Source organism: Drosophila gunungcola, unplaced genomic scaffold, assembly GCF_025200985.1.
Source record: "Drosophila gunungcola strain Sukarami unplaced genomic scaffold, Dgunungcola_SK_2 000100F, whole genome shotgun sequence".
NCBI lineage: Eukaryota > Metazoa > Arthropoda > Insecta > Diptera > Drosophilidae > Drosophila > Drosophila gunungcola.
In genome coordinates, this window is record NW_026453262.1 from 1 (window position 1) to 288,358 (window position 288,358).

General features: G+C 35.8%; 9 protein-coding genes and 4 long non-coding RNA genes across 29 annotated transcripts; 6 read left to right on the top strand and 7 right to left on the bottom strand.

The window, feature by feature from the left end:
* Positions 1-7,486: 7,486 nt before the first annotated feature.
* On the top strand, positions 7,487-65,185 carry LOC128265198 (uncharacterized). Of its 2 annotated transcripts, none has more exons than XM_053001061.1 (2): positions 7,487-11,489; positions 64,712-65,185. In XM_053001061.1, exons 1-2 carry the CDS (start codon positions 7,560-7,562, stop codon positions 65,141-65,143), a joined length of 4,362 nt encoding a protein of 1,453 aa, XP_052857021.1. In that variant the 5' UTR covers positions 7,487-7,559; the 3' UTR covers positions 65,144-65,185. The 2 variants fall into 2 exon arrangements, with proteins under 2 accessions (XP_052857021.1, XP_052857022.1); XM_053001062.1 differs by lacking the exon at positions 64,712-65,185 and adding an exon at positions 14,813-15,071.
* Positions 65,186-93,110: 27,925 nt separating this feature from the next.
* Positions 93,111-129,921, bottom strand: LOC128265206 (sperm flagellar protein 1). 6 transcript variants are annotated; one of them, XM_053001085.1, is made up of 2 exons: positions 94,154-94,248; positions 93,111-94,094 (listed from the first exon to the last, which is right to left on the bottom strand). In XM_053001085.1, exon 2 carries the CDS (start codon positions 94,091-94,093, stop codon positions 93,344-93,346), a length of 750 nt encoding a protein of 249 aa, XP_052857045.1. In that variant the 5' UTR covers position 94,094; positions 94,154-94,248; the 3' UTR covers positions 93,111-93,343. The 6 variants fall into 6 exon arrangements, with proteins under 6 accessions (XP_052857045.1, XP_052857042.1, XP_052857043.1 ...); XM_053001082.1 differs by lacking the exon at positions 94,154-94,248 and adding an exon at positions 129,817-129,921 and having other exon boundaries at positions 93,112-94,111; XM_053001083.1 differs by lacking the exon at positions 94,154-94,248 and adding an exon at positions 107,684-107,704 and having other exon boundaries at positions 93,112-94,111.
* On the top strand, positions 95,088-132,490 carry LOC128265203 (uncharacterized). Its single transcript, XM_053001074.1, is given in 9 exon segments — positions 95,088-95,664; positions 97,080-97,372; positions 105,789-106,015; positions 106,017-106,242; positions 106,309-106,484; positions 118,344-118,557; positions 118,621-118,945; positions 131,464-131,588; positions 131,642-132,490. Coding segments are annotated over 8 exon segments (1,566 nt in total). The 5' UTR covers positions 95,088-95,664; positions 97,080-97,224; the 3' UTR covers positions 131,767-132,490.
* LOC128265212 (uncharacterized) lies at positions 130,059-131,459 on the bottom strand. The gene is made up of 3 exons (XR_008268833.1): positions 131,319-131,459; positions 131,185-131,258; positions 130,059-131,079 (listed from the first exon to the last, which is right to left on the bottom strand). It is a non-coding gene; the product is annotated as an uncharacterized LOC128265212 (long non-coding RNA).
* Positions 132,491-132,623: 133 nt separating the features above from the next.
* LOC128265205 (protein NipSnap) lies at positions 132,624-139,817 on the bottom strand. Its single transcript, XM_053001079.1, is given in 7 exon segments — positions 132,624-133,067; positions 133,134-133,276; positions 133,332-133,411; positions 133,413-133,626; positions 133,875-134,054; positions 139,344-139,447; positions 139,799-139,817. Coding segments are annotated over 6 exon segments (822 nt in total). The 5' UTR covers positions 139,400-139,447; positions 139,799-139,817; the 3' UTR covers positions 132,624-132,918.
* On the top strand, positions 138,346-139,373 carry LOC128265210 (uncharacterized). Its single transcript, XR_008268832.1, has 3 exons — positions 138,346-138,981; positions 139,145-139,182; positions 139,242-139,373. It is a non-coding gene; the product is annotated as an uncharacterized LOC128265210 (long non-coding RNA).
* Positions 139,818-141,973: 2,156 nt separating the features above from the next.
* On the bottom strand, positions 141,974-144,335 carry LOC128265207 (uncharacterized). Its single transcript, XM_053001087.1, has 2 exons — positions 142,801-144,335; positions 141,974-142,747 (listed from the first exon to the last, which is right to left on the bottom strand). The coding sequence occupies exon 1, from the start codon at positions 144,267-144,269 to the stop codon at positions 143,544-143,546; it is 726 nt and encodes a 241-aa protein (XP_052857047.1). The 5' UTR covers positions 144,270-144,335; the 3' UTR covers positions 141,974-142,747; positions 142,801-143,543.
* Positions 144,336-162,456: 18,121 nt separating this feature from the next.
* On the top strand, positions 162,457-163,781 carry LOC128265208 (uncharacterized). The gene is made up of 3 exons (XR_008268830.1): positions 162,457-162,794; positions 163,368-163,482; positions 163,544-163,781. It is a non-coding gene; the product is annotated as an uncharacterized LOC128265208 (long non-coding RNA).
* Positions 163,782-169,003: 5,222 nt separating this feature from the next.
* LOC128265202 (protein Tob1) lies at positions 169,004-199,462 on the bottom strand. 6 transcript variants are annotated; one of them, XM_053001072.1, is made up of 5 exons: positions 199,018-199,462; positions 180,033-180,939; positions 178,590-178,766; positions 177,164-177,648; positions 169,004-172,081 (listed from the first exon to the last, which is right to left on the bottom strand). In XM_053001072.1, exons 2-5 carry the CDS (start codon positions 180,183-180,185, stop codon positions 171,283-171,285), a joined length of 1,614 nt encoding a protein of 537 aa, XP_052857032.1. In that variant the 5' UTR covers positions 180,186-180,939; positions 199,018-199,462; the 3' UTR covers positions 169,004-171,282. The 6 variants fall into 6 exon arrangements, with proteins under 6 accessions (XP_052857032.1, XP_052857028.1, XP_052857027.1 ...); XM_053001068.1 differs by having other exon boundaries at positions 169,004-172,084; positions 199,039-199,459; XM_053001067.1 differs by having other exon boundaries at positions 169,004-172,084; positions 199,018-199,459.
* On the top strand, positions 181,605-185,407 carry LOC128265200 (uncharacterized). 3 transcript variants are annotated; one of them, XM_053001064.1, is made up of 9 exons: positions 181,605-181,962; positions 182,017-182,121; positions 182,181-182,324; positions 183,652-183,763; positions 183,819-183,952; positions 184,002-184,142; positions 184,203-184,388; positions 184,444-184,896; positions 185,027-185,407. In XM_053001064.1, the coding sequence occupies exons 1-9, from the start codon at positions 181,762-181,764 to the stop codon at positions 185,393-185,395; spliced, it is 1,845 nt and encodes a 614-aa protein (XP_052857024.1). In that variant the 5' UTR covers positions 181,605-181,761; the 3' UTR covers positions 185,396-185,407. The 3 variants fall into 3 exon arrangements, with proteins under 3 accessions (XP_052857024.1, XP_052857025.1, XP_052857026.1); XM_053001065.1 differs by having other exon boundaries at positions 184,444-184,891; positions 185,027-185,352; XM_053001066.1 differs by lacking the exons at positions 181,605-181,962; positions 182,017-182,121; positions 182,181-182,324 and having other exon boundaries at positions 183,583-183,763; positions 183,823-183,952.
* A 2,651-nt stretch (positions 199,463-202,113) lies between the features above and the next one.
* Positions 202,114-220,461, top strand: LOC128265209 (uncharacterized). The gene is made up of 3 exons (XR_008268831.1): positions 202,114-202,358; positions 219,887-220,141; positions 220,225-220,461. It is a non-coding gene; the product is annotated as an uncharacterized LOC128265209 (long non-coding RNA).
* On the bottom strand, positions 203,928-212,666 carry LOC128265204 (uncharacterized). Of its 4 annotated transcripts, XM_053001078.1 has the most exons (4): positions 208,664-208,794; positions 208,308-208,335; positions 206,291-206,531; positions 203,928-206,229 (listed from the first exon to the last, which is right to left on the bottom strand). In XM_053001078.1, the coding sequence occupies exons 3-4, from the start codon at positions 206,515-206,517 to the stop codon at positions 204,990-204,992; spliced, it is 1,467 nt and encodes a 488-aa protein (XP_052857038.1). In that variant the 5' UTR covers positions 206,518-206,531; positions 208,308-208,335; positions 208,664-208,794; the 3' UTR covers positions 203,928-204,989. The 4 variants fall into 4 exon arrangements, with proteins under 4 accessions (XP_052857038.1, XP_052857036.1, XP_052857035.1 ...); XM_053001076.1 differs by lacking the exons at positions 208,308-208,335; positions 208,664-208,794 and adding an exon at positions 212,526-212,666; XM_053001075.1 differs by lacking the exon at positions 208,308-208,335 and having other exon boundaries at positions 208,664-208,820.
* On the bottom strand, positions 212,527-225,418 carry LOC128265199 (uncharacterized). The gene is given in 4 exon segments (XM_053001063.1): positions 212,527-213,082; positions 216,101-218,099; positions 218,102-218,515; positions 225,287-225,418. Coding segments are annotated over 3 exon segments (2,835 nt in total). The 5' UTR covers positions 218,382-218,515; positions 225,287-225,418.
* Positions 225,419-288,358: the final 62,940 nt, after the last annotated feature.

Here is a 288,358-nt window from a genome sequence, read left to right on the forward strand (position 1 = left end):
AAAAGTATTTCAATTTTAAGTACAGAAAAGTATCAAACAACTCAAGAAGAAACAAGAAAACTACCGAAATCTCCACATCAATTAAGTACACTGTCAACTAGTTTATTAAAAATTCCAAGAACTGAAAAATATCAAACACTTCAAGGGGAAAAGACGGAACTATCAAAACCTTCACCACAGTCAAGGACAATGCAAAGTAGTTCAATTGCAATTTTAAGTACAGAAAAGTATCAAACAACTCAAAAAGAAACAAGAAAACTATCGAAATATACACCTCACTCAAGTAAAATGCCAACCAGTTTATTAGAAATTCCGAGTTCTAAAAAATATCAATTCTTTAAAGAGGAGAAGAGGGAACTATCAAAACCTTCACCACAGTCAAGGACAATGCAAAGTAGTTCAATTACAATTTTAAGTACAGAGAAGTATCAAACAACTCAAGAAGAAACAAGAAAACTATTAAAATCTCCACCTCAATCAATTACAATACCAAACAGTTCAATCAAAATTCCTATTACTGAAAAATATCAGATACCTAAGGAAGAAAAGAGGCAACTAACAAACCTCAACCTCAGTCTAGTTCAATAAGAAGTAGTTTATTTGAAATTTCGAGACCAGATAGTCTGCCTGGTTTAATAAAATCGATTATAATTCCAAGAAGTTCAGTGGCAATTTCCAGTACAGAAAACTATCAAAAATCTCAACAGGAAAAAAAACGCTCGAAATCTCCCCTCTATTCTAGTACAATATCAAGTAGTTCATGTATAGAATGTGCAGAAAAATATCAATCAAGTAAAATGCCAACCCGTTTATTGAAACTTCAGAGTACTGAAAAATATCGAATTCCTCCAGAGGAAAAAAGTGAACTATCAAAACCTTCACCACAGTCATGGATAATGCAAAGTAGTTTAACTGAAATTTTAAGTACAGAAAAGTATCAAACAACTCCAGAAGAAACAGGAAAACTACTGAAATCTCCACCTCAATCAAGTACAATGCAAAGCAGTTCAATCAAAATTCCTGTTACTGAAAAATTATCAGATACCTAAAGAAGAAAAAAGTGAACTAAGCAAAACTTCAACCTCAGTCTAGTTCAATAAGAAGTAATTCATTTAAAATTACTAGTTCAGAAACAAATAAATAACACTTAAGGAAACAACTGAACAATCAGAGGCTTCACCTCAATCAATTACAGAAACAAGAAGTTCATTTGCAATTTCGAGTACAAAATCTCAAATAACGGGAGCGGAAACCAGAAAACTGTTAAAATCTTCACCTCACGCAAGTACAATGTCAACTAGCTTACTGAAAATTCAGGGTTCGGAAATATATCAGTTCACTCAAGAGGAACAGAACAAACTATCAAAACCTTTTCTTCAGTCTGTTACAATGAAAAGTAATTCATTTGTAATTTCTCGTACAGAAAAATATGAAATGACTCAAGAAGAAACAAGAATACTATTAAAATCTGCACCTCAATCAAGTACAATACCAAGCAGTTCAATCAAAATTCCTATTACTGAAAAATATCAGATACCTAAGGAAGTAAAAAAGGGAACTAACAAAACCTCAGCCTAGTTCAATAAGAAGTAGTTTATTTGAAATTTCGAGAACAGATAGTCTGCCTGGTTTAATAAAATCGATTATAATTCCAAGACGTTCAGTGGCAATTTCCAGTGCAGAAAAATATCAAATAAGTCAAGAAGAATCAAGAAAAATATCGAACTCTCCACCTCAATCACATACAATGTCAACTAGTTTATCAAAAAATCGGCGTACTGAAAAATATCAAATACTTAAAGTGAAGAAGAGTGATCTACAAAGCATTTTAACTGAAATTTTAAGTTCAGAAATATATCAAAAAACTCAAGAAGAAAATAGAAAACTATCAAAATCTCCACCTCAACAAGAACAATGACAACTAGTTTATTAAAAACTCAGAGTACTGAAAAATATAAAATACCTCAATTGGAAAAAAGTGATCTACGAAAGCCTTTACCCCAATATAGTATAATACAATGTAGTTCAACTGAAATTTTATATTCAGAAAATTTTCAAAAAACTCAAGTCACAACAGGAAATTTATCGAAATCTCCACCTCAATCTATTAAAATATCAATCAGTTCAGAAAACATGAAGCGCTCGAAATCACTGCTTCAATCTCCTACTATTTCCAAATTTCGGCTGGAAGAATCCCGCTTTCCTGGGTGTGAATGTACCTGTCAATTAGAAATGGGAATGGAGTCATGTATCTGCAAATGCATTTTAAATCCCAGCACTTCAGAAGTAACAGCAACAAGAACAGCAAGTTCATCCAACGGGTTACTACTTAAGCAAAGAAATTCAAACCTTAGTTTGAACTTAGCTTATAATATTTGCGAATGCACCTGTAACATAGAACTGAGAGAAGACTCTTGCACCTGCAACTGCAAAGCAAACCCAATTTCTGTAACTAACTACTTAAAAACTTCGAAAACAGAAAAATATCAAACAACTAAAGAGACATCAAGAAAGATAACGAAATCTGCACCTAAATCTATTAAAATATCACTCAGTGCAGAAAACAAGAAACGGTTGAAGTCTCTGTCTCAATCAACTACCGTTTCAAAATTTCAGCTGGAAAAATCCCGCTTTCTTGGGTGTGATTGTACGTGCCAATTAGAAATGGGTAAAGACTCATGTATCTGCAAATGCAATTCAAACCACAGCACGTTAGAAGTATCTGCAAATAGAACAGCAAGTTCATCCAATGGGTTACTACTTACGCAAATAATTTCAAACCTAAGATTGAACTTAACTTATTCTATTTGCGAATGCACCTGTAAAATAGAACTGAAAGAAGACTCCTGCTCCTGCAACTGCAAATCAAACCCAATTTCTGTAACTAATTCTTAAAAACTTTGAGAACAGAAAACTATCAAACAACTAAACAGACAACAAGAAAAATAACAAAATCTCCCCCTCAATCAATTAAAATATCAATCAGTCCAGAAAACAAGAAACGGTCGAAATCTCTGTCGCAATCAACTACCGGTTCAAAATTCCAGCTTGAAGAATACAGCTTTCTTGAGTGTGGTTGTACCTGTCAATTAGAAATGGGTAAAGACTCATGTATCTGCCATTGCAATTTTACTCCCAGCACTTCAGAAGTAACTAGAAGTAGAATAGCAACTTCATCCAACAAGTTACTACTTACGCAAATAAATTCAAACCTAAGTTTGAACTTTAGGTATACTATTTGCGAATGCACTTGTAAAATAAAACTAATACAAGAATCTTGTACCTGCAACTGTAACAACATTCCCATCTCTAAAACTGAGTACATTTATATTTCAATTACAGAAAAATTTCAAACAATTAAAGAGACAACAAGGAAAATAACGAAATCTTCACCTCAATATATTAAAATATCAAACAGTGCAGAAAACATGAAACGGTCAAATCTTTGCTACATTCAACCGTTCCAAAATATCAGCTTTTTGAGTGTGATTGTACCTGCCAGTTAGAAATGGGTAAAGACTCGTGTATCTGCAAATGCAATTTAAGTCCCTGCACTTTAGAAGTAATTACAAGTAGAACAGCAAGTTCATCCAATGGGTTACTACTTACGCAAATAATTTCAAACCTAAGTTTGCACTTGACTTATACTATTTGCCAATGCACTTGTAAAATAGAACTAAAAGAAGACTCCTGCACCTGCAACTGCAAAGCAAACCCAATTTCTCTAACTAAGTATTTAAAAACTTCGAGAACAGAAAAATATCAAGCAAGTAAATTGACAACAAGAAAAATAATGAAATCTCCACCTCAATCTATAAAACAACAATTACAGAAAAATTTCAAACAACTGAAAAGACAGCTAGAAAAATAACGAAATATCCACCTCAATCCATTAAAATATTAAACAGCTTAGAAAATAGGAAACCGGTGAAATCTTTGCTTTATTCAACATCCACTTTAAAACTTCAGCTAGAAGCATACAGCTTTCTTGTGTGTGATTGTACCTGTCCATTAGAAATGGGTACAGACTCATGTATCTGCTCATGCAATTTAAGGCCCACCACTTCAGAAACAACTACAAGTAGAACAGAACGTTCATCCAACGGATTTCTACTTACGCAAATAATTTCAAACCGAAGTTTGAACTTTACTAATACTTTTTGCGAGTGCCCCTGTAAAATAGAACTGGAAAAAGTCTTTTGCTCATGCAATTGCAAAAGAAACCCAGTTTCTATAACTGAATCCGTAAAAGCTTCAAGTACAGGATATTATCACAAAACTCATGAGGAAAAAAGACAACCATCAACATTTTCACATCAATCTAATAACAGGAAAAAATCCGTGCCTCAATCGATCATTTCATTAAGTTTTGAGCTTGAACATTCCAAATTTCTTGGGTGTGGTTGTACCTGCCAATTGGAGTTGGGAAAAGACACTTGTCATTGCGAATGCAATTTACAGCCCAGCACTTCAGACGTCGCGACAAGCCAGCCAAGTTTATCCAAGGGATCACTGATAACGGAAAAAACACACCCATGTTCTGTAATTCAGTATTCCGAAATGAAAAGATCATACAACATTTCCGGTGAAGAAAAATATCGAATAGCTCAAGAGGAAAAAACTACACTATCGGAGTATCCAGATCAATCGTTTACTATATCGAGTACATATACGTATCCAACAACTCAAAAGAAAACAATACAGCAATCGAAAGTTCAACCTCAATTTCGTAAAATTTCAAGTACTTCATTTAAAGATCCGAGTTCAACAAAATATCAACTGAGTCAAGAGGAAACAAGAAAACTATCGACAACAACAACGCAATCTGTTTCAGAAAAGTATCAAAAATCTCAAAAGGAAAAAATTAAGTTATCCAAATCTTCATTTCCTTTTAGTAAAATATCAAGATCATCATTTCTGCCAAAATTTTCATTGCAATCGACTACAAAACGGAGTAGTTTATTTTTAATTCCCAATACAAAAAAATACCAAATCACTCCAGAGGAAACAAGTAAACTATCAAAGTCTTCACCTCAATTAGGTGCACTGTCAACAATTTTATTCAAAATTCTAGGTTCTGAGAAATATCGAATAAACCAAAGTGAAATAAGTGAACTAACAAAACCTCACCGTCACAGTAGTACAACAAAAAGTATTTCATTTGAAAATTTAAGTACAGTGTCATACCATTTATATCTAGCGGAAACAACTGAACCATCAAAGTCCCATCCTCAATCAGTTACAAAACCAAGTAGCTCAGTTGCAATTTCCAGTACTCAAACGTATCCAATTACTCAAGAGCAAACAAGAGAGCTATCGAAAGTTCCACATCAATCTAGTAAAATATCTAGGAGTTCATTACAAATTTCGAGTACCGAAATATATCAATTGAGGCAAGAGGAAACAAGAAAAGTATCGAAATTTAAATCACAGAAGATAACAATATTAAGAAAATCATATAAAATATCGAATAGAGAAAAGTATCAAAAAAATCAAAAATACACAAGAATACTATCGAAATCTTCACCTCAATTAAGTACAATGTCAACAAGTTTATTGAAATTTCGAAGCACTGAAAAATATCAAATACCACAAGAGGAACAACGTGAACAAACAAAACCTTCACCTCAGTCTACTATAATAAAAAATAGTTTATTGGTAATTGCAAGTACAGAAACATTTCAAATAGGTGAAGAGGAAACGACTGAACTCTCGAATAGGATATCAAGAAGTTCATTTGCAATTTCAAGTACAGAAACTTTCCTAATAATTAGAGCGGAAACAAGAAAACTATCAAAAGTTCCACCACAATCTAGTAAAAAATCTAAAAGTTTATTGGAAATTCCGGTCATAGATAAATATCAAGTGAGTCCAGAAAAACTATTAAAATCTCTATCGCAATCGATACTAACTCCAAGAAGTTCATATAATATTTCGAGCTTAGAAAAATATCCAATTACTCAAAAAGAAACAAGAAACTTAACGAAGTCTCAACCTCAAGTAAGAACAAAGCTAACTAGTTTTTTTAAAGTTACCGTTACCGAAAAATATCAAATATCGGAAGGAGAAAAAAGTAAACTAACAAACCCTCCACCTCATTCAAGTACAATGAAAAGTAGTTCATTTGAAATTTCAAGTACAGAAACATATCAACTACCTCAAAAGGAAAACAGTAAACTAACAAATCCTCCCCCTCATTCAAGTACAATAAGAATAAGTTTATTTAAAATTTTAAGTACAGAAACATATCGAATAGCCAAAGAAGAAACAATTGAACTATCGGAGCCCCCCCCTCAATCGATTACAATACGAAAGAGTTCATTTGCAATTTCAAGTACAGAAACTTATCCAATAACTCAAGAGGAAACAAGAATTCTATCGAAAGTTTCACCTCTATTTAGAAATATATCTAGTGGCTCATCATTAATTTCAAAAACAAAAATATATCAACTGAATCAAGAGAAAACAAGAAAACTAACAAAATCTCTGTCGCAATCGATAAGAATATTAAAAAGTTCATTTGAAACTTTAAGTACAGAAAAATATCAAATAACACAAAAGGCGACAGGAAAACAATCGAATTTTGTACTTCAATTAGGTACAATGCCAATACCTGACGTGGAAAAAAGTGAACTATTGAAACCTTCAACCCAGTCTAGTACAATAAAAAATAGTTCTTTTGAAATTTCAAGAACAGAAAATTATCGAATAGCTCAAGTGGAATCTAGAAAACTATCGAAATCTTCACCTCAATCATGTACAATTTCAACTAGTTTATTGAAAATTCCAAGGCCTGTAAAATATCAATTCCCTCAAGCGGAAAAGAGTAACCTAACAACAAAGCTTTCACCTCTGACTAAAACAATGAAAAGTAGTACCCTTAAAATATCAAACACAAAAAAACATCAATTAACTCAAGAGGAAACAATTAACCTATTGGAATATTCACTTCAATCTGTTAAAAAAATATCAAAAAGTTTATTTGCGCTTCCAAGTACAGAAAAACTACAAACAACTCAAAACAAACCACTACCGTTTTCAAAATCTTCACTTAGGGATCGTTTAATTAAAAGTAGTTCCAATGTAATTGGAAGTACAAAAAAATATCAAATAACTCAAGAAGATATAAAATACCTGCTTAAATCTCCACCTCAATCGAGTACAATGTCAACTAATTTATTGAAAATTCTGAGTACTGAAAACTACCATTTCCCTCAGGAGCAAAAGAGAGGTCTGTCAAAAACTTCACCCCTATCAAGTACAATAAAAAATAGTTCATTTAAAATTGCAGGTACAGAAAAATATAAAATACTTCAAGAGAAAGCCAGAAAACTATCGAAATCTCCATCTCAATCACGTACAATGCCAACTAGCTTATTGAAAATTCCGAGTATTGAAAAATCTATATTCCCACAAGAAAAAAGGGTGAACTGTCAAAACCTTTGCCCCAGTCTAGTACAATAAAAAGTAGTTCAATTTATATTTCAAGTACAGAAAAATATAAAACAAATCAAGGAGAAACAAAAAAACTATCAAAATCTCCACCCCAATCAAAAACAATGTCAACTAGTTTATTGGAAATTCCGAGTACTAAAAAATACCAATTACTTCAAGAGGAAAAGAGTGTACGATCAAAATCTCCATCCCAGTCACGTGCAATAAAAAGTAGTTCCTTAAAAGTTTCAGGAACAGATAAATATCAAATAACTCAAGAGGAAACTATTAAATTTTCGAAATCTTTACCTCAATCGATTCATATATCGAGAAGCTTTTTTGCGCTAACGAGTACAGAAAAATATCAAAAAAATCAAAGGAAAATTTTTAAGCTATCAAAATTTTTACCTATGGGTAGTAGAATAACAAGAAGTTACGTTAAAATTTCAAGTACAGAAAACTATCAAATAAATCAAGTTACAACAACTAAACAATCGGAATCTCCACCACAATCGATAAAAATTCAAGGAATTTCATCTGCAATTTCTAGTACAGAAACGTTGGCAAAATTTCAAGAAAAAACAAGAAAACTATCGAATGTTCCAACCCAATCTATTGACATATCTATAATTTCGTTAGGAATGCCGAGTCACGAAATATATCAACTGAGTCAAGAGAAAACAAGATTACTATCGACATCTCAATCGCAATCGATAATAAAATTAAGAAGTTCATATAACATTTCGAGTTTAGAAAAACATCAAATATATCAAGAAAAAACAAGTGTGTTATTGATATCTGCCCCTCAAATAAGTATAGTGCCAACTAGTTTATTCAAAGAAGCGAGTACCGAAAAATATCAAATACCTCAAGAGGAAAAAAGTCAACTAATATTAATTAAACTTCAATCCCACTCCGGTAAAATAAAAATTAGTTCAATTGGAACTTTGATCCCAGAAACAAATCAAATAACTCAAGATGAAACAACTGAAGCATCCGTGTCCCCCCCTCAATCGATTACAGTACGAAGACGTTCATTTGCAATTCCGAGTACACAAACGTACCCAATAACTCAAGAGGAAACAAGAAAACTATCGAAAGCACCTCAATCAAGTAAAATGCCAGTATATCAACTGAGGCAAGAAGGAACAAAAAAAGAATTGACATCTCCATTGCAATCGTTAAGAATATCAAGAAGTTCAACTAACAGTTCGAGTACAGAAAATGATCAAACTACCAAAAAGAAAACAAGAACATTATCGAAGTCTTCACTTCAAGTAAGTACAAAGCCAACTAATGTTTTTAAAGTTGCGAGTACCGAAAAATATCAAATACCTCAAGGGGAAAAACGGGAATTAACAAAACCGCCACCTCAGTCTATTACAATAAGAAGTAGGTCATTTGAAATTTCGAGTACAGAAACATATCCAATACATCGGTCTGGTTCAATAAAATCGCTTATAATTCCAAGAAGTTCAGTGGTAATTTCTAGTACAGAAAAATATATAAAATCTCAACAGGAAAAAATAAAACGATCTAGTACAATACCAAGTAGTTCATGCATAGATTGTACAGAAAAATATCAAATAACTGAAAAAGAAACAATAAAAGTATCGGAGTCACCACCAAGTAAAATACCAACTAGTTCATTTGCAATTCTCCGTTTGGAAAAAATTAAACTATCGAAATCTCCCCTCAAATCTAGTACAATATCAAGTGGTTCATGTATAGAATGTACAAAAAAATATCAAATAACTAAAGAGAAAACAAGAAAGCTATTAAAATCTTTAATTCTTTCTGGTAAAAGTAGCTCATCTAAAACTGCAAGCTCAGAAATATATCATTTGCGTCAAGAGAAAACAAGTAAACTATCTTGTTCTTCAAAGCAATCAATTCCAATACCCAGCAACTCATTTGCAATTCCGAGTACACAAACGTTCCAAAAACCTCAAGAGGATATAAGTAAACTTGCCAAACCTGCACCTCAGTCTGGTATAAAGAAAAGTAGTTCAATTGAAATTTCAAAAACAGAAAAATCTCAAAAAACTCAAAAGGAATCAAGAAAAATATCGATATCTTCACCTCAAACAAGCACAATGTCAACTAGTTTACTAAAAATTCCGAGTACTGAAAAATATCAAATACCTCAAGTGGAAAATAGTTTGCTACGGAAACCTTTACTCCAGTATAGTACAATAAAAATTTTGAGTAGAGAAACCTATCAAATAACTCAAGAGGAAACAATAAAACCATCGGATCCTCAATCGATTAATATACCAAGTAGTTCATTTGAACTTTCCATTACAGAAAAATATGAAAAAGCTCAACATGAAAAAAATAAACTATCGATATCAACCCTCCAATCTAGTATAATATCCAGTAGTTCAAGTGTAGAATGTACTGAAATATATCAAGTTACTCAAGAGAAAGCAAGGAAACCATCGAAAACTCCAACTATTTCTGGTAAAATATCAAGTTGTTCATTTATAGCTCCAGACACAAAAAAATATAATCTATATAATTCTCCAACGAAATCAATTCCAATAACAAGCAGTTCGCTTGAAATTTTGACTTCAGTAACTCAAGTGGAAAAAGAAGAGTTATTCAAATCAACATCTCTATCTAGTAGAATATCATTTTCATTAAAATTTTCTAGCACAGTAATACGAAAACTATCGGAAGGTAGTCACTTTAAAATTTGTAGTACAGAAAAATATCATCAACCCCAACAGGAAAAAGTTAGACCATCGAAATCTCTCCTTCAAACTAGCACAATATCAAGTAGTTCATGTATTGAGTGTACAGAAAAAAATCAAACAAGTAAAATAAAAAAAAGTATAAGTCTTTCGGGGTCAAGAACACTATCAAGTAAAATACCAAAAAGTTCATTTAAAATTACGGGTACAGAAATATATCAACAGAGTCAAGAGGAAACAAGCAAACTAACAAAATCTCCATTACAATTGTTTACAATATCAAGTAGTTGGATTGCACTTTCGAGTACACAAAAATATCAAACACCTCAAGAGGAAAAACGTCAACTTACAATACCTACAACTCAGTCAAGTACAACTAAAAGAAGTTCAATTAAACTTTTGAGTGCAGAAAACCATCAAACAAATCAATGGGAAACAACTGAACGTTCGGAGTTTTTACCTCAATCGATTATAATACCACGTGGAGCCATTTCGAGTGCAGAAACATATCCAATACAAATACAAAAATTATTTAAAATATTAAGTAGCTCCTTAAAAATTCCGAGTGCAAAAATGTATCAACTGAGTCAAGAAGAAACAAGAAATTTATCAAAATCTGCATCGCAGTCTATACCAATATCAAGAAATACGATAAAAATTAGTTCGTTTGGACTTTCAAGTAAAGAAAAATATAAAATAACTCAAGAGGGAACACCTAAATTATCGGAATCTTCGTTTCAATCGATTACAGTATCAGCTAGTTCATTTGAAAATTCGTGTACGGAAAAGCTTCACAGTACAGAATCTTCGAAAATTTCATCGTTGGAAATTAAGATATCCAAACCAATTAGTATCGACATAAATGCAAATTTATATAAACAAACGGAACAAATTAGTGCACCCTTAGGAAAAAGTAGTTTAAAACAGCAAACAGTCAGTAAATTACAAAATTTTAATTATAATGAACATAAACACACAAACATAGTTAAAAGAGCTATATCTGATCAAAATGTTTCTAGTAAACACCAAAAACATAAAATAGACATAACACAACAATCGAGAAGTATATCGACACATTCTGGTAGGTCAAGTAATACAATGAACCTGCAAAGTAGTAAAAAAACCAAATCCATTGGAGGAAAGACTATAAATTCTTCAAAAACTAACATTAATAAAACAAGGATCACGAGATTTTTTAGCAGGAATGTTCTATCAAAAGAGCTGTCAATCAGTACTGAGCTTACTAAAGGAGCGCTTTGTATGTGTACATGTGTTATTGATCCTGATGAGGACATCTGCTCTTGTAATTGCACAATCACGAAGCGTACGTTATTAAAAAATATGGAAAAAGCAATAAAGGTAAAACTTTAATCAAATATCTATCGCGGTATTGCTATTGCATGTTAATATTAAATTATTATAATATAGGTATATATATATTCTGGTTGGTTTTGGCGACCTTTCCAAAGTATATAAATTGCTAGCCGGCTCGAGGTCAGGATGTTGAAAAAACAACAAAAGTTTTAATTTTGGTTATTTGTCAATATATTTCGGCTGTTCAAAATTTCAGACACGGATTACCACGAAGAGACTCAGAAGATAAAATCAATGTTGACAGACAATGATTTCCCAAAACACATAATAAAAACATTATTATCGGAACACAAAACAAAATAGCGGTAAAAACAATAAAAACAAAAAATATATGTCAATTACATACGTCCCGGCGTAATCGGAATGCTACGAAAAAGAAAACATAAGCATGGCACATAAACCGGACAACACATTAAAATCAATTTACAACAGAACAAAATCAATGATAAATGAAATTGACAAAAAAGACGTGATATATAAAATACCGTGCAACGGCAACAACAACAAAGCATCCAACAAGATATATATAGGAACAACAAAATCGAAACTAAAAACTAGACTAACACAGCATAAATCGGACTTCAAAGCTAGACACCATACGAACGCGCAATAAACAGCACTCAAGTCCCACTGTGCCAAGAAAAATCACTCTACGAACTTCGAAGAGGAGAGTATCTCAACACAAGAACAACACTAGGCCAAACGATTCACCACAGAAATGCTACATATTATAAAAACACCTTCAGACATACGGATGAACTACAAAACGGACACTGACAATTGCGCTCATTTATATAGACATTTACTAGGAAAAGAAAAATTAGTTAACAACTCCACGTCACCGGACGAAGACGTGTAAATTAAATGTATGTCAAATGTAAATTGTTTTTGTTTGTTGAGAATATTAAAATCGTTGTTATTATTTTATAGTTGTCCTGAAGACGGTTGCCGAAGAGCATCCGAAATATATTGACAAATAGTTAAAATTAAAAATTGTTAATTATATATATATATATATATATATATATATTTATATAATTAATTAATTAATTAATTAATTAATTAATTAATTAATTAATTAATTAATTAATTAATTAATTAATTAATTAATTAATTAATTAATTATATATGTTAATTATATGTGTTTATATTTTAAAAACAACACCTATATTGAGTTATTTCAAAAACCAATTTAAAAAAAATAAGTTTTCGAAATATTTCGGTGTGCTAAAATAAAGTCTGGCTCCAAAAAAATGTTCTGCACGTCAGCGTGTTGAAAAAACGGATCTTAAATTTTGATCATTTTTGAACATCACTAACAAATGGAATAATGTTTTTTTGCGAAACCATTAGAAGAAAAGTTAGCCTACCTAATTCATACGTTTCATTAAAAAAACATTTGTATAGAAAAACAGGTAGTTGTATTCTTTCCCTATAAATCTGTTAATCATATAAAATAATAAATAAAATATAAATAACGTTTGTTTAACTTTCATGTCATTTTATCAAAACGCTCCTGTGTTGTACCCAGATTCGGAATCTGCAAAACAAAATCTATTAGAAAAGTCTTTATTTTATTTATGTAAAAAATATAGGTAAAAGTTTTGTACACACTGCAAAGTATGAATTTTTGTAACTTATTTAAGTTGTGACTATTTAATTACTTTTCAAATGAATGCCATATTTCATTAGCATTGAAAAAAGTATTATAATATTACCGAAACTGGGTCCTTGCAAAAGGTGTGTTCATGTTTATATAGACTTTTCTAAGATCTGCATAACCGATTTATTTTATCGTCGAGAGTTACTCCTCAATTTTATTGACATGCAGAAAAGTAGATAGCTTATGTAGATGCTTTTCATTGGATTTAACTTTCATTTTCTATTTAAAGCTGCTGAGACATGCGCACTTCATTTGTGTGTGTTTGTTGCACAGCGAAACTTGTCAATGTTTGTGTGCCGACTGCGTTTTCATAATGTTTGTGTCGATCTCTGCTGTCGCTCTACTTCAGACGCTGCTCTGCAGGCAATACTATTTTATTCATTAGATAGGGCCGCGCCGACCACCGATTTATAGTAAAGGTACACTAACATTAGTTTCCTATCGTTATCGGAGTTAGCGCATTAAAGCAGAACTGTTGGGTGCACTAGGCAAACTCGGACTTATGCGTTTGTAAAAAAAATTGATTTATAGCAAGAAAAAGTTGTTATACCCTTCATAAATTAATTATATTTTAAAACAACAATACTCCGATTTGCTTATAAAATTTCGGCTAAATTATTCGATCATTTCTATGGCAGCTATACATAGTTTTCCAATTTTAATAAAATTAATACCGTAATTCAGAAGTAATAAATCATTACTTTGTATCGAAGTATATTCAAATCAATTAAATAACAGAAGAAAAAATTATTTCATCAATTTCTTTCCCGACTTTCCTTATGAGAGCTATATGATATACTCGTCCGCTCCATCTTGTTCCGACTTATATACTACCTGCAATATAAAGACAACTTTTGGGAAAGTTTTGTGCAATTAGCTGTAAAACTGAGAGACTAGTTTGCGTAGAAACGGATGGATAAACAGACGGACGGACATGCTAAGATCAACTCTCCTGGTGGTGCTGATCAAGAATATATTTACTATATAGGGCTGGATATGTCTTCTTCACTATGCTGCAAATTTCTGACTGAAGCTTTAATACCATCTGCAGGGGCTTAGTTTAATTTATATATTTAAAAAAAAATATATAGTGAAAGTAATTAGCTAAAAACATTTTTTTTTACAACATTTTCCCCACCAAATTGGTGGCGTTAGCTGCTCTGAATTAAGAAATTTTGCTCAGTGTTAGTTGCTTAATAAGTGCATGGTTTTCCCTCCCATACTTAAAGTTCTGGAGAGAAAAAAATTTTATCTGTAACTATTTAAATTCTCAGTAAGAGCGCGCCCAAGTGTTACCAACTTTGGTAAACGTCACAGTGAATGACAACTATTGTCAACTTGGAATCCCTTTGTCACTCTGAGAGGCGAGATAAAGTTGCACACGCCAGCTTTCCGTCTTCCCGTTTCAAGTCGTGCTTACCACCAGTCAAAATCGCTCTAATATGAGTCAAGCCCAACGGAAAAAAACAACAAAATCGTGACAAGAAATCCCTTTAAAATCCGTAAACATCCGTTCTGTTGGACTTTTGCCTGTCGTTATTTTAGGCACAATAAGCCTATTCGTCACTAAAATAAACCTCTACTGTGTTAAAAAAAAAAAAAAAAAAAAACAATTGAGTTCTAACCTACTTCTTCAACACGACAGGTCCTTCGGACAAATCAGCCGATTAATTCAAAAGCGAGCTGTAGTACTCCCAACAGTTATTGTTAAGAATTGCTGAATTACAAATATTACTTCGCCTAGCGCATCGCAACATCGTTAAGACACCCATGGAGCTCTGCATTTGCCAAAAGCTCAACTAAAACCAAAATCTCATTAAGACCAGCACATGAACTAGGGCTTGGCAGCAACGTGATAATAACCTGATCACGTGATTGCACCAGTGACCTCCCCTCGCCCAGTCTTAAAGTTTGGCCATCAATTCGGACACATTAAGTGCATGCAGAACTCCCATCGAATGGAGAAAGGCGTAGGCAGCAATAACTAGCATCATGATATAAGAGGCGTGGAAGCATCTTAAGTCCAAATAAAACCACCGAGCAAAACAACCTAAAGAAAATGCAACAAACAAACTTAAAATAAATTTCAATATAAATAGTTAAAATAGTTGAAATAAAAAGTAAACTTATTTCTTAATCATCGCTAAATGAAAAGCTTAAGTCCCCCAACAACAAACCAGTCGAATTCATGCTCTGGGTAAAAGTGTAAAATAACATTTCCAAACCAACCTCTCTAGAGCAACATGAAGGCCTTCATCAAGCAACAGGAGTGGGTGAGTGTTTTCTTAAAACTAGATAAAACCATTTAACGCTAATGGGAACCCAGTAAATTTCAAAGTAAAAATTAAAAAAATACGTCATCAAATAAATTTAAACAATGACCGTTTCCGAAACCGTGCATAAAAGCTTATCAATGTAACTGGTCTAGCTGTCTACATAGCACTTGATTGGGTTTTTGTTTTGATTCTCCTGATTCGGATTTCGGTATACAGACCTTTCTGCACGGGCTTACATAGGTGTATCTGATAACAGCCTTTGATTTGCAAAATATTCTTTTTCGATAGTCGCGATGCATAATTGTCTCTATTTAAGCTGGTGTTGTTTCGGCAAATGAGTTTAATTTTTTTGATGAAAATATGTTAAAATAAAGGAAATTAGAAAAACAAGAGAATGATTACTATTGAATATAATAACAACGCGATGGTTTTAGATTAAACTCATTATGATTAATGTTCCTACGATGAAGAATGATTTTAAAAACATGTTAAAATTAAGAGAGTAAATAAAGATACTGCTTACTAGTCGAGCTTTAATGAATAAAATACAATGAATTTTGATATGAGTTGCTAAGAGTTTTACAGATATGGGGTCGTAATTTTAAACAACAAAAGGCCGTTAACATATGGGTTTCTTTGTGAATAAGAATAATATGGTTGGGTGGGTTAAGAAAACTAGTGGCCATTAACATCATAGCCAACCCATGCAATTTTTTTTCTTAAGATCTCACCAATTAAGTAAATTATTTTGTCTTGGCCTTGTTTTTGAGGGACTCGTTAATATCAAGTGCGTAGCGTTGTGTTTATGCTTCAGCAAGAACCTATTTTAAAAATGATATTCCGGTTTCGATCTTTTTTCGTGATATCTATTAAGTATTTAAATTACCGTTTAGCTTGGTAAATCGCTTTTGGTGCATAAATACAGTGAAACATGTCGAAAATGACTGAAGCTGTAAAGAGAGCCATATTGGCTTTGCGATCGGAAAATTTAAGCCTCCGCGATATTAGCGCTTAAGTTGGCTTTTTAAATAATTTTAGACTTACTTTAAAAATAAATACAAAAACAATTTTTTAAAGTTACTCAGTTTTTTAAAAACGTACCAATAATTTTAATTTAAGATTTTTTCTAAAAAAAAAAAGCTAATTGGAACCGAAAAAGAGTTGTTTTGGTCAAACACGTATGTTCTTGAAACAATTAACACAATTTAAATAATATACGAAACTAACATTTTTTTGTCTGTCCGGATTTCTTTGTCCGCTACTGTAAAATAAGAAGATAAAAAGAAATCGTTAAGGCCCTTTTAAAAATTTGGAACAAAGATTAAAAAATAAAATTTTATAATATCAAAACCATTTTATTTAGACCAACTATGTTAAAGCATTGTTAGCATTTCATAATACATTTAAACCAGATATAGTACTTGCCAGTAGCTTTACTAGTTAAAAAGCTATAGGTATACAAAGATTACCTTTTTTTTGAAACAATTTCTTGAAACAATTAACACAATTTAAATAATATACGAAACTAACATTTTTTTGTCTGTCCGGATTTCTTTGTCCGCTACTGTAAAATAAGAAGATAAAAAGAAATCGTTAAGGCCCTTTTAAAAATTTGGAACAAAGGTTAAAAAATAAAATTTTATAATATCAAAACCATTTTATTTAGACCAGCTATGTTAAAGCATCGTTAGCATTTCATAATACATTTAAACGAGATATAGTACTTGTCAGTAGCTTAACTAGTTGAAAAGCTATAGGTATACAAAGATTACCTTTTTTTTGAAACAATTTCTTGAAACAATTAACACAATTTAAATAATATACGAAACTAACATTTTTTTGTCTGTCCGGATTTCTTTGTCCGCTACTGTAAAATAAGAAGATAAAAAGAAATCGTTAAGGCCCTTTTAAAAATTTGGAACAAAGGTTAAAAAATAAAATTTTATAATATCAAAACCATTTTATTTAGACCAGCTATGTTAAAGCATCGTTAGCATTTCATAATACATTTAAACGAGATATAGTACTTGTCAGTAGCTTAACTAGTTGAAAAGCTATAGGTATACAAAGATTAACTTTTTCTAGCTGATTTCCCGGAAAACTATCTAGTTTTTCAAAAAGTCGTGCGACAAATGTTTTTATTAACGATTAACCCAACATATCGCAATTTATTCGAGGGTCCTTAAATAAACCCTTAAAAAAAAAGCCGAGTTTCCCGACTATTAGATACCCGTTACTCATCTAATAAATTTCAAAATAAATATTTTCCAGAAAACAATTGGGTCTTAGCTGGCATCATCTGCCAAACTCCATTGACAACACTACTAGCAAAGAGCGAGCAGCACCCCACCCCCCGCTACAGCGACCCTATTTTATGCAGAGCAGCGGCAGAACACGAACAGTTTAAAACCGCTGTCGGCACACACACATTGACTCTCTGTGCAAATTTCTCACTCAAATTAGGTGTGTGCATCTCTCCGCTGCTCTGCGCTCTGCTCGAACTCCGTTTTTTTAAATATGCAATGACGACATAGCAAAACTGTCAATAACAATTATAGCTCGATTTTGCAATATGTCTACGGATAGATATGGCCGGAACACACACAGAGCCAAATAACTAATGTATAACAAGTCTCACAGTGTTTTGCGATTAGTGTTAGAGTGGGCGTGGCTCCGTTTTGAAATAAACTTGCGCTACCCAAAAGCTAAAATTTTAAAAAAAAATTTTACGTTTTTTTAACTGCTCTTTCTTCCGAACCAATTTATTTTTGATTTTGATATGAACACTATAGTCTTTAAACTATACCTTTCGATTTGTGTATTACTCGTTACCCTCGGACCATCACAGCAGATTTCCTCACGCTTTTGGTGCGCACCATCACTACATGAGTTAAAACATGGATTAGGATTTTGTTATAAATAACAAATCAAACTTATCTTTATTGAGTTGGATTAAGAACTAACAATGGTTAAATATTTCAGAATTACGGTTTAAATTTCATCAAAATCGTACGACTATAGCATATAGCTCCCATAGGAACAATCCGAAAAATAAATTTTTAAAAATTAGAACTTTGCTGTTTTTTAATTTTTTTTTTAGTTCTTCGACATATTGTTAATGTTTAAATATTTCAGAATTACGGTTTAAATTTCATCAAAATTTGACGACTATAACATAAAGCTCCCATGGGAACAATAAAAATATAAAAAAAAAAAATTTTTTTTTTAATTTAACTTATTTATTTTTTATTTTTTTTTAGAAATTCTTTTTGAATATTTAATTATTTGACAGTTCAGAATTATTAAAATCGGAAAAAGATATCATATAGCTGACTCAAATAATTGAACTGCAAATCATTATAGCTTCAATGCTTTTAAGCATACACGCAAGTAAATCATAATTTTAATGTCTTCAAGAATATTTAATTTTTGCAATAGCTGCAAGGGTATATGAACTTCGGCTTGCCGAAGTTTGCCTCCTTTCTTGTTTTCTTTTAAATTCTTTTTGATATAGAATCAAAATTCTATTAAAATCGGAAAACGATGTCATATAGGTGCCATAGAAACGATCGAATAATTTAAATGAATCATCATAGCTTCAATGGTTTTTAATGGGTACTCATATAATTCGAAATTTAGATGTTTAATTTTTCCAATAGCTGCAAGGGTATATAAACTTTGGCTTGCCGAAGTTTTCTTCCTTTCTTGTTTTCATATGAATCATTCTCAGAATATTTAAAAATTTGTTGAACTCGTCGAGTCGTGATTGGTAGACTCAAATTTTATCGTATTTGGGATGCACTAATGTTTTCATTTACTGCTAAAAGTTTTTATTCTGCGCTTGTCCCGTTCGTCAACTAAAGGTGGACGCCCAGATCGGGGTTTCTTACTATGATTTTCTAGGCTTTTTAGAAAGTTTTCTTTTGTCCGCTTACTTCTGCCACATTTGTCTGCAATTTTTCGTCTTGACATCCCCATTTCTCAGAGTGCCAGTATCCTAGTACGTTATGAATCGCTTCAATGATTAAAAGTCTACATAGCTAAAATAAAAATTTTAATTAAAGCTTAAAAAAAAATTGTTTTCTTTAAAAATCATTTTATTTTATTTAATTTTTCGTTAGTAATGAATGCAAAATAAAATAGTTCAATTTGAAATTAGCAACAAAACCAAACCAATGCAAAGCGATCTGTCCCACTTAATTATTTCGTTCGCAAAAGCCAACTTCATCTACTAAAAATTATCGTTCAGGAAAACCTTGCGGTACTTTTTCGATTCTCTTTGCCCACCCAGAGTCCAATCGACAAATTCCAAATAAAAACAGGAAAGGAAGCAAACTTCGCCACGTTTAAGTTTATATCCCCTGCAGGTAATTCAAAAATGAATTAGAGAAGTTTACATTTTTGTTCCTCGATTTTTTTTAATATTTCGATTGTTTCCATGGGAACTATATGATATAATTGTCTGATATTAATCAAATTTAAATCATAATTCAGAAACGATAAGCAATAATTATATCTCAAAGAACTATAAAAAAAAAAACAGCAAATTATAACTTTTTTTTTATTTTTTCCCATTGTTCCTGTGGGATCTATATGATATAGGTGTCCGATCCGTCTCGTTCCGACTTTGGTAAAGTTTCATGCAGATAGCTCTAAAACTGAGAGACCAGCTTGCGTAGAAACGGACGGACGGACAGACCGACATGGCCAGATCGACTCTCCTAGTGATGCTGATCAAGAATATACATACTTTATGGGGTCGGAAATGTCTCCTTCACTGCGTTGCAAACTTTTGACTGCAAGGGTGTACAAAATTGATTTTTTCGGACAAAACAGCCATTAGAAAAGGTGTCCCACTTACTTTTTTCGGACACCTTATAATCGGAACGAGCCGGACCGGACACCTATATCCCACATACAATCAGCAATGTTAATCAGGCTAAGATCGTACTAAGACCATGTGATGGTTTCAAAAATTGAAAATTTTTTCCATTAATCACACCTATAACAAATTCAGAATATATGCATCAAGCTGTTTTCACATATTCGTAAAAGACATAACACTGAGGAAAAAAAGTGTTTGATCAGGAAGTTCATGGCTTTATCGGCACTTAAACTTTCCAACGCGTTTTTCTCGAAACCATGTTTTTAGAACTGGCGATCAGGATTTAGCAAAAACGACTTGACCGATTTCTTTCAAATTTGTAGGGTATATTCAGCACAGTTATGGCTATCGTTAGAACCTCCAAAATTGAAAAAGGTCAAGTCTGTAGTAGGATAAGTCACTAACTATATATATTAGTATGTATACACGGTTATGGATATGTATAAGTTTGTATAACTCCATTATGTAAATATGTGCAACTAGTATTTGAATGTAGCGGTAAAATGTTAAATAGTCGTTAGCATTTAGAATAATCAGCTGCTATATAGTTGCCAATCTGGCAACTCTGCAAAATGAAAATACTGGTACTGATCGCAGCCAACTTTGCGTTATCTTATGTTAAAAACCGACGCTATGTTAAATCGGGAAATTGCGAATAAGAACTATAAGAGAACGGTTAAGTTTCAATTAAGTGTGCTTAATATTAAACCAGTGCAAAAGTTTATTCTACTATAAACTTCAGATGTGGTCCTGACCCATAAAATGGATCTAATTGATGCACTGCGATTTACGGTCGTCCAGCTAAAGAGGTGGTTGCTGGCGCTGAACTTGCCAACCAGCGGCAACAAGGCAGAACTCGCAGCATGGCTGAATAACGTGGACTCCCATTACTGGAGGACACTGAAAACGAACTCTGGATGACGAATTGGGGGAGAATTCCTTCGTTGAAGATGCTGATCCTAGGTCGAAGCTGATTCCTGCTGCGGCTTCAAGCCAGAGGGAGACGAGTGGTTTGATGTGGCCGAATGAGTATTGTCGCTACAACAAATACATACGCAATGAGATCGAGGTTGGTAAAAAACAGCTCCAGAACATTCTTGCTCTAGTAAGAACCGCGTCACAAGCAGTTACCAGTAACGTCATCAACAATGCCAAAAACTGCATCCAAGCAGTGGTCAAAGAAGTCAAGCAAACAGTAGTCGGCGAAAATTTCAACGAAACATTTGCCGAAAAAATACCGAACGCATAGATGTCAACAAGGGTGTTGACCAACGACATATGGCAGATGTAAGCAAAGGACAAACATTTCACTTTCTTTTGCCAAAAAAAGCATCATGGACTATGATGGATCGTCGTGCGCAAACATTTGGACTCAGCATGTACGAAACAATGCTGAAATGTAAAACCTGGATGCAGTGTGCGTGAAGATAGTGATTGTGTCCAAACTAAAGGGCATCGCCCAGCGTTGGTTGCACGCAAATGCAACGCGCATCATGGAGCCAGCAAAGAATCTGTTGGAACAACTGATTTTAGCATTCGGCGATAAACTGCATGGCTCAAGTTTGAAAATTTGAAGTGGCACCATATCGAAAAATTTGCGGTGTATTTTGAAGCCAAGACGATGTTGGCAAGCATCATCAACTTCGAGCCTGACGAGTTGGTTGACCAGATAGTCGAGGGAATACCAGCACAGAATTTGCGAGATCAAGCCCGGATCCAGTGTTTCACAGATCCGATGCAAATTATGCGTGCATTTGCTGGTATCGGTTTGAACAAGCCTAAGGAGTCTGTTTCGAGGAAGGTGACTACAAACCGAAGCAACAACGGAGGATTCCCCTGCGGTAACTGCAACGCCAGAGGACACATCGCAAAGGATTGTCGAAAGACAGGGAAATGCCGAAAATAATAATGTAATTCTTTTTTTTTATTTTGACAGTCAAATTATATCTCCTATGCTTGCAGCATGCATCGTAGACTCTGGCAGTCCTATTTCATGAATTAAACAATCTTTGTTGCTCATTGAGGTCCAACTACAAGAAGTCACCGAACATTATTTTGGCATAAACAAAAGCTTGTTAAAAATATACAGACAAATTTTATGTATTGTACTAAAAGGAAGAATAAAATGTTATATAATATAATATTAGTTTAACGGTTGTTGCCAATGAGCCTTTGATCCGTAATGTGGTTTTAGGTAGAAATTTTATGCAAGCTTGAGATTTAAATTTAGATTTAAGAACTCTAAAATGATAACGGTAGAAAATGTCTCAAAACATAACCCAAAGCAGCCTACTTAAGATCTGTCATTGCCTATCACTGAGGTCAATCATTATATTGAGTGTTTGGATGATGATATAAATGAAAACTTTTTAGAATGGTCAACTGAAATTTTTAAAGGCAGAACAGGCAGTCGTTAAGAATCATAATTAAATACTAGGGCAAATGGCTATGATATAAGGTAGTGGAACGGTAGGTCAAACAGTTACGCGACAGAACAGTGAAACGGTAGACAGTTATGAGACAGAATAATGAAATAGTAGAACAACCAAATATGAAACAAGTTAATAAAAAGAGAGATGAAACGATTACTAAAGAAAAAAAAGACGGTAAATGTGAAAATGCAACTAGAAATCGACGATTTTGAAACCGAGATACTGAACATTGACTTTACAAACGATGAAACCATTGAATTTAACTGGGACAAATACACATACAACTTCGATTCTTAAAAATAATTGAAAACGGCTATGGGAAAGCAATTAGACCTGAAAAGCCTAGGACTAGAGCAGAATACTCAGAATAGATTGGAACTTCAAAGAGAGAAAATGATGAACAAATTTTCAAAAACGTATTGGTTTCCGTGTTTGAAAGAAAAGTGTGTAGCACATATAGGAAATTGTTTAAAATGTGTAGCGTTTATCCCAAAATCAGGAAAGGGACAAGGCTTTTTGTACAGCATTCCCAAGAAAAACAAACCGTTTGAATTAATCCATATTGACCACTATGGTCTAGTATATGCATCAAGAGCAAAGAAACATATTTTTGTTGTAGTTGACGGATTTACAAAGTTTGTCAGACTGTTTTCAACTAAGTCAACGAGAACTAATAGTAATTCCGAACCGTGGTAGTTGTCTAAGGACTACGAGGAATTAATAGAAAACAAGAAAGAAAGCAAACTTCGGCAAGCCGAAGTTCATATACCCTTGCAGCTATTGCAAAACTTAAATATTCTTGAAAACATTAAAATTACGATTGACTTGCGTGTATGTTTACATTGAAGCTATTTGAAGCTTATTTGATAGTTCATATGGCAGCTATATGATATCGTTTTCCGATTTAAAAAAAAACGTAATTCTGAACTGTCAAATTATTAATTAATCATAAAGAATTTCTAAAAAAAAAATACAGAATAAAAAAGTTAAATTTAAAAAAAAAAATTTTTTTAATATCGTTTTCCGATTTAAAAAAAAAGTAATTCTGAACTGTCAAATTATTAATTAATCATAAAGAATTTCTAAAAAAATATACAGATTAAAAAAGTTAAATTAAAAAAAAATTTTTTAATATTTTTAATGTTTTCATGGGAGCTTTACGTTATAGTCGTCCAATTTTGATGAAATTAAAACCGTAATTCTAAAATATTTAACCATTACTATATGTCGAAGAACTAATAGAAAAATTAAAAAACAGCAAAGTTATAATTTTTTTTATTTATTTTTTCGATTGTTCCTATGGGAGCTATATGATATAGGCGTCCGATTTTGATGAAATTTAAAACGTAATTCTGAAATATTTAACCATTACTATATGTCCAAGAACTAATAGAAAAATTAAAAAACAGCAAAGTTATAATTTTTTTTGTATTTTTTTTTCCGATTATTCCTATGGGAGCTATGATATAGTCGTCCGATTTTAATATATTTAAAAACGTAATTCTGAAATATTTAACAATTACTATATGTCAAAGAACTAAATGAAAAATTAAAAAAACAGCAAAGTTATAATTTTTTTTCATTTATTTTTCCGATTCTTCCTATGGGAGCTATATGCTATAGTCGTCCGATCCGGCTTGTTCAGACTTATATACTACCTGCAATAGAAAGACAACTTTTGGGAAAGTTTCATGCAGATAGCTTTAAAACTGAGAGACTAGTTTGCATAGGAACGGACGGACAGACGGACGGATGGACAGACGGACGGACAGACGGACGGACAGACAGACGGACGGACAGACGGACGGACAGACGAACATGGCTAGATCGACTCGCCTAGTGATGCTGATCAAGAATATATATACTTTATAGGGTCGGAAATTTCTCCTTCACTGCGTTGCAAACTACTGTCTGAAATTATAATAGAAAACAGAATTGAAAACCCGAAAAAAACAGAGGACATATTTTTCAAACATTTTAGATGCAGACAACGAACTATATTCATATTTAGTAATTTTCAAAATAAACGAAAAAAAGAAAAATAATTATTTCCAACTACAAACTAACATATTTATTAAGCATTATTAATTCAGATAAGTGGCAAAAAGATTCCGGAAAAAAAACTGCTGCGGAAGTAAAGGGTTAAATATATATGAGTACATAGGATAATATAGTAAATAATATAATATAGTTCAATCATAAGTAATATAATGGTAAATAATAAGTTTGTAAGAAGTTGAAGTATATAAATGAATGTGAAAGGGCAATTAAATTGTATGAATTTTATTAATATTAAATAATAATAGAAATTTTATATTTTTTTTATTTTTGTTTCTCGCAGTGTATAGGGAAAACATCAAGAATCAGGAAAAAATAATGAATTTCAGCCAAAATAATATTGAACTTTAATTGAACTGAGCAAATAAATTTCTTGAGGTGTATGCCATACCAAAAGTTTATCCCAGAGTAATGTGATTGTTCCGTATTATCACGGGCACACACCGACAGAACACTGTTAGCATTAAAACTTAATTTAATTTATATACGCCGAAATGTAATATATTTGAATTAATTCATCACTTAGAAAAATTGTTAAGGCAGCACCGCATAATATTTAATTAAGCTTTAAGTAATAATTTGGAACTAATAATGCAGTGGCCGTTTTCTTGAAAATAATACGAGACGTTAATTTAACTTTATTTCTCCGAGTGCAGTGCCTCGCGAATCTATATGAACTGATTTAAAAGAATCCGAGAGCAAAAGAAATAGGGCAAAAGAAAACAGTTATCACTTACACTTGTGCTGCTCCATCGCCGAAAGATCTTTGGACGGGGGAATACACATGCAAAAAAATTCCACTCGCGAATACTGTACTTTTTTCTTATTTTTGTTTCACGGTGGTTATTATACCCTTGCAGAGGGTATTATAATTTCAGTCAGAAGTTTGCAACGCAGTGAAGGAGACGTTTGCTGTTTTATATTTTAAAAAAAACCGATATCATATAGCTGCGATAGGAACTATCAAATAATTGAGCTGCAAAACATAGCTTCAATATTTTTAAACATATACGCAAGTAAATCATAATTTTAATGTTTTCAAGAATATTTAATTTTTGCAATAGCCTTTTGCAATTTGCCTTTCTTTTTATCATTAATTTATTTTATATTTTGCCATTAATCTGCTTTCCCATAACTACATTTAATTTTTTATTTTAATAAAAATTTACTTTGTTTTTTTATTTTTTTCCCTCTGTGTAATTTGTTTTTCAATTTTCCACTGTTATTCATTTATATATTTTCATTTTCACACATTGTTTTATATAACCAATTGTTTTGCTACCAATTTTCGTACTTATTGTTTTGTTTTTACCACTTTTAGGATTAATGCCTGGGCTGCCAGTGGGTGGCTCACGTTTTGGGAGGTTTTTGCTTGCACTTTCATTTATTTTCATACGCCGGACGCTTCGAACGCTTGTCGTTACTTTTACCGCTGACTGATTGAACTGCTCGCCGTATTTTGATATATTTCTCTGCTGATTCTGCTACCGCGTTACTGCGCTTGGGAGTTATGCAAAATTCCGGGACTTTAGCTCTCTCAATTAGACTTTTCTCTCTGAAGGTGTGTGAAGGGCTCTGACCAACTGTCTGTTCTTCTTTGGGTGATGACTTTGGAGAGATGTTTTACTGTAAACTTGGTGCCATTCTGTTTAAGAGAAATTGTTTTTATACCCTTGCAGAGGGTATTATAATTTCAGTCAGAAGTTTGCAACGCAGTGAAGGAGACATTTCCGAACCTATAAACTATATTTATTCTTGATCAGCATCACTAGCAGAGTCGATCTAGCCATGTTCGTCTTTCCGTCTGTCCGTCCTTTTCTACGCAAACTTGTCTCTTAGTTTTAAAGCTATCTGCATGAAACTTTCCCAAAAGTTGTCTTTCTATTGGACGACTATAGCATATAGCTCCCATAGGAACAATTGAAATAATAAATAAAAAAAAATTATAACTTTGCTGTTTTTTTAATTTTTCTTTTAGTTCTTTGACATATAGTAAAGGTTAAATATTTCAGAATTACGTTTTTAAATATATTAAAATCGGACGACTATATCATAGCTCCCATTGGAATAATCGGAAAAAAAAATACAAAAAAAATTATAACTTTGCTGTTTTTTAATTTTTCTATTAGTTCTTGGACATATAGTAATGGTTAAATATTTCAGAATTACGTTTTAAATTTCATCAAAATCGGACGGCTATATCGTATAGCTCCCATAGGAACAATCGGAAAAAAAAATACAAAAAAAATTATAACTTTGCTGTTTTTTAATTTTTCTATTAGTTCTTGGACATATAGTAATGGTTAAATATTTCAGAATTACGTTTTAAATTTCATCAAATTCGGACGTCTATATCATATAGCTCCCATAGGAACAATAGGAAAAAAAAATACAAAAAAAATTATAACTTTGCTGTTTTTAAATTTTTCTATTAGTTCTTCGAAATAGAGTAATGGTTAAATATTTCAGAATTACGGTTTAAATTTCATCAAAATCGGACGACTATATCATATAGCTCCCATAGAAAAAATATAAATATAATAATTGAGCTGCAAATCATCATAGCTTCAATGTTTTTAAACATATACGCAAGTAAATCTTAATTTTAATGTTTTCAAAAATATTTAATTCTTGCAATAGCTGCAAGGGTATATGAACTTCAGCTTGCCGAAGTTTGATTCCTTTCTTGTTCATTTTTTTTTAGTTGTTCGACATATAGTAATGGTTAAATATATCAGAATTACGGTTTATATTTCATCAAAATCGGACGACTATATCATATAGCTCCCATAGAAAAAATAAAAAAAATGTATAAAATAACTAAATAATAAATAATTGAGCTGCAAATCATGATAGCTTCAATGTTTTTAGACAAATACGCAAGTAAATCATAATTTTAATGTTTTAAAAAATATATAGTTTTTGCAATAGCTGCAAGGGTATATGAACTTCGGCTTGCCGAAGTTTGCTTTCTTTCTTGTTTAAATACTTATATAGCCGGATGGGCTGCTGATGGTTTTTTTACCCTGGCACCAAAAATTAAATTTGTATATTTTTTTTGTAGAGAAAGGCTAGAAACTTTTCCACACTTCGGGTTTACAAAATTCTGGGGTTGAAAAAGCACTGGAATATATTTTAAAATAGCCGCCACTGGAACACAAAGGCGCATTGGACTAAACCTTTTCCTTTTTATAGAAAAACTTCTGGAACCGTCCGCTACGTTTGGTAACTCAAATTGGAAAGGCTGGGTTGAGGTTCTGGCGGCTTTATATAACCCACAAGGCCGGAAATCGGGGCCTCGTGTATTTCTGGTTTCCGTCTATAACTTTCCAATATCGAAGCCGACTCTGTTTATCCCGATTATTCACATAAATCTCTATTCCAGGAAAACTAGCTAGAACTTTTTTATAGCTAAACCATTTTATTCCCTTGCAGAGGGTATTAGAATTTCAGTCAGAAGTTTGCAACGCAGTGAAAAACACGTTTCCGACCCCATAAAGCTGTATATTTTTGATCAGCATCACTAGGAGAGTCGATCTAGCCATGTCCGTCTGTCCGTCCGTTTCTACGCAAACTAGTCTCTCAGTAAAGCTATCTGCATGAAACCTTCCCAAAAGTTGTCTTTCTATTGCAGTAGCTCGGAACGAGCCGGATCGAAAGACTACAGCATATAGCAAATAGTAGCAAATATGTTAAAATTGTAGTTTTCAAAACAGGGATAGAGGTTGAAATACAAAATTGATTATATAGATTTTTATAATTATTACAAAGAACACGAAAAAGTTCATGCAGGGCACAATTTTATGTAAGTCTTGGCAAGTTAAGAGGTTGTTAGTTGCGGGTTGGTCTAAAAACCTCATTAAAAGTTAAGCGGCTTACCAAATCTATAGAGTCAATATCACCTTTTGACAAAACTTGCGTTGCAAGCATGAATCTACGATTTACAAGATTAGGTAAATAAAGCAATAGTAATATATAAGAGTAAGAAGGAAATTTTACGTTCTGATCCCAGTTCAAAACATACAGAGCAAAAAGGAGAACTTTTTTTTGTACCGACTCAATACGATTGATGTGTACTTGATTTTGGGGTCTCCAAACGGGAGCGCAATGTTCCAAAATTAGGTCGAGCAAGGAAAGTAAATAATAAAATAGTTATTTAAGAATTGTAAACACCTTTAGACATCGATTGATAAACCAAAGAATTCTCAAGGCCTTGTTGTAGACTTTATGTGGGAGTCGAATTTTAATTTTGGGTCAAAAAGATCTCCTATATCGTTGACCGAATATATACGGTCCAGTAACATATTATAAAGAGAATAGCTTATTAATGAAGGCGTACCCCTATAAAAAGTTATTACGTTACATTTAAGGCATTTGAGATTTAACAGGTTAGAGTGACACCATCTCTAAAAGCAATCAATATCAGACTTTAAAGCGAAACTCGATTGCAAATAATTATAGGACAAGCAAAGTTAAACATCATCAGCAGATTTTAGTACTCGAGAATGTCTTATAACAGAATTAAAGATCATTGATGAATAAAGTAAAAACAAAGGCCCCAAATAACTACCCTGAGGCATTTTAAATGTTACGTGAATTCTATTGGAAACAGTGTTTTTTAAAATAACCCTCTGAGTTCTTCCATTCATATAACTTGACATCCAGTTAATAGATTATTCGGAAACCCAGGCTGATCTAATTTAAATAAAAGAAGAGAACGGTTAACAGAATCAAAAGCCTTATAAAAATCTGTATATATAACATCATTTTGCATTTTACAATACAATAGATATCAATTTAAGTATGTTCGTGGTACTGACCTTCGGTTATACAGGTATGACATTACATTGTTTGCCACATTCATTGAAGCTCAGAGACAGAGACAACTATATGGATACTGCTTGAGATTTTTTTGGTAATAACTTCACGGTCACACACCCTTTTTAACGTTAAATTCAAACTTTATTGTTTTGTTTATTTTGTTTTGTGTATTCCGATAATTTAAACGTTTAAAGGGTTTTAGTTGTTACCTTTAAATGGTACAAATTATTTCGTATACACTTAAGCCTCGTTTTTTCATTCCGTTCATTCCGCAAAATTGTACATTTTAGATACAATTTTGCTCATTGATGTATCGGCTCCGGTGGTGGTATCGAATGGTATTTTTATACCAAAATCCGGTTCATATTTTTTACTATCGGGTATCGGTTCTGACAATTTTCTTCATTCATTGCTCATTGGAATCGTCATATGTTGTCTTGCTTGCACTTACGTAAAATCGTATAGCTAAAACAGAAAATGAGCAATGAATGAGGCCAACAATGTAGTGCCATTAACAAAATCAGGTTGATAAGGTAATGTTAGCGAGGAACACATATTTCGAAAAATCGGATGCCTTGCCTATCCATTTGTACTTTTTGTAAGTGTTTGTTTTTAGGCTTTTTAAACTTTGAAGCTCCTGTGTTTGTTTAAATAATATTTCCAGTTGTATTAGGAAATCAAGTAGTGTAGCTTATTTTAGTCACATTTACGATAGAAATTGTCAATTCCATTGTGGGATAATATCGGTCCTCTAGGACAACTAGAGGGTCAAATCTAGATACAACGACCTCGGATGGATCTATTGAATAAATGATAAGTGCACTTCCTGACTCTACACAAATGTTTTCGAAGAACAGCAAATTATGCGAAATATCCCCAACAGCACAGATAATACAAATAACTAAATAAGACACGATGCTTAGGTATGTGTGCGTGTATGTGATCATTGGTGTAAGCGATCACGTGTTCCTCTTTACCCTCCCTACCTTGGTAATGTATGGAACACGTTTGCATTATCCTTGACGTTATGTCACATCATGTTTATACTCGATATTTCATTGGCATTATGTACTTTGAAGAAGAGATATTTATTCAAGATTCCATGTTAGTATTTTAATAACAAAAGCAATTCAGAACTTGTACATATTTCACTGTAAACGCGAAGGTAATATTTATAAAAATTTATAAATTATTTTAAATCTACAAAAATTCAATTTAATTCATCTTTGTATTGACTTTAATTCTTAAGAATGCCTTTACTTAAGAAATGTCAACTTATTTATAAATATTAGTCCGTTACCAAAGAATAAACTATCAGCGCACTGCTAGCTGATTAATGTATAATTTTCAGGGACCGTAAATAATGTTTTTTTTTTGTTAAAATCAAAAAATATGCCACTTGTAATGGGCCTAGACAAGAATGGTATATACCAAAATCATTCACTTTGTCTAATAAACGCATTCCGTCAAGTTTTTATTATGGTTTTATTATGGCTTTACACTATAATGGACTTAGTTCTAAATTTCAAAAATATATTCGTGTTTACGCACACATTCAAAAATAGTTATAAGTATAGAAAATCTATGAAATCTAAATCACGCGGTACAGTACTGGTTCAGTCCACCAGTACTATTAGGACTGCATTTATTACAGTTATTGCGTGTAAGGGGTGTCAACGCCCGAGTTTATGTGGTGCAGTGCAGTAATGCACTGTGGTACTGCGAGCAGAATTTGCAGCGTGCGCTCTTGTTTTCAGTCATTTTTATACAAAATAGATTTTATATTCGAAGAATATATATTGCGCCAAACTTGCATATAGAAAACAGTTGTAGTGTTGGCAAGAACAAAATATCGTTAAACGTCGGTATTTTCTGGTATTTTTTCTAAAAATGTTCGGGGCGAATGATTTTTAATCGCATTTATTTATCGCATATATAAATTTAAATAAATGCGCATTAGGCTAAATGCGTTTTATGGCGCCAATGGAATACGTCTATAACTCTAGTAGGTTGCTATTGCTTAATTTACGTACTCTTGTAAATCGTAGAATCATGCTTGGTACTATTTATATGCACAATCTTGTCAAAGGTGATGTTGACTCCATAGAATTGGAGCCGCTTAACTTTTAATGTACCTTTTAGACCAAGCCGCAACTACCATCTTCTTTACTTGCCAAAATTAACCTAAAATTTTGGCCTTTATGAGCCCTTTCTCGTTCTTTTTAATAATTTTAATAATCTACATATATATTCAAATTTGCATTTCAACCTCTATCCTTGTCTTAAAAACTACAATTTTAGCACATTTGCGCCGTACTTAGTTTTAGTTTTTATACCCTTGCAGAGCGTATTATAATTTCAGTCAGAAGTTTGCAACGCAGTGAAGGAGACATTTCCGACCCTATAAAGTATATATATTCTTGATCAGTATCACTAGGCGAATCGATCTAGCCATGTCCGTCTGTCCGTCCGTCTGTCAGTCTTTCCGTCTGTCCGTCCGTTTCTACGCAAACTAGTCTCTCAGTTTTAAAGTTATCTGAATGAAACTTTCCCAAAAGTTGTCTTTATATTGCAGGTAGTATATAAGTCGGAACGAGCCGGATCGGACGACTATAGCATATAACTCCCATAGGAACAATCGAAAAAATAAATAAAAAAATATTATAGCTTTGCTGTTTTTTAATTTTTTTTTTAGTTAGTTCTTCGACATATAGTAATGGTTAAATAGTTCAGAGTTACGTTTTAAATTTCATCAAAATCGGACGACTATATCATATAGCTCCCATAGGAACAATCGGAAAAAAAATACAAAAAAAATTATAACTTTGCTGTTTTTTATTTTTTTTTTTAGTTCTTCGCATATAGTAATGGTTAAATAATTCAGAATTACGGTTTAAATTTCATCAAAATCGGACGACTATATCATATAGCAATATATAACAATCGGTAAAAAAAATACAAAAAAAAAAAAGCTTTGCTATTTTTTAATTTTTTTTTAGTTCTTCGACATATAGTAATGGTTAAATATTTTAGAATTACGGTTTAAATTACAACAAAATCGGACGACTATATCATACAGCTCCCATAGAAATAGTAAAAATATATAAAATAGCTATCTAATAATTGAGCTGCAAATCATAGCTTCAATGTTTTTAGACTTAAACGCAAGTAAATCATAATTTTAATGTTTTCAAAAACGTTTAATTTTTACAATAGCTGCAAGGGTATACGAACTTCGGCTTGCGAAGTTTGCTTTCTTTCTTGTTTTATAAATGTCTACATTATGTTATAGGGCCCGCGCGTAACAAGCTCGTGCTTGGTTGCGTTGGGCCACTTCTACCGTTTATAGTGCATCAACGTTCAAAAACAAAGGTGATATTTGCGCTCGATAGTGAAAAGATAGGCCACATATCGAGAACTCAACTTAAGCGCACTTTTCCCCATCTTTAGCTGCCTATGCAAAACCACTATAAAAACACGAAAGGAAGCAAACTTCGGCAAGCCGAAGTTCATATATCCTAGCAGCAATTGCAAAAATTAAATATTTTTTAAAACATTAAAATTATGATTTACTTGCGTATTTGCCTAAAAACATTGAAGCTATGATGATTTGCAGCTCAATTATTACATAGTTATTTTATATATTTTTATTATTTCTATGGGAGCTATATGATATAGTCGTCCGATTTTGATGAAATTTAAACCGTAATTCTGCAATATTTAACCATTACTATATGTCGAAGAACTAATAGAAAAATTTAAAAACAGCAAAGTTATAATTTTTTTTGTATTTTTTTCCGATTGTTCCTATGGGAGCTATATGATATATTTGTCCGATTTTGATGAAATTTAAACCGTAACTCTGAAATATTTTACCATTACTGTATGTCGAAGAACTAACAAAAAAAAATTGAAAAACAGCAAGGTTACAGTTTTTTTTTTATTTATTTTTTCGATTGCAAAGCTAAAGTTTTTTATTTATTTTTTCGATTGTTCCTATGGGAGCTATATGCTATAGTCGTCCGATCCGGCTCGTTCCGAGTTATATACAACCTGCAATAGAAAGACAACTTTTGGGAAAGTTTTATGCAGATATCTTTAAAACTGAGAGACTAGTTTGCGTAGAAACGGACGGACAGACGGACATGGCTAGATCGACTCGCCCAGTGATGCTGATCAAGAATATATATACTTTATAGGGTCTGAAATGTCTCCTGCGTTGCAAACGTCTGACTGAAATTATAATACGCTCTGCAAGGGTATAAAAATGCTTTTGGCCCCAAACGCTATAACGCAGCCCCAGCGTATAAAGAGCCGCTGTTCGTGCCGGCAAAACACTTTCCTATTCTTAATAGATAGAATTACAATTCGCAGAAGTGGGCAACCTCATTTTAAAAGGTCCTATGTTCATCGAACTTTTTGGCTTTTTGGCACAAGAACAACAACAAAAAACAAGAAGGAAAGCAAACTTCGGCAAGCCGAAGTTCATATACCCTTGCAGCTATTGCAATAATTCAATACTTTTGAAAACATTTAAATTATGATTTACTTGAGTATGTGCTAAAAAAAAACATTGAAACTATGATGATTTGCAGCTCAATTATTAGATAGTTATTTTTATATATTTTATTATTTCTATGGGAGCTATATGCTATAGACGTCCGATTTTGATAAAATTTATACCATAATTCTGAAATAATTAAACATTGCTATATGTCGAAGAACTAAACAAAAAATTAAAAAACAGAAAAGTTATAATTTTTTTTCATTTATTTTTCCGATTGTTCCTATGGGAGCTATATGCTATAGTCGTCCGATTTTGATGAAATTAAAACCGTAATTATGAAATATTAAACCATTACTATATCTCGAAGAACTAAACAAAAAATTAAAAAACAGCAAAGTTATAATTTTTTTTCATTTATTTTTCCGATTGTTCCTATGGGAGCTATATGCTATAGTCGTCCGATCCGGCTCGTTCCGACTTATATACTACCTGCAATAGAAAGACAACTGTTGGGAAAGTTTCATGCAGATAGCTTTAAAACTGAGAGACTAGTTTGCATATAAACGGACGGACAGACGGACAGACGGACGGACAGACGGACATGGCTAGATCGACTCTACTAGTGATGCTGATCAAGAATATATATACTTTATAGGGTCGGAAACGTCTCCTTCACTGCGTTGCAAACTTCTGACTGAAATTATAATACCCTCTGCAAGGGTATAAAAATACTATTTAAACGGCTTGAGAAACTTGAAGTCTTTCCGAAGTTTCAAGAGTTCAAAAAATTTAGTTTTGTAAAAGTAGTACTTATTCTTAATCTAATACCCAGCGGTGAAAATTACAAAATGGATAACAATTGCATTATTTTCCTCCAGTAACCAGGATGAAAAGGATTAAAACCTTGATTTCATTGCTTTAGGCATGGCCGTCTTGTAAGTTATGACATATACAATCAGCTGCAAAAAACATAACAAAATTAAAAATAACAAGAAAGAAAGCAGCTATTGCAAAAATGAAATATTCTTGAAAACATTAAAATAATGATTTACTTGCATTTATCTTTAAAAACAATGAAGCTATGATGATTTGCAGCTCAATTATTCGATAGTTCCTATGGCAGCTATATGATATCGTTATCCCATTTTATTAAAATTAAAACTGTAATTCTGAACTGTCAAATTATTAATGAGTCAACAAAAAATTAAAAAAAAAATTACAAAGTAATAAAGTTACATTTTTTTAAAATTTTTCTTTTTAATATTTTTATTGTTCTAATGGAAGCTTTATGTTATAGTCGTCCGATTTTGATAAAATTGAAACCGTAATTCTGAAATATTTAACCATTACTATATGAAGAAGAACTAAAAACAAGAAAGGTAGCAAACTTCGGCGTGCCGAAGTTCATATACCCTTGCAGCTATTGCATTAATTAAATACTTTTGAAAACATTTAAATTATGATTTACTTGAGTATGTGCTAAAAAAAAACATTGAAACTATGATGATTTGCAGCTCAATTATTAGATAGTTATTTTATATATTTTTATTATTTCTATGGGAGCCATATGCTATAGACGTCCGATTTTGATAAAATTAATACCATAATTCTGAAATAATTAAACATTGCTATATGTCGAAGAACTAAACAAAAAATTAAAAAACAGAAAAGTTATAATTTTTTTTCATTTATTTTTCCGATTGTTCCTATGGGAGCTATATGCTATAGTCGTCCGATTTTGATGAAATTAAAACCGTAATTATGAAATATGAAACCATTACTATATCTCGAAGAACTAAACAAAAAATTAAAAAACAGCAAAGTTATAATTTTTTTTCATTTATTTTTCCGATTGTTCCTATGGGAGCTATATGCTATAGTCGTCCGATCCGGCTCGTTCCGACTTATATACTACCTGCAATAGAAAGACAACTGTTGGGAAAGTTTCATGCAGATAGCTTTAAAACTGAGAGACTAGTTTGCATATAAACGGACAAACAGACGGACAGACGGACGGACTATGCTATAGTCGTCCGATTTTGATGAAATTTAAATCGTAATTCTGAAATAATTAACCAATACTAACAAAAAAAAATTAAAAAATAGAAAAGTTATAATTTTTTTTCATTTATTTTTCCGATTGTTCCTATGGGAGCTATATGCTATAGTCGTCCGATCCGGCTCGTTCCGACTTATATATGCTATAGTCGTCCGATTTTGATGAAATTTAAATCGTAATTCTGAAATAATTAACCAGAACTAACAAAAAAAAATTAAAAAATAGAAAAGTTATAATTTTTTTTCATTTATTTTTCCGATTGTTCCTATGGGAGCTATATGCTATAGTCGTCCGATTCGGCTCGTTCCGACTTATATACTACCTGCAATAGAAAGACAACTGTTGGGAAAGTTTCATGGAGATAGCTTTAAAACTGAGAGACTAGTTTGCATATAAACGGACGGACAGACGGACGGACAGACGGACATGGCTAGATCGACTCTACTAGTGATGCTGATCAAGAATATATATACTTTATAGGGTCGGAAACGTCTCCTTCACTGCGTTGCAAACTTTTGACTGAAATTATAATACCCTCTGCAAGGGTATAAAAATACTATTTAAACGGCTTGATAAACTTGAAGTCTTTCCGAAGTTTCAAGAGTTCAAAAAATTTAGTTTTGTAAAAGTAGTACTTATTCTTAATCTAATACCCAGCGGTGAAAATTACAAAATGGATAACAATTGCATTATTTTCCTCCAGTAACCAGGATGAAAAGGATTAAAACCTTGATTTCATTGCTTTAGGCATGGCCGTCTTGTAAGTTATGACATATACAATCAGCTGCAAAAAACATAACAAAATTAAAAATAACAAGAAAGAAAGCAGCTATTGCAAAAATGAAATATTCTGGAAAACATTAAAATAATGATTTACTTGCATTTATCTTTAAAAACAATGAAGCTATGATGATTTGCAGCTCAATTATTCGATAGTTCCTATGGCAGCTATATGATATCGTTATCCCATTTTATTAAAATTAAAACTGTAATTCTGAACTGTCAAATTATTAATGAGTCAACAAAAAAATTAAAAAAAAAAAATTACAAAGTAAAAAAGTTACATTTTTTTAAAATTTTTCTTTTTAATATTTTTATTGTTCTAATGGAAGCTTTATGTTATAGTCGTCCGATTTTGATAAAATTTAAACCGTAATTCTGAAATATTTAACCATTACTATATGTAGAAGAACTAAAAACAAGAAAGGTAGCAAACTTCGGCGTGCCGAAGTTCATATACCCTTGCAGCTATTTCAAAAACTAAATACTCTTGAAAACGTTAAAATTATGATTTACTTGCGTGTATGTTTAATAACATTGAAGCTATGATGATTTTCAGCTTAATTATTCGATAGTTCCTATGCCAGCTATACGATTGTTCCTATGGGAGCTAAATGCTATAGTCGTCCGATTTTGATGAAATTTAAACCGTAACTCTGAAATATTTAACCATTACTATATCTCGAAGCACTAAAAAAAAATTAAACAAGAAGGAAAGCAAACTTCGGCAAGCCGAAGTTCATATACCCTTGCAGCTATTGCATTAATTAAATACTTTTGAAAACATTTAAATTATGATTTACTTGAGTATGTGCTAAAAAAAAACATTGAAACTATGATGATTTGCAGCTCAATTATTAGATAGTTATTTTATATATTTTTATTATTTCTATGGGAGCCATATGCTATAGACGTCCGATTTTGATAAAATTAATACCATAATTCTGAAATAATTAAACATTGCTATATGTCGAAGAACTAAACAAAAAATTAAAAAACAGAAAAGTTATAATTTTTTTTCATTTATTTTTCCGATTGTTCCTATGGGAGCTATATGCTATAGTCGTCCGATTTTGATGAAATTAAAACCGTAATTATGAAATATTAAACCATTACTATATCTCGAAGAACTAAACAAAAAATTAAAAAACAGCAAAGTTATAATTTTGCTTCATTTATTTTTCCGATTGTTCCTATGGGAGCTATATGCTATAGTCGTCCGATCCGGCTCGTTCCGACTTATATACTACCTGCAATAGAAAGACAACTTTTGGGAAAGTTTCATGCAGATAGCTTTAAAACTGAGAGACTAGTTTGCATATAAACGGACGGACAGACGGACAGCGGTATAATGCGCTGCCCTTTAAAATGTTGGGAAGCTGATATATATAATATATCATATAATTACCTAATTTTAAGTGTTTATTATTTTTTACTATGTTGAACGATTTGTTAGCGCAACGCAAATAATAAACTAAACCTTTAACCCGAGCCGAGTGCATGTAAATAACTTTTTATACCCTTGCAGAGGGTATTATAATTTCAGTCAGAAGTTTGCAACGCAGTGTAGGAGACGTTTCCGACCCTATAAAGTATATATATTCTTGATCAGCATCACTAGTAGAGTCGATCTAGCCATGTCCGTCTGTCCGTCCGTCTGTCCGTCCGTCTGTCCGTCTGTCCGTCCGTTTATATGCAAACTAGTCTCTCAGTTTTAAAGCTATCTGCATGAAACTTTCCCAACAGTTGTCTTTCTATTGCAGGTAGTATATAAGTCGGAACGAGCCGGATCGGACGACTATAGCATATAGCTCCCATAGGAACAATCGGAAAAATAAATGAAAAAAAATTATAACTTTGCTGTTTTTTAATTTTTTGTTTAGTTCTTCGAGATATAGTAATGGTTTAATATTTCATAATTACGGTTTTAATTTCATCAAAATCGGACGACTATAGCATATAGCTCCCATAGGAACAATCGGAAATATAAATGAAAAAAAATTATAACTTTTCTGTTTTTTAATTTTTTGTTTAGTTCTTCGACATATAGCAATGTTTAATTATTTCAGAATTATGGTATAAATTTTATCAAAATCGGACGTCTATAGCATATGGCTCCCATAGAAATAATAAAAATATATAAAATAACTATCTAATAATTGAGCTGCAAATCATCATAGTTTCAATGTTTTTTTTTTAGCACATACTCAAGTAAATCATAATTTAAATGTTTTCAAAAGTATTTAATTAATGCAATAGCTGCAAGGGTATATGAACTTCGGCTTGCCGAAGTTTTCTTTCCTTCTTGTTTTTTATTTATTTTTATGTTTGTTCCTATGGGAGCTATATGCTATAGTCGTCCGATTTTGATGAAATTTAAATCGTAATTCTGAAATAATTAACCAATACTATGTGTCGCAGAACTAACAAAAAAAATTAAAAAATAGAAAAGTTATAATTTTTTTAAATTTATTTTTCCGATTGTTCCTATGGGAGCTATATGCTATAGTCGCCCGATCCGGCTCGTTCCGACTTATATACTACCTGCAATAGATAGACAACTTTTGGGAAAGTTTCATGCAGAAAGCTTTAAAACTGAGAGACTAGTTTGCGTAGAAACGGACGGACAGACTGACATACGGGCAGGCGGACGGACAGACGGACATGGCTAGATCGACTCTGCTAGTGATGATGATCAAAAATATATATGCTTTATGGGGTCGGAAACGTGTTTTTCACTGCGTTGCAAACTTCTGACTGAAATTCTAATACCCTCTGCAAGGGAATAAAATGGTTTAGCTATAAAAAAGGTCTAGCTAGTTTTCCTGGAATAGAGATGTATGTGAATAATCGGAATAACAGAGTCGGCTCCGATATTGGAAAGCTATAGACGGAAACCAGAAATACACGAGGCCCCGATTTCCGGCCTTGGGGGGTATATAAAGCCGCCAGAACCTCAACCCAGCCTTTCCAATTTGAGATACCAAACGTAGCGGACGGACCAGAAGTTTTTCTATAAAATGGAAAAGGTTTAGTCCAATGCGCCTTTGTGTTCCAGTGGCGGCTATTTTAAAATATATTCCAGTGCTTTTTCAACCCCAGAATTTTGTAAACCCGAAGTGTGGAAAAGGCTAGGAAATCTACAAAGAAAATATACAAATTTATTTTTTGGTGCCCGAGTAAAAAAACCATCAGCAGCCCATCCGGCTATATAAGTATTTAAACAAGAAAGAAAGCAAACTTCGGCAAGCCGAAGTTCATATACCCTTGCAGCTATTGCAAGAATTAAATACTTTTGAAAACATAAAATTTATGATTTACTTGAGTATATGTTGAAAAACATTGAAGCTATTATGATTTGCAGCTTAATTATTAGATAGTTATTTTATATATTTGTCAGGGGCTGCGACTTTTCTTGTTCTTCCCGTTGCATTTTGCTACTGATGCGCAGTGAGTCGCGGTCAACGTGTACTTCTCTATCTTAGATGTCAGAGCAAACTGCCTTTTCTTCCTTCTTCACCCTTTCCATGGCACGCGCCATGCAGCATTGCCTCATCCAATTGTCCATTCCTTTTTTGATCTCTCTCTCTCTCTCATAGGCAACCAACACGCGACCGCGCCACAGTCGGACGAGACGACACTCTGTCTCGTTCTCAATCCTCGCTCTCAGCAATTATGCAAATAAAGGAACCACAAATAACTCGTTGCTTAGTTTCTTTTGTTCTATATTCTTTCTCTTTCTAACGCTTTACAGTTTAATTTACATTTTGCTTCTTATACATCTCCGACACGGCCTTCCTGACTTTAGGTTGGTACCATTTTTGCTTCATTTCTCTTTTTATCTCTCAACATCATTCTTTTCAAAACACATAGTCTTCACACACAACTTCATAAACCGCGTCATCAAGTGTCGGTTTCGCAGGCTATCTCGCTTCCTCACATCATACAGTGAGTCTTTTCAAACTTGCTACACCAGCCTACCGCGTCACACGCCATGACAGAACACCCCTGGTTCCACACTTGTGATTTCGGCTTGACCTGGTATAACTCTCTCTCAGTAGCTCGTACTTTTCTGCGCAAACACGCCCACTTGGCTATCCTCGTCATCAAACCACAGTTACAGGCTCTTGCCGCCTTACACGACGCTTTGCACCTTTAGTGCCACGATCTGCTCAGATCCAACCTGCACCACACAATATCATCCATACCAGGCATGACTATTGTTCATCAGGTATAACCCCTGTGTTTGATGACTCACGACGAGTGTCTTTTTCACCACCGTCACCTCTCTCAATGGTCTCATCAGAGATTTGCTCGTCTGGCAGCCTTCTCAAACTATCGTGTGAATACTTATACGTTCGATTACTATTCAACGATTTTAACAGGTATCGATCACCTTCCAACAACTCGGCAACCACAAAAGGTCCTTTGAACTTAGGATCCAGTTTGGTCTGATGCCGCTCTTCACTTCTCAGCAAGACATGATCCCCAACCTTGTGTTTTACAATCTTGGCCTTATTCTTATCAGCTCGATTTTTCTCATATTTCGCATTAATTTCAATATTTTCTTTGGCCTGAGCCCTCGCTTGCTTACAATCTATTTTAGTTTCTTCATTTATTGGCAATAAAGCCATCGGTCTGGCCTCTCTTGCAATCAATAATTCCAATGGGCTATACTTTGTCACCCTGTTCGTCGTACAATTCATGGCTAACTGCACCTCACTAAGTGCATCCTGCCAGGAACGTTCACCTATCTCTACCGCTGTCAACATACTTTTTATCGTGCTCATGACCCTCTCCACTTGTCCATTGGCCCTACTTGCACCTGTTGTTATCAAATGTAATTCTATTTTGTGCATTGAACAGAACTCACGAAATTTCCACAAGCGAAACTCCTACCTTGATCTGCTATGATACGGTTAGGTACCCCAAAGAGTGATATCGTTGATTTTAAGTCCTTAATACAGTATTCTGCATCTAAATACAAAGTATGATACAAGTGAACATATTTAGTAAATGCGTCTATTTGTACTATGACATATTCCTTAGTATCATTTTTACCACTCAACTTTCCACTAATATCAATATGCACAGTGTGCCAAGGTATCTCAACTTTCGGAATTGGATGCAGTTCCATTTGAATTTTTCCTGCTGAAGGCTTTGCCAGTTTGCATGTTATGCAGTTCTCTACGAATTTTCGTACGTACTTGGACATGTGCTCGGACCAATACTGCTCGTAAACCTTGTCTAACTTTTTCTGCCACCCCAAATGCATAATTGCTTCATGGACATGATTACTACAGACCACCTAAAGGCTCTTGGGATTATAGGTAACAGCGTGTCTTTCCATTTCTCTGAATTTTCCGATATAGAATTCCTGCCCTTAACTCATACGTCTTCGCTAAACTCTCCTGCATCTCTCCATCAATCAACTGGGCTATAATTTCCCTTAAGCACGAATCACGCTGCTGCTCAGCTAAAAGCCAGTTGTCTGTCACCTCTGTCAAGGCGATGCGAACTTCGGGTATCCTATTCATTGTTTCACATTCAGTGACAATCGGATTTCTGGATAAAAGTCCACGTGCGCCATACGGTTTCCATTGCGGTACTCTACAGTGAAGTCAAATGATTGTAAATATGCCCACCAACGGTGTACTCTCGGCGTTAGTTCTACTTTGGTTCGTCTTGCTTTTAATGAATTACAGTCTGTAAATACTACAAACTTTCGACCGTGAAGGTAATGGCGGAAACTTTTTACAGCGTTGTATACTGCGAGGGTATCTAGTTCGTAAGAATGATATCTCGATTCTGGGGGTGAAGTACATTTGCTAAAATATTCGATCACTCTAGGCTTACCGTCTATTTTGTGCATGAGAATGGCACCATAGCCACTTGCAGTTGCATCTGTATGCAGCTCTATGGGATATTGCGGATCGAAGATAATTAAAATCGGATCATGAGTTAGTACTGAGATAATCTTTTGACGTATTTCTTCATGCTCTGATTTCCAAACGAAGCCACTATTTTTGGAAGTCAGCTGATACAACGGTTTCATCTGTTCAGAGAACTGTGGGACAAATTTACGGAAGTACGAAGCTAAACCTATAAATTGTCTCAATTGTGACACATTCTTTGGTTGAGATAGTCCAGCCAGAGCTTGTATTTTTCGCGGATTTGGTTCAATACTACCGTCCTTCACCAAGTAGTCAAGATATTCTATTTCGGTTTTCAGAAAAGAGCATTTTTTTATATTAAATGAAAATCCTGCTTCCGATAGAACCCCTAGCACGACTGTCAGTCTTTCAAATGCTTCCTCTTTAGACCTCGCTACTATTACTACATCATCAATGTAAACAATTGCATAGGAGTACGCCAAGTCACCTAGTGCTCGCGCTATAGCTCGCTGAAAAATAGAAGAGGCATTCTTCAGCCCAAATGGCATGGATAGAAACTCATACTGGCCCTCAGGGGTTACAAAAGCGGTTCGCTCTATGGATCCTGCATCTATTGGAATCTGATAAAACCCACTATCCATATCTAAGCAAGAGAAGTATTTACCCCCACGCAGTCTGTTCACTTGATCTAATATTAGAGGCAATGGATATTTGTCAGCCACTGTATTTGCATTTAGCTCTCTATAGTCTATGCACAACCGATCACTGCCATCATTCTTTTTCACTAACAAAATTGGACTCGCGAATGGAGAATTACTTGAATTACATTTGCTGCCAACATTTCTTTGATTTTATCTCTAACTAATTCCTTCTCATCTACGCCAAGTCGATATGGGCGTCTCTGCAGTTTTGTTGGCATTTAATAAACGAATTTCAAATTCTCCAGTCGTGACACGTCTGCTCGGTATTCCAATAATAAAATGTTCAGTGTATGGATCAGTAATATTCTTCAATTTCAACTTATCATTATCACTTAAATCATAATTTTTATCAAATAGCTCATCATAACTTATAATAGTTTCATCAGATATTGAATTAATGGCACTTTATTGATGTGTTTGCCTTGAATCTCTTCCTTTGGGGTCCGATCGAATCCTCTGAAGCCAGATGCTCACTTTGCTTCCTGTATACATACGCCTTCAACTGCTGCTGCAGTTCATTTCTGTTAGTTCTATTGGTTGTAAACAGTAGACGCTGCAGTCTAGTGTCGATTTGCGACGTGTGTGCAAGTACGAAAGAGACAGCTATCTCCTCGATGTCCATCGCCTTCCATTTCGTCAGAAGAGACGTCACTAATCGGCTACCATACGCTGACAAGCACTCGCCTGTTTTCGGCCGTCCGTTGAGAATATTTAACAAGATGTCGGCCGGCGTCTCGGAGTTGTCGTAGCGAAGAACAAATAGTTCTTGGAATTTGGCCAGGCTATGCCAGCATAGCTGATCTGTGCCAGCCATTGGGAAGCGCTCCCTTCTAGTGCTCCGCTCAGCGACATGACAAGCGCACTGCCCTCCAGGGGATGCTCCGTGAAAATCATATCGCCTGTTTTGCGCCAGGCGCTGGCGTCAGCTTAAGCCACGTCTGTTATAGTCGTCCGATCCGGCTCGTTCCGACTTATATACTACCTGCAATAGAAAGACAACTTTTGGGAAAGTTTCATGCAGATAGCTTTAAAACTGAGAGACAAGTTTGCGTAGAAACGGACGGACAGACGGACAGACGAACATGGCTAGATCGACTCTGCTAGTGATGCTGATCAATAATATATATAGTTTATAGGGTCGGAAATGTCTCCTTCACTGCGTTGCAAACTTCTGACTGAAATTATGATACCCTCTGCAAGGATATAATAATCACCGTGAAACAAAAATAATAAAAAAGTACAGTATTCGCGAGTGGAAATTTTTTGCATGTGTATTCCCCCGTCCAATGATCTTTCGGCGATGGAGCAGCACAAGTGTAAGTGATAACTGCTCTCTTTTGCCCTATTTCTTTTGCTCTCGGATATTTTAAATCAGTTCATATATGTACATAGATTCGCGGGGCACTACACGTGGAGAAATAAAGTTAAATTAACGTCTCGTATTATTTTCAAGAAAACGGCCACTGCATTATAAGTTCCAAATTATTACTTAAAGCTTAATTAAATATTATGCAGTGCTGCCTTAACAATTTTTCTGAGTGATGAATTAATTCAAATATATTAAATTTCGGCGTATATAAATTAAATTAAATTTTAATGTTAACAGTGTTCTGTCGGTGTGTGCCCGTGATTATACGGAACAATCACATTACTCTGGGATAAACTTTTGGTATGGCATACACCGCACGAAATTTATTTGCTCAGTTCAATTAAAATTCAATATTAAATAATTTTGGCCGAAATTCATTATTATACCCTAGCAGAGGGTATTACAATTTCATTCAGAAGTTTGCAACGCAGTGACGGAGACGTTTCCGACCCTATAAAGTATATAAATTCTTGATCAGCATCACTGGGCGAGTCGATCTAGCCATGTCCGTCTGTCCGTCCGTTTTTACGCAAACTAGTCCCTCAGTTTTAAAGCTAACTGCATGAAACTTTCCCAAAAGTTGTCTTTCTATTGCAGGTAGTATATAAGTCGGAACTAGCCTGATCGGACGACTAGAGCATATAGCTCCCATAGGAACAATCGAAAAAATAAATCAACAAGAAAGGAAGCAAACTTCGGCAAGCCGAAGTTTATATACCCTTGCAGCTATTGCAAGAATTAAATATTTTTGAAAACATTAAAATTATGATTTACTTGCGTATATGTCTAAAAACATTGAAGCAATGATGATTTGCAGCTCATTATTAGGTAGTTATTTTATATAATTTTATTATTTCTATTGGAGCTATATGATATAGTCGTCCTATTTTGATGAAATTTTAACCGTAATTCTGAAATATTTATCCATTACTATATGTCGAAGAACTTATAGAAAAATTTAAAAACACCAAAGTTATAATTTTTTTTTATTTACTTTTATGATTGTTCCTATGGGAGCTATATGCTATAGTCGTCCGATTTTGATGAAATTTAAATCGTAATTCTGAAATATTTATCCATTACTATATCTCGAAGAACTAAAAAAAAAAATAAAAAACAGAAAAGCTATAATTTTTTTTCATTTATTTTTATGATTGTTCCTATGGGAGCTATATGCTATAGTCGTCCGATTTTGATAAAATTTAAACCATAATTCTGAAATATTAAACCATTACTAAATGTCGAAGAACTAAAAAAAAAATTAAAAAAACAGCAAAGTTATAATTTTTTTCATTTATTTTTCCGATTGTTCCTATGGGAGCTTTATGATATAGTCGTCCGATTTTGATAAAATTTAAATCATAATTTTGAAATATTAAACTATTACTAAATGTCGAAGAACTAAAAAAAAAATTAAAAAACAGCAAAGTTATAATTTTTTTTCATTTATTTTTCCGATTGTTCCTATTGGAGCTATATGCTATAGTCGTCCGATCCGGCTCGCTCCGACTTATATACTACCTGCAATAGAAAGACAACTTTCATCTGACTGAAATTATAATACCCTCTGCAAGGGTATAAAAAAATTATAACTTTGCTGTTTTTATACCCTTGCAGAGGGTATTATAATTTCAGTCAGAAGTTTGCAACGCAGTGAGGGAGACGTTTCCGACCCTATAAAGTATATATAGTCTTGATCAGCATCACTGGGCGAGTCGATCTAGCCATGTCCGTCTGTCCGTCCGTTTTACGCAAACTAGTCCCTCAGTTTTAAAGCTAACTAACTTTCCCAAAAGTTGTCTTTCTATTGCAGGTAGTATATAAGTCGGAACGAGCCGGATCGGACGACTATAGCATATAGCTCCCATAGGAACAATCGGAAAAATAAATTTAAAAAAATTATAACTTTGCTGTTTTTTAATTTTTTGTTTAGTTCTTCGACATATAGTAATGGTAAAATATTTCCGGTTTACGTTTTAAATTTCATCAAAATCGGACGACTATAGCATAAAGCTCCCATAGGAACAATCGGAAAAATAAATTTAAAAAAATTATAACTTTGCTGTTTTTTAATTTTTTGTTTAGTTCTTCGACATATAGTAATGGTAAAATATTTCCGGTTTACGTTTTAAATTTCATCAAAATCGGACGACTATAACATAAAGCTCCCATGGGAACAATAAAAATAAAAAAATATTTAACTTTTTATTTTTTGTAATTTTTTTTTTAGAAATTATTTTTGATTATTTAATTATTTGACGGTTCAGAATTACGATTTTAATTTTGTTAAAATCGGAAAACGGAATCATATAGCTGATATAGGAACTCAAATAGTTGAGCTGCAAATCATTATAGCTTTAATGCTTTTAAACATACAAGAATATTTAATAGCTGCAAGGGTATATGAACATTGGCTTGCCGAAGTTTTCCTTGTTTATTATTGATTTATAGTTAACTATGAACTGCTAACTTACACATATATGCCAAAATAAGTCTAACTTTAACTAACTAAATATTATATGATTAAAAACAAGAAAGGAAGCAAACTTCGGCAAGCCGAAGTTCATATACCCTTGCAGCTATTGCAAACCGTAATTCTAAAATATTTGACCATTACTATATGTCGAAGAACTAAAAAAAAATTAAAAAACAGCAAAGCTATAATTTTTTTTTTGTATAGAAAGACAACTTTTGGGAAAGTTTCATTCAGATAGCTTTAAAACTGAGAGACTAGTTTGCGTAGAAACGGACATGGCTAGATCGACTCGCCTAGTGATACTGATCAAGAATATATGTACTTTATAGGGTCGGAAATGTCTCCTTCACTGCGTTGCAAACTTCTGACTGAAATTATAATACCTTCTGCAAGGGTATAAAAAGCATAAATGTTTGATGATATCCGATATACTGCATTATAATTTGAACAAAGCACCCGAAAGGGCTCATGAAGGGCAAAGTTGGATCTACAAATTGGCAAGTGAATAGGGCGAAAAGTACGAGAAAGTCTTGAGGGAACAGCGATGTTAATATAGCTAAAGAGGAGGCCAGAGTTCACCTCACCTATGAAAGGTTACGCAAAATAATTACTCCGCTGCACATTCTATGATGTTTTAAAGACTTTAGATCAATTAACATTAACCTTGAAGAGTAAGGTTGCAAACGCCTCACCGGGTCCCAATTCAGCTGTCGAAGAGCAAAAAATAAAAATTGCTTTTGGACTGACTCGATTAATTTGTGTTGATCAATATATTGAGGGCTCCAAACACATGCGCAGTATTTCAAAATATACAGAGTTTTGTTGTATGTGAGTCGTCAAACTCCTTGGCCCAACGTTTTATGAAGGTCAAAACCACTTAGCTTTCCCAATGGTGACAAAATATTTTGAAACATAACTATAGATATCAAATAGGACACCTAGATCAGTTACTTGCGTAATACGTTCCAAGGTAGAGTTTTTATGTGGGCTGATGTCCGATAATAGGACATATATTTGCATTTAGCATGGAATAGTTATTAGTAGTTAGAACACCATAATTGTAATTGATCTATGTCAGACTGTAGGCGAAGGTATGGCATTTGGTCAAACAATGTGCCTATTGTTACGTCGTCCGCATACATTAAAGTAGTGGTAAATGACACTACTTTTGGAAGATTATTAATAAACAAGAAAGGAAGCACACTTCGGCAAGGCGAAGTTCATATACCCTTGCAGCTATTAAATCTTTACTTTATAGGGTCGGAAATGTCTCCTTCACTGCGTTGCAAACTTCTGACTGAAATTATAATACCCTCTGCAAAGGTATAAAAAAAACGAAAAGTAGTGGCCCCAGATGACTTCCTTGGGGGACACCAGAAAAAACATTTACGACAGAAGAAAGTTGCTTATTGAAAAGAACGCGTTGAGTTCTGTTTGGAAGATAGGCCGAATCCAGTTAAGTAAATTTGGTGGAAAACCAGTTTAGTTTATGAAGATGAAGGCTATGGTTTACTGAATAAAATGCCTTGCTGAAGTCGGTGAAAATAACGTCAGCTTGGCATTTATTAGGGATGCTTTACAACGCCATGCTGTGCGGGAGAAATGATGGAGGCACACATATGTTGAAGTTGACAAGTGGCCAACTGTTCGAAAAGCTTAGGTATGGGAGAAAGTTTGGCTATACCACGAAAATTTTTCGTTATCAAACCGTGTGCCTTTTTTATGAATTGGATAATAAAAGATTCATTCCCAATTCTCGGGAAGTCTGATGACTTTAAAGATAAGTTGAATAAAAAAGTGATTGGCCAAGACAGAGCTTCGGCACAGTTTCTCAGGACACGGACACGGCTAGGAATGTTATCAGGGTCCGCAGAATAGGACGTTTCCAGCGACAGAAGGGCTTTAAGAACATCGCTAACTTCAAATTGAGGAATAAAGATATTATTGATGCAAAGCTGATCATAAGGGTAGGGAGTGGAGAAGTCATAGAATTGTAGAGAGTAGGTTGACTGAAAAAAGTTAGCAAAAAGATTAGAAATGTCTAAAGTTGATGATTCAGTTCGGCTGTGTAGATACATAGTTGAGGGATACGCATTTGATTTTCTTTTGGAGTTTACAAAGGAGTAAAAACTTTTCGGATCATTACGAATGTTATCTCTACATTGAGCGATGTAGCATTCATAACAAAGTTTAGAGGCATTAATAAACAGCACGCGGGTCGTGACATAATTGGAAAAATCCACCGCTGAATTGGCATTTAAGTATTTTTTATACAACCTCGATTTTTTATTTTTAAGGTAAGACAAGTGCCTATTGAACCATGGGGGCTTAGAAGAGTCACTTACCGATACCTCGGGAACGAAAAGATTTAATGACGACTGCAATGTCAAATTAAGGGATCACACTGCAGTTTCTAGGTCATAACATGATTTTAAAAAGGACCAATCGATACCACTCAAATGCTGGTGTAAACCAACCAAATTGGCATTGCGGAAACATTTTACACGTTAGACCGCCTTAGTCTAAATTTCTGCAACGATCTCAACATTCAACAACAGGGTTGGATGATAGGGGTCTTTAGGCAGAGAAAAGGGAGGGCTTCTGAGGACATTAGCGAGAGTGTCGTTATTAACAAATATTAAGTCAAGAAGTCTATCCATATGGTTCTGACCCAGAGACAAGTCCGTCATGCCGTAGATAAAGCAAAAAGGAGATTGGGGTCCAATAAAGAGATCCAAGACACGTTAGATATGTTAAAATCTCTCATTATAATAAGGTGGTCCTTATCGGCAAAAAAAAGAGGATACTAATTGAATGGCAAACAGGTGCATTAAATAGAGGGAAGTATCAGATCTAGGTGGAATGTAAGAGCAAGTTATATAAATATTAATGTTATTGGTATTAATTTTAACTGCAACGAATTCAATGGAATGTGGGTTTTCAAAAGGAAAAATCTCCGATGAAAGTGAGTTGTGAACTGCAATTAACACGCCACCACCCAGGGAGATGCGGTTAGTTCTATAGATAACAAACTTATCAACAAATTTTTCTTGTCCGGAAACCGAAGAGTTTAGCCATGTTTCAGTTAAAGCAATGACGTCGACTATTATCATACAGACACATCAACAAATTCCAGCGTTTCCTCTATTGAAAACGAGGTAATTTTATTTTTCTGAGATATTTTAGTTATTTCGTTAAGCTCACGTTCGATTAATAAAAGAGTATTAATTACGTTAATGTAAGCCCATTGTATTGCAAATTTAATGTTTCCTATTTCTTCTTTCATAAGTCTAACTTGCGTTTGCAAGCTTGACGCAATGTCATTATTAAAAAATTTGTCTTTTTGAATTGAATTTGCTAGCATATTAGAAGTGGTTATTAAATTATTTATTCTGTCTTGAAGCTGATTTTTGATAATTATTTAGTCGTTGTTATTTTTAATTAAATTATTGAGGTTTCTTTCTATCATATATAAATCTTCGTGATCTGGATGTTTATTGGCCTAGCTTGACGGCTTTTTGTTGTTAAGGTAAGTGTGCTTAGAGCAGAGAGTGATTAAATTATTTCGTGGGTCAGAGTATGATAATGTAAACTATTTTTCGATCTGTTCATTGTGTGTTTTCTTATTTGTAGTAGTTCCGTTTCAATCTGTTTTAAATTTATGACGTGAATTAATTTTTTTGTTGATATCTGTAATTTTCCTATACCCCTATGTATGGTTATGGTATGTGGATCCGTATAATTTGTTATGTCGGTGGTCGCGATTGCCATTGGTATCAGCATTATTAAAAACAACATCCTGTAATTACAAAAATGTCTCATTAAACAATGTCTCATTAATTGTAGGGTTATGGGCCGATCACTCACGAACGGACTAGTAACCCCAAGCGGACAACAACTGTAAATGTTATAGGTAATCATATTTATCATTATTTTTATACCCTTGCAGAGGGTATTATAATTTCAGTCAGAAGTTTGCAACGCAGTGAAGTAGACATTTCCGACCCTATAAAGTATAAATATTCTTGATCAGCATCACTAGGCGAGTCCGTCTGTCCGTCCGTTTCTACGCAAACTAGTTTCTCAGTTTTAAAGCTATCTGAATGAAACTTTCCCAAAAGTTGTCTTTCTATTGCAGGTAGTATATAAGTCGGACGACTATAGCATATAGCTCCCATAGGAACAATCGAAAAAATAAATACAAAAAAATTATAACTTTGCTGTTTTTTAATTTTTTTTTGAGTTCTTCGACATATAGTAATGGTTAAATAATTCAGAATTACGGTTAAAATTTCATAAAAATCGGACGACTATACTTTATAGAGCTCCCATAGGAACAATCGGAAAAAAATACAAAAAAAAATAATAACTTTGCTGTTTTTTAATTTATTTTGTTAGTTCTTCGACATATAGTAATGGTAAAATATTTCAGAATTACGGTTTAAATTTCATAAAAATCGGACGACTATATCATATAGCTCCCATAGGAACAATCGGCAAAAATATACAAAAAAATTATAGCTTTGCTGTTTTTTAATTTTTTTTTAGTTCTTCGACATATTGTAATGGTTAAATATTTTAGAATTACGGTTTAAATTACAACAAAATCGGACGACTATATCATACAGCTCCCATAGAAATAATGAAAATATCTAAAATAACTATCTAATAATTGAGGTGAAAATCATCATAGCTTCAATGTTTTTAAACATATACGCAAGTAAATCATAATTTTAATGTTTTCAAAAATATTTAATTCTTGCAATAGCTACAAGGGTATATGAACTTCGGCTTGCCGAAGTTTGCTTCCTTTCTTGTTAATTTTTGAAAAAGCTGCAAGGGCATACAATCTTCGGCTTCCCGAAGTTTGCTTCCTTTCTTGTTTTCTTTTGTTACGTTGGTAACACTGTTCTGCATTACGATGTGCGCAATCTGTCGTAGTTTGTAGTAGTTTGCTTACAGTCGCTGGTTACGTCAGTCTATGTTCCGAATTTTTTTTTTTTTCTTTTTTTTTTTGGGACATTTTTTGGTCGCCATTCGAATAATTTTTGTAAGTGAAGTTGTTGAGCCCGGGTTGCTAATATAATCCACTTATTTATTTATATATTATTTATTTTTGTTTAAAAAAACGATTCGAATGACACCCAATTTGTTTGGATCCGATGCTCCGTTCAAAGTTATTAAATAAATAATTTTTTTTGGAATGTCTCAAACGGACATTTTTTTCGGTGTCAGTTTAAAGCAAATTTAAGGAAAAGTGTTAGAGTTCAGGAATAATTTGTCAATGTTTGGGCTGGTCGTTAAAAAAAAAGATTATTCTTATCATGACTATTTTTATCAGATATTCTTATCATATAGTTTGTATGTTGAGGGTGCGATCGTCACGACTTTTTAACCTCGTTAAGAGGTGCTTTTTTTTATTTTACTTTAGAAAAGTTACATTACAAAATAAAAAATTTTTTTTAATATTTTTTTTATGCTATAGTCGTCAGATTTTTATGATATTTTTTTATAATATTTAACCATTACTATATGTCGAAGAACAAAAAAAATTAAAAAACAGCAAAAAATTGTTTTTCCTTTATTTTTCCAATTGTTCCTATGGGAGCTATGTGCTATAGTCGTCCGATCCGGCTCGTTCCGACTTATGTACTACCTGCAATAAAAAGACAACTTTTGAAAAGTTTCATGCAGATAGCTTTAAAACTGAGAGACTAGTTTGCGTAGAAACTGACGGACAGACTAACAGACTGACATAACCGTATCCTATTGGTAATTGAATTTATTAAATTATTTATTTATTTTTATTATTAAAGTCCTTCCTAACACTAAGTAAAAAACTTATAATTTAATGCGCTAGTCACACAGGACAAGTTTTTAAAAACAATAGACTTAGATTACTTTATAAACATTTTAATTCTACATATAATATAGTTAAAGCTAGGGTCGCTAAGTTTTAGTTTATGTCATATTTAATTCTGGAATGTGTGTAATTAGTTTTGTCTTAAACTGGGTGGCACTGTTAATACTTTTTAAATCGTTTGGAAGTTGCTTCCATAACCTTATTGCGTGAATAAAACATTGCCATTCAGGGAGCAGGGATCTGTGCCTTATTTGAATAATAATGTTTGCTCCTCGCGAAATGAGTGTTTCATAAAGATAGTTTGGTTCTCTAATTAAAATTAATTTTTGTAAGAAAGCTAACACTCTCTTTTCCATCCAGTCTGCCAAATAAAGTTCAAATCTAGCGACATGAGCAAATCGGTGCAAATAGAAAATGAATCCACTTTATATTTGTGTTGGCTGGTTGAATCACAGTTTGCAAATACTTTAATTCCATAAAAAGCGTTGGGACCAGACAGGATTTGGCAAGCAAGAAACGTATGCTTGTGTGCAGAAAGTTTGTTGAGATTTAGTTATTTTGGTTTATTTATTATTTGCAAGTGTCATGCTTTTGTGCTCCAAAACCTTTTGTTAAAACATCTGCTGGCATTTCAATTGTTGGAATGTAGTCTACAAGGAGGACACCTCTTTGTACTAGGTCTCGGATGAAGTGATGTCGAATATCAATATGCTTTGTGCGATTGTGGAATATCTGATTACGCGTCAGTTGGCCAGCTCCTTGATAATCGTTGTAAATTACAGTGGTTTTAAGATTACCCAAAACTTTTTGCAAGAAACTTTGGACTTGAACAGCTTGTTTCGACGAGTCAGATAGTGCCATATATTCTGACTCTGTGTTTGACAACGCTGTTGTGCGACATTCCAAGATACTGCTGCACCCGAAATTTTGAATACATATCCTGTAAAAGATCTGCGATCGTCAATATTGGCAGCCCAGTCAGCATCAGCGTATCCCACCAGTTCTTTAGCGCTTCGTTTGTATATTAAACAATGATTCTGAGTGCCTTTCAAATAACGGAGTACCCTTTTAGCAGCGATCCATTGCTGCCTTCCATTATAGGTGTTGTATTGACCTAGGGCACTTACTGCATATTCGATATAGGAGCGTGTTGATACAGCAAGCCACATTAGGGAGCCAACTAAAATCTGGTACGGCATTTTTGAAACTTTGTCTTTTTCTTTTGGGATGTTGGACACATTTCGGTAGACAATTTCTCCCTTGTGTTTACTGGCGTAATTACTGTTTTGCAGTTCTCCATGTTAAATCGTTTTAACATGTCTGCAATATACTTTGATTGGCCCATGGAAAATTGTGTCTTATCCTTGCTCTGTTGAAACTCAATTTCCAAGCAGTACGACAGTTTACCTAAATCTTTCATTTGGAATAATGACTAATGAATAATTCATGTTTCGGGGATCATTGGTTGCAATTACCAGATCGTCAACGTACAAAGACAGGAGAAGGACGCCATTTTATTCTCGTTTTAGCTATACGCTCGGATCAGCTGCAAGTGACATGAGGTACATTTCCTTGAGCTGGCTGTCAAGCTTCTTGTACCATTGTCGACCACTTAATTTTAATCCATAAAAAGTTCTTCATCAATATCCCCGTTTAAGTAAGCGCTGTTAAAGTCAAATTGGTGAACGTCAAGCCCGAGTTCAACGGATATAGCTAATAAGACTCGTATTGAGCTCATTCGAGCAACCGGGGAAAATGTCTAGTTGTCATCAATCCCTTATCGTTGAGTGAAACCTTTTGCGACTAGTCGAGCTTTGCGGCAGCTAATCATCCCGTTCGGTAGGTATTTAGTTCGGAAGACCCACTTCGTTTCGATGACCTTTTGATTTTTCTGTCGGTTGACAATTTCCCATGTTTGATTCTTTTGCAACGAATTATACTCATTTATCAACGCGTCCCTCCATTCGGCAACGTTTGGGCTTTTAAGAGCTTCACTTGCAGTTAATTCATTTGAATTTGAGGCGAGCGAGGTGGCTTCGAAAAGTTCGTCTTCATCGTCAGTCTCCAGCACAGGATCGGGTGTGACGCTTGGGGCTGCAAATACTTGATTGTATATTAGTTAGGTCTGCGTGGTATTATATATTTTTATTTGCAAACACTGCATCTTGGGTCGATTCGCTCTTATTTCTGTTATTTATCTAATATTTTGATTTTTAGAACTTCGGTCGATACTAAGTTTTCTTGTGTTTCGATCGCTACTCGAAACTGTTCGTATTCCTCTGGGATGCTATACAGTAGCAAGATTGACAGCAAATCATCAATGTTCACAAGCTCACTTCGTTTTTTTTGTCCACAATATCAAAATGTATCAAAGTGACTTTCATGTCACCGCCTGCACCCATTTTTAAAAGAATCAGTGATTTTAAAAGAGCAGCCTTGCGAGCTGGACCAGTAGAATGTTATGAAGCTTTTTCCATATATCATAAGAGGTTTCGCAGTTTTTTATTTGCTTTAACTCTGATGTGGACATGGCCAAAATTAAGTCAGATTTGGCCTTTGCGTCTTCGTTACCTATCGCGCATGATTTTCATTTGTATTTATATGCGTCCCGTTCACGTATTTCCAAGAATCGTTTTTGATCAGCAGTGTTTGCATTTGTATTTTCCATGTGTCAAAATTGTCTTTGCCTAAAGGCTCTAAGGGTACACTAACAATATTCATTTTAATGTTATTTCTGTTATGCTACACAAGCAACAGTACCACAAAGCTACACAAGCAACGGTATCTCGAAGCTACATAGGCAACGATCAAGATACACAAGCAACGATCAAGCGAATTTCACAATCTTCTGTTTCCTTTTTTGTTCTCTTGTTCTTCGTCGCCACACTTAAAGTCTGTTTGTATTTTAGATGAAATTTCATCACAATTTCTAATTTCTGCAACTTCCTGACTTGACTTTTTACTGGCGCAGTGGAAGTGCTCATAACCTGTTGAGATTTGGTTTATATGGTTTAGTTTATGGAATATAATACAGAACATTAAATGTTGAATGATGCGACCTGTTTGTAAAGACTCGCGACGAATAGGAAATAGCGATGTTTATCGATGATAGAGATGACACCGTGAGAAGTATATTGTCAAATTGATTTCCAACAAAGTTTTAACAGAAGAGATTGATCCATAAGTCTTTCCAACAGCTCAGTTTACGTGATATCTGCAGCTCAGCATAATGTTGAAAATAAATCCCAAGTTGGTAGCTCGTTCGACGTATTCAATAGGCATGTTATTCAGAACTAGAGGTTTTATGAAATCAGTGTTAGCTTTCCTCTTATAAAAATGAGACCGTTATCTTTGGCCCAGTTACTTATTTGGACAAATCCACTATAACATATATTTACACAATCATTAAGTCTATTCCAGAATCCGGATTGACAATTATTAAACAGTGCATTATCATGCACGTTAGGGATTGTCAACTAAATGAAATAACCTCTTCAATTAAGTTCTGAACGGAAACTGTTTTGTTTTTGTACCCTTGTAGAGGGTCTTATAATTTATTCAGAAGTTAGCAACGCAGGTGAAGGAGACATTTGCGACCCTATAAAGTATATATATTCTTGATCAGCATCACTATGAGAGTCTATCTAGCCATGTCCGTCTGCCCGTCCGTTTCTACGCAAACTAGTCTCTTAGTTTTAAAGCTATTTGCATGAAAATTTAAGTCGGAACAAGCTGGATCGGACGACTTTAGCTATAGCTCCCATAGGAAAAATCGGAAAAATAAATTGAAAAAATCATAACTTTGCTGTTTTGTTATTTTTTTTTAGTTCGTCAACATATAGTAATGATTAAATATTTCAGAATTACGGTTTAAATTTAATCAAAATCGGAGTACTATATCATATAGCTCCCATTTTTTTAAATGAAACTTTTCTATTTTGAAATTTTTTTTTTTAAATTCCGTTGACTTATTAATACTTGAACAGTTCAGAATTACGCTTTTAACTCTATTAAATCGGAAAACAATATCGTATAGCTGTTATAAGAACTATCGAATAATTGAGCTGCAAAATCTTATACTTTATAAATATTTGTGTTCTTCTGCGAGCGGAATAAAATGATAATTGATTTTGCAGTTTCTAATCTCTGAGGCAGCTCTTGCATTCTGTTGTACAGCTTTAAGAATTCTCTATCCAATTTTTGTGAAGCACCTTCAAAAATTGTACTTCTATCCGAATTGATTTCTTCTTCTGGTTAAAAATCTATTTAGTGCTGCCAAAAATGCATCGCAAGTTAGGCGACTGACAGCTTCTTTAAATATGTTCTGTTCCCAACATTTTACAGGCACTCTGTGCCTGTATTTAAAAAGAGATATTTAGCACTTACTCTGCGTTTGTTTCTTTAAATTTAATTTTTTTTAATTTATTAAATTATTTATTTATTTTTATACCCTTGCAGAGGGTATTATAATTTCAGTCAGAAGTTTGCAACGCAGTGAAGGAGACATCTCCGACCCTATAAAGTATATATATTCTTGATCAGCATCACTAGAAGAGTCGATCTAGCCATGTCCGTCTGTCCGTCTGTCCGTCTCTCCGTCTGTCCGTCCGTTTCTACGCAAACTAGTCTCTCAGTTTTAAAGCTTTCTGCATGAAACTTTCCCAAAAGTTGTCTTTCTATTGCAGGTAGTATATAAGTCGGAACGAGCCGGATCGGACGACTATAGACTATAAATGAAAAAAAATTATAACTTTGCTGTTTTTAAATTTTTTTATTAGTTCTTCGACATTTAGTAATGGTTTAATATTTCAGAATTATGGTTTAAATTTTATCAAAATCGGACGACTAAAGTATATAGCTCCCATAGGAACAATCGGAAAAATAAATGAAAAAAAATTATAACTTTTCTGTTTTTTAATTTTTTTTAGTTCTTCGAGATATAGTAATGGTTAAATATTTCAGAATTACGGTTTTAAATTTCAACAAAATCGGACGACTATAGCATAGGAACAATCATAAAAATAAATGAAAAAAAATTATAACTTTTCTGTTTTTTAATTTTTTTTTTAGTTCTTCGATATATAGTAATGGATAAATATTTCAGAATTACGGTTTAAATTTCATCAAAATCGGACGACTATAGCATATAGCTCCCATAGGAACAATCATAAAAGTTAATTATAAATTATAACTTTGGTGTTTTTAAATTTTTCTATAAATTCTTCGACATATAGTAATGGATAAATATTTCAGAATTACGGTTAAAATTTCATCAAAAGAGGACGACTATATCATATAGCTCCCATAGAAATAATAAAATGATATAAAATAACTACCTAATAATTGAGCTGCAAATCATCATTGCTTCAATGTTTTTAGACATATACGCAAGTAAATCATAATTATAATGTTTTCAAAAATATTTAATTCTTGCAATAGCTGCAAGGGTATATAAACTTCGGCTTGCCGAAGTTTGCTTCCTTTCTTGTTATTAATAAAGTCCCTCCTAACACTACAAGTAAAAAACTTATAATTTAATGCGCTAGTCACACAGGACAAGTTTTAAAAACAATAGGCTTAAATTACTTTATAAACATTTTAATTCTACATATAATATAGTTAAAGCTAGGTTCTCTAAGTTTTAGTTTATGTCATATTTAATTCTGGAATGTGTGTAATTAGTTTTGTCTTAAACTGGGTGGCACTGTTAATACTTTTTAAATCGTTTGGAAGTTGCTTCCATAACCTTATTGCGTGAATAAAACATTGCCATTCAGGGAGCAGGGATCTGTGCCTTATTTGAATAATAATGTTTGCTCCTCGCGAAGTGAGTGTTTCATAAAGATAGTTTGGTTCTCTAATTAAAATTAATTTTTGTAAGAAAGCTAACACTCTCTTTTCCATCCAGTCTGCCAAATAAAGTTCAAATCTAGCGACATGAGCAAATCGGTGCAGATAGAAAATGAATCCACTTTATATTTGTGTTGGCTGGTTGAATCACAGTTTGCAAATACTTTAATTCCATAAAAAGCGTTGGGACCAGACAGGATTTGGCAAGCAAGAAACGTATGCTTGTGTGCAGAAAGTTTGTTGAGATTTAGTTATTTTGGTTTATTTATTATTTGCAAGTGTCATGCTTTTGTGCTCCAAAACCTTTTGTTAAAACATCTGCTGGCATTTCAATTGTTGGAATGTAGTCTACAAGGAGGACACCTCTTTGTACTAGGTCTCGGATGAAGTGATGTCGAATATCAATATGCTTTGTGCGATTGTGGAATATCTGATTACGCGTCAGTTGCCAGCTCCTTGATTATCGTTGTAAATTACAGTGGTTTTAAGATTACCCAAAACTTTTTGCAAGAAACTTTGGACTTGAACAGCTTGTTTCGACGAGTCAGATAGTGCCATATATTCTGACTCTGTGTTTGACAACGCTGTTGTGCGACCCATCCGACATTCCCAAGATACTGCTGCACCCGAAATTTTGAATACATATCCTGTAAAAGATCTGCGATCGTCAATATTGGCAGCCCAGTCAGCATCAGCGTATCCCACCAGTTCTTTAGCGCTTCGTTTGTATATTAAACAATGATTCTGAGTGCCTTTCAAATAACGGAGTACCCTTTTAGCAGCGATCCATTGCTGCCTTCCATTATAGGTGTTGTATTGACCTAGGGCACTTACTGCATATTCGATATAGGAGCGTGTTGATACAGCAAGCCACATTAGGGAGCCAACTAAAATCTGGTACGGCATTTTTGAAACTTTGTCTTTTTCTTTTGGGATGTTGGACACATTTCGGTAGACAATTTCTCCCTTGTGTTTACTGGCGTAATTACTGTTTTGCAGTTCTCCATGTTAAATCGTTTTAACATGTCTGCAATATACTTTGATTGGCCCATGGAAAATTGTGTCTTATCCTTGCTCTGTTGAAACTCAATTTCCAAGCAGTACGACAGTTTACCTAAATCTTTCATTTGGAATAATGACTAATGAATAATTCATGTTTCGGGGATCATTGGTTGCAATTACCAGATCGTCAACGTACAAAGACAGGAGAAGGACGCCATTTTATTCTCGTTTTAGCTATACGCTCGGATCAGCTGCAAGTGACATGAGGTACATTTCCTTGAGCTGGCTGTCAAGCTTCTTGTACCATTGTCGACCACTTAATTTTAATCCATAAAAAGTTCTTCATCAATATCCCCGTTTAAGTAAGCGCTGTTAAAGTCAAATTGGTGAACGTCAAGCCCGAGTTCAACGGATATAGCTAATAAGACTCGTATTGAGCTCATTCGAGCAACCGGGGAAAATGTCTAGTTGTCATCAATCCCTTATCGTTGAGTGAAACCTTTTGCGACTAGTCGAGCTTTGCGGCAGCTAATCATCCCGTTCGGTAGGTATTTAGTTCGGAAGACCCACTTCGTTTCGATGACCTTTTGATTTTTCTGTCGGTTGACAATTTCCCATGTTTGATTCTTTTGCAACGAATTATACTCATTTATCAACGCGTCCCTCCATTCGGCAACGTTTGGGCTTTTAAGAGCTTCACTTGCAGTTAATTCATTTGAATTTGAGGCGAGCGAGGTGGCTTCGAAAAGTTCGTCTTCATCGTCAGTCTCCAGCACAGGATCGGGTGTGACGCTTGGGGCTGCAAATACTTGATTGTATATTAGTTTAGGTCTGCGTGGTATTATATATTTTTATTTGCAAACAGTGCATCTTGGGTCGATTCGCTCTTATTTCTGTTATTTATCTAATATTTTGATTTTTAGAACTTCGGTCGATACTAAGTTTTCTTGTGTTTCGATCGCTACTCGAAACTGTTCGTATTCCTCTGGGATGCTATACAGTAGCAAGATTGACAGCAAATCATCAATGTTCACAAGCTCACTTCGTTTTTTTTTGTCCACAATATCAAAAATGTATCAAAGTGACTTTCATGTCACCGCCTGCACCCATTTTTAAAAGAATCAGTGATTTTAAAAGAGCAGCCTTGCGAGCTGGACCAGTAGAATGTTATGAAGCTTTTTCCATATATCATAAGAGGTTTCGCAGTTTTTTATTTGCTTTAACTCTGATGTGGACATGGCCAAAATTAAGTCAGATTTGGCCTTTGCGTCTTCGTTACCTATCGCGCATGATTTTCATTTGTATTATATGCGTCCCGTTCACGTATTTCCAAGAATCGTTTTGATCAGCAGTGTTTGCATTTGTATTTTCCATGTGTCAAAATTGTCTTTGCCTAAAGGCTCTAAGGGTACACTAACAATATTCATTTTAATGTTATTTCTGTTATGCTACACAAGCAACAGTACCACAAAGCTACACAAGCAACGGTATCTCGAAGCTACATAGGCAACGATCAAGATACACAAGCAACGATCAAGCGAATTTCACAATCTTCTGTTTCCTTTTTTGTTCTCTTGTTCTTCGTCGCCACACTTAAAGTCTGTTTGTATTTTAGATGAAATTTCATCACAATTTCTAATTTCTGCAACTTCCTGACTTGACTTTTTACTGGCGCAGTGGAAGTGCTCATAACCTGTTGAGATTTTGTTTATATGGTTTAGTTTATTAAATGGAATATAATACAGAACTTTGGATGTTGAATGATGCGACTTGTTTGTAAAGACTCGCGACGAATAGAAAATAGCGATGAGAATTAGAGGTCATCGATGATAGAGATGACACCGTGAGAAGTATATTGCCAAATTGATTTCCAACAAAGTTTTGAACAGAAGAGATTGATCCATACGTCTTTCCAACAGCTCAGTTTACGTGATATCTGCAGCTCAGCATAATGTTGAAAATAAATCCCAAGTTGGTAGCTCGTTCAACGTATTCAATAGGCATGTTATTCAGAACTAGAGGTTTTATGAAATCAGTGTTAGCTTTCCTCTTATAAAAATGAGACCGTTATCTTTGGCCCAGTTACTTATTTGGACAAATCCACTATAACATATATTTACACAATCATTAAGTCTATTCCAGAATCCGGATTGACAATTATTAAACAGTGCATTATCATGCACGTTAGGGATTGTCAACTAAATGAAATAACCTCTTCAATTAAGTTCTGAACGGAAACTGTTTTGTTTTTGTACCCTTGTAGAGGGTCTTATAATTTCATTCAGAAGTTAGCAACGCAGTGAAGGAGACATTTGCGACCCTATAAAGTATATATATTCTTGATCAGCATCACTATGAGAGTCTATCTAGCCATGTCCGTCTGCCGTCCGTTTCTACGCAAACTAGTCTCTCAGCTTAAAGCTATCTGCATGAATCTTTCCTAAAAGCTGTCTTTCTATTACAGGTAATACATAAGTCGGAACGAGCCGGATCGGACGACTTTAGCTCCCATAGCCATTTAAAAAATTATAACTTTGCTGTTTTATTATTTTTATGTTTGTAGTATTATTTTATTATTCTAGAATTACGGTTTAAATATGATCAAAATCGGACGACTTTTTCATATAGCTCCCATGGGAACAATTACGCTTTTAATTTTATTCATTTCGGGAAACTATATCAAATAGCTGCCATAGGAACGATCAAATAATTTAGCTGAAAATCATAGCTTCAATGCTTTTAAACATATACGCATATAAATCGAAATTTGCAATAGCTGCAAAGGTATGCCGAATTTTGCTTTTTTCTTTTTTTAAAGATACTTAAATACAAAATTACGAAAGTAGCCTTTTTAAGCTTATAAAACACTATCACAATTTTGTAACTTTTATTCAAAAATTACACAGGACAACAAAATAAAAGTTTGTAAAAGGTGCAGGCTTATCTGTTAAAAATAATGTTAGTAGAGATTTTCTGAGCATATCTGTACACTTAATTTCGTTTGTAACGCGTTGTATTTGTGGTACAACATTAAATGTTTTGATTTTAGATATCTTAGAGAGTGGACATTCCATTTCATTAAGAGGCATGTAAACTTCGCAAATTCCCAAACATAGCCTTAAAAATAAGTCTTATGGAAAAATACCTAGAAAATTACATAAGGCCTTAAGTTATTATTTAGGTCATGTTTTTCAAAATTTATATGGCAGGCTTAGCTTTAGGGCCATGTTTGGTCCCATATTACTTAAACTAAGGAATTTTTCCTAAAATCAACAATTTTTTTTTTGCAAGTAATTAAATAGTTTACATATATGTTTTTTTTTTAGATTTGCATTTAGTTTTTCATCATTTTATAAATAGAACCAAACTTTTGTGTATTTTATAAGTAAAACAAAACTTATGGGTGCTTTGTTTCACGTCTTGACCTCTACTCCAACAGAATTTGAGCTGACGAATAGCTTTTAAGGATATGAACCAAAATGAGTACTTTTAATGGCATATATTTACCACATTTATTTTAAATTCCGGATTAAACCTAATGGCCCTGTGTAAATAAATGCGCATTAGACTAAATGCGTTTTAATGAGCCAAGCCAAGCATCAGTTTGCCGAAGTAAGCTTTATTTCTCATTTCATTTGAATATTTTTTATTAGCAAAAGAAATTCAAAATTTAGAACTTATTAAACCATTTCAGTAGCATTACTTGTCTTTGCTAATGATATTGACGATTTATAACAAAATTAACGCTTTAGTCACAACTAGATACTATAACTGACATAAGAATTTTTTTTATTTTATTTTTCAAAAGCTGCATTCACGTTTTTATACCCTTGCAGAGGGTATTATAATTTCAGTCAGAAGTTTGCAACGCAGTGAAGGAAGCATTTTCGACCCTATAAAGTATATATATTCTTGATCAGCATCACTAGGAGAGTCGATCTAGCCATGTCCGTCCGTCCGTATTTACGTCTGTCCGACCGTTTCTACGCAAACTTGTCTCTCAATTTTAAATCTATCTGAAATAATCCTTCCCAAAACTTATCTTTCTTTGCAGGTAGTATATCATTCAGAACGTGCCGGATCGAACGACTATAGCATAATAGCTCCCATCGGAACAATTGGAATATTAAAAAAATAAATTAAACGAAATTGTATCTTCTCTAATTTTAAATTTTTGTTTGTAATTCTTTTCGGCATGTAAATAGTTTAATAATTCAGAACTTATCTTTTAATTGTATTCAAATCGGAAAACAATATCAAATAGCTGCCATAGGAACCATCTAATAATTTGGGTGATTTCGTTTCGTTTTAATGAGTACTCATTTAATTCGAAATTTAGATGCTTAAATTATGTTTTTTTATTTTTGCAATAGCTGCAAGGGTATATAAACTTCGGCTTGACATAGCTTGGATTTTTTTTGTTGTTTTATATTTTAACAACCATACCAAATATACATTTTGTGGTAAGGCTGAGAACTTAATTTAATTTAATTAAAAAAAAAAAAAACGTAAAAACAGTTAAACACATTCTTGTAATTTAAAATAAAATGTACCATTTTTTTAATATTCAGGGAGATGGTATCTCCACAAGGCTGCTTAAAAATGTAAGGAAAGAAAACCAAACAAAAGCTGGACACAATGGGAAAAAAGTTGCGACTTATAACTTGATAAGCCATGTCTCTAAAACCTTCCGATTTCCTTATAAAACACTAAAATATAAAAATGAAACCCCTAAAATAGACCTGAAAGAGCAAATTAGCCCCAAGCTAAATTTTAACAAAAATGTTTTGATAATGACTTACAAAGAATTATTAGGCACAAGCAAAAATGCATTGATGCTTTCTAATGATGAAAAATCGAAAGGACTCATTCAGGAGAATTACATTTTTAATAAGCAGCTTTTTTTAACAACTGATGAATTTCTCTCTACAACAAACGTACAGGTAATACATTTATATTTTAAGCATGGTATATGTAATAACTATTTATTTATAGCCTTTTGACTTGAATGTGCTGAACAAAATCAACAAAAGACTTAAGGATCTTAAAAAAAAGTATATTTTGCAAAAGGTAATTTAACAAAAAATTCCGAATTTGAAGAAAACATCAAGATGTTAAATTTATCCTTACATTTGGGTAAACAGAAAAGTCATATTAAGGCCAATATTTATTCAAATTTTACAATTTATGACAAAACACGAATCGAACTGGAAAGCTATATATATTTAAGCTGAACAATATTTTAAAAAGCATAAAAGAAAACAAATGTGTCTCCAGCATGTATTGAACATTATACCAATATTGCCCAAGATTTAATCTCAGGTTTGGCTAAGTCCAATACTGAAAAGTGGAAATTAATAAGAAAAAATCACCTCGCATGCCATATAAATCGAAATATTAATATCATATCAATCAATATCAATCAACCATCAATTAAGTCAACCTCACAAAAGATTATAAATGGAAGCAACGGATTACAATATTGTAATCAAGAGATTTTCAGTCCAATAGTTATAAGTTATATGGTGGGGTGTTTGCAGTCGATTTATAATTTAGTTTTTGTAACAGTCTCAAACTTCATTAAATCGAATAGCATGCCCTTTTATTAAATTAAAACAAAGCGATCTTAGGCCATTTTAAAAAAATGTTGACTTATCGAACAAATATGTGAAAAACCTACAAATTTTAGAAGCAGATAATATATTTGTATACATATATATTTTTATTTGGTAATTATATTTAAAAAATAATATTGTAAAAATATTTAAAACGACATAACATATGTGTTTTCTAAAAATTGTATTAAGCAAATATGGGCATTTTCAGAGTTTTGGGCTATATTTTGATATTATAAATAAGTTTCAATAAGTAAGTATGTAAGTGTCAGCAAGTAGAGATTTTATTTTAAATAAACATTTTCTTTATTTTCCTAAATTATATCAAACAAAAACACACCTTACAATATTTTGGATATCAAACTTGGTGACGAAAAATGATTTAACTTTCAACTAAAAAATTATATTTAAAAAATGCTCTCATTCGGCTGCAGCAAATAATATAACCTTTTTGCCCACACAGGCAGCGTGCAGCGTGTTTTTTTTCGACCAGCATCACCAGTCATGTCAATAAATCATTATAGCTTTCGTGGTTTTTAATTAGTACTCAAATAATTCGCATTTTTGTTAGCTGCAAGGGTATATAAACTTCAGCTTTCCGAAGTGTTCTTCTTTTCTTGTTTTAGATGTTATTTCCTTTTCTGATGACTATTAAGGGGACCTTTCTTCACATTTTTTGTAAAATTGACTTTTTGTATGCGTGGAATGTGTGTGTAAAAGGATTTTTCGATATGATACATATATCTCGTATGATTCAATTCTCGCACGATTTCTCGTTATTACTGGTCAAATAGGAATATTCTTGTATAGCTTTTAACGCGATTTACTCGAAAACATATTTTTTTTCAAATGATTTTTTGTTTTTTCAATTTTTTTCGAAATCCTGTCAAATGAGGAACATTCTCTAGAAAATATAATCAATCGACGCGATTTTTCATTTTGAATTTAGATAGATTTACAAACAAAATCGTATGTTCCTATGTCATTTCAATATTAAAAAAAAAAAAATTCTCAAACTTTAATGTATTTTTGACCAAATCTGAATAAAGGTAAAGGTCCCCTTAAATAGTTTTACTCGATTTTTACCAGTTCGAGGTCTCATTTTACTAGAAATACTTTATCTTTTTTAAAAAAATTTAAAAATTAAAAATAAATCGTTTAAATAGTCCAAACTTAACAAAAATTCAACAGAATGTGTCTGAGGCAAATTGGTGTTGCTCCTGTTTCAATGCCACTATCTTAATGAAACAATCAAGATTGGAAGCAAATGTACACAACGACAACAATTTTCGCCCAACTTTTAATTTAAGCAGTTGAATTTTTCCTGAAAATGCCCATATACGATTCTTAACTAAGGTTACGATTCTTAACTACGTATACAACAAGTTGTTGCATGTCGAATAATTATACTTTTTAGTTTGTTTTCGTGTTTCACAAAAAAATAAAAAATTTAAATTACAGTTTAGGTGAAATATCAGACTGTGCTTTATCCCAGTAAACAAGTTGTATACTCGAAAGGCAGTCAAGGCGACGTAAAAAAAAATGTTCGTCTGTCTGTCTCTAGAAACACAAAGGCTCTTCGTTTTTAAACGCTCCAAGCTATTTGAATAAACTTCCATAACTTGAAATACCATTAGCAAACCAAAAGTTGCAGAGATTTATATTTAGAAATAGGCTACTATACGTGTATCTATGATTTATTTTGTGTTATGCTTTCCGAGCCCACGGCATAAAAGTCAACATTTTGAATAGGCTGTCCATATATTAAGAAATCAAGTTTTCGATGTATATATATCGACTTCGATATAGGGTTGCATTCGGAATATATTGGCGGAGTAATCTTCGCGAAATAAAATTTTGAATAATTGCTTCTAACAAAAAACTCTTTATAAAATGATAACGTAATCAGTGTCCAAGACACCCTCCCTCCCCATATAATCAAACATAATCATTTCCTTGACTCCCGCCAGCTTTCGAAAAAATCGAGTTATGGAAGTTCGCCCTATGGAGATAAATTTTGAGTTTGAGCAATCGAAATTCGAGTTAACGAAGTTAGAGGCAACGGAGTTCGACTGTATTTATATACCCGATACTTGTAGAGTAAAAGGGTATATTGTATTTGTTGAAAAGTATGTAACGGGAAGAAGAAAGCGTTTTTTACTTATAAAGTATATACATCCTTGATCCTTGATCAGGATCAGTAGTCATTTCGCTCTAGCCGTGTCCGTCTGTTCATTTGTTCGATGGATATACCTGCAAATATTTATTAAGGTTGTAATTCATAATTTTACATTATTAATACTACACTCAAAAACTTTCTAACATATAGAAAAAAAATTGTTCCTACGTTAAAAAAATGCTTAAAAATAAAAAAAAAATATTTTCTGTGTCTTAAAATATTTGCTAAACTATAGGAATTATTTTCAATTTTCTTAAATTTAAGGTGTTTTTACTAAGCTGCCTCTTCCGGATTTTCTATATATATAAATAATAAAATTGAAAATAAATTCACTAGCCTATTTAAAATGGAGAATAGCGGGTTTAAGTTTAGATAAATTTTTACATACTTTCTATAATACGACATTTTTTAACAGTTCCTATTATTAATGCTAAAATGAAGAAAAAAACCCTTATAATTAAAAACGAATTTTCTAAAATGTTTAGCCTAGGGGGTTAATGTCTTGGAACATTAAACATTGCGTAGCTATTCTGGACTTCAGTTCAAATCCTCTACATTTGGAATTGTTCTGTTATTTATTTGTTACTCGGCTGGCTAGTTACAAATGCAATTTTATTGCATATTTTTCTCTTTGAATTCTTATACGGGTTTTGCGCAAAGTTGAATGTGATGCCACTGTGGCGCAACCGGCTTATGCGTTTACGAATCCAAAGATCCTAGTTCAAGTCCAGGTTGAGCCATCTTGGACCAAAAAATATGTAGGTTTGTTTTTCCCTTTCCTGTCATAACATTATAATTTCCTTTGTTTTTTTCCAATTACAGAGAGCGGGTTTAAGTTCAATATGCCCACCATTAAAAACTTAATATATTATAAAATAACAGATACAGATATTCAAATAGATTTCAGTCCACTCCCCACCAACCCTTTAGGGTTAAGGGTATTTTTAGAAACTCTTTTTTCTTAAATATAGAAAATAAATTCTGTGTTTTTGAACAATTGTCAACAAGCCAAACAGGGAGACCGTGGCACACTTCCAACACAAGAAAGAAGACTAAACTATTTTCGACTTGAGTACTATTCTTATGTTATGCCTACGCAACGAAAGTGGCCACGCCCACTCTAACTCCCAAAAAATCGCGAAATTTCTGGGTTTTCAAATTGGTTAACTGAGTAACGGATGTTTAAAAGTCGGGGAACTCGACTATATCGTTTCTTCTTGTTTGATTTATATTATTTTTTCGTAGCAATAATGATTTACAGTAAATCACAAATGGCAATTTTATAGTTATTTATAGTAATTTAGCACGCCTTAAATAAAATTAAACTACTTTTAAAGAGATAAAACCAAAAAAATTGTAAAATGTAATCTATACACTCAGAAAAAAACCAAGAGTTTTGTTCTTGTTTTAAGTATAAACGCTCATGAAAGTGAGTCAAGTAAGGAAAGTTCTTATTTTTGTCATAAATTCTGTTTTTAAGAACGTTTTATTCTTAAACCATAATTCTTTATTTAAGAAATGTTTGGTCGATAATTAATAGTAAACAGTACTTAAAATAATATTGAACTCTGCTTAATTTTAAGTTTTAATTCTTTTAAATCAAGTATAACGTGCACTTAATTGAAGTACGAATTATACTCGAATCAAGTATTAAAAATTCTTTAATCAAGAAAGATGATTATTTGGGTTAAGAATGCAGGCGGCTTAAATAAAGAACAATAAATTCATATTTTAAACTTTACGAACTCTATAAAACAGAATATTTTAATCTCAAATCAAGAAAGATATTAACCCAATTTAATTAAATAAAACTCTTAGCATGAGCACTTTTGGTTCTTATAATAAGAAAAAATTTTGCTTTATTTAAGAGCAAAAAATTACATTTCCAAACCTAAAAAGTTATTAAAAAAAAGCACTGCTATTCTTTGAATTAAGGAAATATAAGGCGAGTTATTTATTAAATTAAACTCGCAAAAACCTTGGTTTTTTGACATTTTAAATTTTTGTATTTATTTTACATTTTAATTGTTTGCTTAAATTTATTTATTATTGTTCTCTTATAACTAACTGGAAAAAGGGATTACAATTTGTATTGTATTAGTGATATGTTTTGGATCTTAAACCTATTTTAGCCTTATATACAGGGTTGCCCATATTCGACGGACCCATGTTTTTTTTTTTTAAATCAAAGAAAAAATATACAAATTTGGCGGTTGGCAATCTTAATCATTTAATTTGTTCCCTGTAGATTTGTTTACATCAATTTTGAATATGATATCTTTCAAATGGCCGCATCTGGCGTTGATGGCGTATTGTGCCCTTTTTGCAACATTTTCCATCGTTTTCGCCAACATTTCGGCCGGAATAGCGGCTATTTCTTCACGAATGTTGTCCTTGGCTTGTTAACGTAAACCTTTGACTTCAAATATCCCCACAAGAAGAAGTCAGGCGGCGTCAAATCGGGCGAACGCGGTGGCTTTTTTTGCTTATTTACGGTCTCATTCAATGTGAAATGGGCTTCATCGGACATGATAATTTTGTTCCAAAATTGATCGTCATCTTCGGCCATTTCGATGACTCTCGCGTGGCGTGTATTGTTCCATGTTCCAGGAAAAAAAGGTTGAAACTTTTCTATACAAGCTACGTACCGCTCTTTTTTCACGTTTGTATGTACGATCACTTTTAAGTTGGTTTTCTTACTATTCTCTAAGCGTTTTTTTTAAGCAACCGATTTCAACGCATTATTTATTTTCTTAGGATTGCAGGTGCATTAGGTTAGGTTCTTTAAGCCGGTCGCGCACACACGTTCTTTTAAGTATATAAATAAATATTACAAAAGACAAAACTCCGACGCGCACTTTTATTAAATAAACTTTTTATTACGATTGGCTTGTATTACTTACCTTTAAGGTATTCACAAATGTCTTCACATTCGTTTTCCTTCAGAAATTCCTCCAGCTTTTCGTCTTCCGCACTCATTTTCACACTTAACTTCACACTTAAAAACGAGGAGCTTCTTCCTAGAGCTGGCCTAAGCACTCAGAATAATATCGATTTTCGATAGACGCTTTTTTCAGCAGTTGGCCATATCGCTCAGATTTGGTCATGCTATAACTCTAATCTATATATCCTCCCAGGCGTAGTTTTCCAACAGGAATATTATTTAAGCAACACCTTTTAGTTTTTGTTTATGTTGGGGCTACAAACAAAATAAAACAAAAATTAAATACCGACTATCGATGTTTTTCCATCTCTACTCATCACACACGCTTTACAAAAAGCACACATGCATTTATGTGTGTATTGTTTGACAACAGTTATTCCGGGAAAGCGTTGCTTTCAAGAATCCGTTATGTCGTAAAATATGCATGTCGTATATAGTACGCACAAACTTGTATGTACAAACAAATACGAATGACGCTATAAATTTGTTTTAAGAATTTTGATCTATCCTGTTAAAAATAATGAGAGAAAAGAATGACCGATCTTAGAAAGATTATAGCTTGATTAAAGAAATGTTTTTTCTTAAATTTGTTCACTACATTTGAGTACATGCCTTCCTTAATTTAAGAATTTCCTATACTTGATTTTCTGAAAGCATGAACTGCGATAGATTTTCTACTTATTATGAGGAATATTCTCTTGGAATTTGTTCTTCTTAATATAAATCGAAATCATACTTAAAATAAGAATTTTCTAATTGTTTTAAGAATTTTATACTTGAATCAAGTATTATTAAGGATTAATTGTAGTTTAAGAATTATTTTTTCTTAATTTAAGCAGAATAGGAAAAAAATACTCAAAACAATAATATCAAAAATCAAGTACTATCGTACTTAATTTTAGAACGGCGTTTTTTTTCTGAGTGTATTTATAGTTTATTTTACAGTTGAAAGCTAGGCAACTAAGTTTTATAAAATGTGCAACTGTGCTAAAGAAATAAAATTTGTGTTGCACACAGAATATGTTTGTACTGAAAAATGTTCACTTGCTTTTAACAATAAATTACATTTTTATTTGTACTGAAAAATGTTCACTTGCTTTTAACAATAAATTACATTTTTAAATAAACTTTTCTTAAAATTAAAATTATATATATACAAATTTGATTCAACAATAATTTAATTTTATATTGGAATTTCTTTTTCATACTAAATTTTTTAATACAATTTATACTTTTTGTATTGTATTTAAATTGTCAATTTTAAATAAATTCGAAATAAATAATTTAGTTTTCTGTGTGTTCGTAAAATATAAAAGAAAAATATCACGCTTGTGATACCGCGTGTAAATGCTATTGGCCTTATATTTTTATGTCACGCAAGTTACTACAAAAATTTGGAATTCTAACTCTCCCGTTACTCCTTGGAGTCATATAATATTATTGTATTTGCTTAAAAGTGCCTAACAAGAAGATACCATTTTCTATAAAATAAATATCAGACCTTTTCTGTATTCAGTTTTGAACATTAAACTTGAATTTGATAAGCGTTTGGATCAGTTTTTTTGCAAATTAGCAAGCTTTTTGGCAATATCGTTACCATCTTTAAGGTTATGGGAAATACAAATATTTTTCTAAAATAAAGAAAATTAAATTTGTCTATATCTTAGAAGTATTTCTAGAAAAACGAAAATATTTCCGAATTATAAAAAAGTTTTCTTAAAAAATAAATTTTTAGCAATTATTTTCTAAGATGTAGAAATAAATCGTTCAGTTTTAATAAGAATTTCGGCTCTCATTTGTTCAGTAAGGGCAATTCTTTGGAATATCAAATCAGGGAAATAGCCTCCTGACACGCCTCGATAAATGGTAAGCATTTTTTACGGAGCTTCATATACATGTAAGCTAAATACATATCAACCTGCCAGCTGTGCGAACTTAGGTGACAGCGAGTAATGGTGTAATCAGTTTTGGGAAAGGTAGTATTTTTTTGGATCTAGGTAACGTACAATGTATTTTAGATAATGAGTACCTAGGTGAGGTAAAAGCCTCACAATTTGTCAAGTTTCTAGGTAAGATACAAATTACAAAAACGGTAGAAAAAACATTTCTGAAGTTATGTATACGTCTTTAAGTGTGGTTGTATAAACATGTATAAAGAAACATCTTGTGGAATTAACTTTTATTTTCAGGGAAATAATGCTACTTTTTATAAGCATATTGGCGAAATAATACAAAATACAATTTAGTGGTAACAAGCTTATTTGACAACAACAAAACAACAAGTATATCAGTGCCCAAATACCTTACATTTAACATTTTTTTAAGATAAATAAAAATCTTCACCCATGTATGGTGAAATGTAATCTCACATTTTTTACCTAGATAAGGTAAAAGGTTTAAACAAATTGTAAATAGATACGTACCTAGGTGCAAGGATCTAGGTACACCCCAACACTAGCCTAATAGAGTTAAGGGCAAAACTCCGTTTTATACTCGTTACTCAAAAAGTAAAAGTTTATATTGTATTCGTTGAAAATTATTTAACAAATAAATGGAAGCGTTTCCGACCCTATAAAGATCTCGTTAGCTACAAACTCGAGATTTGGGATTTAACATGCAGACACGCCCACCTAGAAATCGTAAATAGCAATTTCTGATACTATCATAACCAGCTTTGTTTTTTAGTTTATTATATCAATTATAATGATTATGGTCCCTGCAAAAAACTCTTGTCAATCATTACGCCAAAAACTTAAATTTTGAGTTAACCATCAAACATTGGCAATAGTGGTAAAAAATAATTTTAAGTAATATTTTATAGGTATTTTATGGTAATTTTAAAAATTGTGAGGAAAATAGCCAAGAAAAATGACCCAAACTCTAAGATTCTTAAGGTAAGCAACAAACCTTTTTATTGACTTTCTGACTGACTTTCTGGACGGACAGACATGGCTAGTTCGACTAGGGTCGGAAAGGCTTCCTTCTACCTGTTACATACTTTTCGACGAGTAACAGGTATAAAACGCAATAAAGCGTTTGCTCATGTTCCTCTTTTGTGGCTTCATAGCTCATTGATATATAACAGGGGCCCAAACTCTGCTTATACGGTATGACTTTACATTGTTCGCCTCATTCATTGACGCCTAGAGACACGGACAACTATATGGATACTGCTTTAGCTATTTTTGGGTATAAAATCACGGTCACACTGCCTTTTTAACGTTAAATTCAAACTTTATGGTTTTGTTTATTATATTGTGTTTATCGCGCTAATTTTAACTTTTAAACATTTTTAGTTGTTACCCTTAAATGGTAAAAAGTATATCCTATACATTTTAGCCTCGCTTTTTTATTCCGCTTTTTCGTCAACTCCAATTAATGAGCAAAATTGTACTTTTTAAATACAATTTTGCTCATTGATGTATCGGCCCCGGTGGTATTTCGTGGAATGGTATTTTTATACCAAATCGGTATCGGTTCTGACAATTTTCCTCATTCATTGCTCATTGGAATCGTCATAGGTTGTCTTGCTCGCACTTACGTAAAATCGTTTAGTTAAAACAAAAAATGAGCAATAAATGAGGCTGATCAAACACCAATACCAATGCAATGAAACACAAATACATTGCACTATGGGGCCAACGTTTGTTGGCCGAAACCCATTTTTAAAAAGTTGTTTAAGCAAGAAATGTTGTTTTGGTATGCATTAACCGAAGATCATTCTGCAATGTTAGATTTCGTTAATCGAATTCCAAGAATGGTAGTGTGTATAAATCTATCCTGTTGTCCATGTAGTTGACGAAATGTTCGTCGTTGCCGGTAGTGTTCGTGTTCGACGTTTTGTTCGACAAAAATAGAAACGATTCTATCTTGGCTGTGTTCGCGCGAACATTCAGTTCATACAATTTTCGGACGAACGTGACGTGCGCGCAAAGAGAGTATTATAATTTTGGTCAGTAGTTTGTAACGCATTGAAGCATTCTTCTTCATATTCTTGATTAGGATCAATAGGGGAGTCGATATAGCTATGTCCGTCTGTCTGTCTGTTTGTTTCAATACCGTTTGCTTAAAAGCTAGCGATCTGAAACTTTCACAGTCGTCCTAAAACATGTGTACGCAGATCAAATTTGAAAAGCGCCCCGATCGGACGTCTATATCTGATAGCTCCCATAGGAACAATCGGATATATCTTACAAGAATTAAAGATATTTCGCGCAGTGTAAAAGCTATTGACAGGCATCTTTCCAAATCGTATTTTTTTATGCATATCTTGATCAGGGTAAAAGCGCGTGCCGATCGAACGTTTTTATCCTATAGCTTCCATACGAGCAAAGGGGGTGAAATCGGCTAAAATTTGATGTTTTTTAAGATATTTCGCGCAGTATGTAAGCTATTGGAATCAATTTTTCAAGACTTATTTATTTTCGCATACTTTGATCAGGGTAAATGCGCTTGCCGGTCGGACGTCTATATCTTATAGCTTCCTTAGAAATAATTGATACACTTTTGTTATTCTTCTCGCTACTTTTGCAAATTTAGCAATTTCGGCAAAGTCTGCAAGGGTATTAAAACTTCCGTTCTCTTTTTAATACTCTTGCAGAGGGTATTATAATTTCAGTCAGAAGTTTGCAACGCAGTGAAGGTGACATTTCCGACCCTATAAAGTATATATATATTCTTGATCATCATCACTAGGCGAGTCGATCTGGCCATGTCCGTCTGTCCGTCCGTTTCTACGCAAACTAGTCTCTCAGTTTTAAAGCTATCTACATGAAACTTTCCCAAAAGTTAATTTCTATTGCAGGTAGTATATAAGTCGGAACGAGACGGATCGGTCGACTATAGCATATAGGTCCCATAGGAACAATCGAAAAAATAAATTAAAAACAAGAAAGAAAGCAAACTTCGGCAAACCGAAGTTCATATACCCTTGCAGATATTGCAAGAATTAAATATTTTTTAAATCATTAAAATTATGATTTACTTGCGTATATGTTTAAAAACATTTAAGCTATGATGATTTGCAGTCGTCCGATTTTGATGAAATTTAAACCGTAATTCTAAAATATTTATCCATTACTTTATGTCGAAGAACTAAAAAAAAAACTGCTAAGTTATAATTTTTTTGTCCACTTCTAAAACCTTTTGAGCTTTGTAGAGTATTTAATTCTTGTTTAAATGTACACTTGTTGCCACTTTTTCTGAAATTCAAATTTTAATGACATAACCTTTAGTCTTGCAACTTTGAGTTGTTTTTTATATGCAATAAAATGGCAACTAAAAAGGGACAAAGAAGATAATATTCTACATTTTTTTTTTTAAACCACAGAAGCTTATTGACCCTGGACAAGTGAGAATAGACTTTGATAACGGCAAGCAGAAAATAAAGCTAACGCCCACATCAATTAGGGAGCAAACGCAAAGAAAATTTGAAGTTGTTCCAAAAAGATAATGCAAATTGGCTTGAAACCAATTAAATATACACTAGAATAGCCCCAATATTGGTTTTTAATATACTAAAAACAGCAATATAACATTCTTGATCTCTTGAACACTTAAACGTGAACGCCGCGGTTAATCCTATTGGTTTTTGATCTTGTAAGCTGTGGTTGGTTGTGCTGTGCTTAATATATAATAATACAACTGAAACCTAATAACGCTGATTTAGTTATTTAAACGAGGAAACCCAACTGGTTTTGGGCCAGGCTACGCTTAATATGTTTAGATCAGTGCCATTTTTGTTAATTTGTGCAATCGCTTTGGTTTATTTAGCTGAGTGTAGGTGTGTAAATTACTATGGAAAAGGGAAAACGCAACATTATGCTTTTTGATGGGGAAAAGTATTCGGTGTTGAAATTCAGAGCCGATGTGTTAAAAGTAATTACCAAGAATAACAACCTGACTAGGTTGACGATTGCTGGAAAAAGGCAGAGCGCTGTGTAAAAAGCACCCGGATAGAATACCTCAGTGACTTTTTTTTAAATTTGGGATGTTCGCCATTTATGAACGCAAGAGTCTCGCGTCGCAGTTAGATGTTCAGAAAAGATTGCTTTCCCTTAAGGTAATACAAGAGTTTCACGGTTCAAAATCCCATTTCAAAAATCCCATTTTCTTTTTGTTTATTAAATTTTATAACATCTTTGAAATATTGTCCTAAATTTTCAAATTGATCCGAGTGACAGTTTTGGAGATACTGCTTTGAAAAGTTGTGCGATTGCATACCACTTTTATTGTCAATTTTAACTTTAAACGCGTTTATCTCGAAACTGTGTTTTCAAAGTCGGCTGTCAAGATTTCTCGCGAACTTTTCAGCCGATCGTATTGGAACTTTGCATAGGTATTCGAGATATAATTTACAAGGTCTTTTTTTTTAGCAATTAAATTAAAAAAAAAAGTCGAGAAATTTTTATCAAAATCAGCATTTTTGTAAAAATATCGGTCAAAAATTCAAATTTCACTTTTTTTCCTTCGTCCAATATCTAGTTTATCGTGATCTTGCAAAAAGTTCTGCTGTCCAAGTAACTGCCCGAAATTGAGCCGTAATAGCCGAGTTTTGAATATTTTTTTTTGAAAATTTCACAAAATGAAATTGAATGTGAAATAAATCTTTTAATAACAATCCATTTAAGGGTAAAAGTAAATTTAATAATAAGTGTCATCACTGTGGCAAAGAAGGACATATTAAAAATTATTGTTATGTGTTTAAAAGAATTATAGATGATTAAAAGTAGCACAAAAAGATACGACTCAAACCCGGCTGTGCGTTAAATCGTTTTGATAAAAATAAGCCCAAAACTGGTGACCAAAAAAGTAAACTTCATCTTGGGTTCTGGTGCAACAGACCATCCCGTAAATGATGAGAAACTTTTCCTGGAATTTTGAGAGTTGACGTCTCCAATCAAATTGCTGTTGCCAAGCATGGCGAATTCTTTTATAAACGCTTGGGGATTTACTCTATTGCCAGGATGATGCAAAAAATTAAATTTCTGTCAAGCGTTTCGTTTGGCAGTTCAAGAATGAGTCTGTTGTTATTGAGAATTTAGGTACGCCCAATAATCTAAATCTTGAATTTAAAGCCTATACATCAAATGTGGAAAATAAATATAATGAATATCGGTTATGGCATGAGAGATTAGGTCACATTAGTAAGGGAAATCGCTGGAAATTAAAAAAACAAGAAAGGAAGCAAACTTCGGCAAGCCGAAGTTCATATACCCTTGCATTTCAAAAACTAAAAACTCTTGAAAACGTTAAAATTATGATTTACTTGCGTGTATGTTTAAAAACATTATAGCTTTGATGATTTTAAGCTTAATTATTTGATAGTTCCTATGGCAGCCATACGATTGTTCCTATGGGAGCTATATGCTATAGTCGTCCGATTTTGTTGAAATTTTAACCGTAATTCTGAAATATTTAATCATTACTATATCTCGAAAAACTAAAAAAAAAATTTAAAAACACCAAAGTTATAATTTTTTTATTTATTTTTCCGAATGTTCCTATGGGAACTATATGCTATAGTCGTCCGATTTTGATGAAATTTAAAAAGGTAATTCTGAAATATTTAACCATTACTATATCTCGAAAACTAAAAAAAAAAAAAAAACCAAAGTTATAGTTTTTTTTATTTATTTTTCCGATTGTTCCTATGGGAGCTATATGCTATAGTCGTCCGATCCGGCTCGATCCGACTTATATACTACCTGCAATAGAAAGACAACTTTTGGGAAAGTTTTATGCAGATAGCTTTAAAACTGAGAGACTAGTTTGCGTAGAAACGGACGGACAGACGGACGGACAGACGGACATGGCTAGATCGACTCTCCTAGTGATGCTGATCAAGAATATATATACTTTATAGGGTCAGAGATGTCTCCTTCATTGCGTTGCAAACTTCTGACTGAAATTATAATACCCTCTGCAAGGGTATAAAAACAATTTAATTTGTAACAATAGTCATCTAGATAACGTTATCCCAGTTGAAGAATTATGTAAAGCATGCTTAAATGGTAAACAAGCTAGAATGCGTTTTGAAAAACATAAATATGCACAATACATAAATAGACCCCGGTTTGTAATTTATTCTGATGTATGCGGGTCAATTACACCTGTCTCAATTGACGACACGTAACGTATTTAGACGAAACAAATATGATTAATTCTAGAGCTGTGAAAAATGAAATGGAAATATTGAATGAGAGTAATGAGACTAAAATGAAAAGGTTAGAAGACTAAGGAGGAATTGACATACTGAATGAGAGTAAGAAAAATATTGAAATAAATATCCAAAATGGCAATGTGGAGAAAAGATTTGATTCAAAACAGCCTAGGGAAAGTACTGGGTGTATTTCTAGAAGAACGGGGCACAAATATCATACAAGGAAGGTAAAATCAATTACAATATTTATATTTGAAGTGCTTATTATATCTTTAGTGATGTTCCAAGTTCGTTCGAAGAAACACAAAGTAGGAGAATTGGATGCCAATGATTTTAACAATACCTGGTCGATTGTTAGACAGCCCTAGAATATAAATATTGCTGACAGAAAATGGGGTTTTACGTAAAAATCTGATTTAATTGGAAATCCAACAAAATAAAATGCTAGATTAGTGGCGCGTGAGTTCACGCAGAAATATCTTATTGACTATGAAAATAAACATTCGCTCCCGTCTCCAGAATTGCAAGTTTTTGTTTCTTATTATCCATTTTCAACCAATATGATTTAAGGGTACATCACATGGATGTGAAAAGTACTTTTCCAAATTAAAAATTAAAAGAAGAAATATATATGAGAGTACCTGAAGGTGTAATATGTAGTGTAATTAACGGTCTCAAACAAGCAGCAAGAAGTTGGTTTAAGGTATTCGAGCAAGCACTAAAAGAGTTTGGATTTGTAAATTCACATGTTGATCGATGTATTTTTGTTCTTGATAGGGGGGACTTGAACAAGAATATAATATTATACATATTATACTTCTTTATGTAGATGTTTTGGTTGTTGCCACAGTCAGAATAACTGGCTTTGCAGAAATACGATATTTTATTGGAATGAGAATAGAAACTGGTGATGGTAAAATATTTTTAAGCCAATCTGCTTACATTAAAAATATTTTAAATAAATGAGTGATTGCAAATCGGTTAGTCAACAGGTCAAGCATCTTTTTTTATGTTTTGATGAGCTACAGCTGATATGATCAACTGAAATCGGAAGGTGGATGTGCTCTGTGGAAACCGGAGTTTCATTTTTTTCAAAATCCTCAGCGGTTTTTCAGGGATGGACTGCGTGGAAAGAGGGTTGCACCGCCGAAACATAGGCTGGTAGTTACGTTTCTTCAGAAAAGTTAACCTCTTGTAGAAAATGTTAAGTATGTGACTCTCAAAAGTTTGTGTTTGTTAAATCAGAAATTTGTGTTTTTTAAGTTCCATAATTAATTTTTACTTTCTGGATAAGAGTAAGAGATATTTTTCACGCTTTTTAAAAAATTAGTCCTTCAAGTCCAATATAACTCTTATTTGCAGTTCATGACCTTTCACTTTATTTGATAAAATCAAGTATTATGTTGTTTTTTTTTATTAATTACGCTAATTTTTACCAACAAATTCCATTATACTATGACCACTTGCGTATTTTTAGGCTTATAAAGGACACAAATGTACAGCAACAGGCTACCTTTATTAAAATTTTGCGTAACATTGAAAAATATAAAAAAAATCGATAAATCTGCATTTTTTGACGATAATTTCAAATATCAAATTTTTAATCTTTTTAAAAAGCATTTATCATCGATACGATATTTAATACGATACGATAAAATAATATTAAATTATAATTATGTGTTTTTACCTTATTCTTGTGGCTTTTTCTTCCCTATTTCTTATCCTTTTCATTTTTTTTTGGAAACGTACAATTCAGTGATCCAACCATATTCTGCTAGAATTGGGGAAACTCAAGAAAAAACCAAACCACTTATACGGGTATGACATTACATTGTTCGCCTCATTCATTGACGTATTCATTGTAGCTCAGAGACAGAGACAACTATATGGATACTGCTTGAGATTTTTTTGGTAATAAGTTCTCGGTCACACTGCCTTTTGAACGTTAAATTCAAACTTTATTGTTTTGTTTATTATAATGTGTTTATCCCGCTAATTTTAACGTTTAAAGGTTTTCCGTTGTTACCTTTAAATGGTAAAAAACATTTTGTAGACATTTGAGCCTCGCTTTTTCATTCCGGTTAGTCGTCAACTCAAATCAATGAGCAAAATTGTACTTTTTAGATACAATTTTGCTCATTGATGTATCGGCCCCGGTGGTAATTCATCAAACCCGGTGCTCATTTATTACTATCGGGTAACGGTTCTGACAATTTTCCTCATTCATTACTCATTGAAATCGTCATAGGTTGTCTTGCTCGCACTTACGTAAAATCGTATAGTTAAAAAAATAAATGAGCAATGAATGAGGTAAACAATGTAGTGTCATAAGCCCATTATTAAAACTAATGTTTATAAAATAATAAAATTAAACAAAATTAAAAAAATCATTAATTTTTGCGTTAAGCTCCTCCATCCAGTCCCAGTTTTCCAATTAAAACCATAAAGCTTTGTCAAAATGCCAATGGTACTCTGTGGAAATATACTCGATACAAATTACATAATTTTCTATTTGCTCTCTGGTAAAATGATAATTAATATCAATATATTAAGATCTTTTATGGCATGACAGATTATTAGTTATACTAATACTTCCTGGTTATCTTCATATAATTTTATAGGTCTTTCAAATTGGATATGAACAACTTCTAAAAAGGATTTTAACCACAGGGCTTCTTTACAGCTTCGATCAAGACCATGTATTCTGCCTCAATCGATGAAGCACACAGAGAAAATTCAGACGTTCAGAAATTGAGAATTTAAGTTCTCAACTTGAGTATATACTCATTTAGAGAACAGACTTTGCCCAAGCACTTACATTAAAAATATTTGTATTCATTTTAAGAAAAAGTACTGAAACTGAGGATATGTTCTGATTTTGAGAAAAATGTTATAATAATAAGGCAAAATATACTCAAATCCATGGTCTAGCAGTCTGAGATGTCCGAACCATTAAGCCAACACCCAAGGTTTTTAGGTTCCGAGTTCACTTCGAGTGTGTGATTATTTTTTTTTTGTTTCTTTTTTTTATTTTATTAATGCTTATTTATGTACCTCTTTATTATTTCTAAAAAATTCTTTTCCAAAAAAATATTTTGGCTGCTTTTGCTTACTGACAAGTTAAACGAGAGTGGACGAGTGGTTAAGGCTTACATCTAGAGCGCGAAAGGTCCTGGGTCAATTCTCTGTTGAGGCATGTGCTATACATAAAAATATTTCGTAAGTAAAATGATTTCATTTAACACGTAAATTAATAACATAACAATGAATTATGAATTATTATATTTATAAAGAATCAAAAAATCAATCAATCTTTTTTGTCCACTTGTAGAGCATTTACAAGTGGACAAAAAAGACCGACGCTCGTTTTCAAATTAAATTTCTATACATACATATGTATGTAAAACAAACAATAAAATTGAAAGAAAATGTTAAACTTTTACCAAACTGAGTAAATTGAACTCAAACTGAGAATTTTTTATCATGGATTTCTTTTCAGTACGAATATTCTCAGATTAAGTGCAATATACTTGATTAATTTTCTCTGTGCTGCTATTAAATTTTGCCTTTTTGTATTCCAGCATATAAGATTTAAGTTAAACATTTTGAATAGAAGCCCAGTTGTACTCTATCAATTTCAATTTTATTACCTAGTATCCTACGTATCCTAAAAAAATATTTTCAAAACTCGAATTTTTTGTATATTCCTATTTCATGTCAATACTCCCTATCTAAGAATTCTTTTCAAGCATATCCATAATTCATATTATTTTTATAGACCAGTCTCACAGAGCCCATCTAAGTGAAACGGTTGGGAATTTTGATGGACTGGACTCTGGTGTTCCCACAGAGCCACAAACCACGGCTGGTACATTTTGTCAAAAGTGCGAAAGAAAACGGTTGCTATCTCTTTCTGGCCCTTGTCTCTGAAAAATGTATCGTCCTCGGCAGAGCTGACAGGACCATCTTATATAGTTGCACCATTACAGAACGTATCGTATTATAATATCAGTCAGAAGTTAACGAAACATTTCTGATCCTATAATGTTTATTTTCTCGATCAGCACCACTATTTGAGTCGATCTAGCCATGATCGTCTGTCCGATAGTCTGTCCATCTGTCTGTTAGTTTCTACGCAAAATAGTCTCTCCGTTTAACGACTATCTGCTTTCCCAAAAGTTGGCTTTCCATTGCAGGTAGTATATAAGTCGAGCCGTATCAGACGACTATTGCTTATAGCTTACATCGGAACAATCGGGGGAAAAAAATGTGAACTTTGCTGCTTCAAATCGAAAAAACGATTTCATATAGCTGCCATAGGAATTATCCTTTATAAGGCTTTCAGTACTGTACTGTACACAAACTAAAAAAATCGTAAAATTAATTCTTAAAAAAGTTTTGTTCAGATTTTTGGTTTTGCATTAAACAATTTTTGTTGTTATCATTCAAAGGTTTCTCATACACAATCTTAAAACTTAATCAATTAACAATTTGCATTATGTTTTTCTTCGGCAAATTAGCTATAATTGTCTCTTTAGTTAAATTCCACTTTTTAATTGCAATGCTCTGGACTCATCGTGTTTCTTAACTGATCTTAAGCCCGTTTAAACTTAAATTAAGGTTATACTTATTGTAAAGCCCAAAAAAAGGACATTAATGTAAAACATTAACGATCCCTACTGATTATTTAATGTAACTGCTAAACGTTATAATAAACTGCTTAAAAACTTTCGATAATTACAGAAAACGATAAATGAAGATATATAGAAATTGAAAACAAAGTGTTGGTGCGGTCTTGGTGGGAAATTAAATTTATGTTTGTCAACAGTGTCCCTTAAACTACTCATACTCCATCATTCTTTCATTTTAAAGTCATTTCCTCTCTCTCCTTAGTGATGTCCTATTGTAGGGTTTTCGCGAGATAAAATAAAGATTTTCCCTGTGAAAATGTTACCACTTATAAGTTTCATCAAAAACTCAAGAATCAACAAGAAAGAACGCAGTAATCGAGTTTCCAGTCTATTAGATAACCGTTACTCAGCTCACAAATAAATTATATATTCCCCCACAAAGCAATCAAGGTCTAGGTGGCGCCATCTGTCGAACTGAATTGCCAAAACAATAAGCTAAAAGCGTGCTAAAACCCCACCCCCCGCTAACAGTAGTTCTTTCGTTCTGTCTCTCTACATCAGCGATCACCACCGCCCTGTCTACCGATAGATATGACCGAAACGCGATTTGTGGGCATTAGAGTGGACATGTCCCCGTTTTAAAATAAACTTACGCTGCGTAAGAATTACTAGAATCTGGATTTGAAATCCCAAATTTTCAGCTTTAATAGTTTCCAACATCTCGACGTTCATACAGACGGACAGACAGACATACGGACATGGCTAGATCGACTTCGCCATTAATTCTGATCAGGAACATAAATTAATAGAACAATGAGGTCAAGTGAATAAGCGAATTGCCGTCGGCAAACGGTGGCTTTTCTTGTATTTTCGGGTGATCCCTCGCAGTTGAAGATAACTCGATGGGGGTGGATGACAGGTCCACTGGCCGAAGAGTTTCCAAAATGAATTAGGAAGTTTATGTTAGAAGGGTGACTGTCCTTCTTTATCTGCTGGCCTAGGGACTCAGACAGTTATCCAATAATAAAGTTTTAACGACATATTGTCGGAGTTAAGTTTATATGGGCAGTGACTCTTTATTCTTTTTTCTTTGAATGTCAAATCAGAACTGAACTTAAAGCTAACATAAATTAAACTCATAGCCGCCACTCCAATGGGTAGTGCTTGCAGGCTATGCACGGGCTTCCGGCCAGACGCTGTGTCAACAATTTGGCCTGCGCGAGCTGTCGAACGATCGGTCATAGCCGTCGCCTGGTTAACTTAGTTAACTACTCCCCCCTCAGGATTAAAGCCGCACTCTGCCGACCCTATTTGTGCAATCACCTCCCTTAGTTGGGCCGTGGATATTCTGGCTTGGGTGACTCGCCGATAAGTGAGGCCGACGCAGATCAACGCGCAGCAAATTGCTCCCGCAATTAGCACTATCTGGTGTGAGCGATAGACACTAATTATCCTCCGCGAATTTCTTAATATGCTCCAGGTTACGGTCACTCAAGCGGTGAAGGTGTGGAAGGCTAAGTACAGGTACATATGTCGTGGTTCATGGTGATGTTCAGGGGGGGCGAGCGAGCTAGCTACTCCTGGTGCCCTTTTCTGGGCCGTGTCGTGATTGACGCACTGCGTCTCGTTAACCGTTAACTCTCAATGAAGGTGATGAGGTAAACTCCTCGTAAGTGGACGTAAGTGCCATTGTCCACACTCACACGAGCCAGGCGATCGTTTATGATGATGACGGGATGCAAAAATGCTGTGTTGGAATATGATCTTCTCAGCGCCAGTTGGCAAAATGTGGCATCAGGTGACACGAAGCAGTTTTTTACTGTGTGGATCTTTCCGTTGCAGTCCCCTATGACCTTGCTCTCCAGTCTGAGTGTTGTGTCGTTGTGTTACACGGGAAAAACGGTTATTTTGACGCAGGCTGACTTAACTTTGGGAAATTTAATGATAAAATACAAAATGTTAACGGATTGTAATATTTTAACGAACGCAACGGACAATATATCTTTAATGGGGGTATCTGTGGGCTCCTCGATCCACACACTTTCCAGGTCTGCATGATCTAATATGCTAGGGCTAACGATATTTATTTTAGCAAGAGCTATTGTCTCAGAATTTGATTGACAGTGTCGGAATACTATTGATTTGTTCTTGTACTTTGTTGTTAATATATATCTGTCTATTGTTTGCATTGATAAGTTGGAATTCGGTAAGTTTAATTTGTTCAAGGTCCTCCGCTCCGCTCTCAAAAAGTCTAAACTCATAGCTACCCTATGGTGGATGCTCAATGTTTCGAGCAGGTCACGCGACATCTATGACTGGGGAAACATGTTAATCGTTTTGTTTTATAAAATTTGGGTAGCCCACCACCAAAACATATAAGGTAAGCGTAACTAAGCAAAATGCGCTTAAATGAGTAATGAGTAAGAATAATAAAACTAAAACATGATAATGACAAAAACTTGTGCCAAGGGGCTAGGGATAAAAAAAATAGAAAAAATAGTGAAAAATTATCAGATGAATGGCAACATGATTGTGCTTCGCCTACCTAAGGTTGTCCTTGTGGACCACCCTCCCCTTAATGAGACTGTGGTCTTCATGTCCGCTCCACAGTTTTCTCCTCGCATAACGGTGAAAGCTTGTTGCCTAGTCACCTGTTGGATTTTACTAGGACTTTTTCGCCGACATTGAACACTCTGTTTTGTCGGGAGGCATTTTCCCTGCTTCTCAGCTTATTTAGGACATGCCTTATCATATCCCGGATTTCGCATTTTGGGTCACGAGTTCGTGTTTTTTAGGATGCCTGTCATTTTACTTGGTCATTTTCGGGAAGTAGTATTCCGAAAGTTCCTGCTTGACATTCTCCTGTGCAGATCTGTGAGCCCTATTATGCTCAGTGGTGAGGACTTCTCGTCTCTCAGCGAAAACAAAAATATCCGTAACACGATTTTTGCAGTGCCAAGATTTGGTGGCTGGGAATGGTGTGTGTGAGTGACACTTCGCTGTGAATAGTGGCCGCACACGAATAAACTTCCTTCTGGTCCACAACATTAAGATACTGCCTGAGAGGGCATCCGCAACGAGATTCTCTTTGCCGGGCCTATAAAACATTTTAGCGCCGGACTCGTCGATGCGGCTTTCCACCGTTGGATTTTCGCATTCGGATTGGACTCCGTTACTGCGAAGGTCAATGGCTGGTGATCAGTATAGATATTTATATTTTTTACTGCATAAGTAATATATAAGTAATGGCGTAACTTGGCCAGTGCGCAAACTGGGGCTAATAGCTCCCGCTCGTTAGTAGCGTAATTAACCTCTCGGTCCTTTAGGTCTCGAGATCATGGTAATGGGTTTTCCCCGTTGGGATAGTACCGTGCCAATGCCAAATGCCGAGGCAAATGCCGCCATTAGATCAAATGCAAGTCGTTGCTGCTCACTAAATTGCACATGGATATTTTTGGACCTGTGCCCACTGACACTTCCATGCTCCTTTTTAGAATGTCGGAGATGGGCCTAGCTATGACGCAAAATCTTTAATAAAGCATAGCTGGCCAGGCCAAGGAACAATCTAACCTCGAATATATTTTGGGTTCGGTGAATTCCTGAATGGCATTGATTTTTTCTGGCCCAAAAAAAGCTTACGCTTTTTAAAAAAACCGCAATTTTTGCGTTGACACCCTCATGTTGGCGTCGTGCAGGCTCTTAAGAACCCAATCTACGTGCCGTATGTGGGCGTTTTCATCCTCTGAGAAAACGATGACGTCATCGACATAGACATGACAGAATTTGCCAATCTGCTCCCGCAGTATGTCGTCGATGGTTCTTTGAAACATGCTGGCAGCGTTCTTCAATCCGAATGGCAGTCGGCAAAACTCGTCCTTTTTTCACGGTCACGCTCTGCCAATGTGATCTGGTGGTAGCCAGACTTCAAATCGAGAGTTGTAAAGTACTTGGCTTTGCCTATATTCCCTAGTATCATAGAGATTTTTGGCAAGGGATAGCGATCAGCTATTGTCCTCTCGTTCAATTTGCGAAAGTCCAATAACAGCCGCATTTTCCGGTTGCCCGCTTCGTCAGTGCCCTTTTTATCGACTACCCATATTGGGTTATTGTAGGGGGACTTAGCCTTTTTGATTATGCCATTTCTTAGCAACCCTTGGATTTCGTTGTTGACGAAATCTGGTATGGGTAAAGCTTGGCAAAAATGGGCTCCTCACTAACAGTTCTGATGGTAGCTACAACCGACGTGTTGTAAGGTAGGACCTCATTAGGGTTTTCGAAGGCTTTTTTCCTTTCGCCGAGCTTTTTTATAAAGGCCGAGCAATCAATGTTGGTAAAATTGATATCGGGGGAATTGAAATTCTTACTTTTCTGCCTCGGAGCCCCATTTGAGGTGGCCAGAAGCTAGACAAAGTAATGTCCCTGCCTGTTTTAACAGGTCAAGACCGATGATGGCATCAAAGGAGGACAAATCTGGTAAAATGAAGAACGTGGCTTTCAAGTTGAGCAGGGAAACACAGCATTTCTTAGTGATGGTGGTGACTCCATGTATCGTAATGAATGTGAATGTATCGTAAATGGCGATTCTACTGGGCGGACGCCTTTTAATCTTTCGTATGGACGGATGACATTTTTTGACGCGCCCCTATCTACCAAAAGCTTCATATCTAATCCCGATACTCTTCGTCTGATGACGGGTAGCAGGGATTTTCCTCTAAAAATTTATAAAGTCCGAATCACATTCATGAATGGCGTCGACATTGATTTCTTGAGCCGCGCTTGAGGCTGCGGCGGTGCACTTCTCCTCGGTTTCGCCTGCGCTCTGTGCGACGTGGTTAACCCTCTGCCTTTTGTGCGGGCCCAAACGATCGGACACGGCCGGCTTCCTGTTTTGGAAGCCTATCACTGCGTGGAGCAGAGTGTACGTAAACCTTTTAGTGTTTTGTGTAGTATGGATTTTTGCCAGGAATTGCCAGGAATCTTGGAATTAGTATACGCGGAAGCCTGTTGCCGTTCTTGCGCGGATATTGTTTCCTATCCCTATCTTCCTGGCTCTTCGCAAATGAAGCAGCGAATGAGTATCTATCGTGGTTCGATTCCACCTCTTGTGCCAAAGCAAGTGTTGATGGCATGTCCTTCGACTTTGCCGAGAAGAGGACGTCTGTGAGATTGCGTCTAAATCCCGAGATAACTACTCAGAGGGCATCATTCCGGAATATGTCGCATAAGACCTTTGCCGCCGAAGCGTCGTACGACACAATAGCCTTATTTGTGAGGACGGTAAGCTTTTTCTCAACCTCATCGTAATACTGCCTAAGGGTACCCATCTCCTGCTCAATAACATGCATCGGTCGCTTGTCACTGTACGTGAAATCCAACCGATTTATAATCGCATGGAAGTTCAACACAGTGCCAAACGAGAACAGCACGGCATCGGCAGGGCCCCTAATTTTACTCCTAATGATAACAACCGCCTAAAAAGGGTGCAAGCTATTAACATGTTCCCTAAAAATGCGGTTTGCCGCTTGCCCCCAGGAAACATATGTTTCTTGTGCCCCCGTGAACTCGGGCAGAAACTTGACCGCGTCTAGCGGCTCGTTTCACTCTACGTTGCCTACCATATCTACGGGCTCGTAGATTTGTACCTGAAAGCTTCGGCAGTGGTGGGCGCAATCTGTGCCGCCGCCAACTGGCAGGCCAGATTTTCTTAGTTTTGCGCAATTCATTTTCACTGCGCAGGTCATCGTCAGTTTTTTCTCTTAAGGCATTGTGAATGACAGCCTGAAGCCTTATGGCCTTTTTGTATGGGCACTAGTGGCTGCTCATATTGGTGTGGAAGCAATATGAAGCCTCCCACTGGCCGACTCTGAGTCGCTATCTTCTATATTATTCCTATAAGTTAGGAATGGGGAGCTCATGGATAGATATGCTAAATTCCACCAACAAAGAGTTGCATGCCTAAGCAGCCTTATATAAACAAAATTGCTATAGCCAAGGGATCGTGGCGGCTGAGCTGCCGCTACGGTACACAAAGAAGCGAAACTAAGCAGAATTGGAATATAAACGTCGCGGTGTCGGGTTCGAGTACCGGCATGGAGTGGGGAAGCAATAAAAAAAACCCAAAGATTGTTGCGAGGTTAATACAAAGAATTTTAGGAATTAGCAAAAAATACCACACAAAAGGGCTGAATTAAATGCCCATAATTTTATGAGACAGTTCCGTTGCCAATAAAATTATTTAAATAAGTTCACAATTAGTTAGTTTCCCAGCGGCGCCCTTGCGCTTAAGCCGAGATATTTAATATTTGTATTTTATTTATGGTTGTAATGTATGAGATATTCAGCACTGAGAAATCTATTTGGTTGATATGTTTTTATTTTTCCATTCAGGGGAGCTCAAAACTGCCTTATGGCAGTGCATTTACCAACACATTTAAAAAGATCACAAATACAAGTAAGAAGGTGAGTGTAGAGCCGAGGAAAAGATAAAAACAAATTTCAATTTTCCTGACTCAGCCACCCAAAAAACAATTGTGCTCATTGTGCATTGGCGTGAGCACCCCTGCTTTATAGGGTCGGAAACGCTTCCTTCTACATGTTACATACATTGCAACGAAGACAATATCCCCTTTTACTCTTCGAGTAACGGATATAAAAAGTATTAAATGTCACAGTCGGAGTAAATACCATTGTTTATTCTCTAATGTTTTCCTCTTATGTTTAATCCTTTCTTTAGATTAACAATTCAACCAATGATCTATGTACCATTAAACTTATGAGCATCTTAGAAGCATATCATCAAAATAACACCAATCACAGTATTGAGTTTGAGCACCTCATTCGTAAGATAAAAGTGGCAATCAAAGATAATTGGAGTAACGAAAAGAAATCGCTGTTAATACAGGAATTTTTGGATTACGAAAAATTACGTAGATATCTGGATCATATTTTGTTGGGTAAGATTGACGAATGCGATATGCGACTTGCAATAGTTAAAAGTAGAAAGTGTTGGCACTATTACACAAAACTTAAAGTAATGTTTAATAAAGCAATGCAAGAATCGAATGTTAAAAAACAGTATTTAATAGGAAACATATCTATGGTGTGCAGTGAGACCGGTGTTTGAATAGATAATTTATAAACGTAAAACAAATAAATTTGCTTAAAATGAAAATGAAAATGTAACTTCTTTTACCTTCGAACCTTGACGCCCATAGTACGTTCAAGAGACCAACACAACACAATTCAAATATCTATTGCACGAGTTTTCAAAATCGTTACTGCCAGACTTATCAGGTATTAAATTTGTTTGTATGTGTATTGCAAAATTGGGAAAAAATGGTTTACTACACATTGATATTTTATTGCACAGTATAAAACATAACCATGACTTAGCAACCTCTTTTTATACCCTTGCAGAGGGTATTATTATTTCAGCCAAAAAATTGCAAAGCAGTAAGAAGACAAACGGAAATATAAAATTTAAAAAAATATGGCGTTTTTCAATTTATTTGAATATACTTCGAGATATAGTAAGGGTTAATTTCAGAACTACGGTTTTTATTGTATTAATATCAGATAACGATACCACAAAGCTTTAGAAATATGGACAAAAATTGAAATGTAGGCATTTTAAAGAATATTAAATATTTGCAATAGCTGCAAAGGTCTAAAAACTCCAGCCTGCAAAAGTTTTCTTGCTTTATGATTTTTTTTACCAACGCACACTGGTCCCAAAGTCCAAAATTTGTGCAGTAATTAGAAAAATGGAGATATACGCTTGAAACTTGGTACAGTTAATGGTTGTTGGATATAAAAAGCCTGTGCAAAAATTGTTTGCGATCGGGTCACGCCTTCCTTACCTCCCCTTATAAACAACAAAATTACTCATACGTCCGTTTGTCAATTGATATTGCTTTCAGTTTTACATGGCTTAGATTTTAGTTTCTTATCAGAAAATAAATATTTTAAATGAAAAAATAACTAAAATAGAAAATGAGGAAAGTTTTCGGCTAATTTTATTTATTTTTTTTATCACATATATTTATTAAATTAATCATTTTCTACATCTAAATCAAAAGAATAGTCATTAGTAAATTCAGTTGTGTCCAAGTCATCTCCATCATCATGTGCATCATCTGTATTAATATTATTATTTAAGAAATTGACATTTGGTTGTCTTAACAGGTGAATAACCTCTTTGCAGCAAAGTTTGCTGCATGAGCAAGAAGCTTAACGTCGTTATTATTTTTAGATGAAAGATCGGCAGCTAATCTTTGCTTTAATCGGCTACTTCCTGCATCATAGTTTAGTCGTGGGCGTCCTGCATTTTTGGGGGCCTCTTCCATAAAATCAGATGGTAATAATTTGATTTTGAAAAGTAATGCGAGCCAATTTTCATGCTTCTTCTTAAGTCTTGAAACATCCCGGTTACAATTGTTTAACCGTGTTTTTAATGCAGCAACAAAGTTTGCTATTTTCTTGTCTATTGAGTTCTTTATATGTTCCTTTAATATTTTAATAATATACTGCAGCACAAAATCATAAATACTTTTATTTTCACGACCATTTGCCAGCCAAACCTCTACCATTTCAGCATAGCTCAAATCGATGTTGTCTGTCAAAAAACAATATTTCATGGAATCGGGCAAAAACGGGCAAAAAAAATTAGTGTAATCAAAAAATATATATGTTAAAGATAACATCTGTATCAATAGTTTCTTAAATACGATTAAATACTATATACCTTTATTCCACGGAACACGACAAAAGTTAGGTTAGAATTGCTAAAACACATAACATCACAAAAACACATATTAATAAAGAAATTACACATATAACAAATATTGCAATATTACATAATATTTCACATACCTGCACAATTATTATCCATTTTGAATTATTGCAATCGAGATATTAGATTTTACACAATTTGTTTTCAAACTTTGCATTAATTTGACGAGAAAGCAATGCCGAAGTTTGCGGTAAACGATCAGCTGATTTTCAGGGCTGCCAGCGATCGCAGGGATGCAATTTCAATTGAAACTCTATTATTTTCAATTGCCCTGAATATTACTCTATCGCAATAAAATATTGTTTTTGACCAACTCTTAAAAAAAAAATTGGATTCTTGCACAAATTTTGGACTTTGGGACACACTGGTCCCAAGAAACAAACATTTGAAAATTCGATATTTTAGGGTTGTAACTCCATTAATAAAACTATTTTTAGGTAGCGTGGAAAATGTTTGCCCTAAAATTGTTTGTGTTTAATAGTTATGTATTTTTCGAATGATCTCGATTTTATTCCGATCGATCGATTTAAAAAAAAACATAAGAAATTAGCAATACTTTTATATGTATAAAATCGATTTAAAAAAAAAACATAAGAAATTAGCAATACTTTTATATGTATAGACTGTGATGGCTAGTTCATCGCTACCTAATCAGGAAAATTATTTTATTAGGCACAAGTTTTTATTAAAATAACCATACATTTAAATATCAACAGCGTTTATCGATTGCCAATTACTAAATATATTGCCCCTGATTGCACATACTGAATCTGTTTTGTAAAACATTCTATAAGTTATCGATAATTTGGTTCCTTTATCTGAAGATGTTTTTAACTACATAGTGATAAAACCGCAACATTTTTAAAATAAATACATGCGTATTTAGGTGGTACTGTCCGGGTCGGCCGATGAAATTGGAGCAAGACTTGGACGCTTGCGTGCAGTGTCCTTTGCCTCAAATGCGAGATAGCAACTGGATGCCTCGCCAGCAGCTCCCTTTTGAGGTATTTTCCCCATCTGCATCAGAAGCTCGTCAATTCGCTCTGTTTTTATTTGTACTATATTCTCCATGTGAGCCAGTCTCTGTTGGTATGCTTCAATAATAATGTCCTTGGCCTGGCTGTCACGTGTCATTTTTTCGTAAAGCGAGTAAAGAATCATTTTTTGTGGAACTTGAACGATGCCATCTCCCACCTGCTTGTTTACCACAACAGTCTTCACCTCGTCGTTTTCCTCCCAAGCTTGTTCCTGCCGCAGAGAAGCATTGCGTTCCTCTGCCACGCGCTGCCGCTTCTCCAATCGAATCACTTCGTGCAACAATACCTCAGCGGCACCGTTAACGCCGTTGGCCAGTTGGTCCATGAAATCCCTGCTCAGCGTCATGTTAAACTTTGATAGCACCTTGAAGTTAAACGTCTCCCAATTGGCCAATTTAAGCTGCACGCTACTCTTTTTCGGGTAGTTATGCAGGTCGATCAGACGTGGATAGTCGCGCTTGAGTACCTCGGCGAGTGGCAAAACATCGGAAAATTCGCGACGCAACCTGTGTGTACTGATACTATTCTGAAGCAGCCATTTTTGCACATCCTCTACCTCTTCGATGCTTAGGTTCTTGCCACTCACGGTATGCATCCTTCGGAAATATGATATCTTGAAAGTCAAAAACAATATTATAATTATTTTTGGTTTTACTTCTGTGTGTTAAACACACATTGAGATATCCGACGTGTCTGGAGTAGGGAATAGGGAGGCTTTACAAATATATTCTACTTATTTAAATGCAAAATCAAAGGTTCCTTTTTAATTTAACATTTCATTAAAGGTGGTCTCAGGTTGGTCATCACGACTTATAAAAATTCTGCACATTGCGGCAAAGTCGTGTGAAGAAACTTTTACCGTTTATACCAACATTTTTAGAATCAACTATGAAAGTTCCTTTCAGTTTTACCAGAGTTAAGCATCAAAAATATAACACAATATTATTAGCTTGAGTTCTAAAGCTTTATATAGCGCTTTTCTTCACATGACTTCTGACTTTACCCAGACTTTTTAATATACTGGTAGGATTTTAACTAAAAATTTAGATCACTATTCAAGCAAAAATATAAGAAGCCAACATTTGACCATAAAATGTAAAGTACCTAAGCCTATTTTATATAAAAAACTTATGACCTCAAAAATCTATTCTTCTTGTTTATAAAAACTTATCTAAAATTGTAGATAAAATACTAGGTATATAACAAAAAGTCGAGTTCCAGCCCTATTTGAAAGCTCTGTCAATATATGGTTCAGCTTTTATTTCTGTATGTAGACTAAAAACATCTTTTATCGTAACTGCTTGTTGTGAAGTGTTAACGTTAAGTGTTTAGTTTAATATAAACAATTTTTATAGCTATAAATGCTATAAAAGTCAGTTGTTTTAGCCTGAGAACAAATGCTTTTAATAAAAAATAATCACTAGAAGTTAAAACTGTAACGGCTACAAAATTTTTATTAATATAAACAAGAAATCGTATAACAAAATTTACCATTAACATAAAAAATAAAAAAAAATTCTTATGACTATCAATTTGGCAAACCACAAAGAAATTCATTATCAGCTAAATAGGGACTCAAATTAAATGATGTATGTTTTTAAAAAACTAGGCTTACATATTACTCCAACCCACCCCGTCCAGACAAAAAAATTCCCAGTTTTAGCATTATACTGGGAAAGCTTTGGGACAAAAGGAGAAATGGGATAAGCTGTGGTAAGTTTCTGCAGAAGCTGCGTGTAAATCAACCAGGCGTTGAGTGTGCAGTCAAGCTTTCACTCAAACCTCCTGAGCTTTTTATTTGGATGCTTGGAACGGACTAAAGACTTTTTGCGAACGACAGTTCATTTCGGTTTGCAAGGATAAGCGATACCTACGTGCTCGCCGGATAGAGCGCATGAATAAAACGCACCTGACTTCGTATTTCTTTCTGTCTTTTGTGGAATAGTCCCAGCAAGTTATTTTTTTTGTGTAAAATTGTGTTGGTTTTAAGTCGACAAGGGTCGCAAATAAAAAACTAATTAATATAATTATATATTTTTTCCAATCTTAATACAAAAGTGTAAGTGTCTCGATTTTAATGTGTCGTGTGTTAACAAAGGAAGTGATTTTATATTTGCGACAGTTCCTGGTATCCTGAACCGTAGGCACAACACAAAGCTCAACATGGTAAGTTGAAATATTGAGTCATAAAAATACGATTTTAAATTAAATCAATGGTTTTAGCTTAATGATACTTAACATTTTTAATAAATACATTAGTGGTTTTGCGAAATATGCTACAGTTTGCTGATTTCATCCAAGTTTGCACTATGAAAGCTAGCGAAAATAGTTAATAAAGAAGAATCCAGCGTTGGAAATTCGTCAATAGCGTTCATTCTGGGCTAAGGAGCTATAATTTGTTTACCATAAATATATAATTTTTAAATTTCAAACAGGAACCGTAACAATTATAATTTATTAAAAAAAGTTAAAGATAAAATTTTAAAAACTTATTATTTAAATTTTTTAAATCATTTTTAGTTGTTAAATTTAATTTAAATAATAAAAATCAATTATAATTATAAAATTTCAATTTTCATATAAAAATTGAACCTTAACTTTTATTTTCAATTTTTATTTTAAAACTAAAAAAAATTACTTTAAACTTTATTTGATAAAAATTTAAAATTAAAATTAAATTAAAATATCGTTTGAACGGAAGGAGCCAGGCTAAATATCGGACTATATATAGTTGATGTATCTCGAAAAATATTAATATTTTATACCCTTTACGGGTCATATCGCACTGGCCAATTATTTAATTATTACTTATGGTATTGTCTATAGTCTTACCCAAGATGTTGTAGTTTTATATATTTATTAAGCGTTTCCGAGGCCCATATAGAAACTTTTCGTTACAATCCTCTGACCGAATTTGTAATATACTTTTCAAATTGTAAAAATGGGTCAACAAATATGGTCAACATGCTTAATTACCACTAAACAATGTGAGATCTAAAAACCTTCTATTTTATTTTAATTTTTAAGCGTTAATAAAACGGGCTTACAAATTTAAATCGGCCAAATCCTTTAGCGATCAAAAAATTTAACTTGGTTAAGAAATGTATATTTTTTATTTATTTTTTTTATTTTACGTGTTTTACTTGTTTTTATGCCTATTTTATTTTTTATCTCTTATTCTGTTTAACCTGAAAAAGCTACTAAAATTCCAGATCCACCACCAAAAAACAGTTCTCAAACAATACAATACAAGCAAAAGCTTATAATTTAGGGAGCCATCATTTTTTTTTAACCTGATGATAAAATCAAATGTTAAAACCCTTATTTTCAAAACCAGGAGATAACTCTGAACGTTTACACAACTGGCGTTTTGCGTAAATCGGCTCATTTTTTTCCTTTTCGAAAGCCAGAACACGCTGTATAGTTTATAATTTCAAACTGTAGGTTGCAGAATTGCCTCGCGAATATACTAGTGTAATAGAGTTTTCAAATGAGTTCAAATTTTCTATATCATCGTTTCAATGCGTCTGGCAAACCATTCTATAATTCTATCTTAAATTCTTTATTGTGTCATATTTCAGTATTTCAAATAATAAAAAAGGCAAAGATTTGCACAACTATCAACAAGATTCAGTGCCAGAAAGCAGCGGAGTTTTTCGAAACTATGATGAAGGTTACTGATTTCTCTCGAGCACATTCCGCAAGTCACGTCGCCCCGTGCAAAGGATGAGGCTTTCAAAAGGATATAGGACATTATCACCAGCATCGAAAGCTGCCCAAACGCCGACACTTTCCTACAACTCAGAAACTAGTCTGAGCCTCCTTCGGCTGCTTGCTATTGTCTCGTTGATTGGAACGCAAGCTCATGTTATATGTAAGTGCAGAATTAAGTTGTGTGAACGTTTTTAAAAAATTGTAATACCTGACTACAGGGTGGCTTAACATTCTTTTATAAATATTCTCTTGACATTTTTAAAATATCGTATCGAGGATATAACGTTTTTAAAATAATAAAATCAAATAATATTTGGAAATATCGTTTTAAAATATCGATGTATCGATACATTTTGATATTAATAAATTTTTTCAACAAACCGCCCCACCCCCCCCCCCCCCTTTTTTTTTTTTGATTATGATGCTTAAAATAATCAACCTTTGTTTGCAGAAGCTATTATAATTTTAGTCGGAAGTTTGCAACGCAGTGAAGGAGACATTATATATAAAGTATATTTATTCTTGATCAACATCATTAGGAGAGTCGATCTAGCCAGATCCGTATCTGTCCGTTTGTTTGTTGTCTGCCTGTCTTTCTGTTCGTCTGCCAGTCCGTATGAACGTCGGGATCTCGGATACTTTAAAAGATTTTAGTAATTCGTGCATGAAGAGAAGCAGAGAGCACACACACAATTATAAATGCTCGCGCTTAATTTGTGTGAGCGAATTGCACGGGGAAACTTGTGAATGTGTGTGTGCCGACAGCGGTTTTAAACTGTTCGTCTGTGCTCTATCGCAGCTCTGCATAACAAAGGGTCGCTGTAGCGGGGGGGTGGGGTGCTGCTCGCTCTTTGTTTGTGTGTTATCAATGCAATTCGGCAAAAAGCGCCAGCTGGTGAAATTTTTTTTTAAGTTGTTCATATTTTAAATATAAACAAAATTGTGAAATTTAATGAAAATATTGTTAGCTTTCAAAAGTTCATCTCTCGTTTTATCTCAAATTTTTCAAAATCGTTTAAATTGTCTGTTTTTGTAATTGTTGTGAAGCCAAGAAACCCAAATGTTACTTTTTTTCTAAACAGTGGACATACACATTTATTTAAGAGTAGCTCAATGTAGAATATTAGAAAAATCATTCCAAGGAATTAGGTGTATAAATAAGTTCGTGCCGTTTAGAAGGCCGGTACTTGGTCTGGCAACACTCTCATTATACCCTTGCAGAGGGTATTATAATTTCAGTCAGAAGTTTGCAACGCAGTGAAGGAGACGTTTCCGACCCTATAAAGTATATATATTCTTGATCAGCATCACTAGGAGAGTCGATCTAGCCATGTCCGTCTGTCCGTCCGTCTGTCCGTCTGTCCGTCCGTTTATATGCAAACTAGTCTCTCAGTTTTAAAGCTATCTGCATGAAACTTTCCCAAAAGTTGTCTTTCTATTGCAGGTAGTATATAAGTCGGAACGAGCCGGATCGGACGACTATAGCATATAGCTCCCATAGGAACAATCGGAAAAATAAATGAAAAAAAATTATTACTTTGCTGTTTTTTAATTTTTTGTTTAGTTCTTCGACATATAGTAATGGTAAAATATTTCCGATTTACGGTTTAAATTTCATCAAAATCGGACGACTATAGCAGTTAGCTCCCATAGGAACAATCGGAAAAATAAATGAAAAAAAATTATAACTTTGCTGTTTTTTAATTTTTTGTTTAGTTCTTCGAGATATAGTAATGGTTTAATATTTCAGAATTACGGTTTTAATTTCATCAAAATCGGACGACTATAGCATATAGCTCCCATAGGAACAATCGGAAAAATAAATGAAAAAAATTATAACTTTTCTGTTTTTTAATTTTTTGTTTAGTTCTTCGACATATAGCAATGTTTAATTATTTCAGAATTATGGTATAAATTTTATCAAAATCGGACGTCTATAGCATATAGCTCCCATAGAAATAATAAAAATATATAAAATAACTATCTAATAATTGAGCTGCAAATAATCATAGTTTCAATGTTTTTTTTTAGCACATACTCAAGTAAATCATAATTTAAATGTTTTCAAAAGTATTTAATTAATGCAATAGCTGCAAGGGTATATGAACTTCGGCTTGCCGAAGTTTGCTTTCCTTCTTGTTTTGGAGTGTTTTTTCGGGGAGTTTTACGTTATTACTACAATATTAATAAAAAGGCTACAGAAAGCCACCGTATTTTAGTTGAAGTTTATGGTGAGCATGCTCTAGCTAAACGAACGTGTCAGAAGTGGTTTGCACTTTTCAAAAGTGTCAATTTCGGCTTGGACGATGAATAACGACCCGGAGCTCCACAAAGACTCATCATAAACGTCAGAGGGACTTGCAGAATCGATTGGAGTCACCCAACCAGCCATATCCTGTCGTTTAGAAGCAATGGGAATGATCCGAAGTGCAGGAAATTGGGTGCCATATTATCTGAAGCCAAGAGACGTCGAACTCGGTTTTTTCGATCACATGTAAGTCGGGTCGTTAAAACGGAGGTTCTTGGAAACACTTCGATAGGAAGTCCTACCCCACCCGCTGTATAGCCCAGACATTGCTCCTTCCGATTACCATATGTTCCGATAGAGGGCTTATGGCCTGGCAAACCAGCACTTCTCCAACTATGATGAAGTCAAACAATGGATGGACTCATGGATACTAGATAAAATCCCAGACTTCTTTCGGCGCAGAATCAGCCAAAAAGATGGCAACAAGTAGTGCCTAGCGATGGACAATACTTTGAAACGTAAATATTATATGACCCAAATTTTTCAAAATAAAGCTTTAACTTTCGTAAAGACAACCGCACGGACGGACGGACGGACAGACGGACATGGCTAGATCGACTCTGCTAGTAATGCTGGTCAAGAATATGTATTCTTTATAGGGTCGGAAACGTCTCCTTCACTGCGTTGCAAACTTCTGACTGAAATTATAATACCCCCTGCAAGGGTATAAAAAATTATAGCTTTGCTGTTTTTTAATTTTTTTTTAGTGCTTCGACATATAGTAATGGTTAAATATTTCAGAATAACGGTTTAAATTTCATCAAAATCGGACGACTATATTATATAGCTCCCATGAAAACAATATTAATAAAACTAAATTTTTTTTTCTTTAAATGTAACTTTTTTATTTTCTAATTTTTATGAAAAATTCTTTTTGACTTTTTGACAGTTCAGAATTACGCTTTTAATTATATTAAAATCGGAAAACGATATCATATAATTTCCATAGGAACTTTCGAATAATTAAGCTGCAAATCATCATATCTTCAATGTTTTTAAACATATACGCAAGAATTTGATCATTTTAATGTTTTCAAGAACATTTAATTTTTGCAATAGCTGCAAGGGTATATAAACTTCGGCTTGCCGAAGTTTGCTTCTCTTCTTGTTTTAATATAAAACCCTTTTGAAAAGTTCTTAATTCAATCAAAATTTCATTTTCAAGACCATTTTGTTTACGACAAATTAATCTTGACCCACTTCTGATACCATTTTGTCTAAAATCAAGCTTGTTATCGTGATTTTCTTTGTACTACCTTCATATATTTCCATACCCGTGAAACCATATTCAACACATTTAACTCAATACAACTATTTCACAAGACCCATAGACACTCCTGCAGAAGGAATTATATTTTGGTCTGATGTTTGAAACGCCCTAAAAATAATTTACGGTACTAAAAATTATAAAAGAGAATATTAAAAGTATATAAATATAAAAGTAGTAGGCAGTAGTAGTAGTAGTACGAACATTTTATATGAAGTTTCAGTGCGAACTGTTCGAGCCAGTCGAAATAGAGTTTAAGTTCAGCTTAAAAGCATGAGACATTTATTTTATGAGTAAACAGAATAAGTCGAACTTCCTTTATTATTTTAATATAATTAAAAATGTATTTTTGAAAAACATCTATATCTCGAGCTACAGTGACGAACTTAATTATCGACACAGTTGGCAAGTCTGACTTTAACATAGCTTTTGTCCACTTTATAATTAAAACAAATTTTATTTATATACATCGATAAAAAACCAACTTTACTTCATTATACCCTTGCAGAGGGTATTATAATTTCAGTCAGAAGTTTGCAACGCAGTGAAGGTGACGTTTCCGACCCTATAAAGTATATATATTCTTGATCAGCATCACTAGTAGAGACGATCTAGCCATGTCCATCTGTCCGTCCGTCTGTCCGTCCGTTTATATGCAAACTAGTCTCTCAGTTTTAAAGCTATCTGCATGAAACTTTCCCAAAAGTTGTCTTTCTGTTGCAGGTAGTATATAAGTCGGAACGAGCCGGATCGGACGACTATAGCATATAGCTCCCATAGGAACAATCGGAAAAATACATGAAAAAAAATTATAACTTTTCTGTTTTTTAATTTTTGTTTAGTTCTTCGACATATAGCAATGTTTAATTATTTCAGAATTATGGTATAAATTTTAGCAAAATCGGACGTCTATAGCATATAGCTCCCATAGAAATAATAAAAATATATAAAATAACTATCTAATAATTGAGCTGCAAATCATCATAGTTTCAATGTTTTTTTTTAGCACATACTCAAGTAAATCATAATTTAAATGTTTTCAAAAGTATTTAATTAATGCAATAGCTGCAAGGGTATATGAACTTCGGCTTGCCGAAGTTTGCTTTCCTTCTTGTTTTTGTATCACTTTTCTAGTAATTATAAGAATTAAAATTAAAAAAAAAAAACACCTGATTTTCTTTGAGCAAAATTATTGGCACACTAGGTAATACTGAACTATTTTTTCGACATTTCATCGATATGGCTACATTTTTTTAAAAAAGCGCCGCTTTCTTAATTTTCGGAATCGCGTGGCAATACATATTTAAGCTAAAAACCACGCAGTGCATTATTCTTAAGCAAAATTTATCAAATTTAACAAAATGAGCGGCAGACAATAGGAAACCACTGAATCTCAACGAAAAATAGTTTTATATTTGCATAATCAAATGATGGATAGAAGCCGTTTTACCATTCGAAGCATTGTCCAGCGTTTTAAAGGAGTCCCATCGTTGGAGAGTGCTAAACACACTGGTCAACTCAAGCCTTGACTGACAAGGCCAGGATTATCAGGAAGGTGAAGGTGAAAATCTCCTCAACACAGATAGCAGATAGAAGTTAAAAATTAATTTGGAAAAAACACAGATAGCAGATAGAAGTTAAAAATTAATTTGGAAAAGATATTAACCTTATTCGGTTCGGAGGACACTGCACGAAGCTAACTACAAAAGCCGCGTTGCTTGAAGAAAACCAATTATTTCTAATGTCAACCAGCAGAAGAGTTTAATTTATGCAAAAGAACATTTGACTAAGCCAACAGACTTTTGGAACAATGTCATCTTCTCCGACAAAAGTAAAGCCTAATACGGAACTCCATTAAAAGAACCAATTCTTTATGATTATTTTTATCATTTTTGGTTAAGTGTGCTAATAATTTGGTTCTTAGAATTTTAATTTTTATAATTACTAGAAAAGTCATACAAGAATGAAGTAAAGTTTTTTTTGTTGTAAATTTGTCGATATATATGAATAACATTTGTTTTAATTAAATATCTTAGTTTTTAGTGGAGAAAAGCTATCTTAAAGTCAGACATGTCAACTTTGCCAATTATTTTGTTAGTCACTGTATATGTATGGGTAAATGTTGAAAACATAACTTTTTATATTTAAATCGTTGAAAAGTATGCAACAGGAAGAAGGAAACGTTTCCGACCCTATAAAGTATATATATGTTCTTGAGCATGATCAATAGCCGAGTCGACCTAGTCATGTTCGTCTGTCTGTCCATCTGTCTGTATGTCCGCCTGTGCGAGATTTTGCAAACTATAAAAGCTAGAGATTTGTGATTTGAAATCCAGATACTAGTATTTCTTACTCAGCGCAAGTTTATTTCAAAACGGAGCCACGCACACAAATCGCGATACACTAAACCCAGACAGACTTGTTGGGGGGTGGGGGTGCAGTACGCTTTTAGCTTCTAGAGTTGGCTATGCAGTTTGACAGATGGCGCCAATTAAACCCCGATTTTGTTAGGGAATATTTAGTTTGAAATCCGAGTAACAGGCGTCTAATTGTCGGGGATCACGACTATAGCGTTCATTCCTGTTTTCTTATTAATTTCCGGATGTTTCCTAAAACATATATATGATTTTTGTAAAATGAAAACCGAATTTCTAAAAATTAAAAAAATGACTATGTTTCCATGTATATTTAAAAAATACCACTAAGTTATACATTTTACACAAATGCAGAAGGTATTCCAAAGGGAGACATTTCCGACCCAAATAAGTATGTATATTATTGATCAGCATCCCTAGGAGAGTCATGTCTGTCCTTCCGTTCGTTACTACGCAAACTAGTCGCTCAGCTTTAAAGCTATATGGATGAAACTTTTCCACCCCTCTATATATTACAGGTAGTATATGAAACGGAATGAGTTGGATCGGGCGGCTATACCATATAGCTCCCATAGGAAAACCCGGAAAAATAAATGAAGCAAAATAATAAATTTTCTGTATTTCAATTTATTTAAACATACTAAAATATATTATTTCAAGGTTACGGTTTTAATTATATCCTTGCAGAGGGTATTACAATTTCAGTCAGAAGTTTGCAACGCAGTGAAGGAGACATTTCCGACCCTATAAAGTATAAATATTCTTGATCAGCATCACTAGGAAAGTCGATCTAGCCATGTCCGTCAGTCCGCCCGTCTGTCAGTCTGTCCGTATGTCCGTCCGTTTCTACGCAACCTAGTCTCTCAGTTTTAAAGGAACGAGCCGGATCGGACGACTATAGCATATAGCTATCGCAATCGGAAAAATAAATGAAAAATATTATAACTTTGCTGTTTTTTAATTTTGTTTCTTCCTTCCTTTTTTTTTTTTTTTGTTAGTTCTTCGACATATAGTAATGGTTAAATATTTCAGATTTACGGTTTAAGTGTCATCAAAATCGGACGACTAAATAAAGCTCTCATGGAAACAATATAAATATTAAATACAACATTTTTTTAACTGTAACTTTTTTGTTTGTATTTTTTTTTTAAATTCTTTTTGACACATTAATAATTGGACAGTTCAGAATTAGGGTTTTTATTTTATTAAAATCGGAAAACGATATTATATGTCTGCCAACTATCGAATAAGTTAGCTGCAAATCAGCATAGCTTCAATTTTTTAAGAATATTTACGCTTTTAATTTAATTAAAACAGGAACTATCAAATAATTGAGCTGAAAATCATCATAATCTCAATGTACTAGTCAATCGTAATTTTAATGTTTTCAAGAATATTTAAATTTTGAAAAAGCTGCGAGGGTATATGAACTTCAGCTTGCCGAAGTTTGCTTCCTTTCTTGTTTTATTTAATTTAGACAGCAATATCATATAGCTGCAAAAGAAATCGAATATATCATCTAAAAATCGACAGATATTCATTGTTTTCAATATTTAGTCGTTTTAAATGTATTGCCATTTATATTTAAGTACGTATGTAATATAATAACGAATCGACAAAATCCTCCAGATTCAGAAAATTACACTCAAAACTGTTTGTAGGGCACCAATTTTTTAAAAGTGTAAATAACGTTTTTCACCTGTTATAACGCCTATTTTATATTTTATCTCCAGTTCTGCTTAACCGATGTTGGTCATCGACAGCTTATTTTCGTTTTTTAATTATTTTTCCTAATGTACCTATATCAGCTATATGATATAGACACCCGATCCAGATAGCTTTAAAACTGTCTAGCTTGCGTGGAAACGGTTTGACAGAAGGACAGACGCCCATGTCTATAAAAACTGGTGTTGTACTGCTGATCAAGAAAATATACTTTATTGGATCGTAAATGTGTTTAGAATGAAATTAAATACCCTCATACGGGATTCATTCATTGCCGGATTCATTGAGGCTCATTGGTAATAAGTTCACGGTGACAATGCCTTTTTAACGTTAAATTCAAACTCAATTGTTTTGTTTATTATATTGTTTAAAGGTTTTCAATTTTTACCTTTAAATGGTAAAAAATATTTCGTGTACATTTAAGTGCCACTTTTTCATTCCGTTTTGAAGTCAACTGCAATAAATAAGCAAAATTTTATCTTTTAAAAACAATTTTGCTCATTTATGTATCGGCCCCGGCGGTAATTTTTCCGAATGGTTTTTTTTACCCAATTCCGTCTAGTATTTTACTATCGGTTATCGGGATCCGTCAGTTTTCTTCATTCATTGCTCATTGGAATCGTCATACGTTTGCCTTGCTCGCACTTACGTAAAATCGTATAGTTAAAAAAAAAAAATAGCAAGGAATGTGGCCAACAATGTAGTGTCGTAAGCCCATCAGCAAGGGTACAAAAAATACTATCGAAAACGAACATTTTACGGTTATTACACTATCTCAAGAAAGTTTATCCTTGATGTAATTATAATTTGCACAACTGCTTGCCTCAAACTAATGAGAATGTTATACACACGCTTTTGTTGTTCACTCGGCTATTGCATTATTAAACCTTAACATCCACAGGCACGGAATCCGTCGAACAGAAAGCAGCTTCGGCAAGTACAAACATTAAAATCGGCGAGAATAGTACTTTGCTTTTTGATGACTATAATAAAACTAAAACAACATTATCAACTGCTGGATACCTATCAGCCACAAGAGCAACTCTATACGCGTTTTCGTCGCAAAACCAGGACCAGTCCCAAATGACAGTAAAAGCGTCAAACTCGTCCCTTAGCGCTATCCCAACGAAAAAAAAGCCGCGACAAAAAACCGATGGAAACACCAGGTGGCTTTGACACTAGCAATAGCCCTTTAATCAAAAAATTAACAGACATTACTTGGCGCTTAGGAACCACAGATCAGCTACCGACAGTGACAATGCCAACAACATCATTTGCATCCCTGAAAGTCGATAGGAGCACCATAAAGCAGCCTATCGATTCCACGCGAACGAGAAATCATTGGACAGCAAGTGGTACGACTGAATAAAAAAAAAAAAAACCGTGACATTTTTTGAAAACCTTATGAAAACTTTTGACAGGATTCGCCCGTGTTACAGAACGACCGCGAAGTAAGCACCACCACGAGCACCACTGGGGACCTTTCTTCGAGGAGCCCCTCAGCTCGGCAGCCTCGGGCGACAACCTTATTTCCGCCGTACATTTGTTTACGGAGGCAGTGCTTAATTGCCGTGTTGGTATGCTCAAGGACAAGACAGTAAGTAAGCTTAATTTTGAAGCACATCCCTGCAAGATATCGCTTTTGTAAGAATTTTTATATGTACAGTGGGCAAAAAAAGTTTGCGAAGATTTTGTATGAAATTTCAGTGCAAAAAGAACTTAAACTATTTTGCCCACTGTATGTACATTTGAATGAAATTTATAAAATGATTTAAGCAGATATGCAAGTCGTGTTAAAGTCAGCTGCTTTTAAGTAATTCAATCTACTCTTATTAATTTCAGATTTCAATATATTTTATTAGAGGGTATTATAATTTCAGTCAGAAGTTTGCAACGCAGTAAAGGAGACATCTCCGACCCTATAAAGTATATATATTCTTGATCAGCATCACTAGTAGAGTCGATCTAGCCATGTCCGTCTGTCCGTCCGTCTGTCCATCCGTTTATATGCAAACTAGTCTCTCAGTTTTTAAGCTATCTGCATGAAACTTTCCCAAAAGTTGTCTTTCTATTGCAGGTAGTATATAAGTCGGAACGAGCCGGATCGGACGACTATAGCATATAGCTCCCATAGGAACAATCGGAAAAATAAATGAAAAAAATTATAACTTTGCTGTTTTTTAAAATTTTTTTTTTAATTCTTCAACATTTCGTAATGGTTTAATATTTCAGAATTATGGTTTAAATTTTATCAAAATCGGACGACTATAGCATATAGCTCCCATAGGAACAATCGGAAAAATAAATGAAAAAAAATTATAACTTTTCTGTTTTTTAATTTATTTTTAGTTCTTCGAGATATAGTAATGGTTAAATATTTCAGAATTACGGTTTAAATTTCATCAAAATCGGACGACTATAGCATATAGCTCCCATAGGAACAATCATAAAAGTAAATTAAAAAAATTATAACTTTGGTGTTTTTAAATTTTTCTATAAGTGCAATAGCTGCAAGGGTATATAAACTTCGGCTTGCCGAAGTTTGCTTCCTTTCTTGTTTAATAAAAATATGCATCAAAATGGATCGGAAATCTTTTGTTGGTGCCGATTTTTCTGAGGTGTTTTGAAGTTATTTCCCTAAATTTTTAGATCAACTTCATAAGATTTAATTTTTTTAATCTTTTCCCAGAGTTTATGTTAGACTGCTCCGAATTTTTATTTGTTTTAATAATAAACCCTCGGTGGGATTTATCATAATTGATGTTAATCGGTTTTTTAATATACATACATACATACCAACTATAATATTTCGTTTGCTTCGCGAGTGAAAAATATCTGTTAAGTTATAAAAACTAACAACACTTTTTAGACATTGTTTTTCTTTTCTGTGTTTTTGTGATTTTGCGGGGTTTCCTTTGTGCTTTGTCCGCCCACGCTGTAGTGATGTTTTTAATGTTGAACTTGCATGCACATTACTGCGTTACGCTCCCGCTCTCTTGCTCTCCCGTTCTCTCTATCTCTCAAAAGTTAAAAGCGTGCAGTTTCTGCGCTCTTGCGGTACCTTTTACTGCTCGCTTATGGTGCAACTATACAAGGTATCAGCTCAGCCGAGGACGAACAAGTTTTCAGAGACATGTGATAGAAAGAGATAGCATTCGTTTTACTTTCACACGTGGGCAAACGACTGGCAAAAATGACGCCCTCAAAAAAAACAGCTCGTGCGATGAGACCACCTTGTATAGTTGCACCATGTGCTCGCTTAAAAATTTTTAGTATTTCTCTGGTACAGTGCTCTGATTTGATAAAATTATAGCACACAATTTAGTATGCTTCTGCAAAAATACATCCTTTTAATAAGGACTGATCAGTCAAATATGACTTGCTGGCTGTGTGAAAATATGGTGCACACTAAGTGACGCCTGTGTTGAGGTTGTGAACAAGATGAATCCGTTCATGCCCCTAACTAAAGGCGACCTTATAGGGCTGATCAGCTGTTTCGACGCTGCTAGTGATAGTTTTTGTCATGCAGATGAGCTGCTGTCTGCGCTGGATTCGCATTAAATAGCCGAGTGTGCGCAGCCAGGGACTTCCCAAAGGTTCGATTTGTCCGCAATGGTTTTACAACAAGCGAAACCACTAATTCCTATACCGCCACAGGGAATATTATGTCCGGACTCACATCACAAACTCAGTCTGCTCTTCCAAAACCTTATCCTGTGGTTCTACTGAAGAAAGAAAAATTTGTTTCTCGACTTTCACATCTTCCGATGTGCTGTCTGAGGGCCTAGTTACATTTGGGTTGCTTCATTGCGTCATTGTGTCTATGGCTAGACGCAGTCTTTTTACATAGGTTTTGTATAGGCAGATAGAGATTGGGAAAAAGTGCGTCGAAGTGCATCATTCTATAAAATCTTGTTTTATACCGATGTTTACTTGGAACTTTCTTAGATTAAAGTGGAGAAACTCCGATGAAAACATCGATGCATCGATGTTTTTTAAAAATTTTGGGAGCATTGATGTTTTTTGGCGACCATCGATATTTTTACCGCATCACTAATGTAAATGAAGCTCAAAAGGTATTAAGGTAAAACATAGTTCTTAAATTGAATTATACAAAGGTGGTAGTGTAGGAAACGGCGGTGGATCTTTAGTCATGAAGAAATTGTTTTTGTTTAAAATTTGACGGACTTTGACGGACTAATTTATGCGATGTTTCTGCGGTGCAACCCTCTTTCTACGCAGTCCATACCTGAAAAATGTGAAACTCCGATTTTCGCAGAGCTCATCAACCTTCCGATTTCGCTTGATCTGAAAAGCTGTGACTCATCAAAACAAACAAAGATGGTTGACCTGTTAACCTATTCAACTCATACGTTAGGGACAATTCATCTTTCAAGATTACTGCCCCAAACGAGAAAGAACGCTATAGTCATGTTCCCCGACTGTATGATACCCAGCCATCAAACTCCAACCTAAGTATTTCCCCCACAAAACAATATTAGTTTAGGTGGCGTCATTTGTCAAATTGCGTAGCCAACACTAGAAGCTAGGTGCGTGCAGCACCTAGAGATCTCGACGTTCATACAGACGGACAGACTGACGGACATGGCTAGATCTACTCGGCTAATGATCCTGATCAAGAATATATACTTTATATAGTCGGAAACGCTTCCTTCTACCTGTTACATATTTTTCAACGAATACAATCCGTTATTTTCCAAGAAATCGGTCTTTTCGCAAACTTTGACCTATTTATTCATCATCAGGACCCGAAAATACTTGTATCATAAAATTTAAAAATGATCGCGCGTTAGAGCTTTTTGATTTTTGTTGGTTTGCTCGGAATTAAAAATTTTTTTTGAGATTATTTTTCAGAGAGAATAATTATTTCTAAGCTTAATTTGCTTAAAAATATCACTCGAAACCAGATTGCACTGTTCTATACGGAACTATTACAAGATTGAGATGTGTACTTGTCGGTTGAACCATACAGGATATAAAAAATAGTTAATTCTCTTATGAAAACCGTTTAAATGGTTTAGACGGTTTAAAGTTCATAAACAGTATACCTCCACTTGTGGGGTGGAAAATGGAAAAAAACTATTTTTTTTTAATTCTTTGGGACATATGAATGGTTTAATAATCTAGAATTGCGCTTTTAATTTTATTCAAATCGGAAAACGATAATTTAAGTGAAAATCATCAGCTTCAATGGTTTTAGTGGTTCGAAATGTAGATTTTTGATTTTTGCAATATCTGTAAAGGTATATAAATTTCGGCTTGCCGAAGTGAGCTGCCTTTCTTATTTTTTATACGGGAGTACACTATACCGGTGCCATGAGTAATAGCCTGATTCCATTGGCGCATTAAAACGCATTTAGCCTAATGCGCATTTATTTACACAGGGAATCCCATAAGGCTAAATGCCGCATTTAAAATAAATGCGATTTTTAAATGCGAATTAAAACCATTCGCCCCGAACATTTTTAGAAAAAATACCGGAAAATACCGATGTTCAACGTTATTTTGTTCGTGCCACCACTACAACAGCTGTTTTGTATAAAAATGACTGAAACCTAGAGGTCACCCTGAAAACTTGCTCGCAGTACCACAATGCATTACTGCTGGATCTCTGGCTGGAAATAACTCCTACATGTACGGGGATCCTAGCTTTTTTTGGAAACTGTGGTGGTCTCCATTGCAAATCCGTCATAACAACGCAATCAGCTTCTCTTCCTTGTCGTCCAAGTTGGCAAATGCCTCGGTCGCATTATAGATGTCCTGCTGAGCATTACAAAGTTTAGTAAACTCATTCATGTTCATTAATTTTAATTAATTTCTTTTGGATTTGCCAAAATGCAAAGTAAACAAACCCAGATCAGCTGCTCGTGCCACTCACATGTCGGAGTAGCATTAGCTAAATGCTAATGCGCCAATGGAATCGGGCACATTTAAAAAGTCCACTAATGCGGCAATGGAATCAGGCTATAAAAGAACGCTGGTTGGAAATGTTTTTGAGGACTGTAAAATATTTGTTTACTATTTAACAAATGTTCTAATCCTTTAGCACCAAGACAAAAAATACAGTGAGATTAATTTTACATTTTAATTATTATTTTATAAACTCTTAACGACACACGCCACATGCACAGGAATCTTGGAAACGGAAAGAGACAGATACATATGTGACCAGATTATAGGCCTGATCAAATACTTAATTCAGTGCTGTGTTATGTTATTTTTGACAACAGAATTGGGCTATTCATAACGCCCCCTCAAAAACAACATTTCAGAACGTTAAACAAAACTTAAACTTGAAATCCTTGCAACAGGATCAAATATTTCATCATAATCGACTTGGTACTTTTGGGTAAACCATTGCGCAACAAGTCTTGCTTTATATTTTATTGGAATTCCTAGTTCATTATATCTTCTTATTTTAGGGCCTTTTCATTAAAAACTTTATGAGCATTCAAAATAAATATATATTGTCTCCACTGTAGGATATCTTTGGCGCTCTCTTTAATCTCTCACTTCTTCTATTTATATATTCGCTATCTTTAGTGATGTTATCAATATCACCAATCATAACTGGATTATTAGTATTTTTAAACTCCGTACTTTCATTCGGAAAAGTTTTACTCTCAAACTTCTTACTTTCATTCGAAAATTCCTTACATTCATTTGGGAATATTTTGATTTTTCTTTCCTTACTGTGCTTCAGGATTTCTGTTGTATCACACTCCTTACTTTTTTTCTCGTGCAACAATAATTTTTTCATTATCAAAATCCCATTATTGAAAACCATTTGGTTCATAGCCAACAAGAATGCTCTTGTAAGTTTTTTCATTGAAATTTCTTTTTCTATTTTTTAACATTTGTTATGGAGGGTGCAATTGGACGACAAACATCTGAATGAACTACAAAAAAGGAGTCTTTATATACCTTTTATCTTAGAATTTGTTAAAAGGCAACCTGGCTTGTTTTCCATTTAAACAGGCTTTACAAATTTCTTCGGACAGTTCAAGATTATTAATAAGACTGCTGTCACAAAATAACTTTTTTCTTCTTATTTCTAATAATTTCCCTTTGCTTATATGTCCAAACCTCTCATGCCATAATCGATAATGTACATTTGCTGTATATAATTTAATCTCAATAATCGGTATATTTTTTGACATACCTCTTGAAGTCGCTTCACATACATATATAAGATTTTCTGCAGCCTCCTTGCAGTACAGGACATCTTCGTGTCCGTTGAAGAGCCGCACAATTACCCGCTTAGTAGCGTAGATACATAAACGATCCTTGTTTGGCCAATAAATCCACACTTATTCGTTTTCGAATTTGTTTTAAACCGTGCTGCGATGTGGTGACTTGAGCTTGTTTATTTTTTTATTATTTTCATATATAATTCTTTTATAATGATAACAATCTTTTTTATGTGTTCCTCCCTATGACAGTGATGACATTTTTATTTTTTTTTTTTTTTTTTGATTTATCCTTAAATATTTTTTTTGGTTTAGTCACTTAATTTTTAAATTAGTTATTTTTAATGTTAGCATTATAACTATTATTATTTGGAACAAATGTCTTCATGACTTTTCTACTTGTGTCTAATAGCCTGATTCGCATTAGAGGACTTTTTAAATGTGCCTGATTTCATTGGCGCATTAGCAATTAGCTAATGCTACTCCGACATGTGAGTGGCACGAACAGCTGATCTGACTTTGTTTACTTTTGAATTTTGGCAAATCCAAAAGAAATTAATTAAAATTAATGAACAAGAGTGAGTTTACTAAACTCTGTAATGTCAACTTGGACGACAAGGAAGAAAAGCTGATTGCGTTGTTATGTAGGGTTTGCAATGGAGAGCACCACAGTTTCTAAAAAGGGCAAGGATCCCCGTATATGTGGGAGTTATTTTATGCCAGAGATCCAGCAGTAATGTGTTGTGGTACTACGAGCCGAATTTGCAGCGTGCGCTCTAGGTTTCAGTCAAAAGACATCAAAAATTGCGCCAACCATTCAAATAGAAAACAGCTGTTGTAGTGGTGGCACGAACAAAATATCGTTAAACATCGGTATTTTCCGGTATTTTTTCTAAAAACGTTCGTGGCGAATGGTTTTTAATCGATTTAATAATCGCATTTATTTTAAATGCGGCATTTAGCCTTATGGGATTCTCATTGTGAAAATAAATGCGCATTAGGCTAAATGCGTTTTAATGCGCCAATGGAATCTGGCTATTCTATAGTTCCTATGACAGCTATATGATATCGTTTTCCGATTTTAATAAAATACAAAGCGTAATTCTGAACTGTCAAATTATTAATAATTCAAAAAGAATTTTTAATAAAAATTGGAAAATAGAAAAGTTACATTTAAAAAAAAATGTTTTTTTTATTTTTATTGTTTCCATGGGAGCTATATAATATAGTCGTCCGGTTTTGATGAAATTTAAACCGTTATTCTGAAATATTTAACCATTACTATATCTCGAAGCATTAACAAAAAGTTAAAAAAACAGCAAAGCTATAATTTTTTTTTATTTATTTTTCCGATTGTTCCTATGGGCGCTATATGCTATAGTCGTCCGATCCGACTCGTTCCGACTTAGGTACTACCTGCAATACCGTCCGTTTCTACGCAAACTAGTCTCTCAGTCTTAAAGCTATATGCATTAAACTTTTCCAAAAGTTTTCTCTCTATTGCAGGTAGTATATAAGTCAAAACGGACGACTATAGAATTGCGCTTTTAATTTTACTAAAATCGGAAAACGATATCATATAGCTGGTAAGGAACTTTAGAATAATTGAGCTGCAAATCATCAAAGCTTTAATGTTTTTAGACATATACGCAAGAAAATCATAATTTTAATGTTTTCAAGAATATTTAATTTTTGCAATATCTGCAAGGGTCTATGAACTTCAGCTTGCAGAAGTTTGCTTCCTTTCTTGTTTTGGGATGGTTTTTCTTGTTGGTGGTGTTGTTGTTCAGTTTACGTTAAAAATGCATTAATTAATTGTTCTTTTAAAAACTATTTTGCGCCTAGAGGTTTAAAAACTAGTCTTTCAGTTTTATAGCCTGATTCCATTGCCGCATTAGTGGACTTTTTAAATGATTCCATTGGCGCATTAGCATTTAGCTAATGCTACTCCGACATGTGAGTGGCACGAGCAGCTGATCTGGGTTTGTTTACTTTTGCATTTCGGCAAATCCAAAAGAAATTAATTAAAATTAATGAACATGAGTGAGTTTACTAAACTCTGTAATGCTCAGCAGGACATCTATAATGCGACCAAGGCATTTGCCAACTTGGACGACACGGAAGAGAAGCTGATTGCGTTGTTATGACGGGTTTGCAATGGAGACCACCACAGTTTCCAAAAAGGGCTAGGATCCCCGTATATGTGGGAGTTATTTAATGCCAGAGATCCAGCAGTAATGCATTGTGGTACTGCCACGCTGTATTGCAGCGTGCGCTTTAGATTTCAGTCATTTTTATACAAAATAGATTTTATATTCAAAAGACATCAAAAATTGCGCCAACCTTGCATATAGAAAATAGCTGTTGTAGTGGTGGCATGAACAAAATGTCTTTCAACATCGGTATTTTCCGGTATTTTTTTTAAAAATGTTCGGGGCGAATGGTTTTTAATCGCATTTATTTTAAATGCTAAATGCGTTTTAATGCGCCAATGGAATCAGGCTATAAATGCGCTTTAGGCTAAATGCGTTTTAATGCGCCAATGGAATCAGGCTATTAAATGTGTCTGCATGAAACTTCAAAAAGTTGCCTTCCTAATGCAGGTAATACATTAGTCGGAACGAGCCTATAGCACATAGCTCACATAGGAACAATCGGAAAAATAAATGAAAACAAGAAAGGAAGAGAACTTCGGCAAGCCGAAGTTTATGTACCCTTGCAGATATTGCAAAAATTAAATATTCTTGAAAACATTAAAATTATCATTTACTTGCGTATATGTTAAAAAACATTGAAGCTATGATGATTTGCAGCTCAATTATTCGATAGTTCTTATGACAGCTATATGATATCGTTTTCCAATTTTAATAAAATACAAAGCGGAATTCTGAACTGTCAAATTATTAAAAATCAAAAAATGTTTTTTAAAAATATTAAAAAATAGAAAAGTTACATATCAAAAAAAAAATTGTTTTTATTTTTTTATTTGTTCCATGGGAGCTTTATGTTATAGTCGTCCGATTTTGATGAAATTTAAACCGTAATTCTGAAATTATTCCACATTACTACATGTCGAAGAACTAAACTAAAAAAAATTTAAAAACAGCAAAGTTATATTTTTTAAACATTTTTTTTTCCGATTGTTCCTATGGGAGCTTTATGCTATAGTCGTCCGATCCGGCTCGTTCCGACTTGAGTACTACCTGCAATAGAAACCCAACTTTTGGAAAAGTTTCATGCAGATAGCTTTAAAACTGAGAGACTAGTTTGCGTAGAAGCGGACGGACAGACAGACATGGCTAGAATATACTTTATGGGGTCGGAAATGTCTAATTCACTGCGTTGCAAACTTCTGACTGAAATTATAATACCCTCTGCAAGGGTATAAAAAGGATAACTTTGCTGTTTTTTAATTTTTTTTAGTTCTTCAAAATGTAGTAGGGTTAAAATATTTCACAATTATGGTTTACATTTCATTTAAGTCGGACGACAAAATATATAGCTTCAATAAATACAATCGGAATATTAAAAAAATACATTTTTAAAAAAATATACTTCTTTATTTTTGAAATTGATACAAAAATTTTTTTAAAATAGTAATAATTTATTAGTTTAGATTTACGATTTTAATTTAATCATGTAGCTGCCATATGAACGATTGAATACTTGAGCTAAAAATCATCGTAGCTTCAATGTTTTTAAACATATACGCATATAAATCGAAATTTAAGTGTTTCAAGAATATTTAATTTATAAAACCCGTTCCGCGGCCGAAAATTTTAAAGGGAAATGACGAGGCCCGAAGTATACTTCGGTAACTTTCCGAACAATTTGAGAGAGAACTTCTCTCCCAATTTTTATCTCTTTCAATTTATATTAATTGTTAGCCGGCTCGAGGTCAGGACGTTGAAAAAAACACAAAATTATTTCAATTTTGGTAATTTTGTCAATATATTTCGGTTGCTCTTCGGCAACCGTCTTCTTTTTAACAAACAGAAAACAATTTACATTTGACATACATTTAATTTACACGTCTGCGTCCGGTGACGTGGAGTTGTTAACTAATTTTTTCTTTCCCTAGTAAGTGTCTATATAAATGAGCGCAATTGTCAGTGTCCGTTTTGTAGTTCATCCGTATGTCTGTAGGTGTTTTTATGATATGTAGCATTTCTATGGTGAATCGTTTGGCATAGTGTTGTTCTTGTGATAAAATACTCGCCTCTTCGAAGTTCGGTGAGTGATTACTCTTGGCACAGTGGGACATGAGTGCTGTTTTTTGCGCGCTCGAATGATGTCTAGCTTTGAAGTCCGATTTATGTTGTGCTAGTCTAGTTTTTAGTTTAGATTTTGTTGTTCCTATATATATCATGTTGCATATTTCGTTGTTGTTGCCGTTGCACGGTATTTTATATATTACGTCTTTTTTGTCAATTTCATTTATCGTTGATTTTGTTCTGTTGTATATAGATTTTAATGTGTGGTCCGGTTTATGTGCGATACTTATGTCATTGACATATATTTTTTGTTTTTATTGTTTTTTACGCTATTTTGTTTTGTTGTTTTGTGTTCCGATAATAATGTTTTTATTATGTGTTTTGGGAAATCATTGTCTGTCAACATTGATTTTATCTCCTGGGTCGTCTCTTCGTGGCAATCCGTGTCTGAAATTTTGAGCATTCTATGTATACAGCTTCTAGCTGTATTTATTATCATTTGTTTTGGGTGTTTGGAGTTGAAATTGATGATTCGTCCGGACGCAATTGGTTTCTTGTACCATTTTAATTTTAATCGATCTCCACGTCTAATTATCACTGAGTCCAAATTAGGTAATTGGTCGTTTTCTTCTAGTTCCATTGTAAATTTTATATTATTGGTGAAAGAGTTGAGCATGGTCAGTGTAGTTTTAATGTCATCCTCTTGAATGAACAGGTCATCTACGTATTTTGTCAGTAATCTTGGAGGTCGTCTTAATTTTTCTAACGTGTTGTCCAGAAGAGTTTCCATTACAATATCTGCAATGACCGGCGAGGCTGGCGATCCCATAGGCATTCCTTTTAATTGTGTGTACAAATTGTTTTCAAATTTGAAATATCTGTTTTCTTGAATACAAAATTTTATTATGTCCATAAATATTGTTTGCTGTATTTTACTGTGTTTTTGTATTATTGTCCATTTGTTTTTAATTATATCCAGGGCTAGGTCTGTCGGTATACTCGGAAATAATTAAATTACGTCAAATGAAATTAATCTTTCATCGTCGCCAATATATGTGTTGTTGATTTTTTCTTTGAATTCTTCTGAATTATTTATGTTGTATTTGAGTCTATTGTTATGTTTTTTAATATGTCAATTATGTATTTGCATAGTGCATAGGATGGTGATCCGATGGAGGAGCAGATTGGTCGTAGAGGGGTTCCTTCTTTATGAATTTTGGGTAGTCCATATATTCGTGGTGGTAAAGCTGTGGTGGTTGTCAACTTATTTCTTTCGATCCTTGAGATAAGTTCAATTTTTAATAGTTTGTCCGCTATTTCGTTATTTTTTGTTTGTAGTCTAGAGGTGGGGTCTTTCCTTAATGTCCTGTATGTGTTCATATCCTTTAATATGTCCTTCATTTTTTGGTTGTAGTCATCTTTGTTCATAGTTACCGTCTTGTTACCTTTGTCTGAGGTCAATATTAAAATGTCGTCATTTTCTTTAAGAAATCTCCTTGTTTGTCCCACTGTGTCTAGTATTGCACGATCAAATGCACTTTCTTTGTTTGATGTTTTGTGGTCTTTGATAAGCAAAGAGAATTGGGTTCGCGCCTCTTCTTGTTTCTCTTTGTCAATAATAGTTTTGAGGATTTTCTCTCCGTCCGCAATGTATTTTAAGAGAGGGAATTTCTTCTTCTCTATTGGGAGCGCGAACTCTTTCCATTTATTTTACGTTTTAGACTAATTTCTACTCGAGTTTAAGATCTTATATTCCCGAGTTCAAGATCTTATCTTAGCGAAATTAGCGAAATCGAGAACAAAAAGAACGAATCTTCTCGATAAAGTGAGAAGTAAAAATACTGAAATAGAGAAGATTTGCTCTTGGTTTTTTCGTTCTCAAATTTTCTGGGTGTAGAGTTACTCGTAATTTTTATTCAAATGTGTAAAACAAAATAATTATTTGGGACTTTTATTTAAAAATTCAAAATCAATTTTAAACGTCCATATTAACACCTAGTGATATATGTATATCCTTCGTCCTACTTCCAGGTCATGTGGGTCAGACGAACGGCAGAGAAGGTATCACTTCTGACTGTTGGTAACGTCACCTACAGTGGAGACCCGAGGATTCGGGTAAAGTTCCAGTATCCAAATAATTGGCGGTTGCTTATCAATCCAACACAGACTGAAGATGCCGGAGTTTACATGTGCCAGGTTTCCACACATCCTCCCAGGGTATTCACTACAAATCTCACTATCTTGGGTAGCTTTCAAATTGCATTCAAAGGCCGTACGACGAAAATCCTCTTAACTTTTGGACTTTCAGAACCCCCCTTAAGGATAATTGATGAACACGAGAGGGATGTAGGTGACCGCTATTATAAGTCAGGAAGCACCGTCGATCTGCAATGCCAAATATCACGCAGTTTCTTCCAAAAAGAACGACATACGATTCTGAAGTCAACTGATTCTGTAAATGATTCTCTACAGAAACTTTTTAACGATACGACCAGTGAGCTTTATTTAATCGGGAACACAAGTCGGACGCAACATAAATTCTCTGGACAGGATCTGGAAAAATATTTCCTCAAGTTTATTACTTGGGCGAAGGATGAAGAACCACTCCTAGGATTGACCAATACGCGCTTAAGGTATGCCTATAAAATAGACGATATTTAAGGAACTTGCATTTAAAGCCGTTTAATAATATTTATGTTTACCAGGCCAAAGTTTTTATACAGGCCCAGTCTTACTTAAAAGGTGATTCTTTAACATTGAACTCATTTTCCTTTTACTATACAGTACTTAATGTCCTTTATGTATTGGGTATTTTTTAAAATTAACAGAGGGTATTTTAATTTAAGTCAAATGTTTGTAAAGTAAAGAAGAAGACGGTTCCGATCATATATACAATTTTGATCAAAAGAAAGACTTTTGAGACTTTTACTCCCAAATAAAACAGATTTCTTCCAATTGTCAAAGGCCGTTGCTTTGTCTGAGTTTTCAAATCACCACCAGTTTTGTAAATCACATTCAAATTGGGTGAAATTAATATTCAATACCTATTCTGGGTACCGATCTCACTGCTCTTGTTCCTGACGTCAAGCTAATTCCATGTCAAATCAGAATGGGATAGTCCTAGGTCCTTTATGAGAGATGATTACTCCTCAGGACTTTTTGACATTAAATTACGCAGTATTTCACCAAAAACGACATTTGTCTTTGAAGAAGGGGTTTGCAAAATTTTCTAAGGCTAGGATCTGCGGTGCAAAGCCGTTACTCGTATAGTAAAAGGCTATATTGAAATCGTTAAAAAGTATGTTACAGGAAGTAGGAAGCGTGTCCGACCCTATAAAGTATATATATTCTTGAACAGGAGTCGAACTAGCCATGTGCTTCTGCTTGTCTGTCGCTATGAACATTGAGTTCTTGGAAACTATAAACGCTAGAGGTTTAAGACCTAACATGCAGAATGAACATGAAAGTGTATTTAAAAACGTGGCCACGCCCTAACAACCAAAAATCGCGAAAGTCTGTCGGATAATGAGCTGGGTATGTGTGTTTCGGTCACACCTATCGGCAGACACAAATAAATTTAAAATTTCACTGCATAATAAAAAATGGAGTTCGTGCATGACGAGCAACTGTCACTCATACTATGACTTGATCGCAGTTCATTTGTGTGATTAATTTGCAAGGCGAAACTTCTCAATCCCTGTGTGCCGACTGCCGCTGCTCTGCATAAGATAGGGCGGCTGTTAGCGGGGTGTGGGGATGCTACTCGCCTTTAGCTCATAGTGTTTGAAATCGATAAACTGAGTAACGGCTTTATAATAGTCAAGTCGCTCCTTCTTTCTTTTAATTGGATTATCGCAGTAATGCTCCTAAAATAACCAGGAACATGAAAAAAATATATAATTTGCATATTAACATAAGGGGCTATATACAGTTAAAAGGCCGAAAAACTCTTAAATTTATTGTTCTAAAAATTTGTTCACATATTATGGTATCTTTTAATTGTATTTTAAGACTTAGTATAGCTCCTCTCAAAAAATACGTTTTGTTTTTACTGATGTTCAACCTAGTAATTAATCGAAGGAACAAGCAAAATAAATACATTTTTTTTTACGAAATTTTTGTTTGTAAAAACAAATTTGATTTTCGTCCACAATTTCGACCTTAAATTGCTTGTAAAAAAATATATTTCTCGGTAAAAAAGAAACTTATTACCAAAAAATGTATTTTCTGTGTTTACTCTTAAATAAATGTACACTAAGAAAATAAAACAAACAAATTTTTTTTTTTTAATTTTAAATGTAACGCAATGTATTTAAAAATAATGTATTTGTGGATCTGAATCCGCCACCTCAAACGCGTTTTTGTGAGATTTTTTCTAAAGTTAACAAAGGTTCTTTCGGGTGTAAGTCCAACATGGTTTTTGCGAATTGAAAACTGGAAAATGGGTGATAATTTCAAATTCAAATTCGGTACTTAACGGCCGCAAAAAACTAAACCGCCTACTTTAAAAACCCACAAGAAATCTTATTTCAAATGAATTTCTGGCATGATTAGCTTGTCCGATTCAGTCGGCTACCAACATTAAGTTAGAACCTATAACAACTTTTCAGCGGATTTTTTCGATTTTTTAAGGGTATTGCAGCCGTTTTACAGTTGTTTAACAGCACAAAATTTTCAAAAAGTATGTTTGTCGAACTCTTGCAGACAAATGACTTATCCAATCCAATAATTCAGAATGAAAATGTTAGGGATTGATCGTTTGGCCACAACTCGTGATATAAAATAAAACTTAAAAAGACTGCTGAATTTATTTTTTTAAACTATTAAAATTGTTTCCGATATATTTCGGCTGCACTATAACCACATAAGAACACATAAAGAAATAACATTAGATTTTGATTTTACGTTACATATTAAAAACAAATATAAGAACATACATTATTTACACGACTGCACCGTGGGACTTGGAGATTAATGCTAATTTTCTTTTAGAAGATGTCTGTAAATATGAGCGCACCTTCAGTGTCTGTTTTGTAGTTCAGTCTTATGTTTGTAGGTGTGTTTATTATACGTAACATTCAAATTTTAAAGCGTTTTCAGTAATGTCTTTCTTGCTCCAAAATTGTTGTTGCATCAAAATTTGGTGAGTGGCTGCTGGTCTTACAGTGGGCCATAACGGTTTTTTTTGTCTGCTGATTTGGTGCCGAGTTTTAAGCTTAGATTTGGTTGTTCCTATACATATATGCTTTCACATTTGTCATTTTCGTCTCCATTTCACGGAATTTTATATATCACATTGATTTTGTCGGACATTTGAATTTTGGATTTCGTTTTGTTGAACATTTTTCGCAGGGTGTTGTTAGGTTTATGTGCTAGTTTTACTTTTTCCTTGTTTTAAAATTCTGAATTCTTTAGGTGTTCCGATAATCTTGGTATATATGTTACGGACATAAATTGCGTGGGTTTCGGATATTTTTGTTTTTCTTAAATGTTACTGTGACTTTTTATAAATTTTTTGGTCAAGTGATTTGGGAAGTCATTGTTTTTTAAAATCAGTCTTATCTCTTATTTTGTTTCTTTATGAAATATTTGGTCAGAAATGGTTAGCATCCGTTGTATACAAACTGCTGTATTGATGATCATTGATTTAGAGTGTCTTGAATTTAAATTAATTATTCGTCCTGATGCTGTTGTCTTTTTATACCACTTTAGTTTTAAAATGTTAGCATGTCTGTGAACCATCGAGTTGAAATATGCTAGCTTTCCATCGTTTTCCTGTTTTTATTAAAAGAATTCAAGGCGTTTAATGTCTTTTGTATTTCATCTTATTTTACTACTGCGAATAAATCATCAACGTACTTTGTTAGGAGTCTAGGTTTCTGTCCTAGTTTGCAATAATCGGTGAAACAGGCGATCTCATCGGCATTCCTTTTATATGTGTTCTTCTATTTTTATTCATTTCTTTATAATTGTGTGTAGTGCAAGGACTATTGGTATGCTAGGTAATAGTGAAATAGTAAAAATCTTCTAAAATAAAAATTGTTATGGTGTATACGTAATCTAGAAGTCGTACTTACCAGAAATTTGTATCATCGACTTGCGTCACTTTCACCGCCCTTTCTCCTGAACCAATTAATTTTCCTAAAGTCTTGATTTGCAATCCGTATTTATTTAGAGATAGCTTTCGATTGTAGTTTTACTCGTTACGATCGGACTATCACAGCAGATATTCAATTCTTTGGCTATATATAGCAGTGTTTAAGAGCCGGATTCCATTGCCGCATTAGTGGACTTTTTAAATGTGCCTGATTCCATTGGTGCATTAGCATTTAGCTAATGCTACTCCGACATGTGAGTGGCACGATCTGGGTTTGTTTACTTTTGAATTTAGGCAAATCCAAAAAAAAATAAATTTAAAAAAAATGAATATGAGTGAGTTTACTCAACTCTTTAATGCTAAGGACATCCAGGTATCAGTCATTTTTATACAAAATAGATTTTAGAAAACAGCTGTTAGATATAGAAAACAGCTGTTGTAGTGGTGGCATGAACAAAATATCGTTAAACATCGGAATTTTCCTGTATTTTTTCTAAAAAGGTTCGGGGCGAATGGTTTTAAATCGCCTTTAATAATCGTTTTTATTTTAAATGCGGCATTTAGCCTTATGGGATTCCATGTGTAAATAAATGCGCATTAGTCTAAATGCGTTTTAATGCGCCAATGGAATCAGGCTATAAAAAACTGCAGTAAGTTTAATTTCATGTGATTTTGCTTTTGCTTCTGCTTCTGAAAAAAAAACGGAAGTCGCAGTCAAAGCAAAAGCAAAAATGAAAAAGCGTCCAAAATCAAACAGCAGCAACAGTCGCCGATTTTCGTTTTTTTTGCTTTTCGCTTTGCTGTTGCTTTCGATCGTGAGCGTAAGTCGAAGCGGCAGCAGCTGTCGACTTCCAGAAGTCGTCGGCAGTCGCAGTCGCGAAAATCGATGAGCTCGACTTTTGGTTGATTCTGATTTTTGTAGATGTTGCTTTCGATCGTAAGCATAAGTCGCTGGCAGCAGCAAGTGCGACTTTTGGAAGTCAACAGCAGTCGCAGTCGCGAAAAACGAGACATTTTGTTTCTTCTTCTTTTTGTACTTCTTGCACTTTTTATTATTTTTTTAAAATTTTTTTTTCATAATTTAAAAAAATTATAAGGGAAATCAAAATTTAAAGAAACAAATTAAGTTTAACATGAAAACATAATAAATAATAAGTAATAAATAACAATTCATTTTGGTAACTTTTCTTTCTTTAATAATTTTTATAAAATATTGTATTATTGTCAATCGCTTTGATTAGATTGTTCGTCGTTTTCAAAAAGTTCCATTGCATTAATTACCATGTCCAAAAAGCTGGGATTTAGTTTAACGAGCAATATGTTCTCAAGAACATCCGGGCTTAAGCGATTGCAGTTGTCGGTTAGGACCAGTCTCAGCGTAGAGAATGCTAGTTCAATCGACACCTGTTTCAAAATAAATTTATTAATAAGTAAACTTCAATTAATCATGGAATTATTATACCTGAGTTGGCGGTACGGCATAACAACCCTGACTAATAGCGTATAACTCCGGGTCGGTGTATTGTTTTCCTTTCCAATATTGTAAAATGTCTGTTGGTATTATTTGGTATTTTTTCTTTAAGGAAGTTAAAGATTTTCAATTTTGAATAAACGTCCATTGTACTGTTGACTTCGGTTTTAACACCTTGCGCTAAGTATGCATTCAACAATGCGTCTTCCTCATCAAAAAAATGGTTGTCCATTTGATTTGAGTTGGAATTCGGGGTTGAGCACAAATCGCCAGTAGGATTAAGACTATATAGTCTGTCCCAAATGGATTTCAAATGACCATTGGGCGTAAAAATTGATGTCAGATTTTTTTTAATAGATTAAATTTGATTTAAAATATCTTTGGCTATAGCCGTTTGAGGTTTTTCTTATATATTTTGTTATATTTCGACAATTGAACAGGCACTTCAGTATGTCCAGTGACTTAAATACGTCAAGGGCTACCAACTGAGCTGTATGTGCAGCACAATGACACACTCGTATGTATGTATATTGCCTATGGAAACCTTTGGCACGTTTGCTATTGCATCAATTTTCTTTAAATAATCTTCGTTGCTGCACTCTTCGTCGTCCTCTTCAATATTTTACTCGGAAACGAACGATAACATTTGGTTGCTTTAAGCATATTTTCACTGTTATCAAACGTTATGGAGACGATTTGATTTAAATTAATATGGTATTTTTTCAGCACTTTGAGCATTTCAGCGGCAAGATTTTTAGCTCCACTTGATCCTGCGCCTTTAAGCTCGATCATTCCCAAAATTATGGATTTTACTAGAACCGCGCTTATGTATTGTGCACTAATTCCAAAAATGTTTCTTGACATTCGCGTTGCACTGTCAATTTTCAAAGAAAATCATTTATGTATTGTTCGTTTCATATGCTATGTGAGACCGGATATTATTTGCCACTTTTTCTAATGTGCGTTTGCAGTTTGATAACATTATTTTGCCATCTGCAGTTTTGAGACCTTTACAAATTGGATCGAGAATGTTCCTCATATTTGGCGAATTCAAAACATTAAAAGGAATACTGTCTTCCGATAAAAGATCTTATAAGCTGTTTTTTGTTCATTTCAATTTTTATTTTCTTTTTCCGAATTGGTTTAGTCGAGGAACTTGATGATGCCGAATCAATATTACTCAGACTTAATACATTTTAATTAATGTTATGTTGCTTTAAATTAGATAGTCTAATATTTTTAAGAGTAGTTTGGCATATATTGCATATGGCTATGCCTTTGGTTGCGTTGTTTTCAAATGTTTACACACTACAATTGGCGCCATAGCTAAATACGTGCGACTCTATCGGCACAATTTTTGGAGACTGCGATTGCGGCTGATTTCCACAAATCTGCACCCAGCGAAATACGCTGCTGATCGAAAGCAAAGGCGACAAAAATTAGAAGCAACCAATGGTTTTCCAGTGACTTACATACATATGTCGGAACATCGAGTTCCTCAATGAATTCTGCGGCGTTGCGAGCCGTGCGCTTTCTCGGCTGTGACATTTCGTAACCTTTCGTAACCGCACCTCGATCGAGACTGTCCGATCTATCCATCAGAACTCCCTTTTATACAGCTCAAATTGGTCAACATCCTTTTGTTCACATACTTTGCCAAATACCATATGGCCGTCTCTTTTACTCGTACCATGTCACACCGAGACTGCACATAACAGAAATCCGTTAGGCTCAACGCAACACTTACACACAGAAACTCATATAAAGAAAGGAATGCGAAGGGAGGAATAAAAAGCAACGAGTGGCATTCATAACAAATTCTAAGTAAAAGTGTATTTCCAAGTAAGTCAGCATTTCATGTTAATTCTTATTTTAAAAGCATAACACCACGAAAACAAAACTAAAGATCCGACACGGCCATCCTGATATTCACACGTCCTCGTGTGTTACAAACTTTAAAGGAAATACTAAGAGTAATTAGAAGGTACCGCTCAATAGGAAACGATCATCAAAATAATAAAACGTATTAATACGTCGCTCGTTGTTACTTTTTCCAATAGTTACTAGTTAATTAGATTATTCGTTTGCGAAGAGCCTTTACTAGAAATCGATTCCCAAAGATTTTAATACCATCTACAACAAACACACCACTTAGGTTTCCACCACTAATTAGGCGCCTCACCATAGCCAGGTGAATACATGACCATGTACCTACGGCAACCTAGTGGCTAGAGTTGATCTTAGTGTATGATTGTATAGAATTTCGCATTGAAGTCCATCAATGCCACATCTTAGTTAGAATCCTCTAACTGACTCTCGACGTCGCCTTCCACGTCGCTTGCTTCATTGGAATCCACCAATAAGCTATCATCATTTTCTATTCTCTCATTACATACATCTAACTCTCTGGGAATCTCTTCAATAGGCATTTTTCTTAAAGCATCGTGCGCGTCTTTATACGTTCGTTTATTAGTTAGTGATTTTAGAACACAGCGGTCACCTTCAAGTAAATCTGACATTAAAATTGGGCCTTTAAACCTACTATCTAATTTGGTCTGATGCCTCTCTTCGTTTTTAAGCAAAATATAATCACCAATTCTAAAACTTTTAACTTTACATTTGTTTTTATCAAATCTTTTCTTTTCATATTTACCATTATTCTCCATATTTACTTTTCTACTTTTTTTTTCTAACAGTGCTTAAATCTACTTTGTTATTTTCTTCACAGAGGGGCAAAATATTAAAAAGTCCCGCTTCAATTCCAATTAATAGTTCTAGAGGGCTTGCTATCGTAATTTGATTTACAGTGGCCAAATCTTCTCAAAGTTCTTCATTTTGAATTCCTTAAATAATGGATAAAGTTTCTTCATCTCGTTGCTGCTCAACAAGCAACCAATTGTCCGATATTTCGGCCATCGAAACGCATTTGTTTTCAGGACTAGGATACGATTTAGTAGTTACCTTTGGTGGCAACGGATTAAAAACATCTACGTGGCCAGTTTTGCACCAGGTACATATTTTGTATCAAAATCAAATATCTGCATATAGGCCCACCAACGTTGTACTCTTAGTGTAAGGCTTATTTTATTTCGCGTAGCTTGCAGAGAATCACAATCCGTAAATACATCAAAATGTCGGCCGTGTAAATAGTGTCGAAAATGTTTCATAGTGTTAAACACGGCCAGTTTTTCTAACTCGTAAGAGTGGTAACGTGATTCAGTTGCGGATGTTTGTTTACTGAAATATTCAATTACCCTATGTTTATTGTCGATTTTATGGAGTAATATTGCACCGTAGCGTCAGTGTGAAGTTCGAGGTTATATTGGGGGTCAAAAAATTAAAAGCACCGGCTTATCAGTTAAAATTTCAATAATTTTTTTCGCACTTCCCCATGGTCGCTTTTCTTTTCGAATACTTTATTGTTACAGGTAAGGGCGTACAACGGCTTAATTATTTCAGAAAATTTTGGGACGAATTATCGAAAGTATGACGCCAAACCGATAAACTGCCTTACTTGTGCAACTGACTGCGGAGGGGGGTAGATTGACCAAAGCATGTACCTTTCGCGGATTGGGTCTAACTTCGCCATCTTTGATTTGAAAACCTAAATAATCCACGCTTGTTTTTTAAAAAGGAACATTTCGCGATATTAAATGAAAAACCAGCTTGTGATAATAGGCTCAGAACAGTTCTTAATCTTTCAAATGCTTCTTCTTGAGTACTAGAGGTTATTAAGATGTCGTCCATATAAACTATGACGTATGAATATGCCAGTATGAATATGCCAAGGGCGGTAATTAAGGCGTTAGGTGACTTAATTACCGCCCTTTGAAACACAGGTACCGCATTCTTAAGTCCGAAAGGCATTGTTAAGAACTTAAATTGACCCTCTGGTGTAACGAATGCTGTACGTTCAACTGAGTTTGGATTAATCGGAATCTGGTGATAACCGCATGCCATATCCAAACATGTAAATACTTTACCCCACCTAATCTAGCAATCTGATCATTTATAAGAGGCAAGGGAAACTTTTCTGCCACCGTGTTCGAATTTAACCCGCGGTAGTCTAAACAGAGTCGGTCAGATCCGTCTTTCTTTTTTACCAGAACCATCGTACTAGCAAATGGAGAAGAGCTAGGAAGGATGATATTAGCTTGTAGTAATTCATTTATTCTTTTTCTCACTATTTTTTTTTTCCTCGATACTGAGTCTGTATGGCCGCCTTTGGACGGTCTTATTTGGATTAATTAATCGAATATGAAATTCTGTGGTAGCACTCGACTTTTAGGGAATCCATCTATAAATGCGTCCGAGAATTCATTCAAAATGCACAACAAGCTTGACTTATTTACACCATCCAAACCAGTATTGATATTTGAAAAATTTCAACCTTTAATCAAAGCAGAACAGGTATTTATAGATACAGTTTTAAACAGTTTAAATTTATCGATCGTTATTGATACGCCAAAGCCCTGACTTAGAATTTCGCGGACAATTATACTACTATAATTAATATAACTATCTTGAACAACATACAGAATAATTTCAAGCGTGTACTCGCTGATCGTGACATTAGATATTTGTAACGTACTAGTTACCGTATTATTTCATATCCCTCTTCAGCTAACAACATTATTGGTTCGTGTGCCGGAAAGCTGTTGGGATACCAATTCTTTTACGAGGGAGCACTCTGCTCCAGAATCAAAGCAAAATGGATACGACTCACCGGATGATGTCAAAATGCTTATTGGTCCTGATAAGTTACACAATTTAATACGCTTTTCTTTTGATTTGCCCATGGATTTGTGATGATAGACGTCCAAGGCAAGCTTATGCAATATGTCCTAGATTGTTTTCACTTCTTTGTGGTTCTGCATTTTTCACTGCTCTTATCACTTCTATCATGCTTCGGTGTTGCATTTCTAGAAGTGCACAAAAGCGATCATTGGACTGAATTTGGGGTGTAGGCGATCCCACTTCTGATGTCGGAACATCGAGTTCCTCAATGAATTCTGCGGCGTTGCGAGCCGTGCGCTTTCTCGGCTGTGACATTTCGTAACCTTTCGTAACCGCACCTCGATCGAGACTGTCCGATCTATCCATTGAAAGCAACAGCTACAGAACTCCCTTTTATACAGCTCAAATTGGTCAACATCCTTTTGTTCACATACTTTGCCAAATACCATATGGCCGTCTCTTTTACTCGTACCATGTCACACCGAGACTGCACATAACAGAAATCCGTTAGGCTCAACGCAACACTTACACACAGAAACTCATATAAAGAAAGGAATGCGAAGGGAGGAATAAAAAGCAACGAGTGGCATTCATAACAAATTCTTAGTAAAAGTGTATTTCCAAGTAAGTCAGCATTTCATGTTAATTCTTATTTTAAAAGCATAATACCACGAAAACAAAACTAAAGATCACACACATACATATGCTTACGATTGAAAGCAACAGCTACACAAATCAGAAGCAACCAAAAGTCGGGCTCATCGATTTTCGCGACTGCGACTGCCGACGACTTCTGGAAGTCGACAGTTACGCTCACGATTGAAAGCAACAGCAAAGCGGAAGGCAAAACAACATAAATCGGCGACTGTTGCTTCTGTTGCTCCTGTTTGATTTTGGTCGCTTTTTCATTTTTACTTTTGCTTCGACTTTTTCGTTTCTTTCAGAAGCAGAAACAACTGTTCATTTTAAGAAGTCGCTCGCAGTCGAAGCAGTGAAAAGCGAAAATATTGCGTCTTCTGCTACTTCGACTGCAGTTTTTTAAACACTGATATATGTACATATGTATGTATGTATAGTAGTATCCTATGCACACGCTCTTGGTGAGCATCGTCACTACATATATGAACTGTCGTTCATAGTGAAAAATTAAAGCTACATATATCAAAGAATGAAAGAAAGAAAAAAATATCAAAACATACCTTTTTTAATGTATGTATATGATATAGTCGTCCGATACGGCACGTTCATGCAGATAGGTTTAAAACTGAGGTAGTAGTTTGCGTGAAACGGAGAGACGGACATGGCTAGATCAACTCTCCTAATGATGCTGAATATACATATGTATGTACATATATACTTTATAGTCCGACCCAATGTCTCCTTCACTGCGTTGCAAACATCTGACTGAAATTATAATACCCTCTGCAAGGCTCGGCCAACTGAACTGCAGAGTCAAATCAAATAACTTATAAAATAATGGCTCATATTGACCAAAATAGCATATACAGCTTAAGAAATTGCTTCATCCACGTTTCAGAGTGAAATGACAGACTTTAGCGATTTGTGGGCGTTAGAGTGGGCGTGGACACATTTTAAAATAAAATTGCGCTGCTTAAGCATAACTGGTTGATGGTTAAAATGTGATTTTTGGTTAAATAGTCAGACACAAGCGTCGATCGATGGGACGGCGCATTATCTTGCAACAAACGCCAACTTGCATACTCGCGATATTCGGGCCGAACACGTTGAATACGGCGCACCAAACGCTTCAGAACTGCAAGATAGAATACCGCATTAACGTTTTGGCCGGGAGGAACAAATTATTTTTGGACAATACCCTTGGAATCATAAAAACAAATCAGCATTGTCTTCACTTTTGACTTCTCAAGGCGCGATTTTTTGGGTTTCGTCTCGTCCGGCGCCTTCCATTCAGCACTCTGGCGTTTCGTTTCGAGTTCATATTAAAAACACCACGTTTCGTCCCCAGTCACAATCTTGTCAAGAAAGTTCGGGTCTTTTTTTGCCTCTTTTTTATGTCCTTCAAATGTTGAATTCTGAGCAATTTTTGGACGTCAGTCAATTTGTGCGGAACAAACCGTGCACACACCTTTTGTAAGCCCAAATGTTCGGTCAAAATGCGATTAATCGATGTTTTGGAGATGTTCAGTTCTATTTCCATTAATTTCAATGATGATTTCGGCTGATTTTTTATGAATTCACGCACAGTTTCGATAAAATTTTCGGTGATCACGGATTTTGGTTGGCCTACATGTTCATCGCCATTTATGTCCTCACGACCACTTTGAAAACGTTGAAACCACTCGTGCACTTTGCTACGGGATAGGCAATCATCGCCATAAACTTGTTTTATCAATTGAAACGTTGCGGTAAAAGTTTTACCAATTTTAAAACAAAAATTTAATGTTGGCTCTTTGTTCGAAGCTCATTTTCGCACCGATTTACTGGAAGTCGATAAACAATAGCAGATTCTAATGCACCAATTGACATATAGATGGCGTCACTATAGGGCGCCAGATTCAAAAAGTCCTGTTTACTTTGGAACTCACCTTGTAGTGCCTGAGATCTCGACGTTTAGACGAACAGAAAGACGAACATTGCTAGATTGACTCGGTCATTGATCCTGATCAAGAATTTATACACTTTATAGGTTCGGAAACGCCACATTTCACCTGTTACATACCTTTCAACGAATGCAAGATACCCTTTTACGTGTAAAGGGTACAACAATTGTATCTGTTTGGCATTGTACGGTTTATATATTCATCAAAAAATAACCGAATTTATACTAATATAAAAAAATATTACATATTCTCTAAAATTTTCAGTGTTTCCGATGTGTGGCTAACGAGCCGTATCTCGATTGGAGAAGCAAAGCTTTCCGATAGTGGAAACTATTCCTGTTCCCTCGGCAGATTGTTTACCGTAATTGTCCAAGTACAAGTGCTCACAGGTACGACTTTAACAAATTTTTTACTTTAATTCAACTATCTCACATCTTTAAAGGGGAACTACCCGCGGCTGTCCAGCACAATGTAGCATCAAGGCTCGATATCTGTTCTCTTGCTCCTTTGGGACTCCTCATTGGACTCCTTTTTCTCTCCAATTTTCTGCAAACTGAACGTCGATAATTCTGAGGCAATACCGTGGTCGGCATCAGCAACTGAAGCCATTCGATTTTCAAAAAACAATTAACCAATAATATTAAGGTTAACCAATGATTATGGTTCTAAATTATATTTTAGTTCTTAAGTTTAGAATCAGAGAGGTATTTTATTACATATTTTTGTTAAAGTGCCTATGCTGTATAAGTCATGGAGACTAAACCTTGTTTTAAAAAAAAATTTTATTTAAATTCAAAATTAGTACTTGATAAAAATCGGGCTACAGACCGGAATCAATATTCCAGATTATTGCAAAGAAACCTACGGCCTAAAATTACTCGCAGAATTTTTAGTCCGATTGTTTTAGTAATGATATTGACAGCTTGTTAGTTTCTAATGATACCTCTCAAAGAGTTAAGAAAAAAAAATTTAAGTTACCCTTCCGCAACTATTTAAAACTGGTTAAAATCTGCATATATGCATTACATACATTTTTTTTTAGTTCTGCAGGTAAATTGAATGTACCATACGTTATTCCTTTTTTATTCCATTCCATTAATTCACAGGATAAAAAGATCTTTCAAGAAAACAACTATCTGATTAAAACCCTTTGCGGTATACTACTTTTTCATCACCTATTTAACCGTTTGTATTTCTGGCCTTGGGCACTCCTTATATTCTGACGTTTTACTTGGGGGTTTTAAATTAATTATTTCCGTAATATTGATTTAATTTTAGACAAAATTAAAAAGGAAAGCCTGAACAGCATTTCGAATGATCAACAATTTAAAAAATCTATAATTTTGCTTTCTACGATTATTAAAGCATTACACATGTTTTCATGTAACTAACTGGCCGCGATCTCGTTTCAAGAACAATAACACTTCAGTTTTATAATTGCTTTATTTTATAAAAACATAATTGGTTTTGTTAAATTCAATGGTCGTAAGCGATACACAAATAGTGGCTTGTAAAAATGTGGGAACAAATTTTCACTTTGACCTTAAACTAAAAAAAAAATAAATGATTGCATATTGCTGGCATTATTTACAATAACTTTACAATAACTATTCAACAGGAAAAGAGGCGAAGTAACGTTCTCGAAGTTTCACAGCAGATTTGATCAGGCGATGGTAAGCTTCATTTTATCAGATCGCGAAAACATGGGCCGCCCGCCAATTATTGTGAGGGCGAGAACTCAGTTGGCGCAAGGACGCGGCAGTGCATGTCTCGGATTAATGGTACCGTGTAGGCCACACACTCATCCCAGCCGGGGGATCGCCAGGCCGCTTCCCTAGTCTCTTTTCGGTCCTGCAAAGATTTGTAACCTATTGTACGATGAAAGCATTAGCTAAATATAAAGGACATAAGGTGCGTGCGGTTTATATGCTTACACCAAATGTGATGAACATTGTACAGTCTTCCGATCTGCGAAAAGAATCCGGCGAAGGCTTCGTTGTTATGCTTGCGATAGTTGATGGCACGGGCCCAGTTGTTTCCCCACTCAATCATGGTGCCAGGGGTCAGTCGGTATGAACTAAGGACACGAAATAATGACCGATACATCTTCAAACAGAAAAGACATATTTTACCGCATTTCGTAAATGTTCTTGCCGGTACGACTGGAAATCTGCGGCCAGTAGCTGAAAGCCAAGAGATATTGCAAATGACGGGGAGCGCAAAAACTTCGAACGCTCTTGCATCAAGCTGAGGTACTCTGGATCGTTCCAAAGGTCTTCTTTAGCCTGGTCTATTTTCTCAAAGCCTCCTGTATACTTCCAGAGGTGTAAGCATTGATCCATGTCCCCCACTTGCACAGTCCATGATGCCACCAAATCGCACGAAAGGTTTGCCTTTTTGTCATTAATCAAAGCCACTGTAGTTTTGCTATAAAATAAGTAAGGATGTTCTTCAAAGCGTGATTTTAAGAAACATAGGTAGAGTTTTTCTAATAAGATGTGTCGATGGTAGTGCATAAATAAATACACTTATTGATTTCAAACTTGATTGGCTTGGTAAGTAAAAACGGTATGTTGCAGAGGTTCGATCTTTACGACCACTGTTGCATTCAGAATCCTGCGAATTCTCATATGATACTTCTTTAAATGATTTATGTTTTCTTGAACGACACTCACTAATTATTCAAGTAATTGCTCATCGCATCGGGTCTGACGTTGTGTGTATGTAAGGCATATATGATTTCCTTATCGCTAAGCATTCGACTGTGCGACTCCTTGGTAGGCTCTATTTTCCGAACGAGCAGTTTTGAGATCCATGATTCTGAATCGTGGGAGGTACCACTGGTGGATAGGGAGCTGAAAGTGTAAAATTATTTAAAATTATTATATTAGTAAAAGAAGGAAACTTGCACTATGTGCACTGAATAAGATAAAACCTCATATAAAGTCAGGCAGACGACAAGCTCTTGCTTTTAAAGATAAAGTTTTTAATTAGTGTCTCATTCTGATCGAAGATATAAAGTTTTCTGTGTAGTGGTTGCTTATCAAATTACCTTAGCCAATTATTGGGAAATAGGGATAAATAAGATAACGAATTTGTTACCACAGCGAGGAATTTTTACTAAATATGTATGTATGTATTTATGACTTTTAAATCATTTGCCAAATAATCATTTTCGTACTAATCTAAAAAATGAATTCTAAAATATTGTATTAATTAAGAGCTATGCTAGTCCCACACACATAGAAGTAAAAGTCCCATACAAACTTATTTTCTATTACCGTCAGGTACCATAAAAAAGCTTAAAATACTTAATACTGATGAAGTATGGACCAGGGCAGGTAACGGATACGATTTTTAACTATTCAAATCGATACAGAGATCGCTTGCTTGATCAAATAAAACGTCTGGCTAAACGGCTTGCATCACCATTGTGTCAACGAAGTCTCCCTAGACGGCAACCGGCGGAGCTCTGAACTATTGACCTGAATACTGACAAGCTATGACCTTATACGCAAATTTTTTGGACGTCCTTGAATGGCGTGTAAAATATACAATTGCCTACTTGGATTATTATCAAACAAGAAAGGAACCAATCTTCGGCAATCCGAAGTTCATATACCCTTGCAGGTATTGCAAAACTAAATATTCTTGAAAAACATTAAAATTATGATTTACTTGCGTATATGTTTAAAAACATTGAAGCTATGATGATTTGCTGCTTAATTATTCGATAGTTCCTATGGCAGCTATTTAATATTGTTTTCCAATATTAATAAAATTAAAAGCGTAATTCTGAACTGTCAGATATTAATAAATCAAAAAGAATTAAAAAAAAATTACAAAATAGAATAGATAAATTTAAAAAAAAAAATTGTTTATATATTTTTATTGTCTCCATGGAAGCTATATGATATAGTCGTCCGATTTTGATGAAACTTAAACCGTAAGTCTGAAAAATGTAACCATTTCTATATGTCGAAGAAAAAAAATAAATAAAAGAGAGCAAAGTTATATTTATTAATCCAATTGTTCCTATGGGAGCTATATGATATAGTCCGATTTTGATTAAATTTAAAACGTAATTTTGAATTATTTAACCATTACTATATGTCGAAGAACTAAAAAAAAATTTAAAAACAGCAAAGTTATATTTTTTTTTTTCATTTAAGCTTTAGTACTGAGAGACCAGTAGAAACGGGCGGACCGATAGACGTATATGGCTAAGCATGGAGAGTCGGACGGATATGGCTAGATCGACTCTCCTAGTGATGCTGATCAATAATATACTTTATACTTTATAGGGTCGGAGTTGTCTCCATCACTGCGTTGCAAACTTCTGACTGAAATTATAATACCCTCTGCATGGGTACAAAAAAAATGTGTTTAACTAGCCTATGAAAATCCTGGTACAACTGTCTACGAGCTAAAGTTGGAAGCCAAAGCAGTGAGCACGTAAAAATCCTTTCATATCGGAAGTAAATCGGAAGAAACTGATGGAGTTTGCTTGTCAGCACCTTTACAAGCTTATTGAGATTTGAAACAACGCTATTTTTTCTGGCAAGTTCTGCATTTTAAACAAATAAAATTTATATTTCTCCCGGTTCACGAGATATAGTCGTATCAAAATATCAAATAAGGCTTTCAAATGCCAGTTTCTGCATAAATTTCGCGGAATTTATAGTTTTTGCAAGTACTTTACGCAGCAATTTTTAAAAATTGATTCCAAATCGATGACCTTAAAAGTGTTGCACAGTGCTATGAACCACATGGACTATAGGGAAATATTACGGGAAATCCTTCATCAAGGTGCTCAAAAGTTGGACATTGAAGAGTCGTTTTGTTTTTAACAGGATAATGATCCAAAGCATCCAGCAAATAACGTCAAGCTCTTGCTGTACCTTAATTCAAACGAAAAACTATTGTTTTTGTTCTATTTCATGGTGTACGCAAAGTTATGTGAGCAAGTGTTTGTATGTACATATATGTTTATATGCCACAAAATGTCGCTAAGAATGTTTGTAGGACTTTTTAAAAAAATATGGTTAAACTTCTGAAAAGCCAAGACCGCTCAACCCGCTCAGTTTCAAATTTTCAGGATCCATGTATTTGGGGTTCTGTTAACGAAAAAATATGTCAAAGTTTGCGACAAGATCGATTTCATGGAAAATAACGGTAAAAACTGTTTTTTTCTGGTTTTTTGGCCGTTTCTTTCAATATATGACCTTCATCAAAAAACACATCCAAACAAAAGTTGAAGGTCTTTTTGGAAATACACATTTGTTTAGTGACGTTTATACATTGATCAAGGGTGTCGAAAATTCGCACCGCAGATTTCATTTGATTTTGCATACATTTTTGTTTGCTGAAGTCGCGTCGACCGACCCAGAGTCAGCTGAAACCAACCCTGTGACATTTTCATTTGCAGATGTATGTACATATGTACATGCATACATAAACATACATATAACACGAAGATGAGCAACGCAGAACAAAAAAATGTCTCTATGCAGCTTCATTTTTGTAAAGCCAAAAACAAAAAAAAACTTCACACGTATATGCGCTTAACACATACTCGTGCCACTGAGTTCTATTTTTAGAAATTCCTGAAGAAGGCCTTGAATTTTTTGTTAGGCAATTTACCTGTTGGATTTTAATTTTTGTGAACTCGATTTAAGAATCATGTTGACAAAGAGGAACTAATCTAAGAGGCGCATTGTGAACATAGAATGCAAGCGGTTAGCAGAGCATGGCGTAAGTTGGATAGGTCTTGGGCGAGAATGCTCAGAGATCGAATCCTGCTTGAATGCAATATTTCAATTTGTATATTTTTTTTATATACATATATATTTAATTATGTATAAAAATAGATATCAAATTTTAAGGAAATAGAGCGCATATTTATGTAGCTTAAGTAAAAGTTTAATAAAATGTTTAGGTTGGCACTACTGTTTTATTATATTTATACCCTTGCAGAGGGTATTATAATTTCAGTCAGAAGTTGCAACGCAGTGAAGGAGACATTTCCGACTCTATAAAGTATATATATCCTCGATCAGCATAACTAGGACAGTCGATCTAGCCATGTCCGTCTGTCCTTCCTTTTCTACGCAAACTAGCTCTCAGTTTTAAAGCTATCTGCATGAAACTTTCCCAAAAGTTGTATTTCAGTTGCAGGTAGTATATAAGTCGGAACGAGCCGGATCGGACGACTACAGAATATAAAAAAATAAATGAAAAAAAATTATAACTTTGCTGTTTTTATTTTTTTTTAGTTTTTCGACATATAGTAATGGTTAAATATTTCAGAATTACGGTTTAAATTTCATCGAAATCGGACGAGCTATATGCTATAGTCGTCCGATCCGGCTCGTTCCGACTTATATACTACCTGCAATAGAAAGACAACTTTTGGGAAAGTTTCATGCAGATAGCTTTAAGACTCAGAGACTTGTTTGCGTAGAAACGGACGGACAGACGGACGGACAGACGGACAGACGGACATGGCTAGATCGACTCTCCTAGTGATGCTGATCAAGAATATATATACTTTATAGGGTCGGAGATGTCTCCTTCACTGCGTTGCAAACTTCTGACTGAAATTATAATACCCTCTGCAAGGGTATAATAAACATAAATTCATAATAGTCATTAATAGATGTTCTAGTTTAACTATTTTTGATATATATTTTTTTAATTATTATTTTGAGTTATTATTATATATTTATAACCAAAAAACCATATATATACCAAAAACAAAATAAAAAATGAAAAACAAACAAAAAAAAAATATAAAAAATAAAAGAAACGAAAAAAAACTAAAACTAAATTAAAAAAAGAAATTAAATAAAAAAGCGAGGACGGAAGCTTACTTCGGCAAACCGAAGTTTTAATACCTTTGCAGACTTTGCCGAAATAGCTCATATACTGCGCAAATATCCTTTAAAACATCAAATTTTAACAGATTTCATCCTATTGTTCCTATAGGAGCTATAGGATAATAGACGTTCGATCGGCACGTGCTTTTACACTGATCAAAGTATACATACATAAAAAAAATACGATTTGGAAAGATGCATGTCAATAGCTTTTGCACTGCGCGAAATATCTTCAATTCGTGCAAGTTCTATCCGATTGTTCCTAAGTGAGCTATTGGATATAGACGTCCGATCGGGGCGCGTCTCAAAATTTATCTTTATACACAGGATTTATGGCGACTGTGTTTCAAACTATTAACTTTTAAACTGAGAGACTAGTTTGCATAGAAACGGACGGACAGACGGACATGGCTATATCGACTCCCCTATTGATCCTGATCAAGAATATATATACTTTATGCGGTCGGAAACTTCTGACATCCTCTGCAAGGGTATAACAAACAAAATCGTAAAAAGAAAAGCACACAAAAAAAAACATAAAACCAAATAAGAATGCAACAAAAAAAGTAAATATAGAAAATAATTATTCAAAAACTTGTTTGAAACCAGATTCGAACCGGCGCCGTCCTTTCTAATAGACGAGTACTTTGATCACTACACCACAATGCCACCTAGGAGGCGGCCGACAAGATATGTACATACATATAATGTTAAGACTTCGATTTGCAAGAGCGTGTTCAAAAAACACTAGCACAGACAAAGCGTCAAACAGAGACAACACATACTATGAAAATCGTGGGTCCTCATCGAAAATCAACGCCGAAAATTGTTTTTATATAATTGTGATATAACTGATTTTAAATCGAAACGATCTTTAAATTAGTTAAAGTAAAAATTTTGCATGGTAGGCTACAACATTGATCATCTACATACATATGTATGTATGTTTCGATGACCAATAAATTTATAGAAATCTTCATCTTAAATAACCAAATACTATACTTAAAAACAATTTGTTATATATAAAAATATTTCTGATGTACTAATTGTGTTTTTAAATATTCCAGTATTTAATGGTAAAAGTCTGGCTCAGCATATTTTCAAGGTAAATACAAATAAATATCTAGGCAAAAAGTAGCAACACATTTCACAAAGTTACATTAGCCTAGGTACTCCCCAGCACTGGCGAATACGTATGTATGTATGTATGTATATAGACACAGCTGCGCGCTTTTGTATTTGCTATATGCATGTTGTTTGTCTTACCGGACAGCGTTGTTGTTGCTTTTGCCGACGGCCAAGAGGTTACGTAGCTTCAACATTTTCGATGTACGTGGATGATATGCTATGCAGGCGTTTCAAGGTAAAAACTGGAAGAAATCAATGACATTCGCTGGTTTTACTCTTATCATTCCTAGTCTCCGTCTCCCATTGCAGTGTACTTTAGTCAAGGTGAAGTCAGAGTCATTTTAACAAGTGCGCCGGTACCGTATTTAGCATTGATAATAGAATAGAGGGTTGTCATTTCAACTCCGACCAGTCCCCACCCCGTTTCAAAATGACTGCCTCACGCAACGAATGGAATCCCAGATATACGTAGTCTACATTTGCACTCACTTTATAATTGTTCCGGATAATTGGAAAAACAAAAATGAAATATAAATGAAATGTTAACGTAGAAAAATAAACAAAAAAAAGCGGCCTATAAGTTAACCACTCACGATAGTATCGATATGTTGAGTACACACTTTGCTCAGCCTTGATGGTACACGATATTTCTGTTCTGAAATCCATGTGTTTGATACATTGATACCATATTTTAAAATTGATTAGGGGTATTCCCTAAATGCTTTTGCACACAGCCGGCAGTAGGAGTTGATGTGAAGTACGAATTGATGCGAAAACGTAAACAAACAGTGTTCTCTCGAAAGATTAAACATTCAAACTTTGTTGATCGTCAAATGGTTGGGACCAAAATAGTGTCCCATTTAATAATAGAGTTGGTATGGGCAAAACTCAGTTAATTTTATACCCGTTACTCGTGAAGTAATGCCCTCTTTCCAAACAGTCCATCCGTTGTTGTTGCTTTGAAGTTTTTGCAACTGCAAAACCTTATGGACCATCCCTTCAACGGATGGTGGAAGGTGGATGGATCTCTGTGGAAATACCCTATACCCTCTTTTTTTTCGAAAAAATTTCAAGAAATTGGAGCATTAAAACGCATTTAGCCTAATGCGCATTTATTTACACAGGGATTTCCAGGGATTGCCGCATTTAAAATAAATGCGATAATTAAATGCAATTAAAAATTATTCGCCCGAACGTTTTTAGAAAAAATATCGGAAAATACCGATGCTTAACGATATTTTGTTCGTGCCGCCACTACAACAGCTGTTTTCTATATGCAAGGTTGGCGCAATTATTGATTTTTTCGAAAATAAAAACTATTTAGTATAATAATGACTGAAAACAAGAGCGCACGATGCAATTCTGCTCGCAGAACCACAATGCACTACTGCATTTTTAATGGATGGTGCAGTGGTGTTCCCACATAGCCACCATCACCCTTCCATCATCCACCGTCCATTTAAAGTCACAGTGGCGAATTCAGATTTTTTTTTTTTTTGGTACTGAGGGTCTTGAACACTATCATGGTTAAAGTTTATTATATACGAAAAAAGATCACAAAATTAAAAGTTCCCGCTAATAAAATGGATAACAATGTAGCAAGTGGAATGTTTTTCCTCAGCTTTTCAACTATTTACTGTTATTGGCATATGATGGATGATATATTGACCTACACTCACTGATCTAGTAATTCCTGCTCGATTTTCCCTTAAGTGTGACTGTTCTTCCGCGCTTCGTCTGTCTTTTTGCCGCACACGTTACCATTCAAAAAATCGAATTGTAGTTTGTTCAATTAATTACATTCAAAGAAATTGGCTGTATTCAGCATAACAACATGATCACTGATTGATTTCTTATGATAGCTCTGCTGATCTTGTATGTTGTATGATCACTAATCATGATGCTCAAATTCTTCCGTCGTGATCAGTAAAAGAGGAGCGTAAAAAGTACGCTACCTTTTCTTGATACATGATCCATATTTGATAGCCTATGTCGATGGTGTAAATATCGAAATATCGAACAGCAGAATCAAAATGTAAATAAAAATTAAATAAAAAACAAACATAACAAGCAAAAATTAATGTGAAATGTGTGAAAATTTTGGGAAAATTTTGGGAACGGCAAAACCTTATGGACTTTCCATTCAACGGATGGTGGAAGGTGGATGGATCTCTGTGGAAATAGGCTATTATTGCCAATTCACATTACAGTATTTATCGGGGGAACGATGAGAAGACGGTGAAGACGGCCACCGTCTACCGTCAACGTCTTCTTCTTCCGAGTGCTCGAAACAAAGTAAAATTCAACCAAAATTTAATAAAAACTGGAAAATTGTTATGAACCTGCGTGGTCCTGCGTGAGTCGGGCTGCCCCGGCTAACTCGATTTTCCAGGGCCGTGGTTCCCCTAACCCTGCCCTCTCACACAACAACAGAAAACGTTGGATTTTCATGTCCTACGTTTCGCAACACTCTATACTGCACCGTCATTTTTGAATTTAAATTTCAATCAACGAATAAACAAAAAAAATACACAAATATTAGTCTTTTTTAAACCTACACACGTTTGGCAATTCTTTGGGCTCCTCCTGCTGAACTGGAGGTCACCTGCTCATCCCTCCCGACCATGCAGACTGCCTTGAGCAACATACTTGCAGCTGCCCCAAATACCTTTGTTTACCTTTATTTCTTGTTTTTTTTTTTTATTGCACCATTATGTACCCCTTTTACTAATATCCCCCCTCTCTCCCATTAATTAATCTTTACTCCATGTTAGTCTTTCTTATTTTCCTTTAATAATTCTTATTCACTAGTTTTTACAACATATTACCCTCTTGTGGACCCCAGTGTACGTTCTCGGGTTTCCCAAAATTTATATACTTCTTGACCCTGACCTACCGTAAGAGCTCTTAAGGTTGTTTATTCTTTCTTTACCAGGGATTAAAAAAAAAAAGAATGTAATTGTATACGCAGAGAACATGAATTAATATTATTCCGGGCTCAAATCACCACGTTCACTTGGGCCACTCATGAATTTATATAAATAAAAATATAAATATATACAAATAAACCAACCAATTCGACAATATTTAAATATAAATAATATGGGTATAAGACGTTATTATACGTTTATGTGTAGATGTAAGTATAATGCATGTAGACCGTATGTATTCAAAGTGTAAATAATTAAAACATTTGAATAAGATGTAGATACTATGGCCTATGTGTAAATAAAAATTAATATCCAAAAAAAATGTAAATAACCCTTATCATTAAATAAATAATCATACAATTTTACAACAAACACTACACGATAAAACAATTAATTATTCAAAAAAATCTAATAACAACAAAAAAAAATCTGACTGAAGCCGACTGGCTCCCGTTGCCGCCTCTTGGTAAGCGTGTCGGTCATCCACGCCGTAATAATTTTCTTCAAAAAATCTCTGGCCGTCTTTATTGTCCGGGCCTCACAAAAATTATCGCCAGGCCAACTTGGGTGACCTGGCTGATTTTTGAAACTGGTAACTGGGTCTGATCGGCTCTGGAATGAAAAGCCCATAAGCATGGCCTCACTCTCGAACACCGATCACTTACCAAGTTTTTTCGCCGCTTCAGGCTTCCCAGTCCTGCTTTCTTTTACTTCACGTTGTTGTTGCCTATGGACACTGGCGCGCTGCTGCAGCTCAAAAAAAAAATTGTCGCACCAAGGTACCGGGATTATGTAATCCGCACGTGCACCACAAAAAAAACTTTACTTGGCGAGGGGAGCGCAGCAGCCTTAACGCCTTGACCGTGACTTTCGTTATGGGCTCTCCTCTTCTCCTATCACCTTCCCGAACTCCGGCTCTCGTGTTTCAAATTTGCCGGGTCAACGGCCGTTTAACATTTGGGGTGACCATAACAACAACTCAGTATTTTCCAGTATAAAATCCCCCCTGCGCCGACATTCGATATGGCTATCGATAGCCCGGCCACAACAACCACACTGACAATGAACAACAATCCGAATACGAAAACAAAACAAGAGAATTGGCAGTGAAGAAATGGCCTTAACCCGTAATCTGGAGCCAGAACCACGGATTTGCAACCCGCAGGACACATAGGAACTCTCCAAGCGCCCAACGAGGGAAAACGCCCACGGAATCAAAAGGAAAATGCCCAACGACCCAGTCTGGACTTCGGTGCTTCTTACTCCGGAATATCAGCTGTCCTATTTGCCTCAGGTTATACGTGAAATATCTGAAACATATTCCAGATTTATATTTCTTCTCTCTTCCAGATACTCTTCGTTGGTCGTTCATATCCCCTTGGTGTAGGTCGCCTTCTTCAGACATTCCTTACTGCTTTAAGTCCTTCACATGGTACACCCCGCAGAGCTTTCCGCGCGTGTTTTCCACTTCATACATATGGTTACCTACGGGCCTGCGAACCCTGCACTTGACAAACTTTCTGGCGAATTTCGCATTAAAGTTCTTTCCAAAGTCACTTTGTACAAAATTCCTTCGGAAGATTTCTTGCCCTGGCTTGAATGTGATCTGCCGTGTGGTCCGATTATAGTACCGCGCGCTGGTCTCGTGCGCTCCATGTATATTCCTGCGGATCGACTCGCGCAACAGTTCCATCCTATCTCCATGTTCTAGATGCCGGATTTGGCAGTCCTCCAACGAGTGTAGTTTTCTTGCCAACTGGTAATCAGCCCCACTCGTGAACATATGCTGGCCAAACAGTGCAAAATACGGTGTAGAGCCGGTGGCCTGGTGTATCGAGCTTCTTAATGCCGTCTCTATCTCGGGCAGATATAAGTCCCAGTCGCGGTGATCCTGATCCAAGTAGGCCCTAATCGCATTCAGCACCGATTGGTTCACTCTTTCGGACGCATTGGACTGAGGGGAATTAAACGCCGTCCTTACATGTTTTATTTGGTACAGCTGTATCATATCCGCAAACTTCTTTCCTACGAATTGTTTTCCATTATCGGAATGCAGTATTTCCGGTACGCCAAACGTGTGGAACACTTCGCTGGTCAAAAACCTTACGACTGCTGCTGCAGTGGCCTCCCTCATGGCTTTTAAAAAGACGAATTTCGAAAAATGGTCTACCACTATAAAAATGTATGCATTGCCACCTTTCGAGCGAGGATATTTCCCTAAGAAGTCCACATACAACTTTTGAAACGGGCGGTACGTCACTGTCGCTGCTCCTAGTCCCGGCTTAGGCGGTCTGTTTGTGGATTTCGTCTCTTTACACACCTGGCAGTCCCGAATGAATTTTCTGACCTCGGCCACCATTCCCGGCCAGTAAAATTGGCGTCTTAATTGGAATAGGGTTTTCGCGACCCCCCCATGTGACCGTGTGGGTGGAGAATGGGCCTGATCGATTAGCGTTGACGTCAGGGCCGCCGGAATCCATAGTTTCCAGCTATTTTCTTCCAATTCCGCCCTTCCATCTTCAACTCGGGTGCGTTTGAATACAAAGCCGTCCACTACTTTTAAATCCGGCAATCTCTCCTGATTTGCCTCGACCTCCTTTCTCAACTCGGTGTAGTCAGCCGCTTCAAACTCCGTCGTTTCAAAACCCAAAACATCCTCCTTTGCCTCCAACTCCACTTCTTCCACTGATCGAGACAACATATCCGCGACCACATTTTCTGAGCCTTTGCGATGTTCGATAACGAAATCAAACGCCTGCAATTTTAATGACCATCTTGCCAGTCGCCCACTCAAATCCTTCAACGACATCAGCCATTTTAGGCTAGAGTGATCTGTTATTATCGTAAACGGCATCAACTCTATATATGGCCTGAACCGTTTTACGGCCAAGACGGCCGCCATGCACTCCTTTTCGGTCACGCTATACTTAATTTGGCAAGGATTGAGCTTCTGAGAATAGAAAGCGATTGGTCTTTCACCGCCATCCTCTTCTTCCTGGAATAACACTGCTCCGATTCCAACATCCGATGCATCACATTGCACGTAAAACCTTTTAGAGAAGTCCGGATGCCGCAATACTGGAGCTGATATAAGCGCAGTTTTTAAGGCTTCCATTGCTTCCTTAGCGTCCTTCGTCATTTCGAATTTCCGCCCCTTTTTTAAAGTATCCGTGAGCGGTGCGGCCAATTCAGCAAAGTTCCTGATGAATCTGCGATACCATCCGGCTGTCCCCAAAAAGCGTCGTACTTCCTTTGCACTTCTTGGTTCCGGCATGTTTCGGATCGCATCCACTTTACCAGGATCCGTCCTCAGGACTCCTTTACCTATGATAAACCCAAGATATCGCAGCTCCTTAAAACAAAAATGTGACTTTTTAAGCCCAATCGTCAACCCTGCTTCTCGGAGACATTGAGAAACTCTTTTCAACGTTTCTATATGCTCGTCGAATGTAGGAGATACCACCAGCAAATCATCAAGGTATAAAAACACCTTCTCCCTGAGCGTTTGAGGTATCACTTTGTCCATCAAGCGACATAAACGTTGGGCCGCGTTGGTTAATCCAAACGGCATAACTACGAATTGGTACAACGGCCGTCCCGGCACTGTAAACGCTGTGTACTTTCTATGGCTCTCTTCCAACTCTATCTGCCAAAATGCATGCTTTAGGTCGACGCTCGTTATAAACCTGGTCGTATCAATGCGACTCAGTATGCCCTCTATATTTTGCTGCGGATATGCATCCTTTATAGTTCTCTCATTCAGCTTCCGGGCATCTAAGCAGAGTCGATTCTTACCAGGCTTTCTAACTAGGGTAATCGTATTGCTCCAGGCGCTATCGCTCTCTTCAATGACCCCTAGGCGCAACATTTCATCTACTTCCTCATATATAAGCTTTTGCACTGCCGGCGATACCGGATAATGGCGATCTTTTACCGGAACTGCCTCCTTTACCAGTTCAATAGTGTGCTTCATAACGGATGTTCTTCCCAATCCGTGCTCTTCAAAAGACAGAAATGATTCTTGAACTTCTTTCAACTGCGACCTTTGGTTGTCATTAAGATCGTGTGGTTCGGGATCTATCCTGTCCGGTACCTCTTGCATTAGATTGCTTTCCGTCGTAAGTTCTTCGAGCCCGAATATTTCTGGTGCTATCCCAAATCCACGCCAAAAATCGACTCCCAGATACAGCTCCTGTTCCAGAGAAGGACATAAAAAAATACTCATGTTGACATTGGTACCCTTATAGCTAACTGGAATTCGTATTTTTCCTAGTATGTCCTGGGCTGATCCACTTGCAGTTCGTACCTTTGCATGATAGGGTTGCCAAGGAATTCCCATTTTGTCCACTAACTCCTTGCAGCCTTTGCCCAACAAGCTTACGGATGCGCCAGAATCTAGTAGCCCACGAAATTCCTTTCCGGCCATCTGCACCAATACATATGGGCGCGGATCTGTTCTGGCTTCTTTTCTACCTATGGCCGTAACTGATCGTTGCACCTGCTGCCGTTCTTGCCGACGTTTCTTGAACCTTTCCCTAGCTTTCTTAACTCGTCTTGTTATTAATGTCATTCCCATCAGCTGATTGTTATTAAATATGCGATCTCGAGCCTCCATATACCGGCGCAGGCGTTCCTGCAGTGACAACAATACCCTGTCAGGATTGGATGTTTTTTCCCTGACCGCAGCTTGCTTGCTGTCTTCTTGTTTTAGTGCTGCCTTCTCGAAATTTCCGCAGGCTCTCTCCCGGAACGTAGATTGCCCGCTACTCCCGCGTTCCGGAGACCGTTTCCCTGGCTGCATTTGGGGCATTTTGGAGTAACTGTGTTTGCCAATCCACATTTGTAGCAGAACAGATTCCGTTGCTCCGCTTCGCACTCCTTAAAACCATGACCCTTCTGCTGACAGTTCCAGCACACCATTGGCTTCCTCATGGACTCGACACCGATTGCTTCTACGGCTTCCTCTGAACCTCCTACAGCCTCCCTGTCTCCAAGATCTAAATTCCGAATCTCGTCCACTTTGCCTACACGTCCCTCATGCCGACTTCTGTATACTACTGGGACTTGTGAACGCAGCCTTCCGTAATCTGGAGCGAATGCTCGTTCCGCTTCTCTGCATTCTTCTTGAAGATGCTCTAGAGTATACACTCTGACGGGATACACCCACTGCTTGACCGGTTCCTGCCAGGTTTCGCTTTGCCGTCTTAATGACCCAGTCATTGTCCACACTAAACCCCACCGAAGCCACCAGCCGCCGAATTGCCGTGAAATACTTGTCCAACGATTCGCCTTGCCCTTGTTTTCGATCGGCGATGTCCTGAATCCGGTCGTAGTCGCTTCTATTATCGCAATAACGCCGCTCTAAAGCAGTTTTGAGCTCAGACCAGTCCCTCGGCGGCTTTGTGCGGATCATTAGCCAGTACCACTCGGAGGCATCTTCAACCAGAAGGCGATGGAAATCTCTTAACAACTCTGGCCACGGCATGCCGTAGTGTTGTTGAAGGTGTTCTACCCGAAAGATAAAATCTTCGGCGCTCATGGTTCCTGTGTTGCCTGCAAATTGGAATCCCCATTTGTCGAGAGGAATATAGAATCTCGACCGGTTCGGTCCTCGCTGATCTGGCATCCCCACCGGTGTGTTCCTTCTTGGTCCTTGGCCATACATCGCTGCTGGAGTTGCTCCCTGATACCTTGCCCAATTGCCCACCCCTTGGCTGCAGTTTGCACCAGGCATGTTGGGTGCAAATCGGTTACTACTATTGCCTGGCAAATGTAGCAGCGATTGAGACACATTAGAGACTCCATTCCGCCCAAGACTCGGGAATAAGTTCCTATTAGCTGGTTGCACGTTGCCGCTAAGCGCTTGCCTTTGTAGTCCTCCTCCTGGTACTTCGGTCTCAGCCGCACTTCCGGCGCCTTCCTGTTGGCTTCTGTCACCCTGAATATTTTGTTGACCGGGTCGACTAATGACTGGCCCACTTCGGCTGTTCGCACTTCCGGCTGATGATGATGATGTTGGCGAATTTCCTTTTAACTCCAGCTTTTTCATCAGTTCAGCGAATCCGGTCTGCATACATTGTTCGATTCGCACATCTACCAACTGTTGCATGTCGACTCTTAATTGCTCCTGGGACGTCATAATTAACAGCTCGATTTCCCTTCTGTCGCCAGAGCATGAGTCGTATGCCGCCGCAGCTTCCGCGCTATACTGCTCTTGTATTGGGTCTAACTGAATATGCGAGTAGGTTCCAAAAGGAGTAGAAGTGTTATCGAGATTTAATCCCCTAGGAATAACTCCCTTTTGTTGCGCGCTAAGACGGTTCCTATCCCCTGGCCTTCCTTGCCCTTGATCTTGCTCTATATTCTCGTTGTCACTCATTCTGGACAGGTGAGTACTTCCCATTGAATTTTGCATATATATCTACAACTATTAACAGCTCCTGCCTGAACTAAATGAACTATATTTTATTTATTGACGGATTTCCTATCGATTTATTCAACCAAATGGGAGAAAGGGATTCCATTAGATTTAGGGTTACTGGGTGCATTATTTTGGTAAGCAACAACAAACAATTATTGCCAAATGTATGTATGAATATGTAGAGATCCCGAATTTTTTTCGTCGACTAGCTAAATTATCAACTTAATTGATAATTACTAGCCAAAGAAAAAATTTAGTCCCCAGACTTTACCAATTCTTATTAATTTTCCTTTCCTTTAGGTTACCACTTCCACCGCCCGAAGCTACTTTCTCTCTAAGCATTGGAGCAAAGGACATCGGACTACAACCGAATCGCTACAAAAAGGATGTGATTTCGGATCTTATTTTGGACGCCGGTTGCTGGATGGGTAGCTCTTGGAAGGGAAACAATAAGAATTAGCTTCTAATTTTCCTAGTTAAAGAATTTTAATCATCCCTAAACTAGCCATATATATACAATTTAATATTGTGTAATCTTAATTTTATTTAATTAATTCCCTACTTTTTTCCTAATAACAAGCTGCAATGTATTATTATATTATTTATATTATATCATATTATATATACTATATTCTATTATTTATCTAACTCCGTCCAACGTCTGTCCGCCAAGCTATTACGCAAACTGTTACTCATTTATTTCGCAGTGTCGAGTTGGCCATCCACGCTTTCACCGATCGCAATAGGTCACCTTTTCGGAATGGTCATGACCTAGTCGCCGGCTTCTGCCATATCTCCGTCATTGTCAATTAACTAGTTTCTAATACTTAAAGCTTTGTCACAGATATATATCACAATTGAGCACTTACTTCTAATATCACATCGATCGCAAATCTACTCCTGGCTTATGCCGAGCTGATGTCGTCGCTGCATGAATGAGATAAATACTCAAAAATGATATAAACCTAACAAATACTTCTGTCCCAGAGCCCTGTTTAATAACGAGCAGTCTCTCGAGCAACCGCTTTATTTTAAAGAGGGTCTCTTAGAGCTGACGTTTTTCCTAATTTTCTCCCAGTGGAGTCTACAGTGCTGCCTTTTAAATTTGGGCGCCATCTGTTATGAACCTGCGTGGTCCTGCGTGAGTCGGGCTGCCCCGGCTAACTCGATTTTCCAGGGCCGTGGTTCCCCTAACCCTGCCCTCTCACACAACAACAGAAAACGTTGGATTTTCATGTCCTACGTTTCGCAACACTCTATACTGCACCGTCATTTTTGAATTTAAATTTCAATCAACGAATAAACAAAAAAAAATACACAAATATTAGTCTTTTTTAAACCTACACACGTTTGGCAATTCTTTGGGCTCCTCCTGCTGAACTGGAGGTCACCTGCTCATCCCTCCCGACCATGCAGACTGCCTTGAGCAACATACTTGCAGCTGCCCCAAATACCTTTGTTTACCTTTATTTCTTGTTTTTTTTTTTTTATTGCACCATTATGTACCCCTTTTACTAATATCCCCCCTCTCTCCCATTAATTAATCTTTACTCCATGTTAGTCTTTCTTATTTTCCTTTAATAATTCTTATTCACTAGTTTTTACAACATATTACCCTCTTGTGGACCCCAGTGTACGTTCTCGGGTTTCCCAAAATTTATATACTTCTTGACCCTGACCTACCGTAAGAGCTCTTAAGGTTGTTTATTCTTTCTTTACCAGGGATTAAAAAAAAAGAATGTAATTGTATACGCAGAGAACATGAATTAATATTATTCCGGGCTCAAATCACCACGTTCACTTGGGCCACTCATGAATTTATATAAATAAAAATATAAATATATACAAATAAACCAACCAATTCGACAATATTTAAATATAAATAATATGGGTATAAGACGTTATTATACGTTTATGTGTAGATGTAAGTATAATGCATGTAGACCGTATGTATTCAAAGTGTAAATAATTAAAACATTTGAATAAGATGTAGATACTATGGCCTATGTGTAAATAAAAATTAATATCCAAAAAAAATGTAAATAACCCTTATCATTAAATAAATAATCATACAATTTTACAACAAACACTACACGATAAAACAATTAATTATTCAAAAAAATCTAATAACAAGAAAAAAAAATCTGACTGAAGCCGACTGGCTCCCGTTGCCGCCTCTTGGTAAGCGTGTCGGTCATCCACGCCGTAATAATTTTCTTCAAAAAATCTCTGGCCGTCTTTATTGTCCGGGCCTCACAAAAATTATCGCCAGGCCAACTTGGGTGACCTGGCTGATTTTTGAAACTGGTAACTGGGTCTGATCGGCTCTGGAATGAAAAGCCCATAAGCATGGCCTCACTCTCGAACACCGATCACTTACCAAGTTTTTTCGCCGCTTCAGGCTTCCCAGTCCTGCTTTCTTTTACTTCACGTTGTTGTTGCCTATGGACACTGGCGCGCTGCTGCAGCTCAAAAAAAAATTGTCGCACCAAGGTACCGGGATTATGTAATCCGCACGTGCACCACAAAAAAAACTTTACTTGGCGAGGGGAGCGCAGCAGCCTTAACGCCTTGACCGTGACTTTCGTTATGGGCTCTCCTCTTCTCCTATCACCTTCCCGAACTCCGGCTCTCGTGTTTCAAATTTGCCGGGTCAACGGCCGTTTAACATTTGGGGTGACCATAACAACAACTCAGTATTTTCCAGTATAAAATCCCCCCTGCGCCGACATTCGATATGGCTATCGATAGCCCGGCCACAACAAAATTTATTAGATGTGGCTACTATTTTGCTTGTCGTCGAGCAGCAGCAGCTCAATTTCGTGCAAAGCATTGTCGAATTTACTAATTTTGGTTGAATTTTACTTTGTTTTAAGCATTTGGAACAAGAAGACGTGGCACCGTCTTATCATTGTCCCCCCAAAAAATACTGTAATTATAAATTTAAAATGACAGTTATTTAGTGATGGGACCAAAATATACTAAATATTCTGGGTGAAACGGCATAATAACCTGATTCCATTGCCGCATTAATGGACTTTTTAAATGTGCCTGATTCCATTGGCGCATTAGCATTTAGCTAATGCTACTCCGACATGTGAGTGGCATGAACAGCTGATCTGGGTTTGTTTACTTTTGAATTTTGGCAAATCCAAAAGAAATAAATTAAAATTAATGAACATGAGTAAGTTTACTAAACTCTGTAATGCTCAGCAGGACATCAATAATGCGATCGAGGCATTTGCCAACTTGGACGACAAGGAAGAGAAGCTTGCGTTGTTATGACGGGTTTGCAATGGAGACCACCACAGTTTCTAAAAAGGGCAAGGATCCCCGTATATGTGAGAGTTATTTATAGTTATAGTTATAGGTTTCAGTCATTTTTATATAAAATAGTTTTTATATTCAAAAGACATCATTGCAGCATATAGAAAACCTGTTGTAGTGGTGACACGAACAAAATATCGTTAAATATCGGTTTTTTTCCGGTATTTTTTCTAAAAACGTTCGTGGCGAATGGATTTTAATCGCATTTAATAATCGCATTTATTTTAAATGCGGCATTTATCCTTATGAGATTGCCTGTGTAAATAAATGCGCATTGGGCTAAATGCGTTTTAATGCGCCAATGGAATTAGGCTATAAGATAGGAAAAACAGAAGTTAACGGTGGAATAATTTGGGAAAATTTGGGACGGCAAGCTTATAGCCTGATTCCATTGCCGCATTAGTGGACTTTTTAAATGTGCCTGATTCCATTGGCGCATTAGAATTTAGCTAATGCTACTCCGACATGTGAGTGGCACGAGCAGCTGATCTTGGTTTGTTTACTTTTGCATTATGGCAAATCCAAAAGAAATTAATTAAAATTAATGAACATGAGTGAGTTTACTAAACTCTGTAATGCTCAGCAGGACATCTATGATGCGACCGAGGCATTTGCCAACTTGGACGACAAGGAAGAGAAGCTGACTGCGTTGTTATTACGGGTTTGCAATGAAAACCACCACAGTTTCCAAAAAGGGCTAGGATCACCGTATATGTGGGAGTTATTTTATGCCAGAGATCCAGCAGTAATGCATTGATACTGCGACCAGAATTTGCAGCGTGCGCTTTAGTTTTCAGTCATTTTTATACAAAATAGATTTTATATTCAAAAGACATCAAAAATACAAAAATTATGTATTTTGTATAAAAATGACTGAAAACTAGGGCGCACGCTGCAAATTCTGGTCGCAGTATCAATGCATTACTGCTGGATCTCTGGCATAAAATAACTCCCACATATACGGTGATCCTAGCCCTTTTTGGAAACTGTGGTGGTTTTCATTGCAAACCCGTAATAACAACGCAGTCAGCTTCTCTTCCTTGTCGTCCAAGTTGGCAAATGCCTCGGTCGCATTAAAGATGTCCTGCTGAGCATTACAGAGTTTAGTAAACTCACTCATGTTCATTAATTTTGATTAATTTCTTTTGGATTTGCCGAAATGCAAAAGTAAACAAACCCAGATCAGCTGCTCGTGCCACTCACATGTCGGAGTAGCATTAGCTAAATGCTAATGCGCCAGTTGAATCAGGCACATTTAAAAAGTCCACTAATGCGGCAATGGAATCAGGCTATAACACGAACAGCTATCTGGGTTTGTTTACTTTTGAATTGTCGCAAATTAATAGCCTGATTCCATTGGCGCATTAAAACGCATTAAGCCTAATGCGCATTTATTTACACAGGGAATCCCATAAGGCTAAATGCCGCATTTAAAATAAATCCGATTTTTAAATGCGATTAAAAACCATTCGCCCCGAACATAATTACAACAGCTGTTTTCTATATGCAAGTTTGGCGCAATTTTTGATGTCTTTTGAATATAAAATCTATTTTGTATAAAAATGACTGAAAACTAAAGCGCACGCTGCAAATTCTGCTCGCAGTACCACAATGCATTACTGCTGGATCTCTGGCATAAAATAACTCCCACATATACGGGGATCCTAGCCCTTTTTTGGAAACTGTGGTGGTCTCCATTACAAACCCGTCATAACAACGGAATGCTTCTCTTCCTTGACGTCCAAGTTGGCAAATGCCTCGGTCGCATTATAGATGTCCTGCTGAGCATTACAGAGTTTAGTAAACTCACTCATGTTCATTAATTTTGATTAATTTCTTTTGGATTTGCCAAAATGCAAAAGTAAACAAACCCAGATCAGCTGCTCGTGCCACTCACATGTCGGAGTAGCATTAGCTAAGTGCTAATGCGCCTATGGAATCAGGCACATTCAAAAAAGTACACTAATGCGGCAATGAAATCAGGCTATAAAACGAAAAATGCTCAGCAGGACATCGATAAGGCGACCAAGGCATTTGCCAACTTGGATGACGATAAAGGAGAGCTGATGGTGTTGTTTGACGGATTTGAAAAGGAGGCCACCACAGTTTCCAAAAAACAGCAAGGATCCCCGTATATGTGGGAGGTTTTTTCTGCCAGAGATCCAGCAGTAATGTATTGTGGTACTGCGACCACGTTTTGCTGGGTGCGCTCTAGCTTTCAGTATAGTTTTTATATTTGAAGGATATCAAAAATTGCGCCATCCTTGCATATAAAAACCAGCTGTTGTAGTGGTGTCACAAACGAAATAACTTTAAAAATCAGTATCTTCCGGTATGTTTTCTAAAATGTTCGGGCTGAAAAATTTTTAATAGCATTTGCTTATCGCATATATTTTAAATGCGGCAGTTAGCCTTATGGGATTCCCTGCGCATTAGGCTAAATGCGTTTTAATACGCCAATGGAATCCGGCTATAAGGCCTAAGTTGAAGTTGCCTTATTTCATTGCGCCTATGACTAGACGCGTTTTTTTTACATAGCTTTTTTATATAGATAGGGAAAAAGTGCGTCAAATTGCTTTGTTCTACGATATATTGATTTTTACCGATGTTTATTCGATATTTGGCATATCGATATACTATCGTGGGGAACTATTACCACTAACGACAGGAAATAAAAACAAAAAGAGCTGGTAAACAAGGGCGGGATGTGAATTTTTTTTAAAAATTCCATTTTACGTATTGGGTATTTGCTGCACTAAAGAAATTAGCTACAAGTCGATATTGTCAAATTCCTTGCGGGACTCCTGCATCGATAATGTATTCGTCAGATTTTGTTGTGTTCCACCTTACTGCGAAGACTCTGTTGTGGAGATACGACTCAAGTATGTAGCTTGTGAGTGTATGTAGGCTAGTATGAGCCAGACACGATCGAAAGCTTGAGATACATCGAGGAATATTGCGCTGCAGTATTCCCGATGCTCGAGGGCTGTGCGAATTTCTGATGTTATTCTGTTAGCTTGGTATATGCGTGTTAAAATGCATTTTTCCAACAGCTTAGACAGACACACAATAAACTAATTGGACTGTAGGACGACGGAATTGTGTGGTCTTTTCCGGGATTCGGTATCATTATGATAGTAGATTTTTTCCATTTTCTTAGATAGTAGCCGAGACGTATTATCCCACTGAAAAGTTTACAAATAACCTCGAGTTTTGAAGTTCAATTATCATTTTTGGGGTTACAAAGTCACCGCCCTGGGCCTTTTTCAGTTTCAGTTCCCCTATGACTTTCGCGATCTCCTTTGGCAAAAACACAAATGGACCAGTGGCTGAGTTCGGCTGAAAGACTTTTCGGAGATGTGAAGCAAAAGTTTCGGCTCTATCTTCGTCGCTGCGGGCCTAGCTACCTGATGAATTTCTTATCGGAGTGACTGTTTCGATTTGAGAGCTCAGGTTTGGGTGAGCCCTTTACAGAGGATATTTTGTATTGGTTGGCGAAAGTTTTTATTATGGCGAAAGTTTTTTGAAGTACCGTAGTTGTAGTCTTCAACGTCTTTCTTCAGGGCTCGGTTTAGTGTGCGTGTGACACGTCGCAGTCGCCTCTTTTCCAGTACAAGCTGTTCAATTGTAAATCGGTTTTGAAATGGTTGGTTTACTTGTCCTTCCCTTTTGTTGTTGAAATAGTGGCTTCTGCCACGAGTATATCTAGACGAGGTATGTCTACCACGAGGTAGAACAGTCGATGTCCGCTTCGATGTTGAGCTGCGGGGTTAGTTCAATGTGGGAACTTACATACTTTTTATATTTTAGCCAGTTGGTTCTGTACGATTTCAGCCTGTGGGGGTGGTCTGTGGATTCTGGGCTTTGAAGAAGAGTTATTAGCACTGGCGAGTGGTCAGATGAAAGGACCGAAAGCTCTTTGGCGCTTATTATATTACGTGGAATGTTCTTTGTCACCACAAAATCTATTAAGTCAGGGACTTTTCTAGGGTCTGCTGGCTAGTATATGGGACTAACAGGGGAAACAAAGTCCAATTTGTTGCTCAGTTTGATGATTGCATTATACAATTGCCTTCCTTTGGGAGTCACGAGTCGTGATCCCCAGTGCGTTTGTTTAGCGTTATAGTCTCCTGCAGCTATGAAGCGATCTCCAAGTAAGTTGTAAAAATCCATGAATTGTCCTTCAGAGATTGTAAAGAGAGGCGGGCAGTAAAATGATTTCCGTTACCTGGCTGCGTTATGATAGTTTGTTGCAAACCTTTGGTAAAAATGGTGCTTGATGCGTTCCCTAATTAAGATGCCGGTTCCGCCGTGGGCTTTACCATCTGGATGATCTGTGCGGTAGAAGGTTGTGCCTCTTATTTGGATGTTGTATTTGCTTGTGAGGTGCGTTTCTACCAGTCACATATAATCGATGTGATTTACATTCAGGACTGCTTAGCTGCAAGCAACTGTAACACCATGTTCTGGTTTTCAACCAGACATAAATTCCATCATATGTACTTTGATTCCAGTGTGCTTTGTGATTGTCCTGGGACCTGCTGAAGGATTCCTAGATTAGACTGAAGTGGGCGCCTGATCGAAGGGCATCGGCGTATGAGAAGCCCTTCTGGGTATTAAGTTGACCAAATGAGAATCTTGCAGCCGTGCCGAAAAAAAATTTCGGCCTCGTTTTTGAGTAAGTGTACACGTTTTGAGGATTTTGATGGCGCGTGGTTGTCACTCGTCGCATGCGGTTTTTCAACTCCTTTTAGACCACACAGCCTCTGTAGTTAGCCGTGTGATTTCCTCCGCACCTTCCACATTTCTTCTTTTGGGGCAGGGCAGTTTGCGGAATTGTGAAAGTCTCCACAAGCTACACAGACTGATCGGAGTGTGCAGTGTGTCCTTGTGTGTCCATACTTCTGACAGTCTGTGCATTGCACTGGGCCGGTCCTTTTATGTGGCTCTTCCACATTTTTCTTGCAATCCATTTGTCTTCAAGACTCTGGTATCTGGCCAAAGCTATACTTTGAAGAGTGGTTGCGGCTTTTTGTTCTTCTTAATGATGTTACTAACGTTCTTTGCAGAAAAACCGTTTTCTTTGAGGGCATCGATAACCACATTAGGGGTTAAATCGGGATCGAATCCTTTTAATACAACTTGCAAGCCCATGCTGCTTGGTACGTGTAGTAGTTTTTATTAGCTTCCTCAAGGAATTTGGACACAATTCGGAAATGTTCTTCAGATTTGATCTGAAGTTTGGTTTCGTGAATATTCCCTTTAGGAAGCGGAACAACATGACAATTTCCGTCCCCGACCAGCGCAAAAATTTTGTTGACCAGGGCGTTCGAGATTTTCTCCCTAATGTAAATTGGTGGGTTTTTGTTGCGTTGTATTTGGCGCTGCGGTCAACGACTTCGCATGTGGTTTCGCGATAAGAGCCGTTTTTGTCACTGTTGTTAATTTTGCTGCCGTTGCTGTAGTTGTTGCTATTTTATTTGGTGCAATTGCAGACGTTTTACCGCTGCATATTGTTGGTGCTCCAGTGGTCGAGTCTGATGGTGGGGGGGTTTTACACTAAGAACTTCACGCCGTAGAAGAAGGTGTAAGAGTAAGTAGAGACGGGGAGCAAGACCGTACTCTTTGGCTTTCGACTGTCAGTAGAGCCGAGATACCCTTGGTTTACGTCTTTTGCACTTCGCTTTCGCGAGTTGTTATATACGAGAAGTACCCGTCTCTTCGGATCGCTGAGCTTCGATGCTCTTTATTTGGTTCGTCGCTCATTGAGCTGTTTTAGCGTGGCACTATTATAAAATAATTATGCACTTTTTTTTAATCATATAATTGATTTTATTGAGTTGAATAACTATTTAGTTTTGTTTAAGCGTCTTTTTGCCTTGCAGAGGGAATTATTATTTTTAGTCACAAGTTTGCAACGCAGTGAAGGAGACATATCCGACCCTATAAAGTATCTAGCCATGTCCGTCTGTCCGTCCGTACGCAAACTAGTTTCTCAGTTTTAAAGCAATCTGCATGAAACTTTCTGAAATGTTGTCTTTCTATTGCATGAAGTACATAAGCCGGATCGGACAACTATAGCATATAGCTCCCATAGGAACAATAAAAAAAAAATAAATGAAAAAAAATTATAAGTTTGCTGTTTTTAAATTTTTTTTTAGTTCTTCGATATATACATAGTAATGGTTAAATATTTCAGAATTACGGTTTAAATTTCATCAAAATCGGACGACTATAACATAAAGCTCCCATGGAAATAATAAAAATATGATAAAATAATGTTTTTTTTTTTTTAATTTAACTTTTTAGTTTGTAAATTTTTTTATATTCTTTTTGACTTATTAATAATTTTACAGTCTAGAATTACGCTTTTAATTTAATTAAAAGATAGCTGCCATAGGAACTATAGAATAATTGAGCTGCAAATCATCATAGCTTCAATGTTTTTAAACATATACGCAAGTAAATCATTATTTTAATGTTTTCAAGAATATTTAATTTTTACAACAGCTGCAAGGGTAGTTTGTCGAAGTTTGCTTCCTTTCTTGTTTCATTTGTCTTTAAAAATATTCACTTTCTTCAACTTTAACGTAAACTCGCGCGAAAAACGCCCGCTCACTTCAACTGCATTTTCGCTTGTTTATTTGTCTATTTGTTCACGTCTCTACAAACTACTTTAGTTTTTCCTTGACAAATCGACACAAAGAACAGCTGTGCAGACTCAGAGAAGCACGTTTGTCAAGAATAGAAGGATATCTTGCTTTATTGCGTCTATTCCGATATCGATAATAGACGTGCGTGATTGTGTAACTTGGCTATTAGTGGAGTAGATCGTAGCCTGGTACAAGGGTGTCAGTGCTGTCAACTTTTTTATAGTCAAAAAAAAAGAAAAAAATGGCTGAAAAATGTTTGAAAACATAAAAAAAAAACCAAAAAAATGTTGAAAGAAAATTTAGAAAATGTTTAAAATATGCTTCTTAAAATTTTTTTTTTTATGATTTTCATTATTTGGTTAAGTTTTTCTGGATTTTCTTCGTTTTCGTAAACCAAGTTTGTTCCGATCATGCGCAAATAATTTTTAGGCGCTTCATAGTTAAATCATAATTTTCTCAGTCTTCGCAATCCGAAATTGTATATTAAAATAAAAGTAAGTGCTGAATATCTTTTGACTGGCATTAAAACTTAACCTTATGCGCACTTTTGATATTGAGATGATATCATTAAACTAGCGATGATATTATTTTATTAATTAATTAATAGAGTGGCCGCCACTTTTTCATATTTTGTTTGCAAGTGACTATAGCTATGCGGCTACTTTTTTTTTTAACTAAGTATGTTAATATCGACAACACTAAAATCCAGAATTTTCGCATTTTGCCATTTACAAATTTTTCCTGCAGATTGCCTTCAAAAACAACCGGATTTGTAGGTGAAAAACGGAATAAACAGTCTGGAACGATATTTGTATTCAATTTTTTTAGTGGCAAATGTTTATTCTTATTCTTATTCTGTTTTGGATTATTCTTACCTTTTACTTGGTCCGTAACGAAATTGTGATTTTGTTGTAGTTCGCGCATAGCTGTTTTTGTTTTTTATTATAGTTTGCTCTTGTGAATGGTGATAGTTCCCACGACAGTGTATCGATATTCCAAATATCGAGAAAAAATCGGTAAAAATCAAAATACCGTAATAATAATAATAATAAGTAGTAATATTAATAATAAGTAGCAACAAAGAAACCACTTTACCCATTTCTATCCTTGCCCAAAACGCAATGAAGTAACGACGTAGCCCAAGTTCCAATATACTTCTAAACACCCCACTGTAAAGCAGTGCTCGCGACATATACCATAACATGCTCGCACTTCTTGGTATTTTATATTTTCACAGCCAAATTACCCAGCAGTACCGTTTACCACCTGCTTACTGATAATTCATCGCAAAAAAAAACTTAATTCAGGAGGAAAAGTTAATGGTTTTCCATACAAAATAGGGATGATTTAAACATGGACATGATGTATGGATTCATCAGTGAAGTAAATCATCAGCAAAAACCCACCTAACACAGCACTCTGTCATCCGAAACAGAGATTGAGGGAGCGGGGGTGGGTTTTTTTCCTGCGTTTGCTACTATTGTTGGCTGAGAGATCGGCTCTGCCGATAATTTTGAGCAGTGATGAACTTCGGAACTGACTATAGTCAGTGTGTCAGTCAGTGTCCGAGATCTCGACGCTCATACAGACAAACATGGCTAGATCAACTCGGTTATTGATCCTGATCAAGAATATATATACTTTATAGGGTCGGAAACGCTTTCTTCTACCTGGTACATACTTTTGAACAATTACAATATACCCTTTTACGCTACGAGTAACAAGTATAATGATTTTCTATGATAACACATTGGTTATCGATCGACTTCATTTTTCTTTTCCCAGCAGCTTCGTCCTTATCTTTGTAATAAGCCTGGTCAGGCAAATTATGAAGGATTAGGCAGGAGGTGTTCTAAACGCGACTTTAATCAGTAATCTCTGCAGCACGGTACCAGGGGGACCATCATAAATTAATACAGAATTAAGACATATTATATAATCAAGAGAATACTATATTCGCAATTATATTATCTTGATCTGAAAATATGAATGCTGTGACGGCCCCGTTGCCATAAAATATAACAAGCCCGCAACTATTCACAGGCTCGCCCCAACACAAACAACACCTGGACACACCAATGCGGTGGACATATCGATAGCCAACAAGAAAGAGGTACTCGGCTTTCTACAGCGCCGACTTACCGCATCAAGCAGAACTCGGTCCTCTGCAGCGCCGACACACCGCGTCAAGCAGAGCTCAGCCCTCCACAGCGCCGACACAACGTAGCAAGCAGCCCTCCCACAACGCAGAAGCAGTCGAGCTTTGTCGAGCTCGAGCCTATATATTAAGTTAAAAACGATCTATTTCTAGTAAAATAAGCTATCGAAACCGGTTAATTAGAACTGGAGATAAGAAATAAAATTGGCATGAAAACAGGTGAAAAACGTTATTTACACTTTAATAAAAATGGTATCATACAAAAAATGTGGAGAGTCATTTTTTAAATCAGGGAGTCCATCTGCACCTGAAAAACAAAGTTTAATCTCTGGAGGATTTTATCGATTTAAATTTGTAAACCAGTGTTATCAGCTATTATCGAAAAGGGAAATTAAATTAAATGGAAATACAATTGAAACATGTCTTTCCGAACTTATTAAATACATTCAAAATCTGCCAGCACATACAATATGCTTATTTCCAACAAGGGAACAATGTCGTTAATTTGAAATGCTCTAACTGCAACCAAAGACCCCCTAGTCAGACAACAGAGAATGTCATTGCCAATATATATACAGTGGCGGACTAAAGTCCAACTCTGTAGCGTAACCAGTAAAAGTAATGATGCAGTCTTGTTTTAAATTTAATTATAAGACAAAAACCAAAATATTGTTTTTTTTTTCAAATAAAACTTTCGAAGTTATTAACCAAAAACTGAAAAGACATCTTTAGACATTTTTTTCTGGTATTCCTTTTAGCTGATAACTACGCTAAAGTACCGTTCTTTTTTGAATTATGCTTTACGCGGTTTTGGGCTTTGCTTTATTTGTATTTTATTATTTGGAACACGCTACAAGCGATGAATCCCAAGCATCTCATTCCAACAGTAAAGCATGGCGGTGGGAGTGTCATGGTTTGGGGAGCAGTTGCAGCGTCGGGAGTAGGAAACTTTGTCTTCATTGAGGGTATCATAGATCGTTTCCAATATAAGTCATCGGTGGACAAACTATGACTTGAAGGATTGGCTGCTGTATTATACCCCCCGGCAATTATATTCACCGCCGCATATTCCGGACATGAATATAATAGAGCACGTTTGGGAAATTTTGGAACGAAAAATTCGAAAACACCCTATAAGTAGCGCTCCAATGCTGCGAGAGAAACTTCAAGAGGAGTGGCAAAAAATAACAGGAACAGAGATGGAAAATTTAGCTTTTTTAATGCCCAGTCGCTTGCAATCAGTAATAGATGCAGGTGGTGTCCCAACTAAATATTATTTTCAATATAAATATCAATATAACTTTATAGAAGCGCTTAGTAACAGATCGTATGTTCACTTTTGTCTTATTTGTTAACTTCGATAGTTATTGTTAATTAAAGACGATATTTTAGTTTTTGTTATAATTTAATTAAAAACCAGACTTTACTGGAAACGTTAAACTCCAAAAAAAAGGGTCGTATGTAGACTTTAGTCCGCCACTGTATTTCGAAAGAAAGAAATTTCACACCAAATAATAAGTATAATTTAAAAGGACGCTAATTGTTTTGTCGATCAATCCTATATGAATATAAACAAACTTTTATAAAAAAAAAAGCACTTCACAAAGTGAGCTTCGAATTGCAAGCAAAAGATACAGTTTATAAAGCGCACACCCAGAAAATTTGAAAACGCAAAACCAATAGCAAATCTTTTCTATTTCAGTATTTTTACTTCTCACTTTATCGAGAAGAATCGTCCTTGAAATCGAGAAGAAATTGTACTTTTTGTTCTCGATTTCGCTAATCGAGAAGAAAAGATCTTGAACTCGAGAATAAAAGATCTTAAAGTCGAGAAGAAATTAGTCTAAAACGTTAAATGAATTGAAAGAGATAAAAATTGCGAGAGAAGTTCTCTCTCAAATTGTTCGGAAAGTTACCGAAGTATACTTCGGTCCTCGTCGTTCCCCTTTAAAATTTTCGGCCGCGGCACGGGGTAGTTTTGTCTTTGATTGATTGAGTGTTGAAAAGTGGAAGCATGGAGACGGAGACAATAGATGACCGGTTGTTCGACTTATTGGTCTCGTTTGATTTGTTGGAGGCCCAGCTATACTTGCACAATAAGTAATTAATATTTTATAAAATGAAAACTAAGTATATAACTATTATTATTTATATATACATATGTTGAAAAAATATTTTATATAATAATTTTCCTTTAATTTAAGCAAGTGTGATTGTATTAATTTGTTTGTGAACAAAATAAACGTGTCTCGAATGTTTAAATTTACTATTTAACACGTGCTTTAGTAAAACTGCAAGTCACGCTGCTGCAGTCCATGTATGTACATATGTGTTTTTTGTTTCCTTTGATCCTTATTCTTTTACGTCTTGCAAATGCTCGCAAAACAGGCGTACATACATACATACAAACGAGAAAGTATGCGAGTATTTGCAAAACGTAAAAGAATAAGAATCGAAAGGAAACAATAAACACATACATACATGGACTGCGGCAGCGTGACTTGCAGTAAATTGATATTTTACAACTTGTGTTAAATTTAAATAAATAAATTTAAATAAATACTTTTTGTAGCAGAGCCACGCTTCAAATTTTTTTAACAACCTTTTTTTAGTCAAGTTAGTTTTGAAATTTGAGTATAAAAATTGTTACACTGTTTAATTATTTATTTCTAGGCGCCGGTGTAAATTTCGACTGTCTGGAATTTATCACCGCGGAGGAAATTAAGGTGGCGATTCTGCCAATCGGAATTAGAGTACTCTTCCGCGAAAAGCTGTTCGCTTGGTAAAGGTAAGAATTTATTATCTCTCTTTCCTAATTTCTTGGTAACTTTCTTTGTTTATTTTTATAGTTTACTCAAGAAATATCTTCGCAACCATCGTCTCCAAGGCCATCGCCACAAAGGGCACCGCCAGCACTTTTATCTCCGTTGCCGTCTAATGCGCCTAAATTAAAATACACATTCAACAAGGTATGAGTCTTTAAGTTGTAATAATTATGTAACCTTAATAAGCTTAATCTTAAAATTTGTTGTATTTTTTACACCTCCTCTTCATACATATGTCTTAAATAATGATAAGAAAATTTTAAGATTAAAATATATTTAGATTTATAATTTCGAATATAAATGTATAACTAAAACAAATAAAAGAGAAATATAAAAACAAAAAAAAAATTTTAATTTTTGGGATTTGGCATTTTTACTGAACAAAAAAAACCGTTCTCAACAGTCTCGATTTCAGTATTTCCGTGCTCAATGGTAAGCCAAGAACGGATTTACTGAAATCAAGAAGACATTTTCTTAAATCGAGAATGATTTTTAAGACTGATTATTCTAGTTTTAAGAAAAGGTCTTCTTGGTTCTGAGAACGAATAGGTTCTTGAGTCCGAGCATAGGCGTTCTCGTTTTCAAGAGTAAATCATTTTTGATTTTGAGAACGATTTACTCTCGAAGCCGAGAAGACATATTCTGAAATCGAGTATGTTCAGTCTTAAAAGAGCAGTCTTGATCTAAGAAAATGTCTTCTTGATTTCAGTAAATCCGTTCTTGGCTCAGTATTGAGCACGAAAATACTGAAATCGAGACTGTTGAGAACGGTTTTTTTTCTGGGTGCACTATTTCAACATGGTCAAGGTCATTATACATCCATTTTATGAAAAGAGGGAATCTTTTTTAAAGCCGATGACGCAACAATTAGTAATATATATACTATATTATACTTTTCTATGAGATGTAATTTTTAAATCTTACGGTTAATAGTTAAAAAAATTAAGTGTGAGAAATTATTTTGAAAGTATGAGAATAATACTTGCTTGGCAAACATCCTCATACTGAACCCTCCCGAGCGATGTCAGCGAACGCCGGCTAAGATCAAGAGTTAGAACTGTGTGCTCTGGTTTTTGCAAAGGCCAAGACATACATGGATGACTTATGGTCGAGGTATTGAGGTTCTCTCTTATTTTGACTAGGTTTTTGGAGCTTTGCAGTAACAAGACTGTATTTTTAAACAAAAACTTCTGATTGTGACGATTATCATTTACTTTAAAAAAAATTAACTTTTTTTTATTTAGTTAGTTTCGTAATCGGCACAAGCTGAAAAATATACAAACAGATTATCTACAGAAGCTCCGATTAGGTGGCAAAGATTTAGAATATGTTAGAAAGGCTAGTAATCTTGGCTTTTATTTTAATGAGACACTTTCTTGGAGTGAGCATGTCAATATAAGAACTGGTCGAACATATGGGTTGTTACGACAAATATACACAACACCGTTCTTTCTTCCGATTTTTATTAAACTTTTAAATCCTAAAACTGTTTTTATACCTACCCTGGATCGATTAAGGAATCTTAATATTCCTTCATAAAATTATATTAGTATACGTACAAGACTTGCAAGCTCTGACAGATAGTTATTCATTTAAGCCATTAAACTTTGGAACCATCTACCCGACCAACTTAAATGGATTGGAGGCACATTACAATTCGAAAACAAACTTAAACTAATAAAATCTAAGCAGATTCAATAAAAACAAAAAACATTTAAATCATTTTTAGTACAGTAAGTCATCTAAATCATGTTAATATGTAGTACGTTTGAATTTGTTGTGATTAGCGCAGTAATGTAAAAGTATTATACATGTTCCGTCAGTATTATAAAAAATAAAAAAAATAAGTTAATAAATTTCTATGGGAGCTATATGCTATAGACGTCCGATTTTGATAAAATTTATACCATAATTCTGAAATAATTAAACATTGCTATATGTCGAAGAACTAAACAAAAAATTAAAAAAACAGAAAAGTTATAATTTTTTTCATTTATTTTCCGATTGTTCCTATGGGAGCTATATGCTATAGTCGTCCGATTTTGATGAAATTGAAACCGTAATTCTGAAATATTAAACCATTACTATATCTCGAAGAACTAAACAAAAAATTAAAAAACAGCAAAGTTATAATTTTTTTTCATTTATTTTTCCGATTGTTCCTATGGGAGCTATATGCTATAGTCGTCCGATTTGATGAAATTTAAACCGTAAATCGGAAATATTTTACCATTACTATATGTCGAAGAACTAAACAAAAAATTAAAAACAGCAAAGTTATAATTTTTTTTCATTTATTTTTCCGATTGTTCCTATGGGAGCTATATGCTATAGTCGTCCGATCCGGCTCGTTCCGACTTAAAAATAAACTGACGCTCTGAGTTGCAACTGAGGGAACGACTCAAAATGTTTGGCGCTGAAACTGTCAAACTAGCTTTTTTATCAATAGCCTTTAAATCTGTTTGTAAATTACTTAGATTTTGCTTGAATTCGAGGAAAATTCCTAGAAAAAGCCAAAGCTCGAACTATTGGATTTTTTAACAAGCGATGGACAGTTTTAACTTTTTTATTTGAGTATATCTTTTGATTACTTTGCTGGGACCAGTGTTGCCTTCTCAGTTTAAGAAGAAGAGCGACTACCCTGGCTCTTTAGCAATTCAACGGCATTACTTAAGTATAAATTTTGCCAAAAGTGTCCAAGGATATATATATTAGCATTTATAAAGATTGTAATTCTTTTTTTTTTTATTCTTTTTCAGTGTTGCGTTCGTCAAAAGCTTCCTATATTTGTGAAATAAAAATAAAATGCAGTCAAAACAATATTAATAGTTTTCTAATATGTTTAACGGTATTCAAGCATAAGATACTCTTATACCCAAGTACCTAGTGTATTGTATTTACAGTTTTAATCAAAATCAGTGCCTGGGGAAGGTAAACTGTATTCGTTTATTTATTTACATAGGTAAGGTAGAAGAAGTCAGCTATTTTCCCTTCTGAGCTTTCAATTTGCTGTAAATACAAATCTCTTAAGAGTCATTTGTTTTCAGAGTGCTGAATACGTATGCAACAGTGCGGAGAAAACATCGAACGTTAGTATTAGTATCCAATTGTCTTAAAAAGGGCAATCGCTGATCGGAGCAGATGCTTTAATTGATCACTGACTTGTTGTCCAAACAATGTGTGTTTAATCATACGATAATCTTTATTCTACTAAAGGTAATACGAAAAATACTCATATGGAAGTTATATTTGTTACTATACATGGTACATACATTTTATATTATTTACCTCTATTCTTACGACCACACGTAAAGGGTTTTAAATTGATTGAATATTTCGGTACTTAAAATAGATATACATACACATTATTTGTTATTGTTTTGCATGTATGTACACCATTATTGTAATCACTGATATGCATTAATTTAATTACTTTTTCTTTCTGATTTTATGGTTAATGAAAGCCACACATACATATATCGATCGGTACCACATCTTATTTAAATTTAAGATTCAAATACAATACGTATTATATATGCCTCTTCAGCCTTCACTTATATTTCACGTTGTTTTTATATACACACAGATGAACATATATGTGCCTTTTTTAACAGAAGATACGTAACTGTAGAACCCAGTTAACATAAAATTTCATATCCCATTATGGTGTTAATTATAAACACAAAGACATACATATATGTACATACATATGAAAAATGTAGACCCACATGAGAAAATATCTTGTATCTTAAAATTTGAAGAATGTAACACTTATTATACAAAGTACTGGTGCTCATATGTTGATACTTTTTCAGTTATATTACGACACATATATTTTGTATTGTATATGCAATGGGATTTTGCTAACATCCAGAGTTGTCCACTAACCAAGTTACCGAAATACTATTCAAGAGTCTGGGCCACTCGTGGTGGTTGGTAATGCACATTCAGATTTATGTTGGAAATCGCCTATCAGATAAACAAATTACCTAAAAAATATATAAAAGTTACATTCGTAAATGTGTTGTTCGTCTAACTACTTATCAAAATGTCTTTACTTATGAGCTTTATCGACGAAAAGTGGGCTTAATGTAATCGAATTTGGTTTTTTGGTTTTCTTGTTCGCATTACGTGAGATATCTCTTCGACATTAACATACATATAGAAACATATCTGAGGTATAAAAAGCTGTATTATTTATATTTTTGGTTGTCCTCCTCGTAGCTAAATACATGTACATGACAAAGTCGCTCTTTATTTTAGTAAGTGAGTTGCTTCTACATCTGGCTGGAACCCTTTGGATCAGCGACTTATGTGTGTACTAAAATGTTGGTTGGTGTGGTTTGTTTACTGCATATTGTATAATTTGTTTGTATATTTGTGAATTTACCATAATGGTTCGTTCTGCTTATTAGATCGGTCGGATACAATTTCATCTCGATCGAATTAAAATTTAAATTTGGTGGACATCGATGATAGGCGGATACATTATTTGAATTTACCATTTCTCTACATAGACATATGAAAATGTTTCTTCTCTGCATCGGTTACTACGATTTCTCTATCTGTACTGTACTGTATCTGTATCGGTGCCTTACATTGTTATCACAATCACATTAGAATAGGTTGTAAGCAAACAATCGGTATTCTCCTACAACACCCTGAACTGATCTTTCCATTCCTTCAGTGATTCAGGTAAAAATAGGTTGGCCAGACGCATTCGCTTTGGGGCTTTACTTTTGTGCCATATGTTTAATTATAGAAATATGTGATACAATTCTAACATTACGAATATAAGTTTGTTGCTTGTTTCATTTCCATGCACGCTATTCTGAGACATACAAAAAATACATTGAGAATCCGTTGAGTTGAAGCTTTAGAGGCATTCATATGTATACTTGTATACGAATATATATATATTCATCATATATATAAAAGTACAAAATTCTTGTTTTCTGTTTTCCGTTTAATTTTTTGTAATTTAAATACGCTCTAATATATCTATGAAAAAAAGTGCCTAATCCCTAATGTGTGCATGTCAAATGGTGTCTGTAGAATGTATGTCTGTAGGTACTTATACTTATGCGCCACTATGATCAGAATACAAAAGCGAGGCCCAATCAATCCGTAATTCGCACCCTTTGCCTTTGGCTTGGCTTGATTCGGCTCTTGCTCGTAGTCAAAGGAGCTATAATTAGAAGCTTCGTTAAGGTACTTAAATGTTTCATTAAATTTCTGTTTTCAGTGGTAGGTTTAGATACACACATCATCTGTAGGATGTGTAGGTACATATTCGAATACATTTTTCAAAAGGCTGAAAAATTCTCTTTTCTTCAAATTTTTCACATTATTTTATTTTTTGACTAAGCAATAAATAAAAGGTTTGCACAAATTACAAATGTTTGTTAACAAGGCAAATATAGAATGAATTCCGTTGCTTCGCCTATCTATCTTATAAGTATTTTCCTTCTTTTATATCCAACCTACTTGCTTTAACCAACATATATTAGGAAGTGTTTGCATTCATTTTGGGACAAAGAAAATTACATATTTACATTAACATCATATGTTACATTGGGGACTAGTAATAAATTAAACAAAAATGCTTTCTTGGTTTCTTGTATTTAATTTTTTTAATAAAAGTAAGCATTCATATAGCGCAAGGTATTTTTACGTAAGCCCATATAAAAAGTATAAAATGTTTTTTTACTGTACTCGATTTATAAAAATTACAAATGTTTATATAAAAATAGATATATATATATATACAAAAAAATACAAAGTCAAATGGTAATACATACAATATAACAGACAACGAAAATATAAATTTTCTTTAATTTTGTAATTTTTTTAGGTTTTAGATTACTCGAAAGTTTTTTACAGCTTGCACACTTGTATCTAGGGGTAAAAACACTAGCAGTGTCACGACAACCTTGGCACTCTTATTAAAATCAAAACATGTTAATAGCCATCAGACAGGAATTACAAATACCTGTTACAATTTACCTAGTACATGAGTTCTTGTCAATTAGGTCAAGTGATTGAACAAATAATGTTTTGGGCAGGGCGAAATTAGTGGATATCTTAAGACCTAGAGGTTTATGCCTTATATATCAGACAAAAAAAAATCGATATTTTTGCCTACTGTTTTGACAAAGTCACATTTTTAACGCTATTAAACTAAACTGAGAAAATGGAAAGTCCTTATTTGCTAGTCCTTGATTTTTAGAAATATTTCATTTTGATCAGGTGTGGGGCAAAGTTTTGGTTTCTGTTACGCTTTTATGTGTTTACTTTCAATAACAGGGCTACACTGCATATTCAGTCTAAACGTTTGAGTAAAAATAAAGGATTTTGCGATCGTTTTTTTTAATTTTTCAATCTATCAGCGGTTTTTTCAGAAATCTAAACAACCAAAAAGTAACGTGAAATAAACAAGTTTCTTGGAGTCTGTTTGTTTTTTATAAAGTTTTTAAAACATAAATAACGCCTTACCTACTTAAAAGTACATTTGAAAGCAAAAGATTTTATAGAATGGATCCGATCTGCATTTGAATTTTTAATGAATCTGCTTTTCTGGTTGTTTTAAAAGAAATTTCAACAAAATCAGCTTTAATAACTCACCAGAATGTTTATCATAAAACTATTAATGATCATAAAAGTTCCATTCTACCGGTACCTGTACTAGAGCAAACTTAAATTTTAGTGACAAATGAGCTCGAAACACCTTTTGACGGTATGTAAAAGTAAAAATTGTTGTTAATATTGCTTGAAATTTTCGTCTGCAAGGTAGCTCTAAGATAAGTACAAAATCAAAATAACATTATATATAAATACAAAGAATTGGATGGAGGACTTTCTACTGTTAAAAACTTTCTTCACAGGTCAGGACTGCATCTCTATTTATATTCAATAGTGTTGACTTTTAAACATTTGTGGTTTTTTAGCAACTTGATCTACAAAAATGATCTTATCTTTGGTTTACAACTAATTAAAAACTTAAAGTAAAAGTTACTCCTTAGTTGGATAATTAAATATATTTATATGTATATATATATATGTCCATATGCATAACAAGTAAAAACAGTTAGTTGAGACATTCTAGTTGTCCATGTATATATATATTTGTGGTATTATTTCTGACTGCTTATGGGTTTGTTACTCTTATCCTTGCCTTGCGTGTGATGTGTCGCAAACACAGGTGCCTATGGCTACATTTTACATATCTTTAATTTTCTATGCACACTAAGTTTTAGTTATTTATATTAAGCTTGCTTCTGACACCAGGGAGAAACTGTATCATGCTGTCTTCTTTTCTGAATTTACAATAAAATAAGTATTGTTAAGGCTGATATATATCTGTATATACGACCCGTGCATATCTACATTTATAGGCCCCCACACAGCGCTGGTCAAGTTCCACGGTGTTTGGCCCTATCCACATTTATATGCATCTGTATATACGTCAGCATACAGCTCTTCCTTTTTCTTAGCTTATACACTGTGACTGTGTCTGTTCTGAGGGTGTCTAACATCGTATCGAAACGTTCCTATAGACATGCAATTAATGTGACTGTTTTTCTTGCAAGGATCCTTATCGCTCAGGATTGTGTTGTTCTCCCTCCTCCTCTGAAGATACCACCACTCCACCCCACCTAGCTCCATTCTACCCTTCCCATCCTCAATTTCGTGGTAGTTTGGCCTGGCCTTCATTGTACCTATGCTGGATGCCCTCCTCTTGGTGACTGCTTAAGGGGGGAACTCTAGTTGGCCACCAACAGCTGCTGGTACGACGATCCGGAGCCGTAAAAGGAGCTTATGCCGTCAATCAGCTTGCTGTTGCTGTTCCCCGGGGACGAATCCTGAGCAGCGGGCTGCTGCGTCTGGTGGCTACTGGTGGTGGAGGCGGCTCCGGTGGCGGCACCAGCGGTCGAGGGGCTGGACGTCGCTGCCGGCAGAGGGGGCACCACGCCTACGGTGGGAGTGCTGAGGGGGCTGTTGTCAGCCGAAGAGTCCCCGGTAATGGCCAGGGCTACCGACGGTGAGGTCTCCTCCACCAGGGCCACGCCGCACTCCACGTTCAGTCCGAAAGAGCTGTCGCTCCTGTTGGGGCGGTCCAGGCCGCCGGATGCTCCTCTGCCCTGCTGATGGTGACTGCCGGGGTGGCCGGCGCCGAAGTAGCATGGCTCCAGGTATGTACTGTACTTGTTGGCTCCTGCACTCCCGGTGCCGCTGACGAAGAGCCCCAGGCTGGCATCCGCGTTGAAGTGCGGCTCAAAGAGGTTCCGCGGATTGCCGAACGGCGGGTACAGGCCGATTGCCATATTCGGGTAGTAGAACGGGTCGGCGGCAGGTGTACCGGCGGCGGCGCCGGATTGGCCTCCACCCAAGGACAGGGGATTAGGTGAGAGGGAGCGGGCAGGGGACACGGCTTCCAGGCCGCCGAAGGCCGACACCGATGAGCCCGCGGACGGGACGACTCCGTGGCCGTGGTGCATCTGCTGCTGCATCGCGCGCTGCTTGATGTAGTTGGAGAACTCAGTGGGCGACATGCGGTAGGCACTGCTGGGGATGTACAGATAATAGACGAGAATCAGACAAATATCGATGATAGAACTGTATGGTCTGCAAAATACTTGGTAGATAACAAAGACCGAAATCATTAATATAAGCTTTCTTAAGAAAACTACAAAATAGTGTTAAATGTTTAGTAATCAGTTTTGAGAAAAAAAAAGTATTTTTGTTCAAAAAAATTGAAAACAAGAAGGAAAGCAAACTTCGGCAAGCCGAAGTTCATATACCCTTGCAGCTAATGCATTAATTAAATACTTTTGAAAACATTTAAATTATGATTTACTTGAGTATGTGCTAAAAAAAAACATTGAAACTATGATGATTTGCAGCTCAATTATTAGATAGTTATTTTATATATTTTTATTATTTCTATGGGAGCTATATGCTATAGACGTCCGATTTTGATAAAATTTATACCATAATTCTGAAATAATTAAACATTGCTATATGTCGAAGAACTAAACAAAAAATTAAAAAACAGCAAAGTTATAATTTTTTTTCATTTATTTTTCCGATTGTTCCTATGGGAGCTATATGCTATAGTCGTCCGATCCGGCTCGTTCCGACTTATATACTACCTGCAATAGAAAGACAACTTTTGGGAAGTTTCATGCAGATAGCTTTAAAACTGAGAGACTAGTTTGCATATAAACGGACGGACAGACGGACGGACAGACGGACGGACGACGGACATGGCTAGATCGACTCTACTAGTGATGCTGATCAAGAATATATATACTTTATAGGGTCGGAAACGTCTCCTTCACTGCGTTGCAAACTTCTGACTGAAATTATAATACCCTCTGCACTGGTATAATTAATGGTTATTTATGTTCATTTTTTCCCTTAAAAAATAATATTTTTGCACAGCCATGTAAAATTGAAAAAAATTTAGTTTTGTGTTTACTATACCCGTTTCTCGTAGAAAAAAGGCTATATTGTTACCGTTGAAAATTATGTAACAAGTAGAAGGAAGCGTTTCCGAACCTATTAAGTATATATATATTCTTGATTAGGATCAATAGCCGAGTCAATTTCCTTGCCATGTCCGTCCGTTTGTCTGTCGGTCTGTCTGTCTGTTTGTCCTTCCGTCTGTCTATCCGTCTGTATGAACGTCGAGAACTCGGAAACTATAAAAGCTAGAGATTTTAATCAAAACACGCTCACTGGAATGCCCACAAATCGTGAAACATTTAACACGTCTGTCAAGTCACTCTGAGACGTGTTAGATCATAGCTGTTGTACTCTGTTGTGTGTTTTGGTCAAATTTATCAAAAAAAAATCGAGCTATTATTTATTATTTCCTTAGCCGTCGCTCTGCCGCCCCTATACCGCTGTTGTGACGACAATCGCTGATGTAAAGACGCACGCTCTTAGCTTCTATTGTTGGCTATGCAGTTCAACAGATGGCGCCATCTAAACTCCGATTATTTTGTGGGGAATATTTAGTTTAAAATTTGTTTGCTGAGTAACTGGTATCTAAAAAAAACGGGTATTTAATTAATATCTTGCAGGAAATTGATAAATTTGGCGATTTTAAGCGATTGATTTTTGGATCAAAACAATACATGAATAATCATTATCTGCAGTCCCTGGTAGATAGTGTCAATAATTTCGTTTTTAAGTGAGAAGATGTAAAGTGTAAAAGATAAATGATTCGAAAAGACTTGAAATTAAAAGCAAAACGCAGCGAAATATACACTTATTTTTTTCAAAAATAACCAAAATTAGCTAGTTTTACCCGATTGTTTCTATGGCAGCTAAAGGATATAGAGATCTGATCGAAAACCCTTTTTTGGATAAACCTTTTCCAAAAGTTTTCCTTCTGTGGCTGGTGGTATATAAGTCGGAAAGGGCCTAATTGGACGACTATATTATATAGCTCCTATAGGAAAATAGTATGCAAACGCCATATTCAAGTGGCCTGACTTTAAAATACCCGATAACAATAGAGCTTTAGGTTGCGTCATCTACCGAACTTCAAGGTCACTTCTATAGGCTAAGGCGAACAGCACCTCGAATTTTTAAATATCCAAAAATGAACGTAATGCTAATAACTTCTAAAATAACGGTTCGTTTCGGAAAATTGTGTGGGTCAATAGATATTGAACATATTCAGCTTAATAACTGGCCTTTACCATGCCTCAGAGTGACATAAGAAACGTTGATATACATATGTATATAGTTTTTGAAAATTTGAAAACTCGACGTTCATACGGACAGGTCGACTCTGCTATTGATCCTGATCAAGAATGTACAAGGTGATTCACAAAAATGTTGCGTTTTAAAATGGCTATACAACAAAACGGGTGGATATTTGTTCAATCTTTTTTTTATTAAATAGCCTTAACAATGCGCTTTATTTGTGGAAGACTACTTGATGCGTTTTCAGTTCACGCAATGGACCGAGGAGCGCTTGGTTATCGAAAAATCATCTTTTCAGATAAAGCTCATTTCCACCAGGGTAGTTTCGTCAATAAGCAGAATTTCAGCATTTGGGGCCCTGTAAGCCCCCACGTCGTCTTGGAAAAGCCAATGCATCCACAGCCATAGGCTGTTTTGTGATATATGTATGTGGTCAGGCGGCAAAATTGGCTCGCCATAATCGTCAATGTTGACCGCTATCGCGGAATGTTGGGAGCCTTTTTCTTCCCTCGAATGGAAGTCCACAATACAGTCAAACTTCTGAGCGGTACCTTAGAATATCGAATAATCAGCCGAAAAGGCGATATCAACTGGTAGCTTCGCAGTGGCGATTTGGCCCCGTTGTACAACTTTTTGTGGGGTCCTTCAAAGATAAGTGCTATGCTAACCATCCAGAAACGACTGACGACCTACAGCACGAAATTGAAGTGGTTATTAAGGTCATTATCAAAATGTGATGAAAAATTGGGTCGATCGGATGACTGCAAGGCATTCCAGGGCAACCATATGAGTGAGGTTGTCTCCCACAAATAAACCGCAATGTTGGGGCTTTCCAAAAAAAAATATTTTTTAAAACTATACAACTGTTATTTGTGTAGTCATTTTGAACGCACATTTTTTCGTAGGCCACCTTGTAGGTATATACTTTATACGGTCGGAAACGCATTCTTCTACCTGTTGAATACTTTTAAACGAGCACATTATAATTGTTTATAAGGGGAATAAAAAGAAAGAAAGTAAAACTCGGCAAGCCAATGTTTATATAACCTAGAACATAAAAGTAATACTCTACAAAACAACTATAAGCCGATGTGTTTAACAAGAAAAGAAGCAAATTTAAATATTCTTTACAACATCTAAATATCGATTTATAAGCGTATATGTTTAAAATTATTATTATTACGATCATTTTCAGCTCAATTTTTCGATCGTTCCTATGGCAGTTAAATGCTATCGTTTTCTGATGTTAATATAATTAAAGGCGTAATTCTAAATTGTTAAACCATTACTATGTAAAACAAATTTTTTAAACAAAATTAAAAATTAAAAAATAGAAAATTTACATTTTTTTAATATATTTCTTTTATTGTTTGATAGTTCTTATGGGAACTAAATGTTCTAGTCGACCGATTTTAATAAAATTAAAACCGTAATTCTGAAATGTTAAACTATTACTATTTGTCGAAGAATAAAAAAAATTAAATAACAAAAAAATTATATTTTTTTCATTTTTCTTCCGAATGTTCCTATGGGAGCTTTATGCTATAGTCGTCCGATCTGGCTTGTTCCGACATATATACTACCTGCAATAGAAAGACAAATTTTGGGAAAGTTTATTGTAGATTGCTTGACTTGTTTGCATAGAAACGGACGGACATACGGACGGACGGACATACGGACGAACGGACAGACGGACATGGCTAGATCAACTCTCCTAGTGACGCTGACCAAGAATATATATACTTTATAGGGTTGGAAATGTCTCCTTCACTTCTGACTTAAATTATAATACCCTCTACAAGGGTATAAAAACAACTAAGTTAAGTTGTCAATCGTTCCCATGGCAGCTATATAATATTTATTTTTTGATTTTTATCAAACTAAAAATGTATTTTTCAAAGCGCAAAAATCCCCTGTATCTCGAGGAAAAGGTGTATATGTTAGATAACAATGAATTATGTCGATTTTTCTATTATTTTCCTTTTAGTTTTTGGATCTATGACAGCTATATGGTTGTCTGATGAAATTTTTATTTATATAGATCATAACTCGGAACAGACCGGATGGGTGTACTATATCATTTAGCTCCCGAAAGAAACAATTTAACAACTTCGTTTCTAAGCATCATTTTTAACGATTTCAGAAATACGGTTTTAGTTTTATACAAATTTTAAGACTATTTCATATAGCCTCCTTAGGAAAGATCCAAAAATAAATTGCAAGAAAATTGAACAGCCGACAGAAGTTTGATGCTTTAAACATATACGGATATTCTCCAAGATATTGTTATTTTTTACGCATATAGACAAATGGTTCAACTAGCTTTAAAACTGATGGACTAGTTTGACAGACAGCTTTATAAACTCGCCTGGTTTTGCTAATCATGAATATATATACTTCGTAGAGTAGGAAAATTTCCCTTTTAGTGAATGGTTAATTTTCGACTGAATTTATAATACCCTTTGCAGATATTTTTTTATGAAAATCAATCGACTAAATATATAGGTATTTCATCTGTTATAGAAACGATAAAAAACGCATTTAAAAAAAATAACTTCATTTTTTCATCTAAGTTTAAAAATATTTCATTTTTTGCTAATTTAAAATTTTCAAAATTTCATAACCGTTTATTCTAAACTATTTGTGTCTAGTTATAAGTACTTTTACTTTCTACAATCACTTTTTTTCTTGAGTTGTCAGACTTGTCAGATGAGAACTTAAATCAATAAATTTCAAAAAACTCTCAAAATCTAAAAAGTTAACGATTTTGTTTATAAGATCCTTATAAACACATTAGTTAAGGGACAAGGAAAAGTGATGTTCTCTACCATAATGTACCAAAAGGTAACTGTATAAACACTGGCCTTTTTAAGCAAAAGAGGATCAAGTCTTATGATTCATTAACAGTTCGTTAAAAGGTCTCACCTGTTTGTGCGCTTGGAGCTGGTCTTCAGCTTGGTACTGCCGAATTTAGTCTGCGCGAAGGTAGCCGTGGTAAAAGTTAATGGAGTTTGGGCGCCGCGCTGCATAAATGCCCCGCCGGAGGCGTTGGCGGTGGCGGTGGCACTATTTCCCGGCACCGGAACGGGAGCGGTTGCCGGACCGGGTCCAGGCCCCAGGTTCGACCCGGAACCCGCTCCAGAGCCCGAGCTGCAGCTGCCAGAGATCGTGGGGTTCGGACTGCCCTTGTAGGTGGGCGAGCTGGAGGCAGCCGAATGCGGCGAGGATCCTGATCCCGCTTGGGGCAGCGCCAGGGGAAGGGCCTTGGGACTCAGACTCAGGTTGTTCATGGTCGTGTTCACCGCGTCGATGGGACGAAAGCATTGGGCCTCCGGATTAAACATCTTCGTGACCTCTCGGTCCGCCGAGTGACTGTCCTCGTGGTTCTCATTGTTCTCCGTGTAAAGTATCTAGGGATTCAAAAGGTGATCAGTTTAGCAAGAGTTTCAAGACCTCATACACCTAATAGTGCTGTCTTATTATTTCGCTAAACCCCATAAAGCTCAGTACAATATATGAATGCTTTTACAGAATGGCCAATATTCCGGGGTGCTACGTAGATTTCGTTCAACCGATTGTCCATTCAAACTGGATTGTAGTTTGGTTGAAAGAGATTTCTGAGTCACGCAGATTGTAAAAGCTGGGATGTTTGATTAAAATAATTACTTTTTAAATTAAAATACATTAGTTACTTTATTTTTTTAATTATTAAATAGTTGTCAAAACTTGACTTCATATGATCTCATTAAAGCTTTGTGTAACCACGCCATTCTATGGATGTTCAACTGCATATAAATAAAGGAATAAAGAAAGGAAGCAAACTTCGGCATGCCGAAGTTCATGTACTCTTGCAGCTTTTGCAAAAATTAAATATTCTTAAAAACATTAAAGTTATGATTTACTTGCGTATATGTTTATAAACATTGAAGCTATGATGAAAACAGAGCTATTATACCCTTGCAGAGCGTGTTATAATTTCAGTCAGAAGTTTCCTATAAAGTATATATGTATGTATATTCTTGATCAGCGAGAAAGTTTAATTTTATTTAATTTTTAAAATAGCTGCAAGGGCATATGAGGGATATTGCAGTTAGTACTTATTATAATAAAGCATTATGTACTAGATTTAATTTGTTAATTAAATAAAAAGGGAATAAACAATGTTAAAATTATAGGATTTTGGGCAAGATTTTTTTTTAAATTTACCAATAACAACGGCTTTATACTACAGTTGCCGTAGGGCATTTGTACATTAACTGCAAGTCTACACTTATTGCGATATTAAATTTAAATTTTTTCGAAAGCTTTAATTGCGATTAAAATGGAAACTAAGTAGAAACTCGGCACTTACCTTTACGGCACCCTTTTCGCCAATGCGAAAGGAAACCTCCCCGGGATCCACCCAGACAGAGAGCTCATTGGGCAGGTTCTCCAGGATATCGCCGATCGGCACCCCGCTCTCCCTCGCCGCACGTTCCAGAACCGAATCGATGGGATCGCCGGTCTTCAGGCAGCGGTAGGCGGAGCCCTGCATGGAAACGCGTTAGGGGAGTTGAAACAAAAAGGAAGCTAGCTTCAGCAAGCCGAAGTTTTTATACCCTTGCAGCTATTACAAAAATGAAATATTTTTTAAAATGATATTATTTAAATTTGAATTTATAAATTTGTTTGTATATTTTTCGATGAATTTTTTAATAGTTCCTATGTAACATTGTGTCAGATTTGTATAAAATTCAAAACGTAATTCTGAAATAATACGCCTTTACTTTACCTCGATAATTGAAAATTTAATTTTTTTTCGATTGTTTCTATGAGAAGATTACAATAATACTTTACTACAGATTACAAGTTACTTTACTTAATCAAAAAATAATGCGTACAGCGTCCCAAATTTCTCTAATTAACTTAACCACGAACGTTTAAATGTGGGACACTTCCTGTGATAGCGTCTCAGTCAAATTTTTAATAGTTTTTGAATGAAAGCGTTTTAAAGAGCAAGCGCTCGCAGAAAAAAACCGCTCCACAAAATCTTTAAACGCGTTTTTCTCGAAAATATATTTTTTTAAATTTCTAATATTATAACTCAACGAGAAATTTACTGATCAACCATAAATTTAAAATTGGTGTTTTTGAATATATTTACTATACAATGACCTACGATCTTTGTGATTGATTGAAAATTGCCAAATTGGCATTACTAAACGACTTCTTTTTAACCCAAAAAAAACTTTTTTTCAAACGTGCGCAGTTGTGTTAGTTCTATTAGTAATATTTTTTTTCAAATTTTAGGTCTTTGCATAGGAAATATATTCCTATATTTTAACCTTTTTGAATTAATTATGCTTCTGCTACTCCTTTGACGGAATCTTGTCTTCAGTTGGGGAAACTTTTTTTTCTGCACCTCCGATGAAAGCATATAACTCCCTTATTTTTCATTATATTTTGTAAAAAAAAAAATTACAAAGTATAGCCGAAAATATACCTTATTATGTTCAAAAACTTTTAAAACTTTAGTCGATTACTTTCTTCCTAAAAAAAAAATCCGCAAATCGTCTAATTTTCTATTGGTTACACTGTTAGAGCCCTTTAAATCTGAGAAACTAGTTTACGCAGAAACGGAAAGAAGGACGGACGGAACAGACGGATATGACAACATCGGCTCTTTAGTAATGCTGGTCAAAAATATATATCCTTTATAAGGTCGGAAATGTCTTTTTCACTGCGTTGCAAACTTTTGATTGAAGCTATAGTACCTTCTGCAATGGCATTAAAAAGAAAAGAGCATATGGCTCACCTTGAAAGGCTTCTCCGGATACCAGTGGCCCTGGAACTTGTCGCGCAACGCCTTTTCCAGCTCCTCGCCGAATATGTTTACGCGTCTACGTGGCAACTTGTTATAAAGATAGGAAATGACAAAGTTCAGGGCGACCTGGATTTCAATATGCATTTTGGCGTGGCCTTCACTACGGTCTCTGCCCACGTTCGGGATCTGGGACTCCGGCCTGGTTTGATACCGGTTACGTCTGCTGGTCCGTCTCCGGATCGGTGGCCGTTATGGGGGAGGGCGCAGCTTGAGCTGCGACTTCTGGTGGTTTTCTAGCGATGAGTCCTGTTTATAAGTGCTCTTTGCAGATCATCCGCACATTGATGGTAATTTGGAATACTTGGCTACTGCTGTGGCTTGATGGTTTCGTACCCTTTAGTTCTGTTCCTTTTATTATTTTTTTTTGGGTTTCTCCTTTTTGTATTTTTTTGCTTGGTTTTTTCTTGTTGGTGGGGGAGGTTGGTATTGTTGTTTAGTTAATGTTTTAGTGTTTCACCGTGTGAAAAATATATCTGTAAATGTTAAAGTTTCTCGTATAGAATGAGAATCGTGTTAATTTGAAATTCGAAAAAGGTGTGTTTATCTTGCTTTTAGTTGTCGTAATAAGCGTAGTTGCCTAGATCCTATATATTTATGTTGTATTTACAAGGCATATTTGAATATTAAATTATATACAGATGTGTGTTGTGTCTTTTGTCGTCGGCTTTTATTTAGCAATGGGTGAACGTGTACCAAAAAGGTTTTTGCTTTTTCTTCTCTTGTTGTTGCATATGTGTCGATTCTCTGTGATTTGGCAACGCGACGACGCTTTCTTAAAACTTTTTCATGAATAAAAGTTTATTAGGGACTTGCACTTCAATCATATGGCTGGTGCTATCTGAAATAAAAAAAAAAAGGTTTAGTTATTAAAATACTTCTGATCAAAAATATATATATACTTTATAGGTTGCAAACTTTTGACAGAAATTACAGGGTGCCCACGAAAAAATTCCTTTTAAAACTGGCTATAAAAAACGGGTGAATGTTTCTCACAAATATTTTTTGTTTTGAATAGCCTTAACATTGCGGTTTATATGTGGAAGACCACTTCATTCATATGGTTGCACCGGAAGGCCTTGCTGTAGGTTATCCGATCGATCCAATTTTTCGACACATTTTGATAGTGGTCTTAATTGGGACTTCTATCTTGTACTTTAGGTCGTCAATCGTCGCTGAATGGTTGGCGTAGCACTTATCCTTGACGGCACCCCATAAAAAATAGTTCAAACGAGGACAAATCGCATTTGCAAGGCGGCCAGTTGACTATTATTGATTATAATTATTTGGTTTTCTAATGAATTGCTCAAAAGTTGAACTGTAAAGTTGGCTAAGTGGCACGTAGTGATGTCCTGCTGAAACAATGGAAAATCTATTTATCTCTTCTCTGTTATATTAAGCAAATTATGGGAAACTAACCTATGGATGTTATTCAATTATGATTCGTTCAACTAAAATTTTGGTTCTTGAATACATAACATTTAAGTCGACTTACTCATTGAACCTTATGCCACTTACACATAAAACGTAGTCCAGACTCTTATTAATAAACAAAAACTTGTCCAAGACCCCTATTTGGGTGCCTAGATCTTAGACAAAAACAAGGAACAGGAAACGCCCCATACAAATAACCAACCACTAACAAATCCATATTTCCACACACATGGCGGCCAAACGCAACCGCGATGCGGACATTGTCAAGCACAAGATGGACCTACGGGCCCGATTCAAAAAGCTGGTTAGGGCCGTCATTATGAACCAGTCGTGGCTTTCCGACGAGGAGGAGCAGGGCATCTCCATGAATGTCAAGAAGAACGTTGCTTTGATGCGTCAAAAGCGAAAGCCCGGCATGATAACCCTAGCGGTGAGCTGGGCCTTAGTGTAATGAACGGCAATACGATTTAACAAAAATTTGCAGGAGAAGGCACTGTTGCGTTCCAATCCCACTCTGAGGACAATTGAGGAACGTAAAAAGCTTTGCATTCTGATAGCTGGACTGAACTGTTTCTCTAGAATTCCACCGGTAAGAGTAGAATTTAATAAATGTATTTGATCGACCAAAATACCCACTATCGAGCTTAGAAAATACGGGCACGCATGGTGCCAGTTCTGAAGTTTATGTTCATCAGTGAAACGCGGTTGATTATCAAGAAGGGCAACATGCCCATCTCAGTCTATTTTATACTGAACGGTGAGGTCGAGATGAAGAAGACCGTATACAACAAGGTAATTTGCAAACATCCTATTCCTCTTCCCGCCATAAAGTATATATATCTTCTAGCCAGATTTAAGCATGTTCGTCTGTCCGTCCGTCCGTTTCCTCGCAAACTAATCTCTTATTTTAAAAACTATCTGCATGAAACTTTTCAAAATGTGTGTTTTTTTTGTACAGGTAGTATATAATGGTTTTAGTTTTATCAAAATCGGATGACTATATCATTAAGGAACCATCAAAACAATATTAAAAAAAAAACAAATTATAACTACGTGGTTTTCAATCGATTTAAAGAAATTTCTATAATTAATGGTTTGATATTTGGTCATTGCGACTCGCGAGATATGAGCAAAATAACATTAGCATTTAACTCAACTGTTCGTTATGTGCTTAATTTATATAGATTTGACCATGTATCACACTTGACTAATAAAATTCTTGAACTTAATTTATAAATCTATAAATTACTTCTATGAAATTGTGACCAGCCACGAACCAATGTATCTGAGCATCAAGCTCATTCCTGCAATATCTCAACGAACTAATAACTAAATATGCCCTGGCAGTCGATCTCTCTGCTCGAAGAGGCAGTTCTACGTCAATGCAATCCGACTATGGAATAGTCTACCACACGAACTTAAAACAATTACTATTAAAAAAAAGTAAACGAAATTTACAAATAATAAATATTATTAGAAAATTAAACATATTCATTAAAATATTATAAAATTCCGTCAAATAAGATAGTTTTTAGGTGTTTATATTTAATTTTTTTATAGTATATTGACCAGTGCCTTAACAATAAGCATATGCTTGCAGCGCTGGGCTAAAAACTTGAAAAAATAAGAAAAATAAAATTTCAGATTCACGGTTTTAATTTTATTAACGATATCATATAGCTGTCATAGGAAACATTGGAATAAACATCAAAGCATCACTGCTTTATAGGCACACAAATCTGAATAGAATTGTTATAAGGAATATTTAAATTTTGCAAAAGCTGCAAGGGTATATAGACATAAGCTAGTTTGCTCTCTTTCTCGTTATTATTGATGCATACACACTCGTAATCATGTCTTGAGTCCTTAAAAAATTCATAACGAATTTTTGCTAACTATCTTATAATTTCATTCACTAAAGCCAGACGTACTGAATAAAAAATGCAAATCAAATAAAAAAAAAACTAACCAATAAATAATGCAGGTTCAACACATGCTAAGAGCGAGCAGCAACTCTTCAAATATCTAAAAAGATTGTGCGTTGCCAAGCTTTAAAATAAACTTGCGACATAATGGAATACCAAGCGAAAGTTGATAAGTTTTTCATTCTCTTTGTAAGACTACAAAACAAGAGGAATCAGTGCCGGAGGCTATATTTGGTCCAGGAGATTGCTTTGGAGACGTAGAAATGGTTGAGGACTGTCCAAGGATGAATTCTTATCAGCCCATGTGTAAGTACTGAAATTAAATTCTTGGGCAAACCAGTCTCAAATTGTTTTATTTCAGCTAGTTGTGAGGTCCTATCGATTTACGACGTGGACTATGAGCGCATCTTAAAACCATTTATGTTGAAACAATGGGACGAAAAGAAGCTTGCCCTAAAGGCATTTGACTATTTTGATTTTCTAAACCCGGAGCAGGTGAGTCTCGGGAGGCAGACCCATACGGTTGACTGATTTTCGTCCCCAGATCATTCTCGCCTGCAAATACGCCTACTTGGTGCAGTACGAACCTTTGGAGACCATTTACCTGGGGGATAAAGGCTCCCTGGGCTTCGTGCGATTCGTTCTTAGCGGAGAGTGCGCCATCTTGCAGTGTTTGAATATGACGGTACATATGTACATCTTTTCGCAGTCAAATTTAATCAGCAACAGTTGGCTTCTATTATAGGCCACCCACAAAGACGGAAAGACCAACTACGAACTGACCGAAATCGACAAAGATAAGGAGGGACTTGATATGTTCCAGTTCTGGAAGGACCTTAGCATGCACACTTCGTTTGTGGACATCCAGGACATTCTGGCCTCGTCCTCCTCCTCCGAAGAGGTTGAAGGTGCCACCAAGAAGAAGCAGACGGTATTTGTTTTTATTGATTAAACTTAAGCTGTTGTTCCTAATGAATTCTGTATAGATGCGCAAAATGGGACTCAACGAAATCCAAAAGAACTGTGGCATACGCACCTCTGCCACACCTAGTCGAAAAAAAGCAAAACCAAGGAGAACAATGAACCTGCAGGCTCAGGCCCAAGCCAGGAAAACACAATTAATTCAGTCACTGCGGCGGGGAACTCCTTGGCTGCCGGGCGCTGCTCTGGGTTCATACGGGGACGACGACTCTATGGACGACAACGAAGACGCCTTCGATTACGACGAAGATCTCCTTGATGAGTACGCCTCGGATGACAGCACTTATGATTCGGACAACGTTTCCATGGACAGAACCATGGTGCAAGTTCAGCTTAAGCGACGCACCGCCAAAAGTCTTGAGGCGGAGAAGAAGGAGTCCAGTACATCATCGGAAATATTCACGGCTAGTTCCTTATGCAACGATAAAATCAGTTATGATGGGACAAAGACAGGTGCTGTGAGTACTGAACTCATCACAGGTGGTGATCTTTTGGGGGTGGTTTGCTTATGGAAAGTCCCAGCTGCGACCAGCCGCTCCAAAGATCATTTCAATTGACACAGTCAACGATCGCTCTTAACCTTTTTAGGTCCCAGCCGAGACACACTTTATAGACGTGGGCTCACTGACCTATGGAAGCATCTTTGGTCTGGGCGAAAAAATGGAACATCGTGTAATTATGGCCCGCACCGTTGTACAGTGCCTGCTCATCCCGCGCTTCTGGTTGCTCGAAGAGGAGCAGAATCCGGGCAACATTTGGCACCGCCGCAGGTTCTATTTTGAGTGCAATGTGCCCTCACGGCAGGATCTATTCACCAACTTTCTCAAGACCCGGCAGTGGAACAAATTTCGACACGACTACATTCAAGGCCTGCTAAACCGCGAGGAAAAGGGCAACATCACCAAGGAGGAAGATATTCCAATCATGTGCTGCATCGTAGAGACAAGCGATGATTAAAAGTCAGTTCCAAATTTCCTGTGCTCTTCAATAAAATAAGCTTGCAGTACTTTGAATCTTTGACCTAATCTTGGGTCAATAACGTGTGGATGAAAATTAAGTAATTTATTCGCCAACCATTTATGGGCTTATGACATTGCTAATTTTTTTTATTAACTATACGATTTTACGCAAGTGCGAGCAAGACATCCTATGACGATTCCAATGAGCAATGAGTAAGGGAAATTGTCGGAACCGATACCCGATAGTAAAAAACATGAACCGGAACCACTGGGGCTGATACATCAATGAGCAAAATTGTATTTAAAATGTACAATTTTGCTCACTCATTGGAGTTGACGACAAAACGGAATAAAAAAGCGAGGCTTAAATGTATACGAAATATTTTTTACCATTTAAAGGTAACAACTGAAAACCTTTAAACGTTAAAATTAGCGGGATAAACACAATTGTTATATTGTTATATTCAAACAATAAAGTTTGAATTTAACCTTAAAAAGGCACTGTGATCGTGAACTTATTACCAAATATATCTCAAGCAGTATCCATATTGTTGTCTCTGTCTCTGAGCTTCAATGAATCCGTTAATGAATGAGGCGAACAATTTAGTGCCATATCCGTATTACTGTTACTTACTGGCTTAAAAGATTGTTGTTAAACAAGGTGCCATCTGAAGGTTGTTACCCACTCAAAGTTTTTGTAACGGGTCAATGATAAAATCTAAAATTATTATTATTATTACAAAACCTTTGGGTGTATGAAAACAGACAAAATGTACATACAGTTGTGGCAAAAAATGGCTCCACTGTTCAGATATTTATTTGTAGTGCTGTAGAATGTTGAGTTTAAACATTATTTTCTTTTCCTTTTTTGCACAAAATAGGGCTACATTTCTACAAAATGAAAATTATTACTTCCAGAATGCAAACAGTTTTTATAATATGGGACCATTTATCAAACAAGGTGCAAAATGGAACGGCAAACAAATAACACCATTATGGTTTTTCGTTTTAAAGGATAAACTGTAAATAACTTTATTTAAAAACAAGAAAGGAGGCAAACTTCGGCGTGCCGAAGTTCATATACCCTTGCAGCTATTTCAAAAACTACTATACTCTTGAAAACGTTAAAATTATGATTTACTTGCGTGTATGTTTAAAAACATTGAAGCTATGATGATTTTCAGCTTAATTATTCGATAGTTCCTATGCCAGCTATACGATTGTTCCTATGAGAGCTAAATGTTATAGTCGTCCGATTTTGATGAAATTTAAACCGTAATTCTGAAATATTTAACCAATACTATATGTCGAAAAACTAATAGAAAAATTAAAAAACAGAAGTTATAATTTTTTTTAAATTTTTTTTCCGATTGTTCCAATGGGAGCTATATGTAATAATCGTCCGATTTTGATGAAATTTAAACCGTAATTCTGAAATATTTAAGCATTACTATTTGTCGAAAAACTAAAAAAAAAAAATTAAAACAGCAGTTATAATTTTTTTTATTTATTTTTCCGATTGTTCCTATTGGAGCTATATGCTATAGTCGTATAATACCCACTGCAAGGGTATAAAATTACAAAATAGAAAAGTTGCATTTAAAAAAAAAATTTTGATATATATGTTTATTTTTTACATGGGAGCTATATGATATATTCGTCCGATTTTGATGAAATTTAAACCGTAATTCTGAAATATTTAAGCATTACTATATTAAAAATAAAAATTAATAAACAGCAATGATATAATTTTTTAAAATTTATTTTTCCGATTGTTCCTATGGGATATAGTTGTCCGATTTTGATGAAATTTTAGCCGTAATTCTGATTTATTAAACCATTACTATATGTCGAAGAACTAAATAAAAATTAAAAAACAACAAAGTTATAATTTTTTTTATTTATTTTTCCGATTGTTCCTATGGGAGCTATATGCTATAGTCGTCAGACCGACTCGTTCCGACTTATGTACTACCTGCAATAGAAAGACAACTTTTGGGAAAGTTTCATGCAGATAGCTTTAAAACTGAGAGACTGGTTTGCGTAGAAGCGGACGGACAGACGGACATGGCTAGATCGACTCTCCTAGTAATGCTGGTCAAGAATATATATACTTTTTTTTTTTAATTCTTTTGGGACATATATATGCCCAATATATAATTTAGAATTACGCTTTTAATTTTATTAAAATCAGAAAACGATATTATGTAGCTGCCATAGGAAAGATTGAATAATTGAGCTGAAAATCATGATAGCTTTAATGTTTTTAATCATAAATCAAAATTTATATATTTTAAAAATTTTTAAATTTTTCTAATAGCTGCAAGAGCTTATAAAGTTGTCTTGCCCAAGTTTGCTTCCTTTCTTGTTTTCAATTAATTTAACCGATTTAAAATATGGGAGCTATGTGATATAATTGTCCGATTTATGTACTACCTGCAATAGAAAATTGAAATTGAGAGCCGGACGCATTTCCGTCCGTCTAGCTTTGCTAGATCGACTCTCCTAGTGATGCTAATCAAGATTATATTTACTTTACAGTTTCGGAAATGTATAAGGGTATAAAAATATGTTTTAAAATGTTATGCCAGAGTCATACAACTATCCTAAAGTAAAGATTCTAGAGTTTGGTGGCCTTAATGCCGAGTAGTTGTGTTGTTTTCGTGGCAACCAAAGATTCGCATTACATTTTAATTACTTAAGGATATATAAAGCTATATATTTTGACAACCAATTTAGAAAGCATTACCGAACTTTCGTTTCGTTAATCGAATGGGTTTTTTAAATAACGCAACTGTTGGGGATAGATTTTTTTCTTATTAATAAACAAAATTGGCAATAAAAAACAAAAATAGTGATTTCTTAACAAAAAAAAAGGGAATGGAAATCAATCATAAGTATTTCTTAATATTTTTGTATTACGGCTTAACAGCACGCGTCACGTAAAAATAACTCAAAAACAACAAGTCCTCAAAGATTTTTTAAATAGATTAGTTTAATAAAGAAAAATTTTTGTAATTTTGTTTAACGTTTAAGAAAGTACCAATGTCGCGATTCTGAAAATTATTCCTATTCGTGGCATAAACGAAGAAAATAATACAAAAATTATAGTTTTCATAAATGCTTTATATATACATATATAAAATATTACTTCAAACATTATAATCGGGTTTTTTGCGTTAGGAAATATATTAAGCCTTTAAACGTGTATCCTGTTAAATGTAAGGATTAAGGGTAAGTAATCAAGCTTCTAAGCAAAAACAAAAACCTCCACTGAAAATTTTGACGCAAAAAACATTTGTATATGGAATTTTTTTTTCGAAAAAGATATTTTTATTTTGAATACTGTTCATTTATTTTTAGTGGGACCGTTTTTAGGACATTGGTTTTTAAGAAGCTTGTTTGTAATCACTGAATCTATTATAACTATCATTAGTGAGCGGTGTGGACTTTTCGAATGCATTTTGTGCAACGGTTTTCCATCCAATTATGTCCGCATATATGCATGCGCCCTTCTCTTCCTACGTCATACAGGAAATTTAGGTTAACTGTTTATCCGATGGTAGGGCAGCCCTACCGCATTCGGGAGCGAAAGTGGAGCACAGCTGAGCGGCGGGCCGAAGGCACCCACGTAACGGTATTGGGGGCTCGTGGTAGAGCGACCTTAAGACTGCTCGCTCTCGCTCTCTGAGGTGCGTGCGAGCAAAGCTGTATAGTTGCACCATATTTGTGGCCTTCGAGTGTCGGTGTTCTACGAACACATGTACGTATGCAAGGTGGTCCCGTTAGCTCTGCCGAGGACGATACATTTTTCAGAGACAAGCACTAGAAAGAGATAGCAACCGTTTTCTTTCGCACGTTTGAGAAACGACTGGTACAAATAACATCCTCAACAAAAGCAGCTCGTGAGTCGAGACCACCTTGTATAGTTGTACTATGGCCGAGCCCATTTAATATACTCCGAGAGAGTAACACGGAACAAGAGAGCCAACAAAGCAAGAACAGAAGATTTGCAGTACACTTGGAAAAATAACTGCAATTTATGCACTAAGCTGGTGGTTCACGACGCGCCACCATACACTCTAGACTTATACACTGGATGCGTAAAATAGTTCCAGGTTTCATTTTACATTTCGCGGGTATGCACTTATTTGAGGAAAAGGCTTGTAGACAATGCAAAAATAAGTTGCTAAGCCAAGGAAATCTAAGGAATTCGCGGCTAAGTAATATTTTGATCTAAGATGATTCAAAGTTTAAAATAGACAAGCAAATACCATGACAAATCTTTGTGCTGAAAAATTTGCGGTTATGGACTGCCTACTGATATTTTCATGGCAAAGCTGGCCAGACAACGATCGTTTTTCCTTTGTGGCAAAGACAAATATTTTTTATAAACTTGCTGGACAGAAACCTACTAAAATTGCATTCTGTATTCTGCAACAACGTCACTGACTATAGCCAGCAACCTGAAAGTAAAATTAAGCTTCGCGAGTTCGATGACTACAGACTATTAAATTGATTTAAAAATAATGAAATAAGTGATTTACCTTAAATTAATGAAAATCTCTGTTAAGAAATAAATTTAGATTAAAAAATAAGAGTATAAACTAGAATAATAAAACTAGTTTACAAAATGAAAAAAAAAATTGCTGGTAGAGTACGACTTCTAGATTACGTGTATCCCACTAAAATATTATTTCTTTGGGACAGTTTTTTTTTAAATTATTTTTTAAAGTTGTGCATTTTACAAAATTGTACTACCAATAGATCAATTTTTAACTTTGTCATACTGAGTAATTGGATTGGAGAAGTCATTTGGCTGCAAGAGCTCGACAAACACAAACTTTTTGAAAATTTTGGACTGTTAAACGGCTGCTATACCCTTAAAAACTCAAAAAAATCCATTGAAAAATGCCTATTAATTCTAACTTATTGTTGGTAGCCGACTTAATCGGACTAGCTAATAATGCCAGAAATTCATTGGAAACTCGATTTCTTATGGATTTTTAAAGTTAGGCGTTTTATTTTTTTTTCGGCCGTTATGCACAAAATTTGAATAACATTAACATCATTCTAAATAATTTTGTAACATTTCAATACCCTTGCAGAGGGTATTATTATTTCAGACAGAAGTTTGCAACGCAGATAAGGAGACATTGCCTACCCTATAAAGTATATATATTCTTGATCAGCATCACTAGGAGAGTCAAAATGAAAAAATGATGATGTTTTTCCATTGATTTAAATATACTTCGATTTATAACAGTGGTCGGCACACATACTGTAACATGCTCGCTCTTCCTTGTGTGAGTAATTTGCACTGCCAAACTTGTCAGTGTGCGCATTTTTAAACTGTTCGGGTCAGCCTCTTCCGCCGCGCTGCTGCTGCTCTGCCGAGTTGGTCCGAGCCTATATAAAGAGGTGTTCTGCACAGCTCCTATTCCGTGAGCATAGGCGAAGGCTCTGTGAGCATAGGCGAATGTCTTGCCGGCAGAGCAGCAGCAAAACCGTGGCGGAGGCCGACACGAACAGTATAAAACTGCACACACACCGACAAGACTCGCTGTACAAATTACTCACACAAAGAAGTGCGAGCATGTTATAGTATTTGTGCGGAGCACTGCTCTGTACTCACAGAATACGAGCCGTGCCGAGCACTGCTATAGAGATAGGCCTGTGCCGAACAGTGATATATAGTAATGGTTTTATATATCATAATTACGGTTTTCATTCTATTAAAGATGTCCTATAGCTGCCATAGGAACGACCGAGTAATTTATCGAAAAACCATCAAAGCTTTACTGCTTTTTAGGCATAAAATCGTTATAATAAATATTTAAATTTTCTATTAGCTTCAAGGGTATGTTAATTCGGCTCGCCGAACTCTTCTTTCATGTTATCAGTAAATTTTCTTCATAAAAAAAGAAGAAAGGGAAAGCCAAAAAAGCCATTTCATCGTTCTCTCTTTTCTCCACTGCGCAATAACAATACATACGTCACGAAGACCCAAACCCGCCCACTCACGATTTTTTTTAGAACTGCAGCTTAGCTGTGTGATTGCAACGGGGTCATATGCATGTATGTACATAACCTGCTTATCGCATTTTATAAGCAAATTGAAGGCCATGCTTTAAAAGGCATAGCCGTTACCAAAGGCTTGACATTTGCCTTCATTTGGGTATATCTGTATATAATGTCAAGTAAAAAGTAATCCATTATTTGAACAATATATGACTTTAGTGATCTGTATCTCGCGTTGTATAAGTCCGATTTAATTTTAGTAGGTGGCGTTAGAAAGTTGAGCACTCGTACTATAAAAGTTTTTTAGAAAAGTTTTGTGATCGATAACACAAACGCTTTGATAGCTCGATAAATATGATGATAACCGGCAAAGAAAAAAATCGGTATATTTAAACATTTTTCTTTGATAAAGGCGAAAACACCAGCCAGACAGCTGAAAATGTGATTGGAGTATATGGTCCTAATACTGTAACTTCCAGCCAAGCACAATTCTGGTTTCGTCGATTTCGTTCAGGGAATTTTGATGTTAAAGATGAGGCACGCTGCGGAAAGCCAATCTCAAAAAATGCCGACAAAATAATGGAAATCGTTGAGTCTGACCGTCATTCAAGCAGTAAATCAATTTCCCAGGAGCTCAAAAAACAGTTTGGAACCATTTAACAAAGGCTGAATACACAAAAAAGCTCGATGTATTGGTGCCACATGAGTTATAAAAAAAAACGAATTTCGAACTGCGAATCGCTGCAGAAGCGACCCGTTTTTAAAGCGGATGGTGACTTGTAATGAAAAGTTGGTCACTGGGGTGGGAAATCAAATTTAACTTCGAACATGGCTCTCAGCACAGCTTGGGCAAAGGTTCGGGCAGAGCAAATGGTGGCTTACTTACTCTACTTACTCTATGTCTATATAGTTCTTACTCTGTGTTTCCTATAGTGTTTCCAAGACACTGAACGAACATAACAATGTTTAACTGGATCATTTTTTTGTCAGTCGGGATGCACTGCCACTCTAGCTGTGAGCCAAGATTGCCTACATTTTAAACGGGTTATTTTGGAGGTGATAACAGCTATTACTATATTTATACGTGTTAATCGCAGAGTAAAAGGGTATTGCTCTACGAATTTTATTAGCGTTGCATGTTCCACACTAAAGAGATTACTACTACGATCCCCTTGGACCACGTGTGGTTAAAGTAAGCCATAAACGGCACCCCATATGGCAGGCTTTATGCAGTCCTGTTTATCTTTCTTAGTGCGGAACTCAGTCAATCTAATACCCTATTTCCACACAGTTCATCCGTGGAAAACATTTGGGATTTTTGACAAATGTGAGAATTCGATTTCCACAGAGCACATTCACCATCCACCAGCCGATAAAAGCTGAACTAAACAGCTGTAGTTCAACACAGAAACAAAGTCAACAGGTAGTTTTTCAAATTAAGCGATTATTTTAGAAGTTATTTATTTTTATTATTATTCCCGGCAAAAACACTATTCTTTGCTCATCAGATATGGCGTGGAGATCACTGATGAAGATAGGCAGAGTGAAAGAACTGTTAGCAGGGGTTGGGGGTGCTGCACACCCGAAATAACCCCTATGACTTTGTGTGGGAATATTTACTTTGAAATTTGTTAGCTGAGTAACAGGTATCTAACAGTCTCGACTAAAGCGTTCTTTCTTGATCTATTAATATATGCGTTTAAAAAGAACAAACATTTATTAATAATTATTTTTTGCTAACTTTTTATTTCTGTAATCAAGGTATGGTACAATATAAACTAAGGATTGTGACACTTTTAACTATTTTTATGGTTGACTAACTTTTGTTAAGGCGCTTGCCCGTTCGGGCAGAAATAAATATTTTCTAATTTTTTTTTTTTGTACTAATCATCTACACATTACGCTTTTCGAGAGAGATATACGTAAGTGGTCAGCAAAATTAACATATTTGGACACTTATTTAATATATATTTTTTTGTTGAGCGATACGCAGTGTGGCATACCATCTAAAAACGTTTGGTTTACGTTTACGTTTAAACATTGACAAGTGCTTGATTCACTAGGAATTCAAATAAAATATAAATAATTCAACTCAATCTACTTCCTCTTTAAAACAAACGAAGTATACTAATTACCAAGATATATAAAACGTACAGAATCATCCGATTCGCCTGTTGATGCTGATAATGAATATATGCTTTATAAGGCGGAAAGGACGTTATATATTTCACAAATAATTTTAATGATGTATCAATGCTTAAGCGAGGCAGATGTAAGCAAAGCTCAATTTAAGGAAACCTCTTTAAAATGTTTGGAAAAAATCGAAGACTTTATCACTGAATCCAACTCCTGCAAGCATTTTACCACGCATTTCCACAAATACATCCCCATGCTCGAAGTCCTTATGCATACGGGCACTTATATCTAAATATGTTTATATGTACATTTCGCTGTTGCTCGTAGTCACTGGAAATGGAAAGGGACGGAAAACTGAACTCTCTCAGCTGACGGCCTTTCTCTCACCCTCACCCTGATTCTCTCACTTTGACACAATTTCCCCGAGCGCCAGTGCACTCTTCAATGGGCTGTGTCGGTCGCTCTTCGCAACACAAAATCAATAAAATCTGGGCCACCATTATTAAAGGTTGATTAAAACAACATGAAGGCGTCTTGTTTGAGTTCTTGAGCCGAAAGGCCATGTGGCCAAAACTCCGCTCTGTGTCTATTTTCGTGGCACTCGCAAAATAAACTTCGTGGAGCCCCCGATATCCGTTTTCCTATATTCCATACCGGTTGCACAACTACAACCATTTGCACGTGTCTAATGTACTGGCGCAAAAGTGAAAATAGGGCTTTTCAAGTTCACTTGGCCAGCACATACACGCGCAGTGCGGAGCAAACAGATTAATGTAAATCCTTACATAACTCTGCACTTAAACTGCATTTACGTTACTTGCAAACCCCGGAAGGCGCTGCAGAAGGTCATCCGATCGACCCAAATTTTCACAACATTATCGATAGTGGCCTCAATGGCGACTTAAATCCCGTACGTTAGGTTGTCAATCGTCTTTGGGTGGTTGGCATAGAACTTATACTTGATGGCACCCCACAAAAAGTAGTCCAACGAGAGGCTGCCAGTTGAAATCTCCCTTTTGGCTGATTATTCGGTTTTCGAACGTACCGCGCAGAAAGTCAACTGTAACGTTGAACCTGCTGAACGGTCGATGTCTTCATGTTCCATTCGGGGGAAGAAAAAGTCTTCCAATATGCTGCGATAGCGGTCACCATTGACGGTTTCGGCGGGCAAATGATGCCGCCTAACCACCGCATCAAATAGTTACTCGAGGTGGATGCATTGGCATTGGCTTCTCTAAGACGACGTGCGTTTTTTCGGAGCCCCAAATGTCGTAACCACCGAGCTGGAAATGAGGTTCATCTGAAAATAAGATTTTTCGATAAAAATGCTTTTCTTCCACCAAGCGCTTTTCAGCCCTTAGCACTACGCCAATTATACTACATTATTGGGGCTGTTCAGTAACAAAAATATTTTTAAAAAATTACCTCGTTTTTTTAGGGCCACTTTAACTTTTTCGTGGACCGCCCTGTACTTTTACAAAAAATAAAAGAGTCTCAATAATCATGCTTGCGAATACTCTTTTGTCAATTAAGCCTAGTAGTTTGATCGACGAAATCCGTTTGTCAGCTAAAGAATAGAGCAAGAGGCGAATAATCGGCGGACCTGACCTGACCTGACCTGTGACCTGACCCCGATACTCAGATCGACAAAACTCAAGAGATAACGCTATATATGAGTTTCCCGACTATTAGATAACCAGTTACTCAGCCAACAAACTTCGTATTAAGCACGGCAGAGGACTTCATAACCTTCATAACTTCTAAAATAATAGCTCGATTTTGAAATTCGTGTTTGAGGATAGATATGACCGAAACACACACACTGAAACTAACACCTAGCATGTCTCAGAGTGCCAGTACATACTTTCCCGATTTGCAGACGTTAGAGTGGGCGTGGCTACGTTTTGAAATAAACTTAAGCTGCGTAGGAACTACTATAATATGCATGCCAAGTCAGAATTTCTAGCTTTTAAAGCTTCCAAAATCTTGACGTTAAAACAGCCGGACAGACAGACGGATATGGCTAGATCGACTCGGCTATTGATCCTGATAAAGAATATATATACTTTATATGGTCCTTCTACCTATTACATATTTTTCAACAAATACAAAATACCTTCCTACTCTACGAGTAATGGGTATAAATACCAGAAAATTGCAAAGCGTTGCCAGCTGTCTAGGATGAACACTGGGATAGCGTTCGTCAGGCCCTGACGCAAAGAATACAAAATTAAATCCTTTAGTGTTGGAGTTGGCAGAGCAGAGTACTTCTCGGATAAAAAATTACGGGAAAAACTAAAAAAAAACTCTGAAAAATCGCTAGCAAAAAAAATTTATTGACAACAACTTTTCCGCAGAACAGACTGTTCGTCGGTCTGGGTACCAGGCTTAAGAAAAGATGGCAAGCATTTGTGAACCCAATAAGTAACCTTCGACCAGTGTTAGGGTGTTCCTACCTTATATACCTTACCTCAATAAAAAAAAACTTGAAGAAAAGATAATATGCAAAATATGAAATGTTTCTTTGAAACTTTTCTATAAGCAGTGCGTAAACACAATACCATAATAAATCTGTAACAAATTGCCCTCAAAATGATTATATTAAAAAAAAAGTGTATTAAAAAATATTTTATTTTTAACTTATATGCTTGACCAATTTTGTTCCTTTTACTTTTCCTAAGTACTTATTTTCTCAAATACTCTCCTAACACTGCTTCCGACCCTATTAAGTAATCTTCATCAGGATCTTGTCACGAGTTTCCAAAACTTAAAGAAGCTGAATAATGGTACAAAAAAGCTCTTTGCTTAAAAAGTTTGGTGTTAGAAAGTTAGGAGCGAATATCTTATAGTCGGGGAACTACAAAATAACGGTATCACTAATCGATATTGGATCGAGGAAACTCCCCTTATTTTTTAATAAAGAGTGAAAATTGTAGATTTCAGGAAAACTTTTATACTGTGTGGATATAGATTTTACCGTTTACACGGTGAAATTCGTTCGCTACAATGCTTATGTCTTCCAATTAGCAAAATTAAAATCAATTAAGTTTTAGCCGCCAATTTGCGTGCCAGCATAAATAGTAAAGTGTATTTAAAGTACGACGGTGAGCAGACCGACATTTGCTCGATTGTGTGAATATAATTAAATTAGGTTACACAAATGTAAATTTTTATAAATTTTGAATACAAGCTTGTGTTTATCAAGCACGTTCGTTAAGCTGATTTTTAAATAAAAAGGCCGTTTCTCTTGAAGCGTAAATTTACAGGTTAATAGGAATCATTTAAGTTTTAAGAAATCTTAAATTTGCTCATGTGCTCAAAGCTGTGCATATGTACGTGTGTGTATGTACAGTAAGCTCGTCAAATGTCCACTTATTTTGGTTTATTGGTTTTTGCTTATTATTTGAGTTGCATTCATCATATTTTTTTTAATGTGCAAAATACTTTTCTTTACACAGCAAATCGCATCGAAAATGCCTTTAAATCATAGACACTGCATAATTGATGGCGAAATTGCCAAATTTCAACGGGTTGTGGCCGTTTATCAGGTTGCTATCAAAGTAATTATCTGACTTAGATGATACAGGTGTCAGTGTTATTCCACTGGCATTACATAAACCCGCAAAAATATAATAATTTAAGGTCTCGCTGATCTGAATAGCATGTTTGCACTTTGCCGCACTCGACATATTATTATCGACAAAAAGCTCCGAGATTTTCAATGCATTGCATAACGCTTTGGGGATTTTCCTTGCATCACTCAGTGGTAAAATTGCACTCACTCGTTATTATGTCGTGCATTTCAAACCTGTAGATATGCTCACTGGGCCGCACTTTGTTTTACAAGATCATCACAAATTATTTTAGTTATTGCTTGCAGCATTTTCCGCTGATTATCGAGCGTTGGAGCAGGCGTTGCTCTAATTTGTCCCCGAGTGCCTGTGACGCAGGGGTATTTTAAAGAGAGAGAGAAAGAGAGGAGACCCAGGGGAAAATGAGAGACCCTGTGCTCAAGACAACACAAAACAGCTGACCAAACTGTGCACGTCTGTGTTTGTGTGCGTGAACTATTGACATTTTCTCGCTCATTTTATTATTTTTTCTCACCTGTGCACTGCACTTGCCAAAATATTGCGATCTACGGCATAGAATGAGCTTAAAGCATCATTATAATTATTATCACCATTATATGAGCAACAAAAACAAAAATAAGCTGTTCTTATTTGGACACAACAGCAAGATGTTTTACCTCACAAACGTAAAAAAAATAAAGGCACATGATTCTCGTTCGTTTATCTAAGCACACACAAAAATTGAAATGACAAACACACTGCCATGCCGGAATGTCTATACAAACTTAAATGTGTTCAGCGCAATACACATTTTTTGCCTGTATGTACGAACGTACGTAGATACCAATAGGCCACCGACGAACCCCGAGACGAAGCGCCAAATGATGGTCTGGTCTGACTCTGTGTAGGTACCGTCTGGCCCGGGCTCGTATTTGCTTTTGTTGCTTTCTGTTCTGGCAGAGATGCAGAAACAGCTGCACTCGGTTACCACTGGTTTCGGTTTCTGCTCTTCGGCACCAATATTCAACTATCGCTATCGAATCACCGATGCTGCCTCAAACTTACGCAAATAAATCTACTACACATGCACTATTATAACACTCGAATTTTGCTTCCTTAGCACGGCCATGCAATTTTATTTCCTGGAGACTTTGGCGGTCCTGGTTTACAAATAAATGACGGTTGTACTTTTATAATACTTTAGTCACTGGTTTAGTTTAGTTTAGTTTCAGAAATCAAGTGATGCTCTTATTATAAACGATATCCAAAATAAGGTAATAAATGTTTTTCAGATGTCAGATATACACAGCTTAAATGAATTGTTGCGATCGAGAGATGCGAGATCTTGACTCAGAGATTCAGAAAAACATCCCAGGGTTATTTCTAGTTCAATTTAAATTTATGTAAACTTGACGACTAAATATGCTGGAACTACGCTGGAACTTCCACAGTTCAAACTTCCCTACTCTTTTGTAAATAACTCGCGATTACTAAAATTTTTTTTGGTTCTGGATATGGATATTCATTCAACTGTTGGTAATTTTGGCGCATAGGAACTATGAGCTTTTGCCCGTACCCTAAAGTCGGGCTGTACCCATTTTGGCGAAGAACAACTGTCCCTTTCTGTGCTCTAGTGCTCTACTGAACGTCATAACGCCAACAAAACAAAACTTCATGAAAACAGCCGAGCGAATGTAAGAGAACAGATGCTTCATTTTTTTTTGGTTTATCGCAATCATTGTTTTTGCATTTTTTGTATGGAGGGAGAGTGTCAATGTGTATATGTACATATGTGTAGTTGGCAGTAGTTCTCAGCTTTCTTGATTCTTGCGTTCTGTCGTAATCACACGGTTAATATTGCATTTTCTTGGGAAATAGATAAGAATCGTACTTAAAGATTTTTGGAAAATACCGGTGCAATTTGCTGATGATGACTTTATCGGGTCCGATTTTCTGGCTTTTGGTAAGTTTTGTTGTCGTCGTTGTATTGAACAAGGGGTTTGGCGAGTTATAAAATAGCCCAGTTCCTCCAACTGGTATGCTGTAGGTTCTTGTTTGGGTATATGTATTGCTCGGATGTCTTTTTATTCATTTCTTGTTATGTATACATATTTCTCCCAACAAGTTTGTGGTTTTTCATTGTTGTTTTTGGTTTGGATTATTCTTTTTTGTCAAAAGTCTCTGCCCGTTACTTAATTGTAGCACACGCCACTAGCAAGGGCCGAGTGGAACGTCCGTGGTTCTTGAAATCGGTTTAGTAACTGAGAGTCAATTGACGCGCAAACGAGCAAACAGTGAAGTGAGCCAACAACAAAACAAGTGCACTCGCACACTTCGGCAGCAGTACCACTACCACCACGGTAATTTTATTCGGCACTTCGAACGAATCGCTCACGAAGCTAAATGTTCTAAACTTGGTTTCTCTCTCTCTCTCTTTCTCTTTCACTTGCACTCTCTTTTTGTGAACGCTTTTCTCTCGTCATATTTATACCCTTAATTAGGGTACGGTCGTATGATTCTGACCAGAAGCTTTCCCCTCCATCCTTAAAAAGCGTGTTTGAATGTCTTTCTCAATAACTTAAGTCGTCTATTTGTTTATCCCTTTCTACACAGTTTTAAAGCTTTAAGGTTTAACAATTTAGATTCACCTTAAAAATTAAATTCACCTTAAATGCACATAGTTCTAATATGAAAATAGAATATATTAATCTGCATAATTTATGATTTTTTACGCATTTAATTATACAAAATTAACGACCAATGTAAATATTAATCTTACCTTCCATAATCTAGTCAACATTTCTTAGCTTGATAACATCCCGTATGTTTCGGATAATTATAAGAAATTGGAAATTCAACCAGAATGGGCCAAAATGGACTTTGGCAAACCCCAATAATGATCATGTTATTTTTTTTTTATTTTATAACAAACTATAAGTCGCTTAGAATTGTTTTTCTGATGGCCTTCTTAGGTCATTGAAACTTATTTATTTACTAAGCGTTGGCTTTGTTAATGTTCCATCTACAAGATAAAGCGAAACAATTAATTTCGTTTTTAGGCGTTCAATTTATGGTGGCGGATCTGGAATTGTAGCAACTTTCGTCGAGCTCTGGAATCCAATCCCTTAACAAAAGTTAATGAACGTTTTATTTCTAGTAAAATAAACTATTTATGACCGAAATCGTCTGTGAAGTACTGAGGTAAAAAATAAAATTGGCATAAAAACTGGTAAACTGCCGCGTGACGCCGAGTGCAGGAGTGTGTGGTAGTGTGTTGGCTGGGCCCGTAGTTAAATCAAGCCTAAAAGGGCTTGCGCGCTGAGTGCAGGTCCTTCCGTCGAACACTTTTAGTACAGGTCCCCTCACCGCGCACTGCGCTGGCAAGCGGACAGTCTCTCTACCGTCCTCGGCCCCATATTAACCTCTCGTATCTGAAAACTAGGACAAGAAACGAAAGTGCATAAGCGCTTAACATTTGCGTACACACATTATGTATGTATTTTATAGCCTAGTTACACACACGAAAGTTACCTATCGATATCGGACTAGACGCAATGACGCAGAACTGCCTTTACACTTAGTATATACGAGAATATGCGTCTGACTGCGGAAAAAAGCCGTTATTTGTTTTAATTTTTAAATGAAAACTAACAAAATCTCCGAACGCAAAAATAAAGTTAACAAAAATTACGATTTACAGCAATGAAAACCTCGGCAATGATGAATTGCATTATTTAAGGGGTATTCTGGTCTAGAAGCCTGAATTTTACGCATTTTTTCAAGTAAAGCCTAGTACTCAGATCGACGAACAGGTTCGCCAGCGAAAAAACTTTATTCTTTCTAGTGAGACCGAAGTTTTCAGATTCACCCGAGTTCGTGTGCTTCAATCATACTGTCAATCAGCTGTGTTTGTTAACAAACAAAACCACAATCGAAGATGTTGAGTATAAACGACGCCAGAGTTAAATTTGGTATTGGAATAGTGGCAGATAAGCGGCTTTTTCGTGTTTTTGTCGTTTTTCTCTCCTTTTTGCTTGCAAGTTCAAATCCAACAACGCCAGGGCCCGACAAACATACATCGAGAGTTCATCACAGACATCTGGCAACGCTCTGCACTTTTTTAGTATTTTTTTCGTCGATCTGATTACCGACGTGCAAAATGGCACTGTCGGAAAGTGTTTGCCGGTTATTTGCCTCTCGCTCGTAGGCGGCCAACGGTTATCGTCGATCTAAGTACTAGGCCTTGCCGGGGTCTGGCGTACATTCACCCAAAGAAATCTGGCAACGCTTAGCAATTTTATGGTATTTTTTCGGTCAATCTGAGCACCGGGGTGAAAAATGGCATTGACGAAAAGTGTACGCCGGTATTTGCATCTCGCTTTTTTTTCATAGCTGGCATACGAATTTCGTCGATCTGAGTACTACTTTTTTAGAAAAAATACCGATGTTTAACAATATTTTGTTCGTACCACCACTACAAACAGCTGTTTTCTATATGCAAGGTTGCCGCAATTTTTGATGACTTTTGAATTAAAAATCTATTTTCTATAAATATTACTAAAAACTAGAGCGCACGCTGCAAATTCTGCTCGCAGTACCACAATGCATTATTGCTGGATCTCTGGCATAAAATAACTCCCACATATACAGGGATCCTTGCCCTTTTTAGAAACTGTGGTGGTCTCCATTGCAAACCCGTCAAACAACGCAATCAGCTTCCCTTCCTTGTCGTCCAAGTTTGCAAATGCCTTTGTCCCATTATGCATGTCCTGCTGAGCATTAAAGAGTTGAGTAAACTCACTCATATTCTTTATTTTTAATTAATTTCTTTTGGATTTGCTAAAATTCAAAAGTAAACAAACCCAAATCAGCTATTCGTGCCACTCACATGTCGGAGTAGCATTAGCTAAATGCTAATGCGCCCATGGAATCAGCCACATTTAAAAAGTTCACTAATGCGGCAATGAAATCAGGCTATTACTTTTTGAATACAATTTTGCTCATTGATGTATCGGTCCGGTGGTATTTCATCGAATGGTATTTTTATACCAAAATTCGGTTCATTATTCTAACTATCGGGTATCGGTTCTGACAAGTTTCCTCATTCATTGCCCATTGGAATCGTCATAGGTTGTCTTGCTTGTACTTACGTAAAATCGTATAGCTAAAACAAAAAATGAGCAATGAAAGAGGCCAACAATGTAATGCCATTAACAAAACTAGGTTGATAAGGTAATATATATATAATAGCGAGAAATACAAGTGTTTCAAGCGAAAAGTAATAATGGGCTCAAATGAACTTCGGCTTGCCGTAGAAGAAGGCTGCAAGTAGGAAGCAAACTTCGGCAAGCCGAAGTTCATATACCCTTGCAGCTATTAAATATTCTTTATTTTTCCGATTGTTCCTATGGGAGCTATATGCTATAATCGTCCGACTTTGATGAAACTTAAATCGTAATTCGGAAATATTTAACCATTACTATATGTCGAAGAACTAAAAAAAAATTAAAAAACAGCAGTTATATTTTTTTAAATTTCTTTTTCCTATTGTTCCTATGGTAGCTATATGCTATAGTCGTCTGATCGTTCCAATTTATATACTACCTGCAATAGAAAGACAACTTTTGTGAAAGTTTCATGCAGATAGCTTTAAAACTGAGAGACTAGTTTGCGTAGAAACGGACGGACAGACGGACATGGCTAGATCGACTCGTCTAGTGATGCTGATCAAGAATATATATACTTAATAGGGTCGGAAATGTCTCCTTCACTGCGTTGCAATCTTCTGATTGAAATTATAATATCCTCTGCAAGGGTATAAAAATAGTTGTGGCTGATCGAAAAATTATGGATTACCAATCGCATTGAAATTTTAGAAACTATTTCTGTACATTAGCTACGAGTTGTTTAGTTTTTTAAATCTGTTTAATATTTTTATACCGAGGGAATAATAAGTTCAGTCAGAAACTTACAACGCAGTCAAGGAGACATTTCCGACCCTATTAAGTTGATACATTATTTATCTGCATCACCAGGAGAGTCGATCAAACTAGTCACACAGTTTTTAAGCTATCTGGATGAAACTTTCCCAAAAAATGTCTTCCTGTTAGGTAGAATATAAGTCGGAACGAGTCGAATCGGACGACTATGTCCTATAGCTCCTATAGAATCAAACTGGAGAAAAGAAAATTAATTAGAACTGATGTTTTTAACTTTTTTTTTTAAGTCTTCGATGTGTAGTAATGATTTAATTTTTCAGAATTAAGGTTACATTTGATTAAAATTGGATGATTTTATCACATAGCTCCCATGAAAGTAATAGGAATATTGAAAAAAATGTCTCTATTTTTCACCCTTATTAAATTCTTTAAGATAGTAATGTATTAATAATTACGCCTTTAATTTTATTATAATCGGAAAACGTCATCATATATCTTCCATAGGAAAGATCGAATAACTGAACTGAAAATCATCATAGCTTCAATGTTTAAAAATATGCGTATATAAATCAAAATTTAAATGTTTTAAACAATATTTTATTTTTGCAATAGCTGAAAGGGTATATAATCTTTGGCTTGCCGAAACTTGCTCCTTCTCTTGTTGCTTGTTAATTGAAAAATAACTTATTAGCACTTATTAGAAAAATCAATCTGATGAAATATATATCGACAACTTCTACATTTTGTAGTCAAGTGGAAGTGTATATATGTAGCCTTCCTTGCTGTTTATTATAAGAAACACTTTTTACATATTCTTTCTCTTGACCAATTGATGTGAATTGAAACAAATTTTGAAAAAACGTTTTATTATAATTTAAACGTTAATTTAATCGCAAAACATTTTGGGTACACATTTATATATTTATGTATATATACGCTTAGGTTTTAAACAAACATGCATACAAAAATATTGATTTTTGTTCCTTTAAATTTCTGTTTTTTGAATTGGCTTTCCAGAAATACCTAATATGGTAAAATAATTTATTTTTCTAGACTAACAAAAAATATTAGTATAGGTATCACAAATATGTATGTATATATCAATACATAATTTTAGCGAAATATACGGTTTCAAAAGAATCATTGATAACTCATTTAAATGAAATTGATTTTGTTTTCTTGACGGACTGTGCCAAGTGTATACGTACTTGGGTCGGCCTGTCTCTTAGGTTGAGCTGGAACTTAGCAAAGGAATCACATTCTTAAGTGGAAGGAACCGATACCATACAAAAACATCGCTCGCATTTAACTTAAATTTTACTTGTAATTCACTATTTTGATTTTAATTTTCAATTGTTTTCAACTGCTGCTAACTAATCGTCAAAATTATTGTTTCTGAACCGTATTTAAAATATTCAAATCTAAAATCTGATAAAGTAAATATTTGATTTAACGTTGAGCCACTTGAGTTAAATGTGTGCGATATGTACGACGTTTCCTTTAAAATTGCCTAGTGTATCGCATTTAACATTGTATTTAACATTGATCATTGAAACTGTATATGTACATACATTGCGAAATCGTGATACAATAATAATGCAAGATTTGACGCAGCTATTCGTAGGTAAAAATAAATATTAAGCACGAGTATCGCTCGATGCGCGTTAAGCTCCTGTTCCCAAAGTGTGTTTCAAAACTCCAATCCTGTTACTGTCTCGAAACGCCTTGTAGAAACAATGTCGAAATATGGTAAAAACACATGTATAGGTAGGAACCAGCGCAGTTCGGTGCGCGCTTACTAGCACACGTTGTCCTTAAGTATATTTTGGGATTAAAATATATGTGACTTCAGGCGAAAGTTCAAATCCTCTTTGGAAAATGATCCAGGTCATCGTCTTGATGAATTTCACGGATGCAGCTCCACTCAGCGCTGGGTCTCGCCGGAACGCATCTGCTCGCGACTATCGCCCCGCTCTATGTACCAGTTATTGTTGTTGCGCTTCTGGGCGTGCTTGTGGCGCGCGTTTTCCCGCTGCTGCATCATCCGCTCGTGCCACTCACCGCTTCCGCTATCATTGTTGAGGTCGCGCTGTTTGCTGTTTTCGTCGGAGTGGTCGATGGGTTTCTTGACGTTCTTGTTGTAGCGGTCCCGGCTAGATTGGTCGTAGTACTTATTTTTGCCGTGCTCCTTAGAATGCTCCTCCTGCCGGCTTCTGCGATCGTGAACCTGCTCCTGTCGGCGCTGCTTCCTCTCGTGCGAGTGCCCCTGCTTGTATCTTGGCTTGAAGCGCTCTTTCGAACCATCCGCCAGCTTTGGCTGGCCGTGGGAAGTGGCTGCTTCTGGCCCATCATCTGACTTAAAGTCCTTCGCACCCGGAGCGGCACCAACGTCTTCGTTGTCGCTAGCAAAGGTGCGCAGCTTCTCGGTGACCTTTTCAAACTTTTGAAAGGCTCCAGACTGCTGTAGCACGTCGTTTACTGCATTTCCGATCTCATCTGTCAGAGCATCTAAAGGCACCCGGTTGTTCTCCAAGCACATGCCAGCGATCTCAACGAACTGGCCGTCTGGACACTGGAACGGCTGCTTTAAGTCTTCCTTGGTTATGTCCACTGGACTCACAGTGTCGCCGTTGCCAGGCCATGCCTTAAACGTTTTGCCCTTTAAACGCCCCTGCCGCTGCACCGCATCCTGACCAGATCCGAGGTACTGCAGTTTCTTGGACATAATATCGATCTCGGCCCGTAGTAGGTTGTTCTGTAGCTCCAAGTCACCCACCCGGCGCTCTAACTCGGCCAGGGGCTTGTATTCGCCCAGGACCTGCCATTCTGGGTGACGCAATTTGCCTACGAAGGCCAGGATTGCCAGGGTGGCGGCTACATAGAAGAAGGCGGTCAGACCGTTCTGCACCAAAGGTGGAAGTTGCAGTTCCAGCTTGGAACGCACCACTGTCGCAGAATCCTCCTGCTCCTGCTCGGGGTACTCCTTCAGCTGCTGCCCACTGCAGGCGGGGCTCGGCGGCAGCTCGCCGAAGCCCAAGTCGACGAGGGGCTCGCGCAGAAAAAGATTGGGCGAAATACGATCTGTACTCTCGCAGTCGCTGATTATCGAAATTCCATCGGAAATGTCGTCCGCATGTGGATCCTCGGCCGCAGGCCTGTTGCATCTAATGGAGAAACATATTTTGTTTGAGTACCGGGAAGTGAGATGCCATCAGGCTGTCTCACCTCTCGTTTTTTTGCTTGTCCGCTTGACTGCTGGTCCTCAAATCCGTCAAATCTTCGTTCTTCTCTAGCCCGCCTTCCTTCTCCTTTTCCTTGTCCTTTGTTACCGGCAAAATAGTCCACGAGTTAAGTACTGACGACGACGAACTGCTCCCAAGAGACTCCTCGCTGCAAGTGTTCCCGGTTTTAGATCGCCCCATGTCTTCGCTCCTGCTGCCCTCCGCCTCCATCTCTGCGATGTCGTCTGCAAATTAGAAGACCATTAATACGTATTTTACACCAACTCTCCAAGCATAGAGCAATAACAAAAAGGGGAAAACATAAACAGCTTTTAAAAATTAAATTTAATATTTTATAAAACGACTATTTTTTGGTGAACACTGATCTGCTAGCATAAGCCTAACCTAACCATATATTGGACAAAGTTAGGACGTGTAAATCTGGTAGGGACGGTAAAACTGAAGTGTAAAAAAGTAACTGCGAATTCTTTGGCGGTGAAGAGAGGGTAGGTCAGTGCAAAAGTTAAGAATTGCTTTAAACTAAAACTATTTCGATTTTTGTGCGTATATGTGTAAAAACATCGAAGCTATGTTGGTTTTCTGCTGAGTTTGTTGTCCGATTTTAATGCGATTAAAACCATTATTCTGAAATATTCGTATAAATTAAAAACAGCTATAAATTTTCATAATTTATTTTTCAGATTGTTCCTATGGGAATCAAATAATATAGTCGTCCAATCCGGACCGTTCCCACTTACATATTACCTGCAGCAGAAAAGAAAGGGTATGGGAGACTAGTTCACATAGGAACAGCAAGGAGGACGGACAGAAAAACGGACATGGCTATTTAGATCGACACTCCTTCACTGCGTTGCAAACCTTTGACTAAAAATATAACACCTGCAATAGTAAAAAAAAACAATTAATAGGCCAATGTAATTTTTGACCAAATCACTATTATGACTGCTAGTTTGTATTTATAAAGCATATAAGTCAGGTTATATGGTTATAAGTTATATTCAATGATATATGGCGCATTCGTTCTTTATAAATTGAACTGAAATACTTTGGACTTTAAAGTTATTTATTCTACAAAGTTTTATATTAATATGTTTTTCTTTTTGAAATTAAATTATTTAAACAAATGCTTAAGCTGGGATGGCTAAAAAAGGTCTTAATAAGATTGGGGCCCATTGGAGTTAACTCTGAACACTGGGTTCTATATTTTAATAGTTTTTAAGTGTTGCTTAGAACTTTGACGAAAAAAACAGGAAAAACAACATGTTAAACATATTTTCTAGTCCCCAAAGGTTTTGAAAATATTATTAAAAATTTGAAAAAATTTTAAAATAAATGAACATTTGATAAATACTCATGCGAAGCAAATTTGTTGGTTTTATGTTGGCATTAACTTGAGTCGGCCGGCAATTTAGCCTCCCTTCTCCCAATGTGCGCAGTTTGCCCGGTGCTCGGCTATCAATATACTAAAGTAGCGGGTCATGTTCATATTCTACTTTTGATGAGTATTTTGCAGGTTCTAAGCATTTTAAAATAGAAATAGGTATCACTATGGACGGCAGTGCATGTAGTGACAATGAGCACCGGTAAGCGTGCGCAAGGAGATTACTATATATGTATGTACATTATATTAGCCACATTATTCGAAATCAGCTCAGAATAGTAATATCTTAAATAATGATAAAGCAATCAAAAGGTATCAATTTAATAACAGTTTGTGCATACTAACAGTTTTGGAAAGTCATTTGGTTTGTAAAATAAGAAATAGTCGTTTTTGAGTGTAAGGGTCACGTTTAATTTACATACCTCGTCAAGAGATGTTTTTGTTTGATTTAATTATAGGCGCAATAAACGAAATCATTTAGGACTTGTTATAAAAAAACCCACATAATTATTTGCTTGTTAAAACGATAATGTAATGTAAGAGGTCACTCTTCAGATAGAACACAGACAACAATTATTGCGGGGATAGCTTAGAATTTTCCCGTCATTCTGGCACTGACCTAGAGAAGAAAACCGTGCAGCCCCGGACTTGCACGCAAAAAAAAGCGAGAAAGCATTATAATAGTAGTCTTTACATGTTCAATTTCCCGTGAGTGTAAGCAAGATAGCTGTAACCACATTATAAAAGGAAATTTTGATAAAAAATGAAAGGTCCACATCGACCTTAAAACGTATATATGTTTGCGAGTGTGTGTGTGTATTTATGAATGTAGCTGTGTGAATATCTTTCCGTAATAAAGTTAAAAACAACGCATATGTATGTATATGTAAACGCATCTTGGTTTTTGTGTGTTAACTCCATTTGATTTTTTGAAAATTTGGATGGGATCTAGGACACATAAAATGCGCTACATACCTAGATTTTCAGCTGTTTGTGGCACCTATCGTTAATGTCGCATAACTATTATAAGTATTAAAAAACAACTTGCAGCAGCTGTTAGAGGTGGAGAAACGTCGTGGCCAAATTCGGTTTTATCGATGTTTTTAAAAAGACGTTCTAATCGATATTTGGAAAAGAATATCTATGTTTATCCACCTCCAACGAGGCTGATATCGATAAGCAAGGCAGTACTAATAGTCAATTCACATTACCGTATTTTTTGGGGGAACGATGAGAACACGGTGAAAAAGTTAAACTCCAATCCACACTACCACCGTCTACCGTCAACGACTTCTTCTTCCGAGTGCTCAAAACAAAGTGAAATTTGACCAAATCTTAATAAAAAAAGAATGGAAAATTTACACGTGGCTAAAATAATAATAACAGCCTATAAATTTTCCATTCTTTTTTGTACTAATTTTTTATTAAATTTCACTTTAATACAAGTTAATAAAAGTATTTATTCAAATAACTCAAATGTCTCAATGTGTAAGTGGCTTTTTTATTTGATGCATTTTTTTTTATTTATTGTAAAAAAGTCCCCACTCTTTTGTTAACTGCTATTATAGTGTTATTTGGTTCCGGAGTGAGAGTGCGAAAAACTGTATCCTTATATTGGATCTGTTGGCGCCGGAGGAGCAAAAAACTGACTTTTGGCTTTAATTACGCGTCCAATGATACCTCGTTCATCTCAAAATTTTTGAAATTTTTTATTTAGGCTCTCACTTTTTAATGTATTAAACAGCTCGCGGTGAAGAACGTTTGTTATACCACTTTTTGAAAAACCAGCTTATTTAGCGGGAAAACGGCTAAAGAAGCTAGATTTCAAACGACCACCACTTCCAATCGACTTAAGCTACTGGTACTACTATATATCGTAGAACAGGTATTTTTAAGGCTATTTTTGTTATTTTGGTATAATTTCTTCAAGTTACGAAATTGTAGCCAAATATTTTTTTTATTCACATTTTAGCGTTATTTTTTGAAAACTCCACTAACGATTTCTTTTTATTTTTGCGTCCTTATAGCTCTTGAGGTTACGCAACTTTTGATTTATAACACATTTTTCTGTTAAAAGTCGCGTTTGGGAGTTATTCAGCGTTTTAAAGTTCAACCCACATTAGTTATTTTTATTAAGCAAAGTCAGATGGAGTCGACTTCGAGTACTGTAACAATAGTTAAAACAAAAACTTCTGATATCAAACAAAAACACCTCTTAACGAGGTAACAAAATGTAACAAAATTTCCGATATTAAATTTTGTGACTAAAAATTATTAAGCCTTTAAATTAATAAGTAAATATTTTAGTTTTAGCACGCTGCCAAAAAAATATGACTGTGTAGATAAATAGCTTTGTTTGACGCACAAAATTTTTGATATTAAATTTTGTGACGAAAAATTATTCAGCATTCAACTTAATAAGTACACATTTAAAATTTTTGTATTCAGTTTTTTTTTTACATCGTCAAAAGGTGTTTTTGTTTGATAAATTAAAATCAGGAAAAAGTACTTCTAAAAGAGTTTGATATAGTTAAAGACCCATCCATGGTGGATGGCGGAAGTGGCTCTTTGGGAACACCAGCCCACCATCCATGCAAAATTCCAACCGTTTCGCTTGAATGGGCTGTGTGGGACTGGGCTATAAAATAGGTACAGCAGAGGTTGACGGTGGAATATTTTTGGAAAATTCGGGACAACATGTTTATATGCATTGTGCGTCAATTTAACGTCGGTGAGCTAGCGGCGGTCGGGAAACAATGGAATTTGGAAAACGTGGGTTATTCGTTATTTATTTTCTCGATATTTGGGCACGTAATTAATAAATAGTAAATGCAAAATATTAAGAAATAAATCCCTGAAAAACCGTTGGGATTTTTGAAAAAAGTCATAGAGTAAGAACTATATAGAGGCACAATTTGCTCTGCCGCTCACTTTAGTGACTTTTCCAGTGATGCCACCTAGACTAAAAAAGGGGTTCACGGTCCGATTCGAACTTGTAATTTGGCCCCGCGGTAAATTTCAGCAGCTAAACTGCCCGCTCTCATTGCTAAGGGCTGGCGAGAAGTGCATTTGCAAGTACGCCGCGGGACCGAATTGCAGGTCGAACCAAAAACTGAAAAGTGGGGTGGGAAATCAAGTTTAGCTTCGAACATGGCTCTCAGCAGAGCTTGGGCAAAGGTTCGGGCAGAGCAAATGGTGCCTCTATACATTTCTTACTCTATGCACATAATAAAATAGCTGAAAATTTTATGTTTCCGATAGATATGACCGAAAAACAGCCCATTAACCAGCCTCTTCCATGTCTGAGTGAGTTGGCAGACTTTTCGATTGCGGGCGTGGAAAGCACGTTCTGACACACAAACTTAGGCATGTCAAATTCCAAATCTCTAGCTTTTATAGTTTCCGAGGTCTTGGCGTCATACTGACATGGCAAGATTGACTCGGCTATTGATCCTAATCAAGAATAGGGTCGGAAACGTTTTCTTCTTCATGTTACATACTATTCTATAAGTACAATATAACAGGGAGCGTAAATAAAGTTTATATTTTACACAGGGCAATTATTGCCTTGTTTGGAAGGCTAAAATTTAAGGAAATAATTCCTAAAATTAAGGAAAATTTTCCTAAAATTAAGGAAGTTTGTTTTCTGATAATTAATTATAATTCAATAATCATATATCTTTTAGGTAACAATAGCCATAAAATTAATTTTAAAATATTTGTTTTATTAGAAAAAAAAAAGAAATATTTGTGGATGTGGTGGAATTAAAAATTGTAGAACAATTGTAAAATAATGGTAATTTTGGCAATTTAAATGCTCCCATTTGATACCTACAAGTTTACTGAAGACACAAGAAAAAATATTTCTCTCGACTTAAGAGATATAGCCATATCAAAATATCAACAAAGTTTCCAAATGCCTGTTTAAGCTGAAAAAATTTGATTTTAGCATAAAATCCAAACCCGAACCAACGGACTAATATATGCGTTAGTAAGTAACCTAACCTAAACTAAGTTCTTTCGGCGGCGACTTTTAAAAATTGGTTCAGAATTTATGATTTGTACATTTAAGTCCATTTATTATTGCCTGATTCCATTAAAACGCATTTAGCCTAATGCGCATTTATTTACACAGGGAAATCCCATAAGGCTAAATGCCGCATTTAAAATAAATGCGATTATTAAATGCGATTAAAAACCATTCGCCCCGAACGTTTTTAGAAAAAATACCGGAAAATACCGATGTTGAACGATATTTTGATCGTGCCACCACTACACCAGCTGCAAGGTTGCCGCAATTTTTGATGTCTCTTGAATATAAAATCAATTTTGTATAAAAATGACTGAAACCTAGGGCGCACGCTGCAAATTCTGTTAGCAGTACCACAATGCATTACTGCTGGATATCTGGCATAAAATAACTCCCACATATACAGGGATCCATGCCCTTTTTAGAAACTGTGGTGGTCTCCATTGCAAACCCGTCAAACAACGCAATCAGCTTCCCTTCCTTGTCGTCCAAGTTTGCAAATGCCTTTGTCCCATTATGCATGTCCTGCTGCTCATTAAAGAGTTGAGTAAACTCACTCATATTCATTATTTTTAATTAATTTCTTTTGGATTTGCTAAAATTCAAAAGTAAACAAACCCAGATCAGCTATTCGTGCCACTCACATGTCGGAGTAGCATAAGCTAAATGCTAATGCGCCAATGGAATCAGGCACATTTAAAAAGTCCACTAATGCGGCAATGGAATCAGGCTATTACTCAAAAGAGAAGCATTTCGCATTTGCTTTTGATTTAATTCTCCCTGGGATCTCTAGTCCACCCGACTCACCTTATAATTGTTTCTCCGTGATCCTCCGCACCTCGCCAGCCTCCGAGCTGAGTAATCAGTCGGAGGCGTTCCCGTTCCCATTGCCCTCCAAGTGGCGGCTCATGGTGCTGTTCCTGGATGAGGGCATAGTCTTGATGAAACGTGGTGTCTGTATTGGGTGGGAGATCCGCTGGCGGTGCTGTGGCGTCCAGTAGATTTGGCTGGCCTGCTGGGCCGAGTGGTCCAGGATGAGAGGCGTGGCCCGGCCGTCCTGCATCAAGTAGCTCTGGGCCTGGACTGGAGCCGGGCGCACGTAGGGCAGATAGTCCACCAGCTGGGCCACCTGGACACCAGCGCCCGTGTCCACCAGCACCAGTTGATTGAGGGGTACGGGCCTGGTCAGGGTGCCGAGCTGCTGGCTGGACAAGTACTGCTCGGAGACGTTGGAAAGCAGGCTGTTCCGCTTGCTGACGTGAGCGTAGATGGGCGAGGCTCCGCCTAGGGCATTGCCCCCTGGTATATAGTTCCCCTGGGAGACGGGTAGGCTCTGGACCCGGTGCGGCACTTGCGGACGGGCACTTTACAAATAAAATATGGAAAATATATTTATTATGATAAGCTTAAATTAGAAACTAGCTTCGACAAGCCGAAGTTTTAATATACTTGCAGATTAGGGATGGATTCGATGATATAATTATTAAACTTATTAAGATTGACTTATTAAACTTAGTGAAAAATCTATTTCTCGTTTTTCTTCGTTTATTCAATTAATTAAGAGATACTCTAGAGAACAACTCTAATAGGGTGTTTCCACAGAGATCCATCCACCAACCACCATCCGGTGATGGGATGGTCCATAAGGTTTTGCCCTTTTAAAAACTTCCCAGTTAGTCCGCCGTTAAAATTTGACGGATTTTGACGGACTAATTTATGCGATAGGTAGCTGATGTTTCTGGGGTGCAACCCTCTTTCCACGCAGTCCATCCCTGAAAAACCGTTGGGATTTTTGAAAAAAGTGAAGCTCCGGTTTCCACAGAGCACATCCACCCTCAACCTTCCGATTTCAGCTGATCTTAACAGCAGTAGCTCATCAAAACATAAACAAAGATGGTTGACCTGTTGACTTTGTTTACGTTTTGACGAGCTACAGCCTTGAAAGTATTTCTTTGTACTCAAAATGTATAAATGTTTTTCCAAAATACGCTCCATTGTTTATAGGGTATAACTTGCGAAATAAATAATATTATAATTTCAGTCAGAAGTTTGCAACGCAGTGAAGGAGACGTTTCCGACCCTATAAAGTATATATATTCTTGATAAGCATCACTAGGAGAATCGATCTAGCAATGTCCGTCTGTCATTCTGTCCGTCTGGTCCCTCAGTTTTTAAGCTATCTGCATGAAACTTTTCCAAAAGTTGTCTTTTCTATTGCAGGTAGTATATAAGTCGGAACGAGCCGGATCGGACGACTATAGCATATAGCTCCCATAGGAACAATCGAAAAAATAAATTAAAAAAAATTATAACTTTGCTGTTTTTTAATTTTAAAAAAAATACAAAAAAAATTATAACTTATAACTTTCAGAATTACGGTTTAAATTTCATCAAAATCGGACGACTATATCATATAGCTCCCATAGGAACAATCGGTAAAAAAATACAAAAAAAATTATAACTTTGCTGTTTTTTAATTTTTCTATTAGTTCTTGGACATATAGTAATGGTTAAATATTTCAGAATTACGTTTTAAATTTCATCAAATTCGGACGTCTATATCATATAGCTCCCATAGGAACAATAGGAAAAATAAAATACAAAAAAAATTATAACTTTGCTGTTTTTTAATTTTTCTATTAGTTCTTGGACATATAGTAATGGTTAAATATTTTAGAATTACGTTTTAAATTTCATCAAATTCGGACGTCTATATCATATAGCTCCCATAGGAACAATAGGAAAAAAAAATACAAAAAAAATTATAACTGCTGTTTTTTTAAATTTTTCTATTAGTTCTTCGAAATAGAATAATGGTTAAATATTTCGGAATTACGGTTACTGTATCATATAGCTCCCATGGAAATAAAAAAAATTTTATATGTTTTTTTTAAATTTATATTTTTTTTGTAATTATTATCTTATTATTAATTTGATAGTTCAGAATTACGCATTTAATTTTTTAAAAATCGGAAAACGATATCATTGAGCTGCCACAGGAACCATCGAATAATTAAGCTGCAAATCATCATAGCTTCAATGTTTTTAAACATATATGCAAGTAAATCATAATTTTAATGTTTTCAAAAATATTTAATTCTTGCAATATCTGCAAGGGTATATGAACTTCGGCTTGCCGAAGTTTGCTTCCTTTCTTGTTTTTTTTAAATTCAACTTTTTTATTTTGTAATTTTATTTAATTTAATTAATTTAATTATTTGACTGTTCAGAAAGGAAGCAAACTTCGGCAAGCCGAAGTTCATATACCCTTGCAGCTATTGCAAAAACTAAATATTCTTGAAAACTTTAAAATTATGATTTACTTGCATATATGTTTAAAAACATTGAAGCTATGATGATTTGCAGCTTAATTATTCGATAGTTCCTGTGGCAGCTCAATGATATCGTTTTCCGATTTTTAAAAAATTAAATGCGTAATTCTGAACTATCAAATTAATAATAAGATAATAATTACAAAAAAAATATAAATTTAAAAAAAACATATATAAAATTTTTTTTATTTCCATGGGAGCTATATGATACCGTAATTCCGAAATATTTAACCATTACTATATGTCGAGGAACTAAAAAAAATTAAAAAAAAGAAAGTTATAATTTTTTTAATTTATTTTTCCGATTGTTCCTATGGGAGCTATATGCTATAGTCGCCCGATCCGGATCGTTCCGAATTATATACTACCTGCAATAGAAAGACAACTTTTGGGAAAGTTTCATGCAGATAGCATTAAAAATGAGGGACAAATTTGCGTAGAAACGGACGGACAGACGGACATGGCTAGATCGACTCTCCTAGTGATGCTTATCAAAAATATATATACTTTATAGGGTCGGAAACGTCTCCTTCACTGCGTTGCAAACTTCTGACTTCTAAAAATAAACTATGGAGCGTATTTTTGGAAAAACATTTATACATTTTGAGTACAAAGAAATACTTTAAAGGCTGTAGCTCATCAAAACGTAAACAAAGTCAACAGGTCAGCCATCTTTGGTTATGTTTTCATGAGCCACAGCTGTTCAGATCAGCTGTTCTAGTCCTCTACAGGTTCGCCTAATCATTGGTCGGCACGGGCCTCTCTAATGAGCATAGGATATTGTTTTGCAGGCTGAGCAGCAGCAGAACTCCGGCAAAACGCGACACAAACATTATAAAACCGCAGTCGAGACAAGCACATTGACAAGTTGCGCGTGCAAAATACTGTCATAGTATGTGTGCCGACCACTGCCCTAAATAAATGGAATTAAAAGCAACGACTATTATCCCTTACTCAGTATTTCAATTGCAAAATTAATATTCTCCCAAAAATCAATCCGGTTCTGGGTTTTACTCTACGAATTACGGGTATTAATGTATTCAAAATTACCACTGGTCGTCCACGGAGGCGTAAGACACGGGCGAGACATCGGCGTTCGGGGGCGTGAGGTGTCGCTTGTAGAAGGGCTGCATCTGCATCTGGGCCTTAGACTCCGGCAGCGGGGTTTTGGTGATGCTCTTGCGGCAGAACTCCTTGACCTTCTCAAGGATCTCCTCGCGGGTGAGGAGTCCCCCGATCCTTCGTGCCTGTCCGTGCTCGACCCTTTGCCGCATTACGACTGGCGTAGGAGTCCCGTTGGCGTGGTGCATTCCAGGTTGCTGCCCACCACCCGGCACCAGGTTGTCCATCACGCTCTGGCAGCGTGGCGGCTGCACGAGCCTCATTGGGGTGTCGTTCAGAACCACCATTTGCCGATTGTGGCGACCACTGGTGACTCCGGAGAAGGTGTTGCGCTGCAGCGAGCCGCGCACGAATCCGATCTGCTCCGGCTGGACTACCACTTGGGAGTAGATGTCTTCGCCCTTACTCTGCCTCACCTGGAGTTGCTGCTGCTGGTGCAGCTTGTGGTAGAGCTGGCGGTCCGTCACCTCCTTGATGGCCCGCAGGTGGTCCCACTGGTTCTGGCCACGCACAGGTGTCGAAGTGGCCACCGGACTGGCGGGTATCGATTGTTCGAGGAACTGGCTGCGATCCACCGAGGTGGAGCGGCTGATACGGCCCAGCTGTGCCTCAGGCCACTTCCTCCTGGGGCTGAGTCCACGTCGCTCCAGAGTGGATCTCTGCTGAGTGGCAACTCTGACCGGAGTCTGCTCCTGGGCCACCTGGTTCTGGCGCTCCAGCAGAATGCGTCGGATCTCGGTTGGCTCGTCCTTGCGGTGTATCTGCTCCTCCTTCTCCTCATTTTCGTGAAAGAGGCGACGTGGCAAGGGGCCCTCCAATTTAGGCGTGGTCTTCCTCCGGGCCGGAAAGAGGCTGTTTGAGAGCCTCTGCAGCACAGACAGTTTCTTGGTGTTGCTCTTTCGGAGCGCGGCCAGAGACTCGGCCACCTGCTGGCGGCGCTCCTCGGCGGTGGCATTGCCACTTCTCACTTGTGGCGAGGACCCGGCCGTCGAGGGAGAGGCCATCTCCCGGCGGGGCATGAGTGCCAGGCCCTTGCGGTCCAGGTAGGCCTGGAACTCATCAGAACTAACGGTGTTGGTAAAGGTGCCCAGCGAAGGCTCAACTGCATTTCCACTCATAGCAGGCTTCAGGGGACTTGGGGGCACGGATGAGCTGGTGACCAGTTCGTCGCTTGACTCGCTCTTTGTCAGCGGTCCATCGATCTCGTCCAGGTCGTCGTCCGAGGTGATTTGTAGCTTCTTCACCCGCTCGTCGAACTTGCGCGCGTTCTTGGTCACCTCGGCGGGATTGAGCAGGGCACTGCTGATCTCGGGATCAGAGTGGGTGCCGGTGCGGATCTTCAGGTTGGCCAGCTCTGGGTAGTTGGGCTTGGAGCACTTCTTAAAGGTTGGCTGCTCCAGATGCTTCTGGGGTTGGTGGCGGGGTAGCTTGTTGCCCTGGTTCCTTGGCTCCTTGGGGGGCTGCTTCCGCTTGGGCTGCTTACTCGTCAACTCCTGCAACTCCTCGAACTTCAGCCGCGCCAGCACCGTGGGATCGTAGACGAAGACGGCGTCCGGGTTCTTTATATATGTCTTCACGTACTTGGACTGCTTGAGCACCTCCTCGGTGGTCACATAATCATCGGCCTGCTGGGACTGGGACACCCAGCACGCCCTGTTTCTGCGATTGTTGGAATCGTTCTTCTGCTGCTCCCTTGCCTTTTCCTTTTCTTTTTCTTTTTCTCGTTCCCGTTCCCTCATCTGCTGGGTCACAGTTTTCCGCACACTCAAAGTCGATCGCTTTGTTGGCACCGGAGGAGGCGTCTTCTTGTTGTGACCAGTGGCCACGCTACCATTGCGGAAGGGATTTATCTGGTCGACAATCGGCTCGCCAGTAGTAAACTTGCGGATCTCCTCGTCGTTGGGATTGAAGCTGACCGACTTTTTGCTTTGGCAGTGGTGCCCTCGATCTCGACCGACTTAGTTGGACTGTCCTCCTCCTTCTCCTTGTCGCCCTCCTCCTTTTCCACCTGGCACTTTTCGAAGGGCTCAACGATCTTCAGGGGTGCAGTGATGTAGGCCTCGAATGCGATATGCTCTTTTTCCTTTACCTGCTCTTTTTCCTTAACCGCTCGCTGGGGGTCGTGGTCCACTGCGTTATTCCTTTCTGGGTGATTGGTGGCTTGGATTAGAGGATGGATTCCTTCTTGGGGTGAAATAGTGTCAGACATCTTTTGGGGCACTGGTCGGGGGAGAGTGGGAGAGGGGAGACCGAGAAGAGGGCTTGGAGTGGAAGAGAATCGGGAGTGAAAGTCTTCTGTGCGCCCACCATCTAAAATGCTGTCTGGCGCCCGCACAAGGAGATCTGCAAATTATGTTAAGAAGTTATGAGAAATTGCAGACAAAATTAAAAAAAAAAACAAAAGTAAGGAAATAAACTTCGGCAAGCCGAAGTTTATATACTCTTGCAGCTATAAAAAAAATTAAATATTTTTTACAACATCTAGATTTCTATTTAGAAATTTAAGAACATTGAAGTTATGATGATTTTAAGCTCAATTATTCGGTCGTTTCTATGGCAGCTATATGATACCGTTTTCGGATTTAAATAAAAAGCGTAATTTGGCATTATTAAACTATTACAATGTCTAAAATAATTTAAAAAAAAAAGAATTCATAAATAGAAAAATTACAATTCTGTTTCATTTTTTTTGTTAGTATTTTGATTATTCCCATGGGATCTATATTAATAATATAAAAACCGTTATTCTGAAATATTAAACCATTTTTATCTGTCAAGGAATTAAAAATATAAAATAAAAACATGCAAGACTATATTTTTTTTCATTAATTTTCTGATTGTTCCTATGGGAGCTATATGACTGAAATTATAATATGAATGGTATGAAAACGCTTTGTTTTTATTCAAAAACAAGAAAGAATGAAAACTTTGACATGCCGAAAATTATATACCCTTGCAGCTATTACAAAAACTAAACAATTATATATTGATTTTTATGCGTATATGATTAAAAATGTATGTACATTGTAATTTTTCGATTGCTCCTGTGGCGATATTGTTGTTCGATTTAAATAAAATTCAAACCTAATATATAAGTAATTTGAAAACAAAGCGAAATTGTAATTTTCTAATATATTTTAATTTTAATTTTTTTTTCATTCAGCTAGCTTTAAAACTGAGAGACTAGTTTGCGTTGAATCGGACAGACGGACGGACGGGCAGACGAATAGACGGACACGGCTATACTGACTCTCCTAATGATGCTGATCATTAATATGTGTTATTTATAGGGTTGGAAATCTCTCCTTCTTTGCGTTGCAAACTTATGTCTGAAATAATAATACCCTAAAAATCCTACTATAAAGAAAAATAAACCCGATGCTGAAGCGTGGTCTTTATTAGCTTGCAGTAAAATGATAAAAATCGTACATTCAGACTGACTATTTTTAAGAAAATTGGTTAATTGTGTATTAAAACCGCCATCAAGTATGCAAAAATTAGTTGTCATTCGATCCAAATTGGTTCTTGAATAAAGTCATTGGTAGACCCATTTTCTCCGAAATAATCGTACTTAAACCAAGTAGGCTCCAACTTAAAGAAACAAACCCAGGACTGTATTTCAGTTACTGATTAATTTTGTCTAAAAATAAATATTTAAAAACTTATAAAATTACGAAAACAAAATAAATCTATAACATTTGACAATCCCATCAGCGACTGTGTTGATGATTAGAGCACAAAGGCGAGGAAGCCAAGAAGAGTGCTACTCCAGGGGCTGCATGGTTACCCAGAAAAGTGTCACTTTGAATGTGGATTCCAAGGATAGGCTGAAAATCGGGAGACCAAGGTCAGGAACCGTTGAGTGTACAATGTATAGTCATCGATAGCAGCCCGTGGTTTGCGGATACACATTTTTGGGCATTGACCGGCACTTTATCGAAAACAAGGAACTAGACAATTCAAGCACATGTAAGAAGGGGAGAGATATCTTGCTGGGCACCAAAATAATTTGTATCAAAAACAAAGTGTTAACACATGGATTTTAATTGCAGAAGCGGTGCCCAAAAGCCAACCATCACTCAGTTTACGGATACCAAACGGGCGTATTGCAGAATGTCCGGCCTATGGACATCCGTGTTGAATATGTGGATGAAGATATAGTGACGACCGTGTCGCTGAAATATTTGAACTCATGTAATGTTATTGCCTTCCTATAATGTATCATTTAGCTACTATATTTATTTTAAGGTATACTGAGCAGAACGTTGCTTAATAAACAAATAAACATATATTCAATGACTTAAGGGAGAAGAAATGGTATAGCGACCTCTAATTTCATTTTCCGCTAAATATTTATTTCAGATAAATTAAAATTGTCTTTATGCTTTGTTTCGACGTATGTTTATTAAACTTAACTGAAATTCCATGTTGTGAAAAAAATTTTAAAAGCGGCCAGTCGCGTAGACTTATTGGATCTTTATGCGGCCTATTCCTCCAGAAAGCGAGTATTGGGAAAGAAAACGATGGAACGCCGCTTTGCTGATTCTGGCTAATGTCTAATTAGGGAAAAAACATCTTCAGCTGGTAGGAACCCGGAGAATTGTGTGATTGGGAAATCCCAGGGGCCATGGAGCCCTAGTGGGATCTCTGATTTGGCTGGATACGGCGGCCGGGGATTTGTAATGAATGGCGTAGACGTAAACAAATTGAGAGGGAATGTGTAAAAACAACAAAACTTGCACGCAGGCCACCTGATGACTGACATTGACGATAAATGAACAATCGACCTCAATAAAGCCAGACACACATAAATGTAAATGTAGGTACGATCGAGAGTATACGTATGCAAGCAGATATCTACTTCTCGGGAATTTTACTTGAGTTGATCATTTCATTAAGGCCCCCTCGGCCTACCTCTCCCTCCAGTCCCCACGCTAAAATAAAGGTCAAAAAGCTCCAATAGAATTTTATTTCGCTTTAAAGTCAAGTCAAGTCTCTTAAGGTCAAAAAATGTGTACCACAGTTACTCACAACTTACTTAAATCTTAGACAAAGTTCTCGATTTTAAAAAAATAATAAATTTTTCCTATTTTTATGGATATCATCAACAAGGAGTTTAGATTTTTTTATTGCGGTGTGGGGCCGACAAAAAAAAAGTTCAAAAGTTGTATATTTAAACTTTTGTTTCCGTTTTTATTAAAAAGTAAATTATGACTTAAGTTCTTGATAATCTCGGTCCATCGGTTATCCCTTTCTCACAATTTTCAGAATTTGTATATGTATGTATGAAAGACTGAACATTATTAATGCATTTTTTTTTAACCAATGTTTCAAAATTAAATTTTTATTATTGTATTTTTTAATTGGCAATCGTTAAGAGAATAAAAGTATATATAGAATATAAAGTATATATATTCTTGATCAGCATCACTAGTAGAGTCGATCTAGCCATGTCCGTCTGTCCGTCCGTCTGTCCGTCCGTTTATATGCAAACTAGTCTCTCAGTTTTAAAGCTATCTGCATGAAACTTTCCCAAAAGTTGTCTTTCTATTGCAGGTAGTATATAAGTCGGAACGAGCCGGATCGGACGACTATAGCATATAGCTCCCATAGGAACAATCGGAAAAATAAATGAAAAAAAAATTATAACTTTGCTGTTTTTTAATTTTTTGTTTAGTTCTTCGAGATATAGTAATGTTTTAATATTTCAGAATTACGATTTAAATTTCATCAAAATCGGACGACTATAGCATATAGCTCCCATAGGAACAATCGGAAAAAAAAAATGAAAAATATAGCAATGTTTAATTATTTCAGAATTATGGTATAAATTTTATCAAAATCGGACGTCTATAGCATATAGCTCCCATAGAAATAATAAAAATATATAAAATAACTATCTAATAATTGAGCTGCAAATCATCATAGCTTCAATGTTTTTAAAAATAATATTTAATTTTTGCAATAGCTGCAAGGGTATCAGATTTTCGGCTTGCCGAAGTTTGCTTCCTTTCTTGTTTTTCATTTTAAATGTAAGACCTTACTGTCACTGATAAAAACTCACATGCTGAATGCTAGTCGATTTTTATTAGACATTTTTACGAGTTTTCACCACTGAAAATCATTTATTTGGCACTAGCAACCTACTTACCTCTTGCCTAGTATCAAATTCCCAAAAGTGCGGTTTGTTGGTCCGAATAAGCATGTCAACTAATAACCCACTAACTATTGCCGTCTCGTGTCAAATGCATGTGAAGTCAGTAACTTGTAAATTCAGTTGCAATCCCGTGACATCTGATCAGAGTCGACTGCTGATCTGCTGAGTGCGGGGGCAATCAGCAGCCGACTGCGAGTATTTGAATACGTCGCAGATCGACCGCAATGTCGGAGTCTAACAAGGCCTGAAATGGGTTGCTTCATCGGTAACTTGAGCAACACTCTGCAAAAAACCAAAACCAAAGTGAAGAAAGAAGTCACAAAAAGCAAAGACGCATTTGACTTTTATAAACGACGACCGATCTACTCTGATCTACTCTTATACAGTAGTTATATAAAGTAGGTTTCTTGTTTTAATTTTAAAATTATCCAACAAATCACGCCACTGAAAGACATTCTACAAAAAATATCCGATAAAACAAAAGCTTAAGTTTTTAGTGACCGACTTGTGGGACTTGTTGTACTAAAACCAGTTGGGAATTATAAGCGAAAAATTCTAATGTATCCATTCTTCTTTGGTTGTCAAGTAAAAGAATGCAACAACAATTATGATGTTACATTAAAGGAACTAAAGTTAAACATCTACTTAAAAAACTACTACGCAGCATCGAAATACACAAATCATGTAAGAGTATTATTTTGCTGGTTCTTTACCATAAATAAGTACTAGGTGTTGAAATTAATATGTAGCGTTTTACAAAAGCTGAAGAAAAGTGCCGCGGAAAGTCATCGTATAAAAGTGACTGTTTACGGTATACATGCTCTGGCTTGCATAGAGTGGTTTGAAAACCCTTGCCAAACACTTCTTTAGTGGATAACGATGAACAATATATTGAAAAACGCTACAATAATGAATTATAAACGACCATGCAAATTTTTTGTGTGCAGGCAGACAACACATTTTGTGTCGGTGCTGTGCGTAGAGGATATCCAGCAGTCGGGTCGCTCGGGCATAATTTCTCCTGCTTTTCGCTGAGCAAGGGCCTCGTCATCGTCTTGCCAAACTCGCATGTTGGCAAGATACAGACGTAAGGCGACCAGGCTGGGCCTCTGCTATAGCCGTGAGTAATGCCCAAGGTTGAGGCATACTAAATGCACATTCGATCGGTGTTTTTTGGGGAAGTGAGCCTGTTGGTTCGTTTCCCGGGCAGCTGCTTGAACGAAATCGCATTTTTGGTTCCAGCTTGCAAAAGATTAAGCCCTCCGATAAGATAGTCGCCGTTATCTAAGCGAAAACATACTCAACTCAACAAACAAACTCTTTTTAGTATTCGGTCACAATTTGACTTCTAATCAGAGCGGACGGTGGGGAGGTGCACCCCTTATTCACATTTATCAGTACGAAAAGTGTACAATTTTCATATGGGATTGCGATTCGGGAGCAACACGAGCTTTTCTAAAAGTTCTCGTTCTTTTTTTTTATATATACGGCCAGGGGTAATTAACGTCTAAAAGCATACACGGCCAAAAATTTAATGTAGATTCCAAATATAATTTTGAAGTACTTTGATTCTAGTTGGAATTTAAAAAGATTTCATTTATTTCTGACTGCGATTCCTTTAGATTCAAAACAAAAAAACACTTATTCTCTGAAAAAATTGTTTTTTTATAATAATATAAGAAAATAATTAAACGCCAACCGAATAGCAAAAAAATAAAAATAAAAGCACTGGATGCTGGCGCTAACAATATTTTATCTTGGTCTTTTCATTTCAAAAGAACACAAAAAAACACTTACTCAAGTTAAATTTATTGAAAAGGAAATACACCCTTGAATTGATTAGAAGAAAATTCCACACTCAAAAAAGAAATGGCACAAAGCTCAATTTTTCAAATTAAAGAAAGTTTTTTTTCTGAAAACTTAGACAAACTTTTCGAACACCAGAAATTTGTATCCAAAAATATGTTTTTCATTAAAAATTAAATTTTTATATAAACAAAATGAAACATTGTTTTTAGTGTGTATTGCTCAGAGCAGCGGTCGATTTATAGCTACCACCACGAAATCGAATTTGGGGTGCATTCTCGAATTCTAATTGCGCATTGATTTCTAGCAGACTTTTTCGTAACTCGAACAAAGGTCCAATTGGAAAGAGCCGCTATAAGGCAGAGGCAACTGGGAAAGACAATAAACTACAGCCTCGGTTCCTATTTGTCTTTGCTTTTTCTGGTTGAACCTGGGTAGTCTGCTTTTCGCTTTTTGCTTTCGTCATTGTTATGGTTATTGCTGTTGCTATTGCCGTTGCGAACAGTTGGCTAATATTTCGAAAATAAGCAGTATTTGTGTGTCTCTTGCCACCATTTTGTGGTTTGTGTTAAGTTGTGCTTGCTTGGGTTTTTAGTGCTTAATGCGCTGAGTTTTTCCAATTTCCGTTTTTCGTTTTCCGTCGTTTTGGCAGCGGCAACTCTCTCAAGTTGGAGTTGGAGTTCATTCACCGCCCAGCCACTGACAGACGCCAATAAGAACATCCCAATTCCAATCTCACTCCCCATCCCAGTACCAATCATAGTTGGTCTGGAAGAAAGCTCCCAACGTTTTAACAAACTCTTGGCTTATCCCGCACAAACATCGCACACACAAAAAAAAAAAAAGATACAAAATCGTACGGATACAGATACACATACTCGCATCTACGTTCGGCTACCCACACATTTACTGTAAACAATCGGTGGTTGAGACCCCCAAAAACCCCTCCACCATTGAATCCATCCACCGAACACCATCCACCACTGTTCTGTGTTATTAATTTCGCCGTACATTGTTACAAAACGCAGTCCAATATTTTGACGAGCGTACGTAGTTGGAGAAGCAAATAACACAGATACAAAGGCTGTCACACAATCCGTATCCGCACTGTGCGCGTGTGTTAGCGTTTGACTTTGTTTCACTACAATTACCTAAACAAACGTGAGCAATACAATAGCGCGGTACGAGTACGAAGACGCGCACTTAACAACAAGTACAAGTAAGTACGCCGGCGGCACCAACGGTAGACCAATCGAGAACACGTCCGCTCACCACAAGAGTTCAAAGCGTTTTGATTGCCGCTCGTCGCCTCGTTCAGCTTGGAAACAAACAACACGAAACGAATCCGAGTTCGAATTCAATCCAAAACCCAAAGTCAAACGTAAGCGGCAAAAACGTGCTCCCAGAGAAGAGAGCATGCGCAGAGAGGCATATACTGCCTCTACACGGAAAACAGTTTCTTAGTAAGAAAAACCAATTGTACAGATCGAACATTTAGAATAAAACAATAAAGGATTTGCCTCGGCAAGTCGAAGTTTATATACCCTTGCTTTTTTTCCAAAATTTAAATTTTTTCAAACAAGAATGTTCCGATTTTGCCCATCACTATGGACGGCCGTACATGTAGTCACGATGAGCACTGGTAAGCGTGCGCAAGGGGACTACTATATATACCCGCAATATTCGAAGTATAGCAATAGAAATCAAAAGGTATTACTTTTATAAGACTTTGTGCATACTAAGAATTTTAGAAAATCATTTGGTTTCGGAGAAATGGGGGTGAAATTGAGAAAAAAAATTTGGTCTTATAATGGAGCTGTTGGGGCTGCTTGAACAAAAAGTCTTACTTGTATGGCATCGTTGTATTCTGACATTAAATACGCATCCAACGGGGCCACAATTATCCGATACTCCGTTAAAAAGATATTCGATGCTCGAACTGAAAAACTTTTGTCCTACCACTTTTTTAAAACCCGCTGGTTTAGAGGGAAAACGAATAAAAAAGCTAGATTTCACTCGCACTCAACTTCTAAACGACTAAAGCTACGGCTACGTGCTATATATCTTTAAAAATCTATTTTTAAGTGTAATTTACGTTTCCTTAATATTTTTTCTTCAAGTCAAAAAATCACGGCATTTTATCCAAAAATTGGTTTTTGTGTTCACATTTTAGCGATTTTTTGAAAACGCCAGTATAGATTTCTTTTTATTTTCGAATCCCTTTAGCTTTTGAAATCACGCAACTTATATAACACATTTTCTTTAAAAATTTGCTTTTGGGAGTTGTTCAGTTAAGTGCGTTAAATGCGTTAAATGCGTCAAATGCCTTAATGCAACCCATTTCATGTATTTTTAATTAGCATTTTATGCGTATTGAATGAGCAGAAATTTATGCAAGTCCAATTTGATTATAAAAAATTGGTATTGGAATTAATAGTGGTTTTATATTATTATAATATGAGCAAGGTTAATATATACACCAGAGGACAGAACTTTGTTCTTCTGTTTAATATTGCTACGAAATGCATTTTTCCGGTGGCAGTGCCGCTAGCTCATCGGCATATCAGCGTCAGAGTGCGAGTACCCCCAATGCCTCAGCTCGCAACATAAAACATCGATAACAAATCGTCGTCTCACCACACAATAAGATACCATCTCTGGGCAAAAAGGAAAACAAACACAAGTCTATTAACAAAGTTTAATTGCGCGGAATATATTTGTTGGTGGCTTTTAGATGTCCTAGCCACTGCGCATCCACCCAACCAAGGATGCCCCGAAGGACTCTGCATGGGCTTCACCCATGTTTGGCCGACTGGAGCCGGATTTAATACATTAATAAGCATTTTCCCTTTTTCAGAACCTGCAAATACCCATTTCAGACCGCCGTTTGATTTTTAAGGAGGTCAAAGCGGTAACCTTTTGGCAAGTGTTTAACTTTAGGTACGCTTACAAAAATAATTGGCCAGATTGGCCAGCGCTGATTACGGCACCAACTTCGGATGCCGAAGTCATCCGGGTCACTAATCCTGGGGAGCTCCACGGGAAAAGAAAGGACGTTCACAAGGGTAAGTACAATTAAACAATTTCCACTTATAGTTAAATTTCGCGACCCAAATCAAATTTAGTTGGACATGCGGCAAAAAGGGGACGTACGGATTTCATTTCGGGCTAGCTGTACAGTGATACCGATGGTGCGTTGTTTTAAAAAGAAATAATTAATTCATTTCAGAAAAACTAAAGGTGCCTGCTGGATAAGAACGTCTGCGAGGGATCACTTGGACGCGGCGCAGAGGCAGGACGTCAGTGGTTGAAGACAGCCCTGAGGCAGTGCGTCGATGGCGAAAATGGCCTGGATGCTGTGCGTCAACTGCCGAAAGTGCATCGGAAGTAGTGCGCCAGCAGAGTGTCGGTGGCCGCAGGAGTGAGCCAGTTCCTCGGCGCGGGTATCCGTTCCCGGAACGGACTCACCCAGGGACTGTTGCTGCGATTGGATTGCTTCTCCGCGTTCGTCGGTGAGTAGCTTGTTGCTTGACGACCAGGTTGTATCAGGCGACCAGGCTGGCTGTTCGACGAGGTTAGGACCGCCAGGTAAGTATGTTCCGCACGCACTCAAAACTTCCGGGTCCCTCTATATAGGGTCTTCGCTGGCCCTATTTAACAAAATCGGTTAATTATAATTATTTTTAGAATTATACAATGCTTACTTTGATTCTTTTTAAAAAAAAAATAAAAGACAGAATGACTATGACTTTTCTCCACAACCGTTTGCTTTTGACTTGTTCCAGCTACTGAGATGAAAACCTTACCTACGACAAAGTCGTTTGCCATTTTCCGTATTAAAATGGCCAGATCGACAAGCCCATTCCGCAAACAGGAGGCGCCAACAGCCTGCATTAAAGTGAACCCAGTATCGATAGCCTTCCTGTTATCGACTCTAACCGCAATCAAGGAATTCAAGGGGCGCTACCCGAAGCTGCAGCAGAACGAAGAAATAATGTGTAGCTTTGGAGACCCGGTAACTGACATCAAGGCGGCACTGATATTGAGATGCAGTTTCAACAGCGCCTTACGCGGGGCCCACGCTTGCCGGGAAGTATTAATATTAATATCCTGCGCTCGTGTACTTTGTCTGCTTTTCCTTGCAGGTTATAAACGGATCTCCTTGCAAGTCCTCCAACAAGTACGCGTTGTTGCCAACTGACTTCACGACTCCTAGCCTTCAGGAATTTGCGCTCGAATTTGGCGTTGAGAGATTTGCTGAAGTTGCTGAGTGCAAAGTTTCGCCTGAGCACCTCCTGACCAGGCCTAGCAAGTAGCACCCTCTCGTAAGCACCCTCCAGGTGCTTCTGGACCTTTTCGTGGATTACACGGGGTTTGTCGAAAGCCTGCATCTCTGCCATTTCATAGTCACACAGCGATCTTAGCTTCCTCGCGAGTTTATAACTCGCCCCCTTAAGGAACATATGTATCCTAATACGATAAAGAACGGAGCTTCTCCAGTGGCTGAGTGACCAGTATTTCGGATAGCAACTTCAATCTCCGGCAGATGCACGTCCCACTCCCGATGATCCTCGTCCAAGAAGCTGCGAAGCGGCCAGAACGTTTCTATTCACCCTTTCCGCCGCAATACTCTGGGGTGAGTGTACCGGCGTCCGAATGTGGTGGATTCCGAAGTTGTCTATCATTTCTCCGAATAACTTAGAGGTGAACTGTTTTCCGTTATCCTTATAGAACGCCTTGTTCACCAGGAAATCCACAACGTTCGACGCTGACGCTTTCTTCATGGCCTTTAGGAACGTATATTTTAAAAAATGATCCACCACCATGAAAATATTTTCCAAGAAAGTCAATGTAGAGTTTCTGGAATGTCCTCTCCGTCCCAACCCTTTTACCTATGGCGACATGCACTCAAAATTTTGGTGCTTTCGACTTCTTACATATTTTCCAAGAAAGTCAATGTAGAGTTTCTGGAATGTCCTCTCCGTCCCAACCCTTTTACCTATGGCGACATGCACTCAAAATTTTGGTGCTTTCGACTTCTTACATATATCGCAATCTGGCACGAACGCATGCACCTGGATAGTCATCCCTGGCCAATAGATCTGACGACGCTCAAGCTCATCGTCCAGGTTCGGTGTTCCATATTCGCTTCCACATCACGCACTAATTCCAGATATTCCTCTGCAGCAAATTCGGTCGTCTCGAAACCTAACAACTCCGTCGGATCTATCCGGAGTTCTTCACCGCATCGAGACAATGTATCAGCACCAACGTTTTCGCTGCCATTACGGTGTTCGATACCAAAATTGTACTCTTGCAGCTGCAGGGAGCCTCTCGCAAGAGGTCCGGACAAGTCTTTCATCGTCATTAACCATTTCAGACTGGCGTGATCGGTTATGCACGTAAACGGGATTCCTTTAACGTATGGCCTGAATTTACGAATGGCTAAGATAGCCGCCAGGCACTTTTTTCCATGACAGAGTAGTTCACCTGGTGCCGGTGCATCTTGGCCTCATCCTCCCCATCCTGGTTTCTTTGAAACAACATCGCATCGACCCCCAAATGGGAAGCGTCGCACTGGTTATAGAAATTTTTCTTCTTTCTTAAAATCCGCATGTACCAGGACCGGTGCGCTCGTCAAGGCCAACTTCAGGTCATCTACCGACTGTCTCGCACTGGAACTTAACGAAAACTTTGAAGTCCCTGTCTTTTTCAAGGACTCCGTGAGAGGAACGGCTAGCGTGGCGAAGTTCTTCACAAATCGCCGATACCATTCAGCTGTGCCTAAGAACGCTCTGACTTCCTTTATGGATTTCGGATATGGCTTCCTTTGAATCGCCGCATCTCGCCCTGGATCCATACCGACTATAAAGCCTATGTAAGTCCAAGACTTAAAACACAACTTTAACTTTTTTAGCCCAATCGCCAAACCGGATGCTTTAAGACCTCGAAGCAAGCACCGCATGTGGGTCTGAAAGTCTGGAGCAAGGATCAGGAGGTCATCCAAGAACACAAACACATTGGACCTCAACTCCACTGGGATCACCCGATCCATAAGCCGCACTAAGCGTTGCGCTGCGTTGCAGAGTCCGAATGGCATCATCCGAAACGGATACAACGGTCTGCCGGGGACCGTGAACGCCGTGTACTCCTTGCTTTTGTCGTCCAGTTCGATTTGCCAGAACGCAAACTTGAGATCTGGTCTATCCTGGAGAGGATTCCATCTATACTGGGCAAGGGGTACGCATCCTTTACCGTCAACGCATTCAGTTTCCGTGCATCCAAACAGAACCTGTATTTACCTGGCTTTGAGACCACCGTCGTGCGATTGCTCCACGGATTCATGCTTTCTTCAATGACACCCAGCTCCAGCATCTTGGCTATTTCGTCCTCGACTACATTTAGCTTGGCCGGCGACATGGGATACGGACGATCCTTGAAGACTCGAGCTCCCTCTACCAGCTCAATAACATGTTTTTTCATGCTGGTGGTTCCTAGGCCGTTTCGCTCCAAGGTAGGAAACTCATCCTTAACCCAATCTAACTCCTCTTTTTCACCAGCAAAAAGGCTCTAGGATTCAGGTTCCTCCGTTTGCTCTCCTTCGTCTTCGAGGTCTGCGTAGTGCTCCCTCTGCCTTACGTCGACCTCGTCTGCTTTCGTCACGTTTAGGGACACCGATTCCCCAAGTACCGCCGGAGCTAGAGCAAACGCTCGCCAGAAATCGACTCCAAAGTATGCTGCTTCTTCCAGGTAAGGACAAATATAAAACAGGATCGGTTTACTTCTTCCTTTGTATTTCACAGACACCTCCAAGCGCCCAATGATAGACCGATCTTCTCCAGAAGCCGTTCGAACCATTGAGAAGTAGGGTTGAACTAGGGCTCCTAATGCTTCTACGACCTCCCTGCTGTCTTTTCCAAGCAGACTAAGCCTGGCACCAGTGTCCAACAATCCTTTCAGTGGCTATACTGATCCTAGGATCTCTACAGTGGCGAAGGGTCTAGGATCCTGCAAACCGCCACGGTTGCCACCACCTCTCGTCGTCTGGATCTCCTGATCCGGAAGCGATCCCTTGCTTTTTGGACTTTCCTGGATACCTTACGCATGCCGCTCAGCTGATGCTCTGCGAAGATCCAGTTACGCACCTCCAAATAACGCTGCATCTTTTCTTCCGCCGGTAAATATCTTAACCTCGATTCGGGATTCGATGTGGGATTCATCTCTGGGCGCATCACTCCCGCTCTCAGACCGCCCAGTCGACCGTTTTCCGCGCACTCTGGACACTTGGGGTATAGTGTAACCGGCCGGCCACATCGAACAGCCGTCTTTCCATCGCAGCGCAATCCCGAAAGCCGTGATCCTTGGCCCTGCCGTTACAGCATCCTGTTAAAAAAGGAACGCGGTTCCTCGGTTTCATCCACTGGTTCCGGAAGGTTGCTCGGGTGACCAAACCCGGCGCGTCCCCGGCGACCTAAGCTGGGTTCCACTTCGACGCACTCTTCCCGAAGCTCATCCACGGTGAACAACTCCATCGCATACACGTATCGAGCTATTCCATCCCTCAAGCCCTTTTTAACCACTTTTACCAATTGCCGGGCCGGTTTTTTGATTTTTTCAGGCGTGCGGCGAGTTGTTTCATCGAATGGAATAATCGTCCACGCTTTCTCCCGGCTGTTGTTCCCGTTGCAGAAGGTCGTGCATCCTGTCGTGCTTCTTCTATTGCCCCCGGAACCGATCCATCAGTGCCCTGCGCAATTGTGACCAGTTGTCCAACCTAGACTTGCTCTTCCGGAGAGCAGGACATGGAAGTTGCGCAGAACTTCTTGCCGTGGACAGTGGTATTGGCGCTGCAGGAACTTCAGACGGAATAGGAAATCCTCTACGGAGTTGTGCTCGTCCTCACCCCGTGACTAGTTCCTGTGGTCCCCGACCCGCCACGGACTTGTAGATCGCTCGTTCCTGCTAGGCATTGGGAACTCCGGCCCACAGCTCGGACTGCTGGCGATCTCCGGCGAGTCCTCTACAAGTGGCCGAAATGGCGGCCTGGGTGGGCGCTCTGGAGGCCTTCTGTGGCGTCTGAAGGCCTCCTGGTCGCGAAGGACTCCTGCGGAGTCGGCCACTTTTCCACATATCCGCCCCGTTCTTACATGTTTGGCTGCCGGCTATCGTGCTTGTTTTGCTGCTGCAGCAGCGCCGGAGCACTTGGCCTAAGGACGTCTTTCATCAGCTTCATCATTTCGATGAATCCGTTCCGAATTTCGTCCCGCAACGCTTGGCCAACTCCAGACTCTTGTGCCGCACGGTGTGTCTGTGCCGCTTGGGCTATTGCGGCATTTACGGCTGACTGCACTGCAGTGAAGTAGACGTGCTTTGGCGATCGTTGAGCATGTGGGTCCGTTTGCTGACCCCGAAACCGATCCCATTGCCTCCCATCCGGCAACCTGGGCGTCCTTGCCAACCCGAGCGCACCCGCTCCACCCGTTGACCAGAGTAGGTCTTCGCCTCCTCCAGGAAGACCCATCGACCTCAACTGTTGGTCATGCCTATTTTCCATATTTTTCATTGGACATTTTCGTACAATACTACACGCAACCCAATACAAATTAAATACCAACAATAATAATAATCAAATGAGGAATAATAAATAAATTAGGAATAAATAATAATTGAAGAATAATAAATAATGAAGGACTAATAAATGAATAAGAATTAATATAATAAATACGAGATTAAACAAGAATGAATAATAAACAATAACTAACACTGAATATCAACAATTCCCTTATCCCAATTTAGTTCTCCCTAATTTCATAAACAACCCAATCAATAAATTTAGTTCTTTTCTTTTCAGATAACTTGGGGAGATGGATCTGATCATCGCCGGTGGACTTCCGCCGAAATTTTTCCTGCGCCTTTATACAACATATATTCCGTTTCCTAACGGCCAATCGTTAACTGAACTAAATATCATTCCTGGTGATAGCCGCCAGTTAAGGGCTACGGCCATTGATGGGCTAAATGTTGGATTTTTCTCCTCGTTGGCTTTTTCTTTTTGAAATCGCGCCGATCACACATTTAAGTTTCAAACCGACCACCCACGAGCAGAAAAGACTCCAGGAATCCTACCTCGACCACTAAAAACGAAAGAGCAAAAAAGAATAGATATATAAAATATTACCTATCGCATTAATCAAACAATATCCGAAATCAACCTACTCATCACCGATTTTATCACAAATTTGTTAGTGTATTGTGCATTGTGCATTTGAACTATTTAACCCCATGATGCAGATCCTCGCATTCGCCGCTAGAATGCCATCTCTGATTCACTGCCAAATCCTTGACAGGGAGCTTTTGCACGGCTATTCTGTCGGGCAAGCCTCCCGCTCTGTTAAAATTAGCTTTTAGCTTCCAGTCGCTCTCCCGATGCAAATGCACTTTGAGGTGCACGCCATCGTTTACGGGGATGGGCAGACGGGCTCCAAATCGCGAGATGCTTCGTCTTGATAATTTATTTTTTTTTTTTTGTAATTTAGGCGCCACTATGTTAGAAACTGCATGTTTCTCGGTGGCAGTACCGCTAGCTCTTCGGCATCTCAGGGTCAGAGTACCCCCAATGCCTCAGCTCGCAATATAAAACATCGATAACAAATCGTCGTCTCACTACACAATAATAGACTGATTCACTTAGCGCATTAAAACGCATTTAGCCCGATGCGCATTTATTTACACAGGGAATCCCATAAGGCTAAATATCGCATTTAAATTAAAGCCTGATTCCATTGCCGCATTAGTGGACTTTTTAAATGTGCCTGATTCCACTGGCGCATTAGCATTTTGCTAATGCTACTCCGACATGTGAGTGGCACGAGCAGCTGATCTGGGTTTGTTTACTTTTGCATTTTGGCAAATCCAAAAGAAATTAATCAAAATTAATGAACATGAGTGAGTTTACTAAACTCTGTAATGCTCAGCAGGACATCTATAATGCGACCGAGGCATTTGCCAACTTGGACGACAAGGAAGGGAAGCTGATTACGTTGTTATGACGGGTTTGCAATGGAGACCACCACAGTTTCCAAAAAGGGCTAGGATCCCCGTATATGTGGGAGTTATTTTATGCCAGAGATCCAGCAGTAATGCATTGTGGTACTGCGAGCAGATTTTGCAGCGCTTTAGTTTTCAGTCATTTTTATACAAAATAGATTTTAAATTCAAAAGAAATCAAAAATTGCGCCAACCTTGCATATAGAAAACAGCTGTTGTAGTGGTGGCTCGAACAAAATATCGTTCAACATCGGTATTTTCCTGTATTTTTTCTAATAACGTTCGGGGCGAATGGTTTTTAATCGCATTTAAAAATCGCATTTATTTTAAATGCGGCATTTAGCCTTATGGGATCCCCTGTGTAAATAAATGCGCATTAGGCTAAATGCGTTTTAATGCGCCAATGGAATCAGGCTATAAATGCGCATTAGGCTAAATGCGTTTTAATGCGCCAATGGAATCAGGCTATAAATGCGCATTAGGCTAAATGCGTTTTAATGCGCTAATGGAATCAGGCTATTAAATGCGATTATTAAATATGATTAAAAACCATTCGCCACGGACGTTTTTAGAAAATACCGATGTTTAACGATAATTGGTTCGTGCCACCACTACAACAGCTGTTTTCTATATGCAAGGTTGGCGCAATTTTTGATGTCTTTTGAATATAAAATCTATTTTGTATAAAAATGACTGAAAACTAGAGCCCACGCTGCGAATTCTGCTCGCAGTACCACAATGCATTACTGCTGGATCTCTGGCAGGAAATAACTCCCACATATACGGGGATCCTAGCCCTTTTTGGAAACTGTGGTGGTCTCCATTGCAAACCCGTCATAACGCAATCAGCTTCTCTTCCTTGTCGTCCAGGTTGGCAAATGCCTCGGTCGCATTATGGATGTCCTGCTGATCATTACAGAGTTTAGTAAACTCACTCATGTTCATTAATTTTAATTAATTTCTTTTGGATTTGCCAAAATGCAAAAGTAAACAAACCCAGATCAGCTGCTCGTGCCACTCACATGTCGGAGTAGCATTAGCTAAATGCTAATGCGCCAATGGAATCAGGCACATTTAAAAAGTCCACTAATGCGGCAACGGAATCAGGCTATAAATGCCGCATTTTAAATAAATGCGATTAAAAATCATTCGCCCCGAACGTTTATAGAAAAATACTGATATTTCACGATATTTGCTGGTGCCACCCCTACAACAGCTGGTTTCTATATGCGAGGATGGCTCAATTTTTTTTTGAATGTAAATTCTACTTTGCATAAAAACGACTGAAAACAAAAACACACGCAACAAATCCTGGTCGCAGCACCACAATACATTGCTCTTCTTTGCAAACGCGTCAAGCCATAGAGATACTCTATGCTTATGCCCTCAAATGTTGCATTGAAGAGCTATGTGTACCCTTGAAAATTATTTTTAAATTATCATTTTTGAGTGGACAATTTGCCGATAGAAGGAAGGTTGCATCCGTGAAAATCCGGTCACAACAATAACATTGCCAATTATCGTTCTATAGCTAAAATTAGTAATATTTCTAAGCTATTTGATCGCATTGTTGCCTAAAAATTGTCGTTTCTTCTAAAAAGATACATACATAGGCAACTGTTAACACGATAAACCTACCAGTTTTCAGCAACTATTGCATTCAAGCTTTTGATAAACATTGCCAAGTTGATACCATGTACACGAAAATCGCTGTCGATTTAGTGTGCCACTCTGCCTTGTTGGCAAAGCTTTTTCATTTGGGCTTACACTCAGCAATGTTAAACTGTATAAGATCTTATACTTAAACTTATTACGGGTTAAAAGAATACCAGGGTATCCTATGGTGTCCAGCTAATGGTCGCTACAAAGCAGCACAACACGCGTTGCTACCGGCACTGCCCAATTCGGGACGATGGGGGGTTTTTTTTAAAGTGTACTACACGTAATTGGTGGCTTTGCATACATACAAATTATTTGACTTCGCGTGCCTGGGCATCAAAAAGGGATATACAAACTCTAACCAAAACAAGAAAAGAAGTAGGAAAATAAACGATAGACAGTAGAAAACAAGAATACTAAAACATCTTGACTTGTATGTTGCTGTTGTTACCTCTGCAGATATGTAAACGTCTCCAGGAATTAACAATTTCCCAAAAGTACCCGATATGGGGTGCTCGTTTCAAGCACCAAGTACTTCTCTTCGCAGGAAACAAAACACTTCAAACTGCAGTAAAGAGCCAGAGAGCATCAAGAAAAGTAAAGGTAATGTAAACAAAATTGGTAATTCAGGTCAAGCTTCGACGTCCAATGGACTACGCAACAACCGATTCGCACCTTTAGCTGAGGAAATTAACTCTATGGAGGATCCTAATGGCCCGAGGCATAGCTCAAGCCAACCTGAATCGACCAAGCCGAAAGGTAACCAATATTCTCACTCTGGAACGGACCCTTGATGAAATCATCTCTGCAAATCAATATGAGATACGAACATCTAAATTCGGAATTACTCGCATATACACTGACAGAGCTGAGGAATTCTGCAAGGTGGTTCGTAGCCTGACTGCATTAAATTGCGAGTTTTGGCATCATCAACTCCGTGACATTCCACAGTCCCTAAAGAGCAAAAAGAGCGTTGCTTTACGGACAAAGGTTTTAACGTTGTTAATATTTACTGCCCAAGAAAGCCTGGCCTGTGCGGGACTATGGACAACGATAATGCTGATGATAGGCAAAATTTGTTTTACGTCAATCTCAAGATGACTCCGAATGTCGCTGAGTCGCTTAAAATTAAACAAATCGGAAGGCACAGAGTTACGGTAGAAAAGACTACTCGCAATAAGGATCTCGTCCAATGTTATAAATGACAGAATTTTGGACACACTCAAAACTGCTGCTTTATAAAGCCTGTTTGTGGAAATTCTGCCGGAGATCATCCTACCAACTCTAAATCCTGCGAGTCGCATATTAACAATCAATGTATGTGTGCAAACTGCGGTAAAATCACCCTGCTGGTTTTAAAGGCTGCAAAGTAAGAATGGCATTGGGAAAAAAACTAAATCCTGGATTAAAACTCAGCAAAACAACAAGCAATAGGACAAACGAATCCCGAAACGGTCAACTATTCTCCATGTCAGCTACCAGAGATGGCGTCTCTTGTGCAGACATGGCCAGAAATAGCCTTCCGAGCAGTACCAGCGCTGCAGCCAGACAGCCTGTGGCACGTATTCCAGGAGACGACCGCAACTCTGACAGAAATCTGTCCACCTTGGAAAGGGCAATCTTTGATATAAATGCTAGGCTGGATCAACTCTTCAAACTAGTCATGGAAACGATTTAGTCGAATAAGGCCTTTCGTGACCAAGTTCAGGTTCTAATTTCAGGGAAATGACAGTCGCTACACTTAGGATCGGACTATGGAACGCAAGAGGTCTAATTAAGAAAAGTGAAGAACTTCGTCTTTTCCTTATTGATAACTCAATAGACATGATGCTCATTACAGAGACCCATATGCGTCCGGTTCTTAAACTGCACCTATGACCAATACCTTGCCAATCACCCCAGTAACGCCGCTAAAGGCGGTTCTGGTATCCTCATCAAGTCTAACATTATCCACACTCAGGCTGAGCCCACAACACGAAATGATTTACAACTAGCTAGTCTCGATCTTCCAAAAAATGGAGGTGTTCTTAAAAAAGCTTCATTGTACCTTCCTCCCAGCGAGCCCTGGACAAAAAACGATTTCGACCAGCTTATAGCATCTCTGGGCCCTAAATTTTTGGCTGGAGGGTACTTTAATGCCAAACATCAATGGTGGGGCAATATAAGGTCTTGTTGTCGGGGGAAGCGTCTTCAAGAAGCCATAATTTCTAGCTCAAGCCAAATTCTAGCTACTGGGGAACCTACCTTTTATTCTTCCAATATCAAACTTACGCCAACACTCGTACCACTCAATAAGCTCTACGAGCGATCCTCCGATCATTTGTCAGTTGTTGCAACTCTAAGTCAAACACAGCAATACAAAATCAAAAGGAAATCAATACTACCGCACGGCTCCTCAGTTGAAAAATTTAAGGAAACCCTAGACAGAAGCTTAAATCTCAACGCAGTAATTAACCATCCAGATGATCTTGAAGATGCTCCCACAAAATGCTTTAGTTCTTATACAGCTCAAAAGAAAAGTTCGTCGCGAGTATACAAGAACAGGAGATAAGCGAATCTACAACATTTACAAAAGGCTTTCAAATCGCCTAAGTAAAGTCTTGACAATGAACAAACAAGACCAAAATGCGAGTCCAGATGCATCGACTAACTACTCTCTATGGAAGCTCACGAATCGGTTTAAGAGACAGATCACCCCAAAGGCTCCTATCAGAAATCCCGCTGGTGGTTGATGTCGCTCCAGTCAGCAGAAGGCTAATATCTTTGCTGACAGTTTAGATAACAGATTTAAGCCGTTAAACCTAACTCCGATAGAAAATCGAATGCTTGTGCAAATGCGTCTGGACAGACCTTTTCAAATGACCCTGCCCACAAGGCCTGTAACACTGGAAGAGGTTGTGACACAGATCGGAAATCTCAAAAACAAAAAGGCTCCAGGTGAGGATCTCCTGGACAACAAAACGCTCAAAATTCTTCCCAAAAAAGCACTACTTTTTATAGTCCTGCTGTTCAACAGCGTCTGAAGGCTGAGTCATTATCCAAGTACATGGAAGAGTGCTATTATCACAATGATTCCCAAGCCAGGAAAGCAACCCCCCGAAGTAGACGCATACAGGCCAACAAGTCTCTTACCGGCATTGGGCAAAATGATGGAAAGAGTGATATTGGATCGGATCTTTAGACTAGAAAGTGTGAGAAAAGCTATTCCAAAATTTAAGTTTGGTTTCCGAAAAAGTCACGGTACTCCTGAACAGCTATACCGCGTTGTCAATTTTGCTCTGGAAGCCATGGAAAACAAAATGTATGCAGTTGCTGTGTTCATGGACATTCAACAAGCCTTTGATAGGGTATGGCACGACGGTGTCCTAAGTAAGCTGAAGATTACACTAACGCCACAGCTTTTCCTCCTCATTCAGAGCTTTTTATCGGAAACGAAATTCAGTGTGACTGTCGATGGTGAGAAGTCGTAAAAACGTCCAGTCTCAAAATAAAAAGTTAAATTTTTTTTAAATTTTTTTTTTTATGTTTTTATTGTTCCATGGGAGCTTTATGTTACGGTTTATGCCCGAATTTGATGAAATTTAAACCGTAATTCTGAAATATTTTTTTTTTATTTATTTTTTCGATTGTTCCTATGGAAGCTATATGCTATAGTCGTCCGATCCGGCTCGTTCCGACCTATATACTACCTGCAATAGAAAGACAAATTTTGTGAAAGTTTCATGCAGATAGCATTAAATCTGAGGGATTAGTTTGCGTAGAAACGGACGGACAGACGGACATGGCTAGATCGACTCTCCTAGTGATGCTGATCAAGAATATATATACTTTATAGGGTCGGAAATGTCTCCTTCACTGCGTTGCAAACTTCTGACTGAAATTATAATACCCTTTGCAAGGGTATAAAAACTACAAAAAAAGTTAGCTTTTATTAATTCTGGAACATAAAGTGAATTACCTTCCATTAAAAATAACTTAAATTCGGAAACGTTATTAATCGACTGACCATTTTAAAGTTTGCTTTTGTTTTGAAATATTCGTGATGCGTGCAGCTGTGCTTTGCAAATGAACTCCTTTTCAAAACTTTAATTCTTTTTTAAAAAGCCCCGTTAGATTTTCGGAAAAATCAGGTTTGCCATAAAGAACCTTGCAAATTTTAGAGGAGTTTTGTTAACTTTTCGAAAATTTTTGTTTTTATGCATTTGTTGAATTTTTTCCTATGGGCGCAACCACTGTGCACTGTGGCCTAGTGAGCTTAATAAATAAAACTTGTAAGAGTGAAATCAAAAACAAAATTAAATCTCACAAAAGTAAATGCAAAATGGCATACAGAAAATGTGAAGTAAAGAAAAAGTAAAATGCAAGCAAAACCAATTTAAAAGATAAACAAGAAAGGAAGAAAACGTCGGCAAGCCGAAGTTCATATACCCTTGCATTTATTGCAAAAATTAAATATTCTTGAAAACATTAAAATTATGACTTACTTGCGTATATATATATGTATATACTCTAAAATAGAGTATACGGCTTTAATCTAGAATCCCTCAGCCAATATCCATATAAATAGAATAGACAGGATACAAACAAACTTTTAAACATTCGCTCTCTTACCCTTCAGAATTTCAAAACCTTTTAAAACTTATTGGGCGATTTAATGTAGATAGCAGAATATCTTTTTCTCCTGTTCCATGGTTTGTGTAACCGATAATCTGTTAGGCTCATGTCTTAAGCAATCGCACAACAGATGGCGTCAAAGAAGTAAGCAAAACTTCTACAGTAAAACGTTATTTTCTCGCTGGCTGGCGATAAAAAGGTTGCATACTTATAAGCGAAGCACTTCTAAACAGATGGCGTTTAGAAAGTGCGACAAACTACTACAGTGAAAGGTATGTTTCCTGCTGGATGGCGCATTGAGTGCAGCCCATGTGGCGGCCCAAGTTTAAATACGACCTAGCGGAAATGCTGTAAACTAAGAACACAGCTCCGATATTTATTGTTATGTCTCTGATCGATATGTTAAATGAAACACATATCAATCGCTCTCTCCTTCCGGCTCTCGGCTTAGCTGCACGCACGCTTTGTAACTCCTTATTGTGAAACTTAAACATACACATATTAATAAAAGAACAGTAAGACCAATACGTCTATCATGAAAGTAAACTTCAGCCAAGTATATGACAAAAATCTCATTAATTGAGCCAAACTGTCGCTAAATTAAACATTTGCCCAAATACTGAGTTTAATGCACTTGCACATGCAAACATTTTGCAATTGCAACAGAGACACATATTATATGTACATATGTATAATGTCACAAAACGTGACGCTACCAACTTGAGATCCTTAGTACCCAGAAAGCTAATCTTGGAGAGCGACGAGACAACTGCATGCCAGGATTCGAGAACTTCAAGCTCAGGTTGAGGCTGTGCAAGTCAATTATACTGCAAGGCAAGCGGCTAACACTGAACCGCCTGCTAAAGTTCACTAGCAGCAATCCCCAACTAAGGGTTGCCAGGGGGAACGGTCATTTCGTTTGCGTTTACGATGACAACGTCCAAATGGATTCCATATCCCATCACCGTTAGCTTGGATCCGGAAGTCGTTTAAGCCGTTGAGGATTTAGACCCTTATCCTCCAGCCGCAAACAAGTTTGACACGCTAAAGGCTCGCTTGCTTGATAAGTTTGCAGAGTCAGTAGAACCAAAACTACGCCGTTTTCTGGCCTGAAGCCCTCCCAAATTCTAGCTCACATGCGTCGGCTGGCACCGGAAACCAGCAGCGAACCAATAATCCGTACATTATTTATTTCTGAAATGCCACAGAATATTCGTCGAACTTCTTGAAAAAAACTGGCCAAAGTGGCAGACACAAGCGGAGCACTCATCCACACCTACGGAAGCATGCCAGTTGACCTGAACTTTGGGCTACGGCGTTCCCTTATCTGGCGCTTTACGTTGCACTATGGGCTGAGCGACTACTTTTTGTTGCATTAATTAATAACTTAAGAACGAAATGAGATATTTATGTATTTATATATTTATATTTATAATAACAAAAGTAAGGATATTTGTTAAAAATGGACGTGGTCCAGCTTTTATTTATATATAATTATATTGTTTTTACAAGGGGTATTGCATACAATTTTTTATGCGTTCTGTCGAAACTGACTTACACAAGTCTATAATTGCCCGAATTTTACTATTTTAAGATGTGATCTATAAATGTAATTTTAACTTTAAAGTTACATTCATTTAAAACAAGAATTTAAAAATCTACAACATAAAAAAAATGTTAAGTTGAAACTAGTTGATACTCCTTTTTTATTTATTCAAAGACGAATTTTCATTACCAATTTTTACATGTTAGACAGATGTAAAACACTCAACTAAAAGAACACCACAAATATTTTAAGCAATTGAAAATTACAAACAGTTCTTTGTGATTCCGTCTAAAAATTTCCCTTTAATTTCGCTGTTTTACGTATTAACAAGAAGGAAAGCAAACTTCGGCAAGCCGAAGTTCATATACCCTTGCAGCTATTGCATTAATTAAATACTTTTGAAAACATTTAAATTATGATTTACTTGAGTATGTGCTAAAAAAAAACATTGAAACTATGATGATTTGCAGCTCAATTATTAGATAGTTATTTTTATATATTTTTATTATTTCTATGGGAGCTATATGCTATAGACGTCCGATTTTGATAAAATTTATACCATAATTCTGAAATAATTAAACATTGCTATATGTCGAAGAACTAAACAAAAAATTAAAAAAAAAAAAAAGTTATAATTTTTTTTCATTTATTTTTCCGATTGTTCCTATGGGAGCTATATGCTATAGTCGTCCGATTTTGATGAAATTAAAACCGTAATTCTGAAATATTAAACCATTACTTTATCTCGAAGAACTAAACAAAAAATTAAAAAACAGCAAAGTTATAATTTTTTTTCATTTATTTTTCAGATTGTTCTTATGGGAGCTATATGCTATAGTCGTCCGATTTTGATGAAATTTAAACCGTAAATCGGAAATATTTTACCATTACTATATGTCGAAGAACTAAACAAAAAATTAAAAAACAGCAAAGTTATAATTTTTTTTTCATTTATTTTTCAGATTGTTCTTATGGGAGCTATATGCTATAGTCGTCCGATTTTGATGAAATTTAAACCGTAAATCGGAAATATTTTACCATTACTATATGTCGAAGAACTAAACAAAAAATTAAAAAACAGCAAAGTTATAATTTTTTTTCATTTATTTTTCCGATTGTTCTATGGGAGCTATATGCTATAGTCGTCCGATCCGGCTCGTTCCGACTTATATACTACCTGCAATAGAAAGACAACTTTTGGGAAAGTTTCATGCAGATAGCTTTAAAACTGAGAGACTAGTTTGCATATAAACGGACGGACAGACGGACAGGCGGACAGACGGACAGACGGACAGACGGACAGACGGACGGACAGACGGACGGACAGACGGACATGGCTAGATCGACTCTACTAGTGATGCTGATCAAGAATATATATACTTTATAGGGTCGGAAACGTCTCCTTCACTGCGTTGCAAACTTCTGACTGAAATTATAATACCCTCTGCAAGGGTATAAAAAAGGAGGTTTTGTTTTGTTGCCACTTGCGCACGTCACTTACAACAGCTGTTTTAATAGCCGATATCTTGTTATGTTATGTTAACACGATGACTTCAGAAAATCTTGATATTAACGACTTTTAAAAAATGGGTTTTGGATAAAAAAACTGGTCGCCCAGCCCATAGTGCGTTGCTGACACAAAATAAGCTATAATTGGTGCAGACTTTCTGTCCCATTTTCATCTTCTCGTAGACGTAAAGGGCCAAAAACTCATCGATGCGAACACCATTCTATCGTCACCAGCTTGTCTTTCCATCGCTATACATCACTCTGTGTTTTCTATTCAAGGTGTACACAGATTCTAGGGTCTGTTGCAGGAATTTGTGGAAGTTACTGTTCCAGCACAGAGGGGAAGCAACCGTCACGATACACAACACTACTTTAAGACTACAGAAAGCCCAATCTCCGTCCGGCCGCGCCGTCTATCTGGTGAGAAGCTTTTAACCGCAATGACTGAAATAAACTTCTTGCTTAAAGAGGGTATTTGTCGTCCTTCTATAAGCCAGTGGCCAAGCCTGCTACATATGTATGTTGTTGGTGATCTTGTGGGGACTATCGCAATCACTTATATCCACGTTTTCCAGGAGAGCCTACACTGAAAAAAGATATTTTCAACGCTCGATTTAGTAAAAGCGTAATATCAGATTCCAATGGCTAAGTGTGACATCTCTAAAACCGCTGTTTGCACACCCTTTGCCCTTATTGAATTCCCCTATATGTCATCCGGTTTTAAAAATGCAAAACATTTTCTTATCTATACCATTAATGAAGGTACTACTGGCTCATCCCCTTCCAAAAACACAACTGGCTCTTGTATGTTATGCTTCTGATGTCGCAATTGGAGCTAGAACAGCTGGTCAATGGTCATTGGCAGCCTCTTGGTTTTTTTTTTTTTTTAAATTCACTGACACTGACAAAAACTACAGCACATACTCCATTTATGAAGCCATCAAGTATTTTAAGCACTGCCTCGAGGGTCGAATATATTGCACAAATACAGACCACAAGCCTCTCGTGTATGCATTTAGAAAAGGCCTGAAAAAGCGTCAACAAGGGCTCTTTGGAATCTTGGCTACATTTCGCAGTTCACGACCGAAATCATTCATGTCAAATCGAGGAAGCACATGCAGCCGATACTTAGCACCCGAGCTTACTGCAAGGAACTACTTCGCTTCAGCTGCAAAAAAACGCTATGATGACAATGTCGCACTTTACTGTGACATATCAACAAATTACCTCGTCCTTATGTATGTACCCACTGCTCTTCGCAATAAAATATTCTCTTTCTTTCACAGCCTCTCACATCGGAGCGGCAGATCCACTCTGCAACAAATTAAGCAATAATTTGTATGGCCGGCAATGAGAAAAAACGTCGTTGAGTGATGTAGAACTTGTCTTAAGCGGCCATAATCTTCTGACTCCAGAGATCACAGTTCTTAGCGTCAGATCTAACCATGTTCATCTGGACATCGTCATCATGCCATTCCATCGAAACATTCGGTACTGCCTTACCATGATGGACAGATTCACTCGCTGGCCGAAAGCTGCCCCTCTTACAGACACATCGGCTGATGTCACAATGGGTTGGTCGTTTTGGAGCTGGCCCACCTCATGAGCAGTAAACACATCCAATCGACTGCTGATAACCCGCAGTCCAACGGAATGGCCGAAATATGGCACACATCATTTAAGGCTCCGATGATGTGCCATTCAAGCTCTCCTTGGTTAGAACTGCTACCCATCGGTTTAAGTCATTGGCTGCGGAGATGCGCTACAGACCAACTATACGTATGCCGAATGAATTTTTTGAAGATCTCGATGTAAGCGTGGATCCTGCAACAAAAAAATGTTTCGCTTAAAAGAAATAGACAAATACTCTGATTTATTTTTTTGCACAGACGCCGTCAAACTGCCTTTGGAACCGCCTTATTCAGGACCTTTTGCAGTCGTTTATCGCAACAATGACCGAGTTTTCACATTAAATGTCAACGGCAAGGAAGTAGCTGTCTCCGTCGAGCGAATAAAACCGGCCTTTATAGCTATAGCTAAAAATAATAGGAAAAAGACTTAACTTTGTTTTTTTTTTTCGGACGACAACAGCAACAAAAATTGTTTAGTTTTTAAAGGTGAATTTGCCTTTGAGTTCCATAGAGCAATGTCCCTCAAAAATAGAAAACCAGGTTTTGACTTACAAAAGCAATTCGAAAGAAAAAGAACGGTAAAATACGAAGCCAACGATGTCAGTCGGATGACTTTGCCGAAAGCTCAAAGGGCGTTCGGCTCAGCAACGTCATTCATTAGGTTTTTTAAAGGAGAAATCAACTTTGAGAGCAAGAAAGAAGTATCCCTCAAATATAGAAAAGCAGTCTTTAACTGAGACGATTAATGGTAGCCTAGCGGCTAAGTTGCCTGACCAGAAATCTGAGTAGTAAATCGAATCCCCCATCTCGGGATTCTTTTTTTTTTTTTGTATTTGATGAATAAGGGAAATCACTTACGTGTCCTAATGGGCTTAGCTAAGTTAAGGCAGATAAAAAACTTAAGGAAATTATCTGAAATGATAACAACTTTTTATTGCTAATACATAAAATTAAACAATTTCTGAACTCTGACAAATTATCTTATTTTTAAGAAATATATTTTTTGCTTTAAGAAACATTTTTTCTTATTTCAAGAAATATTTTTTCTAAATTTAAGAAATATTTTTTATTGACTTTAGAAATAATATTTCTAGACTTGAGAAATTGTATTTCTTGATTGAAGAAAGGAATCGTCATTAATTTAAGAAAGAAATTTTCTTCAAATGAAGGCGACTCGCCTTTCGCGAAAATTCACAGGCGATTTTACTAGATTTTAAGAAGAAATTTCTATGAGTGTATCGTGATGTCGACTTTGGACAGGGAGTACTGTGGTGGCCCAAGCTGTAAACTAAGAACTTAGCTCCGATATTTGTTGTTATGTCTCTGATCGATATGTTATAAGAAACACTTCTCATTCGCTCTCTCTCGGCTAATCTGAACGCACGCTTTGTAGCTCCCTATTGTCAAGCTTAAACATATATTAATTAAAATAATGGTAACACAAATACGTGTTTCTATACCTTATTGGTAGAGTATTTATGTATGTGTTGTTTTGTTTTCTTAAATTCTTATTAACTTACGACCTGCAAATGCCTGCAACAACGTCACAGGCACACACACATTTTCGTGTGTACAATGTACAATATGTAAATTGTACATTTTTCATACATACATTGAAGCAGCGTCACTTTAATTGCTGTTTCACAACTCGTGTTAAATCTTTCGATTTACTAAAGCACGTGTTAAATAGTAAATTTAAACATTCGTAACACGATTTTTATTTACATATTTACAAATAAATAAATATATTTCACATTACACTTGCTAAAGTGGAATTACAATTATAATATAAAGTATTATTTCTATATATATGTAGATAATAATAATTATATATTAAAATTTTCATCTAATAATATATTATTAACTTACCGTGTGACACTGTGACCAATGCACACTGGGCCAGAAATCCAATTTTTTGGCCACAAATCTGGCATTTCTTTCCCTGTACAGCTAGGAAGCTAAAAAAAGCAGACCATCTTTATAAGAGATTAATCTTTTAACCAACTTATAATACATTTTTAAGGATTTTAAAAAGATATAGTTCATCCAAACCAAAGTCGGAAAATATTTCTAATTTTTGCTTATATTATTTCTAGAAAAACAAGAATGAAAGCAATCTTCGGAAAGCCGAAGTTCATATACCCTTGCAGCTATTGCATGAATTAAATACTTTTGAAAACATTAAAATTATGATTTACTTGCGTATATGTTGAAAAACATTGAAGCTTTGATGATTTGCAGCTCAATTATTAGATATATATTTTTATTATTTCTATGGGAGCTATGTGATATAGTCGTCCGATTTTGATGAAATTTAAACCGTAATTCTGAAATAATTACCCAATACTATATGTCTAAAAAATTAAAAAACAGCTAAGTTATACTTTTTTTTTCATTTTTTTTCGATTGTTCCTATGGGAGCTATATGATATAGTCGTCCGATCCGGCTCGTTCCGACTTATATACTACCTGCAATAAAAAGACAACTTTTGGGAAAGTTTCATGCAGATAGCTTTAAAACTGAGCGACTAGTTTGCGTAGAAACGGACAGACGGACGGACAGACGGACGGACAGACGGACGGACAGACGGGCATGGCTAGATCGACTCTGCTAGTGATGCTGATCAAAAATATATATACTTTATAGGGTCGGAAATTTTTCCTTCACTGCGTTGCAAACTTCTGACTGAAATTATAATACCCTCTGCAAGGGTATAAAAAGTAGGAAACGGATTCAATTCATTTTAACACACATTAAAGTATAATATACAAAAAATAAAAAAAAAATATTAAGTGGTTTAAGACTTATTTAACTTTTAAAAATGCCATCTTTTGGTGCCCTACCTGCCAATATTAGTAAAATAATCGTCCCAACAAAAATTGTTATTTTTGTTTTGTTTTTTTTTTTACAATTATTTATTTTAAATGCTTAAAATGCTTTATGATGACATCAAACAGCTCTTCTTTTTTTTTTTTTTTTTACTTTTATAAAAAGTGTATGTTTATTCAAAATTAACGGGTATACTGCTACCTATGTGGCAGCTTGAGAAGGTTGTAAATATAGGGGATAACAAAATTTTGGCATATAAGATTAAACATTAATTCTACTTGATTTACATCTTAATTTCTTCAGACTTCGAATGTGTTAAATATATCTTAATGAAAGGTCATGAGGGTGGTATCTTGTAAGTCTTCTTTTCGTAGGTCTCCATATTAGCCTCTTCGCCAGGGTGTTAGAATGAGAGCCAAGACGTCTGAGGTAGTTTTTGGCGTGCGTACGACGTACATCGCCTATCTATGCGATTTGGAGATCTCTTTCTATATCACTAGTTCTCATGAACAAATCGATCTGATAATCTTCCTTTGTGCTACTCGTATTTTTTTTAGGTTCGACTTAGACGCTGTGCCGTAGATTTGTAATGCATATTTCCAGATTGGACTAAGAATAGTTTTATAGATGCGAACTTTGTTGGACAGTGAGAGCTTATTTCTTGGAGATAGAACCCAGGACATACTTGCTGCCTTTGCAAGCAACGGCTGCTTGACCATGGTTGTGTGCCTCTGGAAAGTGAGTCCTCTATCCAAAATCACACCAAGGTACTTGTAGTAGGACTCGTGTCGAAGTACAGAGCCGAGCATGGAAATGCCTGAGCAGTATTTTGGCCTTGTGGAGAATGTGACACAAGCACATTTGCTGCAGTGCTCTTGCAGGCCCAAGGTTGCAATATCTATACTTGAAATCCTGACCATAACCGCAGTGTCGTCGGTGTATGTTGCGATGAGCATGTTATCATCGTCAACTTCGGTACAGCCCCAGGAATCTGGCATATCTGACGTGTAGAGTGAGTAAAGTGTCGGGCCTAGTACACTGCCTTAGGGTACACCGGCTGAGACTGGACGTTTTGACGATTTCTCACCATCGACAGTCACACTGAATTTCGTTTCCGATAAAAAGCTCTGAACGAGGAGGAAAAGCTGTGGCGTTAGTGTAATCTTCAGCTTACTTAGGACACCGTCGTGCCATACCCTATCAAAGGCTTGTTGAATGTCCATGAACACAGCAACTGCATACATTTTGTTTTCCATGGCTTCCAGAGCAAAATTGACAACGCGGTGTAGCTGCTCAGGAGTACCGTGACTTTTTCGGAAACCAAACTTAAATTTTGGAATAGCTTTGCTCACACTTTCTAGTCTAAGGATCCGATCCAATATCACTCTTTCCATCATTTTGCCCAATGCCGGTAAGAGACTTGTTGGCCTGTATGCGTCTACTTCGGTGGGTTGCTTTCCTGGCTTGGGAATCATTGTGATAATAGCACTCTTCCATGTACGCTGTTGAACAGCAGGACTATAAAAAGTAGTGCTTTTTTGGGAAGAATTTTGAGCGTTTTGTTGTCCAGGAGATCCTCACTTGGAGCTTTTTAAAACAGCTCTTCAGTGTATGCATTATTATATGTTTTGCGTATGTATTTTATGAGTATGTGAAGACACGGCATACTTTTGGGCTTCAGTGGGCTACATAAAATATTCAAAACTGTCTCTCTTTCAAATTAAGCTTATACTTAAAACCGTGATTCTCAAAAAGTAAGCCGCGCGAAATCGGCGGTTGATTTTGGTAGTTAATTGATGAAATAACTTATTTTTAAAGGAATCACTGCAGAGGATTCCGAAACTAATTCTAAAGCAAAGTATCCCATTGCGAAAAAAGCATGATTTTTTAAAGTTTATGTCGATGTTTTATAAATAAGTAAGAAATCCAGCTAATTTACATTTTTTACTTGACATTTTAATCCATTTTTATGACTTCACATAAACTTCGATCAGCTAGATGTTTCTCTTTTCACTAGATTTTTGTATTTTTTATTCAATTTTACATGAAATTGACTCTATAACAAGAAGGAAAGCAAACTTCGGCAAGCCGAAGTTCATATACCCTTGTAGCTATTGCATTAATTAAATACTTTTGAAAACATTTAAATTATGATTTACTTGAGTATGTGCTAAAAAAAAACATTGAAACTATGATGATTTGCAGCTCAATTATTAGATAGTTATTTTATATATTTTTATTATTTCTATGGGAGCTATATGCTATAGACGTCCGATTTTGATAAAATTTATACCATAATTCTGAAATAATTAAACATTGTTATATGTCGAAGAACTAAACAAAAAATTAAAAAACAGAAAAGTTATAATTTTTTTTCATTTATTTTTCCGATTGTTCCTATGGGAGCTATATGCTATAGTCGTCCGATTTTGATGAAATATAAACAGTAATTCTGAAATATTAAACCATTACTATATCTCGAAGAACTAAACAAAAAAAAATTTAAAAAACAGCAAAGTTATAATTTTTTTTCATTTATTTTTCCGATTGTTCCTATGGGAGCTATATGCTATAGTCGTCCGATCCGGCTCGTTCCGACTTATATACTACCTGCAATAGAAAGACAACTTTTGGGAAAGTTTCATGCAGATAGCTTAAAAACTGAGGGACTAGTTTGCATATAAACGGACGGACAGACGGACGGACAGACGGACATGGCTAGATCGACTCTACTAGTGATGCTGATCAAGAATATATATACTTTATAGGGTCGGAAACTTCTGACTGAAATTATAATACCCTCTGCAAGGGTATAAAATATGCCAACAAAAATTCCACGCCATTCAGTGAAATTCTTCGAAATGTTGGCATAAATTAGCTTAATGTATATTAAAAGGGGCCCCATAATTTGGAACTATTTTGTATTACAATTATACTATACTATACTGATGGATTAGTAACCAGTTTGTTCTGTTTGTTTTTTATTTTTATTTTGTTTACATTCTAATTTTTCTGTTTATTCTTATTGATATTTACACCATCGATATAGGCAACCAGATATGTGGCCTGTGACACTATTTTTCATTCCTTTTTTGCTGATCATGATGATGTAAGAATTTTTGCATCATGATCAGTGATCGTACGCATTTATCAGAACTATCGTAAGAAATCCATCAGTGATCAGTGATCATGTTGTTCTGCTGAATACGACCACTGTTTTTATGGTCACTAGTAATTATGCACGCGTGTTGACGCATATATGTATATAGATACATAAATATACGTACATCTGTTGGTGTAGCATATACAAACATTTACATATCTGCGATTACGCAAATTGCATGCATACTGCACCTTTTTGTTTGTGACTCTTATTACTATGTTGTTGTATTATTTGGGAATAATATGGAATAAATACTTCTGGGTATAGGTTTTGTACCATTTACTATAAATGTATATTGAATTTTTGTATACTATTAAAATACAACCAAAAACACCTCTTAACGAGGAAAAAAGTCGTGACGAGCGCACCTTCAACATATAAAATATATGACATGAAATTTTGTGACGAAAAATGAATAAGGAATAAGGTAAATAAACACAATTTTTAAATGTTTTAATTCGACCGCTTCACCCAGTTATTTTGCCTACACAGGCATTTTTTTCAGCATGACGAATGGGAACATTTAAAAAGTGGCCAATAATGCCATCCCATGTCGTGCAGGCTTTCGACCGCGTTTGGCTGGACGGCCAAATTCATAAAATTAAAATAAAACTTCCACAGAACACCCACAAAATACTAGCCTCATACCTACAGCAAAGAAGCTTTGCAGTACAAAAGAAGATTTTCTATCTGACATTGTATATCATTAACACAGCAGATCTTCCGACAACCAATTTTACAACTACATTAACAATATGCGGTTGATACTGCTATTCTAAAACGGCGGAAGTGCCCTGCAAGAGCAACGCAAAACATATCAGCTCATCTTGTGCTTTTGGAAAAATGGCTGGCAGATTGGCAAAGTGCAAGCACGCCACCTTTAGTTTAAACAAACAAACTTGGAGAATAAAGTACTTTTGTACAATGCAGTTCTTAAGTCAATTTGGACGTATATATACCCTTGCAGCTATTGCAAAAATTAAATACTCTTGAAGACATTAAAATTATGATTTACTTGCGTGTATATTTAAAAGCATTGAAACTATGATGATTTGTAGCTCAATTATTTGTGTTCCTATGGCAGCTATATGATACCGTTTTCCGATTTTAATAAAATTAAAGCGTAATTCTGAACTGTCAAATAATTAAATAATCAAAAAGAAATTCTAAAAAAAAAATTACAAAGGCTAAATTTAAAAAAATATATATTTTTTAATAGTTTTATTGTTCCCATGGGAGCTTTATGTTATAGTCCTCCGATTTTGATGTAATTTAAACCGTAATTCTGAAATATTTAACCATTATTATATGTCGAAGAACTAAAAAAAAATTTTAAAACAGCAAAGTTATAATTATTTTTTAATTATTTTTCCGATTGTTCCTATGGGAGCTGTATGCTATAGTCGTCCCATCCGGCTCGTTCCGACTTATATACTACCTGCAATAGAAAGACAACTTTTGGGAAAGTTTCATGCAGATAGCTTTAAAACTGAGAGACTAGTTTGCGTAGAAACGGACGGACAGACGGACAGATTGACAGACGGACATGGCTAGATCGACTTGCCTAGTGATGCTGATCAAGAATATATATACTTTACAGGGTCGGAGATGTCTCCTTCACTGCGTTGCAAACTTCTGACTGAAATTATAATACCCTCTGCAAGGGTAAAAAATTAATATTTTACAGATATTTAGGGAAAATGTTTCTTCCTTTAACCTGAAACCATTTTTTATAACATTTTCCTCACCAAATCGATGGTGCATACTCTTAGGAGGAAGTTCTTGCGTTAACTGCTCTAAACTTAGAAAAGTTGCACGCGCCCCATTAGGCACACCACGCCGCAGGAAGTCACGCTGCAACTAAAGGCACTCAATCTAAAAAAGTCTCCTGGACCCGATGGAATCGACAATCGAGCGGCAAAGGCTCTTCCACTCAAAGGAGTGCTAGCGCTGGTAAAAATTTTCAACGCCATGTTAAGCCTGGGACATTTTCCAAGGCAGTGGAAGCAAGCAAGGCTCATTATGATCCCGAAGCCAAGCAAGCCACCGCCGAAAATCGATTCCTACCGCCCAATCAGCCTGCTATTCACTTTATCGAAAGTGTTCGAGCGGATTCTACTCAGTAGACTTTTGGAACTGCCACAAGTAGAAGGCCACATACCCCAACACCAGTTCGGCTTCAGGAAATCCCATGGCTGCCCAGAATAAGTCCATCGCCTGGTTAACCACATAACCCAACGGACTCGAGCACAAGCTGCACACTATAGGCGTCTTCCTAGACGTCAAACAAGCCTTTGTCAAGGTGTGGCACGAGGGCCTCCTTTATAAAATCAAGGAACTTCTTCCTGCACCCTACTTCGCCATCCTGAAGTCATTTATTGCCGATAGAACCTTCGAAGTAGCGGTAAGGGAATCACGATCCAGCTTGGCATACATACATGCACGAGTGCCCCAAGGAAGTGTACTTGATCCGTTCTTATACACCATGTACACAAGTGACATGCCAGTTCCGTCGCCCACCTCAAACGCTCGTATGCTTCTGGCTACTTACGCTGACGACACGGTCTTGCTTGCGTCCCACACGTCCCAACTGACAGCTTCGGCTGCAGTGCAAGACTGGCTGCGTGCGATGGAGCGCTGGACCAAGCAATGGAATATAGCCATAAATTGCATTGTCATCGACATCTTCCATACTTTTAATGGTGACACCATCAAGAACGCCACCTCTCACTGCTACTTGGGTGTACACATGGATCACCGTCTCATTTGGAACACCCACATCACGGCAATCCGAGCCAAGTGCGTACGCAAACTCCAGAAGCTCGATTGCCTCCTGAGTTCCAAAAGCCTCCAGCTCTCAACGAAAGTCCTCCTGCTCAAAGCAATCCTTACGACAACCTGGACATATGCGATCCAAATATGGGACACCGCATCCAAGCACCAGCTAAACAAGCTGAGGATAGTGCAGGCACGTGCTGCTCGACGGGCATCCGGGCTTCCCTGGTACGTAACAAACCAGGCCATCCTAAACGACCTCCTCAACCAAAACAGCCAACGGCACTCGGACAGGCTAAGGAACCATCCAAACCCACTGGCTAGCAGGCTGACCAACCCGCAATCTCTAAGAAGATTAAAGAGATTCCACCCCAGCGATATGTCTTCCCATGTTGTATAATAATGTGTAAATAATTGTATATAGTCCAGGCCCATATCCCATGTGTACCATATATACCCCATCCTCTAAACGACCGGCTATGTTCAGATGGCCCTGAACGATGACGGCGACAATAAAAATAAAAAAAAAAATTTAAAAAAAAAATTAAAGTTGCAATTTTTGATGCTTAATAACTTTCGAAACATTCATGCAGAAAAACTTATTATTTACCAAAAACCGACTATATACACACAGAAAAAATATAACCTAATAAGAGAGATAATTACCTTATATTTTAGGAAACATGACCTAAAAAGAGAACTAAGACCATTTATGGCGTAAACATTACAGGCCAAATATATCCTAAAGTTAAAGAACAAAGTCCTATATTTTAGGTTATAGACAACCAATGTTTTGAAAAATATAGGGCACCTAAGTCTTAGATTATTGACGGCCTGTAATTTGAGAAAACTCCCAGTCCGAATTTAGATCACTTAATACCTAAAAAATCGATCAAATGAAAGCCCGATTCTCAGGACACTTATGCCCTAAAACTTACATTTGAATTTGTTTTATTTTTATTATTTTGTTATATTTTTAATTGTTTTCATATAAGAGTCTTCATGTGAACTGGAGGGTCTTCAAAACGCACACGCTCTCCAATAACTTTTTTGGGAACTATTTCCTTGAGGTGTTCCCCCTGTATTCGTTTCCACGAACTAAACTTACTGCGCAATATAAAATGCACGCCTCACTGAAGTATCGACCAAGAAAACATCTTGTTTAATAATTTTTTAATAAATTAATTATTAATTTTTTTTTTAATTTAGAAACCAGCAGTGCACATTTAAATGCGAATGAACATATCTTAAAACTATGTTATTTCACACTTCTTACTGGCAGATTTAATTTGCTACAAAACTTTTCACTTGCACTTGAAATGAAACTTTACGAAATGCGCGTTCTTTCTGTAAATAATGGCATGTTACCGATTCTATGGCGATAACGATAGCAATTTCTTTTTAAATTGGTTTTCCTTATCGATATTTCGTACAACTCTAGCAAAAACCTTACTGCGCAAAATTGAAGCGCAAGTAAACTTAAAATAGTGGCATAAATTATAAGTTGTATAACGATAAGCAACTTATTAATACATTGTATTCTTCACCATCAATATTTACCGAAATGTTTCACTGAAATGGTTTGAAAACAGCTAGAAATTTTTAGGTCAAATGGACTACCTTTAATGAGACTAATGGCCTAAACACATAGTCCACGCCTAATTTTAAAGGTTGGAAAATAGTCCATATTTTGAAAGTTTTTGGTAATGCGAAATTTTCGTCCATATTAAATTTTTTAGGTAATGCGTAGCCTAAAAAAAGTTAACAAAAATTTACAATTTGTAATAATTTGCAAAAGAGAAATAAACAAATATTTAAATTTGTAAAATATATTATGTAGACTTATTGTGTTAAGGCAGCGTGTAGCTTTACTAGTTTAGAAGTTATAGCCGTGTAAAGTTTTGCTATTTCCCGCTTAATAAGCTATTTTTTCAAAAAGTCGTAGAACACACTTTTTTGTATCGACCTTCTAAAACAAGTCCTTAAAACTTTTTGAAACTAACAGACACCGAAAAATTTTAATTTTAAGATATACCAAAATTAAAAATTATTTTTTTAATAACTTTTGAACCGATCCAACCAAATTAAGTGTCATTCGACGAGTATTTTCAACAAAATTTTAACAGTGCTAAATGTGGAATATTTTACCAACCCGGGCACAGGAACTCCACCTAAAAAAATGTTTAGTGGGTCAATTTCACTGCCCTTTCTCCTGAACCAATTAATTGTCCTAAAGTCTTAGTATGGAATCCCTATTCTTTTAGCGATACCTTTCGATTGGTGCGTTACAGCAATTCTGCGGCTATACAAGTATATAGTAGCAAACGCTATTGGTGCGCATCGTCACTACACGTACTATCGTTCATTGTGATTGTGATTCATGCGCTGGGGCTGGGGACTTAACGTCTGTGTTGGCAGGACAAAATCAAAACTAAAGACGAGACTAACAGGACATTGATCAGGCATACAACGAAGAGGTGAAAGTGCAATACAAAACACGGCTCTTGATGCCCACTGTGCGGACACAAGACATTCGCCAAACTTTGCATCGGTCAGCATATTACAACAAGAGCACAATTACAACAATAACCATATTAACAATACTCCCACGCACATTAGACTAAACATTAAAACAGACACCGAAAAGGTTGCACACATCTACAGACATTTACTTGACCAAAATAAATTTAGATTAGATTAAATTTAAATTACTACGCAGCGGAAAAAACGACTGTTGTGTATCCATGTAAATGTCCGAATATTTGTTTACAATTAAGTGAATGTTAAAAGCTTGTGTTTTTGTTAATAGATATTTTGTAAAGCCATAAAGACAGGCCAAGACGGGGTTTGAAATATATATTGAAATTAGCACTATAAATAACTCAGACCTCGAACCAGACAAACACACCATAATATTTTACAAATATTTAGTGAAAATGTTTATACCTTTAACGCCAAACCATTTTATGCCCTTGCAGACAGTGTAATAATTTCAGTCAGAAGTTTGCAACGCGTTGGTAGAGACGTTTTCGACCCTATAGAGTATATACTTATATTCTTGATTAGCAGCACTAGGAGAGTCGATCTGGCCATGTCCGTCTGTCTGTCCGTCCGTCTGTCCGTCAAACTACTCTCAGTTTTTGAGCTGTCTGCATGAAACGTTCCGAAAAGTTGTCTTTGTATTGCAGGTAGTAAATAAGTTGGAACGAGCCGATTTATAGAAATTGTTTATTGTTTCTGAATTCTGGTTTAAGTTTGAATTAAATCGGTCGACTGTATCATATAGCTCCCATGGAAACAATCGCAACATTACAACAACAAAAATTAAAAAAAAATTGACACTTCTCTACTTTTCCGTTTTTTGATTTAATTCTTTTGGACAAAGAAATAGTGTAAAAATTCAGAATTACGCTTTTAACTTTTTTCAACTCGGAGAACGATGTCATATAGCTGTCATAGGAAGATCGAATAATTTAGCTGAAAATCATAATGGCTTCATTTTTTTTAAGCATATACGCGTGTAAATCGAATTTAAGTTGTTTCAAAGAATATTCATTTTTGTAATAGCTGCAAGGGTAAATAAACTTGTTTAATTTTTTTTTTAATTCTTTTGCACATAGTAATGGCTTAACTGTCACTTAAAGTCTACTGTTAACAAGGCCTCATAGCCTTGTTCTTGAATTTATTAAGCGATGGTCAAAAGAATTTGACTATCCTTATACTTTACCTTAAACCTTATACAACCAAAATATTATTTATTTCCCTTGTCCGTCCCGTTTGTAGTCCCCAATATCAAATACACATTGATCGTATTGAGTCGGTACAAAAAAAAATGTATTCTTTTCGCCCTGCGTGGTTTCAACAGAATCAAAACGTAAGGTTGCCTTCTTACTCTTATATATTACTATTGCTTAATTTACATACTCTTGTAAATAATAGAATCATGCTTGGAACTATTTTTATGCACAATCTTGTCAAAGGTGATATTGAATCAATAGAATTGTAAGCCGCTTTCAATGTGCCTTTTAGATCAACCCGCAACTACCATCCTCTTAACTTGTCATGAACCCTTTCGTGTTCTTTGTTTTTACACCCTTGCAGAGGGTATTATAATTTCAGTCAGAAGTTTGCAACGCAGTGAAGGAGACATCTCCGACCCTATAAAGTGTATATATTCCTGATCAGCATCACTAGGCGAGTCGATCTAGCCATGTCCGTCTGTCCGTCTGTCCGTTTCTACGCAAACTAGTCTCTCAGTTTTAAAGCTATCTGCATGAAACTTTCCCAAAAGTTGTCTTTCTATTGCAGGTAGTATATAAGTCGGAACGAGCCGGATCGGACGACTATAGTATACAGCTCCCATAGGAACAATCGGAAAAATAAATGAAAAAAAATTATAACTTTTCTGTAATGGTTAAATATTTCAGAATTACGGTTTAAATTTCATCAAAATCGGACGACTATAGCATAGAGCTCCCATAGGAACAATCATAAAAATAAATAAAAAAAAATTATAACTTTGCTGTTTTTAAATTTTTCTATGAGTTCTTCGACATATAGTAATGGTTAAATATTTCAGAATTACAGTTTAAATTTCATCAAAATCGGACGACTATATCATATAGCTCCCATAGAAATAATATAATTATATAAAATAACTATTTAACTTCCTTTCTTGTAATTATAATAATCTATGTATATAACCAAATTTGAATTTCAACCTTTATCCCTGTCTTAAAACTACAGTTTTAACATATTTGCACCGTACTTAGTTTTAGTTTTTTTATAAATGTGTCTATAATCTGTAATTTGTGTTTTCTTCGCGAACTCGATAACTGCCTACTATGCTAATAGCTCGTGCTTGGTTTCGTTGGGCCACTTGTTTGTACTGTTTATCAACGTTTAACAATATATGTAGATTTAAAATCGAGAGACTAGTTTGCGACGGACAGACGGATGAATAGACCGACATGGCTAGATCTACTTTTCTTGTGATGCTGATCAAGAATATATATAATTTATAGGGTCGGTAATGTCTACTTAACTGCGTTGCAATCTTCTGACTAAAATTATTACGCCCTCTGCAAGGGTATAACAATAAAAACAAGCCAAGCGTGAACTAGCGGTCAGACAAAGACTGGTGGTCCCAACGTAAAGTTCTGTGCATTATACTTAAAGATTTTGGTAAGTTTAGGCAATGCATTTTCGTAAATGTAATCGCCTACAAATTTATGAAAAATACCTTAACAATCGGCCTCAGATTCCTGAGAATATTTGACCTAAAATTATTTTAACGTTGTGCTTTGATTTTTTAACAAATTTTAGTTAAAATACTAAATTAAGGGTAGGTTTCAAAAATTCAAATTTTAATAGTTTCTTATTAAATTCTATACCATCTCTAGATTATAGTCTTAAATTTTCGATCCGAGTGATTTTTCTTAAAACTGTGTTTTCAAAGTCAAGATTTCCGCGAACTAATCAACCGATCCCTATGAAATTTTGCACAGGTCTTTGAGATTTAGTTTGTTTTTTTTTTTTCATTTAAAAAAGTTAAAAAAAAAAACAAATGACAACCAAAATTAACATTTTTTGTAAAAATGTCTATCAAAAATACAGTTTAAATTTTTTTCCCTTGGTCTTAGCTAAGACACGTATTTTTTATTTTTTTATGTTATGCTGTCAGCGCGGAAAGACCTTTTTGTTAAGGGACTGCCGGAAAAAAAAAAATTTCACAAAATTTATTGAATTAAATATTCAAAATAAAAAACGTTTGGATAAAATATTTCATTTAATATATGCTAAAAAAAATATTGAAAATAGGGCGTTTTTGTACGAGGAAACTCATGAAACCCATTTTTTTCTGGGTGTAGGTATCCTCCAACAACCCCAGTACTCTTCTGAGTTCGGTGCCTCCTACATCGAGAATTCAAAAGTTCTCTATGGAGAACAGGAACTTCTTAGAACTAAAGTTTTCATGTATAACTAATTAAATTAGTTTCTGATTTGAAAGTTTTTTCAAGAGTATTGTTCAAGAGTACTTGGAATGACGAAATCACATCATTGCAATGCATTGTACGAGTTTCGTTCATTGATTCTTGGGTTTTTTGATTTTGGCATTTGCTTCCTTTTTAGATAAATCTTCATCTTAATTCCCAACTCTTATATGTATAAAGGCATCTGGTTTAGATTAAGTGTGAGAACTGTTTCGGGTGGCAACATTTTTGCCAAACCTATATCTATATCTCCGGGCTCGTGACCCCACGCCAAGGGCTTTGCCGCCACTCGCATTACTGGCAATCTCCAATCTCCGCATAGTCCGACGGTCGAGGTGGAGTATGGAGTATGGAGTAATGACGGACTTAGTCGGCCAATCAATTGATGGTCGCATACAGTTTAACATTTCCTCAGCTCTCTTAATACGGTGGTTCCCGAATAGGGACCTAGCTAGTCAGGCTGGCCGCTGTTTAGGTGCCCGCGTATCCCAGCAGGCTCATATGCATATTGCATATTCTGCTCAATTCAGACCTCGTCTTCGTTTAGTCTTTGTTTTCGTCTTTGGCTTTAGCTTTGGCATTAGCAGCGACTTTGACTTTGGCTTTACCCACATAATTGGTCTTGGCTGGATGTGATGGGATGGGATGGGCTGGTCTGGGCTGGGATGGAATGAACTGGCCTGGCCTGGTCCATGGATATGCTCACATATTGTACCGTAACGTATCGGATCGGATCGCATCGCATCGCATCGCACCGTTTCGTATGCCGACCAATTTAGGGACCCCCAATTTAAGTGATAATGATTATGCGTTGCGTCGACTTCCCATACTTCCAGTTAGGAGTTCCCAGCCCCGGACAAATCGCAAGCTGAGGTCCCGAATCCAAAGCCAGAGCGAAAACCAAAACCGAAACCAAACCCATGCTATGGAGATACTGTGATTTGTGGTTAGCTGCAGCTTCTGTGCTACGTTTAAGCCATTGGAGCTGTCAGGTTTACGTTTGACTTTAAGGCTCATTACGTCAAAAAGAGGCAGTGAAAAAGTATCGTTAAAACCTTTGGCAATCTGTGGGAAAATTTTGCTTACCATAATTTGCATTGGGTTCAATTAAATTTGCTGTTGCTTTGAACCCCCGATGCACAATATGGACAATAACAGGAAATTGATGTTATTGTCCCGAACCGATGCATGTTGGTTTCATTTGACTACTCATATGTGGACAAAAAAATAGGTACCGGCGATATCCATTCCCCGAACCAATTGTATCTTTTTATACTTTTGGCACTATCATTTGTTGACGCTCATCTACTCACATTAAGTCACGTAGAAAAAACGACGAATTAAGTTCGATCGTGTTTGATTTTTGTTTTTTTTTTTTGTTTTTAAAGAATTTTTGTTCTTCAATCCAAAATATTCAAAAGCGAGTTTTGTGTAACTAGAAAAAAAAATTATATTTCGATTATGTTTTGTATTCAACCTTATTATTCATAATGTGAAAAAATCTTGCATTCGTAAAAAAGTATGTAGCACATCAAAGAAATCATTTTCAACCAAATTCTTGATTGCTGTTTTAAATTTTGAAGATTTTTTTAAAGCCATACTAACGTAACGCAACGATTATATCTACTTATACTCTTGGCCACAAGTGTGCAACGTAGTGAAGGATACATTTCTATGTGTGCACTGGTATAAAAAAAAACGCATAGTGAAATCAAACATTTTAATAATTGATTTAACATTATTTTTTCGTATTCGAGTCAATTATGAAAATCTTTGATTTTAATAGAAAACATACTTAAACCTTCAAAGTGAATATTATTTAACAAGATATTCCTCATATTCAAATCAAAGTTTTCCAATCTTATTTTTACTATTTTAAAAAACTGCAATTTTGAATAGTATGATAAATGTTGTTTCATATTTGATTAAAGCATTTTAGAAATTTATCAGAAACATAAAGCCTTTTTTTGAATATGAAAAATGTTAAAAACTGTAAAAGAAAATAAATGCTCATGCTCAAGCATAAGTACTATATGAAATACATTTACATATAACTTAATGCATTTGTTTTGCTTATGTATGTATTGTAAATGCATGGTCAAGCAACCAAAAAACGAAGTTAGCGTTTTTGCTTTTCGTTTTTCATTCTTTTCGTTTTTTTCTACACACACACCCACATTCGTGAACAAGAAGTAAATGCAAGGTTGCGTCTGCCTTTTTAATGCAAATTCGTATGCCAGTGGTCAAAAATATATGTAAAAATGTTTGTTCAGTGTTTTGAAGTTTCCTCAAAAGGGAAAACATATTTACACGTCAACAAGAAACATTGGTTTTCTAGATAAAAATTAAAAAAACAATTAATCGAAAAGAATTTCAAAAAAAAAAAAATTTCAAAATAAAAAAGTTAACTTTTTTAGTTTTTATTTTACATTTTTATTGTTTTCATGGGAGCTTTATGTTATAGTCGTCCGATTTTGATGAAATTTAAACCGTAATTCTGAAATATTTAGCCATTACTATATCTCGAAGACCTAAAAAAAATAAAAAACACCAAAGTTATAATTTTTATACCCTTGCAGAGGGTATTATACTTTCAGTCAGAAGTTTGCAACGCAGTGAAGGAGACATTTCCGACCCTACAAAGTATATATATTCTTGATCAGCATCACTAGGCGAGTCGATCTAGCCATGTCCTTCTGTCCGTCCGTCTGTCCGTCCGTTTCTACGCAAACTAGTCTCTCAGTTTTAAAGCTATCTGCATGAAACTTTCTCAAAAGTTGTCTTTCTATTGCAGGTAGTATATAAGTCGGAACGAGCCGGATCGGACGACTATAGCATATAGCTTACATAGGAACAATCGGAAAAATAAATGAAAAAAAATTATAACTTTGCTGTTTTTTAATTTTTTGTTTAGTTCTTCGAGATATAGTAATGGTTTAATATTTCAGAATTACGGTTTAAATTTCATCAAAATCGGACGACTATAGCATATAGCTCCCATAGGAACAATCGGGAAAAATAAATAAAAAAAAATTACAGCTTTGCTGTTTCTTAATTTTTTTTAGTTCTTTGTCATATAGTAAAGGTTGAATATTTTAGAATTACGGTTTAAATTTCATCAAAATCGGACGACTATATCATATAGCTCCCATAGAAATACAATAATAAAAATATATAAAATAACTATCTAATAATTGAGCTGCAAATCATCATAGCTTCAATGTTTTTCAGCATATACGCAAGTTTATCATAATTTTAATGTTTTCAAAAGTATTTAATTCTTGCAATAGCTGCATGGGTATATGAACTTGCCGAAGTTTGCTTTCTTTCTTGTTTTGTATTTATTTTTCCGATTGCTCCTATGGGTCGGAGATGTCTCCTTCACTGCGTTGCAAATTTCTGACTGAAATTATATACCCTCTGCAAGGGTATAAAAAAACTATGTGACATATTTATATTTGCTATTTCCATGTGTGGTTCTAAATCGTTAGAAATAATAAATGATTCAATGATGAAAAAGTGACATTTACTATGTTTTTTTACCAGTCTATATATATTTTCATAAGCATGCTAGACGAGTTGATGAAGCCATGTACGTCTGTTTTTAAAACGTTTGCGAGATCAGTTTGCCACTTTCGCAATCATCTCTTTTCATGAGTACATAGATCAAACGGCGCAGATCGTGGGAACAATCAAATTGAAATTTTACAAATTCGCTGTTTTTAAATTTTAGTCAGATTGTTGTTATATCCTATAGCTGTCATAGGAACGATCGGGTAAAATTGGATCAATTTCGTTGTTTTCGAAGAACAGGGCGTATATTTCGCTTTTTATAACCTTGAAGAGTCTATTATAATTTCAGTCAAACGTTTTCAACGCAGTAAAGGAGCCATTTCCGAATCTATAAGATAGAGACATTTCCGACCCTTTAAAGTATTTATATTCTTGATCAGCATCACTAGGATAGTCGATCTAGCCAGCCCGTCTGTCCGTCCGTTTCTACGCAAACTAGTCTCTCAGTTTTAAAGCTATCTGCATGAAATATATAGTATATAAGTCGGATTGAGCCGGATCGGGCGACTATAGCATATAGCTCCCATAGGAACATTCGGGAAAACATTTAAAAAATTAAACATTTTTTATAGTTCTTCGATATTTAGTGATGGCTTAATATTTCGGAAATATGGTTTAAATATGATCAAAATAGGACGACTATATATTTAACTCCCATGGGAAAAATCGGAATTCTAAAAAAAAAATGAAAAAGGAAGATTTGTTTCTCAAATTTTTAATTGTTTTTTAGTAATTCTTTTGGACATAAAAATAGTCTAGTAATTCAGAATCACGCATTTAATTTTATTCAAATCGGAAAACGATATCATATATGTAGCTGCCATAGAAACACTCGAGTTATTGGGGTGAAAATCATCATTTGTTATAATAGGTTCTTATATAATATTATTCGAAATTTAGAAATCTTTAAGACATGTTTTATATTTGCAATAGCTGCAACGGTATATAAACTTCGGCTTGTCGAAGTTTACTTTTTTTCTTGTTTCTTTTAGTTCTTGCATTTCTTTTTCTTTTAAGTCTTGCATTCCAATTTCTTCTACATCTTGCATTTCACTTTCTTCTTTAATTATATATCCATAACTTCATGTTTGCAGCTTCCCAGATTCCTTTGCATATACTTTGTAAGGACCTTTATATGTTGGCATTACTTTTTTACATGCGCCTGGAGTCAAAAAACTACGTAGTCACCTTTTCTGTAACTCCTTATAATTCTTCCATTGTTTTTAAATCTTTTATTGTATTTTTGACTATTTATTATTTTATTACTTCCATCATTTCAATCAGACTTCGTTCCCATTCATCTAATTGTTCTTTTAAAAATTAGAGAATTACTCATCTTTGGCATACACCTAATTGTAATTAACTTGCTGTAGTACCAGAACTCTTGTGTGACGTATTACTTAAAACAAATTCTATTTTTGGGAGCGGATAGTTTAAAGTTTTTCTGTTCCTGAGATCGTTATATATTATATTACGGTCTTTTAAAAATTCCTCAAAATATTTTGATGTAAAGCACTTCCCCGGTCTGAAACGAAAGTTTGAGGTCGACTATTACAGTTAAAGTAAGTTGATTAACAGTTCATTGCGCTTTTAGAATAGGTTTTTTTGGTACCATACAGTATTAGGAATTTTGAAAATACATCAACAACTAGTAAAACGTGTTACTTCTTTCCATTTTCAATTTTACGGAGCCCAAAGTGGTCAACATGTACTATGTCAAGCGGTTTGTTATATGTATATCGCATATTGTATATTGTGTATATTGAGCAGTAAGCCTTCACATTTTCCACATTTAAAAGAGAATGTAGTAATACATTTCAAACCATTTTGTATGTGTTGCTTAATCGTATCAACTAGTTTTGTGAAACAGTATACTCATAGAAATAATCCAGAATTTCGGTGTCAGATCAAGAATGAACGGTGTCAAAAGTAGGGTAATAAGTAAAGAAGTAAATTCGAATTTTTTTTATTCAAGTACGAATTATTTAATCCCGAAGTTCTACTTTTGAGAATGAACGTCATCAGTCCAAGAACTAAAATTTTATTTTGATTACTGCAGGTCGGACCCAACCGGGATTCTAACCGAGGCCTTTGGATTCGTAGACGCATTAGCCGGTTGCGCCACATTGGCATCACAATTTACTGTGTACTACGCCCGTATAAAAATTCGAAGCAAATTTGTTTGCAATCAAATAGCTTTTATTAGCTATACTTTTGAGGTCAGCTAGATAAAAAATTAAATAAAAGCAGAACGTTTGCAAAAAAAAAACATAAAAACAAAAAAAAAATAAATAAATAAATTGATAACTTATTCTAGGATTTGAGCTCGGGTTCTTAATAGCTTACCCAATTTTTGATGTTCCAAGACACTTACCCCCTAGGCCAATCATTTTAAGAACGAAATGTTCTTGTTTTAAATTAATAGTTCTTGTTTTTTGTTAAATTAATAGTTTTTAATAGAGTTTACTGTATTTAATAATTCTGATATTATTTACAAACACTATAAGCAGGGTTAAAGCGAAAAATATCGTTTTCTCTATGTATTAAAAAAAAAATTCTGTACACGTTCGTCCTAAAAAATTTAAGAATTATTCGGTCGATTTTCAAGAACGTCCGTGCTAAAATTATTCGTTCTACTTTTTTCTGGGTGTAATAGCCTGATTCCATTGGCGCATTAAAACGCATTTAGCCTAATGCGCATTTATTTAAAATAAATGCGATTTTTAAATGCGATTAAAAACCATTCGCACCGAACATTTTTAGATAAAATACCGGAAAATACCGATGTTGAACGATATTTTGTTTGTACCACCACTACAACAGCTGTTTTCTATATGCAAGGTTGGCGCAATTTTTGATGTATTTTGAATATAAAATCTATTTTGTATAAAAATGACTGAAAACAAGAGCGCACGCTGCAAATTCTGCTCGCAGTACCACAATGCATTACTGCTGGATCTCTGGCAGGAAATAACTCCCACATATACGGAGATCCTAGTCCTTTTTGGAAACTGTGGTGGTCTCCATTGCAAACCCGTCATAACAACGCAATCAGCTTTTCTTCCTTGTCGTCCAAGTTGGCAAATGCCTCGGTCGCATTATAGATGTCCTGCTGAGCATTACAATGTTTAGTAAACTCACTCATGTTCATTAATTTTAATTAATTTCTTTTGGATTTGCCAAAATTCAAAAGTAAACAAACCCAGATCAGCTGTTCGTGTCACTCACATGTCGGAGCAGCATTATCTAAATGCTAATGCGGCAATGGAATCGGCCACATTTAAAAAGTGCACTAATGCGGCATTGGAATCAGGCTAAAAGACAATGAGTTACAATCTGTTATTATTTTACATTTTTTTCGTAATGCATACATCCAAAAACAAATACAAAAGTTTAAAATGAACAAGTGCGTCTTGACAATAAACTACACTCAGTAATATACTATAAGTAAATAAAGTAGGAAATATACTTTGTAGTTTCATTTCTATACCGAAGAGTCAAAAGTTGTAGTTTAGATTTTTACCAGTGTAACTTTTGTTCCATCTAAAACATCCTGCGGCACGGTCGTGCCTAAAATAGTTTTTGAATGGCAGCGTTCTAAAGAGCGTCCGCACGCAGGCATATAACGCTGCAACTGATCCTTTAACCGCGTTTTTCTCGAAAGGACACTTTTAAAAACTGCTGACATCATAACTCGACTACAAGTTTACCGATCGGTTTCAATTTAACACTAAATGGGTCCTTTTGGATTGGTTAAAAACTGTCAATTTGGCAAAATTTAATACGTCATTTCTTCACCCTAAAAATCGAAAATTTTTTTTTAGATATTTTTTAAAGATCGTAGGTCATTGTAGGAGAAATGTATCAAGCTTTCATAGTCTTTTTGAGTTTTCGTTATCAGCGCCACTCTTTTGCCCGGAATCATGTCAGCAGTTGAAGTTCCTATTTTTGGAGCCTCGGTAGACAGACAAATATCCCGTAATTTCTAAATAAATTTTAAAATAAAATGAAAAATTACATTATTATGTGCAAAAAGTTTTAAAACATTTTATCTGGTGATGATTACATGGCAATTTTGGGATCTTTTGGAGATGGATTTGTATTTTGGCCAAGTCTGCGGACTTAAGCAAAAAATGTAATTCAATGAACAAATGCCATTCGATAATATGATATATTGACTTCCATTTGACCTGCGGGGCAAATAGCAAAAAATCATTTGCAGAGGAAGAAATTTCCACTTGCGAATTTCAAAATGGTATTAAGTTTTGATTAATATCCATTTTTAGGCGGGAAAGTTAAATTTTCCTTTTATTCTTAGGTTTGTTTACAGCGGGTGTCTGTGTGAATGGGTCGCTTCAAGTTTTTTGCTACAACTCTTTTAAGCGGTTGTGTGCAGACGCTATTAGTTGCGATTTTTATCCCTCCTGTGAAACAAGGACAAATCGAATCGCGTTTTCAGTCATTGTGTTGTAAGTAAGTAACACCAAATTGTTTCCTATTTGGATAGTTGTAAATAAACAAACGTATATCAACGTTATAACAGTGCTGTTAAAATAAAACAACATAGTAATAAGAGTCACAAACTAAAAGTGCAGCTTACAAGTAATTTGCGTAATCGCAGATATGTAAATGTTTGTATATGCAACAGATATATGTACGTATATATATGTATGTATATACATACATATATGTATCAACACGCGTGCATATTTACTCATGACCATAAAAACAGTGTAATTATATCGTTGATGTAGGTGTTTTTTACGCACAAAACAATTATAATTATATAAATTAGTTCAATTTTTATGATTTAAGCTTTTTAATTTTATTTATTATCAACACTTTTATAATTTATTTTATAGTTTCACGTTTTTGTATTTAGTTATAATTTACAGATTTTATAATCTGCGCTTATAAAACAACGAAATGGTATAAAACATATACTACATCTCTCGAGAAATAGTATAATTGTAATACAAAATAGTATGAATTTTATGGTCTCCGATTTCCACAGAGCACATCAGCCTTCCACTAACAGCTGATCTGAACAACTGTGGCTCAACAAAACATAAACAAAGATGGTTGACCTGTCAACAAAAACCTTATAGACCTTCCGTTCAACGTATGGTGGATGGATCTCTGTGGAAAGGGGCTATAGGCAATTCAATTTTACAAATTTCGACCTGTCGATAGCTCGATATCGAAGTTAAAAACTGGTCCTAAAATTCCATAACACGTAACTGGATGTAGTTTTTAATGTTTTTAATGATTTAATTAAAAAAAAATTATTTAACTTATGTAAATTAGGTTGCCACAGGGCTGCAACATTGTTTATCGCCTGGTTTTATTTTGCGTTTCCACCTATACCACGTCATGCGGTGCCGTGTATTTGCTAAAAGATTGGAAACGACATGCTCAGGATGAAAGAAAATAAATTTGGACACATTGCTTATCCGGTACGTATTAATCTGTTGTTTTTTTACCCTTGCAGAGGGTATGAAGTAGTGAAGTAGACGTTTCCGACCCTATAAAGTATATATATTCTTGATCAGCATCACTAGGGAGTTGATCTAGCCATGTCCGTCTGCCCATCTGTCGGTCCGTCTGTCAGTCCGTTTCTACGCAAACAAGTCTCTCAGTTTTAAAGCTATCTTCATGAAACTTTCCCAAAAGTTGTCTTTCTATTGCAGGAAGTATATAAGTCGGAACGAGCCGGATCAGAAGACTATAGCATACAGCTCCCATTTGAAAAATCGGAAAAATAAATAAAAATAAATTATAAATTTGCTGTTGTTTATTTTTTTTTCTTTTTCGACATATAGTAATGGTTAAATATTTCAGAATTACGGTTTAAATTCCGTCAAAATCGGACGACTATAGCATAAAGCTCCCATAGGAACAATAAAAAATATTTAAAAAAAAAGAAATTTTTAAAAATTTAACTTTTTTATTTTGTAATTTTTTTTCAGAATTTCTTTTTGATTATTTAATTATTTGACAGTTCAGAATTACGCTTTAATTTTATTAAAATCGGAAAACGATATCATATAGCTGCCATAGGAACTCAAATAATTGAGCTGCAAATCATCATAGCTTCAATGCTTTTAAACATACACGCAAGTAAATCAAAATATTAATGTCTTCAAGAATATTTATTTAATATAATAGCTGCAATGCTATATGAACTTCGGCTTGCCGAAGTTTGCTTCTTTTCTTGTTATAAAATATTTAAAAGCTGTTTCTGTTTCCTGTATCTTCCAGAAGTAACAAAACATGAGGAGCCAAACTTTACAGCTTTTAAAAAGTCTATAAGAGAGGCTTTCTCCAAATGCAAAAACAGGACGTACAAGGCGCAGTTCAAAGTTCAAAATAACAAGTAACAAGAACAAGGGGAGCGACTAGCTTATAAATTAATTTTAGTAATTGTTTTAATTTATGATTCAATTTTTAATTACTTTTAAGAAACCATTTTGAAGTCATTTGTATTATTTTTGCTTAGTTATTTTTATGAAGTTAATAATTTAAGAAAACTACCAATAAATTTTATAGAACTACAGGCAGAATTAAAAAAACTAGAATAGTATACTGAATTTGTCATCAATAAGCAGTGAGGAGTTCACAACTTTGGTACTGAATTCCCTTGTGAGCAGGTAAACGTGCTGCTCAGCACATATGTATGTTGTGAGCGCCACGCTTACCCGCTCAAACGGGAAATGTACACCAATCGAATGAATTACCGCGGTCACCCATATACAAAACCGAAAGGTAACTTCTTATTGCAGGTAGTATGTAATTTTGAAGGTGCCGGATCGGACGACTTTATCACATAGCTCCCAAAAGAATAATCGGGAAAAAATGAAAAAAAAAATGTTAACTTCGATGCTTTTATATTTTTTTATAGTTCTTCCATATTTTGTGATGGTTTATTTTTCTAGAATTACGGTTTAAATTTGATCAAAATCGGAGCTTATATAGCTTTTTATACCCTTGCAGAGGGTATTATAATTTCAGTCAGAAGTTTGCAACGCAGTGAAGGAGACATCTCCAACCCTATAAAGTATATATATTCTTGATCAGCATCACTAGGCGAGTCGATCTAGCCATGTCCGTCCGTCCGTCCGTCTGTCCGTCTGTCCGTCCGTTTCTCCGCAAACTAGTCTCTCAGTTTTAAAGCTATCTGCATGAAACTTTCCCAAAAGTTGTCTTTCTATTGCAGGTAGTATATAAGTCGGAACGAGCCGGATCGGACGACTATAGCATATAGCTCCCATAGGAACAATCGAAAAAATAAATTTAAAAAAATTATAACTATTCTTTTTTTTTTAATTTTTTTTTTAGTTCTTTGACATATAGTAATGGTTAAATATTTCAGAATTACGGTTTAAATTTCATCAAAATCGGACTACTATATCATATAGCTCCCATAGAAATAATAAAATATATAAAATAACTATCTAATAATTGAGCTGAAAATCATAATAGCTTCAATGTTTTTAAACATAAACGCAAGTAAATCATAATTTTAATGTTTTCAAAAATTTAATTCTAACAATAGCTGCAAGGGTATATGAACTTCGGCTTGCCGAAGCTTGCTGCCTTTCTTGTTTTTTTTTAATTTTAACTTATCTTATTTTGAATTTTTTTTTGTTTAATTATAATAATTCCATATATATAATATATATAATATAATAATTTTATTATTATCGGGAAACGATATCATATAGCTGCTATAGGAACGATCTAATAATTGAAGTGAAAATCATCATAGCATCATCGGTTTTAAATGGGTACTCTTATAATTCAAAATTTGGATGCTTAATTTTTGCAATAGCTGCAAATTTATATAATCTTTCAGAAGTTTGTTTTCTGTCTTGTTTCATTGAATGTTTTTCTGTTTTTTTGTTGAGCTTTTTCAATATATTCCTGAGCTTTCTTTAAGTAGTTCCTCTATTTCAATGTCTTCGAGAAGCTTTCTAATGACGTCAATTATTTCCGCACATTAAATCCAGTAAGGATTTTAAAAGGAGAGTATTTTGTCGTTCTGGGTGGTGTGTCATGAAAGTTTGCTAAGCATCAGAATAACGATTTTGTGGATTTTTTTCCACTTGTCCATTACCCCTGGGCACGCCTGTCGTTATTGACAACATTTGTATTCCTTGTTTGCTACAATAGTCCTTGAAAGTACTGGACGTAAACGCTGATTGTTTTTCGAGCCTGTTTACTTCGTCAGCTTCTTTAGTGTCTGTCAGCGGACCGACGTGATCAATGTGGCTCTTGGTTTTTGTCGATTGGCGTGAACAATCGCACCTTCTTTAAACTCTTGGAATCTATGATTAGGAATGCCACGCAACTTTTGACAAGCCTAAACTTTGTCTTCAATATTTAGGATGGAGTACGTTTTCAACAAGTTCTCTGGTTTTTTTTTGGCCCCATAGTGTTCTTCCCGGTGCACTATTCCGATTATATCGTCTTTCGCAAAATCTTTTTAAAGAATTTTGTTTTTAAAGAAAAATTATTTGTATGATTCGACGCTCTCAAGTACTTTCTTAACTGCTTTAATCCACTCTACCCTGTTCTGCACTTCTCTTAGTCGATATTTTGTCGGGCTACATGTTTCACCATGGTTCGCACTCTGTGTTGCACGGAAAATTTAAATTCCTCTAAGAAGATTGCCCATCGGGCGAGTCTTGGTGGGACACCGTTTTCTTCATGGTCATCGCAAATGCTACGCAATTGGTCACAATTGTAAAATTAATTTTTAGAAGGTATATACGCCACTTTTTAACTTCAAGCTAATGCGCACTGTTTTTCTCTTCGCCCTGTGTAGTTTTTCTGCTCATAAATTCTACTGGGTGAAATAATTGGGCTTCTGAGTCTTTTTGCATTAAAATTCCGCCGTATCCGAATTTAATTGCGTCTGTGTGGACTTCAGTAAAGGCACACAGCTACTCTAGCACTGATCATCTAGCTAAATGTTTTTTTCTGCTCGCGACTTGTCTGTTTTACGCAGAAGATCTCTTAAAGGTTTCGGTGCCTGCACATAGCCCTTCATGAATCAACGTAAATATGATGTTAAGTCCAAAAACCTCTCAAGTGTCTTTGTGCTTGGCGGTACTGGGTAGTTTACTACAGCCTTGACTTTTTATTGGGTCGGTGTAATAGTGGTGTTCTCAATGACGTATCCCAGAAATGTAATTTTTCACGTCCCTCTTGATGCGCAAACCTGCTTAAGATGCTACTTCCAGGACTTCTATAGGTACCAAAAGACCTATATCCTCATCAATTGTTTTTATGATAATGTCATCCATGTAGACAATGATTTTTTTGGACTGCATCATCAGGTCTCTAAGTGCGGCACCTACACATCGACAAAATACTGCTGGGGAGTTGCTGATACCAAACAGGGCGTGAGTGATCTCATATTGCCCATTGTGTGTTACGAAAGCAGTATAATTTCTGGACTCTTCTTCGATAGGCACGTGAAAAAATCCATTCGCTAAGTCTAAAGTGGTAAACACTTTGGCGCCTGCAAGCGATAATCGATTAATTGCATACTCTGAGCAGCTAGGAATAACGATTCTTGCAATTAACCATTCCCGAAATTTGCTTTTCAATTAGATCCCTGTTTTCGCAAGATGTTCGACGCGGATTTTGAAAACTTGGGACATTTCGACTGTCCACTTTATTGAGTGGTTCGTTTTGTATCCCGTGATTAGTTTTTCCACTTCAGATTTTTTGAACTTATCCAAATGGTCCAAATCGATTCTATCGACTGGCATATGTTCCTAAAAGGTTTCTTTGACACTCATCGCCTTATGAGTTTCAGCGAATTCGGCTTCAGTGGACTTTGCAATGAATCGCACTCCGGTTGTACTGAACAAAATGTCGACTTGTTTCCAACAATAGCAGTGTATTCTAACTCTTCTTGTTTAACTACGTGAAAGGCTATTGTAAACCTGATATTGCCTACGAAAACGTCTAGGCCAAAACTTCCTGTGGTTATCAATTCGCGTTTTCCTATACCTTTGAGATGGTTGATCTATCTATTTAGTCTGAGACTGAGATCGCTGCCAGACTCTATTTTATTATACCCTTGCAGAGGGTATTATAATTTCAGTCAGAAGTTTGCAACGCAGTGAAGGAGACGTTTCCGACCCTATAAAGTATATATATTCTTGATCAGCATCACTAGTAGAGTCGATCTAGCCATGTCCGTCTGTCCGTCCGTCTGTCCGTCTGTCCGTCCGTCTGTCCGTCCGTCTGTCCGTCTGTCCGTCCGTTTATATGCAAACTAGTCTCTCAGTTTTAAAGCTATCTGCATGAAACTTTCCCAAAAGTTGTCTTTCTATTGCAGGTAGTATATAAGTCGGAACGAGCCGGATCGGACGACTATAGCATATAGCTCCCATAGGAACAATCGGAAAAATATATGAAAAAAAATTATAACTTTGCTGTTTTTTAATTTTTTTTTTAGTTCTTCGACATTTAGTAATGGTTTAATATTTCAGAATTATGGTTTAAATTTTATCAAAATCGGACGACTATAGTATATAGCTCCCATAGGAACAATCGGAAAAATAAATGAAAAAAATTATAACTTTGCTGTTTTTTAATTTTTTGTTTAGTTCTTCGACATTTAGTAATGGTTTAATATTTCAGAATATCGGTTTAAATTTCATCAAAATCGGACGACTATATCATATAGCTCCCATAGGAACAATCGGAAAAAAATAAAAAAACTTATAACTTTGCTGTTTTTTAATTTTTTTTTTAGTTCTTCGACATTTAGTAATGGTTTAATATTTCAGAATATCGGTTTAAATTTCATCAAAATCGGACGACTATAGCATATAGCTAACATAGGAACAATCGGGAAAAAATAAAAATAAACTTATAACTTTGCTGTTTTTATACCCTTGCAGAGGGTATTATAATTTCAGTCAGAAGTTTGCAACGCAGTGAAGGAGACGTTTCCGACCCTATAAAGTATATATATTCTTGATCAGCATCACTAGTAGAGTCGATCTAGCCATGTCCGTCTGTCCGTCTGTCCGTCTGTCCGTCCGTCTGTCCGTCTGTCCGTCTGTCCGTCCGTTTATATGCAAACTAGTCTCTCAGTTTTAAAGCTATCTGCATGAAACTTTCCCAAAAGTTGTCTTTCTATTGCAGGTAGTATATAAGTCGGAACGAGCCGGATCGGACGACTATAGCATATAGCTCCCATAGGAACAATCGGAAAAAATAAATGAAAAAAAATTATAACTTTGCTGTTTTTTAATTTTTTGTTTAGTTCTTCGACATATAGTAATGGTAAAATATTTCCGATTTACGGTTTAAATTTCATCAAAATCGGACGACTATAGCATATAGCTCCCATAGGAACAATCGGAAAAATAAATGAAAAAAAATTATAACTTTGCTGTTTTTTAATTTTTTTTTTAGTTCTTCGACATTTAGTAATGGTTTAATATTTCAGAATTATGGTTTAAATTTTATCAAAATCGGACGACTATAGTATATAGCTCCCATAGGAACAATCGGAAAAATAAATGAAAATAATTATAACTTTGCTGTTTTTTAATTTTTTGTTTAGTTCTTCGACATTTAGTAATGGTTTAATATTTCAGAATATCGGTTTAAATTTCATCAAAATCGGACGACTATATCATATAGCTCCCATAGGAACAATCGGAAAAAAATAAAAAAAACTTATAACTTTGCTGTTTTTTAATTTTTTTTTTAGTTCTTCGACATTTAGTAATGGTTTAATATTTCAGAATATCGGTTTAAATTTCATCAAAATCGGACGACTATATCATATAGCTCACATAGGAACAATCGGGAAAAAATAAAAAAAACTTATAACTTTGCTGTTTTTATACCCTTGCAGAGGGTATTATAATTTCAGTCAGAAGTTTGCAACGCAGTGAAGGAGACGTTTCCGACCCTATAAAGTATATATATTCTTGATCAGCATCACTAGTAGAGTCGATCTAGCCATGTCCGTCTGTCCGTCTGTCCGTCTGTCCGTCCGTCTGTCCGTCTGTCCGTCCGTTTATATGCAAACTAGTCTCTCAGTTTTAAAGCTATCTGCATGAAACTTTCCCAAAAGTTGTCTTTCTATTGCAGGTAGTATATAAGTCGGAACGATCCAGTTCAGACGACTATAGCATATAGCTCCCATAAGAACAATCGAAAAATAAATAACAAAAAAATGATAACTTTGCTGTTATCTAATTTTTTGTTTAGTTCTTCGACATATAGTAATGGTAAAAATTTTAAAAATTTCGGTTTAAATTTCATCATTATTATTATTATTAAAATCGGAAAACGGTATCATATAGCTGCCATAGAAACTCAAATAATAGAGCTGCAAATCATCATAGCATCAATGCTTTTAAACATACACGCAAGTATATCATTTAATGTCTTCAAGAATATTTAATTTTTGCAATAGCTGCAAGGGTATATGAACTTCGGCTTGCCGAAGTTTGATTCCTTTCTTGTTTTTATTTAATTCTTTTGGACATAGAAATTGTTTAATAATTCGGAATTACGCTTTTAACTTTATTCAAATCGCAGAACGATTTTTTAGCTGCCATAGGAACGATCGAACAATTGAGCTGAAAATCATCATAGCTTCAATTTTTTTAGACATATACGCGTATACCCTGCAAGGGTATACAATCTTCGGACTGCCGAAGTTTTCTTCCTTTCTTGTTTAATTTTTTTTAATTCTATCACGAATTACGCTTTTTCTGAATTTTTAATTTTATTAACATCGGGAAACGATATAATTGGGATGAAAATCAACGTAGCTTCAATGGAGTTTAATGGACAATACGAATTTTCTTGTGCTAGCAATGTATCATCATTTAAGATTGGTATTCCTTGTAAGCAATCTGCAACCCTGTGCTCGGCCAGTTTCTGGCCCGATGGCATATTTGTGAAAGAGTACGAAGCTAAGGAAAAAAAAAACGGTTCAAGGAAATGGGAAATCCCGTTAAAGGGCCATCCCTAGCGCCTTCAACTTCATCTTTTATTTAAAAAACCTAGCCTCCTCATTTCGTCTGACCTATCAAAATACAAGAGGCTTACTTAGTAAGCTGACTAAATTATACTGTAATAGATTTGTTGTTACGTCTAACAAATGTTAGACCCAGACTTTATAATAAATATAAAGTATATATTTTACCGTGCCTAACGCTTAGTATTGTAATGGATATTTAACTCGTTTTAGGATCCAGTTTTCACAAGATCCAAAACAGTTTAACGATTTTGATAACACTAAGCGTAAATCCGCCTCTTACCCAGCACCGCTATCGTTTGAAAATTCTACGGCAAACATTGATCAGGCAATTGCCGATGTCTTTGAGCAGTTTATCCAAACGACATATTCAGCTTCGTCCAGTACACATCAATTTTGTTCATATGCCATGGCAAAGTCTAACTAAATTTTTTTTCCGAAATAAGGTGAAAACTCCGTTCTCGTTGATCTACAAAAGAGTGTTCCAGGCTGTGTGCTTAGATACTGCGCAGAAACCTTGTGCAGACCACTACATAAATTGATTACCCTATCCCTAGAAACCTCTGACTTCCCACCATTTTGGAAGGAGTCATTTGTTGTTCCCCTTCATAAAAAGGGAAATAAATCAAATACAATCAATAATAGAGGTATCCCAAGCTTTTCGAAAACATTATTACCCCCACATGCAACATTTCTGTAGGTCGATTATAATTCCCTGTGCCAATAGGGGTTTATAAGTCGTAGGTCCACGACAACAAACCTCTTGGAACTAACGTCTTTCGTTATAAGTGGCTTCAGAAATAACCTTCAGACCAATGTAGTTTACACTGACTCTAGTAACACGTTTGTTTCTATAAATCACCCTCTTCTTGTACGGAAGTTAGACTTATTAGGGTTTTCAAATGATCTTCTAACGTGGATTTTGTGTTTTCTAAGTGATAGGACACAGAGAGTCCTTTTTAAAAGCTCCGTCTCTAAAATAATCCAAGTTACTTCAGGCGTCCCACAAGGGAGCTACCTGCCTCTAGTTTTGACAAAGTCGCGTGTTTACGTACGCAGATGACGTCAAGTTATGCCTGTTCAGATTTACAAACGGACCTTAATGCTTTTCAAATATGGTGCTCTGTAAATCTATTGGATTTAAATAGCACCAAATGCAAAGTAATGACATTTTATCGGGTCAACCCACATTATGTTTACGAGTACGTTGGTGGTTGTGAGTTGACTAGAATTAGACATATTGATGACCTTGGCGTCCTTTTGGACCCAAAACTTAAATTTTCTGACCACATTTCATCCATGGTGAAAAAAGCCAGAGAAGTGCTTGGATTTATAAAAAGGTGGTCTTACCAAAAACTTTGTTCATTTCATTAGTTCGTCCAATTCTGGAGATTTGCTCAACAGTTTGGAGTCCCCAATATAGTGTACAAATTGACCGGATATAATCTGTGCATAAAAACTGTTTACTATTTGCTATACGAGGCCTTGATTGGGATGCAAACCTTATCTTACCATCTTACCCTAGTAGACTTCTTCTAATTAGTCTACCAACTTTAGCTAATCGTAGAAAGATGCTTGGTATTACTTTTAGTTGAAAACTTATTCACGGAGAAGTGGAGAGTTTCGAGTTAATGGGTCGCCTACATTTTCTATGCCTAATAGAATTACTAGGAACTATATTCCTCTTATCTTATGCCATTGCCGATCAATCTATGATATGCATGAGCCTTTTAGAGTGCTATGTAATGACTATAACAAACTCTATCACATCATTTCTACTACCGACTCTTTACCAATTTTAAAAGCACCATTTTATCTTTCTTAGCACGAAATTAGTATGTATGTAGTATTTTTTTTCGTATGTATTTTGAACTTGTCCGTCCGTTCCTTTTGTTGTCCGTCTTTTTTCACCTTTAGCGATCTCCTTTTGAACAACCCCCTGGAGTCCGCGCGTAACAAACATTGCTTGGTGTCGTACGGGCCACTTGCTTGTACTGACCATCAACGTCCAAAAATAATTGGGGTGAAAATTATCGTAGCTTCAATGTGGTTTAATGGGTACTTATATAGTTGAATTTTAGGTGTTTTAAAGACTAAATCATTTTGAAATAGAAACAGAAAATGGGTGGCGTAAACTTGTAGGCGGAAATTCTTGCTAAGGCAGCGTTAACTGCTCTAAACTGAGAAAAGTGGCAATTTTGTTGCTTTATAACTTTCAAAAACATTCATTCAGAAAAACTTGTTATGAAATTAGTGCACAAACATCGTCGGTTGACTGTTAGGAACCTTGATCGGAACATCAGAAGGATCTGTGAAAACCATTTTGAAAGACCAGTTGGGCCTACGAAGAGTTTAGTACCGAAAGAGCTTAATTTTAATTTCGTGACCATTTCGCCAAAAATTCGATTCTGTGTGACTTTAAGCTATTCCCAAAACTCTAGAGACCACTCCGGGGAGAGTCGATCTAGCCATGTCCGTCTGTCCGTCCGTTTCTACGCAAACTAGTCTCTCTATAACATAAAGCTCTCATGGAAACAATAAAAATATTAGAGAAAATTTAAAAAATAAATAAAATTTTTTATTTTGTAATTTTTTTAGAAATTCTTTTTGACTAATTAATTGTTTGACAGCTCAGAACTACGCTTTTTAATTCATTAAAATCGGAAAACGATACCATATAGCTGCCATGGAAACTATCAAATAATTGAGCTGCAAATCATCATAGCTTGAATGTTTTTAAACATAGACGCAAGTCATTCATAATTTAGTGTTTTAAAGAATATTTAATTTTTGCAATAGCTGCAAGAATATATGAACCTCGGCTTGCCGAAGTTTGTTTCTTTTCTAGTTTTCAGTAATTTTTATACAAAACAGATTTTATATTCGAAAGAAATCAAAAATTGCGCCATCCTTACATATAGAAAACAGATGTTGTAGTGGTGGCATGTACAAAATATAGTTAAACACCTGGGTTTTCCGGTACTTTTTCTAAAAACGTTCGGGGCTAATGATTTTTTATCGCATTTATTTTAAATACGGCATTTAGCCTTATGGAATTCCCTTGTGTAAAGCAATGCGCATTACGCTAAATGCGTTTTAATGTGCCAATGGAATCCGGCTAAAAAACTACAAATACGTTCCACATATAGTTAAATAGGTATTTTTCAGGGCTTTTTACCATTTAATTTCAAAACTATAGCCAAAATTAGGATTCAGATTTATATAACTAGCATTTTCTGCCTTTTTGCATGCACAGAAATCTATTCCCAGCCAAATTGATGACGAAAAGCTTATTATTAGAGCTTTTTTTAAGTAAAATGGAAACATAAGACAAGGTATTATAGACAAAAAATATTTTTTATGATCATGGCTCGAACTTTGTTCTTTGCTTTTTAATGTCCAGGTAATATATGGACGCCTCCTAGTCATGGGATTGGTGTACTTTATTTAAAAATTTGCTTTTAGTTCTCCTCTACAAATTAAAAACAACATCTAACAAAGAAATTAAGAATATATTCAAGTTTATTTAAAAAAAACTAATGAAGGTCTTTAAAAAAACCTGTAAGTTGTAATTTTAAAAGGTAATAACAACTTACATTCCTTTAAAAGTACCGACAGCTATATATTAATGAAAAGAGAGTTAATCAACATTGAAGATTTTTTTAAATATATTGACTATTCAAAAATGGAATACTTATAACTAAATTTTAAAAAATAACATTGAACATATTTTAAACATCTTACTATCGTCAAAAGTGAACTGCTTGTAAATTAATAAACTCCTTAAAAGATCAGTACACTTGTACTTTTCTTATAATGAACTAACTTAAAATATCAGACAACAATCAGTAAAGAGTTTCCTAACACACTTGAACACGTAAGATTAGGCATTTTAAATGAGAAAGATTATCAGCTATTATCGAAAAGGAAAATTAAATTAAATTGGAATACAATTGAAACATGTGTTAGGGAAATTATTAAACACATTTAAAAGCTGCCAGAACTTAAACTATGCGTATTTCCAGCAAGGGAACAATTTACAATGTTAAAGTTAAAGCATTTCTAACAGCTGAAGATTTAATCGAAATAGGGCCGTAATATCTTTAGAATCTCTTGAGCGAGGAAAAATAAAAAAAGTGTAACGATTATTCCTATGGAAGATATAAAGTATATACGTCCGATCGGCAAGCGCTTTTACCACGATCAAAGTATGCAAAAAGTAATACGATTTGGAAAGATTCATGTCAATAGCTTTTACACTGCAAGAAATAGCTTCAATTCTTGCAAGTCATATCTGATTGTTCCTATGGGAGCTATAGGATATAGACGTCCGATCGGGGCGCTTTTCAAACTTGACCGGCGTACACATGCTTTTAAACTTAACTCGCAAACGGTATTGAAACAGACGGACATCGACTACCCTATTGAACCTGATCAAGAATATATATACTTTATGGGGTCGGAAACGTCTCCTGCGTTACACATTTCTGATAAAAATTATAATACCCTCCACAAGGGTATAATAAAGGTGCTTAGAAGCAGCTAATTAAGCAGATATTATAGGAGAAAGAACAGGAGGAAAAATAATTTTACTTTGAAATTTAGACTTTGTGTCAAGTCTAGGAAATGGAGCAATAGGTATTATAAAAGACTACATAAAAAAGTAAATATCGTTAACGTCCGCACTGTAAAGTCTGTTGTAAAGTTGGCTGTTCAATATGAAGAAAAGGAATATGATGTTGAGTGTATCGAACCAAAATTTCAGCTAAATGAAACTGTCTTCATTGTACGAAACAACTTCTAACAATTTTGGCACATGCAATAACCATTTAGAAAAGCTAAGGGATAACAATAACCTCTGAAGTGGAAGATATTGGTGACAGTGTTTTTGGAAATGGACAAACATTCTACTATGGGCAAAAAGTAAGGGCTAGGTCCTTTTTCTTGAGTTGGCTGGACTGTTAATGATACTTGGGCCAAATTTCATGTAAATGTTATTATTATTAGTATATTGCCGATTGTGTTTACCAAACGACCAAGAGTGCATTTTTCGATTTTTACATTGTCTGATTTGATTGGGCAGAGAAGTGCCATAAAATTAGTTTACGAAATGAAATTTCGGCTGCGGAAACGTTGAGTATGTTGCCCAGAGCAATTTTTTATAAGAGGTACAAAGACTTCAAAAAGCGTCGTGAACGTGTTGATGACTTAGAGCGCTCCGGACGACCGTTGACGTCAACAGATGACCAACACGTCAATGAAGTGATAAAATTAGTGCACAAACATCGTCGGTTGACAGTTAGAAACCTTGATCGGAACATCAGAAGGATCTGTGAAAACCATTTTGAAAATCCAGTTGGGCCTACGAAAAGTTTAGTACCGAAAGAGCTTAATTTTAATTTCGTGATCATTTCGCCAAGGACTCGACTCCGTGTGACTTTAAGCTATTCCCAAAACTCTACAGACCACTCCGGGGAACGCGTTTCGAGTCGATTGAAAAGATGAAAACAGATTCTAAGAAGGCCTAATGGATATACCGGAAACGGACTATTTGGCATGTTTCAAGGATTAGGATCACTTTGAAGGGGATGAATTTGATGTAGAAGAATAAATACAGATTTTTCGTCAGTCCGTCCGTCCGTTTTTACGCAAACTATACTCAATTTTTAGAAAATTCTTTTCTAATTTTAATATGGACTGTTTTTAGAAAACGTTTCTATTCTTTAGAAAATATAATTTCTATAAATGAAAAAGTTAATTTAATCTTAAGGACTTATTTTTAATTTAAAAAAGTGTATTTATACCCGTTACTCGTAGAGTAAAAGGGTATATTGTAACAAACAAAAGTACATTCTTGATCAGGATAAATAGCCGAGTCGATCTAGCCATGTCCGTCTGTCTGTCCGCCTGGCCGTCTGTCCGTCTGTATGAACGACGAGATCTCGGAAACAATAAAGGCTAGCGGTTTGGCATGCAGATTCTAGTGTTTCCTAAGCAGCGCAAGTTTATTTCAAAACCGAGCCACGCCCACCTTAACGCCCACAAATCGTGGAAGTATGTACCGTCACTCTGAGACATGTTAGATGTGTGCATTTCGGGCATATCTAAAATCGAGCTATTATTTTAGAAGTTATGGCGCTTAAAAAGTTCTCTGCCGCCCCTCTGCCGCTGCTTAGCCACTGATCGGCCGCTGTTCTGCCGCTGTTCTGCCGCTGCTAGCAGATGAGAGCGAGAGAGAGAAAATTACAGAACTGTTAGCGGGGGGTGGGCGTGCTGCACGCTCTTAGGTTCAAGTGTTGACTATGCAGTTCGACAGATGGTTGAAGTTTGTTGGCTGAGTAACGAATATCTAATATCCTAAGGCGTTCTTGTTTTTTTCTGAAAGCTAAAAAATTTACCCGAAAATTTAGAAAATCAGAGGGCGGCAGTTATGGAAAAAACACCTTAAATTTGGGACAAAAAAATATTTTAGAAAATATTTTCTACAAATTATGTTTTTAGAAAAAATTTCTAAAATTCAGAAATAATTTTCACTATTTTATAAGTTTTTTTAAACGTAGAAAAAAGAAAATGTTTCTACATTTCAGAAAAATAATTTTATGAGTGTAGTGTCTAAGTTTTCAAGCTATCTGCATAAATCTTTCCCAAAAGCTGTCTGTCTATTGCAGGTAGTACATAAGTGGGAACGAGCCGGATCGGACGACTTTAGCATAAAGTTCCCATAGGAACAATCGAAAAAATAAATAAAAAAAAATTATAACTTTGCTGTTTTTTAATTTTTTTTTGAGTTCTTCGACATATAGTAATGGTTAAATATTTCAGAATTACGGTTCAAATTTCATCAAAATCAGACGACTATATCATATAGCTCCCATAGAAATAATAAAAATATATAAATAACTATCTAATAATTGAGCTGCAAATCATCATAGCTTAATGTTTTTAGACATATAAGCAAGTAAATCATAATTTTAATGTTTTCAAAAATGTTAAATTCTTGCAACAGATGCAAGGGTATATGAACTTCGGCTTGTCGAAGTTTGCTTTCTTTCTTGGTTTGCATAAACTTCTCATAGGTGAGGTGAAGTCTTTCCTCCTTAGCTATATTGACATCCCTGTTTCCTTAAGATTTAATCGTACTTTTCGCCCTATTCATTTGTCAATTTGTAGATCCAACTTTGCCCTCCATGAGCCCTTTCGGGTGCTCAAATTATAATGCAGTATATCCTGTAATATCTTCGGAAAATTTTATTGACCGGTTATCATCAAACATTTATGCTTTTCTCGAATCATGTAATATTTAATCCTTTAGTGTCTTGCATAATTTAATTTAAAACACACTTATTTTAGTATATAGCCTTGTAGATGTTAGTTAGCAGTTCATTGTTAACTATAAATATATAAATTAAATTTTTATTAAGAATTAATTTATGTTGTCGGAACTTCAGTTAAAGCAATTTATTCAAACTTTGTCGAGCTCTATATTAGGCAATCTATCCTTATAACTTGTATAGGAAAGTGAAATAATTTATCGACCAAAATCGGTTAAGCAGAACTGAAGATAAAAAAATTAAAACAGGTGAAAAACGTTATTTACACTTTAAAAAAAATGGTACCATACAAAAAATATTGAGTGGCATTTTTTGAATCTCGGGGTCCATTTGCACCGGAAAATCAAGGTTTGATCTCTGGAGGATTTCATCGATTTAATTTTGTTATTAATAGTTTGTTTCGAAAATTGACCACGCCCGCTCTTATGCCCACAAGTCGAAAAATTCTGTGAAAAAAAATGACATACAAGTTTTTGTGTGAGATATATTTTTTCAATCAATAAACCGAACAAGAAATTTGGACTTACATGCTCTATGACGACTACGGATAAATATATCTTACCGCCAGATGGCGTAACATCTTTTTAGATTACCTGAAATAGAATTGGTATTCTCGATATCTGAAAAATGTTCCGGTTTTTTTTTAATCTTCATTGCAGTGATGACTGACACTTCTCACTTGATCAACAACAATCAAGGCGGCCAGTTAACATCGCCTTTGCGGTCGATTAATCGATTTTTGAACGTACCGCTCCGTGTGGCACCGTCCTGCAGGAACCATATGCCTTCATCTTCATACGATATATTATGTACCACCTGCAATAGAAAAAGACAACCATGACAACCCTTGCAGCCTCCCCTTCAATTAGTTCGGAAACTAGAACAGTGGCGGCGGAATTGCTGAAATGCCGAAGTCTAAGCCCGAATCGGTTCTGAGACGCTATTACAATATAATTTGTAATAGGTCAACTATGTTTTAACAAACCAAATTTGTTAAGCAATAATGTTCTTAAACCATAAAAGAATAAGGTAACAATATCATATGCACTTTAACTTATCGCAACGCATTTTATATCAATTATTAATCGTCACAAAATTTGATAAATTTTTTGGAGTTGAAAGTGCGATCATCGCTTTATTCTTACATCGCCAAGAGGCGTTTTTGTTTGTTTATATTTTCACTCCGACGGTTGCAACAAAAACACATTTTAAAGAGGTAAAAAGTCGTGACGATTTCACCTTCAACATATAAAATATCTGATATCAAATTTTGTGAAGAGAATTGAATAAGCAATCGACTAAATAAATACACTTTTTAAATGTTTCCATTCGGACCGCTACAGGCATTTTTTCTATCTCAGCGTGACAAGTGGGAACATTTAAAAAGTGTTTATATTTAGTTAAAAATCGGATCTAACAATTTTTAATAATTTGCAAAAAGGAAAAGGAAAAAATTTAATCATTTTTTAACTATTTTATTAAGACCAATTTTGTTTGCTCATTGTAATTAGCATTTGACAATACCTTTTTAATAGCATATATCACTTTTCTGTTGCTATAATAGTTCAGAAGTTAAGGCCGTGAAAAGTTTTGCTATTTTTAGCTATTTTCCGCTAAAAAAGCTAGTTATTCAAAAAGTCGTGGAACTAACTTTTTTGGTAATGACCTGCCCTACACAACAAAAATTATACCAGGATTCTAAAACAAATCCTTAAAACTTTTGAAATTGACAAACGAGAAGGAAAAATTTTGTATTTCTTAAATGTACAAAAAATAATAACTTTTAAACGGAGCATCATCTCTAAGCTAATTTGATATCCTTCGACGCGTATTTTGAATAAAATTTAAACCATTTGTTAGTATGTTACTTTCACCGCCCTTTTTCCTGCACCCATAAATTATAAATAAATTACTAAATTTAATCCCTAAAGTCTTGGTATGCAATCCTAATTCATTTAGCGAAACCTTTCGATTGGCGTATTACTCGTTACGATCGGACCATCGCAGCAGATTTTCAATTCTACGCATTCTTCGTCCATAGTGATATATATTCTTGATCAGCATCACTAGGAGAGCCGATCTAGACATGTCCGTCTGTCCGTCCGTCAGTTTCTACACTCAAAAAATTGTTCTTTCTGAAACATAGAAATTCGCCATACGTAGTCGAATTTCCCAGACCTGTTCCAATTTTCACTTCCGAAAGTGAAAGTGTTTTGAACTTTTTACAAGTAGTGTTGAGAACCAGAGTTGCGAGGAAAAAGCTACCAGCGAAACACATTTCGCAAAAATAGAACATTAAGTTAACCGGTAAAAAGAACAAATTAATTAAATAATTTAAGATTTTTATTTGAATAGGAAAATAAATTTTGGTAATTATAATGAAAGATATTTCTAAGAGTCTTTTATTATACCCGCACAGATCGGGAAAGTCTGTCGCACCACTCTGAGAAATTTTAGACCTTAGCTATTGGACTTCGTGTGTGTGTTGGTCATATTATTGTTATTTGAGAACCGAGGTGCTCAAAACTGCCTTATGGCAGTGCATTTACCAATAGATCTAAAAAAAAATACTAACACAAGTAGCGAAGTCAGTGTAGAGACGAGGAAAAGACAAAAACAAATTACATGAGACTCAGCCATCCAAAAAATAAAACCAATGAAATTGGTATTGCCTTGCTTCGGTCTTATCAGTAACGGATTGGACCGCAAGGAAGAAACGAAAAGTAGCTAATTGTGCCCAGGAAGCTTTCCTATTGTGCCGGCCCTCACATCTCCCCAAGCATTGTGCATTTACAAAAACCAATTGTGCTCACCCCTGTTTTAGAAGTTATAGAGCTAATTTGTATGTCCACCGCCGCCGCTCTGCCGCTGATCGGCCGGTGATTACTTTGTAGAGAGACGAGCGGGGGGTGGAGGTGCTGCACGCTCTTAGCTTCTAGTGTTGGTTATGCAGTTCGGCAGATAGCGCCACATTAATTCTGATTTTTTTTGTGGTGGAATATTAAGTTTAATATTTGTTAGCTGAGTAACGGGTATTTTATAGTCGACTATGGCGTTCTTTTTTGCTTTTTTCTTTTTTGGTTCACAATAAACACGATAATGAGCCCTTCTTTAAGGTGCCGTTCAGCTAAGATCAGGGGTCAGAATTGTGTGCTTTATAGTTTTCAATACCAAAGTCATATATGGACGTATTGAGTTAAGCCACTTAACTCAAATCCAAAAATCTCTTTTATCCAAGAAAAATCTACTACAAGTAACTTCTGTTTACTAAAGAAAAATCAAATAACGCAATAAGCCATCAGCTGTTACGGGTAAGTATAGAAAAAATATATGTTTTCGTGTTTTATTGGTTATCATTTGATGAGGTTACCGACTGTATAAAGTATGACATGTCTTTGGGCGCTGCTCTCAAGAAGATGCAGAATGGCCAAAAGATTAAAAGCTTGAAAAAATCTGAACTTAAAATAATTAAACCATTAGCAAAAGATTAGATTTGATGTTAACAAAATTGTTTTTAGTTTGAACAATAATAAAATGGATAAATTAAACGTACAATAAAATCATTCTTTCCAAGTATTTGAAAACAAAACATATATACAACGTTTTTATAAAGTATTTTTAAACACCTTTTTATGGCTGAGATTATTATAATTTCAGTCAAATTTTTCTAGCCATGTCCGTCTGTGCGTCCGTCCGTTTCTACGCAAATTAGTCGCTCACCTATATTGATTAAACTTTTTCAAAAGTCTTTTTCTTTTGAATGTAGTACATAATATATCGTATGAAGATGAAGGCATCACCGACATATGGTTCCTGCAGGACGGTGCCACACGAAGCGGTACGTTCAAAAATCGAATAATCAGTCGCAAAGGCGATGTTAACTGGCCGCCTTGATTGTTGTTGATCAAGTGAGAAGTGTCAGTCATCACTGCAATGAAGATTAGAAACATAACGGAACAATTTTCAGATATCGAGAATACCAATTCTACTTCAGGTCTATCTGGCGGTAAGATATATTTATCCGTAGTCGTCATAGAGCATGTAAGTCCAAATTTATTGTTCGGTTTATTAACTGAAAAATATATGTCACACAAAAACTTGTATGTCATTTTTTTCACAGAATTTTTCGACTTGTGGGCATAAGAGCGGACGTGGACAATTTTCGAAACAAACTATTAATAACAAAATTAAATCGATGAAATCCTCCAGAGATCAAACCTTGATTTTCCGGTGCAAATGGACCCCGTGATTAAAAAAATGCCACGTAATATTTTTTGTATGGTACCAATTTTTTTTTAATTGTAATAACGTTTTTCACCTGTTTTAATTTTTTTATCTCCAGTTCTGCTTAACCGATTTTGGTCGATAGATTATTTCACTTTCCTATACAAGTTATAAGTATAGATTGCCTAATATAGATGATAGACCACCACAGTTTCTAAAAAGGCCAATGATCCCCATATATTTGGGTGTTATTTCCTGTAAGAGATCCTGCAGTAATGCATTGTGGTACTGCGAACAGAAT

Coding starts and splice junctions, on each gene's coding strand:
- LOC128265198 (XM_053001061.1), top strand. CDS start 7,560: ATGTCAACTAGTTTATTGGAAATTCCGAGTACTAAAAAATACCAATTA. Junction 11,490..64,711: donor ATATGGAAAAAGCAATAAAG/GTAAAACTTTAA, acceptor TTTAATATTCAG/GGAGATGGTATCTCCACAAG.
- LOC128265206 (XM_053001085.1), bottom strand. CDS start 94,093: ATGCATACCGTGAGTGGCAAGAACCTAAGCATCGAAGAGGTAGAGGAT.
- LOC128265207 (XM_053001087.1), bottom strand. CDS start 144,269: ATGAGGGAGGCCACTGCAGCAGCAGTCGTAAGGTTTTTGACCAGCGAA.
- LOC128265202 (XM_053001068.1), bottom strand. CDS start 180,185: ATGCATATTGAAATCCAGGTCGCCCTGAACTTTGTCATTTCCTATCTT. Junction 178,767..180,032: donor ATCCGGAGAAGCCTTTCAAG/GTGAGCCATATG, acceptor GTTTCCATGCAG/GGCTCCGCCTACCGCTGCCT. Junction 177,649..178,589: donor GCGAAAAGGGTGCCGTAAAG/GTAAGTGCCGAG, acceptor TTGAATCCCTAG/ATACTTTACACGGAGAACAA.
- LOC128265200 (XM_053001064.1), top strand. CDS start 181,762: ATGGCGGCCAAACGCAACCGCGATGCGGACATTGTCAAGCACAAGATG. Junction 184,143..184,202: donor TGCAGTGTTTGAATATGACG/GTACATATGTAC, acceptor CTTCTATTATAG/GCCACCCACAAAGACGGAAA. Junction 184,389..184,443: donor CCACCAAGAAGAAGCAGACG/GTATTTGTTTTT, acceptor AATTCTGTATAG/ATGCGCAAAATGGGACTCAA.
- LOC128265204 (XM_053001076.1), bottom strand. CDS start 206,517: ATGGAGGCGGAGGGCAGCAGGAGCGAAGACATGGGGCGATCTAAAACC. Junction 206,230..206,290: donor GACAAGCAAAAAAACGAGAG/GTGAGACAGCCT, acceptor TTTCTCCATTAG/ATGCAACAGGCCTGCGGCCG.